Raw genomic sequence first — 288358 nt, forward strand, 5'->3', positions numbered from 1 at the left:
ATATGTTGTGTGTGCGACATGCAACGTTTTTGTGTGTGACGTGCGAAACGCGACGTGTTGTGTGTTCGAAGTGTGGCGTGCAATGTGCGACGTGTGCCGTGATGAGTGTGCGTGCGACGTGCGACGTGTTGTGTGTCTGACATTTGACGCGTTGTGTGTGTGACGTGCGATGCGCAATGCGTTGTTTGTGCAGGTGTGATGTGCAACATGTGACGTGCGATGTGCAAAGTGTTTGTGCGAGTGCGGCGTGAAATGTGTTGTGTGTGTCCGTATGATGTGCGATGTGCGATCTGTTGTATGTGTGACTTGTTGTGTGTCATGTTGTGTGTGTTACATGTTGTGCTGTGTGTGTCATATTGTGCATGTCTGTGTGAGATGGGTTCTGTGTCTTCTTGTGTGTGTGTGAGAGAGGTGTTTGTGTGTGTCATGTTGTGTGTCACGTGTGTTTGTGTGTGACGTCTTTCTGTGTGTGTGTCGTGTGACTTGCATGCATGTGTGCATGCGATGTGTTGTGTGTATCTGTGCAACGTACAACAGTTTGTGAGGGACATGCAATTTGTTTCTGTGTGTGTCGTGTTGTGTGTGTGTCATCTTGTGTTATGTGTGTGTGTGAGACGGGTTGTGTGTCGTGTTGTGTGTGTGAAATGTGTTTGTGTGTGTTTGTGTCATGTTGTGTGTGTCATGTTATGTGTGTTTGTGTGATGGGTTGTGTGTTGTGTGTGAGTTGTGTGTTATCTAGAGTGTTGTATGGATTGTTTGTGCTTGTGTGTTTGTGATGACATGTGACGTGGTGTGTGGGTGTGGGTGTGTGAGACGTGTTTTGTGTAGTGTTGTGTGTGTGTGACATACTGTGTGTGTGTCTTTGTGGTGTGGTGTGTGGCCATTTTCTGTATTGTGTTCAGTGTGTGTATGGTGTTGTGTGTGTGGTGTCATGTTTTGTGTGAAGTGTGTGTCGTCTTGTGTGTGTTTGTGTGTGAGACGAGTTGTGTGATGTGTTGTGTGTATGTGACGTGTTGTGTGTCACATTCTGTGTGTGTTGTGTGTTGTCTAGAGTGTTGTGTTGTGTGTGTGTGTCTGTGTGAATGTCTGTGATGTGTTGTCTGTTAGGGTGTGTGCCTGTGTTATGTTGTGTGCCGTTTTGTGTGTTGTGCTGTGTATGTGACGTGTTGTGTGTCGTGTTGTGTGTGTTTGTGTATGTGTGACATGTGTGTAGTTTTTTCTGTCTGTGTGATGTGGTGTGTGTCGTGTTTTGTGTTTGTGAGTGTAAGGTGCTGTGCGAGCGACACGCAACGTGTTGTGTGTGCCTGTGCTATGTGCGATGTGCATCGTACAACAGGCGACGCGTTGTGTGTGTGTGCGACGTGCAATGTTTTGTGTGTGTGTGTGCTACACACAGCATGTTGTGCGTGTGATGTGCGACGTGTGTGTGAGACGTGCTACACGTGACGTGTTGTGTGGGTGGCGTACAATGTGTTGTGTCTGTGTGTGCGACACACACCACATCACACACAACACGTCTCATGACACCACAACCACACAACACACACTCAACATGACACACAAAACGGCACACAACTCAACACACACACAACACGACACACACACACACAACACAAAACACAACACAGCACACACACACTGAACACAAGACTCTGCACGACACACAGCACACACACAAGACATCACACACACACAGACGTGTCTCACACACACACGTGGGCAAACGTGGCTAGTTGCTGTCAGGGTCTGCGTCTCCCTGCGGGTCCAGGGGCCTGGCTGCAGCTCCCGCCCCAGCCCTCCCCCCGGGGGCGTTGGCTGCTGCCCCTTCCCGTGTCCCGGCCCCTCCGGCCTGGGTGTGTGGCTGGTGGCTGCTCTGTGGAAACGCCTGTGGGATGCGGCTTCCTTCGAGTTCCCAAAGGGTTGGTTGGACTCGGGCACGAGTCTCCTTTCCCGTGCGAGAGATCCCGGCGTCACCTTTCCACCACGTCCTTGCCAAGGCTCCCTGCGCAGCTGAGCCGGGAGGGTTTTCTCACCTGTGTTTTTCTCCACCATCCTGCCTGCAGAGGGAGAGCTGCATTCGGGTCTCACTGTGGTGTGTTGGTCAAGGGGTCAGATTCTCACTCGGGGCGGGAGAGAGTGCAGAGAAGACCTTGGAAAGGTGAAGTCGGGGGCAGGACTTTTCAGGTGCCTGTTTTTGTGGGGGTTTGTTGAATGTTGTTTTTTGCTGAAATGGAGAGAAAGGTTGTTGGCTTTTCGGCCTGAAGGCTTGTTCTGTCCAGCAGCCCAAACTGCCAGCCTTGTTTCACCTCTTTAATGTTAGACAGTGTTGCCGGCACCCAGTGCCGAGAGGCAAAACAACAGCAGGGGGGAGAGGTTCATGACCCGGTGTGCGTCACCCAATAATCACAACGGGATGGAGAAGCAGAAAAGTTTATTTGAAGCTTCAAAAAGGTCCAGGGAGAATAGAATCTCCAATCCTGCACCCAGAGCAGGAAGTTACACAGGCTTTTATACATCCTTTCTTCAGCATACTTATCCAATAGCAAGCTGCCCTAAGTATCCATCTAGCCAGCCAATCCAGTTCCCAGCTAGTTCCCTTGTTCTCTGTATCATTTGTTAACCTATACATAAAGCTGCTTTATTCAGCATTGTTCTTCCATATCTGCCCTGTTCGGCCTTGTTTAGTTTCAGGCAGTCTGACTCTGCAACATATTGTTGCAGATCCTCAGCATAACTGCTGCGAGTGCCTCCAGGCGGGGGTGGCCAAGGACACTTCCGCCTAGTATGCAGAGCTGCTGCGAGTGCCTCCAGGCAGAGGGGTGGGGGCAAGGACACCTAGGCCTAGTGCTAGGGGGCTTCATCGTTCATCGACACTCTTGGTCTTCTATCCCTCGACTTACCTACTGGCCATGCCCCAGTGTCCCCAACAACTCCCCTGCTCAAAGCAGGACCAATCCTCAACTAAATCATCCCAGCCAGGGCTTTGTCAAGCCAGACCTTAAAAACTTCTAAGGAAGGAGATTCCACCACCTCCTAGGTAACGCATTCCAGTGTTTCACCACCCTCCTAGTGAAAAAGTTTTTCCTAATATCCAACCTAAACCTCCCCCACTGTAATATGAGACCATTACTCCTTGTTCTGTCATCAGCTACCACTGAGAACAGTCTAGATCCATCCTCTTTGGAACCACCTTTCAGGTAGTTGAAAGCAGCGATCAAATCCCCCCTCATTCTTCTCTTCTGCAGACGAAACAATCCCAGTTCCCTCAGCCTCTTCTCATAAGTCATGTGTTCCAGTCCCCTCATCATTTTTGTTGCCCTCCACTGGACTCTTTCCAATTTTTCCACCTCCTTCTTGTAGTGTGGGCCCAAAACTGGACACAGCACTCCAGATCTCCAGAATAGATATGTGGACAGAGTTGGCAATGGGTTTGTTGGAAGGATCGGTTCCTGGGTTAGTGTTTTTGTTGTGTGGTTGCTGGTGAGTATTTGCTTCAGGTTGGGGGGCTATCTGTAAGTGAGGGCTGGCCTGTCTCCCAAGATCTGTGAGAGTGAGGGGTCATCCTTCAGAATAGGTTGCAGATCCTTGATGCTGTGCTGGAGAGGTTTCAGTTGGGGGCTGAAGGTGACGGCTGGTGGCGTTCTGTTCCTTTCTTTGTTGGGCCTGTCCTGGAGTAGGTGACTTCTGGGTATTCTTCCCTTCAGCAGGTAGTTTTAAGATCGCTTGATAGAGATCCTGTAGGTGTTTGTCTCTGTCCGAGGGGTTGGAGCAAATGTGGTTGTACCGTAAAGCTCGGCTGCAGACAATGGATTGTGTGGTGTGGTCTGGATGAAAGCTGGAGGCTCACCACACGATCCATCGTCTACAGCCGAGCTCTGCGATACAACCACATTTGCTCCAAACCCTCGGACAGAGACAAACACCTCCAGGATCTCTATCAAGCATTCTTACAACTACACTACCCACCTGCTGAAGTGAAGAAACAGATTGACAGAGCCAGAAGAGTACCCAGAAGTCACCTACTACAGGACAGGCCCAACAAAGAAAATAACAGAACGCCACTAGCCGTCACCTTCAGCACCCAACTAAAACCTCTCCCATGCATCATCAAGGATCTACAACCTATCCTGAACGACAGCCCATCACTCTCACAGATCTTGCGAGACAAGCCAGCCCTTGCTTACAGACAGCCCCCCAACCTGAAGCAAATACTCACCAGCAACCACACACCACACAACAGAACCACTAACCCAGGAACCTATCCTTGCAACAAAGCCCGTTGCCAACTGTGCCCACATATCTGTTCAGGGGACACCATCATAGAGCCTAATCACATCAGCCACACTATCAGAGGCTCGTTCACCTGCACATCTACCGATGTGATATACGCCGTCATGTGCCAGCAATGCCCCTCTGCCATGTACATTGGTCAAACTGGACAGTCTCTACGTAAAAGAATCAATGGACACAAATCAGACGTCAAGAATTATAACATTCAAAAACCAGTCGGTTTTATAAATACATACTTATACTTTACCACTTAAACCTACAACTCAAATCTAATCTATTACCTATACATTGAGAACACTTCAATCTCTTTGGTCACTCGATTACAGACCTAAAAGTTGCAATTCTTCAACTAAAAAGCTTCAGAAACAGACTCCAACCAGAGACTGCTGAATTGGAATTCATTTGCAAACTGGATACAATTAACTGAGGCTTAAATAGAGGCTGGGAGTGGAAGGGTCATTTCACAAAGTAAAATTATTTCCCCATGTTTATTTCTCCTCACCCCCCACCCCCCACTGTTCCTCAGACTTTCTTGTCAGCTGCTGGAAATGGCCCACCTTGATTATCACTACAAAAGGTTTCCCCCCCCCCCCGTTTTCCTGCTGGTAATAGCTCACCTTAAGTGATCACTCTCGTTACCGTGTGTATGGTAACACCCATTGTTTCATGTTCTCTCTGTATATAAATCTCCCTGCTGTATTTTCCACTGAATGCATCCAATGAAGTGAGCTGTAGCTCACGAAAGCTTATGCTCAAAGAAATTTCCTAGTCTCTAAGGTGCCACAAGTCCTCCTTTTCTTTTTGCGAATACAGACTAACACGGCTGTTACTCTGAAACCTGTCCACTGTCACCGTTGCTCTGTGCGGGAAATGGTTTGTGCATTATCTGGATTGGCCACCTGGTGTCACTGTTGCTCCATGATGGAAATGGTTTGTGCAGTACCCTGAGGGGCCACAAGGGGACACTGTTGCTCCGTGAGGGAAATGGTTTGTGCATGACCTGAGTTGGCCACACACATCACTGTTGCTCGGGGGGGGGGGGAGGGGGGATTGTTTGTGTGTTACTCCTGAGTGGCCACGTTGTGTCACTCTTCCTCCAGGAGGGGAATGCTTTGTGTCTTCCCCTGTGTGGCCACCCAAGACAACACACACATCACACACAAAACATCACACACACAAAACACGACAGATGACACTCACACACATCACACACAACACGACACCGACACACCCAGAGAGAACACGTCACACATACAGAAACACGTCTCTCTCACACACACAGCACAGGACACCGACACACACAAACAACATGACACACAAATAAAATGACATACAAAACAGCACACAACACGACACACAAAAATCACACACAAATCACGACACCGACACATAAACACACACACACGAGATGAGGCACAAAACGGCAGACAACGTGACACAGAAATCACACATGACACCGACACCCACACACAATACAACACACAACACCTCACATGACACACAAAACAGCACATGTGACACACGCACAACATGATGCACAAAACATCGCACACAAAATATCACACACCCACACACAACACGACACACACACGGACAACACGACACCGATACACAACACACAAAACGGCACACGACAGGAGACACAAAAATCTCACACAGCACATGACACCGACACACACAACATGCCCACAAAACGGCACACAACACGGCACACACCGTCACACGCACACAACACAGCATACAACATGGCACACACACACTCAACATGGACCACAACACGCACACATAAACACATCTCACACACACAAAACGACACACAAGTCACACACACAACACGTCACACGACACATGCAACACGACACACACAACACGGCACACAGCAGAAGGTTTCATCGAGGAGGAGGATGTCCCGGGGTCCCCGGGCGATGCTCTGGGACTGCTCCCCAGGAAGCCAGGCAGGACTCTGGGGAAGTCTCCTCTCGGGGAGCAGCCTGTCTGCAGGACACACAGCTCCCCCGGCTCCACCTTCCTGGCTCTGACCTCGGAGCCTTCCGCCTCCTCTGCCCCTCCCTGCGCTTCCCACAGCCAGTCCGCCCAGGCGGGGTCCTGGGGGGGGCAGAGGGTCCTGCCCCCCAACTCCGCAGTCAGACGGGACTCTCAGCCAGCCAGGAAAACAGAGGTTTATTAGACCACAGGGACATGGTCTAACACAGAGCTTGTAGGTGCAGAGAACAGGACCCCTCAGCCGGGTCCATTTTGGGGGGGGGCAGTGAGCCAGACAACCCCGTCTGCCCTTCACTCCATGTCTCCAGCCAGCCCCCAACTGAAACTCCCCCCAGCCCCTCCTCCTCTGGGCTTTGTCCCTGTCCCCGGCCAGGAGGGCACCCGATTCCTTTGTTCTCCAACCCTTTAGCTCTCACCTCGCAGGGGGGAAGGACCCAGGGCATCAGGTGCCAGGAAAGAGGGTGTCGGCCATTCTCTGTGTCCAGACCCCTGCACACACCTGCCCTCCAGAGCTCTGCAACGATCATACACCCTTACCCCACCCCCTAGATCCTTAAGAACTGCATACGGGAAACTGAGGCACCCCCACACGATTCAGAGGAAACATGAAGTCCCGCTTCATCACAGATGACTCCAGGAGGTGAGTTGCTTGCTATCCTACCATGTTTTTCTGTCTCTCTCCTCTAGTATGTTGGCCAACACACACACTCTGTCTCTGTCTCTCTCTCCTCTCCTGGTGCCAACGATGACCAGACCCCAGGTGCCTGGGCCCCAGTGCCCCGCCTGTGCTCCATCTCTTCCTGTATCTGCCTCACCCCTTCTCCCAGCCCACACTGCCCACCGCTGCCTGGATGATTTCCCCCTCTCCTCCACTGCACCCCCCTCTGTGGGGTCCCTGCCACTCACCGTCTGCCTCCTCTCCTCCACCCCCTCCCCCGCTTCCCCACGGGTCACTCTGGGGGCCGGTTTTCTTCACCATCTTTGTGCATGATCTGGAGGATGGGATGGATTGCACCCTCAGCAAGTTCGCAGATGACACTAAGCTGGGGGGAGAGGGAGATACGCTGGAGGGTCGGGATAGGGTTCAGAGTGACCCAGACAAATTAGAGGATTGGGCCAAAAGAAATCTGATGAGGTTCAGCAAGGACAAGTGCTGAGCCCTGCACTTAGGAGAGAAGAATCCCATGCACTGCCCCAAGTATGCCATGTCCCCGCCCCGAACCGACCCTCCCGGAGCATCCTCAATTCCATGAAACAGCTGTTCTGGGGTGGGCAGGAAGTGCTGGGAAGGAGAGTGGGGAGTTGCTCAGTGGGGGTGTGTCTCTCTGGGCGGGGTCTGTGTGTGTTTACCCACAAGCTGATTGTGATGTCACGGAGGCCAACAGCAAAGAGTGTTGGGCGTCAGCATTCTTGCCCTGCCCTCAGTCTGCCAACTGGCTTGGTTGACAACGGCTGGTGACCCAAGGAGCTGCTGAGAGACGCGGACCATCCCTCTGTCAGCAACTTCTTGAATCAGCTATTTCCACAGGTGTTTGAGGAACAAAAGGATGAGTTTTTACAGAAGGTAATTCCCAGATTCTTTCCCTGCTCATTAGATCGCACACGACAGGTCGGTGCCTCCTTCTCCTGGGGACGGGTGGGGGCGGGTGTGGCAACAGGCAGGTCTCAGCGTTCCCTTTTGATTTGAAAGTGGCCGTCTCTCAGGTCTCCTCCTGCTTCAGCCGGTCAGGTTCTTTGGAGGCAGATTTAGATGATTTTATCTTTCAGCAGACTAGTCTGGGGGAATTTCCAGGGATAGAACCAAAAGGGAAGATAACAAAACTCGTGTAGAATTTAGATTGAGATCTCCATCAATAGTCTTTCCCTTGGAGTTGCCCCTAATGCACTCCTTGCCTTCAAGTTGGGAATAGAAACCCTTTGTCTCCTGTCATGACTGCCAAAGAAATGTGTAAATGAGGATATTCTATGATTCTATGATTTACACCCATCAGGGGACACTGTCTTTTTGAGGCGGGTGCAGCTGGCTTGGGATGGTGCTGATGATGGATAGCAAACAGGCTGGAGTCAATGACAGATGGGACCACAGAAGGGGAAGGAGAAGGGCATCTCCATAGAAGGTCCTGGGTGCTCAGATACCCCAGTTCTAGGTACCCTGGCCTGTCCCAGAGAGAAAAGACAAAGAGGGGCCCAGCCCCCCGACAGTCATCCCATGGACAAGAATCTGGTTGGGAGTGGGCTGAAGGTTCCCGCTGGACAAAGGGGAGCTGAAGTCCCCCAGCGTCCTGGAATTTAAGCAATGCAAGCTTCAAACCCTGCATGGGTGGGGCCTGAGGGGCACCCGCAGAAGGTTGGGCTGGACAGGGGCAGCAGGTTTCTACAATTTTTGGTGGTTTCCAGAATGGGACCAAGTCCTGCCTCCCCGTCCACCTCCCCCAACATCTGCCTAAGGCTCTGGGAGTTTGGGTATGGGAGGGAGAGGGAAAGGGGTTGGGCTCTGGGAGGGAGTTTGGGTGTGGGCTGTGGGTTGCGGCAGGGTGTTGGGGTGCAGGAGGGAATGAAGGGTGCGGGGTCTGGGCTGGGGCAGGGGGTTGGAGTGCAGGAGCAGGTGTGGGGGCAGACTCTGGGAGGGAATTGGATGTGTGGTGTGGGCTCTGGGCTGGGGCAGGGGGTTAGGGTGTGGGAGGGGGTGAGGGGTACAGGCTCTGGGAGGCAGTTTGGGTGCAGGTGTGGGGTCTTGGCTGGGGCAGGGCATTGGGTGCAGGAATGGGTGGGGTGGCCAGCTTCTGGGAGGGAGTTCAGGTGTGGGCTCTGGGTTGGGGGAGGGGGTTGGGGTGCAGGAGAGAGTGCAGGTCGGGCTCTGGGAGGGAGTTGGGTACAGGGGGTGGGCTCTGGACTGGGGAAGAGGGTTGGGGTGTGAGAGCAGGTGTGGGGGGAGGCCTGTGGGAGGAACTTTGGGTGCGGGATCTGGGTTGGGGTTGGGGGTTGGGGTGCAGGAGGGGGTGCGGGCGCAGGCTCTGGGAGGGAGTTTGGGTGTGGGGTGTGGGCTCTGGGCTAGGGCATGGGGGTAGGGTGGAGGAGGGAGTGCAGGGGGTGGACTCTGGGAGGGAGTTTGGGTGCAGGGGGTTGGGGTCTGGGCTGGGGCTTGGGGTGCGGGAGAGAATGAGGGTGCAGCTCTTACCTCAGGGATCTCCCAAAAGCGACCCACACCCCCCTCTGGCAGCAGCTCCTAGGTGGGGGGTCTTTGCCCATCGCTGCCCACGGACACCACCCCAGCAGCTCCCATTGCCACAGATGGCAGAGTCGGCCCTCGGGGCAGGGGCAGCATGTGGAGATCCCCCCATCCCCGGGGCTGCAGGGACGCGCCAGCCGCTTCCGAGACTGGCAGGCCACACGGAGTGTAAGCAGTGTCAGGGTGAGCCTCACCCTGACATCTGGTGGTGAGGTCTGGCAAGTTGTGGAAAAGAACTTCAGGGGCCGATCTCATTTGCATAGGCACACCCACCCCGCCTAGAACGAGGCCATAGCTGCCCAAATGCTCACTTTGGCTGCTGTGGGATCCCCAGTGTCTCTGTTATTGGGGCAGGAAGAATAAATTGTTATTACCCTGATTATGGGAACTGTGCTGGGAACTGTACTTGGCCTTTTGTTTTGATGGAGGGACTCACCATCAATTAAGTAGCACTCGCTAGGCAAGGGTCATGGGTTCCAAAACTCTGTGAATTGAGAGAGGTTGGGGGTAAGTATTAATACTTGGTGCCATGGGTCCCTTGGTAATGGACTTATATGCTAATTGCTCTTCCTTTTCTCTCCACTGTGGAATCTCAGAGCTAATTTTGATTCCGTTAGGACTCTAGTTACAGGCTGTTAAGCTCATTTTGGGCTAATGGTGTCCCAGCACTGAGGCTCCCCTACTACAAACTGACTTCACCAAAGAGCTGAACTGAGTAAGAGCCGAAATCACTGAGCGTTGTGTTAAGTAGTGGGGGAGCCTGAAGATCTACTGTGGAGAAGTTTGCGGGACGGCTGGAGTGCCTTGTGGACAGGCTGGTGGAGCAGTTCGTGGGACGGCGGGAGCTGCTGGTGGGACGCGGAGCAGTTTGTGGGACGGCGGGAGCTGCTGGTGGGCTGCGGAGCTGAGCAAAGCCGTTCGTGGGGCGGCTGGTGGAGTGGAGGCCTATGGAGCCGTGGGGCGGTCAGCTTCAGATCATGTAAGGTGCCTTTTACCCCCGCCCCCATCTCCACCCAGGTTGGGAGGTAAAGCTCTGCAGATAAACTTTTGAACTTTGGGGCTGCCCTGACCAGGGACAGAGACTTTTGGGTCATTGGACTTTTGGGACTTTGGGTGATTTGGGGTTGCTGGACTCAAGAACCAAAGGGAAAGGGCATGCCCCAATTTGCTTGGGGTGGGTTTTTTTTTTGCTCGAGGGTTGTGTTATGAGTCCTGTTGGTGCTGTTTCCCAAACATAATGCCACATTGTTTCTCTCTGTTATTAAAAGGCTTTTTGCTACACTCAGACTAGGTGCTTGCGAGAGGGGAAGGATTGCCTCTGGGAGGTGCTCAGCGGGGGTGGTACATATTTGTCCCAGGTCACTGGGTGGGGGCTCGAGCCGGTTTGCATTGTGTTATTGGAATGGATCCCCTATATACTGAACCTGGTCCTTGTTGCTGCCAACTCTGACGGGCAGAAGGGTTACACGGAGCGAGGGTGGGCAGGAAGCCGCCTTAGCCCCCTTGTGCTGCCGGTGATGGCGGTGGGGGGTCACCGGGCCCTTTTAAATTGCCCGGGGGCAGCAGGCGGGGCTAGGGGAGACACCGGGCCCCGGACTTGGGTGGAGCCAGGCCCCCGTGCTCTTATGTTGCTGGAGCATGGGCACCAGGGGCCCAGATGAGGCGCCTCCCCTGCGGCTGGAGGAGCATGGGTGCTAATCCACGTTTCGGCGGGTTGGTTTTTGGAGGGTTAAATGAAGGCAGCCTCTGCTCTGGGCTCGTCCAGTTTCAGGGCCTGACGCTGCTTTGCACAACGATGAATCTCGGAACAGGCCAGCACTGAAATGACGGCAGAACCTGAGGAAGGAAAAGCCTCTGGGTTCGTCTGTGAGCCTTGACGCCGAACGGGAGCCGTAATTTGACTCGCTTTGTGGCTGCGGCCGGTAAAATGTCAGGACAAAGTCGTCCCAGTGACTGTGACACTGGGTTTGAGGCGGCTTTGGTCTTATTCAAATGTAACTAGCATGGAACACTTGTGTTTTTAAAGGTGGCTTCCCCAAGCAATCCCAAGTTGTTCTTCCCAGAGCTGGGTGATGGTGGGCAGCAGGGGATCTCCCCAGTCTGTGGGGGAATCTCTCTGGGCCCCACTGTTAGTTCTCCAGACTTTCTCCCCCTAACCACGCACACCCCTCCCCCACCCATTATCAATGCTTTACAGCGACCCCTCCCTCCCCTTATGGGATACAGGCTCTCGGTGACAGAGACTGACTGGGGCTCCCCTCTGCATGGCCCCAATGGGGAAGGAAAGGGACCGATGGGGGAGGAAGAAGACGGGCAGAAGGAGTCAAATGGGGCTAAACCAGAATAGAGGAGATTTTCTTCCTGTTAAAATGGACTGGAGTCTCATTGCTGGAAAGCCACAGCTTGAGTGAGGTTTGAACCGGCAGCCTTTCAATTGCCAGGCAAAGGTGCGAACCACAGAGACGGATCACGGCCGACTTCCCAGCGCTGTCCAAGGAGCCCCTGCAGGGGTGCAAGTGGTTAGTGCAAAGGGCAATATTGCTGGGGTTGTGAGTTCAAACCTTCCCTGCAGCCCTGCTTTCTATTACCCCATGGAGCTTCCCCAGCTTGCTTGTCCTAATTCACATGGAAAGTGCCATGAGAGGAAGGTCTGAAATGTGGACGTTGGTGCAAAGCTTGGGACCCCCCACCAATGCTGCCATTAGCTGTGGGTGGGTTGCTCAGGGGCAGGGAGAATTGATTTCTTTGCTGCTGAGAAAGCTGCCAGGACAGGTCCGTGGGCACCAGAGCTCCCCGCTTCTTCCAGCACATGCCAGGCTCTGTCACTCCTGGAGGAGGGTCATCGAATCATAGAAGATCAGGGTTGGAAGGGTCCTCAGGAGGAATCTAGTCCTACCCCCTGCCCAAAGCAGGACCAACCCCAACTAAATCATCCCAGCCAGGGCTTTGTCAAGCCTGTCCTTAGAAACTTCTAAGAAAGGGGATTCCACCACTTCCCTAGGTAATGCATTCCAGTGTTTCACCACCCTCCTAGTGAAAAGGTTTATCCTAATATCCAACCTAAATCTCCCCCACTGCAACTTGAGACCATTCCTCCTTGTCCTGTCATCTGCTATCACTGAGAATAGTCTAGATCCATCCTCTTTGGATCCACCTTTCAGGTAGTTAAAAGCAGCTATCAAATCCCCCTTCATTCTTCTCTTCCGTAGACTAAACAATCCCAGTTCCCTCAGCCTCTCCTCATAACTCATGTGTTCCAGTCCCCTAATCATTTTTGTTGCCCTTTGCTGGACTCTCTCCAATTTATCCACATCCTTCTTGAAGTGTGGGGCCCAAAACTGGACAGTGCTCAAATAAATCAGTTAGCCTCTAAGGTGCCACAAGTCCTCCTGTTCTTTTTTTTTAGTTATTAAAGAAGTGTCAGTAAAAGGTCAGAATGCGATCGTCTCAGTCCTTCTCTTGAAAAGTGTAAGCTCATTAATTAGTTTGCCACTTCATCAAAAATAAAGGGGACATGCACCAGCCTTTGTCATGTGAGCAACTTTCCCAAGCACTTTGGACAAACTCAGGAGTAAGTATAAAATAGTAAAATAAGTTTATTAACTCCAGAAAGTTAGATTTTAACTGAGTATAAGTATTGGTTACAGAGGTCAAAAGTGGTTACATAACAAATGAAAACAGACTCCCAGTCTAAACTCTAATTTGAATATACTAAGCAAGAATTGGATCAAACAGCTTTTCTCACTCACTGCTTGCTCCAGGCCATGTTGAGTTCTTAATACACAGACTGAATTCCCTCTCAGCCTGAGACCAATCTCTGCAGTTCAAATTCTGAGTCTTCCAGACAATCTTCCAGGTGTTGAGATTGGGGAAGAGACAGGCCACGTGGAGGTGTCTTTGACTCTCATTCATATTTTTTCTCCAGCTGCTAGGTAGATTCTTGCCGTGATGCTGGGGTTAGTTAGCCCCCAATATGGAGCAGCAGTTTGCCTCCTGCACCTTGTGGTAGGCATGTCACAGCTCCTTCATTTTGACCCCGCACGGCAGTGTGTCCCTGTCATGGCCCCTTCCTATCATGCATCATGAAATCTGAGTGCGCACCTCGGGAGTTACACCGCAGAAAGCTGCTTTCCTGTGCAGAAACTTGCCCGTGTAGACAAGCCCGCAGAGGACTTCCATAAGAACGCACGACAGGTCATAGACTGGGTCAGACCAATGGTCCGTCAAGCCCAGTGTGCTACCTGAGAGCGACCAGTGCCAGATGCATTGGAGGGAAAGAACAGAACAGGCTTGTTGACCTGCAAGGTGAGGGTCTTTCACCTTTATATTTAACTTAATTGTTGTCGATTCCTACTTATCCTATATCTAACTACCCCTCCTCTGAGGTCTCTGGGCAAATCAGGTGTGAACCACTCCTTTGACACAGACGTGTCCCAATCCAGCTGAATTGAGGCAGAATTTGGGCCAATGTCAGTTTGGAAAAGGCCTGCTTCACCCAGCAGGTTTCTCAAAGTATCCGTTGCTGTGAACCGCATATCGTGTGGATGTGCGAACTCCAAAGATAGCAAACATGAAAAAAAAACCGCAAAGCCGGTTCTGAGGTTTCCAGAGCCAGGCCTGAGGGTTAAAGAGCTGTGCTCAAAAGGACAAGGGGGCTCAGCAGCTATAAAAAGAACTAGTTGCAAAAACAAAACAAAAATTACATGAAAAAAAACAACCAAACAACAACCACCCAGAAAAGCTCCCATCACTCGCCCATCACCATTGTAGATCTTGACATCTCCTGCCTAATGTGACATCTTTGCTTTGCGAACAAGAGCCCTGGGGAACTCTCTGGCTCTTTCCCTCTCACTGGGGAAAAGGTTCCACATCTTCTCTCAAGTAGTTTTCCTCCCAACAGAAGATTTATTTTAAAATTTACCAAATAAATTCCATTTGAAACAGAAATCATTCCAGTCTATACTGGGTCTCTATTCTCGTACATGATATTTCTCTAACATTTTCCCCCAAACCTGATTCCTTTGGAGTCAGGTTTTTATTGCAGGATTAGCCACCATTTGCTATTTTGTAGGAGGGGGCTAGAAGAAAACCTGAATTATACTGTAACACTGAAAGTGATCACAGAATCAGCCTCTTACCTTACACTAATAAACTTCATGTGCAATTTCCTTGTTGCTGGTCACAATTTCTTCAAAGATTACAAACTATAAACCTTTAGGGCAGTTTTCTCTTAATTCCCATTTTCACCCAGTGAGCTCTGTGTGAAATCACATTCTCCCATAACCTAGGAGCCTTCCATTTCTGAGGGTTCATTTCTCCCTGGGTCTTCTCCCAGAAGTGTGGGTGGAAGGGGTCTCACACTACGTGGGAAGGCTGCATCATGAGAAAAACCACCTGTGCTCTACTTTCACACTTTCTAATCTTTCAGAGTAGCAGGAGGCGGAACAGTGAGACACATGCATTAGACTCAAGAGCAAAACTAAGAGACCAAACCACAGACTCTGGACTCAGCATTCATGTATCCTGCAGTCTGAACTTGGAATCTGTTACATTCCCTCATTGGCTACCATCATTTAACCAACACGGAAGTGCTTCTTGTCCAGCAAGGCAGCCAGTTTGGGACCCATAGGCATGGCATGGCTCTGAAGGAATCAGCTGTTTCTCTCTGTGCTTCAGGAAACTTGGGATCCAAATGGTAAAAGACAGTTGTTCCCAATTTCATCATGGCATCCTTTAGAAGTGTGAGCAATTCTAAAAACAGTTTACCTTGGCCACAGGTCACCATAGCGTCCATCTCTGGGGTGAAAATCAACCACTCGTACCTCTCATTTCTACCTGAGTTCTTGTCAAATCTTTGACTTTAGTTGTAGCAATTTTACACGGCTCTGGCGTAGAATTCTTCACCAACCACACGACATACCAGTAGCGATACTGAGGTAGAACTCCCCCAAATATGCCCTTTTGTTTCTTTAATCTGGTGCAACAGATTTAAATAAGGGACTAAATTCAGGTGCAGCTTAGAATCCCTCTAAGACACCAAATGTCAGGTATCTACTCAAAATGGGTGTCTTTCTGCAGCTCTATCACATTCCTCATGGATTCATTTCCTACACATTTACAGCATCTCCCAGGAGTGAGCTGAACAGAAATGTCACTTCCATTTTTCCCATCTCTACCTAGGAAGGGATTGCATTTCCCAAATAAGAGGCAACATGCACCTGATTAGGAAGGGAAGATCTTCAGGAGCAACCTCCTGCAGGGCATGGGCCACAACTGCTTTGGGAGGCAAATGAATGGGTCTTTTGCTTAGTTCCAAATCATTTACTAGAGAATCCTCTTCCCAGCCCCTTCGGGAAATATTGACCTTACCAATTGAAGAACAGGGGGATAGAGATGGTGATGGAGAATCCCTCTGATTTACCCTATGTTCTTCTGTTGTTACAGAGGGGAAAAGACATTTTTCCCTATCCCTTCCCTATTCCTGCTCTTTGTTATACTTCAATATATTTTAAGGGAGGAAAACGGGAGGAAAAATATCTGCTTTCAGGAAAACGTGAAGCAACAGCGCTCTGAACTGTGACAACTGGGAATGAAACAATATGATCCTGGTGGGGGAACTTGATGACTAACAATTGTTTTTAAATGGGGGAACAGTATAACTGTGATGCTCAGGGTTTGTTTAGACTAGGACATGTGATGGAGTTTAGGTCAGGTCAAGGGGAAAGCTAATGCCAACCACTGCACCTCGGCTGCATCTGCACGACAACTGTAATTGTCTTTTAACACCAAGATCACTAACTTGAGCAGCCAATGCCATGTACAGTCCTAGTGGATGTAAGGCACGAGTGGTTTTTGCCTCAGTGTAGCTTGTTGGGAACAAACCTCTCTCCCCCACCTGGATGATGAACATTCCTGGCTGGAGGGACACACGCTCCTTCGACCCAAAAGGAAAGGAGTTGATAGAAAACATCACAGGACTGACCCCAAAGAAGGGTGAGCTGCAAAAGGCAGGAGCAGGCAACTCATCCGGGGGAGCTGAGTAACCACGGTGAAGATGGGGCACAGATCACTAAGTGGGAATTAGCAAATGTGATTTAAAAGAAAAAAATACCTTTGGCCAGCCCTAGTCAAGGCATTTGTTACAGATCACTCCCATGTGGATTTTCTGATGTCTAATAAGGGTTGAGCGCTGATTGAAGCTTCTCCCACACTCAGAGCACGTGTAGGGCCTCTCTCCTGTGTGGATTCGCTGATGTGTGAAAAGGGCTGAGCTTTGATTGAAGTGTTTGCCACACTCACGGCATCCATAAGGTTTCTCACCCGTATGGATTCGCCGATGTATGATAAAGTATGAGCTCCGATCGAAGCGTTTCCCACACTCAGAGCATCCATAAGGCTTCTCACCTGTGTGGATTCTTCTATGTGTGGTCAGTACAGAGCTCCGATTAAAGCTTTTCCCGCACTCAGAGCACATGTAGGGGGTCTCTCCTGTGTGCATTCTCTGATGTGTGATTAGGGTAGACCTCTGATTGAAGCTTTTCCCGCACTCAGAGCATATGTAGGGTGTGTCTCCCGTGTGGATTCGCTGATGTCTGATCAGGTTTGAGCTCCGATTGAATCTTTTCCCACACTCAGAGCATGTGTAGGGCCTCTCCCCGGTGTGGATTCGCTGATGTGAGAGGAGGGATGAACTGTCAATGAAGTGCTTCCCACACTCAGGGCATTCATAAGGTTTCTCACCCGTGTGGATTTTCCGATGTGTAATAAGGTGTGAGCTCTGCTTGAAGTGTTTCCCACACTCAGGGCATCTGTAAGGTTTCTCACCCGTGTGGATTTTCCGATGTCTAATAAGGTCTGAGCTCCAATTGAAGTGTTTCCCACACTCAGGGCATCCATAAGGTTTCTCACCCGTGTGGATTTTCCGATGTGTAATAAGGTGTGAGCTCTGCTTGAAGTGTTTCCCACACTCAGGGCATCCGTAAGGTTTCTCACCCGTGTGGATTTTCCGATGTCTAATAAGGTCTGAGCTCTGCTTGAAGTGTTTCCCACACTCAGGGCATCCATAAGGTTTCTCACCCGTGTGGATTTTCCAATGTGTAATAAGGTGTGAGCTCTGCTTGAAGTGTTTCCCACACTCAGGGCATCCGTAAGGTTTCTCACCCGTGTGGATTCTCTGATGTGTGAGAAGGTCCGAGCTCCCTTTGAAGCTTTTCCCACACTCGAGGCATGTGTAGCGTGTTCCTTCCAAGTTCATTCTCTCACGTGTAATAAGGTCTGACTGGCTACCGAAGTTTTCCTCTGGCCTCTGCTGACTCTCACAGGCTTTTGTTTTTTCTGGGCGTGCACAGCTCCCAGAATCATTCCCTTTGGACCTTCCTGACAACATCCCATGGGCTTCTACTCGCTCAGCATCTTCCTGCTGGGGTTCCTCCTCGTTTTCACTCACCATCCCAACACCTGACGGGAGACCGAGAGAATTCAGACGTAAGTCTCTGCCTGCGCCAGAGAGAAAGGAAATCTCAGAGAGAAGAATGGAAAAAGGGATGAAGGAACGAAAACGTGTACAGGACAGATCAAACCTATCAGGAGCTGATTTTCCCTTCAACCTTCCCCAGAGGAGAGAAAGGAAGGGATCAGTTCTGGGTCCGTATCTCAGAAGAAATCTCAGGGGACAGCGAGATTGGGGAGGGACCTGCTGCTAGTTGTCAGTCAGGATAGGTGGGAAGCCATGAGTGACCTCTGTCTAACGATTCTACATCTGCAGGGAACAATCCTGAACTTGGAGAGCTCACAAGGTCTTTGTAGGGCATCCCAAATGTTTCCTGTATTCACCGACAGTTTTGGGGTTGGTTTAACCAATGCCTCACCTATGCAGGGAGCTCTCGGGAGCACTTTTTTCTTAGAGCCATGAAGGTCTGGGACGCACGACTCCTCCCCTCGTTCCAGCTGCGAGATCACATCAGTTCTGGAAACCCTGCTCAAGGCAAAGAAAACAAGGGAGGTCAGTGGAATTTGTGGGATACTTGTCACAAAGAATATTCCATGCTTTTAAGCCCAGCTCACTTTTAAGTAGTAACGTCCCAAGGCCGGCTTCCTTGGCTCAAAGTGCCAGGAGATGATTATTATAAATTATATTCATTACCTTAGTGCCTAAGGGCCAACTAACAGTGGGTCCTCACTTTGCTAGGCACAGTACAAACCGAGAAGCGTTGATGGCCCGTGTCCTGAAGAAGTTAAAATCTAAATAGACAAGGCAGACACAGAATGGGGGAAGGGGTAGAACCCACCAGCAGAGTGAACTCCATGAAGGCAGAGTGGCAGATATGATCAACACAGGCCTAGATCTTGAGATTATCGGATTTAATGTTACAACCAGGGCCAGTGTTTTCCGGAAATTGTCGCTAGGACTGCATTTTTTCCCAAAATTACTCTTTGTTTCTGGAATCACCGTTAATATCCGGAATTGCTGATCAGAAGGTGGGTGGGGCATGCAGGGTCACAATCCCCCAGATTTCTCCCTGGAGACACCCGTCTCCTCCCCAGGGCACAGGCTGGCTGCGGTTGAGACTTGATGCCAATTTCTTCCCTCCTCATACAAGTCTGGGATCGGCAGTGGGACGCCAGGCTCTCTCACCATGCTGCAGAGAGGACGGCACTCACAGCTGCTCGTGGCCGTCTCCACAGCACCTCTCCCCTGCTCATCTGCCCTGTACACAGCTGGTTCATGCCCCGTCTCTCCAGCGCACAGCTGGCTCTAGGCTCTCAATGCCCAGTATCTGAGCCCCACCGCCCCCACACAGCCGGCTCCTGTGCCCTCCCCACAAGGCACTTTCAGGCTTTAAAGGATTAGATATTGCTCACGTTTGTCAATTACTCTCTTTTCATTGCCTGCAAACTCTTGCCCTAATTATGACTGTTATCTGTATATCTAAGCCAGCCCTTGAAAGCATGAATTCTTCACAGACTATGATGCCGAGATGCACCACATGATACCAGGAAGGGCTGCGGGATGGGTTTCCTGTGCAAGCTGGTATCACTACAGGGTGATGAATGCCAGATCTCAAGGCTGGTTATGCAGAGCTCCACCTTTTGAAGGTTTACCCAACGCAGAAAGGGGTAGTGACGGATTTCCCCTCATTCAGGAGACTGAAGACAACAGACTTTTGGGGGATAAACAGCTGAGTTTGAGCTGACTGAGGGGGGTCTTTCTGGGCTACAAACTCACAGGACCTGATAACCACCAAGAGGTAACCCTTTAAGAAAGGTTTTAATACACTTTGGAACTGATCAGGGATTCCCATGAGGACCGTTGAGGGAATGAAGGTAAACACACATTTGGATGCTCTTCTTCTTTTATGAGAACGGGAACAGGAAGGGCAGGGATATCACTGAATGCAGGATCTCAGCAGGACGAGGTGTCAGGATAGCACCATATTGCAGCCCATTGGAAAACATAATCCCAACTACACATATAAAATGATGGGCTCTAAATGAGCTGTTTCCACTCAACAGAGGGATCTTGGAGTCACTGGGCACAGTTCTCTGAAAACATCAACTCAGTGTGCCTCGGCAGTCAAAAAGCAAAGAGAATGTTGGGAATCATTCTGAAATGGATAGATAAGACGACAGAAAATATCATATCGCCTCTATATAAACCCATGGTACACCCACATCTCGAATACTGCCTGCAGATGTGGTTGCCCCATCTCAAAAAAAGATATATTGGAATTGGAAAAGGTTCAGAAAAGGGCAACCCAAATGATTACAGGAATGAAACTCTTCTGTACGGGGAAAGATTAAAAAGACCGGGACTATTCATCTTGTAAAACAGACAAAGGGAAGATATGAGAGAGGTCGATAAAATCAAAACTGCCGTGGAGAAAGTAAATAAGGACGTGTCATTTACTCCTTCTCATAACACAAGGACTCGGAATCTCCCAATCAAATTAATAGGCAGCAGGTTTATAAGAAACAAAAGGAAGTATTTCTTCACACAACGCACAGTCAACCTGGGGAACTCCTTGCCAGAGGACGTTGTGAAGGCCAAGATTATAATAGGGTTACAAAAAAAAAAAAAAAAAAAAAACACCATGAGAAATCTATTGAGGACAGGTCGTGAATGGTTATTAGCCAGGATGGGCAGGGATGGTGTCCCTAACTTCTGTTTGTCATAAGCTGTGAATGGGTGACAGGAGATGAATCACTTCATGATTCCCTGTTCTGTTCATTCCCTCTGGGACACCCGGTGCTGGTCACTGTCGGAAGACAGGACACTGGGCTAGATGGACCTTTGGTCTGTCCCAGTGTGGCCGTTCTTAAATACCAGGGAACCTAGTGAGTCCAGTGCAATGGGAGGGAGTAAGAAAATCCCTGGCTGTGGAGAACACTGGGAAATTAGAAACTATCATTCAGAAGCAACAGACTCTAAATAGTCTAGAAAAGCAGAATGTGAAAAATAAGAATCGGGGTCATGTGACTTCAGGAATGAGGGACTCAAAAAACCAAGTCTGCAGAGAAGGTAGATTGTGGTTAGTGCACATGGGGTTGGGGGGAGCAACTCTCCAGGTCTCAAGGATTTTCACCAGCAACCGAGGCCATTGTCCCATGCACGGGCCAATCCGGAGCAGTGAGGAGTTGTGTCATCTGTAATCCTGGCTGAGTTTCAATGCTCTGCTGCTGGAGCTCCCTTGTCTGGATTCCCCCAGATTCTCGGAGATGCTGCCCCGAGCAGGGTCTAGGGAGAGATCTCTTCTAGGAAGCCCAACACCCTCCTCCTTGTGAAAAGGAAAGGAGGACTTGTGGCACCTTAGAGACTATCCAATTTATTTGAGCATAAGCTTTCGTGAGCTACAGCTCACTTCATCCGATGCAAACTGTGGAAAGTGTAGAAGATCTTTTTATATACACACAAATCATGAAAAAAATACCACCTCCCACCCCACTCTCCTGCTGGTAACAGCTTATCTAAAGTGATCACTCTCCTTACAATGTGTATGATAATCAAGGTGGCCCATTTCCAGAACAAATCCAGGGTTTAACAAGAACGCGGGGGGGGCAGGAAAAAACAAGGAGAAATAGGTTACCTTGCATAATGACTTAGCCACTCCTAGAGCTGGATATGAAGCAGGGGAATCTCCCCTAAGCCTGACTGGTGGCTTCCCCCTTCGTATTTCAAGGCACCCGCTGGTTAGTTGGGTCAGGCTCCAGCACTACGAGTCTGGTCCTTTTTCCCAGCCCCATCTAGGTAGGTTATTTTCTGTTCACCAGATTGGAGCATTTCCACCTCCGAACCTCATGGGTCTCTTCCCAGAATCTAGGCCACTTATTAAACAACTCCCAGCAGGTCTGCCACCCCCTGGCCTCCTCCCTTTCTCCACCCTGTGCATTTCCTGCCCTGCTCCAACCTCCAAACCAGATGGTGCAAACCTTCCCCTCTCCTGTGTATTTGCTGTCCCTCTCCCTCCTGCAGGAACAGATCAGAACCCCCCACAATAATCCCTACCTGAGCTGGCTCCTCTGCAGCCATGTCGCTCCCTTGTCCCATGGGAGGACGGGATGAACCGGAAGGAAACATGAGCGTCGTTCTGCAACCTAGCCGGGCAAGAAGGGCTGTTGTGGAAGTTTAGGAACGGGAATTAGTTTGTTTCACACCACGCTTCCCCCAGGCTCTTTCCCTGCAGAGCGAGATCCGAGATTCTGCCGTGCTGAGAAAATGCTCAATCTCTGGATTACAGCAGAGACCTGGCCCCTCCTGCCAGGCTAGGCCCACAGACACACTTTTAACCTCCTTTCTCCCTCCCGCATCCCAAAACAAAGTCTCTGAACGCAATCCTAGAAAAAAGCAGAACCAAAGGAGTCCCTTTCGAGGATTCCCTCTGACACTGACCCCACGGCAGCCACACCCCAGCAGGAGGGACATGGAGTCAGGAACTGGGTTTTCCTCTCTCTCATCCTCGTCTTGTCCACAGGAAAGTGATTCTCCCCACAGTGCAGTAATACATCTGTCTGGGCAGATGAGAGAGCTGGAAATCTCTTTCAAAACTCTTTTATCCCACGGACCCTGTCAGTCTCTCTATCTCCTTTTCCCTGTGCCCTCTCCATGCCTGTCTGCTAGGAAACTCTCATTCCTGGGTTGTTTGCTCCCCCATGGCTGGATTTGCTCCTGCAAATGGCAGGAGAAATGGGGTGGGGGGCTGTTTGTGTAGAGTCATTTTATAGTCCTTCACTGCCTGCCTGGGATTTCCCCATTGCCTGCCTAGGACCCCCACCTGCCCTCCACCAGGATCTGCCAGCCCATTTGCCTGGGACCCCCTCCTCCAACCAGCAGGGCCCCCTGACGCTTTACAGGAGGACCCCTCACTCTGCGCCAGGGACCGCCCCACCACAGCTCTGTGCACTGGGCATGGCAATGGTCCCAGGAGCCAGCTGGGCAATCCCAGACAGAGCCCCTGGCACAGCACCAGGCAGCATCTAATCCCCTGTCCCACCTGCCCAAGAGACCCCCACCCCCACTGGTCTCCAGCCAACAGGCCCCCAGCCATACCCACCTCCAGGACCCATAGCCTTAGGGCTGGGCACATCAGAACTACTCCCCGAAACCCCAAACCCTCCAGAACCCACCAACCTGACTAGGGTCCCCCCTGCCCAGCCACCCAGAGGCCTCCCCCTACCACAATGCCCCTTCAGCTCCCGCTGCAATCTCCCCACACAGACACCTGCCCCCCCCCCCCCCAGCAACAATGTTCCCTCACAGTGTCTGGTAAGTGGATAGAAAGTTATCACCACCCCCTGCTGGCCAGTCACACAGGCAGAGGGAGCCCGGGGGGACGCCTCTTTCACAGGAGAAGGGAAGCCATGGAGGGCTAAAATAAGTAAGACATTTCCATACTCTGTCACTAGCAAATAATGGCCACCGTGGATCCACCCCAGAGTTGGCTACAGCTTTGCACTGCGGGAAGCCCCCCCCGAATGGACACCCTTTGTCATGGGGTTTGGGATACTTCTGGACCCACGCTGCACTCAGAGGGACCTCCTCATCCCATGCCAGCTGGAGAAAAGAAAAGGGTCCAGCCAACTCTCCTGTTACCAACTGGGAACCACCCATCCCCCAAACAGGGGGAGGCCCTTGGCTTTGATTGGTATTGAATATATGGCTCGTCTCTTTTATCAGTAAACATTTTTAACATAGAGAAAGGAGGGAACAAGTGATTCTCAAAGGAGAGGGAAAGTTGATCATTGTTGCAGGGGGGTTAATTTCCCAGCCAGGATGGAGAAGGACTCAGGGTGACAGGTTCCCCCCAAAGAAGGACAAGTTGCTAGGATTTAGAGACATGGGTAACAGCCCCAAACCCAAGAGGATTTTTAATTGACATTTGATAATGACATCGTAAGAGGGAAACCTGAGATTTGAGATCAGTGTTCAGAAATGAAAGAGAAAGGGTGGAAATCGGAGGGATTTTGGATCCATTTATGCAAATTATAGAGAGGAAAGTGGAAAATGAGAGGGATTTTATCGCAGTTGTTGATAGGAGGTAAAAGCTGAGTGTATTTCCCACCACTATTTGGTCAATGAATAGAGCGGAAATGGGCAACATTGGCAAACGTTTGAGATCCATATTCAGGAATCTGAGGAAAGGTGTAAATCTGAGATTTTCGTCGTAATTTATCATTACAGAGACAGGGAAAGCTCTCAGGGGCATATTCAATTAGAAGTAGACAACTAGAGTAAAAGTGGGGCAAACGTTGAGGGTATTTTTGAGGAATCTTTGAGACGTACAGAGAAAACGTGTCACAAACTACGCAACTGAGAACATGGGATAAACGCCAAGACCGGGGGGGCTTTTATGTGGCTATTAAAGAACTAGCTGGAAAAGGGGGGACCGTTTGTGATATAAAATCCAGCCTGTCCAATACATAAGCAGAAAGTGATGGTCCCCCCCCCACGGCCCCCGTTCACCTGGGCAGCAGGGAGCCCTCTGAGGGGCTGACTGAAGGGGGCGGGGGGGGCGCTGGAGGGCTCCCTGGGGGCGGGGAGGGGGCGGCAGTGGGGGATGGGCAGGTAGGGGGCAGAGAGTCACTTTCCTGCCCCCCCCGCCCAGCGCTCCCCCACCGGGGTCTCCCACTCACCGGAGCACGGGGGGGTTAATGACGGGCCCCACCCCGCACAGACCCAGGAGGGGAGCCGCAGCTGCTCCTCCTACAGATCCGACACGAGGCAGCGCCTGGTCTGCTCCGGGCTCCGCCCCCAGACGCTGCCCCGCCCCTGTCTGCTCCATGCCCCGCCCCCTGGCGCTGCCCCGCCCCCGGTCTGCTCTAAGCCCCGCCCCCAGGCGCTGCCTCGTGTCGGGTCTCTCGGAGGAGCAGCTGCGGCTCCGCTCCGGGGTCTGTGCTGGGGGGGCCGTCATTAACCCCCCCGTCCCCGGCCGGGGGGGGCTTTCTCCAGCTGGGACCAGCCCCGGCTCTGCCCGCCCCCGACCCGGTGAGTGGGAGACCCCGCGGTTGGGGGGGCAGGAAAGTGACTCTCTGCCCCCGGCACGGCTGGGATTGGGGGGGGCAGAGACTGGGGCCCGGCGGGCGGGGTCCCTTGGGGGGTGTTGGGGGGAGAAGCCGGAGTTGCGGGGGGTGGGGGTTGAACTGTCTCTGTGCAGCCAGGAAATTCCCGGGGGGGAAGTGGGGGGCGGCGGGAGAGTTAATTGGATCCCCTCCCTCCCCCGGGCACAAATGCCCCCCAGTTTTCCCCTTTTCCCTCTCGGTAGCTCCCACCTGGGTGTAAACTCCCCCCCACCCCCCCATTGATCCGCTCTCTGGTCTCCCCTGATCCCCCCCCGTCTCTCCCTCCTCCTCACATGTCCATTGAAACTCCCCTCCCGTGGGGGGGCGGCGGGATTTCCCTCCCCCCCCCGTTTTATCCGCAGCGATTTGTCCCGGTGTCCGTGGGAAGTTGGAGCCCGGAGCCATCCCCCAACCTGGCTGCCCCGGCGTGGGGGTGGGAGGAGACACCGGGTCTCTGCCGGGGCGGGGAAGGGAGGGGACGTGTCCCCCATGGGGCTGCCCCCGATCCCGGCTTCCCAGTCCCACTTGATGCCCCCAACTGCCGCACCGTTGCCCCCAGCCCCCACCTGCCCCCCCACCTGCCCATCCCCCACTACCGCCCCCTCCCCTCCCCCAGGGAGCCCTCCAGCTCCCCCCCCACCCCCTTCAGTCAGCCCCTCAGAGGGCTCCCTGCTGCCCAGGTGACCGGGGCCGGGGGGACGACGACGATCACTCTCTGTTTATGTTTTGGACAGGCTGGATTTTATATGACAAACGGTCCCCCCTTTTCCAGCTAGTTCTTTAATAGCCACATAAAATCCCCCCCGGTCTTGGCGTTTATCCCATGTTCTCAGTTGCGTAGTTTGTGACAAGTTTTCTCTGTACGTCTCAAAGATTGATAAAAAAGTTTGCCCCACTTTTACTCTAGTTGTCTACTTCTAATTGAATATGCCCCTGAGAGCTTTCCCTGTCTCCGTAATTATAAATTACGACGAAAATCTCAGATTTACACCTTTTCTCAGGTTCCTGAATATGGATCTAAAACGTTTGCCAATGTTGCCCATTTCTATTCATTGACCAAATAGTGGTGGGAAATACACTCAGCTTTTACCTCTGTGACAAAGTGGGACTGTTCTTAATGTTCTTAATGGTTCCTCTGAATAGTGTGGGGGTGCCTCAGTTTCCCCTAGGCAGTTCTTAAGTATCTAGGTGGTGGGATAAGGGTGTATGATCATTGCAGAGCCCTAGAGGGCAGGTGTATGCAGGAGTCTGGACACAGAGAATGGCCGACACCCTGTTTCCTGGCCACTGATGGCCTGGGCCCTTCCCCCCTGCAAGGTGAGAGTTAAGGGTTGGAGAACAAAGGAATCCGGTGACCTCCTGGCCCGGGAAAGGAACAAAGCCCAGAGGAGGAGGGGCTGGAGGGAGTTGGAGTGAAGTGCAGACGTGGTTGTCTGGCTCACTGCCCCCCCCCAAAATGGCCCCAGCTGAGGGGTCCTGTTCTCTGCACCTGCAAGCTCTGTTTTAGACCATGTTCCTGTCATCTAATAAACCTCTGTTTTACTGGCTGGCTGAGAGTCCCGTCTGACTGCGGAGTTGGGGTGCAGGACCCTCTGGCTTCCCCAGGAGCCCTGCCTGAGCGGACTCGCTGTGGGAAGGGCATGGAGGGGCAGAGGATGCTGAATGGTCCGAGGTCAGACCCAGGAAGGTGGAAGCTGGGTGAGCTGTGTGTCCTGAAGACAGGCTGCTCACAGAAAGGCGACTGCCCCAGAGTACTGCCTGGCTTCATGGGGAGCAGTTCCAGAGCATCGCCCAGGGACTCCGTGACAACTGGTGGCAGCGGTGGGATGTACTGCACCCCGTGGACGGCGCTTCCTGCAGAAAGTGACTGGGGAGCAGTAAAATGAAGGGAGATTGACGGGGACCAGACGTGCTGAAGATTCAGAGAGAGACAGTTTCAGGGGGCGGTTAACTCCTGGAAGTGTGTGACCAGAGAGAAGGACTTTTGCAGTAACAGGGTTCCCCTGGGGACTGCAGCGAGCGGTCCCAGGGACGGAGGAGTCTGCCGCTCGACCCTGACAAAGAGGGGGTGATCTCGAGAAGGGCTGGCACACTAGGGGTTCTCCCTGGAAACCGTGGGGAGCTGAGAGCACACAGGCCTGTGAGTCCACAACTTGGGAAGGGCGGAGTGAGGGCCTGTCACCGTCTCCTGAAGAAGGACATTGTAACCCTGTGCAGAAAGAGAGGGTTGAGCGTTGGAAAGTTCACCGAAGCACAGTTAATCGTGCAGCTGGAGGAGGATGACCGCTCTAAGGGACAGATTCCTGACCCGAAATGGGGCTATAGCAGGATCTGGGAGCAGCTGGAGTGGTAGCCAGGCATCGCCAAGATTCCTGACCCCGACCAGACGAGGGTCTTCACGATCGGGTTCCCCATCCGGGGATCGGAGTCGGACAGGATTGGAGCTGAGTCCGAGAGAGCAAGAGGACTGTGAGAGACAGCGAGAGCCCGAGAAAGAGCTGCAGAAGCAGCAGCAGCATGAACTGGTGATGGGGGAGTGGAGAGGCCTAGGGGACCCCCCAGGGGTGAGTGGGGATAGACCCCGGGGGGCCAGTTCCGCAGGGAACCTCGAGACTAAATTGCTGCTCCTGGTTAAGGAGGGGGGGATGTGGATGCCCACCTCACTGCCTTTGAGCAGGCTGGAGATTTGAACCGGGGGACCCTGCGGAAAAGCCCCGGTGTCTAGCTCCCTTGCTGGGTCCCAAGGCCGTAGACTCCGTCAGCCAGATGGGTGGGGAGGTGGACAGGCTCCCACTCCTGGTCCCAACCTATATGTCTGTGTGGAGTTTCCTTGGGCCAGGCCCCTCAGACCCCCAGTGGGAGCGGAAGGTGATGGTGAATGGGGAGACATTCCTGGGGTGGCGAGATCCTGGGACAGAGAGAACTGGTGTCAGACCCTGGGTGGTGCAGCCTCAGAGGCTGAGGGGCTGTGTGAGCTGGGTGAGGGTCCCAGGGACGAAGCCCCTCGCCCTGCCTATGGCCCAGATCCCTGTGCAGACCCAGGAGGGGTGAGGCTGGCTGGTCGTTAGGGTTCTCCAGGACACCAGCTGCAAGACCCTGTTATGGGGTGACTGTGTCTCTTTGGGACAGGATCCAGGCCTTACTCCTGTAACTGCCAAGGGTTTGAATCCGGGGAACCAATCGGTGGAGAGGGAAATGGTCAGTGCAAATGCAGATGACCTGGCTGGCAGCAGGGAGGAGCGGCTAGGCTCAAGCTATCTGCCTGACTTTAACCAGACCCCTGGAGTTGGGTGGGACAGAGAGATGCTCCCCGCCCCCCTTGCACACCGGAGAGGGGGCTCACGCTGGCTCTGATGCTGTGAGGAAAGCAGCGAGCTCACTGCCTACCCCCACTGGGACAGCAAGGGCAGTGCTGAGCAAGGGGGGAGCTGAGACCCCAGCTGAGTGGGGGGAGACACACGCAGGGCAGGGGATCTGTGGGGAGTGGCAAGGTGCTGGGTAAGGAAAGTCTGGATGAGCCTAGGCAGCCTTGTGAGCTGATGGCTGTGTCTCGTCAGCAGGGTGGGAAGTCGAGGAGAGTGGAAGAGGAGTGTCCCTGGACCTTACCTGTTAGCTGGGTGGAGAATTGGGACAGTGAAGGAAACGTACCTGTGTCTGTCAGGGGTATTGACTTGCCAATGGAGGGAGCTACCCTGATCTCCAAGCAGTTGTCTGTGACCAGCCTTGTGTGCTGGGACAAGGGGAGAGAGGTCCCAAGCTGGGTGTCTGGGAAAGAAGAAAGTGTGTCCGGCTCTTCTTTGTCTGTGGAGCAGACAGAAGGGGCCTTTCAGCCTGTGATGGTTGAGGGGCGTGCAGTTGTCTCAGAGCTGGTTCTGGATTCAGCTAAAGCCCAGGAAGGGAAGGGTCCTAAGTTTGTGTCTGCTCGGGAGAATGGCCCTGTAACTAGGTCGCATCCAGTTAGGGTCTATGTAAAATCCCAGAGACGAGACAATTCTGGTGCTTGTATTTTGCCTGTTGCTAGTGTGTTGTTGGAAAGGGTGCAGCAACTCTGTCTAATCAGGGTGAGATCCTAGCCAGGGCACAAGGAGAGCAGGAAGGTGATGTGATTGTGTTACCTACTGAGGGTGTGGAAACCAGTAGCAAGAAGGAAAAGATTCCTGAACTTGTGTGTGGCAAAGGGAAGGAGAATGCTTCTGACCTTTTCTCTAGGAAGTCTGTAAGTTTGCCTGAAAGGGGATTGTGTAGGAATCCGCCGGATGGGCCAGAGGTGATTCTGGATGTAAGGGAGACCCAGAAAGAGTCTGTTGTTGCTCAGGAAAGTGTTCCTCCAGAGGAAGCCCTCGGTGAAGAGGGTAAGGGCAGAATTTCTGGGAGGGGTGAATTGTTGCATAGAAAAGCCCTAGGAAAAGGAATCCTCATGGAGTCTTTGCAAGCAGTTTACTGCCACTGACGGGTGTGAAAGTGATTTAATCAAGAAAGTTTCAGTTCCTAACAGCCAGAAATTTTCTGTTGTGAATGGATCCACTGACTGTCCTGTTGAAAGACCCAGTGTGGATAGCTTTGAGAAGGTCTCAGATGAAGTGAAAGCTGTTAAGAAAGTTAAACAGTCCCATAACCAAGTGGCTGTGTTTGGCCAGCTTGTTGGGGAGAAGACCCATTCCCAGTTTGACCCCCTGGGGTTTGGGGTGGCCAAAGGGCATGGGCCACAGAAACCTTCCCACATGTGGCCTGCGAGTGCTATCGATCACCACCGACCTAAGGGAGGGCGTGAAACTGGAAGGGCCTGGTGTAACTCCTACCGAGGAATGGGAGAGATGCTGGGGCACCCATGGGAACGTTGGTGGCTTCAAACTTCCCCAGGTCACCGGCTAAAGTGACCCCTCTCAGTTCGATCTCGAAGGGGGGAGAGATGTGACAAAGTGGGACTGTTCTTAATGTTTCCTCTGAATAGTGTGGGGGTGCCTCAGTTTCCCCTATGAAGTTTTTAAGTATCTAGGTGGTGCGATAAGGGTGTATGACCATTGCAGAGCCCTAGAGGGCATGTGTGTGCAGGAGTCTGGACACAGAGAATGGCCGACACCCTGTTTCCTGGCCACTGATGGCCTGGGCCCTTCCCCCCTGCAAGGTGAGAGCTGAAGGGTTGGAGAACAAAGGAATCCGGTGACCTCCTGGCCCGGGAAAGGAACAAAGCCCAGAGGAGGAGGGGCTGGAGGGAGTTGGAGTGAAGTGCAGGCGTGGTTGTCTGGCTCACTGCCCCCAAAATGGCCCAAGCTGTGGGGTCCTGTTCTCTGCACCTGCAAGCTCTGTTTTAGACCATGTTCCTGTCATCTAATAAACCTCTGTTTTACTGGCTGGCTGAGAGTCCCGTCTGACTGCGGAGTTGGGGGGCAGGACCCTCTGGCTTCCCCAGGAGCCCCGCCTGAGTGGACACGCTGTGAGAAGCGGACGGAGGGGCAGAGGATGCTGAATGGTCCGAGGTCAGACCCAGGAAGGTGGAAGCTGGGTGAGCTGTGTGTCCTGCAGACAGGCTGCTCACAGAAAGGAGACTTCCCCAGAGTCCTGCCCAGCTTCATGGGGAGCACTTCCAGAGCATCGCCCAGGGACTCCGTGACAACCTCCTATCAACAACTGCTCTAAAATCCCTCTCATTTTCCACTTTCCTCTCTATAATTTGCATAAATGGATCCAAAATCCCTCAGATTTCCAACCTTTCTCTTTCATTTCTGAACACTGATCTCAAATCTCAGTTTTCCCTCTTACGATGTCATCATCAAATGTCAATTAAAAATCCTCTTGGGTTAGGGGCTGTTCCCCATGTCTCTAAATCCTAGCAACTTGTCCTTCTTTGGGGGGGACCTGTCGCCCTGAGAGCTTCTCCATCCTGGTTGGGAAATTAACCCCCCTGCAACAATGATCATCTTTCCCTCGCCTTTGAGAATCATTTGTTCCCTCCTTTCTCTCTGTTAAAAATGTTTACTGATAAAAGAGACTAGCCATAGATTCAATACCCATCAAAGCCAGGGGCCTCCCCCTGTTTGGGGGATGGGTGGTTCCCAGTTGGTAACAGGAGAGTTGGCTGGACCCTTTTCTTTTCTCCAGCTGGCACGGGATGAGGAGGTCCCTCTGAGTGCAGCGTGGTTCAGAAGTATCCCAAACCCCATGAGAAAAGGTCTCCATGAGGGGGGGCTTCCCGCAGTGCAAAGCTGTAGCCAACTCTGGGGTGGATCCACGGTGGCCATTATTTGCTCGTGACAGAGTATGGAAATTTCTTACTTATTTTAGCCCTCCATGGCTTCCCTTCTCCTGTTAAAGAGGCGTCCCCCCGGGCTCCCTCTGCCTGTGTGACTGGCCAGCAGGGGGTGGTGATAACTTTCTATCCACTTACCAGACACTGTGAGGGAACACTGTTGCTGGGGGGTGCATGTCTGTGCGGGGAGATTGCAGCGGGAGCTGAAGGGGCATTGTGGTAGGGGGAGGCCTCTGGGTGGCTGGGCAGGGGGGACCCTAGTCAGGTTGGTGGGTTCTGGAGGGTTTGGGGTTTTGGGGGATAGCTCTGATGTGCCCAGCCCTAAGGCTATGGGTCCTGGAGGTGGGTATGGCTGGGGGTCTGTTGGCTGCAGACCAGTGGGGGTGGGGGTCTCTTGGGCAGGTGGGGCAGGGGATTAGATGCTGCCTGGTGCTGTGCCAGGGGCTCTGTCTGGGATTGCCCAGCTGGCTCCTGGGACCATTGCCATGCCCAGTGCACAGCGCTGTGGTGGGGCGGTCCCTGGCGCAGAGTGAGGGGTCCTCCTGTAAAGCGTCAGGGGGTCCTGCTGGGAGGAGGAGGGGGTCCCAGGCAAATGGGCTGGCAGATCCTGTTGGAGGGCAGGTGGGGGTCCTAGGCAGGCAATGGGGAAATCCCAGGCAGGCAGTGAAGGACTATAAAATGACTCTACACAAACAGCCCCCCACCCCATTTCTCCTGCCATTTGCAGGAGCAAATCCAGCCATGGGGGAGCAAACAACCCAGGAATGAGAGTTTCCGAGCAGACAGGCATGGAGAGGGCACAGGGAAAAGGAGATAGAGACTGACAGGGTCCGTGGGATAAAAGAGTTTTGAAAGAGATTTCCAGCTCTCTCATCTGCCCAGACAGATGTATTACTGCACTGTGGGGAGAATCACTTTCCTGTGGACAAGACGAGGATCAGACAGAGGAAAACCCAGTTCCTGACTCCATGTCCCTCCTGCTGGGGTGTGGCTGCCGTGGGGTCAGTGTCAGAGGGATTACAGATGACACAACTCCTCACTGCTCCGGATTGCCCCGTGCATGGGACAATGGCCTCGGTTGCTGGTGAAAATCCTTGAGACCTGGAGAGTTGCTCCCCCCATCCCCATGTGCACTAACCACAATCTACCTTCTCTGCACACTTGGTTTTTTGAGTCCCTCATTCCTGAAGTCACATGACCCCGATTCTTATTTTTCACATTCTGCTTTTCTAGACTATTTAGAGTCTGTTGCTTCTGAATGATAGTTTCTAATTTCCCAGTGTTCTCCACAGCCAGGGATTTTCCTACTCCCTCCCATTGCACTGGACTCACTAGGTTCCCTGGTATTTCAGAATGGCCACACTGGGACAGACCAAAGGTCCATCTAGCCCAGTGTCCTGTCTTCCGACAGTGACCAGCGCTGGGTGTCCCAGAGGGAATGAAGAGAACAGGGAATCATGAAGTGATTCATCTCCTGTCACCCATTCACAGCTTATGACAAACAGAAGTTAGGGACACCATCCCTGCCCATCCTGGCTAATAACCATTCACGGACCTGTCCTCGATAGATTTCTCATGATGTTTTTTGTTTTTTGTAACCCTATTATAATCTTGGCCTTCACAACGTCCTCTGGCAAGGAGTTCCCCAGGTTGACTGTGCGTTGTGTGAAGAAATACTTCCTTTTGTTTCTTATAAACCTGCTGCCTATTAATTTGATTGGGTGATTCCTAGTCCTTGTGTTCTGAGAAGGAGTAAATGACACTTCCTTCTTTACTTTCTCCACAGCAGACATGCTTTTATAGACCTCTCTCATATGCCCTCTTGTCTCTTTTCCAAGCTGAAAAGTCCCAGTCTTACATATCTCTCCTCATACAGAAGCTGTTTCATACTCCTAGTCCGGGTTTTTTTGCCCTTTTCTGAACCTTTTCTAATTGTAATGTATCTTTCTTGAGATGGGCCGACCACATCCGCACACAATATTCAAGATGTGGGCGTACCATGGGTTTATATAGAGGCAAGTTATGTACTGTCTTATTATCTGTCCCTTTCTTAATGATTCCCAACACCCTGTTTGCTTTTTGACTGCCTCTGCACCCTGAGTGGATGTTTTCAGAGAACTATCAACAATGACTCCAAGATCCCTCTCTTGAGTGGAAACAGCTAATGTAGACCCCATCATTTTATATGTATAGTTGGGATTATGTTTTCCAATGGGCTGCACTAGGTGCTATCCTGACATCTAGGACTGCTGAGATCCTGCATTCAGTGATATCCCTGCCCTTCCTGTTCCCTTTCTCCACTGAACCCCACCAGCCCATTCTTAGTGTTCCCAGCTTCCCCAGGACTCTCTCATTGTGTCTGGACCTCTCTCTCTCTCTGCAAGAAGCAGTTCCAGGGAGACTTGTCCTCTGTCTGGAGTCTTCAACTTCCTGGACATGGATTTACTTTCTCTGTGTTTTAGAAGATGCTTTGAAATTGAGTGTCTGTGACATTAACCACAGTGCAATCTTGACTGGTTGAACAGCTGTTTCCCCTCAGTTGCCCAAGCTGGGGTGGCTTTTACACTGCTTTACTGTGAGAACAGCCACTCCTGGGCAGTTAACACCCAGTCTCCAGCATGTAACTCGCTGCCAGCTACACAGTATTGAGCGCTGTTAGTCAGCGACTCACGAATTACAGTGCACCACAGGAGAACCCCAGAAAATTCTCTGGTCCCGGACTTTTGTGCATCTTTCACTGTCCAGCACACTACTGAACAACTCAAGGTCATATGAAGTCTGTCATTTCATCAGTGGAAAATGACACGTGCCAGCCTTGTTATCCCAAAAGGATTTTCCAACACACTTTAATCCCAACACACTGGTTAGATGAAACAATAAAATGAGATGGCTAACTACCGGCAAAAAAACCATATTAATTGACTACAGGTAATGAGGTATAAAAGCCAGAATTGTTTACAAAAGAAATGCAAGATAAAACCCAAACTAACATCTAAGTTAACAAGCTAAAACGGGTACAAAGCAAATGTTTCTCTCACTATATCCTGAGGCAGGCTGGCTGTCCTTTCAGCCAGAAGTCCCCCTAATTCGCCCCTGCTGCCAAGTTCAGTTTCTTCAGGAGCTGTCATGAGCAGAGGAAAAGGGGGAGAGAGAGAGTCTCAAGCATTTTCCTCCCCTCTTTTTATAATTCAGTCCTTTGTACGACAAACAACTTCAGTTCTCAGCTGAGTCCTGGTGACCGGCTGTCTGTTGTAGCTATGAGCTTCAAGTGGTCCCTGTGAAGGAATGTAAATGTCTTCTTCACACCTTCCCCCTCCTGGAGAATGGCAATTTGACCAGCTGCTTGACTTGCTGTCTCTGAGGAACTGGTCTGAGGGTGTTCCACAGAATTGTAACTTTTTCACTAATAGGATACAGTAAAATCTCATAATTTTACATAGTGTTGCTACACATATTTTAACAGGAGGATAATATTCTGTAGATTATGCATTTTCAAATGATACCTCAAAGAAGCCATACTATGTAAATAATTGATCATAGTTTTCTAGAAGAGTGAACATAGGGGTTGTGACAGGGTCAGGCCAGATGGCTAAGTAGGTCCCTTTTCCTTGGGTAAAGTAACAGAACAATCAGGAACCTTCTGGAGACCAGTAAGACAGGCTGATTCGAACACCTGCAACCAATCAAGAAGCTACTTGAATCAATTGAGGCAGGCTAATCGGGGCACCTGGGTTTTAAAAAGGAGCTCACCTCAGTTAGTGAGGTGCGTGTGAGGAGCTGGGAGCAAGGGGCGCGAGGAGCTGAGAGTGAGAACACGGACTGTTGGAGGACTGAGGAGTACAAGCATTATCAGACACCAGGAGGAAGGTCCTATGGTGAGGATAAAGAAGGGGTTGGGAGGAGGCCATGGGGAAGTAGCCCAGGGAGTTGTCGCTGTCGCAGAGCTGTTCCAGGAGGCACTCTAGACAGGTGCATTCCACAGGGCCCTGGGCTGGAGCCCGGAGTAGAGGGCGGGCCCGGGTTCCCCCCAAATCCTCCCAACTCCTGGTCAGACACAGGAGTCGTCAGCCTGGACTGTGGGTTCAGAAAAACGGCCAAGCTGAGGGCTGCCGTGAAGCTCCAAGGCGAGCAAATCCGCCAATAAGCGCAAGACCCACCAAGGTAGAGCAGGAACTTCGTCACAGGGTACAGACTGTGCCTGTCTGTGTGTGTCCCCAGCAGATATGTGGGTATTTCAATCCCTCATAAGCAGAGTGCTCAGCATCTTCAGGGACCCAGGGAGCTGGTCCTGGGAATTCACTGGTTTACTAGGCGTGACACTGTAGGGAATTGTGAGACACTTCAATAATAATAATTAATAATAAAATACCAATATGATGAAATTGCAATGAATCATGCTAGATATGCCGTGTAAGGTGTCAGTGAAAATGCTATGATTTTCCAAGTATGATCATTTTGTTTCTACGTTTTGTACCACCTTTGTGTTGTGAGTTATAGAGATGTAGGTTATATCTGTATTTCCAGACTTGTGCAGTGTTTCTGGGTGACACCCCCGGACAGACTGGCATCAGCACTGCTGAGCCTCTTCACTGGCCTGTCAAGGGTCATCAGCTGTACAATGAGCCCATGAAAAGAACCAAGGGGATACGCCTATTGAGTCAGCAAGACATGCAGGGGTATGCCTGTGTACTGAGAACTCCAGGGCTTTTCCATGCCATGTGCTGTGAAGTTTGTGTTTGGGACACAGGAAGTACAAGCCACAAGGCAAAGGGAATAGAAAGGGCAGCTGCATCATCTTCATTTTCTCTTCAATCCCTCTTCCTACCTCTGGAGCAACTTCTCTGCAAACTGAAGCCTTGAACAAAGGACTGAATGACCCATCCAAGCTGTGGATGTGTTCCAGACGGACTTTGAAGCCAGGAACTCACCAATACTGTGAAGAACCCGATATATAGATTTCTGAATGTATCTGACCTTTCCTTCTTTCCTTTAGTTTAGAGGCTAAAGGATTGGCTGGCAGCCTGGTATTTTGGGTAAGATCCAAACCTTTTTTTTAAGGTCAGGCTTGACAAAGCCCTGGCTGGGATGATTTAATTGGGGATTGGTCCTGCTTTGAGCAGGGGTTGGACTAGATGACCTCCTGAGGTTCTTCCAACCCTGAGATTCTATGATTCTATGATTCAAACCTGTGCTGACCTGGTAATATGGTTGACCCTTTGGGGTCAGAACATTGTGTTTCTGTGACCAGAATTTTTAAATAAGCTCTCACTGTAGCGAACACAGGTGCTGATTGGGAGTCAGAGAACTGGAATGCAATAAAGGGGGCTGTGTGATCTTTTTCAGCTTCTCAATAACCAGTGTGGGGGATCAGAAGCATAGTTTGTGAGTGGTCGGTGATTTTAACTTCAGTGTTAGCCATCAGTTCTGGGAGCATCTGCTCTCCCTTTTTTAGCCTGCCCTGACCTTAGCGTTTTCAGTCAGGACTCCCCAAGGCACACCAGGTCACACTAAGCACTGAAGTGAAATTAATAGAATGTTTTGTTTTTTTTATGACAGAGTCTTATGCAATCACCTGAACTCCTTTGTTTTCTTTCATCTGAGCAGGGTTTCCCATTTCCAAACCTGATGTGTTTTCCCAGCTGGAAGAAGGGGAAGAGCCATGGGTCTCAGAGCTCCAGGGTTCAGAGGAAAGACAGACCCTGAGAGCTCCCTGCAAAGGTGAGGAAACATGAAACCAACTCAGAATCTGTAAGTGCCTGAAGGAAACATCTGGGCTGCCCTACGAAGCCCTTGGGAGGTCACTCAGTTCATTATTGTCCCGAGCAGGGGTCATAACCTCAGGGTAACTATAGCTCATGGCTTCCTGTAGATCCGAGCAGACATCAGGCAGTAGCTTCCTCCCTTCCCCCCATGAATTTGATGGGATGTGAAGGCTGAATTGATCCCCTCCTCTCTCCCAGTTAGGGGAAGTGTTTGGAGGAGTTCAGTTCCTGCTTTTATTTGACCTGTCTCCAGCACTTTTTTTCGTTGGCCTTCCCCTTTCCATCCCTGTTTGAGGTTTCTGTCTCTACCGCAGCAGGTGATGCGATGGCATGTGAGAAAGAGGAGCAGAATTCTCAGCAGGAAAATGCTGGGCAAGTGGATAAACACAGAGCATTATCACAAAGATCGGAAAGGAACATGTCCAGGAGTATGAGCAGGGAAAATCCTGTGAGATTCAGCACAGACCAGAGAGCGAGCAGGGAAATCGGCCAAGGGATAAAGTGGGTAAATTAATTTCCTGTCGGGGAACTCAGAAGGACCTCAAGGAAAGCACAACACAGCAGGAAATCCTCAGGGGAAAGACAAAAAATGCATGCACTGAGTGTGGGAAAAACATACATGACCAGTCAGCCCTTATAAAGCATCAGAGAATCCACGCAGGAGAGAGGCCCTATGAATGCCGTGAGTGTGAGAACCTTCAATCGCAGCTCAAACCTTGTTACCCATCAGAGAACCACACAGGGGAGAGGCCCTATGAATGCCGTGAGTGTGGGAAAACCTTCTCTTGGCACTCAGCCCATGTTAGCCATCAAAGAATCTGCACAGGAGATCAACACCATAAAAACCTCTAGGGCTATCCGTACTTTTTTTTCTTTAATACTTTTCCTGATTCCCACATAGTAACTTTTAAAGTTGTTTGAACTGTTTGCAGCACCGTTATCCCTCAGCGTGTCCAAATGAGTGGCCCATTTTTGCCTTTTGCAGTTCACCCTGTTTTGAGGTGGACCCATTTGTCCTTCCTATCTACTCCATTGTCTCATGAATAATTTGAGTGTGCCCTTCCTATCAGGAACCAGGGAGCATCACATCTATACCATTCCTCCTATTGCAAAATTATTATTCGGAATCACCAATGATTCAGATTATATCATTGCCAGTTGTTCTCACGTTGCTCTGGGTTGTGCTGAAGAGCAGTTATATTGGGAACTTTCCCAATTATATTTAAAGGAAGAGGAGCAGGGGCAGGAAAAGAAGTGTCATTTCAGCCTCTGTGACACTGGAAGGAGATGGGGTGACTCAGAGATTCCCTCCTTCCCCATCACTCCAGACCTGTTAACTCTGCATGGCTCAGACAGGAGGGATCTTCGTCACATTCTATCCCTCCACTTCTCAAAGTGTCACGTGATGAAGCGGTCTCAGCTGTCTGTGCTTGGAGACGATGCTTTGACTTCTTTAATCCTATATCGGAGTCGCTATGCCTGGAGATGAAAGTGTCAAAAACCTGGAAGGGGAATTCAGATGGATCCCAAGCACCGTGTGATCATTTGGAGTTTAAATCCCAGGTTCCATCAATTGGTAAAGCCACTTCTGGCAAGGGGCTGTTTTGTCCCCCATTATGGGGGATGCTAGGTTACTAAAAAATTTTAAATAACCTAACTAATTCTATGGCATGGGGAATGGTCTCCTTCATGATGCAGATGTTGAGGAAATAGAAGTGGGTTTTTTATTGAATTTGTCCTTTGTAGGTGCTAAAAAAAAGTGTATGAAATGAAATCAGTGTTGGAAATCTAATAGCTGCAGAAAAATAGCTAGTTTTGAATAGAAACTCCAGCTCTGATAACTAACAGGCCTGTATCCAGTCCCTTGCCTGGAATTGTGCCACCAAATTAAAGAAAAGCCGGGCATGTTTCAGGAAGCCATTCCTCACTAACACTGCTGAGATTTTGAGTGCTTTTGTAAAGGATTCTACTTCAGAGAAGTGTACATTTACCCTAAGCAAGGCCAAGGATATGGAAAGAACTGGGGTTGAATGAGTACATGCTCCATTCTTGGTTTCCATCCCAGTAAAAGAAGCTATGGTGACCAAAGACCCAAGGAAAATTGTTTGTTTGTACAACTCAGTGATTACAGATCCAAAGCATGCCAGGGTTAGATTGAGAACAATCATCCTTCACCATTTGGATCCAAAGAGAGAGAGTGCTTCATAGGACATTCCCTCCTCGTGGATTCCAAACTGGGTGCCTGATTGGGTAATGTCAAAGTCAGATTCAGGACTCACATAATTTGTCAGACCATTCTGTTTATTAGCAAAGCACTTTGCCAATGCACCCAGATATGTGAGCCCCCTGCAAAGGCTCAAGCTAACTTATTTATACGGATAAGCCAATTTAACATAAGAGACAAAAGGAAGCAGAAACTGACAAATATACATATATATCTTACTTGCATACTAATGTTTACCAATCTCTCAGCTCAGTCGGAGCTCTAAGTTAATTAGTTTGAGGACCCATTGTCTCACACTCCTTAATGTTTCTCTTCTTGACAACTATATTTCAACTAACCCTTCAAGTAGCATTTCTTTAATGAATTATAATTTCAATATAATTCATTCTATTTTCACAGAAACAAGGACTTTCAGGCTGTGGAAATGATGGTAATCAATGAGGCAACGAACGTGTCCGGTTCCAATTTCAGACTTCCAGATACTCGCATGTTGAGTCCTGATTCTCTGGTTTTGTGTCTGATGCTCCGGCTTCACAATAAAGCTGATGTTGGCACAGCTGCCCCCATGTAGCTGCACTGGTGTAGCATGCTATTACAGATGCTCTAAGCCAATGGGAGAGATCTCTGCCGTCGGACTTCATTAGTCCAGCCCCCTCAAGCTATATGTCCTGCTGACGTAGCGCTATCTACACAGGGCGTTAGGGCTGTGTAACTACATTGCTCAACTCTGGATTTTTCACACCCCTGAGCAATATAGTTATACCGATAAATGCCTTTTAGAAGAACCAGCGATATATGAACTCAGAGAATTGGTTGGGACCTACGTTGGGACAAACCAGAACTAGAGCCAAGGTTCAGTTGTTGGCAACGGGGATTAAAAGAAAATGAACTCATATGACAAGTATTTGAGCTCTTTGAATATGTTATTGTTTCCAATGAAAATGAATGTATTGGTTAAAGAGTAGCAGACTAATTGTGTGATAATCTGAATCACTTTGTAAAACAAAGTGTCTTGATTTTTTTGTTTTGTTAGTCATACAGGAAGTGACAGCTGATCTTGAAAAGTTAATTTGCTTTAATTTACCCCCTGTAGTGTAAGGAGTTCTGGTAGAAAACCTCACTCCAATGGTTGGGGTGGAAGAATGTGTGTGAGAGTGTATAAGTGAATATTGGCCCAGTATAGATTTTAAATTTTTGTGTTTCAAATAGAACTTATTTTGCTTAGTTTCAAAGTCTATTTCTAGTGAAAGCAAAATTATTCGAAGAGACAATTTGTAGAAGTTTTTACAAGTTCTTACACTTAGACTGTAAGGGTCACTGACTTCCCCACTTCTCTAATTTGCAAAGGAAAGTCATCTGTCATAGGATGTGTTCAGCAGGTAGGAAAGTTGCAGTCCTCAACCACCAAGGAAAAGGCTGAAGTCCATTACCTTTTAGATCAAGAAGCCATCTAAAGTCTGGTCTATGCTGAAAAGCGATGTTGACGTAGCCACCTCTCTCAGGGGTGTGAAAAGTCCACTCCACTGAGAGTAGTTAATGTGACCTCAGCCCCAGCGTAGACAGTGTTAGGTTGTCAGAAGAATACTTCCAGTGTTTGAAGTATAGACAGAGCCTGAGACAGACCGATCCCCTATGGGAAGTGAGTCATGACATGAATTCCAATTTTGACCCATTTCCCTCTATGTGAGAGAGGTACTAGTATGGAGGGCTGGGCCAGCTGTCCGATCGCCTGGTTCCTCAACTGTAGCTACAGCTCTTCGTACCCATCCACCCAAAGACTGAGAGAAATGGAGAGTTCCAACCGTTGTTATTTTAGTATCTTATTGTTCCTTTCTCTGTTTTTTGTGCTGGTCTTTCTATTATATCAGGGTGTGAGGGCATAGCTCAGTGCATGTTGTGACAAAGCTCTGTCCTTGTCTCTATGGGTCCCACGTTTCCTGGTGGATTTTGCTAGCCTCAGAGACTCACTGTGACCGTCCACATAGCCCTTCTCTCTCTAGAGGCAAGGGCCACAGCTTACTGAGCCATCATAAGCCAGCAAGGGAGGTGAGGAGAAGCAACCCTCCCTCGCACAATCTCTGTTTCCCAGTATCCATGATTAATCAAGGAGGGGACGGGAGGGGAGGGGGGAGCCCGGGCCCACCCTCTACTCTGGGCTCCAGCCCAGGGACCCTAATAGTAGCAGCTATGGTAGCTGACTTTTGGGAAATAGGACGTGTACAATTCCCTGGGCCGCTTCCCCATAGCAGCCCCCACTCAGTATCTCCTTCGCTGTTACCTCAGGGCCTCCTTCCTTGCACCTGATGTGGATTTGCACTGCTTGGTTCCTCCAACAGCACGGCTTCCTCCTACAGATCCTGACACATGCGCCTCACTGACGAACTGGGAGGCTTTTCACGAGTTCCAGCCAGGCCTTGATGGGCTTCAGGTATTCCAATCAACCTAGCTATCTCCACTGCTTTCTAGAAGGATCTTAATTGGCCCCAGGTGTCTTGATTAACCTGAAACAACTGCCATTTGGTTACCATAGTACCAAGGATTTGTTTAGCCTGGGGCTAAAATACTTGTTCCGCACTACTTAACTATAGCCGTCTTGCCTTGCCCCGTGGCAATGTGTGACAAAAGCTTATTGGTGCCAATTGGCAAAGGGGTCACTGTCATTCACAAGCAACTCCTGTCTCAGACCTGTTGGGGACACTGGGGCATGGCCACTAGGTAACTCGAGCAGATGGAAGACCATGAGTGTCTATGAAGCCCCCTTGCACTAGGCCCAGGTGTCCTTACCCCCACCCCCCCGCCTGGAGGCACACACAGCAGTTATGCTGAGAATCTGCAACAGTATGTTGCAGAGTCAGACTGCCTGAAACTAAGCAAGGCCAAACAGGGGAGATATGGAAGAACAATGCTGAATAAAGCAGCTTTATGTATAGTTTAACAAATGATACAGAGAATCAGGGAACTAGCTGGGAACTGGATTGGCTGGCAATATGGATACTTGGGGCAGCTTGCTATTGGATAAGTATGCTGGGAAAAAGGATGTATAAAAGCCTGTGTAACTTCCTGCTCTGTTGTGCAGGATTTGAGATTTTATTCTCCCTGTACCTTTTTGCAGCTGCAAATAAACTTTTCTGCTTCTCCACCCCGTTGTGATTATTGGGTGTAGCACACCGGGTAACGAACCAACTCAAGCTGTTGTTCAGCCTCTCGGCACTGGGTGCCGGCAACAGACCTGACAAATTCACCACACCTAGGACCCAGAGCAGGGGTGGTGGAATATTCCTTACAGTGGGGGGGCCACCGGCGTCCGAACTGTGACGCCCCCATGACACCCCTTTCCCCCCAGCCCTCACTCACTCCGCCCCTTCTCCCTGAGGCCCCAATCTCACACCGCCCCTTCTCCCTGATGCCACCCCTCCCTCCGAGGCCACACCCACAGAACGCCTCTTCCCCCAAGGCTCCACCTTGTTCCCCCCTCCGTCGTCCGTTCTTAGGGCTGCTAAAAAGTGCTGGGCCCATGGCCCTCTAAACCCCCCTCGTCCTGCACCCTGACACACAGCCAGGCAGGCAGCAGTCTGTGTGAGTGTGTGTATGTGACAGAGACTGCTGGGCTGTGCTGAGCCAGTGCGGGAAGTGGGGGCTGATGTCGGGGCTGTCCCGCTCCCCCTGACTCAGGACTGGGGTGTCCCCCTCCGCCTGACTCAGGACTGGTTGCTTCCAGCAGCTGTCTGAACTTAGGGACAGCGTGCCAACACACTCACTCTTCCACAATACACACGCTCCCCGAACACACACACTGTCTGTCCCCAACACACACACACTCTCTGCCCACCACGCCCACGGCAGCTGAAAAGCAGCTGGCAATCGAGTCGGATGCCCATGGAACAATGGGATAGAGAAACCTGCCTCGTGTGGCTGCCCACGAGGCATTGCAAACCCTTCCCAAAGCACCCTGCAGCCAGTTGCACAGTGGGATAGCGTCCCACAATGCACTGCTCTCTGTGGCGATCCAAGAGCTGCTAGCCTGGATGCGCTCCGGTGACACAAGCAGCCTAGTGTGGACATGCAACAGCGGCTTAATTAAAACGCTTTAACTAAAGCAGCATAACTCTGTCGTGTAGACGTAGCCTGGCTCCCACTGGGGCCAAGGATGCTCAGGCACTGAAACTAAAGAGCCACAACTTCCTCCGTAGTTGGCAGGATTCAAACCTGCACAGGGAGACCCCCCCGCAAGGGATTTCGAGTCCACCACCTTAACCACTCAGCCACAACTACTTGCTTTATAGAGCGCTCTCACGACACTCTAGTTCTGTTCTCACTGAGTGATCGTTTCCAATTGTTTCCTCAGACCAGCGTCCACAACACACTCACTGCTGTGCTGTTGTGTAAGTGTGCCCAGGGCTGAACAAGAATTCCTGCTCGTTTCCCTTCTGGCTGGAGCATGAGGAGAGTGTGTTTGTGGCCAGTGATGTTGCTGTAGATTGTTGTAAAATTCCTGCCTCGATAATTCAGACAGTCCCTTTCCCGTCATATCCCCAGTACATCAGTGACTGTAATAGCAGGGGGCAGGTTTTCTGTGGGGCACAGAGCTTTGCCAGGGGGTTGGTGTCTCCTTCCTTTCCTCACCCTGGAGGAAACTCAGCTTTTCATTCCATCTTTAATGTGTCATGGAATAACAACAGCGGCATGAAGAAAGAGGTGGGCAGGGTGGGTCTCCGGGGAGGGGCACAGAGGTGCAAGTGGTGGGCAGGGCAGGATGGAGAGGCACGGGTGGCAGGCTGGGTGGGTGTCATGGGTGGGGCTGAGAGGTGGGAGCGGCGGCCATGGTGGGTCTCAGGGGAGGGGTCAGAGAGGTGTGGGTGGCGGGCAGACCTTGGGGTAGGGGGTGGAGAGGCATGAGCAGCCGGCAAGGAGGCCTCGGGGAGAGAGGAGCGAGTGAAAGGTGGACCAGCAGGCCTCAGCCGAAGAGGCAGAGTGGGGTGGGAAGAAGTCCTCCTGTTAACCCAGTGCTATCTACACCGGGATTAGGCTGATATAACTGCATTGCTCAGGAAAGGTAAAATTTTTAACACCCCAAAGTAATGTTGTTACTGACTTAATTTTGTAAGATAGACCTGTCCAAAGAATCACACACACACCTTGGGAGTAAAACTTCACCCGCTTCTCTGCTTTACAGATTCGAAACACAAGAAACGCTTGTCAGGGCCCAGTGCGGGTTGGCAGGGAGTCAGGTGTGGGCAGACACCATACATTAGCCAGAGGAAAGCACCATGGATTAGCTGGTTTAAGGCACCTGTCTTCTAAACAGGAGATCCTGGGTTCAACTCCCAGTAGTGGCTTTTAAGGCATTTGATACTGGCTCCTATCAGAAGACAAATAACAGAGTTAGATGGACGTTTGGTCTAGCCCAGTGTAGCCGTTCTTGTTGTTTAAATTACACTCATAGGCACTGATAATAGAGTGACTGAACGTTTGGGTGTTAAGAGCTGGTAGGTCAGTGGTGCAGTCCCCTCGCAGATGACCCCCTCCCTCTGGGACAGGGGCAGGTCCGAGCTCTCACACCAAGTGGCTCATTGGGGCTGCCAGAATCTGTGGGCGGCTCATTCAGTTTATGCCGAGGGTTGAGTCCTGCTTTGTGCACCGTGTCTGAGAATGAAAATCCTAAACCTCCCTTTGAAATAACGAATGCAGCAGGACCTGTTTTGTCACTGCTCCGAAGCAGACAGAGAAATGGAGAAATGCCATTGAGTCCAGGGGAATACTTCACTGCGGTTTTACCTTTTTCACTTGCCAAACTCCCGCCCAACCTTCTGGGCTCCTAGAGCAGGGTCCTGAGCCTGAGCCGAGACACGTGCCCTGCAACTTTACAGCCCAAGCCGCTGTCCTGGATTAATGTGACACGGGCCAGGCGTGGGTGATTCATTGCACTGTAGACGTATCCTAATGTTATGTCTATACTGCAATTAAAACACCCAGGGCACCTGTCTCAGAGCCCGGGGCAGCTGACTCAGGCTTATGGGGCTGGGGCTGCAGGGCTATAAAATGACAGTGGAGACAGATGGCCCAGTAAAGGTATCCACGCTCCCAAGGACTCTCCCAGGAACCGTGTACAATGCGGACTCCTCCGAGAAAGCCCGGAGACAATGGACACTGCTTGACTCACATCAAGGCAGCGGAACTTCCTAGCAAGTTGGAAGAGGGGAAGAGACGTCATGACTTGGCCTCACTCCCACTCTGCTCAACACCTGGCAACACATCTGGAGGACAAAGACTGAACTGAAATAATTCAGAGATCAGAAGAGAATAATAATAATCCATTCAAATGAAAGTCCCCAAACAGACTAGAATTGGTTTCCCAGCAGAAAATTTTCAATTTTGTTTTCCCAGTCAGACCTCGCCAAGGGAAGCAGAGAGAAAACGTTTGAGTTGCTTCCTCCAGAGCACCTTGACCTAGACACGCTAGCTGTGGGTCACTGTCGTGGCTGAGGTGGGGGCATTTTAATTATTTGGGCTGGTCCCAGGGTGTTTGGGGGACGTTATGAGGCTGTTACCTTTTGAGATAAATACTAAGAAACAAAGAACTCTTTGAGAAATCTGGGATTTAGACGTGTTTTATTGACAGCAAGGGAGGTCTGAGTTCCTGAGAAGGTTTTTGTTTCCAGGAAGCAATGTGGCTTGTACCAAAGGGGAGATGGTTGTTTGTGAAGGAGGGGAGAAGACAAAATGCACACAATGAGGATGGGATTCAAACCCATGCATGCAAAGCACAATGATTAGCAGCCCACCACTTTAACCACTTGGCCACCTCTTACAAGCTGCCAAAGAAGGGACAGGAGGAGAAATCTAAGGCCAGCAGAGGTAGGAACAATAAGGAGTTTTTAAATACGAAGTGTAAGGAAGGCCTGAATGACCTCCCCCCTCACATCTAGTGATGAGCTGGGGGAAAGACTTCAGGAACAGACCGTGTTTACATAGACAGGCCTCCTCTGCCTAGGTATGCAGCAAGTATCCTTTGAATGAAAAAACAAACAAACAAAATATAAAGGTAATTTTTTGGTTTTCCTGCAGTCAGTCAAAAAAAATGTGAAAAGAAAGGGGCATTTTTAAGCAATCATCTGTCCCCACCCAGGGGCTGGGGAATGTTTATTTTCTTTTTCAGACACTTTCTGGGCAAGCTGGTGCCAGTGGAAGAAAACCCAGAACGCCGTGGGTCCCCTGTCGCAACAAAACACTGTGTTCTGTGTTTGTCTTGTTGTTACTGTTATTTTGGTGGATATTGTAAATTCTTCAGGCGTGACACCCCCTTTTAATTGGGCATGTCGTGCTGCCCCTTTCGGGGCCAAGGGAAAATGTACCCTAATTCAACCTCTTCCACCCTCTACTCCGCCACCTCCCTCCAAATTCTCTGTGACACTCCCATCCCCACGGTGGTCTACCCCCATCCAGAGACCTGTGGTTCTTAATGCAACTGGTTTACAAATGACTATCGCTCTGTTCCCCACTGACTGGTCTCTCAGTACAACATTTGATAACTGTTCTGTTTACCAAAGTAGGTGAAAGAATGTTGCCGTGAGTAATTTCAAACTCATTTGAATTGGATGGAGGGGAAATAAACAAGAACATCCGAAAAGGGTGAGCCCCCACAAATTACCTCTGGGAAGGCTGAAACTCACTGCAGGAAGCTGACTCAGTGTCTCGAATCCAACGCTTGGAATGTGCCTGGGGCTACTGGACGGAGTGGGATTACGTCAGGGATTTGAATCATAGACTCATAGAATCATAGAATAACAGAGTTGGAAGGGACCTCAGGAGGCCATCTTGTCCAACCCCCTGCCCAGAGCAGGACCAATCCCCACTAAATCATCCCAGTCAGGGCTTTGTCAAGCCTGACCTTAAAAACTTCTAAGGAAGGGGATTCCACCACCTCCCTAAGTAACACATTCCAGTGTTTCACCACCCTCTTAGTAAAAAAGGTTTTTCCTAATATCCAACCTAAACCTCCCCCACTGCAACTTGAGACCATTCCTCCTTGTCCTGTCATCTGCTATCACTGAGAATAGTCTAGATCCATCCTCTTTGGATCCACCTTTCAGGTAGTTAAAAGCAGCTATCAAATCCCCCCTCATTCTTCTCTTCCGTAGACTAAACAATCCCAGTTCCCGCAGCCTCTCCTCATAACTCATGTGTTCCAGTCCCCTAATCATATTTGTTGCCCTTCGCTGGACTCTCTCCAATTTTTCCACATCTTTCTTGTAGCGTGGGGCCCAAAACTGGACACAGTACTCCAGATGAGGCCTCACCAATGTCGAATAGAGGGGAACGATCACGTCCCTTGATCTGCTGGCAACGCCCCTACTTATACAGCCCAAAATGCCATTGGCTTTCTTGGCAACAAGGGCACACTGCTGACTCATATCCAGCTTCTCGTCCACTGTCACCCCTAGGTCCTTTTCCACAGAACTGCTGCCTAGCCATTCGGTCCCTAGTCTGTAGCGGTGCATTGGATTTTTCTGTACTAAGTGCAGGACTCTGCACTTGTCCTTGTTGAACCTCATCAGATTTCTTTTGGCGCAATCCTCCAATTTGTCTAGGTCCCTCTCTTTCCTATCCCTACCCTCCAGCGTATCTACCACTCCTCCCAGTTTAGTGTCATCCGCAAACTTGCTGAGGGTGCAATCCACACCATCCTCCAGATCATTAATGAAGATATTGAACAAAACCGTCCCCAGGACCGACCCTTGGGGCACTCCGCTAGATACCGGCTGCCAACTAGACATGGAGCCATTGATCACTACCCATTGAGCCCGACAATCTAGCCAACTTTCTACCCACCTTGTAGTGCATCCATCCAGCCCATACCTCTTTAACTTGATATGCAGCTCTTGAGACCCGAATGCAGCTCTCCCTCTGCAGGCAGGATGGTGGAGAAAAACACAGGTGAGAAAACCCTCCCGGCTCAGCTGCGCAGGGAGCCTTGGCAAGGACGTGGTGGAAAGGTGACGCCGGGATCTCTCGCACGGGAAAGGAGACTCGTGCCCGACTCCAACCAACCCTTTGGGAACTCGAAGGAAGCCGCATCCCACAGGCGTTTCCACAGACCAACCACCAGCCACACACCCAGGCCGGAGGGGCCGGGACATGGGAAGGGGCAGCAGCCAACGCCCCCGGGGGGAGGGCTGGGGCGGGAGCTGCAGCCAGGCCCCTGGACCCGCAGGGAGACGCAGACCCTGACAGCAACCAGCCACGTTTGCCCACGTGTGTGTGTGAGACACGTCTGTGTGTGTGTGATGTCTTGTGTGTGTGCTGTGTGTCGTGCAGAGTCTTGTGTTCAGTGTGTGTGTGCTGTGTTGTGTTTTGTGTTGTGTGTGTGTGTGTCGTGTTGTGTGTGTGTTGAGTTGTGTGCCGTTTTGTGTGTCATGTTGAGTGTGTGTTGTGTGGTTGTGGTGTCATGAGACGTGTTGTGTGTGATGTGTGTGTCGCACACACAGACACAACACATTGTACGCCACCCACACAACACGTCACGTGTAGCACGTCTCACACACACGTCGCACATCACACGCACAACATGCTGTGTGTAGCACACACACACACAAAACATTGCACGTCGCACACACACACACAACGCGTCGCCTGTTGTACGATGCACATCGCACATAGCACGGACACACACAACACATTGCGTGTCGCTCGCACAGCACCTTACACTCACAAACACAAAACACGAGACACACCACATCACACAGACAGAAAAAACTACACACATGTCACACATACACAAACACACATAACACGACACACAACACGTCACATACACAGCACAACACACAAAACGGCACACAACATAACACAGGCACACACCCTAACAGACAACACATCACAGACATTCACACATATACAACACAACACTCTAGACAACACACAACACACACAGAATGTGACACACAACACGTCACATACACACAACACATCACACAACTCGTCTCACACACAAACACACACAAGACGACACACACTTCACACAAAACATGACACCACACACACAACACCATACACACACTGAACACAATACAGAAAATGGCCACACACCACACCACAAAGACACACACACAGTATGTCACACACACACAACACACGTCTCACACACCCACACCCACACACCACGTCACATGTCATCACAAACACACAAGCACACACAATCCATACAACACTCTAGATAACACACAACTCACACACAACCCACAACCCATCACACAAACACACATAACATGACACACACAACATGACACAAACACACACAAAAACATTTCACACACACAACACGACACACAACCCGTCTCACACACACACATAACACAAGATGACACACACACAACACGACACACACAGAAACAAATTGCATGTCCCTCACAACCTGTTGTACGTTGCACAGATACACACAACACATCGCATGCACACATGCATGCAAGTCGCACGACACACACACAGAAAGACGTCACACACAAACACACGTGACACACAACATGACACACACAAACACCTCTCTCACACACACACAAGAAGACACAGAACCCATCTCACACAGACATGCACAATATGACACACACAGGTATGATCCACACACAACATGTAACACACACAACATGACACACAACAAGTCACACATACAACAGATCGCACATCGCACATCGCACGGACACACACAACACATTTCACGCCTCACTCGCACAAACACTTTGCACATCGCACGTCACATGTTGCACATCACACCTGCACACACAACGCATTGCGCATTGCACGTCACACACACAACGTGTCGAATGTCAGACACACAACACGTCGCACGTCGCACGCACACTCATCACGGCACACGTCGCACATTGCACACCTCACATCGCACACACAACACGTCGCACGTCGCACAAACACGCAATGTGTCACAAACACAAAACATCACACACACAAACAGGTCTCACACATGCACAACATGAAACACAACACCTCACACATACACAACACAACACACAACACGTCACACAAACACAAACACACACAACATGACATACAACATGTCACACACACATCCCCACACGCCACATGACACCACAAACACACCACACGTCACACACACACAAACACACAACACGACACATGACACATCACACAGATAGGCACAAACACATACAACATGACACACAACACGACACACCCAAGACTATGCAAAACACATCTTATACATACACACACACACACCCCATGTCACATGACACCACAAACACACCACACATCACACACACAAACACACAACATGACACACAACACGACACACCCAACACACATCTCACACACACACACACACACACACCATGTCACATGACACCAGAAACACAACATCACACACACACTCAACACGGCAAACAAGAAGACGCACATGTGAAGTGTGGTTTGCGATGTCTTCTGTTTGCGTGTGCGACGTACAACATGCAACGTGCAACGTGAGGCGTGTTGTGTGTGTGTGACGTGCAATGTTTTGTGTGTGTGATGTGCGACGCAGGACGTGTTGTGTGTGTGACGTACGATGTGCTCCGGGTGGGGTCTGTGTGTGTTTCTGCACAAGCTGATTGCGATGTCCCGGAGGCCAACAGCAAAGAGGGTTCGGCGTCCGCTTTCTTGCCCTGCCGTCAGTCTGCCACCGGGCTGGGGGGACAGTGGCTGGGGACCCCAGGAGCTGCTGAGAGACGCGGAGGATCCCTCGGGAGGGAGAAGACGACGGGAGAATCAGACTCTTCCAGCAACGAGCCACATTTGCCCAGTGCTGACGCTGTCAGGCCTCCGCATTTTGGGCCAGAAACCAACAGCCAAATCGAGCTGGAAAATTGAAGCACTTGCAAATGGCCCTTGTAGCGTCTCACCAGACCGTCGGCGACCCTCTGGGGGTGAGCTGTGGGCTCCCTCTTCGTGGGAGCAACAGCTGGCTGGGTTTTGGCTGCTCAGGCTTTTGTTCCCTGGTTTTACCCACTGTGGTTTCCTTTGCATGGATTTCATGTACCTGTGTGTAAGTTTTTGCCCAAAGGCACACAGCTGTATAGGTTTTATCTACAATCTTTACAAGTTGAAGTTGCAGATGGAGGGGGCTCCCAGCAATGGCAGCCTTAAGGGGGTGGGCGGCTAGAAGCTGGGGGACTGGATCGGGACCCCCAACACTTACTGCTCTCTCTGCCCTGCAGTTTTAGTCCCCCCAGATTAGCCTGATGATTACAGCAAAAGTTTTGTTTCTCCTGCTGCTAACAGCCCACCTTCATCGATTGGTCTCGTTAAGAGTTGCTATGGCAACCCCCATTTTCTCGTCTTCTCTGTATCGCTATATCTATATCTTCCTGCTGTATTTTCCCCTGCATGCATCTGATGAAGTGGGCTTTAGCCCATGAAAGCTTATGCTCAGATAAATTGGTTCATCTCTAAGGTGCCACAAGTCCTCCTCATTCGCTTTTCCTGACTGACTGTGCTGGGGGCTCTGCCTGGCTCCAGCGCTCCGGTCCCTCCGCTACCAAGGCCACCTGGGAACCCTGATCGAGTCCAGCTTCAAGGAGTGCTGAGATCCATCTGTCTCTTTCTGTGCCTCTGTCTCTCTCTAGGAATAGCCTCCTGACCCTGCCTTTTGTGATCAGTTACAGTTTGCTAGCCCTAATTTTGTCATCACATTTAAATTACATTTAATAGTGGAACGTTTTTTTTTGTTTGGCTCCCCTTGTAAGGTTACTAACTGGGAATAAATAACTTTCATGCTTAAGCTGATTGCTCTCCCCCCCACCCCACCTCCATGGGTGTTTTTGGCTTCTCCATTCACTCTGCAGCAACGCTCCTTGTACCTAAGCTAAAGATCCCTGCAGCTCCCAAAATGGGCAATTCTGGTAACAGCTCATTTGGGGCTTGAATTGAAGGGGGATGGACGTCAGTCTTGGGACAAGTAACCTGCTATGGCCAAAAACATTTTAGCCCTGTGCACCCTTCCAGACAAGGCTTATGTCCCAAATACTTTGGGTCTTCCTGGATATGTCCCTGAATAATCAAGGACCTTGACCAAAAATGTCATCACGTCTTAAAAGGAAGAAAGATTGTCGTTGTGGAGACCATGAAACAAGCCCTGCAACATTTTGAAACATATCCCAACAGTCTATGTCAAGGTTCCTTCCCCACTCTGAACTCTAGGCTACAGATGTGGGAACCTGCCTGAAAAAACCCCTAAGCTTATTTTTACCAGCTCAGGTTAAAATTTTCCCAAGGTACAAACTATTTTACCTTTTGTCCCTGGACTTTATTGCTGCCACCACCAAGTGTCAAAGAAATATAACAGGGAAAGAGCCCGCTTGGAAACCTCTTTCCCCCACAAATCCTCCCAAGCCCTACACCCCCTTTCCTGGGGAAGGCTTGATAAAAATACTCACCAATTTGCATCGGTGAACACAGACCCAACCCTTGGATCTTAGGAACAATGAAAAAGCAATCTGGTTCTTAAAATAAGAATTTTAATGAAAGAAAAAGTAAAAGAATCACCTCTGTAAAATCAGGATGGGAAATACCTTACAGGGTAATCAGATTCAGAACAGAGAATCCCTCTAGGCTAAACCTTAAGTAACAAAAAGACACAAAAATTAGGAATATACATTCCATTCACCACAACTTCTTTTATCAGCCATTTCAACAAAACAGAATTGACTAACCATCAAACTAACCATCAGGCTGGAGTTTCACACACTGAATGATCAGAATAAAGGGACCTGCAATGAGCTATAGGCCAACAACCATTCACACTGATTCTTCAGCAAGTGTTTTAGAAGCACGAGAACACCAGCAAGAACCAGGAACGGCTCAGAGACAATCAGCAGTGAGAAGGAGAACAATTCACCAAGCAGATGATTGGTTCTGGCTTATTTGCTGGGCCTTAAACGAGAAGAACAAAGTCCTGAGTCTCCTCCCTGCCACGAGACCCCCTGCTCAGCCAATCAGCGTGGAGACTCTGGCGGTGGGCTGAGGGTTCCCCAGATGGCCCAGGGATGGCTCAGGTCACCGGTGAGGATCACTCTCAGAGCACGCTTCCTGTCCCATCTCTTTGGGAGGTCTCCCACCATGAGGGCTATAGAGTACCCCCTCCTCGCCAGTGGAGGGAGGGAAGCAGGAAAAGGGAAACCAAAAAAGTCAAACCCCAAGGACTCAAAGGGACAAAGGCCAAGCTGGGGGAAAATTATCCCACCTTAACCTCCTGTTTTCCCTGCCGAGAATTTGGCCAGCAGCTGGGTGGATCAGGCTGCCTAGGTACTAAACCTCTCTGGGGCTCTTACCTTCTCCACAGGGACGTCTGTCTTCTCGCTCAATTAGCAGTGGAAAAGGAGAAAACTCCAGAGAGGCTCCACCTCGCGCTCACATAGAATCATAGAATCATAGAATATCAGGGTTGGAAGGGACCTCTGGAGGTCATCTAGTCCAACCCCCTGCCCAGAGCAGGACCAATCCCAGCTAAATCATCCCAGCCAGGGCTTTGTCAAGCCTGACCTTAAAAACTTCCAAGGAAGGGGATTCCACCACCTCCCTAGGGAACGCATTCCAGTGTTTCACCACCCTCCTCGTGAAAAAGATTTTCCTAATATCCAACCTAAATCTCCCCCACTGCAACTTGAGACCATTATTCCTCGTTCTGTCATCTGCTATCACTGAGAATAGTCTAGATCCATCCTCTTTGGATCCACCTTTTAGAGAGTTAAAAGCAACTATTAAGTCCCCCCTCATTCTTCTCTTCCGTAGACTAAACAATCCCAGTTCCCTCAGCCTCTCCTCATAAGTCATGTGTTCCAGACCCCTAATCAATTTTGTTGCCCTCCACTGGACGTTTTCCAATTTCTCCACAACCTTCTTGTAGTGTGGGGCCCAAAAGTGGACACAGTACTCCAGATGAGGCCTCACCAATGTTGAATAGAGGGGAAGGATAACATCCCTCGATCTACTGGCAATGCCCCTAATTATACACCCCAAAATGCCATTGGCCTTCTTGGCAACAAGGGGACACTGTTGATTCATATCCAGCTTCTCGTTCACTGTCACCCTGAGGTCCTTCTCTGCAGAACTGCTGCCTAGCCATTCGGTCCCTAGTCTGTAGCGGTGCATTGGATTCTTCTGTCCTAAGTGCAGGACTCTGCACTTGTCCTTGTTGAACCTCATCAGATTTCTTTTGGCCCAATCCTCCATTTTGTCTAGGTCCCTCTGTATCCTATCCCTACTCTCCAGCATATCTACCACTCCTCCCAGTTTAGTGTCATCCGCAAACTTGCTGAGGGTGCAATCCACACCATCCTCCAGATCATTTATGAAGATATTGAACAAAACAGGCCCCAGGACTGACCCTTGGGGCACTCCGCTAGATACTGGCTGCCAACTAGACATGGAGCCATTGATCACTACCCGTTGAGCCCGACAATCTAGCCAACTTTCTACCCACCTTGTAGTGCATCCATCCAGCCCATACTTCTTTAACTTGCTGACAAGAATACTGTGGGAGACCATGTCAAAAGCTTTGCTGAAGTCGAGGAATAACACGTCCACTGCTTTCCCTTCATCCACAGAACCAGTTATCTCATCATAGAAGGCAATTAGATAAGTCAGGCATGACTTGCCCTTTGTGAATCCATGCTGACTGTTCCTGATCACTTTCCTCTCCTCTAAGTGCTTCAGAATTGATTCCTTGAGGACCTGCTCCATGATTTTTCCGGGGACTGAGGTGAGGCTGACTGGCCTATAGTTCCCAGGATCCTCCTTCTTCCCTTTTTAAAAGATTGGCACTATATTAGCCTTTTTCCAGTCTTCCGGGACTTCCCCCAGTCGCCATGAGTTTTCAAAGATAATGGCCAATGGCTCTGCAATCACATCCGCCAATTCCTTTAGCAATCTCGGATGCAACGCATCCGGCCCCATGGACTTGTGCACGTCCAGTTTTTCTAAATAATCCCGAACCACTTCTTCCTTCACAGAGGCTGGCCACCTCCTCCCCATGCTGTGCTGCCCAGTGCAGTAGTCTGGGAGCTGACCTTGTTCATGAAGACAGAGGCAAAAAAATCATTGAGTACATTAGCTTTTTCCACATCCTCTGTCACTAGATTGCCTCCCTCATTCAGTAAGGGGCCACAATTTCCTTGGCTTTCTTCTTATTGCCAACATACCTGAAGAAACCCTTCTTGGTTCTCTTAACATCCCTCGCTAGCTGCAACTCCAGGTGTGATTTAACCTTCCTGATTTCATTCCTACATGCCCGAGCAAAATTTATATACTCATCCCTGTTCATTTGTCCAATCTTCCACTTCTTGTAAGCCTCTTTTTTGTGTTTAAGGTCAGCAAGGATTTCACTGTTAAGCCAAGCTGGTCGCCTGCCATATTTACTATTCTTTATACACATCGGGATGGTTTGTCCCTGTAACCTCAATAAGGATTCTTTAAAATACAGCCAGCTCTCCTGGACTCCTTTCCCCGTCATGTTATTCTCCCAGGGGATCCTGCCCATCAGTTCCCAGAGGGAGTCAAAGTCTGCTTTTCTGAAGTCAAGGGTCCGTATTCTGCTGCTCTCCTTTCTTCCCTGTGTCAGGATCCTGAACTTGACCATCTCATGGTCACTGCCTCCCAGGTTCCCATCCACTTTTGCTTCCCCTACTAATTCTTCCCGGTTTGTGAGCAGCAGGTCAAGAAGAGCTCTGCCCTTAGTTGGTTCCTCCAGCACTTGCACCAGGAAATTGTCCCCGACAGTTTCCAAAAACTTCCTGGATTGTCTGTGCACCGCTGTATTGCTCTCCTAGCAGATATCAGACATACATGACCCTGAATTCTCTCTCAGTCCTCAAGGAGACACCTCAAGAAGGAGACTCCCTGCAGCAAAGCCTTGGGGGTCTCTGAGATCCCCCTGCCCTGCAGCCTGTCCTCCCTGGCCGTTGTCGTGGACTCTCTGTGAGGTCACCGCCTCCCAACCGCCTTTCACCAATCAGCTGAGTGCTGCAAAAGGCCCTTGTGATGTCACTGCCAGCCCCACCCCTGCCCTGCAGGGCTCATGTCCTGCCCCGAGCCGGCTCCTGTGCATGTTTGAGCTGCTCCCCCTGGGTCACCTCCACACACTCAGTGGTCGTGCAAGGGTTCACGCAGGCCACACATGGAACCATCAGAGGATGCTCAATGTGCCGCACCCAGTTTTGCAGAGATTTGGAGACTTGAAGGCCAGAAGAGACTGTTAGATCATCTCATCTGGCCCCCCTACACATCACAGGCCTCCTGCATGGTGCAGTCGCGAGTTTTGGACCAAAGCAGACTCGAGAAAGGCATCTCATCAAGGGATGGAGGAAGCACCACTTCCCTTGGGAGTCTGGAGGAAATTGATGCTGTGGGGGGCAGGGAATTGACCCCAAGGCCACGCTTGTGAGTCTGTATCATAACACACATACACAACAGCACTGCGCAAAGTATGTACGTCACCTTAACTCTGATGTTTCCTAACGTTTAAAGGCCTGGTCTCCAGGGTGTTCTCTGTGCTTATAGATCTCTTTTGGGGAGAGATGCAATCATTTAGTTCAGAGTGGGAGCCGTGTTAGTCTGTATCAGCAAAAAAACCCCAAAAACAAAAAACAAAACGAGGAGTAGTTCTGGCACCTTAGAGACTAACAAATGTATTTGGGCACATTTGACGGTGTGGCTGATGTGATTAGGTCCGAGGATGGTGTCCCTAGACTAGATATGTGGACAGAGTTGGCAATGGGTTTGTTGCAAGGATAGGTTCCTGGGTTAGTGTTTTTGTTGTGTGGTTGCTAGTGAGTATTTGCTTCAGGTTGGGGGGCTGTCTGTAAGCGAGGACTGGCCTGTCTTCCAAGATCTGTGAGATTGAGGGATCGTCCTTCAGAATAGATTGTAGAATCTTGATGCCTAAGGAACTCCACTGGTAACCTTCCTCCAGCCTGACAGTTCACCTTTCAGCAGGACCCGCTATAATCTCCCTGTTTTTAATTCATAGATTCATAGATATTGAGGTCAGAAGGGACCATCATGATCATCTAGTCTGACCTCCTGCACAAAGCAAGCCACAGAATCTCACTCCTGTGCAAAACCTCTCACCTATGTCTGAGCCATCGAAGTCCTTAAATCAGGATTTGAAGAGCTCAAGGAGCAGAAAATCCTCCAGCCAGTGACCCGTGCCCCATGCTATAGAGGAAGGCGAAAAACGTCCAGGGCCTCTTCCAATCTGCTGCAGAAAAAATCCTTCTTGATCCCAATTATGGCACCAGCTAAACCCTAAGCATTTGGGCAAGATTCACCAGCCAGATACCCAGGAAAGAATTCTCTTTAGTAACTCAGATGCCACCCCATCTAACATCCCATCACAGCCATTGGGCCTATTAACCATGAATATTTACAGATCAATTAATTGCCAAAATCATGTTATCCCATCATACCATCTCCTCCATAAAATTACCGAGTTTAATCTTAAAGCCAGATAGGTCTTTTGCCCCCATTGCTTCCCTTGGAAGGCTATTCCAAAACTTCACTCCTCTGATGGTTAGAAACCTTCATCTAATTTCAAGTGTAAACTTCCCAGTGACCAGTTTATAGCCATTTGTTCTTGTGTCCACATTGGTACTGAGCTTAAATTTTAATTCCTCTCCCTCTCTGGTATTTATCCCTCTGATATATTTATAAAGAGCAATCCTATCTCCCCTCAACCTTCTTTTAGTTAGGCTAAACAAGCCAAGCTCCTTGAGTCTCCTTTCATAAGACAGGTTTTCCATTCCTCGGATCATCCTAGTAGCCCTTCTCTGTACCTCTTCCAGTTTGAATTCATCCTTCTTAAACATGGGAGACCAGAACTGCACACAGTATTCCAGGTGAGGTCTCACCAGTGCCTTTTAGAATGGTTCTAAAACCTCCTTATCTCGACTGGAAATACCTCGCCTGATGCATCCCAAGACCGCATTAGCTTTTTGCACGGCCATATCACATTGGCGGCTCATAGTCATCCTATGATCAACCAATACTCCAAGGTCCTTCTCCTCTTCCGTTACTTCTAACTGATGTGTCCCCAGTTTATAACTAAAATCCTTGTTATTAATCCCTAAATGCTTGACCTTACACTTCTCATGATTCAATTTCATCCTATTACTATTACTCCATTTTATAAGGTCATCCAAATCTTCCTGTACGATATCCCGGTATCTCTCTAAATTAGCAATACCTCCCAGCTTTGGATCATTGGCAAACTTGATTAGCACACACCCACTTTTTGTGCTGAGATCAGCAATAAAAAGATGAAATAAGATTGGTCCCAAAGATTGATCCCTAAGGAACTCCACTTGATCCTGCCTTGGAGATCTTTTAGTTTGGGGCTGAAGGTGATAGCTGGTGGTGTTCTGTTCCTTTCTTTGTTGGGCCTGTCATGGAAGACACAATGAAGATGACTGGATGTGGAAGCTGCCGTATGTCCATGATCCTGGAGGGGGGACCTGGTAAGAGTTTTGTCTGCATGAAATGCCATCTGCTCGAGCTGATGGAGGAGAAGATCTGAGGTTTGGAGATGCAGATGGAAAGTCTGGTTGAGTTTAGAAAGGGGTTTGAGCAGATGATGGAGCAAAGACATGAGGTATCTGAAGGGAAAAGCTCAGACTTGCAGATGGAAGCAGGACTGGGGAATTCTGAGGGGAGACTGCTGGGTGAGGAAAGTGGTCAGTGGAAGCATGTGATGAAAAGAACCAGGCAGAGGAAAAGACGGGCTGGTGAAGGAGAAATAGAGCTCAGGAATAAGTTTTGAGAGTTGGAAAATGAAGAAGGGGCTCAGCAGGTAGTCACTGAAGCTGGAGGGGCAAGGAAGAAGAGAAGAGCGGCTAGTCCTATAGGAAAAGGGGAAAAGTCAATGGAGACTACACCAAATATGAGCCCCAGGAGGATACAGGATGGGTTGAAGAGGATTACAAGGGAGAATAGCAATGGAAAGAACTTGCAGCCAGAGGGAACAGGGGATAGACTGGAGAATAGAACTGTCACCAGGGAAAGGCAGGTCTACGTGATCGGGGACTCTTTACTGAGAAGAGTAGACAGGCCTGTAACCAGGCCTGGAGAAGGGCAACAAAGGCGTGACAAGATTATGACTGTCAACAGATGGCTCAGGCAGTGGTGCTAGAAGGCGGGCTTTGGGATGTATGGCCACTGGGAGGCATTCCTGGACAGAGGACAGTTCTCTCGGGATGGACTTCATCTGAGTAGGGAAGGAAATAGACTTCTAGGATGGAGGCTGGCACAACTGATTCAGAGAGCTTTAAACTAGGAATCTGGGGGAGATGGTTGGTTGGGGGATGTCCAGGTAATCTCCATGCCGGATTTTAGCCTTGAGAGGGAAGAAAAGAAAGTAAGAAAGGATACAGCCGTGGGTAGGAGAATGGCTATAAGGAGGAAGGGCAGTGTGGATACCAGTCTAATAGGTTCTGCTGGCTGTAGAATGACCGTGCCTCATTGGGTAAAGAATGTGAGTGAGGCCAAACAGCAAAAATGAAGATGTTTGTACACCAATGCGAGGAGCCTAGGTAACAAAATGGAGGAATTAGAGGTACTGGTGCAGGAAGTGAAACCAGATATTCTAGGGATAACAGAAACAGGGTGGAATAGTCGTCATGACTGGACTACGGGTATTGAAGGGTATGTGCTGTTTAGGAAAGACCGAAATAAAGGTCAAGGTGGTGGAGTAGCATTGTCTATCAATGAGGAGGTAGAATGTAAAGAAATCAGCGATGGAATGGAGAAGACAGAGTCCATCTGGGCAAAAATGACATTGGGGAAGAAATCTACTCGAGCCTCCCCTGGGATAGTGCTTGGAGTGAGCTAGAGACCGCCGGGATCTCATGTGGATATGGATCGAGCCCTCTTTAATGTTTTTAATGAAGTAAATACTCATGGAAACTGCGTGATCATGGGAGACATTAACCTCCCAGAGATAGACTGGAGGACGAGTGCTAGTAATAATAATCGGGCTCAGATGTTCCTAGATGCTGTTAGATGGATTCCTTCATCAAGTAGTTGCTGAACCGACAAGAGGGTGTGCCATTCTAGATTTGGTTTTGGTGAGAAGTGAGGACTTCCTAGAAGAAATGGTTGTAGGGGACAAGCTTGGTTCTAGCGATCATGAGCTAATTCAGTTCAAACTGAACGGAAGGATCAACAAAAAATAAATCTGCAACTAGGGTTTTTGATTTCAAAAGGGCTGACTTTGAAAAATGAAGGAAATGAGTTAGGCAAGTGGATTGGACTGAAGAACTTCAGGGATCTAAAGGCAGAGGAGGCCTGGGATGACTTTAAATCAAAGCTGCAGAAGCTATCAGAAGCCTGCATCCCAAGAAAGGGGGGAAAATTCATAGGCAGGAGCTGTAGACCAAGCTGGATGAGCAAGCATCTCGGAGAGGTGATTAAGAAAAAGGAGAAAGCATACAGGGAGTGGAAGATGGGAGGGATCAGCAAGGAAAGCTATCTTACTGAGGTCAGAACATGAAGGGATAAAGTGAGAAGGACCTTGCAAAGAGAATTAAAACCAATTGTAAAAGGTTCTATCACCGTGTCAATAAGAACAAAACCAAGAAAAAAGAAGTGGGACCGGTAAGCACTGAGGATGGAGTGGAGGTCAAGGATAATCTAGGCATGGCCCAATATCGAAACAAATACTTTGCCTCAGTCTTTAATAAGGCTAAGGAGGATCTTAGGGATAATGGTAGCATGACAAATGGGAAGGAGGAGATGGAGGTAGATATTACCATATCTGAGGTAGAAGTGAAACTCAAACTGCTTAATGGGACTAAATCGGGGGCCCAAGATAATCTTTGTCCAAGAATATTAAAAGAACTGGCACATGAAATTGCAAGCCCATTAGCAAGAATTTTTAATGAATCTGTAAACTCAGGGGTTGTACCCTATGATTGGAGAATTGCTAACATAGGTGCTATTTTTAAGAAAGGGGGGAAAAAAGTGATCTGGGTAACTACAGGCCTGTTAGTTCGACATCTGTAGTATGCAAGGTCTTGGAAAAAATTTTGAAGGAGAAAGTAGTTAAGGACATTGAGGTCAATGGTAAATGGGTCAAAATACAAGATGGTTTTACAAAAGGTAGATCATGCCAAACCAACCTGATCTCCTTCTTTGAGAAAGTAACAGATTTTTTAGACAAAGGAAACGCAGTGGATCTAATTGATCTAGATTTCAGGAAGGCGTTTGATATGGTGCCACATGAGTGTAAGCAGTGTCAGGATGAGCTCCACCCTGACATCTGGTGGTGAGGTGTGGCAAGTTGTGGAAAAGAACTTCAGGGGCCGATCTCATTTGCATAGGCACACCCACCACGCCTAGAATGAGACCATAGCTGCCCAAATGGTCACTTTGGCTGCTGTGGGATCCCCAGTGTCTCTGTTATTGGGGCAGGAAGAATAAATTGTTATTACCCTGATTATGGGAACTGTGCTTGGAACTGTACGTGGCCTTTTGTTACGATGGAGGGATTCACCATCACCTAAGTAGCACTCGCTAGGCAAGGGTCATGGGTTCCAAAACTGTGTGAATGGAGAGAGGCTGGGGACAAGTATTAATACTTGGTGGCATGGGCCCCTTGGTGAGGGCCTTACATGCTAATTGCACTTTGTCCTCTCTCCACTGTGGAATATCAGGGCTAATTTTGATTTCATTAGAAGTCTAGTTATAGGCTGCTGAGCTCACTTTGGGCTGACAGTGCACCAGCACTGGGGCTCCCCTATTATAAGCTGAATTCACCTAAGCGCTGAAATCACTGAGTGTTGTGTTAAGTAGTGGGGGAGCCTGAAGATATATTGTGGAGCAGTTTGCGGGACGGCTGGCGAAGCAGTTCGACACGGAGCAGTGTGTGGATGGCAGGAGTTGCTTGTGGGCCGTGGAGCTGAGCGAAGGAGTTCGTGGGGCGGCTGGTGGAGCGGAGCGCAGCTGAGCGAAGGAGTTCGTGGGGTGGCTGGCGGAGCGGAGCGCAGCTGAGCGAAGGAGTTCGTGGGGCGGCTGGTGGAGCGGAGTGCAGCTGCGCGAAGGAGTTTTGTGGGGCGGCTGGCGGAGCGGAGCGCCGCTATGGAGCTATGGGGCGGTCAGCTTCAGATCACGTAAGGTGCCTCTTACCCCCGTCCCATTTCCACCCAGGTTGGGAGGTAAAGCTCCGCCGATAAACTTTCGAACTCTGGGGCTGCCCTGACCAGGGACAGAGACTTTTGGGGCATTGGACTTTTGGGGTTGCTGGACTCAAGAACCAAAGGGAAAAGGGCATGCCCCAATTTGCCTGGGGTGGGGTTGTTTTTGCTCATGGGTTGTGTTACGAATCCGGTTGGTGGTGTTTCCCCAACATAATGCCACATTGTTTCTCTCTGTTATTAAAAGACTTTTGCTACACTCAGACTAGGTGCTTGCGAGAGGGGAAGGATTGCCTCTTGGAGGCGCCCAGCGGGGGTGGTATATATTTGTCCCAGGTCACTGGGTGGGGGCTCGAGCCGGTTTGCATTGTGTTATTGGAATGGAACCCCTAGATATTGAACCCGGCCCTTGTTGCTGCCAACTCTGACGGGCAGAAGGGTTACATGAGGAATTATTAGTTAAAGTGGAAAAGATGGGGATCAATATGAAAATTGAAAGATGGATAGGGAAATGGTTAACAGGGAGATTATAGCGGGAACTGCTGAAAGGTGAACTGTCAGGCTGGAGGGAGGTTACCAGTGGAGTTCCTCAGGGATCAGTCTTTGGGACCAATCTTATTTCATCTCCCTCCCTCAGCTCAGTGATGGCCTGAATTGCCCCTTCTCCCGGCAGAGCCAGAGGATTGGAAGCAGCAACATCAGACCCCTGTGTGGCTCGCAGGAATGAACACAAACACGCCCTTGTAGCTGGACAGATGGTGAGTTTTACCCCTGGGATACGACAAGGCTCAAGAGAAAGGTGGTGGCCCCACATCTAAGGAATGAAACACAACACAGTCATCATCGTTACGCCCGTCCTTGCCCCTTTATACGTCTACTGTCTCGCTCCCGCCACCCTCGCCCTCTGTGGGTTCAGTGAGAGCCGCACTCAGTGCTTCCGACACACACAGACTCATACACACATCTTGCAAGGAAACCTCACCACGGAGCCACATGCACCTGTTGCTTCCCTGCCCCCCTGCTCTCCAGAATCCAATCCCAAGGAAAGCTTGTCGGGCCCAGAGCTGGCAGGGCGCCCGGTGCTGGAGCATTGAAGCTACTGTGACGGCACTCAGAGGAAAGATGCGGAGAGATGCTCGTTAAGAATTGGCCAGTCAGGTTTCCAGTCCCCTCCCAGGTCATTCCCTCACTCGAGCAAAGGGGCACATCTCAATTCTCAGCTGGCTCAGTCGAGCTGCATCGTTCTTGTTTCCACTCAGTCAGGTTTGAGGCCTGTTTCGCACCCTGTCTTTGAGAAGACAGTCAGAAACTACTCTCTGAAACAGCCAATGCAGGAGGACGTGTTATCGCTCCTGCCCCAACACAGACAGACAAAGAGAGAAATGTTCTCGCTTTGAGGGTGGGACTCCCTGCCCTGGGCCAAAGACGAGCACCTCTCTTTGACCTTGGTCGCTCCTTCAGCTTTTCTTTCAGCAGGGAGCCCGAGAGCTCAGGTGCTGGAGCGCTGCGTTGGTCAGTGAAGCTCGGTGAGCTCCAATGTCACTCGGCTCTTCTACCAGCAAGTCAAAACACAGGAAGGATTTCCTCATTTGACAATACTGGGGCTGTCTGAGGGTCTGTCCACACTGCACACTGAGCCTGTCTCTATGTGGCCTGGGCTTGCTGACTTGTGTTGCCAAGCCGGTGTTTGAGCATCCGGACTGCAGGGGAAACTCAGGCCTCACACTGTGTCTATCTGTCAAGGTTCCTTCCCCACTCTGAACGCTAGGGTACAGATGTGGGGACCTGCATGAAAACCTCCTCAGCTTACTTTTACCAGCTTAGGTTAAAACTTCCCCAAGGTACAAACTATTTTACCTTTTGCCCTTGGACTTTCGCTGCTACCACCAAAAGTCTAACCAGGTTTTTTATTAGGAAAGAGCCGTTTGGAAACGTCTTTCCCCCAAAAATCCTCAACAAAACATCGCACCCCCCTTCCTGGGGAAGGTTTTGTGAAAATCCTCATCAATTTGCATTCAGTTTCTTAAAAGAAGAATTTTAATAGAAGAAAAAGTAAAAAGAATCACCTCTGTAAAATCAGGATGGTAGATACCTTACAGGGTAATTAGATTCAAAACACCTAGAATCCCTCTAGGCAAAACCTTAAGTTACAAAAAGATACAAAAACAGGAATATCCATTCCATTCAGCACAACTTATTTTCTCACCCATTTAAAGGAATCAGAATCTAACGCATATCTAGCTTGATTACTTACTAAGTTCTAAGACGCCATTCCTGTTCTGTCCCCGGCAAAAGCATCACACAGACAGATCCAGACCCTTTGTTTCTCCCTCCCCCCAGCTTTTGAAAGAATCTTGTTTCCTCATTGGTCATTTTGGTCAGGTGCCAGCGAGGTTCTCCTAGCTTCTTAACTCTTTACAGGTGAGAGGATTTTTCCTGTGGCCAGGAGGAATTTAAAGGTGGTTAACCTTCCCTTTCTATTTATGACTCTATCCTACCACAGGAAGTCGTCCTAAGTTACGCTGCTCCAGCTGCGTGAATAACAGAGCTGGATTTGACGTCGCTTCGGTCGACTTCCTGCTGTGTCTACACTGGGCTGGGTCGACGGGAGACGCTCTTCGGTCGACTTCCCTTCCTCCTGCCGTTCCCGGCGCAGTCCCAACGGCAACCGGAGAGCGCTCTGCTGACAATTTAGTGGGTCTTCACTCGACCCCCACGACATCAACCCCCAGTGGATCCACCGCAGCAAACAGAGCCTCCCAACCGTGCTGCCCCATCCACACGGCACGACTTAGACCCGAGTGGGAAATTCAGCTCCTGTGGGGTGTGTCACCCTCATCCGCTGAAGATGCTCCCCGAGTCTCCAGGGATTCCTGCCCTAACTGCTCTCCAGCCGGTTTGTGTCCATACGCTCCCCGCGGGGAGGCTGTGAGTGGCCTGGTTACAAGCGCTGGTTGCTCAGGCCTGGCAGGGAAGGGAAGCTCCGGGCAGCATTGACAGTCTGGAGATCCCTCCGGGGAAGCACAGGCGGTGGGTGGAACAGGCGGGGAGGCGATGCTGCGGGGTCCTGCGGACGCCCTGAAACCAGCTCACAGACCCCCAGGGGTCACGCTGCCCTACACGCTGTTGCAGTAATGTTTGTACAAGGCGTGACGCTGAAAGAGCAGCTTGTTTCAGAGTGTATTCAGGCCAACGGATGTGTGTGTTAGTAGAGATCAAAGCGACTGTTCAATGTTCAACTGTATTGGGTGTTTAAACCTCCTGAAAACTCGTGGAATGTTGTTTGCACTGTTTTCACGTCTCTGTGTCCTGTTACGCTGTGATAGCCCACACACACACACACGACACATGATGTCGCACACACGCGGACACACACAATGTCTCTCACATGCCGACATACGACGTCTCTCACACACGACACCGACACACACACACGACACACAACGTCTCACGCACACACAACACCGACACACACCACACATGACGACTGACACACACACAACACACGGCCTCTCACACACACACACACCCAACACATGACATCTCACACACGACGTCTCACACAAACACACGACGTCTCTCAAAGACACCCACACACGCCCACACACACACAACATACGCCCACACCCACACACACACACTCGCCGACACCCGCTGACACACGACATCTCACACGCCCACGACACGACATACGACACGTCACACACACACAAGACGGCGGAGGACACGACACCGAAATCACACGCGACACCGACACGTCACACGACACACAAGACGGCAGAGGACACGACACCGAAATCACACCCCGGAGACGACCCCCTGCGGGGGCGAGAGCGGAGCGGGGACGGTCGGGGGAACTCGGTCTCTGGGCGGCGTGTGGGGCCGGTGTGGGCGGGAGAGAAGAGGGCGGCAGGGCCGAGGGCGAGATTCCCAGCCCCCGTCGAGCGCTGTGGAGCGAGGGCTCCGGCTCGGCTCTCGCAGCGGCTCTGGCGAGGAATGGTGCCGGAGCTCTCGCCGGAGGGGAACGCGGCAGGAGGGGCCTGAGCCGCTTGGGCCTCTTTCCAAGGAGACGGAACCAGGCCTCCGCTCTCTGCCCGCTGCAGACCCGGCTGCCAGGTCGGCGCTGCCAGTTCCTCGTCCGCACTCGCCGTCTTCTCGTGTGTTCGCCAACTCGCTCTCTCCCCTCTGCTCTCCTGGTGCCGTCTCCCTTTGTAGGACACGGGTAGGTGTGCATTCCCACAGGTGAGGTCTCGGGAGCCATGGAGAAGTCGGAGCGGAGGAAAGTCATGCAGGGCAGTAGAAAGGCTGCAGAAAGTACCTGAAGAGACAAAGGGAATGAGAAGGGGGAAGTCCAGACTAAGACAGGAGTCTAGTCTGTAAAGAGAAACAACGGGAAGTCTAAGCTACAGAAACTCTTCAAGTTGCCAAAAGACCTTTAGGATGGGAAATGACTTCTTGAATCCAGTCTCTTTTAGATCTTAGGCTTAGTATGTGTGTGTATTTGTATTTGCTTAGCAATCTGCCTTCTTCTGTTTGCTATCCCTTATAATCACTGAAAATCTGCCTTTTCTAGTGAAACTATTTGTTGTTTATTATTATTATTAAACTCAGTTTGTGCAACGGGTGCTCCGGGAGGAAATGATTTGTGTGTTACTCCAAGGGGCCGCCCGGTGACACTGTTGCTCCATAAGGGAAATGCTTTGTGCAATACGTGGTTTAGCCACCCACTGTCACTGTTGGTCCAGGAGGGAAATGATTTGTGCAATACCTGAATTGGCCACACAGTGTCCCCATTGCTCCGTGAGGAAATGCTTTCTGCATTACTCCAAGTGGCCACCCGGTGTCACTGTTGGTCCAGGAGGGAAATGATTTGTGCATTACACTGACTGGCCACCCGGTGTCACTGTTGCTCCGTTAAGGAAATTATTTGTGCATTACCCAGAGTGGCCACCGAGTGTCACTGTTGCTCAATTAGGGAAATGCTTTGTGCAATACCTGGATTAGCCACCCGGTGTCACTGTTGCTCTGTGAGGGAAATGGTTTGTCCATTATCTGGTTTGGCCACCTGGTGTCACTGTTTCTCCACGATGGAAATGGTTTGTGCAGTACCCTGAGGGGCCACCCAAGACAACACACAGAAAACAACGACAGACAACACTGACACACACACACACAACACGACACCGACACACACAGAGAGAACACTCTCACACACACACAACACAGGACACCGAAAGACACAAACAACATGACACACAAATAAACTGACACACAAAACAGCACACAACACGACACACAAAAATCACACACAACACACGACACCGACACATACACACACACACACTTGATGACGCACAAAACAGCAGACAACGTGACAAAGAAATCACACACGACACCGACACACACACACAATATGACACACAACACCTCACATGACACACAAAACGGCACACGTGACACACACACACAACACGATGCACAAAACTTCGCACACAAAATATCACACACCCACACACAACACGACACACGATACCGACACACGACACACAAAACGGCACACAACACGAGACACAAAAATCTCACACAACACATGACACCGACACACACAACATGCACACAAAACAGCACACACCGTCACATGCACACAACACGGTATACAACATGGCACACACACACACTCAACACGGACCACAACACGCACACATAAACACATCTCACACACACAAAACAACACACAAGTCACACACACAACACGTCACACGACACACGCAACACGACACACACAGCATGTCACACGGCAGAAGGTTTCATCGAGGAGGAGGATGTCCCGGGGTCCCCGGGCGATGCTCTGGGACTGCTCCCCAGGAAGCCAGGCAGGACTCTGGGGAAGTCTCCTCTCGGGGAGCAGCCTGTCTGCAGGACACACAGCTCCCCCGGCTCCACCTTCCTGGCTCTGACCTCGGAGCCTTCAGCCTCCTCTGCCCCTCCCTGCGCTTCCCACAGCCAGTCCGCCCAGGCGGGGTCCTGGGGGGGCAGAGGGTCCTGCCCCCCAACTCCGCAGTCAGACGGGACTCTCAGCCAGCCAGGAAAACAGAGGTTTATTAGACCACAGGGACATGGTCTAACACAGAGCTTGTAGGTGCAGAGAACAGGACCCCTCAGCCGGGTCCATTTTGGGGGGCAGTGAGCCAGACAACCCCGTCTGCCCTTCACTCCATGTCTCCAGCCAGCCCCCAACTGAAACTCCCCCCAGCCCCTCCTCCTCTGGGCTTTGTCCCTGTCCCTGGCCAGGAGGGCACCCGATTCCTTTGTTCTCCAACCCTTTAGCTCTCACCTCGCAGGGGGGAAGGGCCCAGGGCATCAGGTGCCAGGAAAGAGGGTGTCAGCCATTCTCTGTGTCCAGACCCCTGCACACACCTGCCCTCCAGAGCTCTGCAACGATCATACACCCTTACCCCACACCCTAGATCCTTAAGAACTGCATAGGGGAAACTGAGGCACCCCCACACAATTCAGAGGAAACATGAAGTCCCGCTTCATCACAGATGACTCCAGGAGGTGAGTTGCTTGCTATCCTACCATGTTTTTCTGTCTCTCTCCTCTAGTGCGTTGGCCATCACACATACTCTGTCTCTGTCTCCGTCTCCGTCTCCGTCTCCGTCTCCGTCTCCTCTCCTCTCCTCTCTTGGTGCCAACAATGACCAGGCCCCGGGTGCCTGGGCCCCAGTGCCCCGCCTGTGCTCCATCTCTTCCTGTATCTGCCTCGCCCCTTCTCCCAGCCCACACTGCCCACCGCTGCCTGGATGATTTCCCCCTCTCCTCCACTGCACCCCCCTCTGTGGGGTCCCTGCCACTCACCGTCTGCCTCCTCTCCTCCACCCCCTCCCCCGCTTCCCCACGGGTCACTCTGGGGGCCGGTTTTCTTCACCATCTTTGTGCATGATCTGGAGGATGGGATGGATTGCACCCTCAGCAAGTTCGCAGATGACACTAAGCTGGGGGAAGAGGGAGATATGCTGGAGGGTCGGGATAGGGTTCAGAGTGACCCAGACCAATTAGAGGATTGGGCCAAAAGAAATCTGATGAGGTTCAGCAAGGACAAGTGCTGAGCCCTGCACTGAGGAGAGAAGAGTCCCATGCAGTGCCCCAAGTGTGCCATGTCCCCGCCCCGAACCGACCCTCCCGGAGCATCCTCAATTCCATGAAACAGCTGTTCTGGGGTGGGCAGGAAGTGCTGGGAAGGAGAGTGGGGAGTTGCTCAGTGCGGGTGTGTCTCTCTGGGTGGGGTCTGTGTGTGTTTACGCACAAGCTGATTGTGATGTCACGGAGGCCAACAGCAAAGAGCGTCAGCATTCTTGCCCTGCCGTCAGTCTGCCAACTGGCTTGGTTGACAACGGCTGGTGACCCAAGGAGCTGCTGAGAGACGCGGACCATCCCTCTGTCAACAACTTCTTGAATCAGCTATTTCCACAGGTGTTTGAGGAACAAAAGGATGAGTTTTTACAGAAGGTAATTCCCAGATTCTTTCCCTGCTCATTAGATCGCACACGACAGGTCGGTGCCTCCTTCTCCTGGGGACGGGTGGGGGTGGGGGTGGCAACAGGCAGGTCTCAGCGTTTCCTTTTGATTTGAAAGTGGCCGTCTCTCAGGTCTCCTCCTGCTTCAGCCGGTCAGGTTCTTTGGAGGCAGATTTCGATGATTTTATCTTTCAGCAGACTAGTCGGGGGGAATTTCCAGGAATAGAACCAAAAGGGAAGATAACAAAACTCGTGTAGAATTTAGATTGAGATCTCCATCAATAGTCTTTCCCTTGGAGTTGCCCCTAATGCACTCCTTGCCTTCAAGTTGGGAATAGAAACCCTTTGTCTCCTGTCATGACTGCCAAAGAAATGTGTAAATGAGGATATTCTATGATTCTATGATTTACACCCATCAGGGGACACTGTCTTTTTGAGGCGGGTGCAGCTGGCTTAGGATGGTGCTGATGATGGATAGAAAACAGGCTGGAGTCAATGACAGATGGGACCACAGAAGGGGAAGGGGAAGGGGAAGGGGAAGGGCATCTCCATAGAAGGTCCTGGGTGCTCAGATACCCCAGTTCTAGGTACCCTGGCCTGTCCCAGAGAGAAAAGACAAAGAGGGGCCCAGCCCCCCGACAGTCATCCCATGGACAAGAATCTGGTTGGGAGTGGGCTGAAGGTTCCCGCTGGACAAAGGGGAGCTGAAGTCCCCCAGCGTCCTGGAATTTAAGCAATGCAAGCTTCAAACCCTGCACGGGTGGGGCCTGAGGGGCACCTGCAGAAGGTTGGGCTGGACAGGGGCGGCAGGTTTCTACAATTTTTGGTGGTTTCCAGAACGGGACCAAGTCCTGCCTCCCCGTCCACCTCCCCCCACATCTGCCTAAGGCTCTGGGAGTTTGGGTATGGGAGGGAGAGGGAAAGGGGTTGGGCTCTGGGAGGGAGTTTGGGTGTGGGCTGTGGGTTGCGGCAGGGTGTTGGGGTGCAGGAGGGAATGAAGGGTGGGGGTCTGGGCTGGGGCAGGGGGTTGGGGTGCAGGAGCAGGTGTGGGGGCAGGCTCTGGGAGGGAATTGGATGTGTGGTGTGGGCTCTGAGCTGGGGCAGGGGGTTAGGGTGTGGGAGGGGGTGAGGGGTACAGGCTCTGGGAGGCAGTTTGGGTGCAGGTGTGGGGTCTTGGCTGGGGCAGGGCATTGGGTGCAGGAATGGGTGGGGTGGCCAGGTTCTGGGAGGGAGTTCAGGTGTGGGCTCTGGGCTGGGGGAGGGGGTTGGGGTGCAGGAGAGGGTGCAGGTCGGGCTCTGGGAGGGAGTTGGGTGCAGGGGGTGGGCTCTGGACTGGGGAAGAGGGTTGGGGTGCGAGAGCAGGTGTGGAGGGAGGCCTGTGGGAGGAACTTTGGGTGCGGGATCTGGGTTGGGGTTGGGGGTTGGGGTGCAGGAGGGGGTGCGGGCGCAGGCTCTGGGAGGGAGTTTGGGTGTGGGGTGTGGGCTCTGGGCTAGGGCATGGGGGTAGGGTGGAGGAGGGAGTGCAGGGGGTGGACTCTGGGAGGGAGTTTGGGTGCAGGGGGTTGGGGTCTGGGCTGGGGCTTGGAGTGCGGGAGAGAATGAGGGTGCAGCTCTTACCTCAGGGATCTCCCAAAAGCGACCCACACCCCCCTCTGGCAGCAGCTCCTAGGTGGGGGGTCTCTGCCCATCGCTGCCCACGGACACCACCCCAGCAGCTCCCATTGCCACAGATGGCAGAGTCGGCCCTCGGGGCAGGGGCAGCATGTGGAGATCCCCCCATCCCCGGGGCTGCAGGGACGCGCCAGCCGCTTCCAAGACTGGCAGGCCACACGGAGTGTAAGCAGTGTCAGGGTGAGCCTCACCCTGACATCTGGTGGTGAGGTCTGGCAAGTTGTGGAAAAGAACTTCAGGGGCCAATCTCATTTGCATAGGCACACCCACCCCGTCTAGAACGAGGCCATAGCTGCCCAAATGGTCACTTTGGCTGCTGTGGGATCCCCAGTGTCTCTGTTATTGGGGCAGGAAGAATAAATTGTTATTACCCTGATTATGGGAACTGTGCTGGGAACTGTACTTGGCCTTTTGTTATGATGGAGGGACTCACCATCAACTAAGTAGCACTCGCTAGGCAAGGGTCATGGGTTCCAAAATGCTGTGAATTGAGAGAGGTTGGGGATGAGTATTAATAGTTTGTGGTATGGGTTCCTTGGTGATGGCCTTGCATGGTAATGGCCCTTTCTTTTCTCTCTCCACTGTGGAATCTCAGAGCTAATTTTGATTCCGTTAGGACTCTAGTTACAGGCTGCGAAGCTCATTTCGGGCTAATGGTGTCCCAGCACTGAGGCTCCCCTACTACAAGCTGACTTCACCAAAGAGCTGAACTGAGTAAGAGCCGAAATCACTGAGCGTTGTGTTCAGTAGTGGGGGAGCCTGAAGATCTATTGTGGAGAAGTTTGCGGGACGGCTGGAGTGCCTCGTGGACAGGCTGGTGGAGCAGTTCATGGGACGGCGGGAGCTGCTGGTGGGCCGCGGAGCGGAGCTGAGCGAAGCAGTTTGTGGGGCGGCTGGTGGAGTGGAGGCCTATGGAGCTGTGGGGCGGTCAGCTTCAGATCATGTAAGGTGCCTTTTACCCCCGCCCCCATCTCCACCCAGGTTGGGAGGTAAAGCTCTGCAGATAAATTTTTGAACTTTGGGGCTGCCCTGACCAGGGACAGAGACTTTTGGGTCATTGGACTTTTGGGACTTTGGGTGATTTGGGGTTGCTGGACTCAAGAACCAAAGGGAAAGGGCATGCCCCAATTTGCTTGGGGTGGGTTTTTTTTTTGCTCGTGAGTTGTGTTATGAATCCTGTTGGTGCTGTTTCCCCAACATAATGCCACATTGTTTCTCTCTGTTATTAAAAGGCTTTTTGCTACACTCAGACTAGGTGCTTGCGAGAGGGGAAGGATTGCCTCTGGGAGGTGCCCAGCGGGGGTGGTACATATTTGTCCCAGGTCACTGGGTGGGGGCTCGAGCCGGTTTGCATTGTGTTATTGGAATGGATCCCCTAGATATTGAACCCGGCCCTTGTTGCTGCCAACTCTGACGGGCAGAAGGGTTACACGGAGCGAGGGTGGGCAGGAAGCCGCCTTAGCCCCCTTGTGCTGCCGGTGATGGCGGTGGGGGTTCCCGGGCCCTTTTAAATTGCCCGGGGGCAGCAGGTGGGGCTGGGGGAGACACCGGCCCCCGGACTTGGGTGGAGCCAGGCCCCCGTGCTCTTATGTTGCTGGAGCATGGGCACCAGGGGCCCAGATGAGGCGCCTCCCCTGCGGCTGGAGGAGCATGGGTGCTAATCCACGTTTCGGCGGGTTGGTTTTTGGAGGGTTAAATGAAGGCAGCCTCTGCTCTGGGCTCGTCCAGTTTCAGGGCCTGACGCTGCTTTGCACAACGATGAATCTCGGAACAGGCCAGCACTGAAATGACGGCAGAACCTGAGGAAGGAAAAGCCTCCGGGTTCGTCTGTGAGCCTTGACGCCGAACGGGAGCCGTAATTTGACTCGCTTTGTGGCTGCGGCCGGTAAAATGTCAGGACAAAGTCGTCCCAGTGACTGTGACACTGGGTTTGAGGCGGCTTTGGTCTTATTCAAATGTAACTAGCATGGAACACTTGTGTTTTTAAAGGTGGCTTCCCCAAGCAATCCCAAGTTGTTCTTCCCAGAGCTGGGTGATGGTGGGCAGCAGGGGATCTCCCCAGTCTGTGGGGGAATCTCTCTGGGCCCCACTGTTAGTTCTCCAGACTTTCTCCCCCTAACCACGCACACCCCTCCCCCACCCATTATCAATGCTTTACAGCGACCCCTCCCTCCCCTTATGGGATACAGCCTCTCAGTGACAGAGACTGACTGGGGCTCCCCTCTGCATGGCCCCAATGGGGAAGGAAAGGGACCGATGGGGGAGGAAGAAGACGGGCAGAAGGAGTCAAATGGGGCTAAACCAGAATAGAGGAGATTTTCTTCCTGTTCAAATGGACTGGAGTCTCATTGCTGGAAAGCCACAGCTTGAGTGAGGTTTGAACCGGCAGCCTTTCAATTGCCAGGCAAAGGTGCGAACCACAGAGACGGATCACGGCCGACTTCCCAGCGCTGTCCAAGGAGCCCCTGCAGGGGTGCAAGTGGTTAGTGCAAAGGGCAATATTGCTGGGGTTGTGAGTTCAAACCTTCCCTGCAGCCCTGGTTTCTATTACCCCATGGAGCTTCCCCAGCTTGCTTGTCCTAATTCACATGGAAAGTGCCATGAGAGGAAGGTCTGAAATGTGGACGTTGGTGCAAAGCTTGGGACCCCCCACCAATGCTGCCATTAGCTGTGGGTGGGTTGCTCAGGGGCAGGGAGAATTGATTTCTTTGCTGCTGAGAAAGCTGCCAGGACAGGTCCGTGGGCACCAGAGCTCCCCGCTTCTTCCAGCACATGCCAGGCTCTGTCACTCCTGGAGGAGGGTCATCGAATCATAGAAGATCAGGGTTGGAAGGGTCCTCAGGAGGAATCTAGTCCTACCCCCTGCCCAAAGCAGGACCAACCCCAACTAAATCATCCCAGCCAGGGCTTTGTCAAGCCTGTCCTTAGAAACTTCTAAGAAAGGGGATTCCACCACTTCCCTAGGTAATGCATTCCAGTGTTTCACCACCCTCCTAGTGAAAAGGTTTTTCCTAATATCCAACCTAAATCTCCCCCACTGCAACTTGAGACCATTCCTCCTTGTCCTGTCATCTGCTATCACTGAGAATAATCTAGATCCATCCTCTTTGGATCCACCTTTCAGGTAGTTAAAAGCAGCTATCAAATCCCCCTTCATTCTTCTCTTCCGTAGACTAAACAATCCCAGTTCCCTCAGCCTCTCCTCATAACTCATGTGTTCCAGTCCCCTAATCATTTTTGTTGCCCTTTGCTGGACTCTCTCCAATTTATCCACATCCTTCTTGAAGTGTGGGGCCCAAAACTGGACAGTGCTCAAATAAATCAGTTAGCCTCTAAGGTGCCACAAGTCCTCCTGTTCTTTTTTTTTAGTTATTAAAGAAGTGTCAGTAAAAGGTCAGAATGCGATCGTCTCAGTCCTTCTCTTGAAAAGTGTAAGCTCATTAATTAGTTCGCCACTTCATCAAAAATAAAGGGGACATGCACCAGCCTTTGTCATATGAGCAACTTTCCCAAGCACTTTGGACAAACTCAGGAGTAAGTATAAAATAGTAAAATAAGTTTATTAACTCCAGAAAGTTAGATTTTAACTGAGTATAAGTATTGGTTACAGAGGTCAAAAGTGGTTACATAACAAATGAAAACAGACTCCCAGTCTAAACTCTAATTTGAATATACTAAGCAAGAATTGGATCAAACAGCTTTTCTCACTCACTGCTTGCTCCAGGCCATGTTGAGTTCTTAATACACAGACTGAATTCCCTCTCAGCCTGAGACCAATCTCTGCAGTTCAAATTCTGAGTCTTCCAGACAATCTTCCAGGTGTTGAGATTGGGGAAGAGACAGGCCACGTGGAGGTGTCTTTGACTCTCATTCATATTTTTTCTCCAGCTGCTGGGTAGATTCTTGCCGTGATGCTGGGGTTAGTTAGCCCCCAATATGGAGCAGCAGTTTGCCTCCTGCACCTTGTGGTAGGCATGTCACAGCTCCTTCATTTTGACCCCGCACGGCAGTGTGTCCCTGTCATGGCCCCTTCCTATCATGCATCACGAAATCTGAGTGCGCACCTCGGGAGTTACACCGCAGAAAGCTGCTTTCCTGTGCAGAAACTTGCCCGTGTAGACAAGCCCGCAGAGGACTTCCATAAGAACGCACGACAGGTCATAGACTGGGTCAGACCAATGGTCCGTCAAGCCCAGTGTGCTACCTGAGAGCGACCAGTGCCAGATGCATTGGAGGGAAAGAACAGAACAGGCTTGTTGACCTGCAAGGTGAGGGTCTTTCACCTTTATATTTAACTTCATTGTTGTCAATTCCTACTTATCCTATATCTAACTACCCCTCCTCTGAGGTCTCTGGGCAAATCAGGTGTGAACCACTCCTTTGACACAGACGTGTCCCAATCCAGCTGAATTGAGGCAGAATTTGGGCCAATGTCAGTTTGGAAAAGGCCTGCTTCACCCAGCAGGTTTCTCAAAGTATCCGTTGCTGTGAACCGCATGTCGTGTGGATGTGCGAACTCCAAAGATAGCAAACATGAAAAAAAAAAAACGCAAAGCCGGTTCTGAGGTTTCCAGAGCCAGGCCTGAGGGTTAAAGAGCTGTGCTCAAAAGGACAAGGGGGCTCAGCAGCTATAAAAAGAACTAGTTGCAAAAACAAAACAAAAATTACATGGAAAAAAACCAACCAAACAACAACCACCCAGAAAAGCTCCCATCACTCGCCCATCACCATTGTAGATCTTGACATTTCCTGCCTAATGTGACATCTTTGCTTTGCGAACAAGAGCCCTGGGGAACTCTCTGGCTCTTTCCCTCTCACTGGGGAAAAGGTTCCACATCTTCTCTCAAGTAGTTTTCCTCCCAACAGAAGATTTATTTTAAAATTTACCAAATAAATTCCATTTGAAACAGAAATCATTCCAGTCTATACTGGGTCTCTATTCTCGTACATGCTATTTCTCTCACATTTTCCCCCAAACCTGATTCCTTTGGAGTCAGGTTTTTATTGCAGGATTAGCCACCATTTGCTATTTTGTAGGAGGGGGCTAGAAGAAAACCTGAATTATACTGTAACACTGAAAGTGATCACAGAATCAGCCTCTTACCTTACACTAATAAACTTCATGTGCAATTTCCTTGTTGCTGGTAACAATTTCTTCAAAGATTACAAACTATAAACCTTTAGGGCAGTTTTCTCTTAATTCCCATTTTCACCCAGTGAGCTCTGTGTGAAGTCACATTCGACCATAACCTAGGAGCCTTCCATTTCTGAAGGTTCATTTCTCCCTGGGTCTTCTCCCAGAAGTGTGGGTGGAAGGGGTCTCACACTACGGGGGAAGGCTGCATCATGAGAAAAACCACCTGTGCTCTACTTTCACACTTTCTAATCTTTCAGAGTAGCAGGAGGCGGAACAGTGAGACACATGCATTAGACTCAAGAGCAAAACTAAGAGACCAAACCACAGACTCTGGACTCAGCATTCATGTATCCTGCAGTCTGAACTTGGAATCTGTTACATTCCCTCATTGGCTACCATCATTTAACCAACACAGAAGTGCTTCTTGTCCAGCAAGGCAGCCAGTTTGGGACCCATAGGCATGGCATGGCTCTGAAGGAATCAGCTGTTTCTCTCTGTGCTTCAGGAAACTTGGGATCCAAATGGTAAAAGACAGTTGTTCCCAGTTTCATCATGGCATCCTTTAGAAGTGTGAGCAATTCTAAAAACAGTTTACCTTGGCCACAGGTCACCATAGCATCCATCTCTGGGGTGAAAATCAACCACTAAAACCTCTCATTTCTACCTGAGTTCTTGTCAAATCTTTGACCTTAGTTGTAGCAATTTTACACGGCTCTGGCGTAGAATTCTTCACCAACCACACGACATACCAGTAGCGATACTGAGGTAGAACTCCCCCAAATATGCCCTTTTGTTTCTTTAATCTGGTGGCTCAGATTTAAATAAGGGACTAAATTCAGGTGCGCCTTAGAATCCCTCTAAGACACCAAATGTCAGGTATCTACTCAAAATGGGTGTCTTTCTGCAGCTCTATCACATTCCTCATGGATGTCATTTCCTACACATTTACAGCATCTCCCAGGAGTGAGCTGAACAGAAATGTCACTTCCATTTTTCCCATCTCTACCTAGGAAGGGATTGCATTTCCCAAATAAGAGGCAACATGCACCTGATTAGGAAGGGAAGATCTTCAGGAGCAACCTCCTGCAGGGCATGGGCCACAACTGCTTTGGGAGGCAAATGAATGGGTCTTTTGCTTAGTTCCAAATCCTTTACTAGAGAATCCTCTTCCCAGCCCCTTCGGGAAATATTGACCTTACCAACTGAAGAACAGGGGGATAGAGATGGTGATGGAGAATCCCTCTGATTTACCCTATGTTCTTCTGTTGTTACAGAGGGGAAAAGACATTTTTCCCTATCCCTTCCCTATTCCTGCTCTTTGTTATACTTCAATATATTTTAAGGGAGGAAAACGGGAGGAAAAATATCTGCTTTCAGGAAAACGTGAAGCAACAGCGCTCTGAACTGTGACAACTGGGAATGAAACAATATGATCCTGGTGGGGGAACTTGATGACTAACACTTGTTTTTAAATGGGGGAACAGTATAACTGTGATGCTCAGGCTTTGTTTAGACTAGGACATGTGATGGAGTTTAGGTCAGGTCAAGGGGAAAGCTAATGCCAACCACTGCACCTCGGCTGCATCTGCACGACAACTGTAATTGTCTTTTAACACCAAGATCACTAACTTGAGCAGCCAACGCCATGTACAGTCCTAGTGGATGTAAGGCACGGGTAGTTTTTGCCTCAGTGTAGCTTGTTGGGAACAAACCTCTCTCCCCCACCTGGAGCTGATGAACATTCCTGGCTGGAGGGACACACGCTCCTTTGACCCAAAAGGAAAGGAGTTGATAGAAAACATCACAGGATTGACCCCAAAGAAGGGTGAGTTGCAAAAGGCAGGAGCAGGCAACTCATCTGGGGGAGCTGAGTAACCACGGTGAAGATGGGGCACAGATCACTAAGTGGGAATTAGCAAATGTGATTTAAAAGAAAAAAATACCTTTGGCCAGCCCTAGTCAAGGCATTTGTTACAGATCACTCCCATGTGGATTTTCTGATGTCTAATAAGGGTTGAGCGCTGATTGAAGCTTCTCCCACACTCAGAGCACGTGTAGGGCCTCTCTCCTGTGTGGATTCGCTGATGTGTGATAAGGGCTGAGCTTTGATTGAAGTGTTTGCCACACTCACGGCATCCATAAGGTTTCTCACCCGTATGGATTCGCCGATGTGTGATAAGGTGTGAGCTCCGATTGAAGCGTTTCCCACACTCAGAGCATCCGTAAGGTTTCTCACCCGTGTGGATTTTCCGATGTGTAATAAGGTGTGAGCTCTGCTTGAAGTGTTTCCCACACTCAGGGCAGCCATAAGGTTTGTCATCTATGTGGATTCTCTTATGTGCAATGAGATGCGAGCTCCGCTTGAAGCATTTCCCACACACACAGCATGCGTAAGGTTTCTCACACATGTGGATTCTCTGATGTGTGAGAAGGTCCGAGCTCCCTTTGAAGCTTTTCCCACACTCGAGGCATGTGTAGCGTGTTCCTTCCAAGTTCATTCTCTCACGTGTAATAAGGTCTGACTGGCTACCGAAGTTTTCCTCTGGCCTCTGCTGACTCTCACAGGCTTTTGTTTTTTCTGGGCGTGCACAGCTCCCAGAATCATTCCCTTTGGACCTTCCTGACAACATCCCATGGGCTTCTACTCGCTCAGCATCTTCCTGCTGGGGCTCCTCCTCGTTTTCACTCACCATCCCAACACCTGACGGGAGACCGAGAGAATCCAGACGTAAGTCTCTGCCTGCGCCAGAGAGAAAGGAAATCTCAGAGAGAAGAATGGAAAAAGGGATGAAGGAACCAAAATGTGTACAGGACAGATCAAACCTATCAGGAGCTGATTTTCCCTTCAACCTTCCCCAGAGGAAAGAAAGGAAGGGATCAGTTCTGGGTCCGTATGTCAGAAGAAATCTCAGGGGACATCGAGATTGGGGAGGGACCTGCTGCCAGTTGTCAGTCAGGATAGGTGGGAAGCCATGAGTGACCTCTGCCTAACGATTCTACATCTGCAGGGAACAATCCTGAACTTGGAGAGCTCACAAGGTCTTTGTAGGGCATCCCAAATGTTTCCTGTATTCACCGACAGTTTTGGGGTTGGTTTAACCAATGCCTCACCTATGCAGGCAGCTCTCGGGAGCACTTTTTTCTTAGAGCCATGAAGGTCTGGGACCCACGGCTCCTCCCCTCGTTCCAGCTGCGAGATCACATCAGTTCTGGAAACTGGAAACCCTGCTCAAGGCAAAGAAAACAAGGGAGGTCAGTGGAATTTGTGGGATACTTGTCACAAAGAATATTCCATGCTTTTAAGCCCAGCTCACTTTTAAGTAGTAATGTCCCAAGGCCGGCTTCCTTGGCTCAAAGTGCCAGGAGATGATTATTATAAATCATATTCATTACCTTAGTGCCTAAGGGCCAACTAACAGTGGGTCCTCATTTTGCTAGGCACAGTACAAACCGAGAAGCGTTGATGGCCCGTGCCCTGAAGAAGTTACAATCTAAATAGACAAGGCAGACACAGAATGGGGGAAGAGGTAGAACCCACCAGCAGAGTGAACTCCGTGAAGGCAGAGTGGCAGATCTGATCAACACAGGCCTAGATCTTGAGACTATCGGATTTAATGTTCCAACCAGGGCCAGTTTTTTTCCGGAAATTGTCGCTAGGACTGCATTTTTTCCCAAAATTACTCTTTGTTTCTGGAATCACCGTTAATATCCGGAATTGCTGATCAGAGGGTGGGTGGGGCATGCAGGGTCACAATCCCCCAGATTTCTCCCTGGAGACACCCGTCTCCTCCCCAGGGCACAGGCTGGCTGCGGTTGAGACTTGATGCCAATTTCTTCCCTCCTCATACAAGTCTGGGATCGGCAGTGGGATGCCAGGCTCTCTCATCATGCTGCAGAGAGGACGGCACTCACAGCTGCTCGCGGCTGTGTCCACAGCACCTCTCCCCTGCTCATCTCCCCTGTACACAGCTGGTTCATGCCCCATCTCTCCAGCGCACAGCTGGCTCTAGGCTCTCAATGCCCAGTATCTGAGCCCCACCGCCCCCACACAGCCGGCTCCTGTCCCCTCCCCCCAAGGCACTTTCAGGCTTTAAAGGATTAGATATTGCTCACGTTTGTCAATTACTCTCTTTTCATTGCCTGCAAACTCTTGCCCTAATTATGACTGTTATCTGTATATCTAAGCCAGCCCTTGAAAGCATGAATTCTTCACAGACTATGATGCCGAGATGCGCCACATGATACCAGGAAGGGCTGCGGGATGGGTTTCCTGTGCAAGCTGGTATCGCTACGGGGTGATGAATGCCAGATCTCAAGGCTGGTTATGCAGAGCTCCACCTTTTGAAGCTTTACCCAATGCAGAAAGGGAGTCACCCTCATTCAGGAGACTGAAGACGACAGACTTTTGGGGGATAAACAGCTGAGTTTGAGCTGACTGAGGGGGGTCTTTCTGGGCTACAAACTCACAGGACCTGATAACCACCAGGAGGTAACCCTTTAAGAAAGGTTTTAATACACTTTGGAACCGATCAGGGATTCCCATGAGGACCGCTGAGGGAATGAAGGTAAACACGCATTTGGATGCTCTTCTTCTTTTATGAGAATGGGAACAGGATAGCAGGATAGCACCATATTGCAGCCCATTGGAAAACATAATCCCAACTACACATATAAAATGATGGGCTCTAAATGAGCTGTTTCCACTCAACAGAGGGATCTTGGAGTCACTGGGCACAGTTCTCTGAAAACATCAACTCAGTGTGCCACGGCAGTCAAAAAGCAAAGAGAATGTTGGGAATCATTCTGAAATGGATAGATAAGAAGACAGAAAATATCCTATCGCCTCTATATAAACCCATGGTACACCCACATCTCGAATACTGCCTGCAGATGTGGTTGCCCCATCTCAAAAAAAGATATATTGGAATTGGAAAAGGTTCAGAAAAGGGCAACCCAAATGATTACAGGTATGAAACTCTTCTGTACGGGGAAAGATTAAAAAGACCGGGACTATTCAGCTTGGAAAAGAGACAAAGGGGGGATATGAGAGAGGTCTATAAAATCAAAACTGCCATGGAGAAAGTAAATAAGGACGTGTCATTTACTCCTTCTCATAACGCAAGGACTAGGAATCACCCAATCAAATTAATAGGCAGCAGGTTTATAAGAAACAAAAGGAAGTATTTCTTCACACAATGCAGTCAACCTGGGGAACTCCTTGCCAGAGGACGTTGTGAAGGACAAGATTATAACAGGGTTACAAAAAAAAAAAAAACACCATGAGAAATCTATTGAGGACAGGTCCGTGAATGGTTATTAGCCAGGATGGGCAGGGATGGTGTCCCTAACTTCTCTTTTTCATAAGCTGTGAATGGGTGACAGGAGATGAATCACTTCATGATTCCCTGTTCTGTTCATTCCCTCTGGGACACCTGGCGCTGGTCACTGTCGGAAGACAGGACACTGGGCTAGATGGACCTTTGGTCTGTCCCAGTGTGGCCATTCTGAAATACCAGGGAACCTAGTGAGTCCAGTGCAATGGGAGGGAGTAGGAAAATCCCTGGCTGTGGAGAACACTGGGAAATTAGAAACTATCATTCAGAAGCAACAGACTCTAAATAGTCTAGAAAAGCAGAATGTGAAAAATAAGAATAAGAATCGGGGTCATGTGACTTCAGGAATGAGGGACTCAAAAAACCAAGTCTGCAGAGAAGAGAGATTGTGGCTATTGCACATGGGGATGGGGGAGCAACTCTCCAGGTCTCAAGGATTTTCACCAGCAACCGAGGCCATTGTCCCATGCACGGGGCAATCCGGAGCAGTGAGGAGTTGTGTCATCTGTAATCCTGGCTGAGTTTCAATGGTCTGCTGCTGGAGCTCCCTTGTCTGGATTCCCCCAGCCAGCATTCAAGGTCTGTGTGATCAGTAACCCTGGACCAGCCGCTCTGACCCCAGCAGCCTGCTTCTTACACCCCAAGCACATTCTGGTCTGGGTGGAGAAGGCTCAGGGTTTGAGAGAAGGCCAGGGGTAGGAAGCTTCTGTTCGTTATGCTGGACCTAACCCCCCATTTTATTTGTGCAAACAGGAGATATTTGACACTGTGCGATTCTGCTCCTGTGCTCTCTTCCCACAGCGTTCAGCAGCAGGGGAGGGTCGCTGGTCGTGTGTGTGTCACTGGCATGCTGGGGTGATGCTGGAACAGGACAGAGCAGAGGTGGCATTGTGGGGGTGGCGGGAACCTCATCTCTTCCGTTCCCCTCCCAAGAACCGAGGGGACAGGAATCCTTACCCAGCGAGGTCACATTCTCATAGGTTTCCTGCATGACGTCTCTGTAGAGGGCTCTCTGAGCGGGGTCCAGCAGAGCCCACTCTTCCCTGGTGAAATACACAGCCACCTCCTCGAAGGTCACCGGCCCCTGAAAGAGCCAGAGCCCCACACTCAGGACCTGCTGCTCCACTCACAGCCCCACTATTCACGGGGGAGAGGAGCCAATCAAACGAAACTCTGGGTGGACCGCAGCCAACAGAGTCCCACCCCCACACCACTCAGAGCAGCCACGAAACACCAGGGTGAGGGGGCGAAGAGACACCCCTCCTCTCTCCCAGCAGATCCATCACAAACCTACTAGCCACAGACTGATACCGGAGATGCTGCCCCGAGCAGGGTCTAGGGAGAGATCTCTTGTAGGAAGCCCAACACCCTCCTCCTTGTGAAAAGAAAAGGAGGACTTGTGGCACCTTAGAAACTATCCAATTTATTTGAGCATAAGCTTTCGTGAGCTACAGCTCACTTCATCCGATGCAAACTGTGGAAAGTGTAGAAGAGCTTTTTATATACACACAAATCATGAAAAAAATACCTCCTCCCACCCCACTCTCCTGCTGGTAATAGCTTATCTAAAGTGATCACTCTCCTTACGATGTGTATGATAATCAAGGTGGCCCATTTCCAGCACAAATCCAGGGTTTAACAAGAACGTCGGGGGGGGTGGGGGGCAGGAAAAAACAAGGGGAAATAGGTTACCTTGCATAATGACTTAGCCACTCCCAGAGCTGGATATGAGGCAGGGGAATCTCTCCTAAGCCTGACTGGTGGCTTACTCCTTCGTATTTCAAGGCACCCGCTGGTTAGTTGGGTCAGGCTCCAGCACTACGAGTCTGGTCCTTTTTCCCAGCCCCATCTAGGTAGGTTATTTTCTGTTCACCAGATTGGAGCATTTCCACCTCCGAACCTCATGGGTCTCTTCCTAGAATCTAGGCCACTTATTAAACAACTCCCAGCAGGTCTGCCACCCCCTGGCCTCCTCCCTTTCTCCACCCTGTGCATTTCCTGCCCCGCTCCAACCTCCAAACCAGACGGTGCAAACCTTCCCCTCTCCCGTGTATTTGCTGTCCCTCTCCCTCCTGCAGGAACAGATCAGAACCCCCCACAATAATCCCTACCTGAGCTGGCTCCTCTGCAGCCATGTCGCTCCCTTGTCCCATGGGAGGACGGGATGAACCGGAAAGAAACATGAGCGTCGTTCTGCAACCTGGCCGGGCAAGAAGGGCTGTTGTAGAAGTTTAGGAACGGACATTAGTTAAATTCACATCACGCTTCCCCCAGGCTCTTTCCCTGCAGAGCGAGATCCGAGATTCTGCCGTGCTGAGAAAATGCTCAGTCTCTGGATTACAGCAGAGACCTGGCCCCTCCTGCCAGGCTAGGCCCACAGACACACTTTTAACCTCCTTTCTCCCTCCCGCATCCCAAAACAAAGTCTCTGAACGCAATCCCAGAAAAAAGCAGAACCAAAGGAGTCCCTTTCGAGGATTCCCTCTGACACTGACCCCATGACAGCCACACCCCAGCAGGAGGGACATGGAGTCAGGAACTGGGTTTTCCTCTCTCTGATCCTCGTCTCGTCCACAGGAAAGTGATTCTCCCCACAGTGCAGTAATACATCTGTCTGGGCAGATGAGAGAGCTGGAAATCTCTTTCAAAACTCTTTTATCCCACGGACCCTGTCAGTCTCTCTATCTCCTTTTCCCTGTGCCCTCTCCATGCCTGTCTGCAAGGAAACTCTCATTCCTGGGTTGTTTGCTCCCCCATGGCTGGATTTGCTCCTGCAGATGGCAGGAGAAATGGGGTGGGGGGCTGTTACTGTAGAGTCATTTTATAGTCCTTCACTGCCTGCCTGGGATTTCCCCATTGTCTGCCTAGGACCCCCACCTGCCCTCCACCAGGATCTGCCAGGCCATTTGCCTGGGACCCCCTCCTCCTCCCAGCAGGACCCCCTGACGCTTTACAGGAGGACCCCTCACTCTGTGCCAGGGACCGCCCCACCACAGCTCTGTGCACTGGGCATGGCAATGGTCCCAGGAGCCAGCTGGGCAATCCCAGGCAGAGCCCCTGGCACTGCACCAGGCAGCATCTAATCCCCTGCCCCACCTGCCCAAGAGACCCCCACCCCCACTGGTCTGCAGCCAACAGGCCCCCAGCGATATCCACCTCCAGGACCCATAGCCTTCGGGCTGGGCACATCAGAACTACCCCCCAAAACCGCAAATCCTCCAGAACCCACCAACCTGACTAGGGCCCCCCCTGCCCAGCCACCCAGAGGCCTCCCCCTACCACAATGCCCCTTCAGCTCCCGCTGCAATCTCCCCGCACAAACACCTGCCCCCCCAGCAACAGTGTTCCCTCACAGTGTCTGACAAGTGGATAGAAAGTTATCACCACCCCCTGCTGGCCAGTCACACAGGCAGGGGGAGCCCGGGGGGACGCCTCTTTAACAGGAGAAGGGAAGCCATGGAGGGCCAAAATAAGTAAGACATTTCCATACTCTGTCACTAGCAAATAATGGCCACCGTGGATCCACCCCAGAGTTGGCTACAGCTTTGCACTGCGGGAAGCCTCCCCTCACGGAGACCTATACTATAAAGCTGCAAATAATACTTAAAAAAATAGCCTTAAAATTAAAAAACTCAATTAATAATTTAAAATCAACAATAAAAACATTAAATAAAAAAATATAGCAGCTCAAAACATTTTCCCTCCAAAACAGGCTAGCTTTAAACTATCTCTTAGCATCCCAAAAAAAAAATTATGCCCTCATCGGGCCCCAATATTATATATATATAAATAATAGCAATTATAAAATCTATAAAAAAATAATACAGGCTAAAACCCATGCCCAAGCCAAAGCACAGGTTGCCTATACTGCCCCAAAAAGAATTGGTTATAACCCTTGTTTTCAGGCTAAAGTTTGTCATCTTGGCTTGGTGGTTTATTTAGCCTGCTATTAAAATTTCTCTTTCCTATATTGCTTGTATTACTAGTATTATGCTGTGCAATATCATATATCAGGGCCCTTTTGCAAAAAATAATAAATCATTCTCTTCAGGGCTATCACAAAATGCTTATACAAAATCATATTATAAAAAAATAAATAGCCCAAATAAAAAACTCAAGTTGTTGGGAACACTGGGGCATGGCCACTAGGTAACTCGAGGGGATGGAAGACCACGAGTGTCGATGAAGCCCCCTCGCACTAGGCCCCTGTGTCCTTGCCCCACCCCCTCCTGCCTGGAGGCACTCGCAGCAGCTCTGCGTACTAGGCCCAAGTGTCCTTGGCCCCCCCGCCTGGAGGCACACACAGCAGTTATGCTAAGAATCTGCAACAGTATGTTGCAGAGTCAGACTGCCTGAAACTAAGCAAGGCCAAACAAAAAAAATATAAAAAAAAAATGCTAAATAAAGGTGCTTTATATATAGTTTAACAAATAATACAAAAAATCAGGGAACTAGCTGGGAACTGAATTGGCTGGCTATATGAATACTTGGAGCAGCTTGCTATTAAATAAGTATGCTAAAAAAATATATATATAAAAGCCTGTGTAACTTCCTGCTTTGTTGTGCAGGATTTAAGATTTTATTCTCCCTGTACCTTTTTGCAGCTGCAAATAAACTTTTCTGCTTCTCCACCCCGTTGTGATTATTGGGTGTAGCACACCGGGTAACAAACCACTCAAGCTGTTGTTCAGCCTCTCGGCACTGGGTGCCGGCAACACTAGCAAATAATGGCCACCGTGGATCCACCCCAGAGTTGGCTACAGCTTTGCACTGCGGGAAGCCCCCGCCTCACGGAGACCCTTTGTCATGGGGTTTGGGATACTTCTGGACCACGCTGCACTCAGAGGAACCTCCTCATCCCGTGCCAGCTGGAGAAAAGAAAAGGGTCCAGCCAACTCTCCTGTTACCAACTGGGAACCACCCATCCCCCAAACAGGGGGAGGCCCCTGGCTTTGATGGGTATTGAATAGATGGCTAGTCTCTTTTATCAGCAAACATTTTTAACAGAGAGAAAGGAGGGAACAAATGATTCTCAAAGGAGAAGGAAAGATGATCATTGTTGCAGGGGGGTTAATTTCCCAACCAGGATGGAGAAGAACTCAGGGCGACAGTTTCCCCCCAAGGAAGGACAAGTTGCTGGGATTTAGAGACATGGGGAACAGCCCCAAACCCAAGAGGATTTTTAATTGACATTTGATCATGACATCGTAAGAGGGAAACCTGAGATTTGTGATCAGTGTTCAGAAATGAAAGAGAAAGGGTGGAAATCTGAGGGATTTTGGATCCATTTATGCAAATTATAGAGAGGAAAGTGGAAAATGAGAGGGATTTTATAGCAGTTGTTGATAGGAGGTAAAAGCTGAGTGTATTTCCCACCACTATTTGGTCAATGAATAGAAATGGGCAACATTGGCAAACGTTTGAGATCCATATTCAGGAATCTGAGGAAAGGTGTAAATCTGAGATTTTCGTCGTAATTTATAATTACAGAGACAGGGAAAGCTCTCAGGGGCATATTCAATTAGAAGTAGACAACGAGAGTAAAAGTGGGGCAAACGTTGAGGGTATTTTTGAGGAATCTTTGAGACGTACAGAGAAAACGTGTCACAAACTACGCAACTGAGAACATGGGATAAACGCCAGGACCGGGGGGGGTTTTATGTGGCTATTAAAGAACGAGCTGGAAAAGGGGGGACCGTTTGTGATATAAAATCCAGCCTGTCCAATACATAAGCAGAAAGTGATGGTCCCCCCCCACGGCCCCCGTTCACCTGGGCAGCAGGGAGCCCTCTGAGGGGCTGACTGAAGGGGGCGGGGGGGGCGCTGGAGGGCTCCTTGGGGGCGGGGAGGGGGCGGCAGTGGGGGATGGGCAGGTAGGGGGCAGAGAGTCACTTTCCTGCCCCCCCCGCCCAGCGCTCCCCCCCCCGGGGTCTCCCACTCACCGGAGCACGGGGGGGTTAATGACGGGCCCCACCCCGCACAGACCCCGGAGGGGAGCCGCAGCTGCTCCTCCTACAGATCCGACACGAGGCAGCGCCTGGTCGTCTCCAAGCCCCGCCCCCAGACGCTGCCCCGCCCCTGTCTGCTCCAGGCCCCGCCCCCAGACGCTGCCCCGCCCCCGGTCTGCTCCAGGCCCCGCCCCCAGGCGCTGCCTCGTGTCGGGTCTCTCGGAGGAGCAGCTGCGGCTCCGCTCCGGGGTCTGTGCTGGGGGGGCCCGTCATTAACCCCCCCGTGCCCGGCCGGGCTTTCTCCAGCTGGGACCAGCCCCGGCTCTGCCCGCCCCCGACCCGGTGAGTGGGAGACCCCGCGGGGGGGCAGGAAAGTGACTCTCTGCCCCCGGCACGGCTGGGATTGGGGGGGGCAGAGACTGGGGCCCGGCGGGCGGGGTCCCTTGGGGGGTGTTGGGGGGAGAAGCCGGAGTTGCGGGGGGGGGGGGTTGAACTGTCTCTGTGCAGCCAGGAAATTCCCGGGGGGGGAAGTGGGGGGCGGCGGGGGAGTTAATTGGATCCCTCCCCCCCCCCGGGCACAAATGCCCCCCAGTTTTCCCCTTTTCCCTCTCGGTAGCTCCCACCTGGTTGTAAACTCCCCCCCACCCCCCCATTGATCCGCTCTCTGGTCTCCCCTGATCCCCCCCCCCGTCTCTCCCTCCTCCTCACATGTCCATTGAAACTCCCCTCCCGTGCGGGGGGGGCGGGATTTCCCTCCCCCCCCCGTTTTATCTGCAGCGATTTGTCCTGATGTCGGTGGGAAGTTGGAGCCCGGAGCCATCCCCCAACCTGGCTGCCCCGGCGTGGGGGTGGGAGGAGACGCCGGGTCTCTGCCAGGGCGGGGAAGGGAGGGGACGTGTCCCCCATGGGGCTGCCCCCGATCCCCGCTTCCGAGTCCCACTTGCTGCCCCCCAACTGCAGCACCGTTGCCCCCAGCCCCCACCTACCCCCCACCTGCCCATCCCCCACTGCCGCCCCCTCCCCTCCCCCAGGGAGCCCTCCAGCTCCCCCCCACCCGTCCCCTCCAGTCAGCCCCTCAGAGGGCTCCCTGCTGCCCAGGTGAACGGGGGTGGGGGGGACCATCACTTTCTGTTTATGTATTGGACAGGCTGGATTTTATATGACAAACGGTCCCCCCTTTTCCAGCTAGTTCTTTAATAGCCACATAAAAGCCCCCCCGGTCTTGGCGTTTATCCCTTGTTCTCAGTTGCGTAGTTTGTGACACGTTTTCTCTGTACGTCTCAAAGATTGATAAAAAAGTTTGCCCCACTTTTACTCTAGTTGTCTACTTCTAATTGAATATGCCCCTGAGAGCTTTCCCTGTCTCCGTAATTATAAATTACGACGAAAATCTCAGATTTACACCTTTTCTCAGATTCCTGAATATGGATCTAAAACGTTTGCCAATGTCGCCCATTTCTATTCATTGACCAAATAGTGGTGGGAAATACACTCAGCTTTTACCTCTGTGACAAAGTGGGACTGTTCTTAATGTTCTTAATGTTTCCTCTGAATAGTGTGGGGTGCCTCAGTTTCCCCTAGGCAGTTCTTAAGTATCTAGGTGGTGGGATAAGGGTGTATGATCATTGCAAAGCCCTAGAGGGCAGGTGTGTGCAGGAGTCTGGACACAGAGAATGGCCGACACCCTGTTTCCTGGCCACTGATGGCCTGGGCCCTTCCCCCCTGCAAGGTGAGAGCTAAAGGGTTGGAGAACAAAGGAATCCGGTGACCTCCTGGCCCGGGAAAGGAACCAAGCCCAGAGGAGGAGGGGCTGGAGGGAGTTTCAGTTGGGGGCTGGCTGGAGACATGGAGTGAAGGGCAGACGTGTTTGTCTGGCTCACTGTCCCCCCCAAAATGACCCCAGCTGAGGGGTCCTGTTCTCTGCACCTGCAAGCTCTGTTTTAGACCATGTTCCTGTCATCTAATAAACCTCTGTTTTACTGGCTGGCTGAGAGTCTCGTCTGACTGCGGAGTTGTGGGGCAGGACCCTCTGGCTTCCCCAGGAGCCCTGCCTGAGCGGACTCGCTGTGGGAAGCGCATGGAGGGGCAGAGGATGCTGAATGGTCCGAGGTCAGACCCAGGAAGGTGGAAGCTGGGTGAGCTGTGTGTCCTGCAGACAGGCTGCTCACAGAAAGGCGACTGCCCCAGAGTCCTGCCTGGCTTCATGGGGAGCAGTTCCAGAGCATCGCCCAGGGACTCTGTGACAACTGGTGGTAGCGGTGGGATGTACTGCACCCCGTGGATGGCGCTTCCTGCAGTAAGTGACTGGGGAGCAGTAAAACAAAGGGGGATTGACGGGGACCAGGCGTGCTGAAGATTCAGAGAGAGAGAGTTTCAGGGGGCGGTTAACTCCTGGAAGTGTGTGACCAGAGAGAAGGACTTTTGCAGTAACAGGGTTCCCCTGGGGATTGCAGCGAGCGGTCCCAGGGACGGAGGAGTCTGCCGCTCGACCCTGACAAAGAGGGGGTGACCTCGAGAAGGGCTGGCACACTAGGGGTTCTCCCTGGAAACCGTGGGGAGCTGAGAGCACACAGGCCTGTGAGTCCACAACTTGGGAAGGGCGGAGTGAGGGCCTGTCACCGTCTCCTGAAGAAGGACATTGTAACCCTGTGCAGAAAGAGAGGGTTGAGCGTTGGAAAGTTCACCAAAGCACAGTTAATCGTGCAGCTGGAGGAGGATGACCGCTCTAAGGGACAGATTCCTGAGCCGAAATGGGGCGATAGCAGGATCTGGGAGCAGCTGGAGTGGTGGCCAGGCATCGCCAAGACTCCTGTCCCCGACCAGACGAGGGTCTTCACGATCGGGTTCCCCATCCGGGGATCGGAGTCGGACAGGATTGGAGCTGAGTCCGAGAGAGCAAGAGGACCGTGAGAGACAGCGAGAGCCCGAGAAAGAGCTGCAGAAGCAGCAGCAGCATGAACTGGTGATGGGGGAGTGGAGAGGCCTAGGGGACCCCCCAGGGGTGAGTGGGGATAGACCCCGGGGGGCCAGTTCCGCAGGGAACCTCGAGACTAAATTGCTGCCCCTGGTTAAGGAGGGGGGGATGTGGATGCCCACCTCACTGCCTTTGAGCAGGCTGGAGATTTGAACCGGGGGACCCTGCGGAAAAGCCCCGGTGTCTAGCTCCCTTGCTGGGTCCCAAGGCCGTAGACTCCGTCAGCCAGATGGGTGGGGAGGTGGACAGGCTCCCACTTCTGGTCCCAACCTATATGTCTGTGTGGAGTTTCCTTGGGCCAGGCCCCTCGGACCCCCAGTGGGAGCAGAAGGTGATGGTGAATGGGGAGACATTCCTGGGGTGGCGAGATCCTGGGACAGAGAGAACTGGTGTCAGACCCTGGGTGGTGCAGCCTCAGAGGCTGAGGGGCTGTGTGAGCTGGGTGAGGGTCCCAGGGACGAAGCCCCTCGCCCTGCCTATGGCCCAGATCCCTGTGCAGACCCAGGAGGGGTGGGGCTGGCTGGTCGTTAGGGTTCTCCAGGACACCAGCTGCAAGACCCTGTTATGGGGTGACTGTGTCTCTTTGGGACAGGATCCAGGCCGTACTCCTGTAACTGCCAAGGGTTTGAATCCGGGGAACCAATCGGTGGAGAGGGAAATGGTCAGTGCAAATGCAGATGACCTGGCTGGCAGCAGGGAGGAGCAGCTAGGCTCAAGCTATCTGCCTGACTTTAACCAGACCCCTGGAGTTGGGTGGGACAGAGAGATGCTCCCCGCCCCCCTTGCACACTGGAGAGGGGGCTCACGCTGGCTCTGATGCTGTGAGGAAAGCAGCGAGCTCGCTGCCTACCCCCACTGGGACAGCAAGGGCAGTGCTGAGCAAGGGGGGAGCTGAGACCCCAGCTGAGTGGGGGGAGACACAGGCAGGGCAGGGGATCTGTGGGGAGTGGCAAGGTGCTGGGTAAGGAAAGTCTGGATGGGCCTAGGCAGCCTTGTGAGCTGATGGCTGTGTCTCGTCAGCAGGGTGGGAAGTCGAGGAGAGTGGAAGAGGAGTGTCCCTGGACCTTACCTGTTAGCTGGGTGGAGAATTGGGACAGTGAAGGAAACGTACCTGTGTCTGTCAGGGGTATTGACTTGCCAATGGAGGGAGCTACCCTGATCTCCAAGCAGTTGTCTGTGACCAGCCTTGTGTGCTGGGACAAGGGGAGAGAGGTCCCAAGCTGGGTGTCTGGGAAAGGAGAAAGTGTGTCCGGCTCTTCTTTGTCTGTGGAGCAGACAGAAGGGGCCTTTCAGCCTGTAATGGTTGAGGGTCGTGCAGTTGTCTCAGAGCTGGTTCTGGATTCAGCTAAAGCCCAGGAAGGGAAGGGTCCTAAGTTTGTGTCTGCTCGGGAGAATGGCCCTGTAACTAGGTCGCATCCAGTTAGGGTCTATGTAAAATCCCAGAGACGAGACAATTCTGGTGCTTGTATTTTGCCTGTTGCTAGTGTGTTGTTGGAAAGGGTGTAGCAACTCTGTCTAATCAGGGTGAGATCCTAGCCAGGGCACAAGGAGAGCAGGAAGGTGATGTGATTGTGTTACCTACTGAGGGTGTGGAAACCGGTAGCAAGAAGGAAAAGATTCCTGAACTTGTGTGTGGCAAAGGGAAGGAGAATGCTTCTGACCTTTTCTCTAGGAAGTCTGTAAGTTTGCCTGAAAGGGGATTGTGTAGGAATCCGCCGGATGGGCCAGAGGTGATTCTGGATGTAAGGGAGACCCAGAAAGAGTGTGTTGTTGCTCAGGAAAGTGTTCCTCTAGAGCAAGCCGTCGGTGAAGAGGGTAAGGGCAGAATTTCTGGGAGGGGTGAATTGTTGCATAGAAAAGCCCCTAGGGAAAGGAATCCTCATGGAGTCTTTGCAAGCAGTTTACTGTCACTGACGGGTGTGAAAGTGATTTAATCAAGAAAGTTTCAGTTCCTAACAGCCAGAAATTTTCTGTTGTGAATGGATCCACTGACTGTCCTGTTGAAAGACCCAGTGTGGAGAGCTTTGAGAAGGTCTCAGATGAAGTGAAAGCTGTTAAGAAAGTTAAACAGTCCCATAACCAAGTGGCTGTGTTTGGCCAGCTTGTTGGGGAGAAGACCCATTCCCAGTTTGACCCCCTGGGGTTTTGGGGTGGCCAAAGGGCATGGGCCACAGAAACCTTCCCACATGTGGCCTGCGAGTGCTATCGATCACCACCGACCTAAGGGAGGGCGTGAAACTGGAAGGGCCTGGTGTAACTCCTACCGAGGAATGGGAGAGATGCTGGGGCACCCATGGGAACGTTGGTGGCTTCGAACTTCCCCAGGTCACCGGCTAAAGTGACCCCGCTCAGTTCGATCTCGAAGGGGGGAGAGATGTGACAAAGTGGGACTGTTCTTAATGTTTCCTCTGAATAGTGTGGGGGTGCCTCAGTTTCCCCTATGAAGTTTTTAAGTATCTAGGTGGTGCGATAAGGGTGTATGACCGTTGCAGAGCCCTAGAGGGCATGTGTGTGCAGGAGTCTGGACACAGAGAATGGCCGACACCCTGTTTCCTGGCCACTGATGGCCTGGGCCCTTCCCCCCTGCAAGGTGAGAGCTGAAGGGTTGGAGAACAAAGGAATCCGGTGACCTCCTGGCCCGGGAAAGGAACAAAGCCCAGAGGAGGAGGGGCTGGAGGAAGTTGGAGTGAAGTGCAGGCGTGGTTGTCTGGCTCACTGCCCCCAAAACGGCCCAAGCTGAGGGGTCCTGTTCTCTGCACCTGCAAGCTCTGTTTTAGACCATGTTCCTGTCATCTAATAAACCTCTGTTTTACTGGCTGGCTGAGAGTCACGTCTGACTGCGGAGTTGGGGTGCAGGACCCTCTGGCTTCCCCAGGAGCCCCTCCTGAGTGGACTCGCTGTGAGAAGCGGACGGAGGGGCAGAGGATGCTGAATGGTCCGAGGTCAGACCCAGGAAGGTGGAAGCCGGGTGAGCTGTGTGTCCTGAAGACAGGCTGCTCACAGAAAGGAGACTTCCCCAGAGTCCTGCCCGGCTTCGTGGGGAGCAGTTCCAGAGCATCGCCCAGGGACTCCGTGACAACCTCCTATCAACAACTGCTCTAAAATCCCTCTCATTTTCCACTTTCCTCTCTATAATTTGCATAAATGGATCCAAAATCCCTCAGATTTCCAACCTTTCTCTTTCATTTCTGAACACTGATCTCAAATCTCAGTTTTCCCTCTTACGATGTCATGATCAATGTCAATTAAAAATCCTCTTGGGTTTGGGGCTGTTCCCCATGTCTCTAAATCCTAGCAACTTGTCCTTCTTTGGGGGGAACCTGTCGCCCTGAGAGCTTCTCCATCCTGGTTGGGAAATTAACCCCCCTGCAACAATGATCATCTTTCCTTCTCCTTTGAGAATCATTTGTTCCCTCCTTTCTCTCTGTTAAAAATGTTTGCTGATAAAAGAGACTAGCCATAGATTCAATACCCATCAAAGCCAGGGGCCTCCCCCTGTTTGGGGGATGGGTGGTTCCCAGTTGGTAACAGGAGAGTTGGCTGGACCCTTTTCTTTTCTCCAGCTGGCACGGGATGAGGAGGTTCCTCTGAGTGCAGCGTGGTCCAGAAGTATCCCAAACCCCATGACAAAAGGTCTCCATGAGGGGGGGCTTCCCGCAGTGCAAAGCTGTAGCCAACTCTGGGGTGGATCCACGGTGGCCATTATTTGCTAGTGACAGAGTATGGAAATGTCTTACTTATTTTGGCCCTCCATGGCTTCCCTTCTCCTCTTAAAGAGGCGTCCCCCCCGGGCTCCCTCTGCCTGTGTGACTGGCCAGCAGGGGGTGGTGGTAACTTTCTATCCACTTGTCAGACACTGTGAGGGAACACTGTTGCTGGTGGGGGCAGGTGTCTGTGTGGGGAGATTGCAGCGGGAGCTGAAGGGGCATTGTGGTAGTGGGAGGCCTCTGGGTGGCTGGGCAGGGGGGGCCCTAGTCAGGTAGGTGGGTTCTGGAGGGTTTGGGGTTTCGGGGGGTAGTTCTGATGTGCCCAGCCCTAAGGCTATGGGTCCTGGAGGTGGATATCGCTGGGGGCCTGTTGGCTGCAGACCAGTGGGGGTGGGGGTCTCTTGGGCAGGTGGGGCAGGGGATTAGACGCTGCCTGGTGCTGTGCCAGGGGCTCTGTCTGGGATTGCCCAGCTGGCTCCTGGGACCATTGCCATGCCCAGTGCACAGAGCTGTGGTGGGGCGGTCCCTGGCGCAGAGTGAGGGGTCCTCCTGTAAAGTGTCAGGGGGTCCTGCTGGCCGGAGGAGGGGGTCCCAGGCAAATGGCCTGGCAGATCCTGGTGGAGGGCAGGTGGGGGTCCTAGGCAGGCAATGGGGAAATCCCAGGCAGGCAGTGAAGGACTATAAAATGACTCTGCACAAACAGCCCCCCACCCCATTTCTCCTGCCATTTGCAGGAGCAAATCCAGCCATGGGGGAGCAAACAACCCAGGAATGAGAGTTTCCTAGCAGACAGGCATGGAGAGGGCACAGGGAAAAGGAGACAGAGAGACTGACAGGGTCCGTGGGATAAGAGTTTTGAAAGAGATTTCCAGCTCTCTCATCTGCCCAGACAGATGTATTACTGCACTGTGGGGAGAATCACTTTCCTGTGGACAAGACGAGGATGAGAGAGAGGAAAACCCAGTTCCTGACTCCATGTCCCTCCTGCTGGGGTGTGGCTGCCGTGGGGTCAGTGTCAGAGGGAATCCTCGAAAGGGACTCCTTTGGTTCTGCTTTTTTCTAGGATTGCGTTCAGAGACTTTGTTTTGGGATGCGGGAGGGAGAATGGAGGTTAAAAGTGTGTCTGTGGGCTTAGCCTGGCAGGAGGGGCCAGGTCTCTGCTGTAATCCAGAGATTGAATAGAGAGTTGTCACTTTGGATGGGCTATCACCAGCAGCAGAGTGAATTTGTGTGGGGGGCGGAGGGTGAGAAAACCTGGATTTGTGCTGGAAATGGCCCAACTTGATGATCACTTTAGATAAGCTATTACCAGCAGGACAGTGGGTTGGGAGGAGGTATTGTTTCATATTCTCTGTGTGTATATAAAGTATGCTGCAGTTTCCACGGTATGCATCCGATGAAGTGAGCTGTAGATCACGAAAGCTCATGCTCAAATTAATTGGTTAGTCTCTAAGGTCCCACAAGTACTCCTTTTCTTTTAGCATTTTCTCAGCACGGCAGAATCTCAGATCTCGCTCTGCAAGGAAAGAGCCTGGGGAACCGTGATGTGAAATGAACTAATGCCCGTTCCCAAACCTCCACAACGGCCCTTCTCGCCCCATCAGGCTGCAGAACGACACTCATGTTTCATTCCGGTTCATCCCGTCCTCCCATGGGACAGGGGAGCGACATAGCTGCAGGGGAGCCAGCTCAGGTAGGGATTATTGGGGGCGTTCTGATCTGTTCCTGCAGGAGGGAGAGGGACAGCAAATACACGGGAGAGGGGAAGGTTTGCACCGTCTGGTTTGGAGGTTGGAGCGGGGACAGGAAATGCACAGGGTGGAGAAAGGGAGGAGGCCAGGGGGTGGCAGACCTGCTGGGAGTTGTTTAATAAGTGGCCTAGATTCTAGGAAGAGACCCATGAGGTTCGGAGGTGGAAATGCTCCAATTTGGTGAACAGAAAATAACGCACGTAGATGGGGCTGGGAAAAAGGACCAGACTCCTAGTGCTGGAGCCTGACCCAACTAACCAGTGGGTGCCTTTAAATATGAAGGGGGAAGCCACCAGTCAGGCTTAGGGGAGATTCTCCTGCCTCATATCCAGCTCCTCACAAGGAGGAGGGTGTTGGGCTTCCTACAAGAGATCTCTCCCTAGACCCTGCTCGGGGCAGCATCTCCGGTATCAGTCTGTGGCTAGTAGGTGTGTGATGGATCTGCTGGGAGAGAGGAGGGGTGTCTCTTCGCCCCCTCACCCTGGTGTTTCCTGGGTGGTCTGAGTGGGGTGGGGGTGGGACTCTGTTGGCTGCGGTCTACCCAGAGTTTCCGTTTGATTGGCTCCTCTCCCCCGTGAATAGTGGGGCTGTGAGTGGGGCAGCAGGTCCTGAGTGTGGGGCTCTGGCTCTTTCAGGGGCCGGTGACCTTCGAGGAGGTGGCTGTGTATTTCACCAGGGAAGAGGGGGCTCTGCTGGACCCCGCTCAGAGAGCCCTCTCCAGAGACGTCATGCAGGAGACCTATGAGAATGTGACCTCGCTGGGTAAGGGTTCCTGTCCCCTTGGTTCTTGGAAGGGGAACTGAAGAGATGAGGTTCACGCCACCCCCACAATGCCACCTCTGCTCTGTCCTGTTCCAGCATCACCCCAGCATGCCAGTGACACACACACGACCAGAGACCCTCCCCTGCTGCTGAACGCTGTGGGAAGAGAGCACAGGAGCAGAATCGCACAGTGTCAAATATCTCCTGTTTGCACAAGTAAAACGGGGGGTTAGGTCCAGCATAACGAGCAGAAGCTTCCTACCCCTGGCCTTCTCTCAAACCCTGAGCCTTTCCACCCAGACCAGAAAGTGCTTGGGGTGTAAGAAGCAGGCTGCTGGGGTCAGATCGGCTGGTCCAGGGTTACTGATCACAGAGACCTTGAATGCTGGCTGGGGGAATCCAGACAAGGGAGCTCCAGCAGCAGAACATTGGAACTCAGCCAGGATTACAGATGACACAACTCCTCACTGCTCCGGATTGCCCCGTGCATGGGACAATGGCCTCGGTTGCTGGTGAAAATCCTTGAGACCTGGAGAGTTGCTCCCCCCATCCCCATGTGCACTAACCACAATCTACCTTCTCTGCAGACTTGGTTTTTTGAGTCCCTCATTCCTGAAGTCACATGACCCCGATTCTTATTTTTCACATTCTGCTTTTCTAGACTATTTAGAGTCTGTTGCTTCTGAATGATAGTTTCTAATTTCCCAGTGTTCTCCACAGCCAGGGATTTTCCTACTCCCTCCCATTGCACTGGACTCACTAGGTTCCCTGGTATTTAAGAACGGTCACACTGGGACAGACCAAAGGTCCATCTAGCCCAGTGTCCTGTCTTCCGACCGTGACCAGCACCGGGTGTCCCAGAGGGAATGAACAGAACAGGGAATCATGAAGTGATTGATCTCCTGTCACCCATTCACAGCTTATGACAAACAGAAGTTAGGGACACCATCCCTGTCTATCCTGGCTAATAACCATTCACGGACCTGTCCTCAATAGATTTCTCATGGTGTTTGTTTGTTTTTTTTGTATCCCTATTATAATCTTGGCCTTCACAACATCCTCTGGCAAGGAGTTCCCCAGGTTGACTGTGCCTTGTGTGAAGAAATACTTCCTTTTGTTTCTTATAAACCTCTGCCTATTAATTTGATTGGGTGATTCCTAGTCCTTGTGTTCTGAGAAGGAGTAAATAACACTTCCTTCTTTACTTTCTCCACAGAAGACATGCTTTTATAGACCTCTCTCATATGCCCTCTTGTCTCTTTTCCAAGCTGAAAAGTCCCAGTCTTACATATCTCTCCTCATACAGAAGCTGTTTCATACTCCTAGTCCGGGTTTTTTTGCCCTTTTCTGAACCTTTTCCAATTGCAATGTATCTTTTTTGAGATGGGCCGACCACATCTGCACACAATATTCAAGATGTGGGCGTACCATGGATTTATATAGAGGCAAGTTATGTACTGTCTTATTATCTATCCCTTTCTTAATGATTCCCAACACCCTGTTTGCTTTTTGACTGCCTCTGCACCCTGAGTGGATGTTTTCAGAGAACTATCAACAATGACTCCAAGATCCCTCTCTTGAGTGGAAACAGCTAATGTAGACCCCATCATTTTATATGTATAGTTGGGATTATGTTTTCCAATGGGCTGCACTAGGTGCTATCCTGACATCTAGGACTGCTGAGATCCTGCATTCAGTGATATCCCTGCCCTTCCTGTTCCCTTTCTCCACTGAACCCCACCAGCCCATTCTTAGTGTTCCCAGCTTCCCCAGGACTCTCTCATTGTGTCTGGACCTCTCTCTCTCTGCAAGAAGCAGTTCCAGGGAGACTTGTCCTCTGTCTGGAGTCTTCAACTTCTGGGACATGGATTTACTTTCTCTGTGTTTTAGGAGATGCTTTGAAATTGAGTGTCTGTGACATTAACCACAGTGCAATCTTGACTGGTTGAACAGCTGTTTCCCCTCAGTTGCCCAAGCTGGGGTGGCTTTTACACTGCTTTACTGTGAGAACAGCCACTCCTGGGCAGTTAATACCCAGTCTCCAGCATGTAACTCGCTGCCAGCTACACAGTATTGAGCGCTGTTAGTCAGCGACTCACGAATTACAGTGCACCACAGGAGAACCCCAGAAAATTCTCTGGTCTTGGACTTTTGTGCATCTTTCACTGTCCAGCACACTACTGAACGACTCAAGGTCATATGAAGTCTGTCATTTCATCAGTGGAAAATGACACGTGCCAGCCTTGTTATCCCAAATGGATTTTCCAACACACTTTAATCCCAACACACTGGTTAGATGAAACAATAAAATGAGATGGCTAACTACCGGCAAAAAAAACATATTAATTGACTATAGGTAATGGGGTATAAAAGCCAGAATTGTTTACAAAAGAAATGCAAGATAAAACCCAAACTAACATCTAAGTTAACAAGCTAAAACGGATACAAAGCAAATGTTTCTCTCACTATATCCTGAGGCAGGCTGGCTGTCCTTTCAGCCAGAAGTCCCCCTAATTCGCCCCTGCTGCCAAGTTCAGTTTCTTCAGGAGCTGTCATGAGCAGAGGAAAAGGGGGAGAGAGAGAGTCTCAAGCATTTTCCTCCCCTCTTTTTATAATTCAGTCCTTTGTATGACAAACAACTTCAGTTCTCAGCTGAGTCATGGTGACTGGCTGTCTGTTGTAGCTATGAGCTTCAAGTGGTCCCTGTGAAGGAATGTAAATGTCTTCTTCACACCTTCCCCCTCCTGGAGAATGGCAATTTGACCAGCTGCTTGCCTTGCTGTCTCTGAGGAACTGGTCTGAGGGTGTTCCACAGAATTGTAACTTTTTCACTTATATGAGACAGTAAAATCTCATAATTTTACATAGTGTTGCTACACATATTTTAACAGGAGGATAATATTCTGTAGATTATGCATTTTCAAATGATACCTCAAAGAAGCCATACTATGTAAATAATTGATCATAGTTTTCTAGAAGAGTGAACATAGGGGTTGTGACAGGGTCAGGCCAGATGGCTAAGTAGGTCCCTTTTCCTTGGGTAAAGTAACAGAACAATCAGGAACCTTCTGGAGACCAGTAAGACAGGCTGATTCGAACACCTGCAACCAATCAAGAAGCTACTTGAATCAATTGAGGCAGGCTAATCAGGGCACCTGGGTTTTAAAAAGGAGCTCACCTCAGTTAGTGAGGTGCGTGTGAGGAGCTGGGAGCAAGGGGCGCGAGGAGCTGAGAGTGAGAACATGGCCTGTTGGAGGACTGAGGAGTACAAGCATTATCAGACACCAGGAGGAAGGTCCCATGGTGAGGATAAAGAAGGGGTTGGGAGGAGGCCATGGGGAAGTAGCCCAGGGAGTTGTCGCTGTCGCAGAGCTGTTCCAGGAGGCACTCTAGACAGGTGCATTCCACAGGGCCCTGGGCTGGAGCCCGGAGTAGAGGGCGGGCCCGGGTTCCCCCCAAATCCTCCCAACTCCTGGTCAGACGCAGGAGTCGTCAGCCTGGACTGTGGGTTCAGAAAAACGGCCAAGCTGAGGGCTGCCGTGAAGCTCCAAGGTGAGCAAATCCGCCAATAAGCGCAAGACCCACCAAGGTAGAGCAGGAACTTCGTCACAGGGTACAGACTGTGCCTGTCTGTGTGTGTCCCCAGCAGATATGTGGGTATTTCAATCCCTCATAAGCAGAGTGCTCAGCATCTTCAGGGACCCAGGGAGCTGGTCCTGGGAATTCACTGGTTTACTAGGTGTGACACTGTAGGGAATTGTGAGGCACTTCAATAATAATAATTAATAATAAAATACCAATATGATGAAATTGCAATGAATCATGCTAGATATGCCGTGTAAGGTGTCAGTGAAAATGCTATGATTTTCCAAGTATGATCATTTTGTTTCTATGTTTTGTACCACCTTTGTGTTGTGAGTTATAGAGATGTAGGGTATATCTGTATTTCCAGACTTGTGCAGTGTTTCTGGGTGACACCCCCGGACAGACTGGCATCAGCACTGCCGAGCCTCTTCACTGGCCTGTCAAGGGTCATCAGCTATACAATGAGCCCATGAAAAGAACCAAGGGGATACGCCTATTGAGTCAGCAAGACATGCAGGGGTATGCCTGTGTACTGAGAACTCCAGGGCTTTTCCATGCCATGTGCTGTGAAGCTTGTGTTTGGGACACAGGAAGTACAAGCCACAAGGCAAAGGGAATAGAAAGGGCAGCTGCATCATCTTCATTTTCTCTTCAATCCCTCTTCCTACCTCTGGAGCAACTTCTCTGCAAACTGAAGCCTTGAACAAAGGACTGAATGACCCATCCAAGCTGTGGATGTGTTCCAGACGGACTTTCAAGCCAGGAACTCACCAATACTGTGAAGAACCCGATATATAGATTTCTGAATGTATCTGACCTTTCCTTCTTTCCTTTAGTTTAGAGGCTAAAGGATTAGCTGGCAGCCTGGTATTTTGGGTAAGATCCAAACCTTTTTTTTAAGGTCAGGCTTGACAAAGCCCTGGCTGGGATGATTTAATTGGGGATTGGTCCTGCTTTGAGCAGGGGGTTGGACTAGATGACCTCCTGAGGTCCCTTCCAACCCTGAGATTCTATGATTCTATGATTCAAACCTGTGCTGACCTGGTAATATGGCTGACCCTTTGGGGTCAGAACATTGTGTTTCTGTGACCAGAATTTTTAAATAAGCTCTCACTGTACCGAACACAGGTGCTGATTGGGAGTCAGAGAACTGGAATGCAATAAAGGGGGCTGTGTGATCTTTTTCAGCTTCTCAATAACCAGTGTGGGGGATCAGAAGCATAGTTTGTGAGTGGTCGGTGATTTTAACTTCAGTGTTAGCCATCAGTTCTGGGAGCATCTTCTCTCCCTTTTTTAGCCTGCCCTGACCTTAGCGTTTTCAGTCAGGACTCCCCAAGGCACACCAGGTCACACTAAGCACTGAAGTGAAATTAATAGCATGTTTTGTTTTTTTATGACAAAGTCTTATGCAATCACCTGAACTCCTTTGTTTTCTTTCATCTGAGCAGGGTTTCCCATTTCCAAACCTGATGTGTTTTCCCAGCTGGAACAAGGGGAAGAGCCATGGGTCTCAGAGCTCCAGGGTTCAGAGGAAAGACAGACCCTGAGAGCTCCCTGCAAAGGTGAGGAAACATGAAACCAACTCAGAATCTGTAAGTGCCTGAAGGAAACATCTGGGATGCCCTACGAAGCCCTTGGGAGGTCACTCAGTTCATTATTGTCCCTAGCAGGGGTCATAACCTCAGGGTAAGTATAGCTCTTGGCTTCCTGTAGATCCGAGCAGACATCAGGCAGTAGCTTCCTCCCTTCCCCCCATGAATTTGATGGGATGTGAAGGCTGAATTGATCCCCTCCTCTCTCCCAGTTAGGGGAAGTGTTTGGAGGAGTTCAATTCCTGTTTTTATTTGACCTCTCTCCAGCACTTTTCTTCGTTGGCTTTCCCTTTTCCATCCCTGTTTGAGGTTTCTGTCTCTACCGCAGCAGGTGATGCGATGGCATGTGAGAAAGAGGAGCAGAATTCTCAGCAGGAAGATGCTGGGCAAGTGGATAAACACAGAGCATTATCACAAAGATCGGAAAGGAACGTGTCCAGGAGTCATGAGCAGGGAAAATCCTGTGAGATTCAGCACAGACCAGAGAGAGAGCAGGGAAATCGGCCAAGGGATAAAGTGGGTAAATTAATTTCCTGTCGGGGAACTCAGAAGGACCTCAAGGAAAGCACAACACAGCAGGAAATCCTCAGGGGAAAGACAAAAAATGCATGCACTGAGTGTGGGAAAAACGTATATGACCAGTCAGCCCTTATAAAGCATCAGAGAATCCGCGCAGGAGAGAGGCCCTATGAATGCCGTGAGTGTGAGAACCTTCAATCGCAGCTCAAACCTTGTTACTCATCAGAGAACCACACAGGGGAGAGGCCCTATGAATGCCGTGAGTGTGGGAAAACCTTCTCTTGGCACTCAGCCCATGTTAGCCATCCAAGAATCTGCACAGGAGATCAACACCATAAAAACCTCTAGGGCTATCCGTACTTTTTTTTCTTTAATACTTTTCCTGATTCCCACATAGTAGCTTTTAAAGTTGTTTGAACTGTTTGCAGCACCGTTATCCCTCAGCGTGTCCAAATGAGTGGCCCATTTTTGCCTTTTGCAGTTCACCCTGTTTTGAGGTGGACCCATTTGTCCTTCCTATCTACTCCATTGTCTCATGAATAATTTGAGTGTGCCCTTCCTATCAGGAACCAGGGAGCATCACATCTATACCATTCCTCCTATTGCAAAATTATTGTTCGGAATCACCAATGATTCAGATTATATCATTGCCAGTTGTTCTCACGTTGCTCTGGGTTGTGCTGAAGAGCAGTTATATTGGGAACTTTCCCAATTATATTTAAAGGAAGAGGAGCAGGGGCAGGAAAAGAAGTGTCATTTCAGCCTCTGTGACACTGGAAGGAGATGGGGTGACTCAGAGATTCCCTCCTTCCCCATCACTCCAGACCTGTTAACTCTGCATGGCTCAGACAGGAGGGATCTTCATCACATTCTATCCCTCCACTTCTCAAAGTGTCACGTGATGAAGCGTTCTCAGCTGTCTGTGCTTGGAGACGATGCTTTGACTTCTTTAATCCTATATCAGAGTCGCTATGCCTGGAGATGAAAGTGTCAAAAACCTGGAAGGGGAATTCAGATGGATCCCAAGCACCGTGTGATCATTTGGAGTTTAAATCCCAGGTTCCATCAATTGGTAAAGCCACTTCTGGCAAGGGGGCTGTTTTGTCCCCCATTATGGGGGATGCTAGGTTACTAAAAAGTTTTTAAATAACCTAACTAATTCTATGGCATGGGGAATGGTCCCCTTCATGATGCAGATGTTGAGGAAATAGAAGTGGGTTTTTTATTGAATTTATCCTTTGTAGGTGCTAAAAAAAGTGTATGAAATGAAATCAGTGTTGGAAATCTAATAGCTGCAGAAAAATAGCTAGTTTTGAATAGAAACTCCAGCTCTGATAACTAACAGGCCTGTATCCAGTCCCTTGCCTGGAATTGTGCCACCAAATTAAAGAAAAGCCGGGCATGCTTCAGGAAGCCATTCCTCAATAACACTGCTGAGATTTTGAGTGCTTTTGTAAAGGATTCTACTTCAGAGAAGTGTACATTTACCCTAAGCAAGGCCAAGGATTTGGAAAGAACTGGGGTTGAATGAGTACACGCTCCGTTCTTGGTTTCCATCCCAGTAAAAGAAGCTATGGTGACCAAAGACCCAAGGAAAATTGTTTGTTTGTACAACTCACTGATTACAGATCCAAAGCATGCCAGGGTTAGATTGAGAACAATCATCCTTCACCATTTGGATCCAAAGAGAGAGAGTGCTTCATAGGACATTCCCTCCTCGTGGATTCCAAACTGGGTGCCTCATTGGGTAATGTCAAAGTCAGATTCAGGACTCACATAATTTGTCAGACCATTCTGTTTATTAGCAAAGCACTTTGCCAATGCACCCAGATATGTGAGCCCCCTGCAAAGGCTCAAGCTAACTTATTTATACAGATAAGCCAATTTAACATAAGAGACAAAAGGAAGCAGAAACTGACAAATATACATACATATCTTACTTGCATACTAATGTTTACCAATCTCCCAGCTCAGTAGGAGCTCTAAGTTAATTAGTCTGAGGACCCATTGTCTCACACTCCTTAATGTTTCTCTTCTTGACAACTATATTTCAACAAACCCTTCAAGTAGCATTTCTTTAATGAATTATAATTTCAATATAATTCATTCTATTTTCACAGAAACCAGGACTTTCAGGCTGTGGAAATGATGGTAATCAATGAGGCAACGAACGTGTCCGGTTCCAATTTCAGACTTCCAGATACTCGCATGTTGAGTCCTGATTCTCTGGTTTTGTGTCTGATGCTCCGGCTTCACAATAAAGCTCATGTTGGCACAGCTGCCCCCATGTAGCTGCACTGGTGTAGCATGCTATTACAGATGCTCTAAGCCAATGGGAGAGATCTCTCCCGTCGGACTTCATTTGTCCAGCCCCCTCCAGCTATATGTCCTGCTGACGTAGCGCTATCTACACAGGGCGTTAGGGCTGTGTAACTACATTGCTCAACTCTGGATTTTTCACACCCCTGAGCAATATAGTTATACCGATAAATGCCTTTAGAGTAGGACAGTTTTCTCTTGTGTTTTATGCATTTACATCCCTTCTCCTCTACCTCCTCCTACTTTGAAAGATTAAAAAGTGTGAAAAGAGAGAGTTTTTTTTTCCTCGTGATGCAAACATTCCCACATAGGAGACCCCTTCCACCAACACACATGGCAGAAGAACCAGCGATATATGAACTCAAAGAATTGGTTGGGACCTACGTTGGGACAAACCAGAACTAGAGCCAAGGTTCAGTTGTTGGCAACGGGGATTAAAAGAAAATGAACTCATATGACAAGAATTTGAGCTCTTTGAATATGTTATTGTTTCCAATGAAAAAGAATTTATTGGTTAAAGAGTAGGAGACTAATTGTGTGATAATCTGAATCACTTTGTAAAACAAAGTGTCTTGTTTTTTTTGTTTTGTTAGTCATACAGGAAGTGACAGCTGATCTTGAAAAGTTAATTTGCTTTAATTTACCCCCTGTAGTGTAAGGAGTTCTGGTAGAAAACCTCACTCCAATGGTTGGGGTGGAAGAATGTGTGTGAGAGTGTATAAGTGAATATTGGCCCAGTATAGATTTTAAATTTTTGTGTTTCAAATAGAACTTATTTTGCTTAGTTTCAAAGTCTATTTCTAGTGAAAGCAAAATTATTCGAAGAGACAATTTGTAGAAGTTTTTACAAGTTCTTACACTTAGACTGTAAGGGTCACTGACTTCCCCACTTCTCTAATTTGCAAAGGAAAGTCATCTGTCATAGGATGTGTTCAGCAGGTAGGAAAGTTGCAGTCCTCAAGCACCAAGGAAAAGGCTGAAGTCCATTACCTTTTAGGTCAAGAAGCCATCTAAAGTCTGGTCTATGCTGAAAAGTGATGTTGACGTAGCCACCTCTCTCAGGGGTGTGAAAAGTCCACTCCACTGAGAGAAGTAGTTAATGTGACCTCAGCCCCAGCGTAGACAGTGTTAGGTTGTCAGAAGAATACTTCCAGTGTTTGAAGTATAGACAGAGCCTGAGACAGACTGATCCCCTATGGGAAGTGAGTCATGACATGAATTCCAATTTTGACCCATTTCCCTATATGTCAGAGAGGTACTAGTATGGAGGGCTGGGCCAGCTGTCCGATCGCCTGGTTCCTCAACTGTAGCTACAGCTCTTAGTACCCATCCACCCAAAGACTGAGAGAAATGGAGAGTTCCAACCGTTGTTATTTTAGTATCTTATTGTTCCTTTCTCTGTTTTTTGTGCTGGTCTTTCTATTATATCAGGGGGTGAGGGTATAGCTCAGTGCATGTTGTGACAAAGCTCTGTCCTTGTCTCTATGGGTCCCATGTTTCCTGGTGGATTTTGCTAGCCTCAGAGGCTCACTGTGACCCTCCACATAGCCCTTCTCTCTCTCTAGAGGCAAGGGCCACAGCTTACTGAGCCATCATAAGCCAGCAAGGGAGGTGAGGAGAAGCAACCCTCCCTCGCACAATCTCTGTTTCCCAGTATCCATGATTAATCAGGGAGGGGACGGGAGGGGAGGGGGGAGCCCGGGCCCACCCTCTACTCTGGGCTCCAGCCCAGGGACCCTAATAGTAGCAGCTATGGTAGCTGACTTTTGGGAAATAGGACGTGTACAATTCCCTGGGCCGCTTCCCCACAGCAGCCCCCACTCAGTGTCTCCTTCGCTGTTACCTCAGGGCCTCCTTCCTTGCACCTGATGTGGATTTGCACTGGTTGGTTCCTCCAACAACACGGCTTCCTCCTACAGATCCTGACACATGCGCCTCACTGACGAACTGGGAGGCTTTTCACGAGTTCCAGCCAGGCCTTGATGGGCTTCAGGTATTCCAATCAACCTAGCTATCTCCACTGCTTTCTAGAAGGATCTTAATTGGCCCCAGGTGTCTTGATTAACCTGAAACAACTGCCATTTGGTTACCATAGTACCAAGGATTTGTTTAGCCTGGGGCTAAAATACCTGTTCCGCACTACTTAACTATAGCCGTCTTGCCTTGCCCCGTCGCAATGTGTGACAAAAGCTTATTGGTGCCAATTGGCAAAGGGGTCACTGTCATTCACAAGCAACTCCTGTCTCAGACCTGTTGGGGACACTGGGGCATGGCCACTAGGTAACTCGAGCAGATGGAAGACCACGAGTGTCTATGAAGCCCCCTTGCACTAGGCCCATGTGTCCTTACCCCCACCCGCCCGCCTGGAGGCACACACAGCAGTTATGCTGAGAATCTGCAACAGTATGTTGCAGAGTCAGACTGCCTGAAACTAAGCAAGGCCAAACAGGGGAGATATGGAAGAACAATGCTGAATAAAGCAGCTTTATGTTTCGTTTAACAAATGATACAGAGAATCAGGGAACTAGCTGGGAACTGGATTGGCTGGCTATATGGATACTTGGGGCAGCTTGCTATTGGATAAGTATGCTGGGAAAAAGGATGTATAAAAGCCTGTGTAACTTCCTGCTCTGTTGTGCAGGATTTGAGATTTTATTCTCCCTGTACCTTTTTGCAGCTGCAAATAAACTTTTCTGCTTCTCCACCCCGTTGTGATTATTGGGTGTAGCACACCGGGTAACGAACCAACTCAAGCTGTTGTTCAGCCTCTCGGCACTGGGTGCCGGAAACAGACCTGACAAATTCACCACACCTAGGACCCAGAGCAGGGGTGGTGGAATATTCCTTACAGTGGGGGGGCCACCGGCGTCCGAACTGTGACGCCCCCATGACACCCCTTTCCCCCCAGCCCTCATTCACTCCGCCCCTTCTCCCTGAGGCCCCAATCTCACACCGCCCCTTCTCCCTGATGCCACCCCTCCCTCCGAGGCCACACCCACAGAACGCCTCTTCCCCCAAGGCTCCACCTTGTTCCCCCGTCCGTCGTCCGTTCTTAGGGCTGCTAAAAAGTGCTGGGCCCATGGCCCTCTAAACCCCCCTCGTCCTGCACCCTGACACACAGCCAGGCAGGCAGCAGTGTGTGTATGTGACAGAGACTGCTGAGCTGTGCTGAGCCAGTGCGGGAAGTGGGGGCTGATGTCGGGGCTGTCCTGCTCCCCCTGACTCAGGACTGGGGTGTCCCCCTCCCCCTGACTCAGGACTGGGGTGTCCCCCTCCCCCTGACTCAGGACTGGTTGCTTCCAGCAGCTGTCTGAACTTAGGGACAGCGTGCCAACACACTCACTCTTCCACAACACACACGCTCCCCGAACACACACACTGTCTGTCCCCAACACACACACACTCTCTGCCCACCACGCCCACGGCAGCTGAAAAGCAGCTGGCAATCGAGTCGGATGCCCATGGAACAATGGAATAGAGAAACCTGCCTCGTGTGGCTGCCCACGAGGCATTGCAAACCCTTCCCAAAGCACCCTGCGGCCAGTTGCACAGTGGGATAGCGTCCCACAATGCACTGCTCTCTGTGGCGATCCAAGAGCTGCTAGCCTGGATGCGCTCCGGTGACACAAGCAGCCTAGTGTGGACATTCAACAGCGGCTTAATTAAAACGCTTTAACTAAAGCAGCATAACTCTGTCGTGTAGACGTAGCCTGGCTCCCACTGGGGCCAAGGATGCTCAGGCACTGAAACTAAAGAGCCACAACTTCCTCCGTAGTTGGCAGGATTCAAACCTGCACAGGGAGACCCCCCCACAAGGGATTTCGAGTCCACCACCTTAACCACTCAGCCACAACTACTTGCTTTATAGAGCGCTCTCACGACACTCTAGTTCTGTTCTCACTGAGTGATCGTTTCCAATTGTTTCCTCAGACCAGCATCCACAACACACTCACTGCTATGCTGTTGTGTAAGTGTGCCCAGGGCTGAACAAGAATTCCTGCTCGTTTCCCTTCTGGCTGGAGCATGAGGAGAGTGTGTTTGTGGCCAGTGATGTTGCTGTAGATTGTTGTAAAATTCCTGCCTCGATAATTCAGACAGTCCCTTTCCCGTCATATCCCCAGTACATCAGTGACTGTAATAGCAGGGGGCAGGTTTTCTGTGGGGCACAGAGCTTTGCCAGGGGGTTGGTGTCTCCTTCCTTTCCTCACCCTGGAGGAAACTCAGCTTTTCATTCCATCTTTAATGTGTCATGGAATAACAACAGCGGCATGAAGAAAGAGGTGGGCAGGGTGGGCCTCAGGGGAGGGGCACAGAGGTGCAAGTGGTGGGCAGGGCAGGACGGAGAGGCACGGGTGGCAGGCTGGGTGGGTCTCATGGGTGGGGCTGAGAGGTGGGAGCGGCGGCCATGGTGGGTCTCAGGGGAGGGGTCAGAGAGGTGTGGGTGGCGGGCAGACCTTGGGGTAGGGGGCGGAGAGGAATGAGCAGCCGGCAAGGAGGCCTCGGGGAGAGAGGAGCGAGTGAAAGGTGGACCAGCAGGCCTCAGCCGAAGAGGCAGAGTGGGGTGGGAAGAAGTCCTCCTGTTAACCCAGTGCTATCTACACCGGGATTAGGCTGATATAACTGCATTGCTCAGGGAAGGTAAAATTTTTAACACCCCAAAGTAATGTTGTTACTGACTTAATTTTGTAAGATAGACCTGTCCAAAGAATCACACACACACCTTGGGAGTAAAACTTCACCTGCTTCTCTGCTTTACAGAATCGAAACACAAGAAACGCTTGTCAGGGCCCAGTGCGGGTTGGCAGGGAGTCAGGTGTGGGCAGACACCATACATTAGCCAGAGGAAAGCACCATGGATTAGCTGGTTTAAGGCACCTGTCTTCTAAAGAGGAGATCCTGGGTTCAACTCCCAGTAGTGGCTTTTAAGGCACCTGATACTGGCTCCTATCAGAAGACAAATAACAGAGTTAGATGGACCTTTGGTCTAGCCCAGTGTAGCCGTTCTTGTTGTTTAAATTACACTCATAGGCACTGATAATAGAGTGACTGAAAGTTTGGGTGTGAAGGGCTGATAGGCCAGTGTTCCAGTCCCCTCGCAGATGACCCCCTCCCTCTGGGACAGGGGCAGGTCCGAGCTCTCACACCAAGTGGCTCATTGGGGCTGCCAGAATCTGTGGGTGGCTCATTCAGTTTATGCTGAGGGTTGAGTCCTGCTTTGTGCACCGTGTCTGAGAATGAAAATCCTAAACCTCCCTTTGAAATAACGAATGCAGCAGGACCTGTTTTGTCACTGCTCCGAAGCAGACAGAGAAATGGAGAAATGCCATTGAGTCCAGGGGAATACTTCACTGCGGTTTTACCTTTTTCACTTGCCAAACTCCCTCCCAACCTTCTGGGCTCCTAGAGCAGGGTCCTGAGCCTGAGCCGAGACACGTGCCCTGCAACTTTACAGCCCAAGCCGCTGTCCTGGATTAATGTGACACGGGCCAGCCGTGGGTGATTCATTGCACTGTAGATGTATCCTAATGTTATGTCTATACTGCAATTAAAACACCCAGGGCACCTGTCTCAGAGCCCGGGGCAGCTGACTCAGGCTTCTGGGGCTGGGGCTGCAGGGCTACAAAATGACAGTGGAGACAGATGGCCCAGTAAAGGTATCCACGCTCCCAAGGACTCTCCCAGGAACCGTGTACAATGCGGACACCTCCGAGAAAGCCCGGAGACAATGGACACTGCTTGACTCACATCAAGGCAGCGGAACTTCCTAGCAAGTTGGAAGAGGGGAAGAGACGTCATGACTTGGCCTCACTCCCACTCTGCTCAACACCTGGCAACACATCTGGAGGACAAAGACTGAACTGAAATAATTCAGAGATCAGAAGAGAATAATAATAATAATCCATTCAAATGAAAGTCCCCAAACAGACTAGAATTGGTTTCCCAGCAGAAAATTTTCAATTTTGTTTTCCCAGTCAGACCTCGCCAAGGGAAGCAGAGAGAAAACGTTTGAGTTGCTTCCTCCAGAGCACCTTGACCTAGACACGCTAGCTGTGGGTCACTGTCGTGGCTGAGGTGGGGGCATTTTAATTATTTGGGCTGGTCCCAGGGTGTTTGGGGGACGTTATGAGGCTGTTACCTTTTGAGATAAATACTAAGAAACAAAGAACTCTTTGAGAAATCTGGGATTTAGACGTGTTTTATTGACAGCAAGGGAGGTCTGAGTTCCTGAGAAGGTTTTTGTTTACAGGAAGCAATGTGGCTTGTACCAAAGGGGAGATGGTTGTTTGTGAAGGAGGGGAGAAGACAAAATGCACACAATGAGGATGGGATTCAAACCCATGCATGCAAAGCACAATGATTAGCAGCCCACCACTTTAACCACTTGGCCACCTCTTACGAGCTGCCAAAGAAGGGACAGGAGGAGAAATCTAAGGCCAGCAGAGGTAGGAACAATAAGGAGTTTTTAAATACGAAGTGTAAGGAAGGCCTGAATGACCTCCCCCCTCACATCTAGTGATGAGCTGGGGGAAAGACTTCAGGAACAGACCGTGTTTACATAGACAGGCCTCCTCTGCCTAGGTATGCAGCAAGTATCCTTTGAATGAAAAAACAAACAAACAAAATATAAAGGTAATTTTTTGGTTTTCCTGCAGTCAGTCAAAAAAAATGTGAAAAGAAAGGGGCATTTTTAAGCAATCATCTGTCCCCACCCAGGGGCTGGGGAATGTTTATTTTCTTTTTCAGACACTTTCTGGGCAAGCTGGTGCCAGTGGAAGAAAACCCAGAACGCCGTGGGTCCCCTGTCGCAACAAAACATTGTGTTCTGTGTTTGTCTTGTTGTTACTGTTATTTTGGTGGATATTGTAAATTCTTCAGGCGTGACACCCCCTTTTAATTGGGCATGTCGTGCTGCCCCTTTCGGGGCCAAGGGAAAATGTACCCTAATTCAACCTCTTCCACCCTCTACTCCGCCACCTCCCTCCAAATTCTCTGTGACACTCCCATCCCCACGGTGGTCTACCCCCATCCAGAGACCTGTGGTTCTTAATGCAACTGGTTTACAAATGACTATCGCTCTGTTCCCCACTGACTGGTCTCTCAGTACAACATTTGATAACTGTTCTGTTTACCAAAGTAAGTGAAAGAATGTTGCCGTGAGTAATTTCAAACTCATTTGAATTGGATGGAGGGGAAATAAACAAGAACATCCGAAAATGGCGAGCCCCCACAAATTACCTCTGGGAAGGCTGAAACTCACTGCAGGAAGCTGACTCAGTGTCTCAAATCCAACGCTTGGAATGTGCCTGGGGCTACTGGACGGAGTGGGATTACGTCAGGGATTTGAATCATAGACTCATAGAATCATAGAATAACAGAGTTGGAAGGGACCTCAGGAGGCCATCTCGTCCAACCCCCTGCCCAGAGCAGGACCAATCCCCACTAAATCATCCCAGTCAGGGCTTTGTCAAGCCTGACCTTAAAAACTTCTAAGGAAGGGGATTCCACCACCTCCCTAAGTAACACATTCCAGTGTTTCACCACCCTCTTAGTAAAAAAGGTTTTTCCTAATATCCAACCTAAACCTCCCCCACTGCAACTTGAGACCATTCCTCCTTGTCCTGTCATCTGCTATCACTGAGAATAGTCTAGATCCATCCTCTTTGGATCCACCTTTCAGGTAGTTAAAAGCAGCTATCAAATCCCCCCTCATTCTTCTCTTCCGTAGACTAAACAATCCCAGTTCCCGCAGCCTCTCCTCATAACTCATGTGTTCCAGTCCCCTAATCATTTTTGTTGCCCTTCGCTGGACTCTCTCCAATTTTTCCACATCTTTCTTGTAGCGTGGGGCCCAAAACTGGACACAGTACTCCAGATGAGGCCTCACCAATGTCGAATAGAGGGGAACGATCACGTCCCTTGATCTGCTGGCAACGCCCCTACTTATACAGCCCAAAATGCCATTGGCTTTCTTGGCAACAAGGGCACACTGCTGACTCATATCCAGCTTCTCGTCCACTGTCACCCCTAGGTCCTTTTCCACAGAACTGCTGCCTAGCCATTCGGTCCCTAGTCTGTAGCGGTGCATTGGATTTTTCTGTACTAAGTGCAGGACTCTGCACTTGTCCTTGTTGAACCTCATCAGATTTCTTTTGGCGCAATCCTCCAATTTGTCTAGGTCCCTCTCTTTCCTATCCCTACCCTCCAGCGTATCTACCACTCCTCCCAGTTTAGTGTCATCCGCAAACTTGCTGAGGGTGCAATCCACACCATCCTCCAGATCATTAATGAAGATATTGAACAAAACCGTCCCCAGGACCGACCCTTGGGGCACTCCGCTAGATACCGGCTGCCAACTAGACATGGAGCCATTGATCACTACCCATTGAGCCCGACAATCTAGCCAACTTTCTACCCACCTTGTAGTGCATCCATCCAGCCCATACCTCTTTAACTTGATATGCAGCTCTTGAGACCCGAATGCAGCTCTCCCTCTGCAGGCAGGATGGTGGAGAAAAACACAGGTGAGAAAACCCTCCCGGCTCAGCTGCGCAGGGAGCCTTGGCAAGGACGTGGTGGAAAGGTGACGCCGGGATCTCTCGCACGGGAAAGGAGACTCGTGCCCGAGTCCAACCAACCCTTTGGGAACTCGAAGGAAGCCGCATCCCACAGGCGTTTCCACAGAGCAGCCACCAGCCACACACCCAGGCCGGAGGGGCCGGGACACGGGAAGGGGCAGCAGCCAACGCCCCCGGGGGGAGGGCTGGGGCGGGAGCTGCAGCCAGGCCCCTGGACCCGCAGGGAGACGCAGACCCTGACAGCAACCAGCCACGTTTGCCCACGTGTGTGTGTGAGACACGTCTGTGTGTGTGTGATGTCTTGTGTGTGTGCTGTGTGTCGTGCAGAGTCTTGTGTTCAGTGTGTGTGTGCTGTGTTGTGTTTTGTGTTGTGTGTGTGTGTGTCGTGTTGTGTGTGTGTTGAGTTGTGTGCCGTTTTGTGTGTCATGTTGAGTGTGTGTTGTGTGGTTGTGGTGTCATGAGACGTGTTGTGTGTGATGTGTGTGTCGCACACACAGACACAACACATTGTACGCCACCCACACAACACGTCACGTGTAGCACGTCTCACACACACGTCGCACATCACACGCACAACATGCTGTGTGTAGCACACACACACACAAAACATTGCACGTCGCACACACACACACAACGCGTCGCCTGTTGTACGATGCACATCGCACATAGCACGGACACACACAACACATTGCGTGTCGCTCGCACAGCACCTTACACTCACAAACACAAAACACGAGACACACCACATCACACAGACAGAAAAAACTACACACATGTCACACATACACAAACACACACAACACGACACACAACACGTCACATACACAGCACAACACACAAAACGGCACACAACATAACACAGGCACACACCCTAACAGACAACACATCACAGACATTCACACAGACACACACACACAACACAACACTCTAGACAACACACACAGAATGTGACACACAACACGTCACATACACACAACACATCACACAACTCGTCTCACACACAAACACACACAAGACGACACACACTTCACACAAAACATGACACCACACACACAACACCATACACACACTGAACACAATACAGAAAATGGCCACACACCACACCACAAAGACACACACACAGTATGTCACACACACACAACACACGTCTCACACACCCACACCCACACACCACGTCACATGTCATCACAAACACACAAGCACACACAATCCATACAACACTCTAGATAACACACAACTCACACACAACACACAACCCATCACACCAACACACATAACATGACACACACAACATGACACAAACACACACAAAAACATTTCACACACACAACACGACACACAACCCGTCTCACACACACACATAACACAAGATGACACACACACAACACGACACACACAGAAACAAATTGCATGTCCCTCACAACCTGTTGTACGTTGCACAGATACACACAACACATCGCATGCACACATGCATGCAAGTCGCACGACACACACACAGAAAGACGTCACACACAAACACACGTGACACACAACATGACACACACAAACACCTCTCTCACACACACACAAGAAGACACAGAACCCATCTCACACAGACATGCACAATATGACACACACAGCACAACATGTAACACACACAACATGACACACAACAAGTCACACATACAACAGATCGCACATCGCACATCGTACGGACACACACAACACATTTCACGCCTCACTCGCACAAACACTTTGCACATCGCACGTCACATGTTGCACATCACACCTGCACACACAACGCATTGCGCATCGCACGTCACACACACAACGTGTCGAATGTCAGACACACAACACGTCGCACGTCGCACGCACACTCATCACGGCACACGTCGCACATTGCACACCTCACATCGCACACACAACACGTCGCACGTCGCACAAACACGCAATGTGTCACAAACACAAAACATCACACACACAAACAGGTCTCACACATGCACAACATGAAACACAACACCTCACACATACACAACACAACACACAACACGTCACACAAACACAAACACACACAACATGACATACAACATGTCACACACACATCCCCACACGCCACATGACACCACAAACACACCACACGTCACACACACACAAACACACAACACGACACATGACACATCACACAGATAGGCACAAACACATACAACATGACACACAACACGACACACCCAAGACTATGCAAAACACATCTTATACATACACACACACACACCCCATGTCACATGACACCACAAACACACCACACATCACACACACAAACACACAACATGACACACAACACGACACACCCAACACACATCTCACACACACACACACACACACACACACACCATGTCACATGACACCAGAAACACAACATCACACACACACTCAACACGGCAAACAAGAAGACGCACATGTGAAGTGTGGTTTGCGATGTCTTCTGTTTGCGTGTGCGACGTACAACATGCAACGTGCAACGTGAGGCGTGTTGTGTGTGTGTGACGTGCAATGTTTTGTGTGTGTGATGTGCGACGCAGGACGTGTTGTGTGTGTGACGTACGATGTGCTCCGGGTGGGGTCTGTGTGTGTTTCTGCACAAGCTGATTGCGATGTCCCGGAGGCCAACAGCAAAGAGGGTTCGGCGTCCGCTTTCTTGCCCTGCCGTCAGTCTGCCACCGGGCTGGGGGGACAGTGGCTGGGGACCCCAGGAGCTGCTGAGAGACGCGGAGGATCCCTCGGGAGGGAGAAGACGACGGGAGAATCAGACTCTTCCAGCAACGAGCCACATTTGCCCAGTGCTGACGCTGTCAGGCCTCCGCATTTTGGGCCAGAAACCAACAGCCAAATCGAGCTGGAAAATTGAAGCACTTGCAAATGGCCCTTCTAGCGTCTCACCAGACCGTCGGCGACCCTCTGGGGGTGAGCTGTGGGCTCCCTCTTCGTGGGAGCAACAGCTGGCTGGGTTTTGGCTGCTCAGGCTTTTGTTCCCTGGTTTTACCCACTGTGGTTTCCTTTGCATGGATTTCATGTACCTGTGTGTAAGTTTTTGCCCAAAGGCACACAGCTGTATAGGTTTTATCTACAATCTTTACAAGTTGAAGTTGCAGATGGAGGGGGCTCCCAGCAATGGCAGCCTTAAGGGGGTGGGCAGCTAGAAGCTGGGGGACTGGATCGGGACCCCCAACACTTACTGCTCTCTCTGCCCTGCAGTTTTAGTCCCCCCAGATTAGCCTGATGATTACAGCAAAAGTTTTGTTTCTCCTGCTGCTAACAGCCCACCTTCATCGATTGGTCTCGTTAAGAGTTGCTATGGCAACCCCCATTTTCTCGTCTTCTCTGTATCGCTATATCTATATCTTCCTGCTGTATTTTCCCCTGCATGCATCTGATGAAGTGGGCTTTAGCCCATGAAAGCTTATGCTCAGATAAATTGGTTCATCTCTAAGGTGCCACAAGTCCTCCTCATTCGCTTTTCCTGACTGACTGTGCTGGGGGCTCTGCCTGGCTCCAGCGCTCCGGTCCCTCCGCTACCAAGGCCACCTGGGAACCCTGATCGAGTCCAGCTTCAAGGAGTGCTGAGATCCATCTGTCTCTTTCTGTGCCTCTGTCTCTCTCTAGGAATAGCCTCCTGACCCTGCCTTTTGTGATCAGTTATAGTTTGCTAGCCCTAATTTTGTCATCAAATTTAAATTACATTTAATAGTGGAACGGTTTTTTTTTGTTTGGCTCCCCTTGTAAGGTTACTAACTGGGAATAAATAACTTTCATGCTTAAGCTGATTGCTCTCCCCCCCACCCCACCTCCATGGGTGTTTTTGGCTTCTCCATTCACTCTGCAGCAACGCTCCTTGTACCTAAGCTAAAGATCCCTGCAGCTCCCAAAATGGGCAATTCTGGTAACAGCTCATTTGGGGCTTGAATTGAAGGGGGATGGACGTCAGTCTTGGGACAAGTAACCTGCTATGGCCAAAAACACTTTAGCCCTGTGCACCCTTCCAGACAAGGCTTATGTCCCAAATACTTTGGGTCTTCCTGGATATGTCCCTGAATAATCAAGGACCTTGACCAAAAATGTCATCACGTCTTAAAAGGAAGAAAGATTGTCGTTGTGGAGACCATGAAACAAGCCCTGCAACATTTTGAAACATATCCCAACAGTCTATGTCAAGGTTCATTCCCCACTCTGAACTCTAGGGTACAGATGTGGGAACCTGCCTGAAAAAACCCCTAAGCTTATTTTTACCAGCTCAGGTTAAAATTTTCCCAAGGTACAAACTATTTTACCTTTTGTCCCTGGACTTTATTGCTGCCACCACCAAGTGTCAAAGAAATATAACAGGGAAAGAGCCCGCTTGGAAACCTCTTTCCCCCACAAATCCTCCCAAGCCCTACACCCCCTTTCCTGGGGAAGGCTTGATAAAAATACTCACCAATTTGCATCGGTGAACACAGACCCAACCCTTGGATCTTAGGAACAATGAAAAAGCAATCTGGTTCTTAAAATAAGAATTTTAATGAAAGAAAAAGTAAAAGAATCACCTCTGTAAAATCAGGATGGGAAATACCTTACAGGGTAATCAGATTCAGAACAGAGAATCCCTCTAGGCTAAACCTTAAGTAACAAAAAGACACAAAAATTAGGAATATACATTCCATTCACCACAACTTCTTTTATCAGCCATTTCAACAAAACAGAATTGACTAACCATCAAACTAACCATCAGGCTGGAGTTTCACACACTGAATGATCAGAATAAAGGGACCTGCAATGAGCTATAGGCCAACAACCATTCACACTGATTCTTCAGCAAGTGTTTTAGAAGCACGAGAACACCAGCAAGAACCAGGAACGGCTCAGAGACAATCAGCAGTGAGAAGGAGAACAATTCACCAAGCAGATGATTGGTTCTGGCTTATTTGCTGGGCCTTAAACGAGAAGAACAAAGTCCTGAGTCTCCTCCCTGCCACGAGACCCCCTGCTCAGCCAATCAGCGTGGAGACTCTGGCGGTGGGCTGAGGGTTCCCCAGATGGCCCAGGGATGGCTCAGGTCACCGGTGAGGATCACTCTCAGAGCACGCTTCCTGTCCCATCTCTTTGGGAGGTCTCCCACCATGAGGGCTATAGAGTACCCCCTCCTCGCCAGTGGAGGGAGGGAAGCAGGAAAAGGGAAACCAAAAAAGTCAAACCCCAAGGACTCAAAGGGACAAAGGCCAAGCTGGGGGAAAATTATCCCACCTTAACCTCCTGTTTTCCCTGCCGAGAATTTGGCCAGCAGCTGGGTGGATCAGGCTGCCTAGGTACTAAACCTCTCTGGGGCTCTTACCTTCTCCACAGGGACGTCTGTCTTCTCGCTCAATTAGCAGTGGAAAAGGAGAAAACTCCAGAGAGGCTCCACCTCGCGCTCACATAGAATCATAGAATCATAGAATATCAGGGTTGGAAGGGACCTCTGGAGGTCATCTAGTCCAACCCCCTGCCCAGAGCAGGACCAATCCCAGCTAAATCATCCCAGCCAGGGCTTTGTCAAGCCTGACCTTAAAAACTTCCAAGGAAGGGGATTCCACCACCTCCCTAGGGAACGCATTCCAGTGTTCCACCACCCTCCTCGTGAAAAAGATTTTCCTAATATCCAACCTAAATCTCCCCCACTGCAACTTGAGACCATTATTCCTCGTTCTGTCATCTGCTATCACTGAGAATAGTCTAGATCCATCCTCTTTGGATCCACCTTTTAGAGAGTTAAAAGCAACTATTAAGTCCCCCCTCATTCTTCTCTTCCGTAGACTAAACAATCCCAGTTCCCTCAGCCTCTCCTCATAAGTCATGTGTTCCAGACCCCTAATCAATTTTGTTGCCCTCCACTGGACGTTTTCCAATTTCTCCACAACCTTCTTGTAGTGTGGGGCCCAAAAGTGGACACAGTACTCCAGATGAGGCCTCACCAATGTCGAATAGAGGGGAAGGATAACATCCCTCGATCTACTGGCAATGCCCCTAATTATACACCCCAAAATGCCATTGGCCTTCTTGGCAACAAGGGGACACTGTTGATTCATATCCAGCTTCTCGTTCACTGTCACCCTGAGGTCCTTCTCTGCTGAACTGCTGCCTAGCCATTCGGTCCCTAGTCTGTAGCGGTGCATTGGATTCTTCTGTCCTAAGTGCAGGACTCTGCACTTGTCCTTGTTGAACCTCATCAGATTTCTTTTGGCCCAATCCTCCATTTTGTCTAGGTCCCTCTGTATCCTATCCCTACTCTCCAGCATATCTACCACTCCTCCCAGTTTAGTGTCATCCGCAAACTTGCTGAGGGTGCAATCCACACCATCCTCCAGATCATTTATGAAGATATTGAACAAAACAGGCCCCAGGACTGACCCTTGGGGCACTCCGCTAGATACTGGCTGCCAACTAGACATGGAGCCATTGATCACTACCCGTTGAGCCCGACAATCTAGCCAACTTTCTACCCACCTTGTAGTGCATCCATCCAGCCCATACTTCTTTAACTTGCTGACAAGAATACTGTGGGAGACCATGTCAAAAGCTTTGCTGAAGTCGAGGAATAACACGTCCACTGCTTTCCCTTCATCCACAGAACCAGTTATCTCATCATAGAAGGCAATTAGATAAGTCAGGCATGACTTGCCCGTTGTGAATCCATGCTGACTGTTCCTGATCACTTTCCTCTCCTCTAAGTGCTTCAGAATTGATTCCTTGAGGACCTGCTCCATGATTTTTCCGGGGACTGAGGTGAGGCTGACTGGCCTATAGTTCCCAGGATCCTCCTTCTTCCCTTTTTAAAAGATTGGCACTATATTAGCCTTTTTCCAGTCTTCCGGGACTTCCCCCAGTCGCCATGAGTTTTCAAAGATAATGGCCAATGGCTCTGCAATCACATCCGCCAATTCCTTTAGCAATCTCGGATGCAACGCATCCGGCCCCATGGACTTGTGCACGTCCAGTTTTTCTAAATAATCCCGAACCACTTCTTCCTTCACAGAGGCTGGCCACCTCCTCCCCATGCTGTGCTGCCCAGTGCAGTAGTCTGGGAGCTGACCTTGTTCATGAAGACAGAGGCAAAAAAATCATTGAGTACATTAGCTTTTTCCACATCCTCTGTCACTAGATTGCCTCCCTCATTCAGTAAGGGGCCACAATTTCCTTGGCTTTCTTCTTATTGCCAACATACCTGAAGAAACCCTTCTTGGTTCTCTTAACATCCCTCGCTAGCTGCAACTCCAGGTGTGATTTAACCTTCCTGATTTCATTCCTACATGCCCGAGCAAAATTTATATACTCATCCCTGTTCATTTGTCCAATCTTCCACTTCTTGTAAGCCTCTTTTTTGTGTTTAAGGTCAGCAAGGATTTCACTGTTAAGCCAAGCTGGTCGCCTGCCATATTTACTATTCTTTATACACATCGGGATGGTTTGTCCCTGTAACCTCAATAAGGATTCTTTAAAATACAGCCAGCTCTCCTGGACTCCTTTCCCCGTCATGTTATTCTCCCAGGGGATCCTGCCCATCAGTTCCCAGAGGGAATCAAAGTCTGCTTTTCTGAAGTCAAAGGTCCGTATTCTGCTGCTCTCCTTTCTTCCCTGTGTCAGGATCCTGAACTTGACCATCTCATGGTCACTGCCTCCCAGGTTCCCATCCACTTTTGCTTCCCCTACTAATTCTTCCCGGTTTGTGAGCAGCAGGTCAAGAAGAGCTCTGCCCTTAGTTGGTTCCTCCAGCACTTGCACCAGGAAATTGTCCCCGACAGTTTCCAAAAACTTCCTGGATTGTCTGTGCACCGCTGTATTGCTCTCCTAGCAGATATCAGACATACATGACCCTGAATTCTCTCTCAGTCCTCAAGGAGACACCTCAAGAAGGAGACTCCCTGCAGCAAAGCCTTGGGGGTCTCTGAGATCCCCCTGCCCTGCAGCCTGTCCTCCCTGGCCGTTGTCGTGGACTCTCTGTGAGGTCACCGCCTCCCAACCGCCTTTCACCAATCAGCTGAGTGCTGCAAAAGGCCCTTGTGATGTCACTGCCACCCCCACCCCTGCCCTGCAGGGCTCATGTCCTGCCCCGAGCCGGCTCCTGTGCATGTTTGAGCTGCTCCCCCTGGGTCACCTCCACACACTCAGTGGTCGTGCAAGGGTTCACGCAGGCCACACATGGAACCATCAGAGGATGCTCAATGTGCCGCACCCAGTTTTGCAGAGATTTGGAGACTTGAAGGCCAGAAGAGACTGTTAGATCATCTCATCTGGCCCCCCTACACATCACAGGCCTCCTGCATGGTGCAGTCGCGAGTTTTGGACCAAAGCAGACTCGAGAAAGGCATCTCATCAAGGGATGGAGGAAGCACCACTTCCCTTGGGAGTCTGGAGGAAATTGATGCTGTGGGGGGCAGGGAATTGACCCCAAGGCCACGCTTGTGAGTCTGTATCATAACACACATACACAACAGCACTGCGCAAAGTATGTACGTCACCTTAACTCTGATGTTTCCTAACGTTTAAAGGCCTGGTCTCCAGGGTGTTCTCTGTGCTTATAGATCTCTTTTGGGGAGAGATGCAATCATTTAGTTCAGAGTGGGAGCCGTGTTAGTCTGTATCAGCAAAAAAAAACCCAAAAACAAAAAACAAAACGAGGAGTAGTTCTGGCACCTTAGAGACTAACAAATGTATTTGGGCACATTTGACGGTGTGGCTGATGTGATTAGGTCCGAGGATGGTGTCCCTAGACTAGATATGTGGACAGAGTTGGCAATGGGTTTGTTGCAAGGATAGGTTCCTGGGTTAATGTTTTTGTTGTGTGGTTGCTAGTGATTATTTGCTTCAGGTTGGGGGGCTGTCTGTAAGCGAGGACTGGCCTGTCTCCCAAGATCTGTGAGATTGAGGGATCGTCCTTCAGAATAGATTGTAGAATCTTGATGCCTAAGGAACTCCACTGGTAACCTCCCTCCAGCCTGACAGTTCACCTTTCAGCAGGACCCGCTATAATCTCCCTGTTTTTAATTCATAGATTCATAGATATTGAGGTCAGAAGGGACCATCATGATCATCTAGTCTGACCTCCTGCACAAAGCAAGCCACAGAATCTCACTCCTGTGCAAAACCTCTCACCTATGTCTGAGCCATCGAAGTCCTTAAATCAGGATTTGAAGAGCTCAAGGAGCAGAAAATCCTCCAGCCAGTGACCCATGCCCCATGCTATAGAGGAAGGCGAAAAACGTCCCGGGCCTCTTCCAATCTGCTGCAGAAAAATTCCTTCTTGATCCCAATTATGGCACCAGCTAAACCCTAAGCATTTGGGCAAGATTCACCAGCCAGATACCCAGGAAAGAATTCTCTTTAGTAACTCAGATGCCACCCCATCTAACATCCCATCACAGCCATTGGGCCTATTAACCATGAATATTTACAGATCAATTAATTGCCAAAATCATGTTATCCCATCATACCATCTCCTCCATAAAATTACCGAGTTTAATCTTAAAGCCAGATAGGTCTTTTGCCCCCATTGCTTCACTTGGAAGGCTATTCCAAAACTTCACTCCTCTGATGGTTAGAAACCTTCATAAAAAGAAAAGGAGTACTTGTGGCACCTTAGAGACTAACCAATTTATTTGAGCATGAGCTTTCGTGAGCTACAGCTCACTTCATCAAATAAATTGGTTAGTCTCTAAGGTGCCACAAGTACTCCTTTTCTTTTTGCGAATACAGACTAACACGGCTGTTCCTCAGAAACCTTCATCTAATTTCAAGTGTAAACTTCCCAGTGACCAGTTTATAGCCATTTGTTCTTGTGTCCACATTGGTACTGAGCTTAAATTTTAATTCCTCTCCCTCTCTGGTATTTATCCCTCTGATATATTTATAAAGAGCAATCCTATCTCCCCTCAACCTTCTTTTAGTTAGGCTAAACAAACCAAGCTCCTTGAGTCTCCTTTCATAAGACAGGTTTTCCATTCCTCGGATCATCCTAGTAGCCCTTCTCTGTACCTCTTCCAGTTTGAATTCATCCTTCTTAAACATGGGAGACCAGAACTGCACACAGTATTCCAGGTGAGGTCTCACCAGTGCCTTTTAGAATGGTTCTAAAACCTCCTTATCTCGACTGGAAATACCTCGCCTGATGCATCCCAAGACCGCATTAGCTTTTTGCACGGCCATATCACATTGGCGGCTCATAGTCATCCTATGATCAACCAATACTCCAAGGTCCTTCTCCTCCTCCGTTACTTCTAACTGATGTGTCCCCAGTTTATAACTAAAATCCTTGTTATTAATCCCTAAATGCTTGACCTTACACTTCTCATGATTCAATTTCATCCTATTACTATTACTCCATTTTATAAGGTCATCCAAATCTTCCTGTACGATATCCCGGTATCTCTCTAAATTAGCAATACCTCCCAGCTTTGGATCATCGGCAAACTTGATTAGCACACACCCACTTTTTGTGCTCAGATCAGCAATAAAAAGATGAAATAAGATTGGTCCCAAAGATTGATCCCTAAGGAACTCCACTTGATCCTGCCCTGGAGATCTTTTAGTTTGGGGCTGAAGGTGATAGCTGGTGGTGTTCTGTTCCTTTCTTTGTTGGGCCTGTCATGGAAGACACAATGAAGATGACTGGATGTGGAAGCTGCCGTATGTCCATGATCCTGGAGGGGGGACCTGGTAAGAGTTTTGTCTGCATGAAATGCCATCTGCTCGAGCTGATGGAGGAGAAGATCTGAGGTTTGGAGATGCAGATGGAAAGTCTGGTTGAGTTTAGAAAGGGGTTTGAGCAGATGATGGAGCAAAGACATGAGGTATCTGAAGGGAAAAGCTCAGACTTGCAGATGGAAGCAGGACTGGGGAATTCTGAGGGGAGACTGCTGGGTGAGGAAAGTGGTCAGTGGAAGCATGTGATGAGAAGAACCAGGCAGAGGAAAAGACGGGCTGGTGAAGGAGAAATAGAGCTCAGGAATAAGTTTTGAGAGTTGGAAAATGAAGAAGGGGCTCAGCAGGTAGTCACTGAAGCTGGAGGGGCAAGGAAGAAGAGAAGAGCGGCTAGTCCTATAGGAAAAGGGGAAAAGTCAATGGAGACTACACCAAATATGAGCCCCAGGAGGATACAGGATGGGTTGAAGAGGATTACAAGGGAGAATAGCAATGGAAAGAACTTGCAGCCAGAGGGAACAGGGGATAGACTGGAGAATAGAACTGTCACCAGGGAAAGGCAGGTCTACGTGATCGGGGACTCTTTACTGAGAAGAGTAGACAGGCCTGTAACCAGGCCTGGAGAAGGGCAACAAAGGCGTGACAAGATTATGACTGTCAACAGATGGCTCAGGCAGTGGTGCTAGAAGGCGGGCTTTGGGATGTATGGCCACTGGGAGGCATTCCTGGACAGAGGACAGTTCTCTCGGGATGGACTTCATCTGAGTAGGGAAGGAAATAGACTTCTAGGATGGAGGCTGGCACAACTGATTCAGAGAGCTTTAAACTAGGAATCTGGGGGAGATGGTTGGTTGGGGGATGTCCAGGTAATCTCCATGCCGGATTTTAGCCTTGAGAGGGAAGAAAAGAAAGTAAGAAAGGATACAGCCGTGGGTAGGAGAATGGCTATAAGGAGGAAGGGCAGTGTGGATACCAGTCTAATAGGTTCTGCTGGCTGTAGAATGACCGTGCCTCATTGGGTAAAGAATGTGAGTGAGGCCAAACAGCAAAAATGAAGATGTTTGTACACCAATGCGAGGAGCCTAGGTAACAAAATGGAGGAATTAGAGGTACTGGTGCAGGAAGTGAAACCAGATATTCTAGGGATAACAGAAACAGGGTGGAATAGTCGTCATGACTGGACTATGGGTATTGAAGGGTATGTGCTGTTTAGGAAAGACCGAAATAAAGGTCAAGGTGGTGGAGTAGCATTGTCTATCAATGAGGAGGTAGAATGTAAAGAAATCAGCGATGGAATGGAGAAGACAGAGTCCATCTGGGCAAAAATGACATTGGGGAAGAAATCTACTCGAGCCTCCCCTGGGATAGTGCTTGGAGTGAGCTAGAGACCGCCGGGATCTCATGTGGATATGGATCGAGCCCTCTTTAATGTTTTTAATGAAGTAAATACTCATGGAAACTGCGTGATCATGGGAGACATTAACCTCCCAGATATAGACTGGAGGACAAGTGCTAGTAATAATAATCGGGCTCAGATGTTCCTAGATGCTGTTAGATGGATTCCTTCATCAAGTAGTTGCTGAACCGACAAGAGGGTGTGCCATTCTAGATTTGGTTTTGGTGAGAAGTGAGGACTTCCTAGAAGAAATGGTTGTAGGGGACAAGCTTGGTTCTAGCGATCATGAGCTAATTCAGTTCAAACTGACCGGAAGGATCAACAAAAAATAAATCTGCAACTAGGGTTTTTGATTTCAAAAGGGCTGACTTTGAAAAATGAAGGAAATGAGTTAGGCAAGTGGATTGGACTGAAGAACTTCAGGGATCTAAAGGCAGAGGAGGCCTGGGATGACTTTAAATCAAAGCTGCAGAAGCTATCAGAAGCCTGCATCCCAAGAAAGGGGGGAAAATTCATAGGCAGGAGCTGTAGACCAAGCTGGATGAGCAAGCATCTCGGAGAGGTGATTAAGAAAAAGGAGAAAGCATACAGGGAGTGGAAGATGGGAGGGATCAGCAAGGAAAGCTATCTTACTGAGGTCAGAACATGAAGGGATAAAGTGAGAAGGACCTTGCAAAGAGAATTAAAACCAATTGTAAAAGGTTCTATCACCGTGTCAATAAGAACAAAACCAAGAAAAAAGAAGTGGGACCGGTAAGCACTGAGGATGGAGTGGAGGTCAAGGATAATCTAGGCATGGCCCAATATCGAAACAAATACTTTGCCTCAGTCTTTAATAAGGCTAAGGAGGATCTTAGGGATAATGGTAGCATGACAAATGGGAAGGAGGAGATGGAGGTAGATATTACCATATCTGAGGTAGAAGTGAAACTCAAACTGCTTAATGGGACTAAATCGGGGGCCCAAGATAATCTTTGTCCAAGAATATTAAAAGAACTGGCACATGAAATTGCAAGCCCATTAGCAAGAATTTTTAATGAATCTGTAAACTCAGGGGTTGTACCCTATGATTGGAGAATTGCTAACATAGGTGCTATTTTTAAGAAAGGGGGGAAAAAAGTGATCTGGGTAACTACAGGCCTGTTAGTTCGACATCTGTAGTATGCAAGGTCTTGGAAAAAATTTTGAAGGAGAAAGTAGTTAAGGACATTGAGGTCAATGGTAAATGGGTCAAAATACAAGATGGTTTTACAAAAGGTAGATCATGCCAAACCAACCTGATCTCCTTCTTTGAGAAAGTAACAGATTTTTTAGACAAAGGAAACGCAGTGGATCTAATTGATCTAGATTTCAGGAAGGCGTTTGATATGGTGCCACATGAGTGTAAGCAGTGTCAGGATGAGCTCCACCCTGACATCTGGTGGTGAGGTGTGGCAAGTTGTGGAAAAGAACTTCAGGGGCCGATCTCATTTGCATAGGCACACCCACCACGCCTAGAATGAGACCATAGCTGCCCAAATGGTCACTTTGGCTGCTGTGGGATCCCCAGTGTCTCTGTTATTGGGGCAGGAAGAATAAATTGTTATTACCCTGATTATGGGAACTGTGCTTGGAACTGTACGTGGCCTTTTGTTACGATGGAGGGATTCACCATCACCTAAGTAGCACTCGCTAGGCAAGGGTCATGGGTTCCAAAACTGTGTGAATGGAGAGAGGCTGGGGACAAGTATTAATACTTGGTGGCATGGGCCCCTTGGTGAGGGCCTTACATGCTAATTGCACTTTCTCCTCTCTCCACTGTGGAATATCAGGGCTAATTTTGATTTCATTAGAAGTCTAGTTATAGGCTGCTGAGCTCACTTTGGGCTGACAGTGCACCAGCACTGGGGCTCCCCTATTATAAGCTGAATTCACCTAAGCGCTGAAATCACTGAGTGTTGTGTTAAGTAGTGGGGGAGCCTGAAGATATATTGTGGAGCAGTTTGCGGGACGGCTGGCGAAGCAGTTCGACACGGAGCAGTGTGTGGATGGCAGGAGTTGCTTGTGGGCCGTGGAGCTGAGCGAAGGAGTTCGTGGGGCGGCTGGTGGAGCGGAGCGCAGCTGAGCGAAGGAGTTCGTGGGGTGGCTGGCGGAGCGGAGCGGAGCGCAGCTGAGCGAAGGAGTTCGTGGGGCGGCTGGTGGAGCGGAGTGCAGCTGCGCGAAGGAGTTTTGTGGGGCGGCTGGCGGAGCGGAGCGCCGCTATGGAGCTATGGGGCGGTCAGCTTCAGATCACGTAAGGTGCCTCTTACCCCCGTCCCATTTCCACCCAGGTTGGGAGGTAAAGCTCCGCCGATAAACTTTCGAACTCTGGGGCTGCCCTGACCAGGGACAGAGACTTTTGGGGCATTGGACTTTTGGGGTTGCTGGACTCAAGAACCAAAGGGAAAAGGGCATGCCCCAATTTGCCTGGGGTGGGGTTGTTTTTGCTCATGGGTTGTGTTATGAATCCGGTTGGTGGTGTTTCCCCAACATAATGCCACATTGTTTCTCTCTGTTATTAAAAGACTTTTGCTACACTCAGACTAGGTGCTTGCGAGAGGGGAAGGATTGCCTCTTGGAGGCGCCCAGCGGGGGTGGTATATATTTGTCCCAGGTCACTGGGTGGGGGCTCGAGCCGGTTTGCATTGTGTTATTGGAATGGAACCCCTAGATATTGAACCCGGCCCTTGTTGCTGCCAACTCTGACGGGCAGAAGGGTTACATGAGGAATTATTAGTTAAAGTGGAAAAGATGGGGATCAATATGAAAATTGAAAGATGGATAGGGAAATGGTTAACAGGGAGATTATAGCGGGAACTGCTGAAAGGTGAACTGTCAGGCTGGAGGGAGGTTACCAGTGGAGTTCCTCAGGGATCAGTCTTTGGGACCAATCTTATTTCATCTCCCTCCCTCAGCTCAGTGATGGCCTGAATTGCCCCTTCTCCCGGCAGAGCCAGAGGATTGGAAGCAGCAACATCAGACCCCTGTGTGGCTCGCAGGAATGAACACAAACACGCCCTTGTAGCTGGACAGATGGTGAGTTTTACCCCTGGGATACGACAAGGCTCAAGAGAAAGGTGGTGGCCCCACATCTAAGGAATGAAACACAACACAGTCATCATCGTTACGCCCGTCCTTGCCCCTTTATACGTCTACTGTCTCGCTCCCGCCACCCTCGCCCTCTGTGGGTTCAGTGAGAGCCGCACTCAGTGCTTCCGACACACACAGACTCACACACACATCTTGCAAGGAAACCTCACCACGGAGCCACATGCACCTGTTGCTTCCCTGCCCCCCTGCTCTCCAGAATCCAATCCCAAGGAAAGCTTGTCGGGCCCAGAGCTGGCAGGGCGCCCGGTGCTGGAGCATTGAAGCTACTGTGACGGCACTCAGAGGAAAGATGCGGAGAGATGCAAGTTAAGAATTGGCCAGTCAGGTTTCCAGTCCCCTCCCAGGTCATTCCCTCACTCGAGCAAAGGGGCACATCTCAATTCTCAGCTGGCTCAGTCGAGCTGCATCGTTCTTGTTTCCACTCAGTCAGGTTTGAGGCCTGTTTCGCACCCTGTCTTTGAGAAGACAGTCAGAAACTACTCTCTGAAACAGCCAATGCAGGAGGACGTGTTATCGCTCCTGCCCCAACACAGACAGACAAAGAGAGAAATGTTCTCGCTTTGAGGGTGGGACTCCCTGCCCTGGGCCAAAGACGAGCACCTCTCTTTGACCTTGGTCGCTCCTTCAGCTTTTCTTTCAGCAGGGAGCCCGAGAGCTCAGGTGCTGGAGCGCTGCGTTGGTCAGTGAAGCTCGGTGAGCTCCAATGTCACTCGGCTCTTCTACCAGCAAGTCAAAACACAGGAAGGATTTCCTCATTTGACAATACTGGGGCTGTCTGAGGGTCTGTCCACACTGCACACTGAGCCTGTCTCTATGTGGCCTGGGCTTGCTGACTTGTGTTGCCAAGCCGGTGTTTGAGCATCCGGACTGCAGGGGAAACTCAGGCCTCACACTGTGTCTATCTGTCAAGGTTCCTTCCCCACTCTGAACGCTAGGGTACAGATGTGGGGACCTGCATGAAAACCTCCTCAGCTTACTTTTACCAGCTTAGGTTAAAACTTCCCCAAGGTACAAACTATTTTACCTTTTGCCCTTGGACTTTCGCTGCTACCACCAAAAGTCTAACCAGGTTTTTTATTAGGAAAGAGCCGTTTGGAAACGTCTTTCCCCCAAAAATCCTCACCAAAACATCGCACCCCCCTTCCTGGGGAAGGTTTTGTGAAAATCCTCATCAATTTGCATTCAGTTTCTTAAAAGAAGAATTTTAATAGAAGAAAAAGTAAAAAGAATCACCTCTGTAAAATCAGGATGGTAGATACCTTACAGGGTAATTAGATTCAAAACACCTAGAATCCCTCTAGGCAAAACCTTAAGTTACAAAAAGATACAAAAACAGGAATATCCATTCCATTCAGCACAGCTTATTTTCTCACCCATTTAAAGGAATCAGAATCTAACGCATATCTAGCTTGATTACTTACTAAGTTCTAAGACGCCATTCCTGTTCTGTCCCCGGCAAAAGCATCACACAGACAGATCCAGACCCTTTGTTTCTCCCTCCCCCCAGCTTTTGAAAGAATCTTGTTTCCTCATTGGTCATTTTGGTCAGGTGCCAGCGAGGTTCTCCTAGCTTCTTAACTCTTTACAGGTGAGAGGATTTTTCCTGTGGCCAGGAGGGATTTAAAGGTGGTTAGCCTTCCCTTTCTATTTATGACTCTATCCTACCACAGGAAGTCGTCCTAAGTTACGCTGCTCCAGCTGCGTGAATAACAGAGCTGGATTTGACGTCGCTTCGGTCGACTTCCTGCTGTGTCTACACTGGGCTGGGTCGACGGGAGACGCTCTTCGGTCGACTTCCCTTCTTCCTGCCGTTCCCGGCGCAGTCCCAACGGCAACCGGAGCGCGCTCTGCTGTCAATTTAGTGGGTCTTCACTCGACCCCCACGACATCAACCCCCAGTGGATCCACCGCAGCAAACAGAGCCTCCCAACCGTGCTGCCCCATCCACACGGCACGACTTAGACCCGAGTGGGAAATTCAGCTCCTGTGGGGTGTGTCACCCTCATCCGCTGAAGATGCTCCCCGAGTCTCCAGGGATTCCTGCCCTAACTGCCCTCCAGCCGGTTTGTGTCCATACGCTCCCCGCGGGGAGGCTGGGAGTGGCCTGGTTACAAGCGCTGGTTGCTCAGGCCTGGCGGGGAACGGAAGCTCCGGGCAGCATTGACGGTCTGGAGATCCCTCCGGGGAAGCACAGGCGGTGGGTGGAACAGGCGGGGAGGCGATGCTGCGGGGTCCTGCGGACGCCCTGAAACCAGCTCACAGACCCCCAGGGGTCACGCTGCCCTACACGCTGTTGCAGTAATGTTTGTACAAGGCGTGACGCTGAAAGAGCAGCTTGTTTCAGAGTGTATTCAGGCCAACGGATGTGTGTGTTAGTAGAGATCAAAGCGACTGTTGAATGTTCAAATGTATTGGGTGTTTAAACCCTCTGAAAACTCGTGGAATGTTGTTTGCACTGTTTTCATGTCTCTGTGTCCTGTTACGCTGTGACAGCAAAGAGTTGCCTTGTGTGGACCCCTGTCACTAAATAACCCCTCAAAGGAGAATGAAGGTGTGTGGGATGCAAGTGAAGAAAAGGTTCATTTCCAAAGAAGGGGTGGTAAGAAGCAGGATCCCTGGGCGGGGGGCAGGAGGGTGTGGTTTGCACTGTTGTTGCCCAGGGTGGGAATGGGGAACTGGGCTCTGGCTTAAAGCGGTGTCAGGCTTCGGGGGGCTGGGTTCAGAGCTGGAGGTTCGGGTTGGGGTGAGGGTTGGGCTACAGTTTTGGTTCAGGGGTTTCGAGTTGGGGGGCAGGTTATGGGGTTAGGGTTCCAGTTGGGTTCCGGGTAGGGGGTGGGGTTTAGATTTTGGGGGGAGGGTTTGGCCAGCAGCAGCATAGAAGTGCGGGTGGCAATGGGGTGCAGCCAATAGTGATAAGTCGGGGGTCTTTTAGGTCGTTTTAGTGTCAGTAGCACCCTGGGAAGGGGGGAGGGTCATGTTTACGACAGGGGGCTAAAGTGTTGGGGAAGGGGGTGGCAAGTTGACCCATCCCACTTCGCACTTCCCACACGGACACGCACAATATGGCGAACGCGCGGACGCACACACGTCACACACACACGATGACACAAAACAGCACACAACGCGACACACAAAGTAACACACGACACAGACACACACACAACACGACATGGAAAGCATCACACACATGACCCACAACATGTCTCACACACACACACGCTCAACACAACATGACCCACAACATGTCACACTCACACACTCAACGACACACAGCACGTTGCACGTACGTCGCACACACACAACGTCAGACCCACAGTTTGTTGCATGTTGCACGTATCACGTCACGCACAGGTCGCACCACGCACATGCACACGCACAACACGTCACACGCACACAAACTCTACATGTCACAGACACAACACAGACAACACGACACACGACACAAAATGGCACACGACACTGAGACACACACACACACACGACACTGACACATTGCACATGAAACACACAGAACGTCGCACGTCACACACAAGATGTCGTACTTTACATGTCACACGCACAACACGTAGCACACAGCACGTCGAGTGTTGCTCGTGCATCACACATCGCAAGTTGTAGACCCCACGTTTCATGTTATACTCACAACACATCGCACACAGCCTGCCGCACGTTGTAGACAGGACGTCACACGTCGCACACACAACACAGTGCGCGTCGCACATAAACAGCACGTCAGGCGAACACTGCACATTGCACACGCATAACACGTCTCACGCGCGCACAACACGACACACACCAACAAAACACTCAAGACAACACACACACAAGCACATCTCACACACACACACGACACCACATGACACACAATATCTCACACACACAAACACGTCTCTCACACACGCCAACACACACACACAACACACTCCCACACACACACACACGACACATGATGTCGCACACACGCGGACACACACAATGTCTCTCACATGCCGACATACGACGTCTCTCACACACGACACCGACACACACACATGACACACAACGTCTCATGCACACACAACACCGACACACACCACACATGACGACTGACACACACACAACACACGGCCTCTCACACACACACACACCCAACACATGACATCTCACACATGACGTCTCACACAAACACACGACGTCTCTCACAGACACCCACACACGCCCACACACACACAACATACGCCCACACCCACACACACACACTTGCCGACACACGACATCTCACACGCCCACGACACGACATACGACACGTCACACACACACAAGACGGCAGAGGACACGACACCGAAATCACACGCGACACCGACACGTCACACGACACACAAGACGGCAGAGGACACGACACCGAAATCACACCCCGGAGACGACCCCCCGCGGGGGCGAGAGCGGAGCGGGGACGGTCGGGGGAACTCGGTCTCTGGGCGGCGCGTGGGGCCGGTGTGGGCGGGAGGGAAGAGGGCGGCAGGGCCGAGGGCGAGATTCCCAGCCCCCGTCGAGCGCTGTGGAGCGAGGGCTCCGGCTCGGCTCTCGCAGCGGCTCTGGCGAGGAATGGTGCCGGAGCTCTCGCCGGAGGGGAACGCGGCAGGAGGGGCCTGAGCCGCTTGGGCCTCTTTCCAAGGAGGCGGAACCAGGCCTCCGCTCTCTGCCCGCTGCAGACCCGGCTGCCAGGTCGGCGCTGCCAGTTCCTCGTCCGCACTCGCCGTCTTCTCGTGTGTTCGCCAACTCGCTCTCTCCCCTCTGCTCTCCTGGTGCCGTCTCCCTTGGTAGGACACGGGTAGGTGTGCATTCCCACAGGTGAGGTCTCGGGAGCCATGGAGAAGTCGGAGCGGAGGAAAATCATGCAGGGCAGTAGAAAGGCTGCAGAAAGTACCTGAAGAGACAAAGGGAATGAGAAGGGGGGAGTCCAGACTAAGACAGGAGTCTAGTCTGTAAAGAGAAACAACGGGAAGTCTAAGCTACAGAAACTCTTCAAGTTGCCAAAAGACATTTAGGATGGGAAATGACTTCTTGAATCCAGTCTCTTTAAGATCTTAGGCTTAGTATGCGTGTGTATTTGTATTTGCTTAGCAATCTGCCTTCTTCTGTTTGCTATCCCTTCTAATCACTGAAAATCTGCCTTTTCTAGTGAAACTATTTGTTGTTTATTATTATTATTAAACTCAGTTTGTGCAACGGGTGCTCCGGGAGGAAATGATTTGTGTGTTACTCCAAGGGGCCGCCCGGTGTCACTCTTGCTCCATGAGGGAAATGATTTGTGCTATACCTGGTTTAGCCACCCACTGTCACTGTTGGGCCAGGAGGGAAATGATTTGTGCAATACCTGAATTGGCCACACAGTGTCCCCATTGCTCCGTGAGGAAATGCTTTCTGCATTACTCCAAGTGGCCACCCGGTGTCACTGTTGGTCCAGGAGGGAAATGGTTTGTGCATGACCTGAATTGGCCACACACATCACTGTTGCTCTGGGGGGGGATTGTTTGTGTGTTACTCCTGAGTGGCCACGTTGTCTCACTGTTTCTCCATGAGGGGAATGCTTTGTGCCTTACCCTGTGTGGCCACCCAAGACAACACACACAACAAACACAAAACATCACACACACAAAACACGACAGACGACACTCACACACACACACACAACGTGACACCGACACACACAGAGAGAACACGTCACACATACAGAAACACATCTCTCACACACACACAACACAGGACACCGACACACACAAACAACATGACACACAAATAAAATGACACACAAAACAGCACACAACACGACACACAAAAATCACACACAATACACGACACCGACACATACACACACACACACACGAGACGAGGCACAAAACGGCAGACATGACACAGAAATCACACATGACACAGACACCCACACACAATACGACACACAACACCTCACATGACACACAAAACGGCACACGTGACACACACACACAACACGATGCACAAAACATAGCTCACAAAATATCACACACCCACACACATGACACACACACAGAACAACATGACACACGACACACAAAACGGCACACAACACGAGACACAAAAATCTCACACAACACATGACACCGACACACACAACATGCACACAAAACGGCACACAACACAGCACACACCGTCACACGCACACAACACAGCATACAACATGGCACACACACACTCAACATGGACCACAACACGCACACATAAACACATCTCACACACACAAAACGACACACAAGTCACACACACAACACGTCACACGACACATGCAACACGACACACACAACACGGCACACGGCAGAAGGTTTCATCGAGGAGGAGGATGTCCCGGGGTCCCCGGGCGATGCTCTGGGACTGCTCCCCAGGAAGCCAGGCAGGACTCTGGGGAAGTCTCCTCTCGGGGAGCAGCCTGTCTGCAGGACACACAGCTCCCCCGGCTCCACCTTCCTGGCTCTGACCTCGGAGCCTTCAGCCTCCTCTGCCCCTCCCTGCGCTTCCCACAGCCAGTCCGCCCAGGCGGGGTCCTGGGGGGGGCAGAGGGTCCTGCCCCCCAACTCCTCAGTCAGACGGGACTCTCAGCCAGCCAGGAAAACAGAGGTTTATTAGACGACAGGGACATGGTCTAACACAGAGCTTGTAGGTGCAGAGAACAGGACCCCTCAGCCGGGTCTATTTTGGGGGGGGGGCAGTGAGCCAGACAACCCCGTCTGCCCTTCGCTCCATGTCTCCAGCCAGCCCCCAACTGAAACTCCCCCCAGCCCCTCCTCCTCTGGGCTTTGTCCCTGTCCCCGGCCAGGAGGGCACCCGATTCCTTTGTTCTCCAACCCTTTAGCTCTCACCTCGCAGGGGGGAAGGGCCCAGGGCATCAGGTGCCAGGAAAGAGGGTGTCGGCCATTCTCTGTGTCCAGACCCCTGCACACACCTGCCCTCCAGAGCTCTGCAACGATCATACACCCTTACCCCACCCCCTAGATCCTTAAGAACTGCATACGGGAAACTGAGGCACCCCCACACGATTCAGAGGAAACATGAAGTCCCGCTTCATCACAGATGACTCCAGGAGGTGAGTTGCTTGCTATCCTACCATGTTTTTCTGTCTCTCTCCTCTAGTATGTTGGCCAACACACACATTCTGTCTCTGTCTCTCTCCTCTCCTGGTGCCAACGATGACCAGACCCCAGGTGCCTGGGCCCCAGTGCCCCGCCTGTGCTCCATCTCTTCCTGTATCTGCCTCACCCCTTCTCCCAGCCCACACTGCCCACCGCTGCCTGGATGATTTCCCCCTCTCCTCCACTGCACCCCCCTCTGTGGGGTCCCTGCCACTCACCGTCTGCCTCCTCTCCTCCACCCCCTCCCCCGCTTCCCCACGGGTCACTCTGGGGGCCGGTTTTCTTCACCATCTTTGTGCATGATCTGGAGGATGGGATGGATTGCACCCTCAGCAAGTTCGCAGATGACACTAAGCTGCGGGGAGAGGGAGATACGCTGGAGGGTCGGGATAGGGTTCAGAGTGACCCAGACCAATTAGAGGATTGGGCCAAAAGAAATCTGATGAGGTTCAGCAAGGACAAGTGCTGAGCCCTGCACTGAGGAGAGAAGAGTCCCATGCAGTGCCCCAAGTGTGCCATGTCCCTGCCCCGAACCGACCCTCCCGGAGCATCCTCAATTCCATGAAACAGCTGTTCTGGGGTGGGCAGGAAGTGCTGGGAAGGAGCGTGGGGAGTTGCTCAGTGGGGGTGTGTCTCTCTGGGTGGGGTCTGTGTGTGTTTATGCACAAGCTGATTGTGATGTCACGGAGGCCAACAGCAAAGAGTGTTGGGGGTCAGCATTCTTGCCCTGCCGTCAGTCTGCCAACTGGCTTGGTTGACAACGGCTGGTGACCCAAGGAGCTGCTGAGAGACGCGGACCATCCCTCTGTCAGCAACTTCTTGAATCAGCTATTTCCACAGGTGTTTGAGGAACAAAAGGATGAGTTTTTACAGAAGGTAATTCCCAGATTCTTTCCCTGCTCATTAGATCGCACACGACAGGTCGGTGCCTCCTTCTCCTGGGGACGGGTGGGGGCGGGTGTGGCAACAGGCAGGTCTCAGCGTTCCCTTTTGATTTGAAAGTGGCCATCTCTCAGGTCTCCTCCTGCTTCAGCCGGTCAGGTTCTTTGGAGGCAGATTTAGATGATTTTATCTTTCAGCAGACTAGTCGGGGGGAATTTCCAGGGATAGAACCAAAAGGGAAGATAACAAAACTCGTGTAGAATTTAGATTGAGATCTCCATCAATAGTCTTTCCCTTGGAGTTGCCCCTAATGCACTCCTTGCCTTCAAGTTGGGAATAGAAACCCTTTGTCTCCTGTCATGACTGCCAAAGAAATGTGTGTTGAGAGAATATCGATCTCAGAATTTACATGATTGAAATGCACATAAATGAGCTCAAATAATGCAGAAGAAATTAATCTTAAGATATTGAAAGTGATACAGCTCCACTCCCATCCCCTGGCTGTCATCTTGGCAGTTCTCTCAGAAAGAATCTCATGGCGATAGATCTCAAAACTCTCTACAAATTCCACTCTACCCCCTTGGGCTAGAGAAAAGAGATGTGTCGATCCCCCCCGCCCCACAATTCCTTTCCAGGAAAGGGGTTTCAATCAACTGTCGCCTACATTTGTCATGGGTCTCTGTAGCCAGACAGCCAGCCCCCCCCCCCCCCCCTCAGACCAGCATTGCTGGAAACACAGGAGGAAGCAGGAACAGGGCACTTAACATATATTCCAGCACAGCCTTTGAAGCTGTGAAAGCACAGGTGTGCTGCTACAATGTGCCTCTGGGAACAGATACAATGATTAAGCTCACAGCAGGCAGAGGCCCTGTGACAGAATTCGGAGACATCAGAGCATTGACAGGCAAAGCTAAGATGCGTTCCCTTCAGGGAAACAAGGGGGCACCATCTAAAGGACATAAAAACAAGCGAGAGCCAACCCAGGAGGAAAAGGAGCTTAGAGCCAAGTTGTGGAGACAATGTCTGGCTTTAGGTTATCCCAGAGATGTGATAAATGGACTGCCCACAGAGCGGCTAAAATTATTCACCACCTTTAAAAGAGCTGACTGGGAGACAACTCATGCTACTCCCAGTGCACCTCTGCAGCTCTCTCCTCTTTCCCCACCTGCAGACACCCGATATACTCCATTGCTGCGGCAACTGCAAGAGTTACCAGAGCAGGGAAACTAGCTTGCGGGGGTCAATCTCCTCTCCTAATAAACCAGCTTAAATCCAAAGAGGAGAAAACAACAGCAAAAGACCCCCGGATACATGTAACTGTAAATGACAAACACATTATTCCTTTCTTAATGGACACAGGGGCTCAAAGGTCCATGATTAAGCGAGAAAGTTTTCAGGGCTCGCCACCTACTGGCGGAAAGCAGGTACTTGTTACAGGGGTAAATGGCAGTACCATAACTTACCCATTAGTTAAGATAAAACTGGATATCTCATTGCAACCCCACCATCAGCCCCGAAAATATGAGGTGATTTTGGGCAATGCCAACATACTGGGCATGGACGTTTTAAGAGGAAAGAAGGGAAGGATTAATGGGGAAAGATGGGCTTTTGGAGTCAGTTCTGTTCCTCATGCCACCCACCTGGAAGAGGAAAGCCCTCCCCACTATTCTGTAAACTTACTTAGCAGCACACCTGCTCTCCCGCCCTCAACAGTAACAAACACAAAGCAGTATAATGTCCCAGATGAGGCCATAAGCCCTGTTACTGACCTGATCAAAGATTTGGAACAGCGAGGAATTTTAATTCGTACCCACTCTCGTTTAATTCTCCTGTGTGGCACATCAAGAAACCAAATGGCAAATGGAGACTCACTATCGACTATAGGAAGCTAAACAGTAACACTGGACCATTAACTGCAGCAGTCCCTAGCATAACAGATATTGTAAACACCATACAAACCTGGGATAAACCCTGGCTAGCAGTATTAGATGTAAAGGACATGTTCTTCATGGTCCCTTTGCAACCAGCTGACCAGGAAAGATTTCCTTTTACTTGGAAAGGTGTACAATACACTTTTACCCGAATGCCACAAGGGTTTAAACACTCACCCACTATTTGCCATGGGGCACTGGCAAAGGTCCTAGATGACCTTATACTGCCACCCAATGTACAAACTGTGCAATACATTGATGACATCTTAATAGGTGGGAAAACCTCAGAAGAGGTACAGAAGGCTATGAATCAAATCAAAGGAGCACTAGAAGCCCTTAATTTAGAGTTACCAGCTGAGAAATGCCAAGGTCCCTCCCAAGAGATAAAATTCTTAGGTACTGTATGGATGGGAGGTGGGAGGTCTGTGCCTAATGACACTGTGCAAGAGCTAAATCAGGCACCCTCCCCTGAAAGTAAAGATCAATTGAGACAGATTTTGGGAACCCTGGGGTTTTGGAGAAAACATGTACCTGGCTTTGCCATTATAGCCAGACCATTGTACAATTTGTTAAAGAAAAGTGCTGCCTGGGAATGGGCTCCTGCCCATGAGGAAGCCCTCAGGCAACTGATAGGGGAGATACACACCTATCAGGCTCTGGGTCCCATACATCCTGAAGCCCCACTCCATTTGTACCTAACTGTGGGAGCCACTGGAATGTCTTATGCTCTCTGGCAAGAAAGTGACACTGCTCCCAGACGACCAATTCAGTTTGGTTCCAAGTCATGGCAAGGGTCACAGGCTAACTACACGCCTTATGAGAAGGTCCTTCTGGCAGCTTACACAGCCTTGAGAGAAACTGAGGAATTAACTCAGGATAAGGACATCACAATTCACACTCCTCTTCCAATCATTAAACCTATATTGGAAGGGAAAGAGTTACCACCTGGTGTAGCACAAAAGATGACTATCCAAAGATGGGCACTTTACATACACCACAGGGTAGGGAGTGCAGACACTGCACAAAACCCCACTATGATTCAGGAATCCCTATGGAAAGTAGGAATGCCTGATGAATACCGCCTACCTCCACAGCAGTCTCCCATTAAGGATGCTGCCCCATTTGATCCTTCTAAGCCTGAGGGAGTATGGTTCACTGATGGCAGTGCCAGGCTGGTCAAAGGCAAATGGAAGGGAAAAGCTGCAGCAGTGCCTGCAGACCCCTCTGCAGCACCCCTAACTTCTGAAATTGATGGGTCAGCACAACTTGCAGAATTGGCTGCAATTAAACTGGCCTGTGAAGCAGGAGCCACCGCTGTATATACGGACTCCTATGCGGTATGGGCAGGTGCCACTCAGTGGATCACTAACTGGAAAAATAACCACTGGGAAATAGGAGGTAAACCAGTCTGGGGACTGGAATACTGGAAGTGGTTATATCAGCATGGCCTGCAAGAACCCCTGTCTATGGGACATGTCTCAGCTCATCAGAGGAATAATACCCCAGCTGCACAGTTAAACGATTTAGCCGATGCAGCTGCCCAGCTCTTTACCACACAAGTAGAATGGGAACGCTTATATTCATGGTTACATGATAATTTAGGACACACGGGAAGTGATGAGTTAGTGCGGCAAGCACATATCAGGGGGTGGCCTATCACCCACAGACAGGCTAGAGACCTGGTGCAAGCCTGCACTATTTGTGCTGAGACTAGAAAACATATAGCAGAAGGACAAAGGTTTGCCAGGCTAAGAGATGGAAAAACACTATGGGCAACCTGGCAGGTCGACTATGTCGGACCAGTGCCCACTACAAGGCAGAGGTGGAAATACATCTTGACTGGGGTAGAAATTGTTTCAGGGATTGGTTTTGCATATCCAACCCGATTGGCAACAGGGTTGTCCACAGTTATGGGACTAAACCGCTTAACAGCAATTGTCCCAATGCCTCAAGAAATCCAATCAGATAATGGTTCGCATTTTAAGAATAAACTTGTAAGGGAATGGACCCTTAACCATGGAGTCCAATGGACCTTCCACCTTCCATATCGACCTCAATCTAATGGCATGGTCGAGCGCTGGAATGGGTTGCTAAAGAATCACTTGAAGCCTACTGATGGCACATGGGGAGATAGACTGGACGAAGTGGTGCAGAGATTAAACAACAGACAGACTCCTACAGGAAGTCCAATCAGCAGGGGATTCTTCCCTACAGGGAAAGCTATCTCCCCTGCCAGAACACCACTGCACAGTTCCAAGTATGCCCCCGGAGACACTGTTGTGATTAAACACCCAGCCCTGGGAACCTTTACCTGCGTTTTGCACGCCTATATAGAGAAAGGTGTATGGAGTGCCTTAAATGCTGATAAAAGGCTAATAACCATTACAGAGGCTTGGATCGCATCCAAGACCGGCTGACCATGTGATTTATTGCAGGAATGGTCCCATGGTTCCGAGCAACCTGCCAGCTAACCTGTCAGCAAAATGGACCATGCAGCAGACCTGTTTGATCACTAGAGACTATTATGGACTGTTGATATATTTGCCATTACTTATAATAGCAGGTGTAATTTTTGCTTTTAGTGTTAAAATAAGTTTTTTAGCTAGAACACGACCCACCAGAGATATGTTCCTGCAAGCCCTCATGATCCTTCTGTTGGCTCCAGTCACCTTGGCAATACCAGAACATCCTCTTCGGGGAGCAATCCAAACCATCGCCTCAGCTGCTGGTGCTACAAATTGCTGGATGTGCACCTTGCTAGATTCAACCAATGCACTGGGAATTGAATTTGTACCAGTGCATGCAGTGGCTGAGAATGGACAAACCTCATGGATGCAATGGTTAGCTCAACACTTGGGATTCTCCCTCTCCCCGTTTTTACATTCGGTTGTGAATACTGTTTTAACCATTTTAATTATTGTAAATTTTTTTTGTGTAACTTTATGTATTATGAAGCGTTTGATTCAAACTGCTCTTTCCTCCACGCAAATCAGATACCTAGAGCTAAAAAGGGATCCTACCCAATTCCGCGAACCCTCATCCTCTAATTTGGTTGTTGGGTATTTCTAGATTTCCCCAAGGAGGGCAAGAGGTGCTGGCATCACCGCCACCTTGCAATCTGGGATGTAGTGTGGTGCATCAGGGGGTGGAATGTAGCCAGACAGTCAGCCCCCCCCCCCCTCAGACCAGCATTGCTGGAAACACAGGAGGAAGCAGGAACAGGGCACTTAACATATATTCCAGCACAGCCTTTGAAGCTGTGAAAGCACAGGTGTGCTGCTACAATGTGCCTCTGGGAACAGATACAAGGATTAAGCTCACAGCAGGCAGAGGCCCTGTGACAGACATGGCTCTTAGCCCCTACTAAATAGCGTGATGCACACACCCCAACATCCTAGGTGGGAAAATATTTACCCTGATAAAAGAAGTGTCCAGTAGTCGAAACTTATTGTTTCTCTCCTTTGCAAGTGTAAACTACTCTTGCGAAAGCTGGCGTCACCCCGACAGACCAGCCTCAATTTGGCATAAGAAAGGAGAAAGAGAATAAAGGAGTACAGAGGTATAAGTAGGGGACCTACAGCACCATGATTCTGGAGTGCTTTTCACTATCTATCTGCTGGTCAGATAAGTGACAGCCTCCCAAGGCTTTTGCAGCTAAGAGGGTCCCTACGCCTTGTCCCTTATTCGTCTTTCCGTGGAATTGAGTGACCGATCCTGGCTTGGCACCGCTGGAATCGAGAGATGCAAGGAGGGTAAGAAGCACCCACACCTGATCTCCTATCTTTAGTGTACACATATTTTGAAATAGAGCTCTATACTTTGTTTTCTTTCTTTGGGATTGTGGCTTCAGTTTTGTAACTTGTTTGTGTGTGTAACATCTCTACATTTAAATAAGTAGGCACTAGCAATTTTGTAACCACATGATTAGAATCTAGCTTAATAAATTTTGGTAACCATTTGTGCATAAGCCTGACTTGTTTTCTCTGGTTTACTGTAAAGCAGCCGACACAATTAAAGAACCTCAGCCGTTTTGGCTCTAAAGCCTGGCCATTAGGTGAGAGTACTAAGAGCCTAGCGTTGAGTTGTGCCGCCTCCACGGGGTAAACTCTTGGGGCATCTGTCAGTCAATCCTGGCTGCCCGCTGCGAAGGAGCTCTGAGCTCTAGCAGTTAAAGTCACGGGTGTGGAGATGCTCTTAGTGCTGCCATTGGGGCACCTGTCAGTCAGTATTGACTGCCCGCTGCGAAGGAGCTCTGAGCTCTAGCAGTTAAAGTCACGGGTGGTTAGGACCTTGGGGCATCCGTCAGCCTAGCCCGGGCTGCCCGCCGCGAAGGGACAGTGCGTCCTAGCGGTTAAAGTCATGGATGGTATAAACGGGCATAGCTGGCACCTCACCAAACATCCTTGGCCGTCGGCTAACACAGCCCCAATGAGCCACTTGGTGTGAGAGCTCAGACCTGCCCCTGTCCCAGAGGGAGGGGGTCATCTGCGAGGGGACTGCACCACTGACCTATCAGCTCTTAACACCCAAACTTTCAGTCACTCTATCATCAGTGCCTGTGCGTGTAATTTAAACAGCAAAACCAGCATCACTGGGCTAGACCAAAGGTCCACCTATCTCTGTATCTTGTCTTCTGACAGCAGCCAGTACCAGGTGCCCCAAAAGCCACTCAACAAGGCACCACTGGGAGTTGAACCCAGGATCTCCTGTTTACAAGACAGGTGCTTTAGCCAGCTAAGCCATGGTGCCCGTCTCTGGCTAACGTATGGTGTCTGCCCACACCTGACTCCCTGCCAACGCCCCCCACGGCCGGACAAGCGTTGCTTGTGTTGGATTCTGTAAAGCAGAGAAGCAGGTGAAGTTTTGCTCCCAAGGTGTGTGTGTGATTCTTTGGACAAGTCTGCGCTACAAAATTAAGTCAGTGTAACGACATTACTTTGCGGGGTAAAAAATTTAACCCCCCTGAGCAATGCCATTATGCCAACCTAATCCCAGTGTAGATAGCACTGGATTAACAGGGGGACTTCTTCCCACCCACTCTGTCTCCTTGGCTGAGGCCTGCTGGTCCACCTTTCGCTCGCTCCTCTCCTCCCCCAAGGCCTCATTGCCGGCTGCTCGTGCCTCTCCGCCCCCTACCCCACGGTCTGCCTGCCACCCACACTTCTCTGCCCCCTCTCCTGAGACAGACTCTGCCCGCCACCCACACTTCTCTGAGCCCTCCCATGAGACCTGCCCAGCCTGCCACACACTCCTCTCTGTCCCCTCCCCTCACCTGCCCTGAGAACCGCTCACACCTCTCTGCCCCTCCCACGAGGCACCTGCCCGGAGGAAGTTGTGGCTCTTCAGTTTCAGTGCCTGAGCATCCTTGGCCCCAGTGGGAGCCAGGCTACGTCTACACGACAGAGTTATGCTGCTTTAGTTAAAGCGTTTTAATTAAGCCGCTGTTGCATGTCCACACTAGGCTGCTTGTGTCACCGGAGCGCATCCAGGCTAGCAGCTCTTGGATCGCCACAGAGAGCAGTGCATTGTGGGACGCTATCCCACTGTGCAACTGGCCGCAGGGTGCTTTGGGAAGGGTTTGCAATGCCTCGTGGGCAGCCACACGAGGCAGGTTTCTCTATCCCATTGTTCCATGGGCATCCGACTCGATTGCCAGCTACTTTTCAGCTGCCGTGGGCGTGGTGGGCAGAGAGTGTGTCTGTGTTGGGGACAGACAGTGTGTGTGTTCGGGGAGCGTGTGTGTTGTGGAAGAGTGAGTGTGTTGGCACGCTGTCCCTAAGTTCCGACAGCTGCTGGAAGCAACCAGTCCTGAGTCAGGCAGAGGGGGACACCCCAGTCCTGAGTCAAGGGGAGGGGGACACCCCAGTCCTGAGTCAGGGGGAGCAGGACAGCCCCGACATCAGCCCCCACTTCCCGCACTGGCTCAGCACAGCTCAGCAGTCTCGGTCACATACACACACTGCTGCCTGCCTGGCTGTGTGTCAGGGTGCAGGACGAGGGGGGTTTAGAGGGCCATGGGCCCAGCACTTTTTAGCAGCCCTAAGAACGGACGACGGACGGGGGAACAAGGTGGAGCCTTGGGGGAAGAGGCGTTCTGTGGGTGTGGCCTCGGAGGGAGGGGTGGCATCAGGGAGAAGGGGCGGTGTGAGATTGGGGCCTCAGGGAGAAGGGGCGGAGTGAGTGAGGGCTGGGGGGAAAGGGGTGTCATGGGGGCGTCACAGTTCGGACACCGGTGGCCCCCCCACTGTAAGGAATATTCCACCACCCCTGCTCTGGGTCCTAGGTGTGGTGAATTTGTCAGGTCTGTTGCCGGCACCCAGTGCCAGGAGGCTGAACAACAGCTTGAGTTGGTTCGTTACCCGGTGTGCTACACCCAATAATCACAACGGGGTGGAGAAGCAGAAAAGTTTATTTGCAGCTGCAAAAAGGTACAGGGAGAAGAAAATCTCAAATCCTGCACAACAGAGCAGGAAGTTACACAGGCTTTTATACATCCTTTTTCCCAGCATACTTATCCAATAGCAAGCTGCCCCAAGTATCCATATAGCCAGCCAATCCAGTTCCCAGCTAGTTCCCTGATTCTCTGTATCATTTGTTAAACGAAACATAAAGCTGCTTTATTCAGCATTGTTCTTCCATATCTCCCCTGTTTGGCCTTGCTTAGTTTCAGGCAGTCTGACTCTGCAACATACTGTTGCAGATTCTCAGCATAACTGCTGTGTGTGCCTCCAGGCCGGGGGGGCGGGCAAGGACACCTGGGCCTAGTGCAAGGGGGCTTCATAGACACTCATGGTCTTCCATCTCCTCGAGTTACCTAGTGGCCATGCCCCAGTGTCCCCAACAGGTCTGAGACAGGAGTTGCTTGTGAATGACAGTGACCCCTTTGCCAATTGGCACCAATAAGCTTTTGTCACACATTGCGACGGGGCAAGGCAAGACGGCTATAGTTAAGTAGTGCGGAACAGGTATTTTAGCCCCAGCCTAAACAAATCCTTGGTACTATGGTAACCAAATGGCAGTTGTTTCAGGTTAATCAAGACACCTGGGGCCAATTAAGATCCTTCTAGAAAGCAGTGGAGATAGCTAGGTTGATTGGAATACCTGAAGCCCATCAAGGCCTGGCTGGAACTCGTGAAAAGCCTCCCAGTTCGTCAGTGAGGCGCATGTGTCAGGATCTGTAGGAGGAAGCCGTGCTGTTGGAGGAACCAAGCAGTGCAAATCCATATCAGGTGCAAGGAAGGAGGCCCTGAGGTAACAGCGAAGGAGAGACTGAGTGGGGGCTACTGTGGGGAAGCGGCCCAGGGAATTGTACACGTCCTATTTCCCAAAAGTCAGCTACCATAGCTGCTACTATTAGGGTCCCTGGGCTGGAGCCCAGAGTAGAGGGTGGGCCCAGGCTCCCCCCTCCCCTCCCTGATTAATCATGGATACTGGGAAACAGAGATTGTGCATGGGAGGGTTGCTTCTCCTCACCTCCCTTGCTGGCTTATGATGGCTCAGTAAGCTGTGGCCCTTGCCTCTAGGGAGAGAGAAGGGCTATGTGGACGGTCACAGTGAGCCTCTGAGGCTAGCAAAATCCACCAGGAAACGTGGGACTCATAGAGACAAGGACAGAGCTTTGTCACAACATGCACTGAGCTATACCCTCACACCCTGATATAATAGAAAGACCAGCACAAAAAACAGAGAAAGGAACAATAAGATACTAAAATAACAACAGTTGGAACTCTCCATTTCTCTCAGTCTTAGGGTGGATGGGTACGAAGAGCTGTAGCTACAGTTGAGGAACCAGGCGATCGGACAGCTGGCCCAGCCCTCCATACTAGTACCTCTCTGACATATAGGGAAATGGGTCAAAATTGGAATTCATGTCATGACTCACTTCCCATAGGGGATCGGTCTGTCTCAGGCTCTGTCTATACTTCAAACACTGGAAGTATTCTTCTGACAACCTAACACTGTCTACGCTGGGGCTGAGGTCACATTAACTACTTCTCTCAGTGGAGTGGACTTTTCACACCCCTGAGAGAGGTGGCTACGTCAACATCGCTTTTCAGCATAGACCAGACTTTAGATGGCTTCTTGACCTAAAAGGTAATGGACTTCAGCCTTTTCCTTGGTGGTTGAGGACTGCAACTTTCCTACCTGCTGAACACATCCTATGACAGATGACTTTCCTTTGCAAATTAGAGAAGTGGGGAAGTCAGTGACCCTTACAGTCTAAGTGTAAGAACTTGTAAAAACTTCTACAAATTGTCTCTTCGAATAATTTTGCTTTCACTAGAAATAGACTTTGAAAGTAAGCAAAATAAGTTCTATTTGAAACACAAAAATTTAAAATCTATACTGGGCCAATATTCACTTATACACTCTCACACACATTCTTCCACCCCAACCATTGGAGTGAGGTTTTCTACCAGAACTCCTTACACTACAGGGGGTAAATTAAAGCAAATTAACTTTTCAAGATCAGCTGTCACTTCCTGTATGACTAACAAAACAAAAAAAACAAGACACTTTGTTTTACAAAGTGATTCAGATTATCACACAATTAGTCTCCTACTCTTTAACCAATAAATTCATTTTAATTGGAAACAATAACATATTCAAAGAGCTCAAATTCTTATCATATGAGTTCATTTTCTTTTAATCCCCGTTGCCAACAACTGAACCTTGGCTCTAGTTCTGGTTTGTCCCAACATAGGTCCCAACCAATTCTCTGAGTTCACATATCGCTGGTTCTTCTAAAAGGCATTTATCGGTATAACTATATTGCTCAGGGCTGTGAAAAATCCAGAGTTGAGCAATGTAGTTACACAGCCCTAACGCCCTGTGTAGATAGCGCTACGTCAGCAGGACATATAGCTTGAGGGGGCTGGACTAATGAAGTCCGACGGCAGAGATCTCTCCCATTGGCTTAGAGCATCTGTAATAGCATGCTACACCAGTGCAGCTACATGGGGGCAGCTGTGCCAACATCAGCTTTATTGTGAAGCCGGAGCAACAGACACAAAACCAGAGAATCAGGACTCAACATGCGAGTATCTGGAAGTCTGAAACTGGAACCGGACACGTTCGTTGCCTCATTGGTACCATCATTTCCACAGCCTGAAAGTCCTTGTTTCTGTGAAAATAGAATGAATTATATTGAAATTATAATTCATTAAAGAAATGCTACTTGAAGGGTACTTGAAGCCATCTGGCCTGACCCTGTCACAACCCCTATGTTCACTCTTCTAGAAAACTATGATCAATTATTTACATAGTATGGCTTGTTTGAGGTATCATTTGAAAATGCATAATCTACAGAATATTATCCTCCTGTTAAAATATGTGTAGCAACACTATGTAAAATTATGAGATTTTACTGTATCCTATTAGTGAAAAAGTTACAATTCTGTGGAACACCCTCAGACCAGTTCCTCAGAGACAGCAAGGCAAGCAGCTGGTCAAATTGCCATTCTCCAGGAGGGGGAAGGTGTGAAGAAGACATTTACATTCCTTCACAGGGACCACTTGAAGCTCATAGCTACAACAGACAGCCGGTCACCATGACTCAGCTGAGAACTGAAGTTGTTTGTCGTACAAAGGACTGAATTATAAAAAGAGGGGAGGAAAATGCTTGAGACTCTCTCTCTCCCCCTTTTCCTCTGCTCATGACAGCTCCTGAAGAAACTGAACTTGGCAGCAGGGGCGAATTAGGGGGACTTCTGGCTGAAAGGACAGCCAGCCTGCCTCAGGATATAGTGAGAGAAACATTTGCTTTGTATCCGTTTTAGCTTGTTAACTTAGATGTTAGTTTGGGTTTTATCTTGCATTTCTTTTGTAAACAATTCTGGCTTTTATACCTCATTACCTGTAGTCAATTAATATGGTTTTTTTGCCGGTAGTTAGCCATCTCATTTTATTGTTTCATCTAACCAGTGTGTTGGGATTAAAGTGTGTTGGAAAATCCATTTGGGATAACAAGGCTGGCACGTGTCATTTTCCACTGATGAAATGACAGACTTCATATGACCTTGCGTCGTTCAGTAGTGTGTTGGACAGTGAAAGATGCACAAAAGTCCAAGACCAGAGAATTTTCTGGGGTTCTCCTGTGGTGCACTGTAATTCGTGAGTCGCTGACTAACAGCGCTCAATACTGTGTAGCTGGCAGCGAGTTACATGCTGGAGACTGGGTGTTAACTGCCCAGGAGTGGCTGTTCTCACAGTAAAGCAGTGTAAAAGCCACCCCAGCTTGGGCAACTGAGGGGAAACAGCTGTTCAACCAGTCAAGATTGCACTGTGGTTAATGTCACAGACACTCAATTTCAAAGCATCTCCTAAAACACAGAGAAAGTAAATCCATGTCCCAGAAGTTGAAGACTCCAGACAGAGGACAAGTCTCCCTGGAACTGCTTCTTGCAGAGAGAGAGAGGTCCAGACACAATGAGAGAGTCCTGGGGAAGCTGGGAACACTAAGAATGGGCTGGTGGGGTTCAGTGGAGAAAGGGAACAGGAAGGGCAGGGATATCACTGAATGCAGGATCTCAGCAGTCCTAGATGTCAGGATAGCACCTAGTGCAGCCCATTGGAAAACATAATCCCAACTATACATATAAAATGATGGGGTCTACATTAGCTGTTTCCACTCAAGAGAGGGATCTTGGAGTCATTGTTGATAGTTCTCTGAAAACATCCACTCAGGGTGCAGAGGCAGTCAAAAAGCAAACAGGGTGTTGGGAATCATTAAGAAAGGGATAGATAATAAGACAGTACATAACTTGCCTCTATATAAATCCATGGTACGCCCACATCTTGAATATTGTGTGCAGATGTGGTCGGCCCATCTCAAAAAAGATACATTGCAATTGGAAAAGGTTCAGAAAAGGGCAAAAAAACCCGGACTAGGAGTATGAAACAGCTTCTGTATGAGGAGAGATATGTAAGACTGGGATTTTTCAGCTTGGAAAAGAGACAAGAGGGCATATGAGAGAGGTCTATAAAAGCATGTCTGCTGTGGAGAAATTAAAGAAGGAAGTGTTATTTACTCCTTCTCAGAACACAAGGACTAGGAGTCAACCAATCAAATTAAAAGGCAGAGGTTTATAAGAAACAAAAGGAAGTATTTCTTCACACAAGGCACAGTCAACCTGGGGAACTCCTTGCCAGAGGACGTTGTGAAGGCCAAGATTATAATAGGGATACAAAAAAAACAAACAAACACCATGAGAAATCTATTGAGGACAAGTCCGTGAATGGTTATTAGCCAGGATAGGCAGGGATGGTGTCCCTAACTTCTGTTTGTCATAAGCTGTGAATGGGTGACAGGAGATGAATCACTTCATGATTCCCTGTTCTGTTCATTCCCTCTGGGACACCCGGCGCTGGTCACTGTCGGAAGACAGGACACTGGGCTAGATGGACCTTTGGTCTGTCCCAGTGTGGCCGTTCTTAAATACCAGGGAACCTAGTGAGTCCAGTGCAATGGGAGGGAGTAGGAAAATCCCTGGCTGTGGAGAACACTGGGAAATTAGAAACTATCATTCACAAGCAACAGACTCTAAATAGTCTAGAAAAGCAGAATGTGAAAAATAAGAATTGGGGTCATGTGACTTCAGGAATGAGGGACTCAAAAAACCAAGTCTGCAGAGAAGGTAGATTGTGATTAGTGCACATGGGTATGGGGGGAGCAACTCTCCAGGTCTCAAGGATTTTCACCAGCAACCGAGGCCATTGTCCCATGCACGGGGCAATCCGGAGCAGTGAGGAGTTGTGTCATCTGTAATCCTGGCTGAGTTTCAATGTTCTGCTGCTGGAGCTCCCTTGTCTGGATTCCCCCAGCCAGCATTCAAGGTCTGTGTGATCAGTAACCCTGGACCAGCCGCTCTGACCCCAGCAGCCTGCTTCTTACACCCCAAGCACATTCTGGTCTGGGTGGAGAAGGCTCAGTGTTTGAGAGAAGGCCAGGGGTAGGAAGCTTCTGCTCGTTATGCTGGACCTAACCCCCCGTTTTACTTGTGCAAACAGGAGATATTTGACACTGTGCGATTCTGCTCCTGTGCTCTCTTCCCACAGCGTTCAGCAGCAGGGGAGGGTCTCTGGTCGTGTGTGTGTCACTGGCATGCTGGGGTGATGCTGGAACAGGACAGAGCAGAGGTGGCATTGTGGGGGTGGCGTGAACCTCATCTCTTCAGTTCCCCTTCCAAGAACCGAGGGGACAGGAACCCTTACCCAGCGAGGTCACAGTCTCATAGGTCTCCTGCATGACATCTCTGGAGAGGGCTCTCTGAGCGGGGTCCAGCAGAGCCCCCTCTTCCCTGGTGAAATACACAGCCACCTCCTCGAAGGTCACCGGCCCCTGAAAGAGCCAGAGCCCCACACTCAGGACCTGCTGCCCCACTCACAGCCCCACTATTCACGGGGGAGAGGAGCCAATCCAACGGAAACTCTGGGTGGACCGCAGCCAACAGAGTCCCACACCCACCCCACTCAGACCACCCAGGAAACACCAGGGTGAGGGGGCGAAGAGACACCCCTCCTCTCTCCCAGCAGATCCATCACACACCGACTAGCCACAGATTGATACCGGAGATGCTGCCCCGAGCAGAGTCTAGGGAGAGATCTCTTGTAGGAAGCCCAACACCCTCCTCCTTGTGAGGAGCTGGATATGAGGCAGGAGAATCTCCCCTAAGCCTGACTGGTGGCTTCCCCCTTCATATTTAAAGGCACCCACTGGTTAGTTGGGTCAGGCTCCAGCACTAGGAGTCTGGTCCTTTTTCCCAGCCCCATCTACGTGCGTTATTTTCTGTTCACCAAATTGGAGCATTTCCACCTCCGAACCTCATGGGTCTGTTCCAAGAATCTAGGCCACTTATTAAACAACTCCCAGCAGGTCTGCCACCCCCTGGTCTCCTCCCTTTCTCAACCCTGTGCATTTCCTGTCCCCGCTCCAACCTCCAAACCAGACGGTGCAAACCTTCCCCTCTCCCGTGTATTTGCTGTCCCTCTCCCTCCTGCAGGAACAGATCAGAACCCCCCCAATAATCCCTACCTGAGCTGGCTCCCCTGCAGCTATGTCGCTCCCCTGTCCCATGGGAGGACGGGATGAACCGGAACGAAACGTGAGCGTCGTTCTGCAGCCTGATCGGGCGAGAAGGGCCGTTGTGGAGGTTTGGGAACGGGCATTAGTTCATTTCACATCACGCTTCCCCAGGCTCTTTCCTTGCAGAGCGAGATCCGAGATTCTGCCGTGCTGAGAAAATGCTAAAAGAAAAGGAGTACTTCTGGGACCTTAGAGACTAACCAATTTATTTGAGCATGAGCTTTCGTGATCTACAGCTCACTTCATCGGATGCATACCGTGGAAACTGCAGCAGACTTTATATACACACAGAGAATATGAAACAATACCTCCTCCCACCCCACTGTCCTGCTGGTAATAGCTTATCTAAAGTGATCATCAAGTTGGGCCATTTCCAGCACAAATCCAGGTTTTCTCACCCTCCGCCTCCAACACAAATTCACTCTCCTGCTGGTGATAGCCCATCCAAAGTGACAACTCTCTACTCAATCTCTGGATTACAGCAGAGACCTGGCCCCTCCTGCCAGGCTAAGCCCACAGACACACTTTTAACCTCTTTTCTCTCTCCCGCATCCCAAAACAAAGTCTCTGAACGCAATCCTAGAAAAAAGCAGAACCAAAGGAGTCCCTTTCGAGGATTCCCTCTGACACTGACCCCACGGCAGCCACACCCCAGCAGGAGGGACATGGAGTCAGGAACTGGGTTTTCCTCTCTCTGATCCTCGTCTTGTCCACAGGAAAGTGATTCTCCCCACAGTGCAGTAATACATCTGTCTGGGCAGATGAGAGAGCTGGAAATCTCTTTCAAAACTCTTTTATCCCACGGACCCTGTCAGTCTCTCTATCTCCTTTTCCCTGTGCCCTCTCCATGCCTGTCTGCTAGGAAACTCTCATTCCTGGGTTGTTTGCTCCCCCATGGCTGGATTTGCTCCTGCAAATGGCAGGAGAAATGGGGTGGGGGGCTGTTTGTGTAGAGTCATTTTATAGGCCTTCACTGCCTGCCTGGGATTTCCCCATTGCCTGCCTACGACCCCCACCTGCCCTCCACCAGGATCTGCCAGCCCATTTGCCTGGGACCCCCTCCTCCTCCCAGCAGGACCCCCTGACGCTTTACAGGAGGACCCCTCACTCTGCACCAGGGACCGCCCCACCACAGCTCTGTGCACTGGGCATGGCAATGGTCCCAAGAGCCAGCTGGGCAATCCCAGACAGAGCCCCTGGCACAGCACCAGGCAGCGTCTAATCCCCTGCCCCACCTGCCCAAGAGACCCCCACCCCCACTGGTCTGCAGCCAACAGGCCCCCAGCCATACCCACCTCCAGGACCCATAGCCTTAGGGCTGGGCACATCAGAACTACACCCCGAAACCCCAAACCCTCCAGAACCCACCTACCTGACTAGGGCCCCCCCTGCCCAGCCACCCAGAGGCCTCCCCCTACCACAATGCCCCTTCAGCTCCCGCTGCAATCTCCCCACACAGACACCTGCCCCCCCCCCAGCAACAGTGTTCCCTCACAGTGTTTGGTAAGTGGATAGAAAGTTATCACCACCCCCTGCTGGCCAGTCACACAGGCAGAGGGAGCCCGGGGGGACGCCTCTTTCACAGGAGAAGGGAAGCCATGGAGGGCCAAAATAAGTAAGACATTTCCATACTCTGTCACTAGCAAATAATGGCCACCGTGGATCCACCCCAGAGTTGGCTACAGCTTTGCACTGCGGGAAGCCCCCCCTCACGGAGACCCTTTGTCATGGGGTTTGGGATACTTCTGGACCACGCTGCACTCAGAGGAACCTCCTCATCCCATGCCAGCTGGAGAAAAGAAAAGGGTCCAGCCAACTCTCCTGTTACCAACTGGGAACACCCATCCCCCAAACAGGGGGAGGCCCCTGGCTTTGATGGGTATTGAATCTATGGCTAGTCTCTTTTATCAGCAAACATTTTTAACAGAGAGAAAGGAGGGAACAAATGATTCTCAAAGGAGAGGGAAAGATGATCATTGTTGCAGGGGGGTTAATTTCCCAACCAGGATGGAGAAGGACTCAGGGCAACAGGTTCCCCCCAAAGAAGGACAAGTTGCTAGGATTTAGAGACATGGGGAACAGCCCCTAACCCAAGAGGATTTTTAATTGACATTTGATGATGACATCGTAAGAGGGAAACCTGAGATTTGAGATCAGTGTTCAGAAATGAAAGAGAAAGGGTGGAAATCTGAGGGATTTTGGATCCATTTATGCAAATTATAGAGAGGAAAGTGGAAAATGAGAGGGATTTTATAGCAGTTGTTGATAGGAGGTAAAAGGTGAGTGTATTTCCCACCACTATTTGGTCAATGAATAGAGCGGAAATGGGCAACATTGGCAAACGTTTGAGATCCATATTCAGGAATCTGAGAAAAGGTGTAAATCTGAGATTTTCGTCATAATTTATAATTACAGAGACAGGGAAAGCTCTCAGGGGCATATTCAATTAGAAGTAGACAACTAGAGTAAAAGTGGGGCAAACTTTTTTTATCAATCTTTGAGACGTACAGAGAAAACGTGTCACAAACTACGCAACTGAGAACATGGGATAAACGCCAACACCGGGGGGGGGGGATTTTATGTGGCTATTAAATAACGAGCTGGAAAAGGGGGACCGTTTGTCATATAAAATCCAGCCTGTCCAATACATAAACAGAAAGTGATGGTCCACCCCCCGGCTCCTGTTCACCTGGGCAGCAGGGAGCCCTCTGAGGGGCTGACTGAAGGGGGCGGGGGGGGGGGAGCTGGAGGGCTCCCTGGGGGAGGGGAGGGGGCGGTAGTGGGGGATGGGCAGGTGGGGGCAGGGGGGCAACGGTGCGGAGTTGGGGGCATCAAGTGGGACTGGGAAGCCGGGATCGGGGGCAGCCCACGGGGGACACGTCCCCTCCCTTCCCCACCCCGGCAGAGACCCGGCGTCTCCTCCCACCCCCACGCCGGGGCAGCCAGGTTGGGGGATGGCTCCGGGCTCCAACTTCCCACCGACACCAGGACAAATCGCTGCGGATAAAACAGGGGGAAGGAAATCCCGCCCCCCCCCACGGGAGGGGAGTTTCAATGGACATGAGAGGAGGAGGAAGAGACGGGGGGGGGGATCAGGGGAGACCAGAGAGCGGATTAATGGGGGGGTGGGGGGGAGTTTACAACCAGGTGGGAGCTACCGAGAGGGAAAAGGGGAAAACTGGGGGGCATTTGTGCCCGTGGGGGGGGGGAAGGGGATCCAATTAACTCCCCCGCCGCCCCCCACTTCCCCCCCGGGAATTTCCTGGCTGCACAGAGACAGTTCAACCCCCACCCCCCGCAACTCCGGCTTCTCCCCCCAACACCCCCCAAGGGACCCCGCCCACCGGGCCCCAGTCTCTGCCCCCCCCCAATCCCAGCCGTGCCAGGGGCAGAGAGTCACTTTCCTGCCCCCCCCACCAGCGCTCCCCCCCCCCGCGGGGTCTCCCACTCACCGGGTCGGGGGCGGGCAGAGCCGGGGCTGGTCCCAGCTGGAGAAAGCCCCCCCCGGCCGGGCACGGGGGGTTAATGACGGGCCCCCCCAGCACAGACCCCGGAGCGGAGCCGCAGCTGCTCCTCCGAGAGACGCGACACGAGGCAGCGCCTGGGGGCGGGGCTTAGAGCAGACCGGGGGCGGGGCAGCGCCAGGGGGCGGGGCATGGAGCAGACAGGGGCGGGGCAGCGTCTGGGGGCGGGGCCTGGAGCAGACCAGGCGCTGCCTCGTGTCGGATCTGTAGGAGGAGCAGCAGCGGCTCCCCTCCGGGGTCTGTGCGGGGTGGGGCCCGTCATTAACCCCCCCGTGCTCCGGTGAGTGGGAGACCCCGGTGCGGGAGCGCTGGGCGGGGGGGGCAGAAAAGTGACTCTCTGCCCCCTACCTGCCCATCCCCCACTGCCGCCCCCTGCCCGCCCCCAGGGAGCCCTCCAGCTCCTCCCCCGCCCCCTCCAGTCAGCCCCTCAGAGGGCTCCCTGCTGCCCAGGTGAACGGGGGCCGTGGGGGGGGACCATCACTTTCTGCTTCTGTATTGGACAGGCTGGATTTTATATCACAAACGGTCCCCCCTTTTCCAGCTCGTTCTTTAATAGCCACATAAAATCCCCCCCGGTCTTGGCGTTTATCCCATGTTCTCAGTTGCGTAGTTTGTGACACGTTTTCTCTGTACGTCTCAAAGATTCCTCAAAAATACCCTCAACGTTTGCCCCACTTTTACTCTAGTTGTCTACTTCTAATTGAATATGCCCCTGAGAGCTTTCCCTGTCTCTGTAATTATAAATTACGACGAAAATCTCAGATTTACACCTTTCCTCAGATTCCTGAATATGGATCTCAAACGTTTGCCAATGTTGCCCATTTCCGCTCTATTCATTGACCAAATAGTGGTGGGAAATACACTCACCTTTTACCTCCTATCAACAACTGCGATAAAATCCCTCTCATTTTCCACTTTCCTCTCTATAATTTGCATAAATGGATCCAAAATCCCTCAGATTTCCACCCTTTCTCTTTCATTTCTGAACACTGATCTCAAATCTCAGGTTTCCCTCTTACGATGTCATCATCAAATGTCAATTAAAAATCCTCTTGGGTTAGGGGCTGTTCCCCATGTCTCTAAATCCTAGCAACTTGTCCTTCTTTGGGGGGAACCTGTTGCCCTGAGTCCTTCTCCATCCTGGTTGGGAAATTAACCCCCCTGCAACAATGATCATCTTTCCCTCTCCTTTGAGAATCATTTGTTCCCTCCTTTCTCTCTGTTAAAAATGTTTACTGAAAAAAGAGACTAGCCATATATTCAATACCCATCAAAGCCAGGGGCCTCCCCCTGTTTGGGCGATGGGTGTTCCCAGTTGGTAACAGGAGAGTTGGCTGGACCCTTTTCTTTTCTCCAGCTGGCACGGGATGAGGAGGTCCCTCTGAGTGCAGCGTGGGTCCAGAAGTATCCCAAACCCCATGACAAAGGGTCTCCGTGAGGGGGGGCTTCCCGCAGTGCAAAGCTGTAGCCAACTCTGGGGTGGATCCACGGTGGCCATTATTTGCTAGTGACAGAGTATGGAAATGTCTTACTTATTTTAGCCCTCCATGGCTTCCCTTCTCCTGTGAAAGAGGCGTCCCCCCGGGCTCCCTCTGCCTGTGTGACTGGCCAGCAGGGGGTGGTGATAACTTTCTATCCACTTACCAAACACTGTGAGGGAACACTGTTGATGGGGGGGGGCAGGTGTCTGTGTGGGGAGATTGCAGCGGGAGCTGAAGGGGCATTGTGGTAGGGGGAGGCCTCTGGGTGGCTGGGCAGGGGGGGCCCTAGTCAGATTGGTGGATTCTGGAGGGTTTGGGGTTTCGGGGAGTAGTTCTGATGTGCCCAGCCCTAAGGCTATGGGTCCTGGAGGTGGGTATGGCTGGGGGCCTGTTGGCTGGAGACCAGTGGGGGTGGGGGTCTCTTGGGCAGGTGGGGCAGGGGATTAGATGCTGCCTGGTGCTGTGCCAGGGGCTCTGTCTGGGATTGCCCAGCTGGCTCCTGGGACCATTGCCATGCCCAGTGCACAGAGCTGTGGTGGGGCGGTCCCTGGCGCAGAGTGAGGGGTCCTCCTGTAAAGCGTCAGGGGGCCCTGCTGGTTGGAGGAGGGGGTCCCAGGCAAATGGGCTGGCAGATCCTGGTGGAGGGCAGGTGGGGGTCGTAGGCAGGCAATGGGGAAATCCCAGGCAGGCAGTGAAGGACTATAAAATGACTCTACACAAACAGCCCCCCACCCCATTTCTCCTGCCATTTGCAGGAGCAAATCCAGCCATGGGGGAGCAAACAACCCAGGAATGAGAGTTTCCTAGCAGACAGGCATGGAGAGGGCACAGGGAAAAGGAGATAGAGAGACTGACAGGGTCCGTGGGATAAAAGAGTTTTGAAAGAGATTTCCAGCTCTCTCATCTGCCCAGACAGATCTATTACTGCACTGTGGGGAGAATCACTTTTCTGTGGACAAGACGAGGATGAGAGAGAGGAAAACCCAGTTCCTGACTCCATGTCCCTCCTGCTGGGGTGTGGCTGCCGTGGGGTCAGTGTCAGAGGGAATCCTCGAAAGGGACTCCTTTGGTTCTGCTTTTTTCTAGGATTGCGTTCAGAGACTTTGTTTTGGGATGCGGGAGGGAGAAAGGAGGTTAAAAGTGTGTCTGTGGGCCTAGCCTGGCAGGAGGGGCCAGGTCTCTGCTGTAATCCAGAGATTGAGCATTTTCTCAGCACGGCAGAATCTCGGATCTCGCTCTGCAGGGAAAGAGCCTGGGGGAAGCGTGATGTGAAACGAACTAATGCCCGTTCCTAAACTTCCACAACAGCCCTTCTTGCCCGGCTAGGTTGCAGAACGACGCTCATGTTTCCTTCCGGTTCATCCCGTCCTCCCATGGGACAAGGGAGCGACATGGCTGCAGAGGAGCCAGCTCAGGTAGGGATTATTGTGGGGGGTTCTGATCTGTTCCTGCAGGAGGGAGAGGGACAGCAAATACACAGGAGAGGGGAAGGTTTGCACCATCTGGTTTGGAGGTTGGAGCAGGGCAGGAAATGCACAGGGTGGAGAAAGGGAGGAGGCCAGGGGGTGGCAGACCTGCTGGGAGTTGTTTAATAAGTGGCCTAGATTCTGGGAAGAGACCCATGAGGTTCGGAGGTGGAAATGCTCCAATCTGGTGAACAGAAAATAACCTACCTAGATGGGGCTGGGAAAAAGGACCAGACTCGTAGTGCTGGAGCCTGACCCAACTAACCAGCGGGTGCCTTGAAATACGAAGGGGGAAGCCACCAGTCAGGCTTAGGGGAGATTCCCCTGCTTCATATCCAGCTCTAGGAGCGGCTAAGTCATTATGCAAGGTAACCTATTTCTCTTTGTTTTTTCCTGCCCCCCCGCCCCCCCGCGTTCTTGTTAAACCCTGGATTTGTTCTGGAAATGGGCCACCTTGATTATCATACACATTGTAAGGAGAGTGATCACTTTAGATAAGCTGTTACCAGCAGGAGAGTGGGGTGGGAGGTGGTATTTTTTTCATGATTTGTGTGTATATAAAAAGCTCTTCTACACTTTCCACAGTTTGCATCCGATGAAGTGAGCTGTCGCTCACGAAAGCTTATGCTCAAATAAATTGGATAGTCTCTAAGGTGCCACAAGTCCTCCTTTCCTTTTCACAAGGAGGAGGGTGTTGGGCTTCCTACAAGAGATCTCTCCCGACACCCTGCTCGGGGCAGCATCTCCAAGAATCTGGGGGAATCCAGACAAGGGAGCTCCAGCAGCAGAGCATTGAAACTCAGCCAGGATTACAGATGACACAACTCCTCACTGCTCCGGATTGCCCCGTGCATGGGACAATGGCCTCGGTTGCTGGTGAAAATCCTTGAGACCTGGAGAGTTGCTCCCCCATCCGCATGTGCAATAGCCACAATCTCTCTTCTCTGCAGACTTGGTTTTTTGAGTCCCTCATTCCTGAAGTCACATGACCCCGATTCTTATTTTTCACATTCTGCTTTTCTAGACTATTTAGAGTCTGTTGCTTCTGAATGATAGTTTCTAATTTCCCAGTGTTCTCCACAGCCAGGGATTTTCTTACTCCCTCCCATTGCACTGGACTCACTAGGTTCCCTGGTATTTAAGAACGGCCACACTGGGACAGACCAAAGGTCCATCTAGCCCAGTGTCCTGTCTTCCGACAGTGACCAGCACCGGGTGTCCCAGAGGGAATGAACAGAACAGGGAATCATGAAGTGATTCATCTCCTGTCACCCATTCACAGCTTATGACAAACAGAAGTTAGGGACACCATCCCTGCCCATCCTGGCTAATAACCATTCACGGACCTGTCCTCAATAGATTTCTCATGGTGTTTTTTTTTTTTTTTTTTTTGTAACCCTATTATAATCTTGGCCTTCACAACGTCCTCTGGCAAGGAGTTCCCCAGGTTGACTGTGCGTTGTGTGAAGAAATACTTCCTTTTGTTTCTTATAAACCTGCTGCCTATTAATTTGATTGGGAGATTCCTAGTCCTTGTGTTATGAGAAGGAGTAAATGACACGTCCTTATTTACTTTCTCCACGGCAGTTTTGATTTTACAGACCTCTCTCATATCTTCCCTTTGTCTGTTTTACAAGATGAATAGTCCCGGTCTTTTTAATCTTTCCCCGTACAGAAGAGTTTCATACCTGTAATCATTTGGGTTGCCCTTTTCTGAACCTTTTCCAATTCCAATATATCTTTTTTTGAGATGGGGCAACCACATCTGCAGGCAGTATTCGAGATGTGGGTGTACCGTGGGTTTATATAGAGGCGATATGATATTTTCTGTTGTCTTATCTATCCATTTCAGAATGATTCCCAACATTCTCTTTGCTTTTTGACTGCCGTGGCACACTGAGTTGATGTTTTCAGAGAACTGTGCCCAGTGACTCCAAGATCCCTCTGTTGAGTGGAAACAGCTCATTTAGAGCCCATCATTTTATATGTGTAGTTGGGATTATGTTTTCCAATGGGCTGTAATATGGTGCTATCCTGACACCTCGTCCTGCTGAGATCCTGCATTCAGTGATATCCCTACCCTTCCTGTTCCCGTTCTCATAAAAGAAGAAGAGCATCCAAATGTGTGTTTACCCTCATTCCCTCAACGGTCCTCATGGGAATCCCTGATCAGTTCCAAAGTGTATTAAAACCTTTCTTAAAGGGTTACCTCTTGGTGGTTATCAGGTCCTGTGAGTTTGTAGCCCAGAAAGACCCCCCTCAGTCAGCTCAAACTCAGCTGTTTATCCCCCAAAAGTCTGTTGTCTTCAGTCTCCTGAATGAGGGGAAATCCGTCACTACCCCTTTCTGCGTTGGGTAAACCTTCAAAAGGTGGAGCTCTGCATAACCAGCCTTGAGATCTGGCATTCATCACCCTGTAGTGATACCAGCTTGCACAGGAAACCCATCCCGCAGCCCTTCCTGGTATCATGTGGTGCATCTCGGCATCATAGTCTGTGAAGAATTCATGCTTTCAAGGGCTGGCTTAGATATACAGATAACAGTCATAATTAGGGCAAGAGTTTGCAGGCAATGAAAAGAGAGTAATTGACAAACGTGAGCAATATCTAATCCTTTAAAGCCTGAAAGTGCCTTGCGGGGAGGGGACAGGAGCCGGCTGTGTGGGGGCGGTGGGGCTCAGATACTGGGCATTGAGAGCCTAGAGCCAGCTGTGCGCTGGAGAGACGGGGCATGAGCCAGCTGTGTACAGGGCAGATGAGCAGGGCAGAGGTGCTGTGGACACGGCCACGAGCAGCTGTGAGTGCCGTCCTCTCTGCAGCATGGTGAGAGAGCCTGGCGTCCCACTGCCGATCCCAGACTTGTATGAGTAGGGAAGAAATTGGCATCAAGTCTCAACCGCAGCCAGCCTGTGCCCTGGGGAGGAGACGGGTGTCTCCAGGGAGAAATCTGGGGGATTGTGACCCTGCATGCCCCACCCACCTTCTGATCAGCAATTCCGGATATTAACGGTGATTCCAGAAACAAAGAGTAATTTTGGGAAAAAATGCAGTCCTAGCGACAATTTCCGGAAAACACTGGCCCTGGTTATAACATTAAATCCGAAAGTCTCAAGATCTAGGCCTGTGTTGATCAGATCTGCCACTCTGCCTTCACGGAGTTCACTCTGCTGGTGGGTTCTACCCCTTCCCCCATTCTGTGTCTGCCTTGTCTATTTAGATTGTAACTTCTTCAGGGCACGGGCCATCAACGCTTCTCGGTTTGTACTGTGCCTAGCAAAATGAGGACCCACTGTTAGTTGGCCCTTAGGCACTAAGGTAATGAATATGATTTATAATAATCATCTCCTGGCACTTTGAGCCAAGGAAGCCGGCCTTGGGACGTTACTACTTAAAAGTGAGCTGGGCTTAAAAGCATGGAATATTCTTTGTGACAAGTATCCCACAAATTCCACTGACCTCCCTTGTTTTCTTTGCCTTGAGCAGGGTTTCCAGTTTCCAGAACTGATGTGATCTCGCAGCTGGAACGAGGGGAGGAGTCGTGCGTCCCAGACCTTCATGGCTCTAAGAAAAAAGTGCTCCCGAGAGCTGCCTGCATAGGTGAGGCATTGGTTAAACCAACCCCAAAACTGTCGGTGAATACAGGAAACATTTGGGATGCCCTACAAAGACCTTGTGAGCTCTCCAAGTTCAGGATTGTTCCCTGCAGATGTAGAATTGTTAGGCAGAGGTCACTCATGGCTTCCCACCTATCCTGACTGACAACTAGCAGCAGGTCCCTCCCCAATCTCGCTGTCCCCTGAGATTTCTTCTGAGATACGGACCCAGAACTGATCCCTTCCTTTCTCTCCTCTGGGGAAGGTTGAAGGGAAAATCAGCTTCTGATAGGTTTGATCTGTCCTGTACACGTTTTCGTTCCTTCATCCCTTTTTCCATTCTTCTCTCTGAGATTTCCTTTCTCTCTGGCGCAGGCAGAGACTTACGTCTGGATTCTCTCGGTCTCCCGTCAGGTGTTGGGATGGTGAGTGAAAACGAGGAGGAACCCCAGCAGGAAGATGCTGAGCGAGTAGAAGCCCATGGGATGTTGTCAGGAAGGTCCAAAGGGAATGATTCTGGGAGCTGTGCACGCCCAGAAAAAACAAAAGCCTGTGAGAGTCAGCAGAGGCCAGAGGAAAACTTCGGTAGCCAGTCAGACCTTATTACACGTGAGAGAATGAACTTGGAAGGAACACGCTACACATGCCTCGAGTGTGGGAAAAGCTTCAAAGGGAGCTCGGACCTTCTCACACATCAGAGAATCCACACGGGTGAGAAACCTTACGGATGCCCTGAGTGTGGGAAACACTTCAAGCAGAGCTCACACCTTATTACACATTGGAAAATCCACACGGGTGAGAAACCTTATGGATGCCCTGAGTGTGGGAAACACTTCAAGCAGAGCTCACACCTTATTAGACATCGGCAAATCCACACGGGTGAGAAACCTTATGGATGCCCTGAGTGTGGGAAACACTTCAATCGGAGCTCAGACCTTATTAGACATCGGAAAATCCACACAGGTGAGAAACCTTACGGATGCCCTGAGTGTGGGAAACACTTCAAGCAGAGCTCACACCTTATTACACATCGGAAAATCCACACGGGTGAGAAACCTTATGAATGCCCTGAGTGTGGGAAGCACTTCATTGACAGTTCATCCCTCCTCTCACATCAGCGAATCCACACCGGGGAGAGGCCCTACACATGCTCTGAGTGTGGGAAAAGCTTCAATCGGAGCTCAAACCTGATCAGACATCAGCGAATCCACACGGGAGACACACCCTACACATGCTCTGAGTGTGGGAAAAGCTTCAATCAGCGCTCAACCCTTATTAGACATCAGAAAATCCACATGGGAGTGATCTGTAACAAATGCCTTGACTAGGGCTGGCCAAAGGTATTTTTTTCTTTTAAATCACATTTGCTAATTCCCACTTAGTGATCTGTGCCCCATCTTCACCGTGGTTACTCAGCTCCCCCAGATGAGTTGCCTGCTCCTGCCTTTTGCAGCTCACCCTTCTTTGGGGTCAGTCCTGTGATGTTTTCTATCAACTCCTTTCCTTTTGGGTCGAAGGAGCGTGTGTCCCTCCAGCCAGGAATGTTCATCAGCTCCAGGTGGGGGAGAGAGGTTTGTTCCCAACAAGCTACACTGAGGCAAAAACCACTCGTGCCTTACATCCACTAGGACTGTACATGGCGTTGGCTGCTCAAGTTAGTGATCTTGGTGTTAAAAGACAATTACAGTTGTCGTGCAGATGCAGCCGAGGTGCAGTGGTTGGCATTAGCTTTCCCCTTGACCTGACCTAAACTCCATCACATGTCCTAGTCTAAACAAAGCCTGAGCATCACAGTTATACTGTTCCCCCATTTAAAAACAATTGTTAGTCATCAAGTTCCCCCACCAGGAACATATTGTTTCATTCCCAGTTGTCACAGTTCATCAGAGCGCTGTTGCTTCAGGTTTTCCTGAAGGCAGATATTTTTACTACCGTTTTCCTCCCTTAAAATATATTGAAGTATAACAAAGAGCAGGAATAGAGAAGGGATAGGGAAAAATGTCTTTTCCCCTCTGTAACAACAAAAGAACATAGGGTAAATCAGAGGGATTCTCCATCACCATCTCTATCCCCCTGTTCTTCAATTGGTAAGGTCAATATTTCCCGAAGGGGCTGGGAAGAGGATTCTCTAGTAAATGATTTGGAACTAAGCAAAAGACCCATTCATTTGCCTCCCAAAGCAGTTGTAGCCCATGCCCTGCAGGAGGTTGCTCCTGAAGATCTTCCCTTCCTAATCAGGTGCATGTTGCCTCTTATTTGGGAAATGCAATCCCTTCCAAGGTAGAGATGGGAAAAATGGAAGTGACATTTCTGTTCAGCTCACTCCTGGGAGATGCTGTAAATGTGTAGGAAATGACATCCATGAGGAATGTGATAGAGCTGCAGAAAGACACCCATTTTGAGTAGATACCTGACATTTGGTGTCTTAGAGGGATTCTAAGGCGCACCTGAATTTAGTCCCTTATTTAAATCTGGCCACCAGATTAAAGAAACAAAAGGGCATATTTGGGGGAGTTCTACCTCAGTATCGCTACTGGTATGTCGTGTGGTTGGTGAAGAATTCTACGCCAGAGCCGTGTAAAATTGCTACAACTAAGGTCAAAGATTTGACAAGAACTCAGGTAGAAATGAGAGGTACGAGTGGTTGATTTTCACCCCAGAGATGGACGCTATGGTGACCTGTGGCCAAGGTAAACTGTTTTTAGAATTGCTCACACTTCTAAAGGATGCCATGATGAAACTGGGAACAACTGTCTTTTACCATTTGGATCCCAAGTTTCCTGAAGCACAGAGAGAAACAGCTGATTCCTTCAGAGTCATGCCATGCCTATGGGTCCCAAACTGGCTGCCTTGCTGGACAAGAAGCACTTCCGTGTTGGTTAAATGATGGTAGCCAATGAGGGAATGTAACAGATTCCAAGTTCAGACTGCAGGATACATGAATGCTGAGTCCAGAGTCTGTGGTTTGGTCTCTTAGTTTTGCTCTTGAGTCTAATGCATGTGTCTCACTTTTCCGCCTCCTGCTACTCTGAAAGATTAGAAAGTGTGAAAGTAGAGCACAGGTGGTTTTTCTCATGATGCAGCCTTCCCACGTAGTCTGAGACCCCTTCCACCCACACAGGTGAGCCAGAGAGTTCCCCAGGGCTCTTGTTCGCAAAGCAAAGATGTCACATTAGGCAGGAGATGTCAAGATCTACAATGGTGATGGGCGAGTGATGGGAGCTTTTCTGGGTGGTTGTTGTTTGGTTGTTTTTTTCCCATGTAATTTTTGTTTTGTTTTTGCAACTAGTTCTTTTTATAGCTGCTGAGCCCCCTTGTCCTTTTGAGCACAGCTCTTTAACCCTCAGGCCTGGCTCTGGAAACCTCAGAACCGGCTTTGCGTTTTTTTGTTCATGTTTGCTATCTTTGGAGTTCGCAGGAGTTCCCCAGGGCTCTTCTTCGCAAAACAAAGATGTCACATTAGGCAGGAGATGTCAAGATCTACAATGGTGATGGGCGAGTGATGGGAGCTTTTCTGGGTGGTTGTTGTTTGGTTGTTTTTTTCCCATGTAATTTTTGTTTTGTTTTTGCAACTAGTTCTTTTTATAGCTGCTGAGCCCCCTTGTCCTTTTGAGCACAGCTCTTTAACCCTCAGGCCTGGCTCTGGAAACCTCAGAACCGGCTTTGCGTTTTTTTTTTCATGTTTGCTATCTTTGGAGTTCGCACATCCACACGACATGCGGTTCACAGCAACGGATACTTTGAGAAACCTGCTGGGTGAAGGAGGCCTTTTCCAAACTGACATTGGCCCAAATTCTGCCTCAGTTCAGCTGGATTGGGACACGTCTGTGTCAAAGGAGTGGTTCACACCTGATTTGCCCAGAGACCTCAGAGGAGGGGTAGTAAGATATAGGATAAGTAGGAATCGACAACAATGAAGTTAAATATAAAGGTGAAAGACCCTCACCTTGCAGGTCAACAAGCCTGTTCTGTTCTTTCCCTCCAATGCATCTGGCACTGGTCGCTCTCAGGTAGCACACTGGGCTTGACAGACCATTGATCTGACCCAGTCTATGACCTGTCGTGCGTTCTTATGTAAGCCCTCTGCGGCCTTGTCTACACGGGCAAGTTTCTGCACAGGAAAGCAGCTTTCTGCGGTGTAACTCCCGAGGTGCGCACGCAGATTTCGTGATGCATGATAGAAAGGGGCCATGACAGGGACACACTGCCCTGTGGGGTCAAAGTCAAGGAGCTGTGACACGCCTACCACACGGTGCAGGAGGCAAACTGCTGCTCCATATTGGGGGCTAACTAACCCCAGCATCATGGCAAGAATCTACCTTGCAGCTGGAGAAAAAATATGTATGAGAGTCAAAGACACCCCCACATGGCCTATCTCTTCCCCAATCTCAACACCTGGAAGATTGTCTGGAAGACTCAGAATTTCAACTGCGGAGATTGGTCCCAGGCTGAGAGGGAATTCAGTCTGTGTATTAAGAACTCAACATTGCCTGGAGCAACCAGTGAGTGAGAAAAGCTGTTTGATCCAATTCTTGCTTAGTATATTCAAATTAGAGTTTAGACTGGGAGTCTGTTTTCATTTGTTATGTAACCACTTTTGACCTCTGTGACCAACAGTTAGACTCAGTTAAAATCTAACTTTCTGTAGTTAATAAACTTATTTTAATATTTTATACTTACTCCTGAGTTTGTCCAAAGTGTTTGGAAAGTTGCTCACATGACAAAGGCTGGTGCATGTCCCCTTTATTTTTGATGAAGTGGCGAACTAATTAATGAGCTTACACTTTTCAAGCGAAGGCCATGAGTCGTGTAAGATGGTACATTTCTGAGGTGCAAGGCTGAGAGCTGGGGAGATATGCTGGTGTCTCTGTATAATTGAGGAGTGGCTTATCGAGCATTCATGCAACTGAGTTGGGTGCTTTGCTGCATGTTGTTGGCCAAATGATCATAGAATCCGAGGATATCGGGGTTGGAAGGGACCTCAGGAGGTATCTAGTCCAACCCCCTGCCCAGAGGAGGACCAATCCCCAACTAAATCATCCCAGCCAGGGCTTTGTCAAGCCTGATCTTAAAAACTTCTAAGGAAGGAGATTCCACCACCTCCCGAGGTAACCCATTCCAGTGTTTCTCCACCCTCCTAGTGAAAAAGTTTCTCCTAATATCCAAGCTAAATCTCCCCCACTGCAACTTGACCATTACTCCTTGTCCTGTCATCTGCTGTCACTGAGAATAGTCTAGATCCGTCCTCTTTGGATCCACCTTCATTTAGTTCAAAGCAGCTATGACATCCCCCCTCATTCTTCTCTTCCGTAGACTAAACAATCCCAGTTCCCTCAGCCTCTCCTCATAAGGCATGTGTTCCAGACCCCGAATCATTTTTGTTTCCCTTCACTGGACTCTCTCCAATTTCTCCACATCCTTCTTGTAGTGTGGGGCCCAAAACTGGACACAGTCCTCCAGATGAGGCCTCACCAATGTCGAATAGAGGGGAACGATCACATCCCTCGATCTGCTGGCAATGCCCCTACTTATACAGCCCAAAATGCCATTGGCCTTCTTGGCAACAAGGGCACACTGTTGACTCATCTCCAGCTTCTCATCCACTGTCACCCCTAGGTCCTTCTCTGCAGAACTGCTGCCGAGCCATTCGGTCCCTAGTTTGTAGCGGTACATTGGATTCTTCCATCCTAAGTGCAGGACTCTGCACTTGTCCTTTGTTGAACCTCCTCAGATTTCTTTTGGCCCAATCCTCCAATTTGTCTAGGGCCCTTTGTATCCTACCCTACCCTCCAGCGTATCTACCTCTCCTCCCAGTTTAGTGTCATCCGCAAACTTGCTGAGAGTGCAATCCACACCATCCTCCAGATCATTTATGAAGATATTGAACAAAACTGGCCCCAGGACCGACCCTTGGGGCACTCCGCTAGATACCGGCTGCTAACTAGACATGGAGCCATTGATCACTACCCGTTGAGCCTGACAATCTAGCCAACTTTCTACCCACCTTGTAGTGCATCCATCCAGCTCATAATTCTTTAACTTGCTGACAAGCATACTGTGGGAGACCGTGTCAAAAGCTTTGCTAAAGTCAATTAATAACACGTCTACTGCTTTCCCTTCATCCACAGAACCACTTATCTCATCATAAAAAGCAATTAGATTAGTCAGGCATGACTTTCCCTTGGTGAATCCATGCTGACTGTTCCTGATCACTTTCCTCTCCTCGAAGTGCTTCAGAATTGATTCCTTGAGGACCTGCGCCATGATTTTTCCGGGGACTGAGGTGAGACTGACTGGCCTGTAGTTCCCCGGATCCTTCTTCTTCCCTTTTTTAAAGATTGGCACTACATTAGCCTTTTTCCAGTCATCCAGGACTTCCCCCGTTCACCATGAGTTTTCAAAGATAATGGCCAATGGCTCTGCAATCACATCCACCAATTCCTTTAGCACTCTCGGATGCAACGCATCCGGCCCCATGGACTTGTGCACATCCAGCTTTTCTAAATAGTCCCGAACCACTTCTTCCTTCACAGAGGCTGGCCACCTCCTCCCCATGCTGTGCTGCCCAGTGCAGTCGTCTGGGAGCTGACCTCGTGAAGACAGAGGCCAAAAAAGCATTGAGTACATTAGCTTTTTCCACCTCCTCTGTCACTAGGTTGCCTCCTTCATTCAGTAAGGGGCCCACACTTTCCTTGGCTTTCTTCTTGTTGCCAATATACCTGAAGAAACCCTTCTTGTTACTCTTAACATTGATCGCTAGCTACAACTCCAGGTGTGATTTAGCCTTTTTGATTTCATTCCTACATGCCCGAGCAATATTGTTATACTCATCCCTGGTCATTTGTCCAATCTTCCACTTCTTGTAAGCCTCTTTTTTGTGTTTAAGATCAGCAAGGATTTCACTGTTAAGCCAAGCTGGTCGCCTGCCATATTTACTATTCTTTCTACACATCGGGATGGTTTGTCCCTGTAACCACAATAAGGATTCTGTAAACTACATCGAGCTCTCCTGGACTCCTTTCCCCCTCATGTTATTCTCCCAGGGGATCCTGCCCATCAGTTCCCAGAAGGAGTCAAAGTCTGCTTTTCTGAAGTCCAGGGTCCGTATTCTGCTGCTTTCCTTTCCTCCTTGTGTCAGGATCCTGAACTCGACCATCTCATGGCCACTGCCTCCTAGGTTCCCATCCACTTTTGCTTCCCCGACTAATTCTTCCCGGTTTGTGAGCAGCAGGTCAAGAAGAGCTCCGCCCCTAGTTGGTTCCTCCAGCACTTGCACCAGGAAATTGTCCCCTACAGTTTCCAAAAACTTCCTGGATTGTCTGTGCACCGCTGTATTGCTCTCCCACAGATATCAAGGTGATTGAAGTCTCCCATGAGAACCAGGGCGTGCGATCTAGTAGCTTCTGCGAGTTGCCAGAAGAAAGCCTCATCCACCTCATCCCCCTGGTCCAGTGGTCTATAGGAGACTCCCACCACGACATCACCCTTGTTGCTCACGCTTCTAAACTTAATCCAGAGACTCTCAAGTTTTTCTGCAGTTTCATACTTGAGCTCTGAGCAGTCATAGAATCATAGAATATGAGGGTTGGAAGGGACCCCAGAAGGTCATCTAGTCCAACCCCCTGCTCAAAGCAGGACCAATTCCCAGTTAAATCATCCCAGCCAGGGCTTTGTCAAGCCTGACCTTAAAAACCTCTAAGGAAGGAGATTCTACCACCTCCCTAGGTAACGCATTCCAGTGTTTCACCACCCTTTTAGTGAAAAAGTTTTTCCTAATATCCAATCTAAACCTTCCCCACTGCTCCCTTACATACAGTGCAACTCCCCCACTTTTTCTGGCCTCCCTGTCCTTCCTGAACAGTTTATATCCATCCATGACAGTACTCCAGTCATGTGAGTTATCCCACCAAGTCTCTGTTATTCCAATCACATCATAATTCCTTGACTTTGCCAGGACTTCCAGTTCTCCCTGCTTGTTTCCCAGGCTTTGTGCATTTATGTATAGGAACTTGAGGTAACCCGCTGATCGCCCCTCTTTCTCAGTATGAGGCAGGAGCCCTCCTCTCACCTGCACTCCTGCTCGTGCTTCCTCCTGGTATCCCACTTACCTCAGGGCTGTGGTCTCCTTCCCCCGGTGAACCTAGTTTAAAGCCCTCCTCACTAGGTTAGGCAGCCTGCTTGCGAAGATGCTCTTCCCTCTCTTCGTAAGGGGGAGCCCGTCTCTTCCTAGCACTCCTCCTTCTTGGAACACTGTCCCATGGTCAAAGAATCCAAAGCCGCCTCTCCGACACCACCTGCGTAGCCATTCGTTGACTTCCACAATTCGACGGTCTCTACCCTGGCCTTTTCCTTCCACGGGGAGGATGGACGAGAAGACCAATTGCACCTCAAACTCCTTTAACCTTCTTCCCAGAGCCATGTAGTCCGCAGTGATCCGCTCAAGGTCATTCTTGGCAGTATCATTGGTGCCCACGTGGAGAAGCAGGAAGGGGTAGCGATCCGAGGGCTTGCTGAGTCTCGGCAGTCTCTCCGTCACATCACGAATCTTAGCTCCTGGCAAGCAGCAGACTTCTCGGTTTTCCCAGTTGGGATGGCAGATAGATGACTCAGTCTCCCTGAGGAGAGAGTCCCGACCACCACCACCCGCCTCCTTCTCTTGGGAGCGGTGGTCGTGGAACCCCCAACTCGAGCACAGTGCATCTCATGCCTTCCAATTGGCGCAGTCTCCTTCTGCTGCCTTCCCTCAGACGTATGATCTGGTCCACTCAGATGCTGAGGTTGTGAGTTCAAGCATCAGCTTTCTTTAAGCAATGGCTTCTGCCATTCATCTTGCCCGTCGGAAAATACAATTCCGGCTCAGAAGACACCCAGGTTCTCTTCCTCTGCAGAGTGCAGGACAGATTCCACAGATCTACAAGGCTCCATTCTCCACCTGCACCCTGTGTCAGGAGGCATCAAGCAGAGCCCAGAGCACTGCCCATCCTGTGATTCTTGAGCCCCTGACTTCCCCCTCAACCTTTGCTCCCCAAACCACCTTCCTGCACTCCCTCTTGGCTGTGAGACTCAAACCCTGCCTGGCTTTCGATATGTTCATGTGGTTTTTGTCTGTCAGGTTGATGAGCATGTGGGTCCTGTGTGATTTCTGTGGATGCCTTGCATAGGTTTGTGTGCGTGTGTCTGATTTTTGCAGGCAAATTGTTTTTTGCTTCGTATTCTTTTGGTATGTGGTTTTTGTGCTTTCGTCTTGTGTGCTTTTTCTGTATGTTTTGTGTGGCTTTCCCTTATGTACATATGTCTACTGATCAATGGCTCCATGTCTAGTTGGCAGCCGGTATCTAGTGGACTGCCCCAAGGGTCGGTCCTGGGGCCGGTTTTGTTCAATATCTTCATTAATGATCTGGAGGATGGTGTGGATTGCACCATCAGCAAGTTTGCAGATGACGCTAAACTGGGAGGAGTGGTAGATACAGAGGGACCTAGACAAATTGGAGGATTGGGCCAAAAGAAATCTGATGAGGTTCAACAAGGACAAGTGCAGAGTCCTGCACTTAGGACGGAAGAACCCAATGCACAGCTACAGACTAGGGACCGAAAGGTTCGGCAGCAGTTCTGCAGAGAAGGACCTAGGGATGACAGTGGACGAGAAGCTGGATATGAGTCAAGAGTGTGCCCTTGTTGCCAAGAACGCCAATGGCATTTTGGGCTGTATAAGTAGGGGCATTGCCAGCAGATCGAGAGACGTGATCGTTCCCCTCTATTCGACATTAGTGAGGCCTCATCTGGAGTACTGTGTCCAGTTTTGGGCCCCACGCTACAAGAAGGATGTGGAGAAATTGGAGAGAGTCCAGCGAAGGGCAACAAAAATGATTAGGGGACTGGAACACATGACCTATGAGCAGAGGCTGAGGGAAGTGGGATTGTTTAGTCTACAGAAGAGAAGAATGAGGGGGGATTTGATAGCTGCTTTTAGCTACCTGAAAGGTGGATCCAAAGAGGATGGATCTAAACTATTCTCAGTGATAGCACATGACAGGACAAGGAGTAATGGTCTCAAGTTGCAGTGGGGGAGGTTTAGGTTGCATGTTAGGAAAAACTTTTTCACTAGGAGGGTGGTGAAACACTGGAATGGGTTACCTCGGGAGGTGGTGGAATCCCCTTCCTTAGAAGTTTTTAAGGTCAGGCTTGACAAAGCCCTGGTTGGGATGATTTAACTGGGAATTGGTCCTGCTTCAAGCAGGGGGTTGGACTAGATGACCTTCTGGGGTCCCTTCCAACCCTGATATTCTATGATTCTATGATTCTCTGTGTGCTGTGTGGGTTCGTGTGTGGGTCTGATTTTTGTTAATGCCTACAAGGGGCTGTTCAGTGTGTGATTTTCTCTTTCTCTCTCTGTTTGTATCTTCATGTGTAAATTCACTGGAATGTTTAAAAATATCCACAGCTTTGCCAATTTTCACCAGGAATTTTTCTCAGTCAACAAATTCTCACTTGTTCCCTACCGAAGTGTTCACTCTTGGATGGCATCAAATTAACCTATGAAATTCTGAACTGAAACCTCACCTGCTTTTCAGGGATTCTTCCTTAGACTCAGAGGATCAAGAGCTGGAAAATTCACCTAATTCAGTTTAAAGGCAAAGCTTCACTGAGAGTTGAAATTCCAAGCCCTTGTTTACAAAATGAGAAAAAGAGCCAGGGGAAGCACTTCCTTTTGATTCACAGAATAAAACGTTTGTCATTTAAGGGTTTGTTTCCCATATTTTAAAACCACAAGGGGTCTTCGTAAACACCCAGTCTGACCTCTTGTCTAGCACGGGCCCGATACCTGCCCCCGAAGAATTCCTTTTCAACTAGAACAGATCCGTTTAAAAAAAAAATAGATCCAATTTTGATTTGAAAATTTCCAGGAATGGAGACTCCACCAGGACTCTGGGTAAGATTTTCAATGGTTAATTCCCTTCCCTGTCAGAAAGCATGCCTTATTTCGAATCTGAATATGTCTAGCTTCACTTCCAGCCATTGGCTCACATTATACATTTGTCTGTTAGATTGAAGAGCCTGTTTGTAAGTATTGTTCCCCATGTAGGTACTTAGGGAGTGAGAGCGTCATCCCCTAAACCTTTTCTGAGCTCTTTGTGACTATCACAGCAAGGCGGGGGTTTTAAGCCTTTCATCCTTCTCATGGCTTTTCTTTCTCCTCTCAAATGTTTCATCCTCCTTCTCGAACTGGGGACCTCAGAACTGAATGAAGTGGGCACAACAAATACAGAGGTAAAAAGACCTTTCGACTCCTAGCTGAGATCCCACTGTTGCTGTATACGTGGCTGACATTCCTTGTTCCTAGATGTACACGCTCCCGTTTAGCCTTAGCCGCAGGAAATAGTCATCAGCACCACCTCAGCTCTCCGTTCTGAGATTTACTTCTCACTCCCTAGATGCCAAAATATCTCCTTAGGATTCTAGATGGCTGTCCTCCACTGGCTGGATCAGATGTTCCTGCTTCCCCTCAGTAATCTTCAGATGATCCGTGTTCTCCAGAGCTTACCCTCCCAGACAGGACTGAACAACCTTAGCTTATAACTAGACCACCCGTGACCTCAACTAGGTGCCCTGAATGAACCACTTTTGAATTCCCTCCCATTTCTAGCATAGAAATGCGAAGCAGTTGGCGTTGTAATGTTACAGGAGAGGTTGAAATGAGGCTATTTCTCATGTAGAAGGCAATGATTGTGTCAGGAAGGGGATTTGAACGCCCACCTGCATATGGAGCCCAGAACACAAATGACAGAAAGACACAGCCTTGAGTTTGACACGTTAGACCACTCGGCCAGCCTGTCACTGTTAGTCAAGCCACTTATCAATCACAGTTTTCTTTAACTTGTTGTGAACTTTCCAGGGAGGTGGAGATGGCATATCTCTTTCAACTTCTAGAGACTTTCTAAAGCACAAGCGATTTTTATATGTCATCTCCCTGCTCCCTTTTTAAGGGAATAAAAGATGATTGCTACCATTCTGAGAAAGTAATGTTGAACCTCAAACTCCTGCCTGGTGGGCCAGACGGCCAAGCAACCAGCACCCACAACTTCTACCACCTTTTGTTTCCAAAATAGCTCAGCCCTCAGTGTGTTGAGCCTTTCTGAAAATCTGGCCAAAATGTTTATTGCCCAAATGGGAGCTGAGTTCTTCTGAAAATCTGGCTCTAGGGGTGGGGGTGAGACCTTCTGAAAATTCTGGCCCATGTGTCTGGAAACTCTAAGAACCTTCAGAACTTTTATCGTGTGCTAGAACCTGATGAGAAAACCTTCCTTCTGTCGAACTCAGCAGAGATTTTCTCATTGACTTACAATCACAATGTTTCATCTTGATCCCAGATTTAGGTATCAACAAAATGCATTGATTGTATTTTTACAAGCAGTGTGAAACAAACACGCCTAGTTGGGCAGAGGGATAGAAGTAGGTCTGCCACTAAACCACATTGCCTTTCATCAGTAGCTACCTGAGCAAGCTAGAAACCAGTGGCCAACAGGTGAAAGGCCCATCGTCTATGCTTAGAACACGACAGCAGATAGCCCTCAGGAATGGAAGAGGCTAATGGTCAGTTTTGCTGAGATGGTTATTTCCAAAGATTGGTATATAGAGTGGGATGAAAGTTTTTTGAGTGAATATTTTATTTGCTGAAAGAATTTGGTTGACCCCAAATGATGTTTTGGTTTTGTTTCAGCAAGAAAACTGACATCTTGGGTCAACCTGAGTGTCTATTACTGTTGTTACAACATTGGTTAGGCTAGCTAGCAAGGGGGAACAAGAATTTGCACCTGTCTATTTGTGGACAACGAAGTGCACAGTGGAAACATGCCCACATTCTGCTCCTAGTCAATGGGAAGCTTTGATTTTGATATGGTCTCCGAAGCCCTTGCCAAGATCACGTAGAAGATGGGGGAGTCAGGGAAAAACCGTCAATTTGTTCAAATTGCAAGAGAAGAATAAATTAAGGTGTTTTGCTGTAAAGTCACTTTTCCCTGACTGGGAATTGAACCCAGGCCGTGGTGGTGAGAGCGCCAAATCCTAACCACTAGACCACCAGGGAGAAGATGGGGCTGTTGTTCTTCTCAGCTGTGCTACACTTCCTTAGGCTATTTTCTCTCCAATTTCTGAAGCTGCTCCTTTGTCCATTCCCTGAGCGGCTAAGAGCAGAGCGGGCAGGAACCCCGTGTGCTCAGGGTCACAACCGGAGCCCAACCCAAGCCACTGAAACAAACTCAAATGATGCGTCAGCTTCCTCCACTAGGATCACAGAGCAACACAAAGAAAACCCAGGAGGAACAATCCTCCTCTGCCTTCATTCACCCCATTGCAACCCTCTCAGCAGCCGACCTGGACATTGAGCTGACAGGAACTTTGGCATAGAGAGCAAGGGAGGGAGTTTGCTCTCCCTCGGTGTGAGCTGATTGCATTCTGACTCCATGTAACGGGGCTCTGAGCTTTGCCATCTTCTGAATTCTGTGTCCTCAACAAGCAGCCGAAGTGCTGAACCCCCTGGACCCTTCTGCTGGGAGCATGGGGATTGTACAAGAGCTGCAAGCCATTTTTACCTCTCCTTGTCCTACTCGGCTTCCCCAGACTTTCCCCACCAATGGTTTCATCAGACTCTGGAGGAATCTAAGTCCCTGCAGGTTTCCCTCACCCACCTTGTAAGGCAAAGAGTGATTCCCTTCTCTGACACTCCTGGGGCCACATTTTCTTTGAGGAGCTTCTCCCCAGGGGGTCTGATGTCCTGAAAAAATACAAAAACACTTACAGTGGAATTCTCTCCCCAGAACATCTGAGACAATATTGACTTAAACAATTGAACTAACTGTGATCATCCGCCCTTCCTTCAGTTACTTTGGGTTCTGCTGTTGTTCACCATTTCTGAGTGGAGATTTTAAATCACGGCTGTTTCTTTGTTAGCATGTCATGGGCTATTAGCAATAGGAGGAAAAATCACTTTTTGTAGTGGTAAACAGGGTGGCCCATTTCAAACAGTTCTCTGTGAGTTCAATCCTTGAGGGGGCCATTTAGGGATCTGGGGCAAAAATTGGGGATTGGTCCTGCCTTGAGCAGTGGATTGGACTAGATCACCTCCTGAGGTCCCTTCCAACTCTGTGATTCTGTGAAAGGACATGTCAGAGGGCAGGGGACTTGACAAAGCCCTGGCTGGGATGATTTAGTTGCGGTTGGTCCTGCTTTGAGCAGGTTGGACTAGATGACATCCTGAGGTCCCTTCCAACCCTGATCTTCTATGATTTTAAGGCAACCCCCATCTTTTCATGGACTCTGTATATATCTCTTCCTGCTGTATTTTCCACTCCATGCATGTGATGAAGTGGGTTTTAGCTCAGGAAAGATTACGCCCAAATAAATTTGTTAGTCTCCAAAGTGCCACAAGTCCTCCTCATTGTTTTTGCTGATACAGACTAACACGGCTACCACTCTGAAAGGAAATCAAGCCACTAGGTAGGCAGAAGAAGAAGCGGAGAGGGATGCGGTGAGGTAAATGAAAGCAGAGGAGGATTGTTCCTCTTTTGTGTTCCTCTTGGGATTCTGATGGAGGAACCTAAATCATAATTTGAGCTTGTTTCAATGCTTTTCCTTGAGCTCAGGTTATGAGCACAGGGGTTCCTTCACTCTCTGTTCCTGTCCCCTCTGAAATGGGGAATGGACCATTTCATAGAATATCAGGGTTGGAAGGGATTTCTTTAACTGGAGAGCAAGTAGCCTTAGAAAGCATAGAGGAGCTGAACCAAAAAACCCTACATTACCCCCCCTTATGGTCTACTGCAGGGGTAGTCAACTATTTTTTGTCAAGGTCCAAAATCTCAGTCAAGATATGATCAAGGTCCAGACTCCAGAGAAAATAATTTTATTTACTTATTATTATGATTTTAAAAAAGATTTCAGGGTCCATTAAAAATTTCTGGCTGTCTAGAGTTGGCCCATGGTACACCTGTTGAGTACCCTTGGTCTACTGGTTAGGAGTCTCGTTGATGCTGCCTTGGTTCCATCCTCAGTCAGGGAAAGAAACTTCTCGACACAATTCTCCATTCAGTCTTCACTGCAAATTAAAAAAAAACCTCAGAACTTTCACCCCAATAGCTTATTATCTGGCCGTTTTCTGCCCTGTCCTGTATAAACACCAAAAGGGGCCTTTTTAAAAACCAAAGACTTTGAGATGGGGGCGAACTGGCTGACTCCAGCTGCCTATCTCTATTTACTTGTGTGCTGAATTGAATGAATCTCTTTGGATACACAGCAATCGTGAAGCATAAATCTGCTTCAGTGGATATAGTAGAAGCGATATTGCCTAAATAACACCTGGCTTTTTTCAAAACCAGCAATAGCCACGAGAGGTCCCAGAATCATCTGAGATTGCCTCCAGCTGACAAAGGGGCCCATTTTTCAGCTAGGAATTCAACTTCTTTGTTCCATTTTCTCTGCTTTGAGTCTCTTTCCGCTTGTCTCAGGTAGTGTGGGAAGCAAACACGCAGATGGGTGAGATAATATCTTTGACTGGGCCAGCTTCTGTTGGGGACAAAGACAAGCTTTTCTGGGACCTGCATGGCTACAACTACATAGCAAATGCTCATAAGACATGAATTAGTTCTTCTTTCACACTGGAATGCATCACTTTTGGTGTGACACCAAGAAATTATTTATTAGCCCGTATAACCATTTCTTCTCCATTGTTGAGATTATCTTTTGACTGTAATAGAATCATAGAATCATAGAATATCAGGGTTGGAAGGGACCCCAGAAGGTCATCTAGTCCAACCCCCTGCTCGAAGCAGGACCAATTCCCAGTTAAATCATCCCAGCCAGGGCTTTGTCAAGCCTGACCTTAAAAACCTCTAAGGAAGGAGATTCTACCACCTCCCTAGGTAACGCATTCCAGTGTTTCACCACCCTCTTAGTGAAAAAGTTTTCCCTAATATCAAACCTAAACCTCTCCCACTGCAACTTGAGACCATTACTCCTCGTTCTGTCATCTGCTACCATTGAGAACAGTCTAGAGCCATCCTCTTTGGAACCTCCTTTCAGGTAGTTGAAAGCAGCTATCAAATCCCCCCTCATTCTTCTCTTCTGCAGGCTAAACAATCCCAGCTCCCTCAGCCTCTCCTCATAACTCATGTGTTCCAGTCCCCTAATCATTTTTGTTGCCCTTCGCTGGACTCTCTCCAATTTATCCACATCCTTCTTGAAGTGTGGGGCCCAAAACTGGACACAGTACTCCAGATGAGGCCTCACCAATGTCGAATAGAGGGGAACGATCACGTCCCTCGATCTGCTCGCTATGCCCCTACTTATACATCCCAAAATGCCATTGGCCTTCTTGGTAACAAGGGCGCACTGCTGACTCATATCCAGCTTCTCGTCCACTGTCACCCCAAGGTCCTTTTCCGCAGAACTGCTGCCTAGCCATTCGGTCCCTAGTCTGTAGCTGTGCATTGGGTTCTTCCGTCCTAAGTGCAGGACCCTGCACTTATCCTTATTGAACCTCATCAGATTTCTTTTGGCCCAATCCTCCAATTTGTCTAGGTCCTTCTGTATCCTATCCCTCCCCTCCAGCGTATCTACCACTCCTCCCAGTTTAGTATCATCCACAAATTTGCTGAGAGTGCAATCCACACCATCCTCCAGATCATTTATGAAGATATTGAACAAAACCGGCCCCAGGACCAACCCTTGGGGCACTCCACTTGATACCAGCTGCCAACTAGCCATGGAGCCATTGATCATTACCCGTTGAACCCGACAATCTAGCCAGCTTTCTACCCACCTTATAGTGCATTCATCCAGCCCATACTTCCTTAACTTGCTGACAAGAATACTGTGGGAGACCGTGTCAAAAGCTTTGCTAAAGTCAAGAAACAATACATCCACTGCTTTCCCTTCATCCACAGAACCAGTAATCTCATCATAAAAGGCGATTAGATTAGTCAGGCATGACCTTCCCTTGGTGAATCCATGCTGGCTGTTCCTGATCACTTTCCTCTCATGCAAGTGCTTCAGGATTGATTCTTTGAGGACCTGCTCCATGATTTTTCCAGGGACTGAGGTGAGGCTGACTGGCCTGTAGTTCCCAGGATCCTCCTTCTTCCCTTTTTTAAAGATTGGCACTACATTAGCCTTTTTCCAGTCATCCGGGACTTCCCCGGTTCGCCACGAGTTTTCAAAGATAATGGCCAATGGCTCTGCAATCACAGCCCCCAATTCCTTCAGCACTCTCGGATGCAACTCGTCCGGCCCCATGGACTTGTGCACGTCCAGCTTTTCTAAATAGTCCCTAACCACCTCTATCTCCACAGAGGGCTGGCCATCTCTTCCCCATTTTGTGATGCCCAGCGCAGCAGTCTGGGAGCTGACTGCTGTATTAAAATTCCAAATGGCCAATTAGCAAGCACCAAAATAAAGAACAGACAATTATTAATCTGCCTCACCCCTAGCCCTGCCCAGGATCTCTGCATTGGTTTAGAAAATATTTTCACATAGATATTTGCAAATTGGGAAGTTTTAAATTGTGTCAGCTTCCGTCTAGAAAGAGAGAGTGGTAAGCTAAATTGCTCCAACAGCGATTTCCCCATCTATGTGAGAGAAAGAATTAGAAAGAAGTAAGGAAAGTGAATCCAAGGTAAATGATTCTGACCTTTCCTTTGAAATGCTCGGTGCAATAAATCAGTGAATATTCCCATAAGTAAACTCCTGTAAGTGACAGAAAGGAGGGCATGGGAAAAGGCTGTCAAATGTTGTGTTAAACTTCAATTCATGAGCAAAATTGTGTGGCCATTAAATTACAACCCTAAAATATCGTAAAAGGAAAGAAAAATGAACAAAAATTAGGGGAAATACGGGTGTATTTCAGCAAAGGACTTGGAATGGAGGAAGACCAAAACTGATCAGTCGGGGGAAAAGGCACTGTTTTTGCCTAGTTTTAAGTCAGGGATATTTTGCGTGTGAAGCAAACTTGATAACCACCACACTACACTACAATCCATTGCAGAAACCAGTTGTGCCCAGCTTTGGATGTCCCCTTCTAAGGCTTTCTCAGCTGCCAGTGTATATCCGCTCCCTCAGTTCCCCTTTGAAGAACAGGACAACAAAGAACTTACTTTCCAAACTCAGACAGGCATCAGAAAAGCTGCAATGTCTCATCCAATTTGCCCTTCTCACAATGAGGCCAAAACGCAGGCAAATCTCGTAAGCAAGAAACCTCACATCCACTCCACTTCTCCATGGACATTTCCATGCCAGCTCCTCGGGAGCAACCAACAAGACAAGAAACCAAAATGCAGTAAAATCAAGGGCACGTTTCCCACCACAGGTTTCACTGACTGCGAAGGGTCATGTAGAAATGTTTTGCCTTTTCATACCTGAAGACTTGGTTATTCTCTCCTTCCCTGAACTGGAATGGAAAGCAAGGAGATAGGTGTGAGAACAAGCACTCCTAAGCAAAGGAAACAAGGCACCCAGCATATAACCCATCAGCAGGAGATTAAAACCTGGGCTACACTACACAGTTAGGCCCGCCGACAGCATTTTAGGTTGTCCTAATTACCTCACGGTGCACGCTACAGCCTTGTCCCATCTATGTAAGTGCCCTGCTACACCCACATAGTAACTCCAGCTCCTCAAGAGGCACGGGGATTGCGTTGGGGTCGTTAGGACAACACAGTGTCTGTGTAGACACTGCCTTACTCACAGGGGCTGCTGGCTGTCTTGCCAATGTCATGGCTTCCGGCTGGCTCCCTTCATGGCTGCCCTCCGCTCCCTGATCCCAGCGGGGCTGCACCTGCCTGGCTCCTCGCGGGGCTGCTGCACGAAAGCTCCCGGCTCCCAGCGCAGGGAGCCGAGAAGCCTGGGCCCTTGGCCCCCGCCCCCACTCCTGGCTGGGAGCAGGCAGGCAAGAAGCCCAGGTGGCCGGCTCCCACTCCAGGGAGGAGGTGGGGAGTCAAGAGCCCAGGGGGCAGCTGGGCTCCCAGTGGGCAGCTGCGCAGAGTGAAGAGCCCCGTTTCTCAGCCCCCCCACACTGCCCCTCTTCATTCGGTGGAAGCACTCCTGGTGAAGACACACTCCGCCGACAGAAGGAGGGGAGTGGGGACAAACTCAAATTAAGCTTCCGCTTCCTCCATCACGATCACAAGAGAAACTGAAAGAAAACTCAAGAGGAGCAAGCCTCCTCTGCTTTCATGCGCCCCCATCACAACCCTCCCTGCTTCATTTTCTGCCTGCATTTCCTTTTGAAACTGCAACGGCTGCTCCAGAAAACAATCATGTCTCTGAATTCACAGCAACATCCTGAGGATGATAAAAGTATGAAGGAATTCACGGTCCTTTGTTACATAATAATAAATAAATAATAATAATAATTAATACATTATTTGTATTGCAAGATTAATCTTTCCCTTTTGCAGATTCAGCTCCACATTGATTCTTGTTGCTCTTTGCAATGTATCTATCTATCTTGGCAACAGTATTTGCTGTTGTTTCAGGTGGAGCACTCAGCGTGTTACGCTTTTCTGACAATCTGTGTCTCGAAAATTCTAGCCAATATGCCTGGAACTTCCAAGAACCGTCAAATTATGAAGGAATTCCAGGTCCTTTTTTATATTACCATTTATCAGTCGTTATTATTTGTAGAGCAAAGATTAATCTTTCATTTTTTTAGATCCAGCTCTACGCTGATTCTTGTTGCTATTTGCCATGTATCTATAGCTATCTAGCTATAAAGGCAACCGGTTTTTGCTCTTGTTTCTTTGTATTTGTACACCGCAACTTTTCAGCCCAAGCCACAAGACCCTGATTAATGTGACACCAGCCAGCCATGGGTGATTCATTGCACTGTAGACATATCCCAACGTTATGTCTCCACAGCGATTAAAACACCCAGGGCACCTGTCTCAGAGCCTGGGGCAGCTGACTCAGGCTTCTGGGGCTGCAGCTGCAGGGCTATAAAATGACAGTGGAGACAGATGGGCTTGAGCTCAATCTCTGCGGTCCCATGAGGGGTGAGGGTTTCCAAACCCAGGCTTCAGCAGGAACACCAGTATCTGCACCCCACTTTTCAGCCCCACAGCTTGAGCTCCAGAAGCCCACATCAGGTGACCCAGGCCAGCCCTGCTGCCATCTTTATCCCGGGAGAGAGAGACTCTACGGGGACGTCTCCATTGCAGTGTCAGCCCAGGGGTGGCAGGCTGTGCTCAAAGCAGCACCCTGGAAGCCCCATAGTCACCACTCTCATAGAATTAAGGTACGATTTGTACAGAGTCGGCCTGGTGAGCTATCATTGTAAAAGTCGTGATCTGTTGAAGGCTAATACCTGGGTGGATGGTGTGCGCTAGGCTTGTCTGGGAAGTGGTGGAGTTTTGCTCTGGGTGCGTCACTGAAATATGTGATGAGGCTGGGAAATGGCCACCGCCAGCCTTTCCGGTGTGACGCTGGAGGAGCCAGACTCGCTGCTGGCCCAGTGAAGGTATCCACGCTCCCAAGGACTCTCCCAGGAACCGTGTACAATGCGGACTCCTCCGAGACAGCCCGGAGACAATGGACACTGCTTGACTCACATCAAGGCAGAGGAACTTCCTAAGAAGTTGGAAGAAATTATGAAAGAGGGGAAGAGACGTCATGACTTGGCCTCTCTCCCCCGCAATTCAACACCTTGCAACACATCTGGAGGACAAAGACTGAACTGAAATAATTCAGTGATCAGAAGAGAAGAATAATAATCCATTCAAATCAACGTCCCCAAACAGACTAGTATTGGTTTCTTAGGAGAAAACTTTCCATGTGGGGGATTTTGTTTTCCCACTCAGACCTTGCCAAGGGAAGCAGAGAGAAAATCTTTGACTTGCCTCCTTCAGAACGCTTGGCCTAGACACTCTAGCTGTGGGTCACTGTCGTGGCCTTGCTGAGAACAGGGGCATTTTAATAATTTGCAGAGGTCCCAGGGTGTTTGGGGGAGATTATGAGGCTATTACCTTTTGAGATAAAAGCTAAGAAATACAGAACGAGACAATTCTTTCATACATCTGGCCTTTAGACATATTTCATTTAAAGCAGGGGGTCTAACATGCTGTGAGAAAGTGGAAATGTTGGAAGCTCAAATAATTCCGTTTTTTCTAGGTCTTGTGCGTGTGTAAATGGCACAACATGTTAATTTATAAGCACATGGTTCTTAATTTCGTTAAATATATTGTGGTGTGTTAACTATATCAAGTGGGTTGTACAATACAATGAATTTTCCATGCGTTGCCCAAAACATATTTTTAGTATTATTTACATGCACCGAACTCCTTGAACATAAAGTTGTTTATTTCATTCCTGTGCAGTGTGTTGGTAGCTCAGTTAATTGAGTTTATTGTCACTCTGTGTGTGTGTGTGAGGTACAACACGATAATTTAGTGATGCTGAAAACGTTCCCTTCTCCCTCCGGAACTGCCTTGGAATCACCTTCCCTTTGTAGATTAATCTACTCCTGTCAAGGTTCCTCCCCCAGTCTGAACTCTAGGGTACAGATGTAGGGACCTGCATGAAAAAAACCTCCTAAGCTTATCTTTACCAGCTTAGGTCAAAACTTCCCCAAGGTACAGAATATTCCCCCCGTTGTCCTTGGACTGGCCGCTACCACCACCAAACTAATACTGGTTACTGGGGAAGAGCTGTTTGGATGCGTCTTTCCCCCCAGAATACTTTCCAAAACCCTGCACCCCACTTCCTGGACAAGGTTTGGTAAAAAGCCTCACCAATTTGCCTAGGTGACTACAGACCCAGACCCTTGGATCTTAAGAACAATGAACAATCCTCCCAACACTTGCACCCCCCCCTTTCGTGGGAAATGTTGGATAAAAAGCCTCACCAATTTGCATAGGTGACCACAGACCCAAACCCTTGGATCTGAGAACAATGAAAAAGCATTCAGTTTTTTACAAGAAGACTTTTAATAAAAAATAGAAGTAAATAGAAATAAAGAAATCCCCCCTGTAAAATCAGGATGGTAGATATCTTACAGGGTAATTAGATTCAAAAACATAGAGAACCCCTCTAGGCAAAACCTTAAGTTACAAAAAAGATACACAGACAGAAATAGTTATTCTATTCAGCACAATTCTTTTCTCAGCCATTTAAAGAAATCATAATCTAACACATACCTAGCTAGATTACTTACTAAAAGTTCTAAGGCTCCATTCCTGGTCTATCCCTGGCAGAAACCAGCATACAGACAGACATAGACCCTTTGTTTCTCTCCCTCCTCCCAGCCTTTGAAAGTATCTTGTCTCCTCATTGGTCATTTTGGTCAGGTGCCAGCGAGGTTACCTTTAGCTTCTTAACCCTTTACAGGTGAGAGGAGCTTTCCCCTAGCCAGGAGGAATTTCAAAGGTGTTTACCCTTCCCTTTATATTTATGACAACTCCTGTGTCTGTATGAGGAAAATATGGTTTCTATGAAAAAAACTCATTGTTTGTTTAAAAGGACTGACACCAAACGGCCACACTATGGGGATACAACACCATGAGTAAGAACAGGAGGACTTGTGGCACCTTAGAGACGAACAAATTTATTGGAGCATAAGCTTTCGTGAGCTACATCAGATGCATGCAGTGGAAAATACAGTGGGGAGACTCCTATACACAGAGAATATGAAACAATGGGGGTTACCCTACACACTGTAACGAGAGTGATCAGGTAAGGTGAGCTATTACCAGGAGGAGAGCCGGGTGGGGTCGGGGGGAACCTTTTGTAGTGATCATTGGAATTAATTTGCAAACTGGATACAGATAACTTAGGCTTGAATAAAGACTGGGAGTGGATGGGTCATTACACAAAGTAAAACTATTTCCCCATGTTTATTTCCTGCCCCCACTGCTCTCACATGTTCTTGTCAACTGCTGGCAATGGCCGACCTTGATTACCACTGGAAATCAGAGAAAAAAAGACGAGAGCAGAGTGGTTTCTAGACACCCACCCATCCATCTAACACAGACACACAGACTTTTCTAAGGCATTAACTTTTCCTTCTCCTTTATGATTCTTTAATGCCTCTGGAAATACCAATTCCTAGAGGCCCCTTTCACAGAGCAAACAACCACAGAGCAATGAGAAAGCTGGGGGCTGCCAGGTTGTTGAGGGCAAGTCTTGAAAGGGATGCCCAAACAATCCAGCTGGATCCCCGGCAACCAGATGTGGGGATTAGCTGCACAGCTGTGGCTGCTGCTCTGAGGAGAGTGGCATAAACTACCTGCCTGTGGATGCAGCCCACCAACTGGTTCTCCTGGGGCAGATGGTGAGTGGTTGGGCAGGGATGCTGCACCGGCTGGGGTCTGAAATATGAACAGGGGTCTAAGGAACCTCAGCATCACAGTCATCAGGAGTCCAAGCTGCTTGGGGTGAGCTTGTGGGCAATGGCCCAACTGGATTGTTTGTGCATCCCTTTCGCCACGTCCCTTGTGATCCACCAGGGCTTGCAGCACCATGGAAGAGTACCCCTTGCAGTTTATGTAGTGGCCGCCCCGCTGTTCCGGGGCCGAGACAGGGATATGCGTTATGTCTATCGCCCCGCCGCAGTCAGGGAACCCCAGTGCATTAAAGCCATCCACACTGGTCTGCACATTTCCCAAAGTCACGACCCTTGATAGCAGCTGATCAATGATTGTGTTGGCTATTTGGATCACAGCAGGCCCCACAGAAGATTTGCCCACTCTAAACTTATTCCCGACTGACCGCTAGATGTCGGGCGTTGCAAGCTTCCGCAGGGCTATGGCCACTCACTTCTGAACTGTGAGGGCGGCTCTCATTTTGGTGTCTTTGCACTTCAGGGCAGGAGACAGCAAGTCGCAAAGCTCCATGAAAGTGGCCCTTACGCATACAAAAGTTTCTCAGCCACTGGGAATCATCCCACACCTGCAACACGATGAGGCCCCAGCAGTCTGTGCTTGTTTCCTGGGCCCAGAATCGGCGTGCCATGGCATGAACCTGGCCCAGCACCACCATGATCTCCCAATTGCCACACGCCGTGCCATCTTTGTCCATGTCCTCATCAGTATAGTAATCGCACGGTCGTCGTTTCCTTGCCCCGTTTTGCAGGGACTGCACATACTGCTGGATAATGCGCGAGGTATTTAAAATGCTTAAAACTGCAGCGGAGATCTGAGCAGGCTCCATGGCGCCTGCACGGGTAATCCTGGGAAACGGGCACGAAATGTAGGAGAGCAGAGTGGCAGGGGAAGAGGTGCTGTTTGGTTCGTGGTAGCCGAAGAAAGGCGGGAAATGGTTGTCTTCCGTGGTTTTCACGGAGACGGGAGCCCAGGACAGACAACCCGGAGAAGCTCGGAAGCATGGCACCAGCGGGAGAGCAGAGTTGGAGGCAGAAGAGTTCGATGAGGAAGAGAAAGAGCAGATAGTAGAGATTACATCGGAAGGGAAGAGGAAATGAGAGGCGGATTCATAGTTGCAGGAGAGCAAGCGGTGCACCGTCTGCTGAAAGCAGTACGGCGTCTGCATGCCAAAAAGGCGTGAAACGATTGCCCGCCATAGGTTCCTGATGACACGCACCAGAAACACCCGCAAGAATGTTTTTGCCCCATTGTGCACTGGGAGCGTAACCCAGTATTCCAGTGGGCGGCAGGGACTGCGGGAACTGTGGGATAGCGACCCACGGTGCACCCGCTCCGACGTTCGATGCTAGCCTCGGTACTGTGGATGCACTCTGCTGAATTCACGCGCTTCAGTGGGGACACCGAAGCCTGAATGTCTAAAATAGCTCCCGAAATTTCGAATCGAATAATTTTGAACTAATTTCATACTGTACACGTACCATTAGAAAAGTCTGTGTGTGTGTGTTAGATGGATGGGAGGGTGTCTAGAAACCACTCAGTTCTCGTCTTTTTTACTCTGATTTACGTTAGAAAATCTAAAGCAGGGAGCAAGAAGAGTTGCCTTCTCTGAGGCTTAAACTCAGGACCTTCGGATTATGAGACTGATGCGCTGCCCGCTGCGCTAAGAAGGCTTGGAAGAGCTTTAGGCTCGGTGCTTATAGAACCAGCTGAGCAGCGGGGAACCAGCTGAGCAGCAAACAGCAGGAGTTTGCCTGGGAGTTCACCTGGAGTGAGCCCACTGAGGATTAAACCCTAACGACTTCTCTGAGGAATTACTTCATCTCCGGAGCAAGCTCATAGTAGGAAGGTAATATGGATGGGGAGTGTTCAACTGTTGTGACCTGCACTGGATGTGCCATCTTTGTCTTTCTTCCAGAGGACAGAAGCGACTTTGTCTGTACAAAGTGCAAGCTGGTCTCCATATTGGAAGAGAAGGTTCAAGGTCTGGAGCAACAGGTATCGACCCTGCGTTGCATAAGAGAAACTGAAGATTTCCTGGACAGACGTCAGGATATGCTTCTATGGGCACAAGGTTCTGAAGATTCAGAGCAGGCTGCGCAGCAGGGACAGGAGGACTGTGAAGAAATCTGGCAACATGTGACCTCCAGAAGAAGAAGGGGGAAAGTCCATGGACCAGCAAAGCGGACACAGGTAAGTAACCATTTTCATGTTCTCTCCACAGGTACCATTGCGGGGAGTGACCCAGATGATACGTCTGGGGGAAGGGAGCAGAAGGAGACTCCACCAGTTGAAAGGCATGAGATGCACTGTCCTAGGGTTGGGGGTTCCACGACCACCACTCCCAAGAGAAGGAGGTGGGTGGTGGTGGTCGGGGACTCTCTCCTCAGGAGGACTGAGTCATCTATCTGCCACCCTGACCGGGAAAACAGAGAAGTCTGCTGCTTGCCGGGGGCTAAGATTCGCAATGTGACGGAGAGACTGCCGAGACTCATCAAGCCCTCGGATCGCTACCCCTTCCTGGTTTTCCATGTGGGCACCAATGATACTGCCAAGAATTACCTTGAGCAGATCACTGCAGACTACGTAGCTCTGGGAAGAAGGATAAAGGAGTTTGAGGTGCAAGTGGTGTTCTCGTCCATCCTCCCCGTGGAAGGAAAAGGCCAGGGTAGAGACCGTCAAATCGTGGAAGTCAAGGAATGGCTACACAGGTGGTGTCGGAGAGAAGGCTTTGGCTTCTTCAACCATGGGATGGTGTTCCAAGTAGGAGGAATGCTAGACAGAGACGGGCTCCACTTAATGAAGAGAGGGAAGAGCATCTTCGTGAGCAGGCTGGCTAACCTAGTGAGGAGGGCTTTAAACTAGGTTCACCAGGGAAAGGAGACCAAAGCCCTGAGGTAAGTGGGGAAGCGGGATACCGGGAGGAAGCACGAGCTGGAGCGTGTGAGAGGGGAGGGCTCCTGCCTCATACTGAGAACAAGGGGCGATCAGCGGGTTATCTCAAGAGCCTATATACAAATGCACAAAGCCTGGGACACAAGCAGGGAGAACTGGAGATCCTGGCCAAGTCAGGGAATTATGATGTGATTGGAATAACGGAGACTTGGTGGGATAACTCGCAGGACTGGAGTGCTGTCATGGATGGATATAAACTGTTCAGGAAGGACAGGGAGGCCAGAAAAGGTGGGGGAGTTGCACTGTATGTAAGGGAGCAGTATGACTGCTCAGAGCTCAACAATGAAACTGTAGAAAAACCTGAGAGTCTCTGGATTAAGTTTAGAAGCGTGAGCAACAAGAGTGATGCAGTGGTGGGAGTCTCCTATAGAACACCAGACCAGGGGGATGAGGTGGATGAGGCTTTCTTCCGGCAACTCGCAGAAGCTACAAGATGGCACGCCCTGGTTCTCATGTGCGACTTCAATCATCCTGATATCTGCTGGGAGAGCAATACAGCGGTGCACAGACAATCCAGGAAGTTTTTGGAAACTGTAGAGGACAATTTCCTGGTGCAAGTGCTGGAGGAACCGACTAGGGGCAGAGCTCTTCTTGACCTGCTGCTCACAAACCGGGAAGAATTAGTAGGGGAAGCAAAAGTGGATGGAAACCTGGGAGGCAGTGACCATGAGATGGTCGAGTTCAGGATCCTGACACAAGGAGGAAAGGAAAGCAGCAGAATACGGACTCTGAACTTCAGAAAAGCAGACTTTGACTCCCTCAGGGAACTGATGGGAAAGATCCCCTGGGAGAATAACATGAGGGGGAAAGGAGTCCAGGAGAGCTGGCTGTATTTTAAAGAATCCTTATTGAGGTTACAGAGACAAACCATCCCCATGTGTAGAAAGAATAGTAAATATGGTAGGCGACCAGCTTGGCTTAACAGAGAAATCCTTGCTGATCTTAAACACAAAAAAGAGGCTTACAAGAAGTGGAAGATTGGACAAATGACCACGGATGAGTATATAAATATTGCTCAGGCATGCAGAAGTGAAATCAGGAAGGCCAAATCACACCTGGAGTTGCAGCTAGCGAGCGAAGTTAAGAGTAACAAGAAGGGTTTCTTCAGGTATTTTGGCAAGAAGAAGAAAGCCAAGGAAACTGTGGGCCCATTACTAAATGAGAGAGGCCAACCTAGTGACAGAGGATGTGGAAAAAGCTAACACACTCAATGCTTTTTTTGCCTCTGTCTTCACGAACAAGGTCAGCTCCCAGACGACTGCACCGGGCAGCACAGCATTCGGAGAAGGTGGCAAGCCCTCTGTGAAGAAAGAAGTGGTTCGGGACTATTTAGAAAAAGTGGACGTGCACAAGTCCATGGGGCCAGATGAGCTGCATCCGAGAGTGCTAAAGGAATTGGCGGATGTGATTGCAGAGCCATTGGCTATTATCTTTGAAAACTCATGGCGATCGGCGGAAGTCCCGGAAGACTGGAAAAAGGCTAATGTAGTGCCCATCTTTCAAAAAGGGAAGAAGGAGGATCCTGGGAACTACAGGCCAGTCAGCCTCACCTCAGTCCCTGGAAAAATCAGGGAGCATGTCCTCAAGGAATCAATTCTGAAGCACTTAGAGGAGAGGAAAGTGATCAGGAACAGTCAGCATGGATTCACCAAGGGCAAGTCATGCCTGACTAATCTAATTGCCTTCTATGACGAGATAACTGGCTCTGTGGATGAGGGGAAAGCAGTGGACATGTTGTTCCTTGACTTTAGCAAAGCTTTTGACACGGTCTCCCACAGTATTCTTGCCAGCAATTTAAAGAAGTATGGTCTGGATGAATGCACTATAAGGTGGATAGAAAGCTGGCTAGATTGTCGGGCTCAACGGGTAGTGATCAATGGCTCCATGTCTAGTTGGCAGCCGGTATCTAGCGGAGTGCCCCAAGGGTCGGTCCTGGGGCCGGTTTTGTTCAATATCTTCATTAATGATCTGGAGGATGGTGTAGATTGCACTCTCAGCAAATTTGTGGATGACACTAAACTGGGAGGAGTGGTAGATATGCTGGAGGGTAGGGATAGGATACAGAGGGCCCTAGACAAATTGGAGGATTGGGCCAAAAGAAATCTGAGGAGGTTCAACAAGGACAAGTGCAGAGTCCTGCACGTAGGATGGAAGAATCCAATGCACCGCTACAGACTAGGGACCGAATGGCTTGGCAGCAGTTCTGCAGAGAAGGACCTAGGGGTGACAGTGGACGAGAAGCTGGATATGAGTCAGCAGTGTGCCCTTGTTGCCAAGAAGGCCAATGGCAAGTTGCAGTGGGGGAGGTTTAGATTGGATATTCGGAAAAACTTTTTCACTAAGAGGGTGGTGAAACACTAGAATGCGTTACCTAGGGAGGTGGTAGAATCTCCTTCCTTAGAGGTTTTTACGGTCAGGCTTGACAAAGCTCTGGCTGGGATGATTTAACTGGGAATTGGTCCTGCTTCGAGCAGGGGGTTGGACTAGATGACCTTCAGGGGTCCCTTCCAACCCTGATATTCTATGATTCTATGATTTTGGGGTGTATAAGTAGGAGCATTGCCAGTAGATCAAGGGATGTGATCATTCCCCTCTATTCGACATTGGTGAGGCCTCATCTGGAGTACTGTGTCCAGTTTTGGGCCCCACACTACAAGAAGGATGTGGAAAAATTGGAGAGAGTCCAGCGAAGGGCAACAAAAATGATGAGGGGACTGGAACACATGAGTTATGAGGAGAGGCTGAGGGAACTGGGATTGTTTAGTCTATGGAAGAGAAGAATGAAGGGGGATTTGATAGCTGCTTTTAACTACCTGAAAGGTGGATCCAAAGAGGATGGATCTAGACTATTCTCAGTGATAGCAGATGACAGGACAAGGAGGAATGGTCTCAAGTTGCAGTGGGGGAGATTTAGGTTGGATATTAGGAAAAACTTTTTCACTAGGAGGGTGGTGAAACACTGGAATGCATTACCTAGGGAAGTGGTGGAATCCCCTTTCTTAGAAGTTTCTAAGGTCAGGCTTGACAAAGCCCTGGCTGGGATGATTTAGTTGGGGTTGGTCCTGCTCTGGGCAGGGGGTTGGACTAGATACCTCCTGAGGGCCCTTCCAACCCTGATCTTCTATGATTCTATGACCCTCCTCCAGGAGTGACAGAGCCTGGCATGTGCTGGAAGAAGCGGGGAGCTCTGGTGCCCACAGACCCGTCCTGTCAGCTTTCTCAGCAGCAAAGGAATCAATTCTCCCTGCCCCTGAGCAACCCATCCACAGCTAGTGGCAGCATTGGTGGGGGGTCCCAAGCTTTGCACCAACGTCCACATTTCAGACCTTCCTCTCATGGCACTTTCCATGTGAATTAGGACAAGCAAGCTGGGGAAGCTCCATGGGGTAATAGAAACCAGGGCTGCAGGGAAGGCTTGAACTCACAACCCCAGCAATATTGCCCTTTGCACTAACCACTTGCACCCCTGCAGGGGCTCCTTGGACATCGCTGGGAAGTCGGCCGTGATCCGTCTCTGTGGTTCGCACCTTTGCCTGGCAATTGAAAGGCTGCCGGTTCAAACCTCACTCAAGGTGTGGCTTTCCAGCAATGAGACTCCCGTCCATTTTAACAGGAAGAAAATCTCCTCTATTCTGGTTTAGACCCATTTGACTCCTTCTGCCTGTCTTCTTCCTCCCCCATCGGTCCCTTTCCTTCCCCATTGGGGCCATGCAGAGGGGAGCCCCAGTCAGTCTCGGTCACCGAGAGGCTGTATCCCATAAGGGGAGGGAGGGGTCGCTGTAAAGCATTGATAATGGGTGGGGAGAGGTGTGTGTGGTTAGGGGGAGAAAGTCTGGAGAACTAACAGTGGGGCCCAGAGAGATTTCCCCACAGACTGGGGAGATCCCCTGCTGCCCACCATCACCCAGCTCTGGGAAGAACAACTTGGGATTGCTTGGGGAAGCCACCTTTAAAAACACAAGTGTTCCATGCTAGTTACATTTTAATAAGACCAAAGCCTCCTCAAACCCAGTGTCACAATCACTGGGACGACTTCGTCCTGACATTTTACCGGCCGCAGCCACAAAGCGAGTCAAATTACGGCTCCCGTTCGGCGTCAAGGCCCACAGACGAACCCAGAGGCTTTTCGTTCCTCAGGTTCTGCCGTCATTTCATTGCTGGCCTGTTCCGAGATTCATCGTTGTGCAAAGCAGCGTCAGGCCCTGAAACTGGGTGAGCCCAGAGCAGAGGCTGCCTTCATTTAACCTTCCAAACACCAACCCCCCAAAACATGGATTAGCACCCATGCTCCTCCAGCCGCAGGGGAGGCACCTCATCTGGGCCCCTGGTGCCCATGCTCCAGCAACATAAGACCACGGGGGCCTGGCTCCACCAAAGTCCGGGGCCCGGTGTCTCCCCCAGCCCCGCCTGCTGCCCCCGGGCAATTTAAAAGGGCCCGGGAACCATCACCGGCAGCACAAGGGGGCTAAGGCGGCTTCCTGCCCACCCTCGCTCCGTGTAACCCTTCTGCCCGTCAGAGTTGGCAGCAACAAGGGCCGGGTTCAATATCTAGGGGATCCATTCCAGTAACACAGTGCAAACCTGCTTGAGACCCTACCCAGTGACCTGGGACAAATATGTACCACCCCCGCTGGGCGCCTCCCAGAGGCAATCCTTCCCCTCTCGCAAGCACCTAGTCTGAGTGTAGCAAAAAGCCTTTTAATAACAGAGAGAAACAATGTGGCATTATGTTGGGGCAACAGCACCAACAGGATTCATAACACAACCCACGAGCAAAAAAAAACCCACCCCAAGCAAATTGGGGCATGCCCTTTCCCTTTGGTTCTTGAGTCCAGCAACCCCAAATCACCCAAAATCCCAAAAGTCCAATGACCCAAAAGTCTCTGTCCCTGGTCAGGGCAGCCCCAAAGTTCAAAAGTTTATCTGCAGAGCTTCACCTCCCAACCTGGGTGGAGATGGGGGCGGGGGTAAAAGGCACCTTACATGATCTGAAACTGACCGCCCCACAGCCCCATAGGCCTCCGCTCCACCAGCCGCCCCACGAACGGCTTCGCTCAGCTCCGCTCCGCGTCCCACCAGCAGCTCCCGCCGTCCCACGAACTGCTCCACCAGCCTGTCCACAAGGCACTCCAGCCGTCCCGCAAACTTCTCCACAATAGATCTTCAGGCTCCCCCACTACTTAACACAACACTCAGTGATTTCGGCTCTTACTCAGTTCAGCTCTTTGGTGAAGTCAGCTCGTAGTAGGGGAGCCTCAGTGATGGTGCATCATTAACCTGAAGCGAGCTCAGCAGCTTGTAATTAGACTCCTAACGAAATCAAAATTAGCTCTGAGATTTCACAGTGAAGAGAAAAGGAAAGGCTATTAGCATATAAGACCATCACCAAGGGACCCATGCCACCAAGTATTAATACTTGTCCCCAACCTCTCTCAATTCACAGTGTTTTGGAACCCATGACCCTTGCCTAGCGAGTGCTACTTAGTTGATGGTGAGTCCCTCCATCATAACAAAAGGCCCAATACAGTTCCCAGCACAGTTCCCATAATCAGGGTAATAACAATTTATTCTTCCTGCCCCAATAACAGAGACACTGGGGATCCCACAGCAGCCAAAGTGACCATTTGGGCAGCTATGGCCTTGTTCTAGGCGGGGTGGGTGTGCCTATGCAGATGAGATCGGCCCCTGAAGTTCTTTTCCACAACTTGCCAGACCTCACCACCAGATGTCAGGGTGAGGCTCACCCTGACACTGCTTACACTCCGTGTGGCCTGCCAGTCTCGGAAGCGGCTGGCGCGTCCCTGCAGCCCCGGGGGTGGGGGGATCTCCACACGCTGCCCCCGCCCCGAGGGCCGACTCTGCCATCTGTGGCAATGGGAGCTGCTGGGGTGGTGTCCGTGGGCAGCGATGGGCAGAGACCCCCCACCTAGGAGCTGCTGCCAGATGGGGGTGTGGGTCGCTTTTGGGAGATGCCTGAGGTAAGAGCTGCACCCTCACTCTCTCCCACACTCCAAGCCCCAGCCCAGAGCCCACCCCCCTGCACCCAAACTCCCTCCCAGAGCCCGACCTGCACCCTCTCCTGCACCCCAATCCCCTCCCCCAGCCCAGAGCCCACACCATGCACCCAAACTCCCTCCCAGAGCCCGACCTGCACCCTCTCCTGCACCTCAGCCCCCTCCCCCAGCCCAGAGCCCACACCCAACACCCAAACTCCCTCCCAGAGCCCAACCTGCACCCTCTCCTGCACCCCAACCCCCGACCCCAACCCAGAGCCCACACCACGCACCCAAACTTCCTCCCAGAACCTGGCCACCCCACCCATTCCTGCACCCAACGGCCTGCCCCAGCCAAGACCCCACACCTGCACCCAAACTGCCTCCCAGAGCCTGTACCCCTCACCCCCTCCCACACCCTAACCCCCTGCCCCAGCCCAGAGCCCACACCACACACGCAATTCCCTCCCAGAGCCTGCCCCCACACCTGCTCCTGCACCCCAACCCCCTGCCCCAGCCCAGACCCCGCACCCTGCATTCCCTCCTGCACCCCAACCCCCTGCCGCAACCCACAGCCCACACCCAAACTCCCTCCCAGAGACCAACCCCTTTCCCTCTCCCTCCCATACCCAAACTCCCTCCCAGAGCCTTAGGCAGATGTGGGGGGAGGTGGATGGGGAGGCAGGACTTGGTCCCATTCTGGAAACCACCAAAACTTGTAGAAACCTGTCGACCCTGTCCAGCCCAACCTTCTGCGGGTGCCCCTCAGGCCCCACCCGTGCAGGGTTTGAAGCTTGCATTGCTTAAATTCCAGGATGCTGGGGGACTTCAGCTTCCCTTTGTCCAGCGGGAACCTTCACCCCACTCCCAACCAGATTCTTGTCCATGGGATGACTGTTGGGGGGCTGGGTCCCTCTTTGTCTTTTCTCTCTGGGACAGGCCAGGGTACCTAGAACTGGGGTATCTGAGCACCCAGGACCTTCTATGGAGATGCCCTTCTCCTTCCCCTTCTGTGGTCCCATCTGTCATTGACTCCAGCCTGTTTTCTATCCATCGTCAGCACCATCCCAAGCCAGCTGCACCCGCCTCAAAAAGACAGTGTCCCCTGGTGGGTGTAAATCACTGAGCTCTCTCCTCTCTGAGCACGGACTGCCCCTCCGTCTCCTTGCCCCTCAGTCTGGGCAGACGGGACCTTTCCCTCCAGGGCTGGAGGATTCCCCCTTCTCATCCGCTACTGTCCCAAGCCGCCCCTTGGGTGGGAATCTTAAATGTACCAAGGTGGCTTAGGAGCAGAAACCCCCACAGACCTTCCGTGCAATTGGCACCTGCCACGCACTGAGCAGGACTGAAACTCCTGCTGGGCCACATCCCCTCTGGGCCTGAGCAAAGCAGCAGGGTGAAAAGAGAACTTGGAGATGCTGGGGATCGAACCCAGGGCCTCATACATGCAAAGCATGCGCTCTACCACTGAGCTACATCCCCAGACGGGGGCTGTTTGGGATGGGTTACGCTCAGAGCCCTCCTGTTTCCAGAGCCTCCAGGGGCCTAACGGCAGCATGGGGGACACATTCCCTGCTCTGAGGGCCAAACCCTCTGTCCTGGAGGTTGCTGGTTCTCAGGGGTCACTTTGCAGCAGGGCCAGTTTCTCTATGTGGGGGAGAGAGAGGGCCTGCCCTGGACTCAGGGTGCAGAGATACACTCGGCCCTCTCCCCTGCATTGACTGGCTGGAGCTGCCAGCCCCTGCTGAAAGGCATTGAAGCTGAACACAAGGGAGGTGTTTTTTCTTTGACTCCTAGGTCCCCCCCACACTCTAATCCACTCGACACCCCTTTCCTCCCACAGCCAGGAAGAGAACCCAGGAGTCATGACTATTAGCCCCCCTAATCTAGCCCACTAGATCCTTCTCCCTGGGACAAAGGAGAAGCTCTGCGACCCTGTACTGTCCCTTTGCCTCCTTGCTTGTGCGGCACTTGAAACCCAATGGGGTTTCCTTGGGCAGTTTTGAATCTTGCTCCCAGGGAGGGTGTAATTTTAGGTGCAGGTTCCAAACAGCGCAATGAACCAGCCAGAAGGGGCAGGAGGTATCGGTGTAGGAGCTATTGAAATAATCTTAGCAACGTACGTCAGGGGAACCGATATTAATGACGACAGGTTTCAGAGTAGCAGCCGTGTTAGTCTGTATCTGCAAAAAGGAAAGGAGGACTTGTGGCACCTTAGAGACTAACCAATTTTTTTGAGCATAAGCTTTCGTGAGCTACAGCTCACTTCATCGGGTGCATTCTGTAGCTCACGAAAGCTTATGCTCAAATAAATCGGTTAGCCTCTAAGGTGCCACAAGTCCTCCTGTTCTTTTTTTTTAGTTATTAAAGAAGTGTCAGTAAAAGGTCAGAATGGGATCGTCTCAGTGTCACAGTAGAGGGCTCTGTGATGGTTTCCAATTTGTCATCCCACCCTAGCCACCACCTAGCACATGTTTGAACCTCTTCCTCTCTTACCGTTGCTCGTTATCAGAGAAGGGGAGAGAGAGTGAGCCACAGAAACAGAGACCTAGTGACTGAAGGAAACATTTCTTTGCTCTTTGCTTGGCTCTGTCAGTTATTTGGGTACAAACTCACCCCCCACCCACTGTCTCTGCTGGGCTCAATGGGCAGGAAGAGCTCAGCTGTCAATGGGACTTGGGGACCTCGGGACATTACTGTGGCTTAACAGGGAAATCCTTGCTGATTTTAAATACAAAAAAGAAGCTCACAAGAAGTGGAAGATTGGACAAATGACCAGGGATGAGTATAAAAATATTGCTTGGGCATGCAGGAGTGAAATCAGGAAGGCCAAATCACACCTGGAGTTGTAGCAAGCAAGAGATGTTAAGAGTAACAAGAAGGGTTTCTTCAGGTATGTTGGCAACAAGGAGAAAGCCAAGGAAAGTGTGGGCCCCTTACTGAATGAGGGAGGCAACCTCGTGACAGACGATGTGAAAAAAGCTAATGTACTCAATGCTTTTTTTGCCTGTCTTCACGAACAAGCTCAGCTCCCAGACTGCTGCCCTGGGCAGCACAGCATGGGGAGGAGATGACCAGCCCTCTGTGGAGAAAGAAGTGGTTCGGGACTATTTAGAAAAGCTGGACGAGCACAAGTCCATGGGGCCGGATGCGTTGCATCCGAGAGGGCTAAAGGAGTTGGCGGATGTGATTGCAGAGCCATTGTCCAATATCTTTGAAAACTCATGGTGATCGGGGGAAGTCCCAGACGACTGGGGTGTATAAGTCCCATTTTGGGGTGTATAAGTAGGGGCATTGCCAGCAGATCGAGGGATGTGATCCTTCCCCTCAATTCGACACTGGTGAGGCCTCATCTGGAGTACTGTGTCCAGTTTTGGGCCCCACACTACAAGAAGGATGTGGAGAAATTGGAGAGAGTCCAGCGAAAGGCAACAAAAATGATTCGGGGTCTGGAACACATGCCTTATGAGCAGAGGCTGAGGGAACTGGGATTGTTTAGTCTACGGAAGAGAAGAATGAGGGGGGATGTCATAGCTGCTTTGAACGAAATGAAGGTGGATCCAAAGAGGACGGATCTAGACTATTCTCAGTGACAGCAGATGACAGGACAAGGAGTAATGGTCAAGTTGCAGTGGGGGAGATTTAGGTTGGATATTAGGAAAAACTTTTTCACTAGGAGGGTGGTGAAACACTGGAATGGGTTACCTCGGGAGGTGGTGGAATCACCTTCCTTAGAAGTTTTTCAGGTCAGGCTTGAGAAAGCCCTGGCTGGGATGATTTAGTTGGGGATTGGTCCTCCTCTGGGCAGGGCGTTGGACTAGATACCTCCTGAGGTCCCTTCCAACCCCGATATCCTAGGATTCTATGATCATTTGGCCAACAACATGCAGCAAAGCACCCAACTCAGTTGCATGAATGCTCTATAAACCACTCCTCAATTATACAGAGACACCAGCATATCTCCCCAGCTCTCAGCCTTGCACCTCAGAAATGTACCATCTTACACGGCTCACGGCTTTCTCTTGAAAAGTGTAAGCTCATTAATTAGTTCGCCACTTCATCAAAAATAAAGGGGACATGCACCAGCCTTTGTCATGTGAGCAACTTTCCCAAGCACTTTGGACAAACTCAGGAGTAAGTATAAAATAGTAAAATAAGTTTATTAACTGCAGAAAGTTAGATTTTAACTGAGTATAAGTATTGGTCACAGAGGTCAAAAGTGTTTACATAACAAATGAAAACAGACTCCCAGTCTAAACTCTAATTTGAATATACTAAGCAAGAATTGGATCAAACAGCTTTTCTCACTCACTGGTTGCTCCAGGCAATGTTGAGTTCTTAATACACAGACTGAATTCCCTCTCAGCCTGGGACCAATCTCCGCAGTTCAAATTCTGAGTCTTCCAGACAATCTTCCAGGTGTTGAGATTGGGGAAGAGACAGGCCACGTGGGGGTGTCTTTGTCTCTCATTCATACTTTTTCTCCAGCTGCTAGGTAGATTCTTGCCGTGATGCTGGGGTTAGTTAGCCCCCAATATGGAGCAGCAGTTTGCCTCCTGCACCTTGTGGTAGGCATGTCACAGCTCCTTCACTTTGACCCCGCACGGCAGTGTGTCCCTGTCATGGCCCCTTTCTATCATGCATCACGAAATCTGCGTGCGCACCTCGGGAGTTACACCGCAGAAAGCTGCTTTCCTGTGCAGAAACTTGCCCGTGTAGAGAAGGCCGCAGAGGGCTTCCATAAGAACGCACGACAGGTCATAGACTGGGTCAGACCAATGGTCTGTCAAGCCCAGTGTGCTACCTGAGAGCGACCAGTGCCAGATGCATTGGAGGGAAAGAACAGAACAGGCTTGCTGACCTGCAAGGTGAGGGTCTTTCACCTTTATATTTAACTTCATTGTTGTCGATTCCTACTTATCCTATATCTAACTACCCCTCCTCTGAGGTCTCTGGGCAAATCAGGTGTGAACCACTCCTTTGACACAGACGTGTCCCAATCCAGCTGAATTGAGGCAGAATTTGGGCCAATGTCAGTTTGGAAAAGGCCTGCTTCACCCAGCAGGTTTCTCAAAGTATCCGTTGCTGTGAACCGCATGTCGTGTGGATGTGAGAACTCCAAAGATAGCAAACATGAAAAAAAAACGCAAAGCCGGTTCTGAGGTTTCCAGAGCCAGGCCTGAGGGTTAAAGAGCTGTGCTCAAAAGGACAAGGGGGCTCAGCAGCTATAAAAAGAACTAGTTGCAAAAACAAAACAAAAATTACATGGAAAAAAAACAACCAAACAACAACCACCCAGACAAGCTCCCATCACTCGCCCATCACCATTGTAGATCTTGACATCTCCTGCCTAATGTGACATCTTTGCTTTGCGAACAAGAGCCCTGGGGAACTCTCTGGCTCACCTGTGTGGGTGGAAGGGGTCTCACACTACGTGGGAAGGCTGCATCATGAGGAGGGGGCTAGAAGAAAACCTGAATTATACTGTAACACTGAAAGTGATCACAGAATCAGCCTCTTACCTTACACTAATAAACTTCATGTGCAATTTCCTTGTTGCTGGTAACAATTTCTTCAAAGATTACAAACTATAAACCTTTAGGGCAGTTTTCTCTTAATTCCCATTTTCACCCAGTGAGCTCTGTGTGAAGTCACATTCGACCATAACCTAGGAGCCTTCCATTTCTGAGGGTTCATTTCTCCCTGGGTCTTCTCCCAGAAGTGTGGGTGGAAGGGGTCTCACACTACGTGGGAAGGCTGCATCATGAGAAAAACCACCTGTGCTCTACTTTCACACTTTCTAATCTTTCAGAGTAGCAGGAGGCGGAAAAGTGAGACACATGCATTAGACTCAAGAGCAAAACTAAGAGACCAAACCACAGACTCTGGACTCAGCATTCATGTATCCTGCAGTCTGAACTTGGAATCTGTTACATTCCCTCATTGGCTACCATCATTTAACCAACACGGAAGTGCTTCTTGTCCAGCAAGGCAGCCAGTTTGGGACCCATAGGCATGGCATGGCTCTGAAGGAATCAGCTGTTTCTCTCTGTGCTTCAGGAAACTTGGGATCCAAATGGTAAAAGACAGTTGTTCCCAGTTTCATCATGGCATCCTTTAGAAGTGTGAGCAATTCTAAAAACAGTTTACCTTGGCCACAGGTCACCATAGCGTCCATCTCTGGGGTGAAAATCAACCACTCGTACCTCTCATTTCTACCTGAGTTCTTGTCAAATCTTTGACCTTAGTTGTAGCAATTTTACACGGCTCTGGCGTAGAATTCTTCACCAACCACACGACATACCAGTAGCGATACTGAGGTAGAACTCCCCCAAATATGCCCTTTTGTTTCTTTAATCTGGTGGCACAGATTTAAATAAGGGACTAAATTCAGGTGCGGCTTAGAATCCCTCTAAGACACCAAATGTCAGGTATCTACTCAAAATGGGTGTCTTTCTGCAGCTCTATCACATTCCTCATGGATGCCATTTCCTACACATTTACAGCATCTCCCAGGAGTGAGCTGAACAGAAATGTCACTTCCATTTTTCCCATCTCTACCTAGGAAGGGATTGCATTTCCCAAATAAGAGGCAACATGCACCTGATTAGGAAGGGAAGATCTTCAGGAGCAACCTCCTGCAGGGCATGGGCCACAACTGCTTTGGGAGGCAAATGAATGGGTCTTTTGCTTAGTTCCAAATCATTTACTAGAGAATCCTCTTCCCAGCCCCTTCGGGAAATATTGACCTTTCCAATTGAAGAACAGGGGGATAGAGATGGTGATGGAGAATCCCTCTGATTTACCCTATGTTCTTCTGTTGTTACAGAGGGGAAAAGACATTTTTCCCTATCCCTTCCCTATTCCTGCTCTTTGTTATACTTCAATATATTTTAAGGGAGGAAAACGGGAGTAAAAATATCTGCCTTCAGGAAAACCTGAAGCAACAGCGCTCTGATGAACTGTGACAACTGGGAATGAAACAATATGATCCTGGTGGGGGAACTTGATGACTAACAATTGTTTTTAAATGGGGGAACAGTATAACTGTTATGCGCAGGGTTTGTTTAGACTAGGATATGTGATGGAGTTTAGGTCAGGTCAAGGGGAAAGCTAATGCCAACCACTGCACCTCGCCTGCATCTGCACGACAACTGTAATTGTCTTTTAACACCAAGATCAGTGACTTCAGCTGCCAACGCCATGTACAGTCCTAGTGGATGTAAGGCACGGGTAGTTTTTGCCTCAGTGTAGCTTGTTGGGAACAAACCTCTCTCCCCCACCTGGAGCTGATGAACATTCCTGGCTGGAGGGACACACGCTCCTTCGACCCAAAAGGAAAGGAGTTGATAGAAAACATCACAGGACTGACCCCAAAGAAGGGTGAGCTGCAAAAGGCAGGAGCAGGCAACTCATCTGGGGGAGCTGAGTAACCACGGTGAAGATGGGGCACAGATCACTAAGTGGGAATTAGCAAATGTGATTTAAAAGAAAAAAATACCTTTGGCCAGCCCTAGTCAAGGCATTTGTTACAGATCACTCCCATGTGGATTTTCTGATGTCTAATAAGGGTTGAGCTCCGATTGAAGCGTTTCCCACACTCAGAGCACGTGTAGGGCCTCTCTCCGGTGTGCGTTCTCTGATGTCTGATTAGGGTAGAGCTCTGATTGAAGCTTTTCCCGCACTCAGAGCACGTGTAGGGCCTCTCTCCTGTGTGGATTCGCTGATGTGTGACAAGGGCTGAGCTTTGATTGAAGTGTTTGCCACACTCACGGCATCCATAAGGTTTCTCACCCATATGGATTCGCCGATGTATGATAAGGTATGAGCTCCGATTGAAGCGTTTCCCACACTCAGAGCATCCATAAGGCTTCTCACCTGTGTGGATTCTTCTATGTGTGGTCAGTACAGAGCTCCGATTAAAGCTTTTCCCGCACTCAGAGCACATGTAGGGGGTCTCTCCTGTGTGCGTTCTCTGATGTGTGATTAGGGTAGAGCTGTGATTGAATCTTTTCCCACACTCAGAGCATGTGTAGGGCCTCTCCCCTGTGTGGATTCGCTGATGTGAGAGGAGGGATGAACTGTCAATGAAGTGCTTCCCACACTCAGGGCATCCATAAGGTTTCTCACCCGTGTGGATTTTCCGATGTGTAATAAGGTGTGAGCTCTGCTTGAAGTGTTTCCCACACTCAGGGCATCCGTAAGGTTTCTCACCCGTGTGGATTTTCCGATGTGTAATAAGTTGTGAGCTCCGCTTGAAGTGTTTCCCACACTCAGGGCATCCGTAAGGTTTCTCACCCGTGTGGATTTTCCGATGTGTAATAAGGTGTGAGCTCTGCTTGAAGTGTTTCCCACACTCAGGGCATCCATAAGGTTTCTCACCCGTGTGGATTCTCTTATGTTCAATGAGATGCGAGCTCTGCTTGAAGCATTTCCCACACACACAGCATGCGTAAGGTTTCTCACCCGTGTGGATTCTCTGATGTGTGAGAAGGCCCGAGCTCCCTTTGAAGCTTTTCCCACAGTCGAGGCATGTGTAGCGTGTTCCTTCCAAGTTCATTCTCTCACGTGTAATAAGGTCTGACTGGCTACCGAAGTTTTCCTCTGGCCTCTGCTGACTCTCACAGGCTTTTGTTTTTTCTGGGCGTGCACAGCTCCCAGAATCATTCCCTTTGGACCTTCCTGACAACATCCCATGGGCTTCTACTCGCTCAGCGTCTTCCTGCTGGGGTTCCTCCTCGTTTTCACTCACCATCCCAACACCTGACGGGAGACCGAGAGAATCCAGACGTAAGTCTCTGCCTGCGCCAGAGAGAAAGGAAATCTCAGAGAGAAGAATGGAAAAAGGGATGAAGGAACGAAAACATGTACAGGACAGATCAAACCTATCAGGAGCTGATTTTCCCTTCAACCTTCCCCAGAGGAGAGAAAGGAAGGGATCAGTTCTGGGTCCGTATCTCAGAAGAAATCTCAGGGGACAGCGAGATTGGGGAGGGACCTGCTGCCAGTTGTCAGTCAGGATAGGTGGGAAGCCATGAGTGACCTCTGCCTAACGATTCCACATCTGCAGGGAACAATCCTGAACTTGGAGAGCTCACAAGCTCTTTGTAGGGCATCCCAAATGTTTCCTGTATTCACCGACAGTTTTGGGGTTGGTTTAACCAATGCCTCACCTATGAAGGCAGCTCTCGGGAGCACTTTTTTCTCAGAACCATGAAGGTCTGGGACGCACGACTCCTCCCCTCGTTCCAGCTGCGAGATCACATCAGTTCTGGAAACTGGAAACCCTGCTCAAGGCAAAGAAAACAAGGGAGGTCAGTGGAATTTGTGGGATACTTGTCACAAAGAATATTCCATGCTTTTAAGCCCAGCTCACTTTTAAGTAGTAACGTCCCAAGGCCAGCTTCCTTGGCTCAAAGTGCCAGGAGATGATTATTATAAATCATATTCATTACCTTAGTGCCTAAGGGCCAACTAACAGTGGGTCCTCATTTTGCTAGGCACAGTACAAACCGAGAAGCGTTGATGGCCCGTGTCCTGAAGAAGTTACAATCTAAATAGACAAGGCAGACACAGAATGGGGGAAGGGGTACAACCCACCAGCAGAGTGAACTCCGTGAAGGCAGAGTGGCAGATCTGATCAACACAGGCCTAGATCTTGAGACTATCGGATTTAATGTTACAACCAAGGCCAGTGTTTTCCAGAAATTGTCGCTAGGACTGCATTTTTTCCCAAAATTACTCTTTGTTTGTGGAAACACCGTTAATATCCCGAATTGCTGATCAGAGGGTGGGTGGGGCATGCAGGGTCACAATCCCCCAGATTTCTCCCTGGAGACACCCGTCTCCTCCCCAGGGCACAGGCTGGCTGCGGTTGAGACTTGATGCCAATTTCTTCCCTCCTCATACAAGTCTGGGATCGGCAGTGGGACGCCAGGCTCTCTCATCATGCTGCAGAGAGGACGGCACTCACAGCTGCTCGCGGCCGTGTCCACAGCACCTCTCCCCTGCTCATTTCCCCTGTACACAGCTGGTTCATGCCCCGTCTCTCCAACGCACAGCTGGTTCTAGGCTCTCAATGCCCAGTATCTGAGCCCCACCGCCCCCACACAGCCGGCTCCTGTCCCCTCCCCCCAAGGCACTTTCAGGCTTTAAAGGATTAGATATTGCTCACGTTTGTCAATTACTCTCTTTTCATTGCCTGCAAACTCTTGCCCTAATTATGACTGTTATCTGTATATCTAAGACAGCCCTTGAAAGCATGAATTCTTCACAGACTATGATGCCGAGATGCGCCACATGATACCAGGAAGGGCTGCGGGATGGGTTTCCTGTGCAAGCTGGTATCACGACAGGGTGATGAATGCCAGATCTCAAGGCTGGTTATGCAGAGCTCCACCTTTTGAAGCTTTACCCAACGCAGAAAGGGGAAGTGACGGATTTCCCCTCATTCAGGAGACTGAAGACGACAGACTTTTGGGGGATAAACAGCTGAGTTTGAGCTGACTGAGGGGGGTCTTTCTGGGCTACAAACTCACAGGACCTGATAACCACCAAGAGGTAACCCTTTAAGAAAGGTTTTAATACACTTTGGAACCGATCAGGGTTTCCCATGAGGACCGCTGAGGGAATGAAGGTAAACACGCATTTGGATGCTCTTCTTCATAATCCCAACTACACATACAAAATGATGGGCTCTAAATGAGCTGTTTCCACTCAACAGAGGGATCTTGGAGTCACTGGGCACAGTTCTCTGAAAACATCAACTCAGTGTGCCACGGCAGTCAAAAAGCAAAGAGAATGTTGGGAATCATTCTGAAATGGATAGATAAGAAGACAGAAAATATCCTATCGCCTCTGTATAAACCCATGGTACACCCACATCTCGAATACTGCCTGCAGATGTGGTTGCCCCATCTCAAAAAAAGATATATTGGAAAAGGTTCAGAAAAGGGCAACCCAAATGATTACAGGTATGAAACTCTTCTCTACGGGGAAAGATTAAAAAGACCGGGACTATTCAGCTTGGAAAAGAGACAAAGGGGGGATATGAGAGAGGTCTATAAAATCAAAACTGCCGTGGAGAAAGTAAATAAGGACGTGTCATTTACTCCTTCTCATAACACAAGGACTAGGAATCACCCAATCAAATTAATAGGCAGCAGGTTTATAAGAAACAAAAGGAAGTATTTCTTCACACAACGCACAGTCAACCTGGGGAACTCCTTGCCAGAGGACGTTGTGAAGGCCAAGATTATAATAGGGATACAAAAAAAAAAACAAAAAACACCATGAGAAATCTATTGAGGACAGGTCCGTGAATGGTTATTAGCCAGCATGGGCAGGGATGGTGTCCCTAACTTCTGTTTGTCATAAGCTGTGAATGGGTGACAGGAGATGAATCACTTCATGATTCCCTGTTCTGTTCATTCCCTCTGGGACACCCGGCGCTGGTCACTGTCGGAAGTCAGGACACTGGGCTAGATGGACCTTTGGTCTGTCCCAGTGTGGCCATTGTTAAATACCAGGGAACCTAGTGAGTCCAGTGCAATGGGAGGGAGTAGGAAAATCCCTGGCTGTGGAGAACACTGGGAAATTAGAAACTATCATTCAGAAGTAACAGACTCTAAATAGTCTAGAAAAGCAGAATGTGAAAAATAAGAATCGGGGTCATGTGACTTCAGGAATGAGGGACTCAAAAAACCAAGTCTGCAGAGAAGGTAGATTGTGGCTATTGCACATGGGGATGAGGGGAGCAACTCTCCAGGTCTCAAGGATTTTCACCAGCAACTGAGGCCATTGTCCCATGCACGGGGCAATCCGGAGCAGTGAGGAGTTGTGTCATCTGTAATCCTGGCTGAGTTTCAATGTTCTGCTGCTGGAGCTCCCTTGTCTGGATTCCCCCAGCCAGCATTCAAGGTCTGTGTGATCAGTAACCCTGGACCAGCCGCTCTGACCCCAGCAGCCTGCTTCTTACACCCCAAGCACATTCTGGTCTGGGTGGAGAAGGCTCAGGGTTTGAGAGAAGGCCAGGGGTAGGAAGCTTCTGCTCGTTATGCTGGACCTAACCCCCCGTTTTACTTGTGCAAACAGGAGATATTTGACACTGTGCGATTCTGCTCCTGTGCTCTCTTCCCACAGCGTTCAGCAGCAGGGGAGGGTCTCTGGTCGTGTGTGTGTCACTGGCATGCTGGGGTGATGCTGGAACAGGACAGAGCAGAGGTGGCATTGTGGGGGTGGCGTGAACCTCATCACTTCCGTTCCCCTTCCAAGAACCGAGGGGACAGGAATCCTTACCCAGCGAGGTCACAGTCTCATAGGTCTCCTGCATGACGTCTCTGTAGAGGGCTCTCTGAGCGGGGTCCAGCAGAGCCCACTCTTCCCTGGTGAAATACACAGCTACCTCCTCGAAGGTCACCGGCCCCTGAAAGAGCCAGAGCCCCACACTCACAGCCCCACTATTCGTGGGGGAGAGGAGACAATCAAACGGAAACTCTGGGTGGACCGCAGCCAACAGAGTCCCACCCCCACCCCACTCAGAGCACCCAGGAAACACCAGGGTGAGGGGGCGAAGAGACACCCCTCCTCTCTCCCAGGAGATCCATCACACACCTACTAGCCACAGACTGATACCGGAGATGCTGCCCCGAGCAGGGTCTAGGGAGAGATCTCTTGTAGGAAGCCCAACACCCTCCTCCTTGTGAAAAGAAAAGGAGGACTTGTGGCACCTTAGAGACTATCCAATTTATTTGAGCATAAGCTTTCGTGAGCTACAGCTCACTTCATCCGATGCAAACTGTGGAAAGTGTAGAAGAGCTTTTTATATACACACAAATCATGAAAAAAATACCTCCTCCCACCCCACTCTCCTGCTGGTAATAGCTTATCTAAAGTGATCACTCTCCTTACAATGTGTATGATAATCAAGGTGGCCCATTTCCAGCACAAATCCAGGATTTAACAAGAACGTCGGGGGCGTGGAGGGGGGCAGGAAAAAACAAGGGGAAATAGGTTACCTTGCATAATGACTTAGCCACTCCTAGAGCTGGATATGAAGCAGGGGAATCTCCCCTAAGCCTGACTGGTGGCTTCCCCCTTCGTATTTCAAGGCACCCGCTGGTTAGTTGGGTCAGGCTCCAGCACTACGAGTCTGGTCCTTTTTCCCAGCCCCATCTAGGTAGGTTATTTTCTGTTCACCAGATTGGAGCATTTCCACCTCCGAACCTCATGGGTCTCTTCCTAGAATCTAGGCCACTTATTAAAAAACTCCCAGCAGGTCTGCCACCCCCTGGCCTCCTCCCTTTCTCCACCCTGTGCATTTCCTGCCGCACTCCAACCTCCAACCCAGACAGTGCAAACCTTCCCCTCTCCCATGTATTTCCTGTCCCTCTCCCTCCTGCAGGAACAGATCAGAACCCCCCACAATAATCCCTACCTGAGCTGGCTCCTCTGCAGCCATGTCGCTCCCTTGTCCCATGGGAGGACGGGATGAACCGGAAAGAAACATGAGCGTCGTTCTGCAACCTGGCCGGGCAAGAAGGGCTGTTGTAGAAGTTTAGGAACGGACATTAGTTCAATTCACATCACGCTTCCCCCGGGCTCTTTCCCTGCAGAGCGAGATCCGAGATTCCTCCGTGCTGAGAAAATGCTCAATCTCTGGATTACAGCAGAGACCTGGCCCCTCCTGCCAGGCTAGGCCCACAGACACACTTTTAACCTCCTTTCTCCCTCCCGCATCCCAAAATAAAGTCTCTGAACGCAATCCCAGAAAAAAGCAGAACCAAAGGAGTCCCTTTCGAGGATTCCCTCTGACACTGACCCCACGGCAGCCACACCCCAGCAGGAGGGACATGGAGTCAGGAACTGGGTTTTCCTCTCTCTCATCCTCGTCTCGTCCACAGGAAAGTGATTCTCCCCACAGTGCAGTAATACATCTGTCTGGGCAGATGAGAGAGCTGGAAATCTCTTTCAAAACTCTTTTATCCCACGGACCCTGTCAGTCTCTCTATCTCCTTTTCCCTGTGCCCTCTCCATGCCTGTCTGCAAGGAAACTCTCATTCCTGGGTTGTTTGCTCCCCCATGGCTGGATTTGCTCCTGCAGATGGCAGGAGAAATGGGTTGGGGGGCTGTTACTGTAGAGTCATTTTATAGTCCTTCACTGCCTGCCTGGGATTTCCCCATTGCCTGCCTAGGACCCCCACCTGCCCTCCACCAGGATCTGCCAGCCCATTTGCCTGGGACCCCCTCCTCCTCCCAGCAGGACCCCCTGACGCTTTACAGGAGGACCCCTCACTCTGCACCAGGGACCGCCCCACCACAGCTCTGTGCACTGGGCATGGCAATGGTCCCAGGAGCCAGCTGGGCAATCCCAGACAGAGCCCCTGGCACAGCACCAGGCAGCATCTAATCCCCTGCCCCACCTGCCCAAGAGACCCCCACCCCCACTGGTCTGCAGCCAACAGGCCCCCAGCCATACCCACCTCCAGGACCCATAGCCTTAGGGCTGGGCACATCAGAACTACACCCCGAAACCCCAAACCCTCCAGAACCCACCTACCTGACTAGGGCTCCCCCTGCCCAGCCACCCAGAGGCCTCCCCCTACCACAATGCCCCTTCAGCTCCCGCTGCAATCTCCCCACACAGACACCGGCCCCCCCCAGCAACAATGTTCTCTCACAGTGTCTGGTAAGTGGATAGAAAGTTATCACCACCCCCTGCTGGCCAGTCACACAGGCAGAGGGAGCCCGGGGGGACGCCTCTTTAACAGGAGAAGGGAAGCCATGGAGGGCTAAAATAAGTAAGACATTTCCATACTCTGTCACTAGCAAATAATGGCCACCGTGGATCCACCCCAGAGTTGGCTACAGCTTTGCACTGCGGGAAGCCCCCCCCTCACGGAGACCCTTTGTCATGGGGTTTGGGATACTTCTGGACCCACGCTGCACTCAGAGGGACCTCCTCATCCCGTGCCAGCTGGAGAAAAGAAAAGGGTCCAGCCAACTCTCCTGTTACCGACTGGGAACCACCCATCCCCCAAACAGGGGGAGGCCCCTGGCTTTGATGGGTATTGAATATATGGCTAGTCTCTTTTATCAGTAAACATTTTTAACAGAGAGAAAGGAGGGAACAAATGATTCTCAAAGGAGAGGGAAAGATGATCATTGTTGCAGGGGGATTAATTTCCCAACCAGGATGGAGAAGGACTCAGGGCAACAGGTTCCCCCCAAAGAAGGACAAGTTGCTAGGATTTAGAGACATGGGGAACAGCCCCAAACCCAAGAGGATTTTTAATTGACATTTGATGATGACATCGTAAGAGGGAAAACTGAGATTTGAGATCAATGTTCAGAAATGAAAGAGAAAGGGTGGAAATCTGAGGGATTTTGGATCCATTTATGCAAATTATAGAGAGGAAAGTGGAAAATGAGAGGGATTTTATCGCAGTTGTTGATAGGAGGTAAAAGCTGAGTGTATTTCCCACCACTATTTGGTCAATGAATAGAGCGGAAATGGGCAACATTGGCAAACGTTTGAGATCCATATTCAGGAATCTGAGAAAAGGTGTAAATCTGAGATTTTCGTCGTAATTTATAATTACAGAGACAGGGAAAGCTCTCAGGGGCGTATTCAATTAGAAGTAGACAACGAGAGTAAAAGTGGGGCAAACGTTGAGGGTATTTTTGAGGAATCTTTGAGACGTACAGAGAAAACGTGTCACAAACTACGCAACTGAGAACATGGGATAAACGCCAAGACCGGGGGGGCTTTTATGTGGCTATTAAAGAACTAGCTGGAAAAGGGGGGACCGTTTGTGATATAAAATCCAGTCTGTCCAAAACATAAGCAGAAAGTGATGGTCCCCCCCCCACGGCCCCCGTTCACCTGGGCAGCAGGGAGCCCTCTGAGGGGCTGACTGGAGGGGGCGGGGGGGGAGCTGGAGGGCTCCCTGGGGGCGGGGAGGGGGCGGCAGTGGGGGATGGGCAGGTAGGGGGCAGAGAGTCACTTTCCTGCCCCCCGCGCCCAGCGCTTCCCCACCGGGGTCTCCCACTCACCGGAGCACGGGGGGGTTAATGACGGGCCCCACCCCGCACAGACCCCGGAGGGGAGCCGCAGCTGCTCCTCCTACAGATCCGACACGAGGCAGCGCCTGGTCTGCTCCGGGCTCCGCCCCCAGACGCTGCCCCGCCCCTGTCTGCTCCATGCCCCGCCCCCTGGCGCTGCCCCGCCCCCGGTCTGCTCTAAGCCCCGCCCCCAGGCGCTGCCTCGTGTCGGGTCTCTCGGAGGAGCAGCTGCGGCTCCGCTCCGGGGTCTGTGCTGGGGGGGGGGGCCCGTCATTAACCCCCCCGTGCCCGGCCGGGGGGGGGGCTTTCTCCAGCTGGGACCAGCCCCAGCTCTGCCCGCCCCCGACCCGGTGAGTGGGAGACCCCGCGGGGGGGGGAGCGCTGGTGGGGGGGCAGGAAAGTGACTCTCTGCCCCCGGCACGGCTGGGATTGGGGGGGGCAGAGACTGGGGCCCGGCGGGCGGGGTCCCTTGGGGGGTGTTGGGGGGAGAAGCCGGAGTTGCGGGGGGGTGAGGGTTGAATTGTCTCTGTGCAGCCAGGAAATTCCCGGGGGGAAGTGGGGGGCGGCGGGGGAGTTAATTGGATCCCCTTCCCCCCCCACGGGCACAAATGCCCCCCAGTTTTCCCCCTTTCCCTCTCCGTAGCTCCCACCTGGTTGTAAACTCCCCCCCACCCCCCCATTGATCTGCTCTCTGGTCTCCCCGATGCCCCCCCCCGTCTCTCCCTCCTCCTCACATGTCCATTGAAACTCCCCTCCCGTGCGGGGGGGGGCGGGATTTCCCTCCCCCCCCCCGTTTTTCCGCAGCGATTTGTCCCGGTGTCCGTGGGAAGTTGGAGCCCGGAGCCATCCCCCAACCTGGCTGCCCCGGCGTGGGGGTGGGAGGAGACGCCGGGTCTCTGCCGGGGCGGGGAAGGGAGGGGACGTGTCTCCCATGGGGCTGCCCCCGATCCCGGCTTCCCAGTCCCACTTGATGCCCCCAACTCCGCACCGTTGCCCCCAGCCCCCACCTGCCCCCCACCTGCCCATCCCCCACTGCCGCCCCCTCCCCTCCCCCAGGGAGCCCTCCAGCTCCCCCCCACCCCCTCCAGTCAGCCCCTCAGAGGGCTCCCTGCTGCCCAGGTGACCAGGGCCGGGGGGACGACGACGATCACTCTCTGTCATATAAAATCCAGCCTGTCCAAAACATAAACAAACGGTCCCCTCTTTTCCAGCTAGTTCTTTAATAGCCACATAAAATCCCCCCCCGCTCTTGGCGTTTATCCCATGTTCTCAGTTGCGTAGTTTGTGACACGTTTTCTCTGTACGTCTCAAAGATTGATAAAAAAGTTTGCCCCACTTTTACTCTAGTTGTCTACTTCTAATTGAATATGCCCCTGAGAGCTTTCCCTGTCTCCGTAATTATAAATTACGACGAAAATCTCAGATTTACACCTTTTCTCAGATTCCTGAATATGGATCTAAAACGTTTGCCAATGTTGCCCATTTCTATTCATTGACCAAATAGTGGTGGGAAATACACTCAGCTTTTACCTCTGTGACAAAGTGGGACTGTTCTTAATGTTCTTAATGTTTCCTCTGAATAGTGTGGGGTGCCTCAGTTTCCCCTAGGCAGTTCTTAAGTATCTAGGTGGTGGGATAAGGGTGTATGATCCTTGCAGAGCCCTAGAGGGCAGGTGTGTGCAGGAGTCTGGACACAGAGAATGGCCGACACCCTGTTTCCTGGCCACTGATGGCCTGGGCCCTTCCCCCCTGCAAGGTGAGAGCTAAAGGGTTGGAGAACAAAGGGATCCGGTGACCTCCTGGCCCAGGAAAGGAACCAAGCCCAGAGGAGGAGGGGCTGGAGGGAGTTTCAGTTGGGGGCTGGCTGGGACATGGAGTGAAGGGCAGACGTGTTTGTCTGGCTCACTGCCCCCCCCAAAATGACCCCAGCTGAGGGGTCTTGTTGTCTGCACCTGCAAGCTCTGTTTTAGACCATGTTCCTGTCATCTAATAAACCTCTGTTTTACTGGCTGGCTGAGAGTCCCGTCTGACTGCGGAGTTGGGGGGCAGGACCCTCTGGCTTCCCCAGGAGCCCTGCCTGAGCGGACTCGCTGTGGGAAGGGCATGGAGGGGCAGAGGATGCTGAATGGTCCGAGGTCAGACCCAGGAAGGTGGAAGCCGGGTGAGCTGTGTGTCCTGAAGACAGGCTGCTCACAGAAAGGCAACTGCCCCAGAGTCCTGCCTGGCTTCATGGGGAGCAGTTCCAGAGCATCGCCCAGGGACTCCGTGACAACTGGTGGCAGCGGTGGGATGTACTGCACCCCGTGGACAGCGCTTCCTGCAGTAAGTGACTGGGGAGCAGTAAAATGAAGGGGGATTGACAGGGACCAGACGTGCTGAAGATTCAGAGAGAGACAGTTTCAGGGGGCGGTTAACTCCTGGAACTGTGTGACCAGAGAGAAGGACTTTTGCAGTAACAGGGTTCCCCTGGGGATTGCAGCGAGCAGTCCCAGGGACGGAGGAGTCTGCCGCTCGACCCTGACAAAAAGGGGGTGATCTCGAGAAGGGCTGGCACACTAGGGGTTCTCCCTGGAAACCGTGGGGAGCTGAGAGCACACAGGCCTGTGAGTCCACAACTTGGGAAGGGCGGAATGAGGGCCTCTCACCGTCTCCTGAAGAAGGACATTGTAACCCTGTGCAGAAAGAGAGGGTTGAGCGTTGCAAAGTTCACCAAAGCCCAGTTAATCGTGCAGCTGGAGGAGGATGACCGCTCTAAGGGACAGATTCCTGACCTGAAATGGGGCTATAGCAGGATCTGGGAGCAGCTGGAGTGGTGGCCAGGCATCCCCAAGACTCCTGTCCCCGACCAGACGAGGATCTTCACGATCGGGTTCCCCATCCGGGGATCGGAGTCGGACAGGATTGGAGCTGAGTCCGAGAGAGCAAGAGGACCGTGAGAGACAGCGAGAGCCCGAGAAAGAGCTGCAGAAGCAGCAGCAGCAGCATGAACTGGCGGTGGGGGAGTGGAGAGGCCTAGGGGACCCCCCAGGGGTGAGTGGGGATAGACCCCGGGGGGCCAGTTCCGCAGGGAACCTCGAGACTAAATTGCTGCTCCTGGTTAAGGAGGGGGGATGTGGATGCCCACCTCACTGCCTTTGAGCAGGCTGGAGATTTGAACCGGGGGACCCTGCGGAAAAGCCCCAGTGTCTAGCTCCCTTGCTGGGTCCCAAGGCCATAGACTCCGTCAGCCAGATGGGTGGGGAGGTGGACAGGCTCCCACTCCTGGTCCCAACCTATATGTCTGTGTGGAGTTTCCTTGGGCCAGGCCCCTCAGATCCCAGTGGGAGCAGAAGGTGATGGTGAATGGGGAGACATTCCTGGGGTGGCGAGATCCTGGGACCGAGAGAACTGGTGTCAGACCCTGGGTGGTGCAGCCTCAGAGGCTGAGGGGCTGTGTGAGCTGGGTGAGGGTCCCAGGGACGAAGCCCCTCGCCTTCCCTATGGCCCAGATCCCTGTGCAGACCCAGGAGGGGTGAGGCTGGCTGGTCGTTAGGGTTCTCCAGGACACCAGCTGCAAGACCCTGTTATGGGGTGACTCTGTCTCTTTGGGACAGGATCCAGGCCGTACTCCTGTAACTGCCAAGGGTTTGAATCCGGGGAACCAATCGGTGGAGAGGGAAATGGTCAGTGCAAATGCAGATGACCTGGCTGGCAGCAGGGAGGAGCGGCTAGGCTCAAGCTATCTGCCTGCCTGTAACCAGACCCCTGGAGTTGGGTGGGACAGAGAGATGCTCCCCGCCCCCCTTGCACACCGGAGAGGGGGCTCACGCTGGCTCTGATGCTGTGAGGAAAGCAGCGAGCTCGCTGCCTACCCCCACTGGGACAGCAAGGGCAGTGCTGAGCAAGGGGGGAGCTGAGACCCCAGCTGAGTGGGGGGAGACACAGGCAGGGCAGGGGATCTGTGGGGAGTGGCAAGGTGCTGGGTAAGGAAAGTCTGGATGAGCCTAGGCAGCCTTGTGAGCTGATGGCTGTGTCTAGTCAGCAGGGTGGGAAGTCGAGGAGAGTGGAAGAGGAGTGTCCCTGGACCTTACCTGTTAGCTGGGTGGAGAATTGGGACAGTGAAGGAAACGTACCTGTGTCTGTCAGGGGTATTGACTTGCCTTTGGAGGGAGCTACCCTGATCTCCAAGCAGTTGTCTGTGACCAGCCTTGTGTGCTGGGACAAGGGGAGAGAGGTCCCAAGCTGGGTGTCTGGGAAAGGAGAAAGTGTGTCCGGCTCTTCTTTGTCTGTGGAGCAGACAGAAGGGGCCTTTCAGCCTGTAATGGTTGAGGGTCGTGCAGTTGTCTCAGAGCTGGTTCTGGATTCAGCTAAAGCCCAGGAAGGGAAGGGTCCTAAGTTTCTGTCTGCTCGGGAGAATGGCCCTGTAACTAGGTCGCATCCAGTTAGGGTCTATGTAAAATCCCAGAGACGAGACAATTCTGGTGCTTGTATTTTGCCTGTTGCTAGTGTGTTGTTGGAAAGGGTGTAGCAACTCTGTCTAATCAGGGTGAGATCCTAGCCAGGGCACAAGGAGAGCAGGAAGGTGATGTGATTGTGTTACCTCCTGAGGGTGTGGAAACCGGTAGCAAGAAGGAAAAGATTCCTGAACTTGTGTGTGGCAAAGGGAAGGAGAATGCTTCTGACCTTTTCTCTAGGAAGTCTGTAAGTTTGCCTGAAAGGGGATTGTGTAGGAATCCGCCGGATGGGCCAGAGGTGATTCTGGATGTAAGGGAGACCCAGAAAGAGTGTGTTGTTGCTCAGGAAAGTGTTCCTCTAGAGCAAGCCCTCGGTGAAGAGGGTAAGGGCAGAATTTCTGGGAGGGGTGAATTGTTGCATAGAAAAGCCCTAGGGAAAGGAATCCTCATGGAGTCTTTGCAAGCAGTTTACTGCCACTGACGGGTGTGAAAGTGATTTAATCAAGAAAGTTTCAGTTCCTAACAGCCAGAAATTTTCTGTTGTGAATGGATCCACTGACTGTCCTGTTGAAAGACCCAGTGTGGATAGCTTTGAGAAGGTCTCAGATGAAGTGAAAGCTGTTAAGAAAGTTAAACAGTCCCATAACCAAGTGGCTGTGTTTGGCCAGCTTGTTGGGGAGAAGACCCATTCCCAGTTTGACCCCCTGGGGTTTGGGGTGGCCAAAGGGCATGGGCCACAGAAACCTTCCCACATGTGGCCTGCGAGTGCTATCGATCACCACCGACCTAAGGGAGGGCGTGAAACTGGAAGGGCCTGGTGTAACTCCTACCGAGGAATGGGAGAGATGCTGGGGCACCTATGGGAACGTTGGTGGCTTCGAACTTCCCCAGGTCACCGGCTAAAGTGACCCCGCTCAGTTCGATCTCGAAGGGGGGAGAGATGTGACAAAGTGGGACTGTTCTTAATGTTTCCTCTGAATAGTGTGGGGGTGCCTCAGTTTCCCCTATGAAGTTTTTAAGTATCTAGGTGGTGCGATAAGGGTGTATGACCATTGCAGAGCCCTAGAGGGCATGTGTGTGCAGGAGTCTGGACACAGAGAATGGCCGACACCCTGTTTCCTGGCCACTGATGGCCTGGGCCCTTCCCCCCTGCAAGGTGAGAGCTGAAGAGTTGGAGAACAAAGGAATCCAGTGACCTCCTGGCCCGGGAAAGGAACCAAGCCAAGAGGAGAAGGGGCTGGAGGGAGTTGGAGTGAAGTGCAGGCGTGGTTGTCTGGCTCACTGCCCCCAAAATGGCCCCAGCTGAGGGGTCCTGTTCTCTGCACCTGCAAGCTCTGTTTTAGACCATGTTCCTGTCATCTAATAAACCTCTCTTTTACTGGCTGGCTGAGAGTCACGTCTGATTGCGGAGTTGGGGTGCAGGACCCTCTGGCTTCCCCAGGAGCCCTGCCTGAGCGGACTCACTGTGGGAAGCACATGGAGGGGCAGAGGATGCTGAATGGTCCGAGGTCAGACCCAGGAAGGTGGAAGCCGGGTGAGCTGTGTGTCCTGAAGACAGGCTGCTCACAGAAAGGAGACTTCCCCAGAGTCCTGCCTGGCTTCGTAGGGAGCACTTCCAGAGCATCGCCCAGGGACTCCGTGACAACCTCCTATCAACAACTGCTATAAAATCCCTCTCATTTTCCACTTTCCTCTCTATAATTTGCATAAATGGATCCAAAATCCCTCAGATTTCCAACCTTTCTCTTTCATTTCTGAACACTGATCTCAAATCTCAGTTTTCCCTTTTACGATGTCATCATCAAATGTCAATTAAAAATCCTCTTGGGTTTGGGGCTGTTCCCCATGTCTATAAATCCTAGGAACTTGTCCTTCTTTGGGGGGAACCTGTCGCCCTGAGTCCCTCTCCATCCTGGTTGGGAAATTAACCCCCCTGCAACAATGATCATCTTTCCCTCGCCTTTGAGAATCATTTGTTCCCTCCTTTCTCTCTGTTAAAAATGTTTGCTGATAAATGAGACTAGCCATAGATTCAATACCCATCAAAGCCAGGGGCCTCCCCCTGTTTGGGGGATGGGTGTTCCCAGTTGGTAACAGGAGAGTTGGCTGGACCCTTTTCTTTTCTCCAGCTGGCACGGGATGAGGAGGTCCCTCTGAGTGCAGCGTGGTTCAGAAATATCCCAAACCCCATGACAAAGGGTCTCCGTGAGGGGGGGCTTCCCGCAGTGCAAAGCTGTAGCCAACTCTGGGGTGGATCCACGGTGGCCATTATTTGCTAGTGACAGAGTATGGAAATTTCTTACTTATTTTGGCCCTCCATGGCTTCCCTTCTCCTGTTAAAGAGGCGTCCCCCCGGGCTCCCTCTGCCTGTGTGACTGGCCAGCAGGGGGTGGTGATAACTTTCTATCCACTTACCAGACACTGTGAGAGAACATTGTTGCTGGTGGGGGCAGGTGTCTGTGCGGGGAGATTGCAGCGGGAGCTGAAGGGGCATTGTGGTAGGGGGAGGCCTCTGGGTGGCTGGGCAGGGGGGACCCTAGTCAGGTAGGTGGGTTCTGGAGGGTTTGGGGTTTCGGGGGGTAGTTCTGATGTGCCCAGCCCTAAGGCTATGGGTCCTGGAGGTGGGTATGGCTGGGGGCCTGTTGGCTGCAGACCAGTGGGGGTGGGGGTCTCTTGGGCAGGTGGGGCAGGGGATTAGACGCTGCCTGGTGCTGTGCCAGGGGCTCTGTCTGGGATTGCCCAGCTGGCTCCTGGGACCATTGCCATGCCCAGTGCACAGAGCTGTGGTGGGGCGGTCCCTGGCGCAGAGTGAGGGGTCCTCCTGTAAAGCGTCAGGGGGTCCTGCTGGCCGGAGGAGGGGGTCCCAGGCAAATGGGCTGGCAGATCCTGGTGGAGGGCAGGTGGGGGTCGTAGGCAGGCAATGGGGAAATCCCAGGCAGGCAGTGAAGGACTATAAAATGACTCTACACAAACAGCCCCCCACCCCATTTCTCCTGCCATTTGCAGGAGCAAATCCAGCCATGGGGGAGCAAACAACCCAGGAATGAGAGTTTCCGAGCAGACAGGCATGGAGAGGGCAGAGGGAAAAGGAGATAGAGAGACTGACAGGGTCCGTGGGATAAAAGAGTTTTGAAAGAGATTTCCAGCTCTCTCATCTGCCCAGACAGATGTATTACTGCACTGTGGGGAGAATCACTTTCCTGTGGACAAGACGAGGATGAGAGAGAGGAAAACCCAGTTCCTGACTCCATGTCCCTCCTGCTGGGGTGTGGCTGCCGTGGGGTCAGTGTCAGAGGGATTACAGATGACACAACTCCTCACTGCTCCGGATTGCCCCGTGCATGGGACAATGGCCTCGGTTGCTAGTGAAAATCCTTGAGACCTGGAGAGTTGCTCCCCCCATCCCCATGTGCACTAACCACAATCTACCTTCTCTGCAGACTTGGTTTTTTGAGTCCCTCATTCCTGAAGTCACATGACCCCGATTCTTATTTTTCACATTCTGCTTTTCTAGACTATTTAGAGTCTGTTGCTTCTGAATGATAGTTTCTAATTTCCCAGTGTTCTCCACAGCCAGGGATTTTCCTACTCCCTCCCATTGCACTGGACTCACTAGGTTCCCTGGTATTTCAGAATGGCCACACTGGGACAGACCAAAGGTCCATCTAGCCCAGTGTCCTGTCTTCCGACAGTGACCAGCGCCGGGTGTCCCAGAGGGAATGAACAGAACAGGGAATCATGAAGTGATTCATCTCCTGTCACCCATTCACAGCTTATGACAAACAGAAGTTAGGGACACCATCCCTGCCCATCCTGGCTAATAACCATTCACGGACCTGTCCTCGATTGATTTCTCATGATGTTTTTTGTTTTTTGTAACCCTATTATAATCTTGGCCTTCACAACGTCCTCTGGCAAGGAGTTCCCCAGGTTGACTGTGCGTTGTGTGAAGAAATACTTCCTTTTGTTTCTTATAAACCTGCTGCCTATTAATTTGATTGGGTGATTCCTAGTCCTTGTGTTCTGAGAAGGAGTAAATGACACTTCCTTCTTTACTTTCTCCACAGCAGACATGCTTTTATAGACCTCTCTCATATGCCCTCTTGTCTCTTTTCCAAGCTGAAAAGTCCCAGTCTTACATAACTCTCCTCATACAGAAGCTGTTTCATACTCCTAGTCCGGGTTTTTTTGCCCTTTTCTGAACCTTTTCTAATTGTAATGTATCTTTCTTGAGATGGGCCGACCACATCCGCACACAATATTCAAGATGTGGGCGTACCATGGATTTATATAGAGGCAAGTTATGTACTGTCTTATTATCTGTCCCTTTCTTAATGATTCCCAACACCCTGTTTGCTTTTTGACTGCCTCTGCACCCTGAGTGGATGTTTTCAGAGAACTATCAACAATGACTCCAAGATCCCTCTCTTGAGTGGAAACAGCTAATGTAGACCCCATCATTTTATATGTATAGTTGGGATTATGTTTTCCAATGGGCTGCACTAGGTGCTATCCTGACATCTAGGACTGCTGAGATCCTGCATTCAGTGATATCCCTGCCCTTCCTGTTCCCTTTCTCCACTGAACCCCACCAGCCCATTCTTAGTGTTCCCAGCTTCCCCAGGACTCTCTCGTTGTGTCTGGACCTCTCTCTCTCTGCAAGAAGCAGTTCCAGGGAGACTTGTCCTCTGTCTGGAGTCTTCAACTTCCTGGACATGGATTTACTTTCTCTGTGTTTTAGGAGATGCTTTGAAATTGAGTGTCTGTGACATTAACCACAGTGCAATCTTGACTGGTTGAACAGCTGTTTCCCCTCAGTTGCCCAAGCTGGGGTGGCTTTTACACTGCTTTACTGTGAGAACAGCCACTCCTGGGCAGTTAACACCCAGTCTCCAGCATGTAACTCGCTGCCAGCTACACAGTATTGAGCGCTGTTAGTCAGCGACTCACGAATTACAGTGCACCACAGGAGAACCCCAGAAAATTCTCTGGTCCCGGACTTTTGTGCATCTTTCACTGTCCAGCACACTACTGAACAACTCAAGGTCATATGAAGTCTGTCATTTCATCAGTGGAAAATGACACGTGCCAGCCTTGTTATCCCAAAAGGATTTTCCAACACACTTTAATCCCAACACACTGGTTAGATGAAACAATAAAATGAGATGGCTAACTACCGGCAAAAAAAACATATTAATTGACTACAGGTAATGAGGTATAAAAGCCAGAATTGTTTACAAAAGAAATGCAAGATAAAACCCAAACTAACATCTAAGTTAACAAGCTAAAACGGGTACAAAGCAAATGTTTCTCTCACTATATCCTGAGGCAGGCTGGCTGTCCTTTAAGCCAGAAGTCCCCCTAATTCGCCCCTGCTGCCAAGTTCAGTTTCTTCAGGAGCTGTCATGAGCAGAGGAAAAGGGGGAGAGAGAGAGTCTCAAGCATTTTCCTCCCCTCTTTTTATAATTCAGTCCTTTGTACGACAAACAACTTCAGTTCTCAGCTGAATCATGGTGACCGGCTGTCTGTTGTAGCTATGAGCTTCAAGTGGTCCCTGTGAAGGAATGTAAATGTCTTCTTCACACCTTCCCCCTCCTGGAGAATGGCAATTTGACCAGCTGCTTGCCTTGCTGTCTCTGAGGAACTGGTCTGAGGGTGTTCCACAGAATTGTAACTTTTTCACTAATAGGATACAGTAAAATCTCATAATTTTACATAGTGTTGCTACACATATTTTAACAGGAGGATAATATTCTGTAGATTATGCATTTTCAAATGATACCTCAAACAAGCCATACTATGTAAATAATTGATCATAGTTTTCTAGAAGAGTGAACATAGGGGTTGTGACAGGGTCAGGCCAGATGGCTAAGTAGGTCCCTTTTCCTTGGGTAAAGTAACAGAACAATCAGGAACCTTCTGGAGACCAGTAAGACAGGCTGATTCGAACACCTGCAACCAATCAAGAAGCTACTTGAATCAATTGAGGCAGGTAATCAGGGCACCTGGGTTTTAAAAAGGAGCTCACCTCAGTTAGTGAGGTGCGTGTGAGGAGCTGGGAGCAAGGGGCGCGAGGAGCTGAGAGTGAGAACACGGACTGTTGGAGGACTGAGGAGTACAAGCATTATCAGACACCAGGAGGAAGGTCCTATGGTGAGGATAAAGAAGGGGTTGGGAGGAGGCCATGGGGAAGTAGCCCAGGGAGTTGTCGCTGTCGCAGAGCTATTCCAGGAGGCACTCTAGACAGGTGCATTCCACAGGGCCCTGGGCTGGAGCCCGGAGCAGAGGGTGGGCCCGGGTTCCCCCCAAATCCTCCCAACTCCTGGTCAGACACAGGAGTCGTCGGCCTGGACTCTGGGTTCAGAAAAACGGCCAAGCTGAGGGCTGCCGGGAAGCTCCAAGGCGAGCAAATCCGCCAATAAGCGCAAGACCCACCAAGGTAGAGCAGGAACTTCGTCACAGGGTACAGACTGTGCCTGTCTGTGTGTGTCCCCAGCAGATATGTGGGTATTTCAATCCCTCATAAGCAGAGTGCTCAGCATCTTCAGGGACCCAGGGAGCTGGTCCTGGGAATTCACTGGTTTACTAGGCGTGACACTGTAGGGAATTGTGAGACACTTTAATAATAATAATTAATAATAAAATACCAATATGATGAAATTGCAATGAATCATGCTAGATATGCCTGGAAGGTGTCAGTGAAAATGCTATGATTTTCCAAGTATGATCATTTTGTTTCTATGTTTTATACCACCTTTGTGTTGTGAGTTGTAGACATGTAGGGTATATCTGTATTTCCAGACTTGTGCAGTGTTTCTGGGTGACACCCCCGGACAGACTGGCATCAGCACTGCCGAGCCTCTTCACTGGCCTGTCAAGGGTCATCAGCTGTACAATGAGCCCATGAAAAGAACCAAGGGGATACACCTATTGAGTCAGCAAGACATGCAGGGGTATGCCTGTGTACTGAGAACTCCAGGGCTTTTCCATGCCATGTGCTGTGAAGCTTGTGTTTGGGACACAGGAAGTACAAGCCACAAGGCAAAGGGAATAGAAAGGGCAGCTGCATCATCTTCATTTTCTCTTCAATCCCTCTTCCTACCTCTGGAGCAACTTCTCTGCAAACTGAAGCCTTGAACAAAGGACTGAATGACCCATCCAAGCTGTGGATGTGTTCCAGACGGACTTTCAAGCCAGGAACTCACCAATACTGTGAAGAACCCGATATATAGATTTCTGAATGTATCTGACCTTTCCTTCTTTCCTTTAGTTTAGAGGCTAAAGGATTGGCTGGCAGCCTGGTATTTTGGGTAAGATCCAAACCTTTTTTTTAAGGTCAGGCTTGACAAAGCCCTGGCTGGGATGATTTAATTGGGGATTGGTCCTGCTTTGAGCAGGGGGTTGGACTAGATGACCTCCTGAGGTCCCTTCCAACCCTGAGATTCTATGATTCAAACCTGTGCTGACCTGGTAATATGGCTGACCCTTTGGGGTCAGAACATTGTGTTTCTGTGACCAGAATTTTTAAATAAGCTCTCACTGTACCGAACACAGGTGCTGATTGGGAGTCAGAGAACTGGAATGCAATAAAGGGGGCTGTGTGATCTTTTTCAGCTTCTCAATAACCAGTGTGGGGGATCAGAAGCATAGTTTGTGAGTGGTCGGTGATTTTAACTTCAGTGTTAGCCATCAGTTCTGGGAGCATCTTCTCTCCCTTTTTTAGCCTGCCCTGACCTTAGCGTTTTCAGTCAGGACTCCCCAAGGCACACCAGGTCACACTAAGCACTGAAGTGAAATTAATAGAATGTTTTGTTTTTTTTATGACAGAGTCTTATGCAATCACCTGAACTCCTTTGTTTTCTTTCATCTGAGCAGGGTTTCCCATTTCCAAACCTGATGTGTTTTCCCAGCCGGAAGAAGGGGAAGAGCCATGGGTCTCAGAGCTCCAGGGTTCAGAGGAAAGACAGACCCTGAGAGCTCCCTGCAAAGGTGAGGAAACATGAAACCAACTCAGAATCTGTAAGGGCCTGAAGGAAACATCTGGGCTGCCCTACGAAGCCCTTGGGAGGTCACTCAGTTCATTATTGTCCCGAGCAGGGGTCATAACCTCAGGGTAACTATAGCTCATGGCTTCCTGTAGATCCGAGCAGACGTCAGGCAGTAGCTTCCTCCCTTCCCCCCATGAATTTGATGGGATGCGAAGGCTGAATTGATCCCCTCCTCTCTCCTATTTAGGGGAAGTGTTTGGAGGAGTTCAGTTCCTGCTTTTATTTGACCTGTCTCCAGCACTTTTCTTCGTTGGCCTTCCCCTTTCCATCCCTGTTTGAGGTTTCTGTCTCTACCGCAGCAGGTGATGCGATGGCATGTGAGAAAGAGGAGCAGAATTCTCAGCAGGAAGATGCTGGGCAAGTGGATAAACACAGAGCATTATCACAAAGATCGGAAAGGAACGTGTCCAGGAGTCATGAGCAGGGAAAATCCTGTGAGATTCAGCACAGACCAGAGAGCGAGCAGGGAAATCGGCCAAGGGATAAAGTGGGTAAATTAATTTCCTGTCGGGGAACTCAGAAGGACCTCAAGGAAAGCACAACACAGCAGGAAATCCTCAGGGGAAAGACAAAAAATGCATGCACTGAGTGTGGGAAAAACGTATATGACCAGTCAGCCCTTATAAAGCATCAGAGAATCCGCGCAGGAGAGAGGCCCTATGAATGCCGTGAGTGTGAGAACCTTCAATCGCAGCTCAAACCTTGTTACCCATCAGAGAACCACACAGGGGAGAGGCCCTATGAATGCCATGAGTGTGGGAAAACCTTCTCTTGGCACTCAGCCCATGTTAGCCATCCAAGAATCTGCACAGGAGATCAACACCATAAAAACCTCTAGGGCTATCCGTACTTTTTTTTCTTTAATACTTTTCCTGATTCCCACATAATAACTTTTAAAGTCGTTTGAACTGTTTGCAGCACCGTTATCCCTCAGCGTGTCCAAATGAGTGGCCCATTTTTGCCTTTTGCAGTTCACCCTGTTTTGAGGTGGACCCATTTGTCCTTCCTATCTACTCCATTGTCTCATGAATAATTTGAGTGTGCCCTTCCTATCAGGAACCAGGGAGCATCACATCTATACCATTCCTCCTATTGCAAAATTATTATTCGGAATCACCAATGATTCAGATTATATCATTGCCAGTTGTTCTCACGTTGCTCTGGGTTGTGCTGAAGAGCAGTTATATTGGGAACTTTCCCAATTATATTTAAAGGAAGAGGAGCAGGGGCAGGAAAAGAAGTGTCATTTCAGCCTCTGTGACACTGGAAGGAGATGGGGTGACTCAGAGATTCCCTCCTTCCCCATCACTCCAGACCTGTTAACTCTGCATGGCTCAGACAGGAGGGATCTTCGTCACATTCTATCCCTCCACTTCTCAAAGTGTCACGTGATGAAGCGGTCTCAGCTGTCTGTGCTTGGAGACGATGCTTTGACTTCTTTAATCCTATATCAGAGTCGCTATGCCTGGAGATGAAAGTGTCAAAAACCTGGAAGGGGAATTCAGATGGATCCCAAGCACCGTGTGATCATTTGGAGTTTAAATCCCAGGTTCCATCAATTGGTAAAGCCACTTCTGGCAAGGGGCTGTTTAGTCCCCCATTATGGGGGATGCTAGGTTACTAAAAAATTTTAAATAACCTAACTAATTCTATGGCATGGGGAATGGTCTCCTTCATGATGCAGATGTTGAGGAAATAGAAGTGGGTTTTTTATTGAATTTGTCCTTTGTAGGTGCTAAAAAAAGTGTATGAAATGAAATCAGTGTTGGAAATCTAATAGCTGCAGAAAAATAGCTAGTTTTGAATAGAAACTCCAGCTCTGATAACTAACAGGCCTGTATCCAGTCCCTTGCCTGGAATTGTGCCACCAAATTAAAGAAAAGCCGGGCATGTTTCAGGAAGCCATTCCTCACTAACACTGCTGAGATTTTGAGTGCTTTTGTAAAGGATTCTACTTCAGAGAAGTGTACATTTACCCTAAGCAAGGCCAAGGATTTGGAAAGAACTGGGGTTGAATGAGTACACGCTCCGTTCTTGGTTTCCATCCCAGTAAAAGAAGCTATGGTGACCAAAGACCCAAGGAAAATTGTTTGTTTGTACAACTCACTGATTACAGATCCAAAGCATGCCAGGGTTAGATTGAGAACAATCATCCTTCACCATTTGGATCCAAAGAGAGAGAGTGCTTCATAGGACATTCCCTCCTCGTGGATTCCAAACTTGGTGCCTGATCGGGTAATGTCAAAGTCAGCTTCAGGACTCACATAATTTGTCAGACCATTCTGTTTATTAGCAAAGCACTTTGCCAATGCACACAGATATGTGAGCCCCCTGCAAAGGCTCAAGCTAACTTATTTATACGGATAAGCCAATTTAACATAAGAGACAAAAGGAAGCAGAAACTGACAAATATACATACATATCTTACTTGCATACTAATGTTTACCAATCTCTCAGCTCAGTCGGAGCTCTAAGTTAATTAGTTTGAGAACCCATTGTCTCACACTCCTTAATGTTTCTCTTCTTGACAACTATATTTCAACTAACCCTTCAAGTAGCATTTCTTTAATGAATTATAATTTCAATATAATTCATTCTATTTTCACAGAAACAAGGACTTTCAGGCTGTGGAAATGATGGCAACCAATGAGGCAACGAATGTGTCTGGTTCCAGTTTCAGACTTCCAGATACTTGCATGTTGGGTCCTGATTCTCTGGTTTTGTGTCTGATGCTCCGGCTTCACAATAAAGCTGATGTTGGCACAGCTGCCCCAATGTAGCTGCACTGGTGTAGCATGCTATTACAGATGCTCTAAGCCAATGGGAAAGATCTCTGCCGTCGGACTTCATTAGTCCAGCCCCCTCAAGCTATATGTCCTGCTGACGTAGCGCTATCTACACAGGGCGTTAGGGCTGTGTAACTACATTGCTCAACTCTGGATTTTTCACACCCCTGAGCAATATAGTTATACCGATAAATGCCTTTTAGAAGAACCAGCGATATATGAACTCAGAGAATTGGTTGGGACCTATGTTGGGACAAACCAGAACTAGAGCCAAGGTTCAGTTGTTGGCAACGGGGATTAAAAGAAAATGAACTCATATGACAAGAATTTGAGCTCTTTGAATATGTTATTGTTTCCAATGAAAAAGAATTTATTGGTTAAAGAGTAGGAGACTAATTGTGTGATAATCTGAATCACTTTGTAAAACAAAGTGTCTTGTTTTTTTTGTTTTGTTAGTCATACAGGAAGTGACAGCTGATCTTGAAAAGTTAATTTGCTTTAATTTACCCCCTGTAGTGTAAGGAGTTCTGGTAGAAAACCTCACTCCAATGGTTGGGGTGGAAGAATGTGTGTGAGAGTGTATAAGTGAATATTGGCCTAGTATAGATTTTAAATTTTTGTGTTTCAAATAGAACTTATTTTGCTTAGTTTCAAAGTCTATTTCTAGTGAAAGCAAAATTATTCGAAGAGACAATTTGTAGAAGTTTTTACAAGTTCTTACACTTAGACTGTAAGGGTCACTGACTTCCCCACTTCTCTAATTTGCAAAGGAAAGTCATCTGTCATAGGATGTGTTCAGCAGGTAGGAAAGTTGCAGTCCTCAACCACCAAGGAAAAGGCTGAAGTCCATTACCTTTTAGGTCAAGAAGCCATCTAAAGTCTGGTCTATGCTGAAAAGCGATGTTGACGTAGCCACCTCTCTCAGGGGTGTGAAAAGTCCACTCCACTGAGAGAAGTAGTTAATGTGACCTCAGCCCCAGCGTAGACAGTGTTAGGTTGTCAGAAGAATACTTCCAGTGTTTGAAGTATAGACAGAGCCTGAGACAGACCGATCCCCTATGGGAAGTGAGTCATGACATGAATTCCAATTTTGACCCATTTCCCTATATGTCAGAGAGGTACTAGTATGGAGGGCTGGGCCAGCTGTCCGATCGCCTGGTTCCTCAACTGTAGCTACAGCTCTTCGTACCCATCCACCCAAAGACTGAGAGAAATGGAGAGTTCCAACTGTTGTTATTTTAGTATCTTATTGTTCCTTTCTCTGTTTTTTGTGCTGGTCTTTCTATTATATCAGGGTGTGAGGGTATAGCTCAGTGCATGTTGTGACAAAGCTCTGTCCTTGTCTCTCTGGGTCCCACGTTTCCTGGTGGATTTTGCTAGCCTCAGAGGCTCACTGTGACCGTCCACATAGCCCTTCTCTCTCTCTAGAGGCAAGGCCCACAGCTTACTGAGCCATCATAAGCCAGCAAGGGAGGTGAGGAGAAGCAACCCTCCCTCGCACAATCTCTGTTTCCCAGTATCCATGATTAATCAAGGAGGGGAGGGAATGAGAGGGGAGGGGAGGGGGGAGCCTGGGCCCACCCTCTACTCTGGGCTCCAGCCCAGGGACCCTAATAGTAGCAGCTATGGTAGCTGACTTTTGGGAAATAGGATGTGTACAATTCCCTGGGCCGCTTCCCCACAGTAGCCCCCACTCAGTATCTCCTTCGCTGTTACCTCAGGGCCTCCTTCCTTGCACCTGATGTGGATTTGCACTGCTTGGTTCCTCCAACAGCACGGCTTCCTCCTACAGATCCTGACACATGCGCCTCACTGACGAACTGGGAGGCTTTTCACTAGTTCCAGCCAGGCCTTGATGGGCTTCAGGTATTCCAATCAACCTAGCTATCTCCACTGCTTTCTAGAAGGATCTTAATTGGCCCCAGGTGTCTTGATTAACCTGAAACAACTGCCATTTGGTTACCATAGTACCAAGGATTTGTTTAGGCTGGGGCTAAAATACCTGTTCCTCACTACTTAACTATAGCCGTCTTGCCTTGCCCCGTCGCAATGTGTGACAAAAGCTTATTGGTGCCAATTGGCAAAGGGGTCACTGTCATTCACAAGCAACTCCTGTCTCAGACCTGACAAATTCACCACACCTGAGACCCAGAGCAGGGGTGGGGGAATCTTCCTTACAGTGGGGGGGCCACCGGCGTCCAAACTGTGACGCCCCCATGACACCCCTTTTGCCCCAGCCCTCACTCACTCCGCCCCTTCTCCCTGAGGCCCCAATCTCACACCGCCCCTTCTCCCTGATGCCACCCCTCCCTCCCTCCCTCCAAGGCCACACCCACAGAACGCCTCTTCCCCCAAGGCTCCACCTTGTTCCCCCGTCCGTCGTCCGTTCTTAGGGCTGCTAAAAAGTGCTGGGCCCATGGCCCTCTAAACCCCCTCGTCCTGAACCCTGACACACAGCCAGGCAGGCAGCAGTGTGTGTGAGTGTGTGTATGTGACAGAGACTGCTGGGCTGTGCTGAGCCAGTGCGGGAAGTGGGGGCTGATGTCGGGGCTGTCCCACTCTCCCTGACTCAGGACTGGGGTGTCCCCTCTCCCCCTGACTCAGGACTGGGGTGTCCCGCTCCCCCTGACTCAGGACTGGTTGCTTCCAGCAGCTGTCTGAACTTAGGGACAGCGTGCCAACACACTCACTCTTCCACAACACACACGCTCCCCGAACACACACACTGTCTGTCCCCAACACACACACACTCTCTGCCCACCATGCCCACGGCAGCTGAAAAGCAGCTGGCAATCGAGTCGGATGCCCATGGAACAATGGGATAGAGAAACCTGCCTCGTGTGGCTGCCCACGAGGCATTGCAAACCCTTCCCAAAGCACCCTGCGGCCAGTTGCACAGTGGGATAGCGTCCCACAATGCACTGCTCTCTGTGGCGATCCAAGAGCTGCTAGCCTGGATGCGCTCCGGTGACACAAGCAGCCTAGTGTGGACATGCAACAGCGGCTTAATTAAAACGCTTTAACTAAAGCAGCATAACTCTGTCGTGTAGACGTAGCCTGGCTCCCACTGGGGCCAAGGATGCTCAGGCACTGAAACTGAAGAGCCACAACTTCCTCCGGGCAGGTGCCTCGTGGGAGGGGCAGAGAGGTGTGAGCGGTTCTCAGGGCAGGTGAGGGGAGGGGACAGAGAGGAGTGTGTGGCAGGCTGGGCAGGTCTCATGGGAGGGCTCAGAGAAGTGTGGGTGGCGGGCAGAGTCTGTCTCAGGAGAGGGGGCAGAGAAGTGTGGGTGGCAGGCAGACCGTGGGGTAGGGGGCGGAGAGGCACGAGCAGCCGGCAATGAGGCCTTGGGGGAGGAGAGGAGCGAGCGAAAGGTGGACCAGCAGGCCTCAGCCAAGGAGGCAGAGTGGGTGGGAAGAAGTCCCCCTGTTAATCCAGTGCTATCTACACTGGGATTAGGTTGGCATAATGGCATTGCTCAGGGGGGTTAAATTTTTTACCCCGCAAAGTAATGTCGTTACACTGACTTAATTTTGTAGCGCAGACTTGTCCAAAGAATCACACACACACCTTGGGAGCAAAACTTCACCTGCTTCTCTGCTTTACAGAATCCAACACAAGCAACGCTTGTCCGGCCGTGGGGGGCGTTGGCAGGGAGTCAGGTGTGGGCAGACACCATACGTTAGCCAGAGACGGGCACCATGGCTTAGCTGGCTAAAGCACCTGTCTTGTAAACAGGAGATCCTGGGTTCAACTCCCAGTGGTGCCTTGTTGAGTGGCTTTTGGGGCACCTGGTACTGGCTGCTGTCAGAAGACAAGATACAGAGATAGGTGGACCTTTGGTCTAGCCCAGTGATGCTGGTTTTGCTGTTTAAATTACACGCACAGGCACTGATGATAGAGTGACTGAAAGTTTGGGTGTTAAGAGCTGATAGGTCAGTGGTGCAGTCCCCTCGCAGATGACCCCCTCCCTCTGGGACAGGGGCAGGTCCGAGCTCTCACACCAAGTGGCTCATTGGGGCTGTGTTAGCCGACGGCCAAGGATGTTTGGTGAGGTGCCAGCTATGCCCGTTTATACCATCCATGACTTTAACCGCTAGGACGCACTGTCCCTTCGCGGCGGGCAGCCCGGGCTAGGCTGACGGATGCCCCAAGGTCCTAACCACCCGTCACTTTAACTGCTAGAGCTCAGAGCTCCTTCGCAGCGGGCAGCCAGGATTGACTGACAGGTGCCCCAAGAGTTTGCCCCGTGGAGGCGGCACAACTCAACGCTAGGCTCTTAGTACTCTCACCTAATGGCCAGGCTTTAGAGCCAAAACGGCTGAGGTTCTTTAATTGTGTTGGCTGCTTTACAGTAAACCAGAGAAAACAAGTCAGGCTTATGCACAAATGGTTACCAAAATTTATTAAGCTAGATTCTAATCATGTGGTTACAAAATTGCTAGTGCCTACTTATTTAAATGTAGAGATGTTACACACACAAACAAGTTACAAAACTGAAGCCACAATCCCAAAGAAAGAAAACAAAGTATAGAGCTCTATTTCAAAATATGTGTACACTAAAGATAGGAGATCAGGTGTGGGTGCTTCTTACCCTCCTTGCATCTCTCGATTCCAGCGGTGCCAAGCCAGGATCGGTCACTCAATTCCGTGGAAAGACGAATAAGGGACAAGGCGTAGGGACCCTCTTAGCTGCAGAAGCCTTGGGAGGCTGTCACTTATCTGACCCGCAGATAGATAGTGAAAAGCACTCAAAAATCATGGTGCTGTAGGTCCCCTACTTATAACTCTGTACTCCTTTATTCTCTTTCTCATGCCAAATTGAGGCTGGTCTGTCGGGGCGACGCCAGCTTTCGCAAGAGTAGTTTACACTTGCAAGGGAGAGAAACAATAAGTGTTGACTACTGGACATTTCTTTTATCAGGGTAAATATTTTCCCACCTAGGATGTTGGGGTGTGTGCATCACGCTATTTAGTAGGGGCTAAGAGCCATGTCTGTCACAGGGCCTCTGCCTGCTGTGAGCTTAATCGTCGTATCTGTTCCCAGAGGCACATTGTAGCAGCACACCTGTGCTTTCACAGCTTCAAAGGCTGTACTGGAATATATGTTAAATGCCCTGTTCCTGCTTCCTCCTGTGTTTCCAGCAATGCTGGTCTGGGGGGGGGGGGGGGGCTGGCTGTCTGGCTACACTTGCCTCTATATAAATCCATGGTACACCCACATCTTGAATATTGTGTGCAGATGTAGTCGGCCCATCTCAAAAAAGACACATTGCAATTGGAAAAGGTTCAGAAAAGGGCAAAAAAACCCAGACTAGGAGTATGAAACAGCTTCTGTATGAGGAGAGATATGTAAGACTGGGACTTTTCAGCTTGGAAAAGAGACAAGAGGGCATATGAGAGAGGTCTATAAAAGCATGTCTGCTGTGGAGAAAGTAAAGAAGGAAGTGTTATTTACTCCTTCTCAGAACACAAGGACTAGGAATCACCCAATCAAATTAATAGGCAGCAGGTTTATAAGAAACAAAAGGAAGTATTTTTTCACACAACGCACAGTCAACCTGGGGAACTCCTTGCCAGAGGACGTTGTGAAGGCCAAGATTATAATAGGGTTACAAAAAAAAAACAAAAAACACCATGAGAAATCTATTGAGGACAGGTCCGTGAATGGTATATGAGCCAGGATGGGCAGGGATGGTGTCCCTAACTTCTGTTTGTCATAAGCTGTGAATGGGTGACAGGAGATGAATCACTTCATGATTCCCTGTTCTGTTCATTCCCTCTGGGACACCTGGTGCTGGTCACTGTCGGAAGACGGGACACTGGGCTAGATGGACCTTTGGTCTGTCCCAGTGTGGCCATTCTGAAATACTAGGGAATCTAATGAGTCCAGTGCAATGGGAGGGAGTAGGAAAATCCCTGGCTGTGGAGAACACTGGGAAATTAGAAACTATCATTCACAAGCAACTGACTCTAAATAGTCTAGAAAAGCAGAATGTGAAAAATAAGTATCGGGGTCATGTGACTTCAGGAATGAGGGACTCAAAAAACCAAGTCTGGAGAGAAGGTAGATTGTGGTTAGTGCACATGGGGATGGGGGAAGCAACTCTCCAGGTCTCAAGGATTTTCACCAGCAACCGAGGCCATTGTCCCATGCACGGGGCAATCCGGAGCAGTGTAATCCTGGCTGAGTTTCAATGTTCTGCTGCTGGAGCTCCCTTGTCCCAGCCAGCATTCAAGGTCTGTGTGATCAGTAACCCTGGACCAGCCGCTCTGACCCCAGCAGCCTGCTTCTTACACCTCAAGCACTTTCTGGTCTGGGTGGAAAGGCTCAGGGTTTGAGAGAAGGCCAGGGGTAGGAAGCTTCTGCTCGTTATGCTGGACCTAACCCCCCGTTTTACTTGTGCAAACAGGAGATATTTGACACTGTGCGATTCTGCTCCTGTGCTCTCTTCCCACAGCGTTCAGCAGCAGGGGAGGGTCTCTGGTCGTGTGTGTGTCACTGGCATGCTGGGGTGATGCTGGAACAGGACAGAGCAGAGGTGGCATTGTGGGGGTGGCGTGAACCTCATCTCTTCCGTTCCCCTTCCAAGAACCGAGGGGACAGGAATCCTTACCCAGCGAGGTCACAGTCTCATAGGTCTCCTGCATGACATCTCTGGAGAGGGCTCTCTGAGCGGGGTCCAGCAGAGCCCCCTCTTCCCTGGTGAAATACACAGCCACCTCCTCGAAGGTCACCGGCCCGTGAAAGAGCCAGAGCCCCACACTCAGGACCTGCTGCCCCACTCACAGCCCCACTATTCGTGGGGGAGAGGAGCCAATCAAACGAAACTCTGGGTGGACCGCAGTCAACAGAGTCCCACCCCCACCCCGCTCAGAGCACCCAGGAAACACCAGGGTGAGGGGGCGAAGAGAGAGCCCCTCCTCTCTCCCAGCAGATCCATCACACACCTACTAGCCACAGACTGATACCGGAGATGCTGCCCCGAGCAGAGTCTAGGGAGAGATCTCTTGTAGGAAGCCCAACACCCTCCTCCTTGTGAGGAGCTGGATATGAGGCAGGAGAATCTCCCCTAAGCCTGACTGGTGGCTTCCCCCTTCAATTTCAAGGCACCCGCTGGTTAGTTGGGTCAGGCTCCAGCACGAGGAATCTGGTCCTTTTTCCCAACCCCATCTACATGGGTTATTTTCTGTTCACTAAATTGGAGCATTTCCACCTCCGAACCTCATGGGTCTGTTCCAAGAACGTAGACCACTTATTAAACAACTCCAGGCAGGTCTGCCACCCTCTGGCCTCCTCCCTTTCTCCACCCTGTGCATTTCCTGCCCCGCTCCAACCTCCAAACCAGACGGTGCAAACCTTCCCCTCTCCCGTGTATTTGCTGTCCCTCTCCCTCCTGCAGGAACAGATCAGAACCCCCCCAATAATCCCTACCTGAGCTGGCTCCTCTGCAGCCATGTCGCTCCTCTGTCCCATGGGAGGACGGGATGAACCAAAACGAAATGTGATCGTCGTTCTGCAGCCTGGCCGGGCAAGAAGGGCCGTTGTGGAGGTTTGGGAATGGGCATTAGTTCATTTCACATCACGCTTCCCCCAGGCTCTTTCCCTGCAGAGTGAGATCTGAGATTCTGCCGTACTGAGAAAATGCTAAAAGAAAAGGAGTACTTGTGGGACCTTAGAGACTAACCAATTTATCTGAGCATGAGCTTTCGTGAGCTACAGCTCACTTCATCGGATGCATACCGTGGAAACTGCAGAAGACATTATATACACAGAGACCATGAAACAATACCCCCTCCCACCCCACTGTCCTGCTGGTAATAGCTTATCCAAAGTGATCATCAAGTTGGGCCATTTCCAGCACAAATCCAGGTTTTCTCACCCTCCGCCCCCCACACAAATTCACTCTCCTGCTGGTGATAGCCCATCCAAAGTGACAACTCTCTACTCAATCTCTGGATTACAGCAGAGACCTGGCCCCTCCTGCCAGGCTAAGCCCACAGACACACTTTTAACCTCCTTTCTCCCACCCGCACCCCAAAACAAAGTCTCTGAACGCAATCCTAGAAAAAAGCAGAACCAAAGGAGTCCCTTTCGAGGAAGTTTTTGGAAAGCGTAGGGGACAATTTCCTGGCGCAAGTGCTAGAGGAGCCAACTAGGGGGGGCGCTTTTCTTGACCTGCTGCTCACAAACCGGGTAGAATTAGTGGGGGAAGCAAAAGTGGATGGGAATCTGGGAGGCAGTGACCATGAGTTGGTTGAGTTCAGGATCCTGACGCAGGGAAGAAAGGTAAGCAGCAGGATACGGACCCTGGACTTCAGGAAAGCAGACTTCGACTCCCTCAGGGAACGGATGGCCAGGATCCCCTGGGGGACTAACTTGAAGGGGAAAGGAGTCCAGGAGAGCTGGCTGTATTTCAAGGAATCCCTGTTGAGGTTACAGGGACAAACCATCCCGATGAGTCGAAAGAATAGTAAATATGGCAGGCGACCAGCTTGGCTTAATGGTGAAATCCTAGCGGATCTTAAACATAAAAAAGAAGCTTACAAGAAGTGGAAGGTTGGACATATGACCAGGGAAGAGTATAAAAATATTGCTCGGGCATGTAGGAATGTTATCAGGAGGGCCAAATCGCACCTGGAGCTGCAGCTAGCCAGAGATGTCAAGAGTAACAAGAAGGGTTTCTTCAGGTATGTTGGCAACAAGAAGAAAGCCAAGGAATGTGTGGGCCCCTTACTGAATGAGGGAGGCAACCGAGTGACAGAGAATGTGGAAAAAGCTAATGTACTCAATGCTTTTTTTGCCTCTGTTTTCACTAACAAGGTCAGCTCCCAGACTGCTGCGCTGGGCATCACAAAATGCGGAAGAGATGGCCAGCCCTCTGTGGAGATAGAGGCGGTTAGGGACTATTTAGAAAAGCTGGACGTGCACAAGTCCATGGGGCCGGACGAGTTGCATCCGAGAGTGCTGAAGGAATTGGCGGCTGTGATTGCAGAGCCACTGGCCATTATCTTTGAAAACTCGTGGCGAACCGGGGAAGTCCCGGATGACTGGAAAAAGGCTAATGTAGTGCCACTCTTTAAAAAAGGGAAGAAGGAAGATCCTGGGAACTACAGGCCAGTCAGCCTCACCTCAGTCCCTGGAAAAATCATGGAGCAGGTCCTCAAAGAATCAATCCTGAAGCACTTGCATGAGAGGAAAGTGATCAGGAACAGCCAGCATGGATTCACCAAGGGAAGGTCGTGCCTGACTAATCTAATCGCCTTTTATGATGAGATTACTGGTTCTGTGGATGAAGGGAAAGCAGTGGATATATTGTTTCTTGACTTAAGCAAAGCTTTTGACACAGTCTCCCATAGTATTCTTGTCAGCAAGTTAAGGAAGTATGGGCTGGATGAATGCACTATAAGGTGGGTAGAAAGCTGGCTAGATTGTCGGGCTCAACGGGTAGTGATCAATGGCTCCATGTCTAGTTGGCAGCTGGTATCAAGTGGAGTGCCCCAAGGGTCGGTCCTGGGGCCGGTTTTATTCAATATCTTCATAAATGATCTGGAGGATGGTGTGGATTGCACTCTCAGCAAATTTGCGGATGATACTAAACTGGGAGGAGTGGTAGATACGCTGGAGGGGAGGGATAGGATACAGAAGGACCTAGACCAATTGGAAGATTGGGCCAAAAGGAATCTGATGAGGTTCAATAAGGATAAGTGCAGGGTCCTGCACTTAGGACGGAAGAACCCAATGCACAGCTACAGACTAGGGACCGAATGGCTAGGCAGCAGTTCTGCGGAAAAGGACCGAGGGGTGACAGTGGACGAGAAGCTGGATATGAGTCAGCAGTGTGCCCTTGTTGCCAAGAAGGCCAATGGCATTTTGGGATGTATAAGTAGGGGCATAGCGAGCAGATCGAGGGACGTGATCGTTCCCCTCTATTCGACATTGGTGAGGCCTCATCTGGAGTACTGTGTCCAGTTTTGGGCCCCACACTTCAAGAAGGATGTGGATAAATTGGAGAGAGTCCAGCGAAGGGCAACAAAAATGATTAGGGGACTGGAACACATGACTTATGAGGAGAGGCTGAGGGAGCTGGGATTGTTTAGCCTGCAGAAGAGAAGAATGAGGGGGGATTTGATAGCTGCTTTCAACTACCTGAAAGGGGGTTCCAAAGAGAATGGCTCTAGACTGTTCTCAATGGTAGCAGATGACAGAATGAGGAGTAATGGTCTCAAGTTGCAGTGGGGGAGGTTTAGATTGGATATTAGGAAAAACTTTTTCACTAAGAGGGTGGTGAAACACTGGAATGCGTTACCTAGGGAGGTGGTAGAATCTCCTTCCTTAGAGGTTTTTAAGGTCAGGCTTGACAAAGCCCTGGCTGGGATGATTTAACTGGGAATTGGTCCTGCTTTGAGCAGGGGGTTGGACTAGATGACCTTCTGGGGTCCCTTCCAACCCTGATATTCTATGATTCTATGATTCCCTCTGACACTGACCCCACGGCAGCCACACCCCAGCAGGAGGGACATGGAGTCAGGAACTGGGTTTTCCTCCGTCTCATCCTCATCTTGTCCACAGGAAAGTGATTCTCCCCACAGTGCAGTAATACATCTGTCTGGGCAGATGAGAGAGCTGGAAATCTCTTTCAAAACTCTTTTATCCCACGGACCCTGTCAGTCTCTCTATCTCCTTTTCCCTGTGCCCTCTCCATGCCTGTCTGCTAGGAAACTCTCATTCCTGGGTTGTTTGCTCCCCCATGGCTGGATTTGCTCCTGCAAACGGCAGGAGAAATGGGGTGGGGGGCTGTTTGTGTAGAGTCATTTTATAGTCCTTCACTGCCTGCCTGGGATTTCCCCATTGCCTGCCTAGGACCCCCACCTGCCCTCCACCAGGATCTGCCAGCCCATTTGCCTGGGACCCCCTCCTCCTCCCAGCAGGACCCCCTGACGCTTTACAGGAGGACCCCTCACTCTGCGCCAGGGACCGCCCCACCACAGCTCTGTGCACTGGGCATGGCAATGGTCCCAGGAGCCAGCTGGGCAATCCCAGACAGAGCCCCTGGCACAGCACCAGGCAGCGTCTAATCCCCTGCCCCACCTGCCCAAGAGACCCCCACCCCCACTGGTCTGCAGCCAACAGGCCCCCAGCGATACCCACCTCCAGGACCCATAGCCTTAGGGCTGGGCACATCAGAGCTATCCCCCAAAACCCCAAACCCGCCAGAACCCACCAACCTGACTAGGGTCCCCCCTGCCCAGCCACCCAGAGGCCTGCCCCTACCACAATGTCCCTTCAGCTCCCGCTGCAATCTCCCCACACAGACATGCACCCCCCAGCAACAGTGTTCCCTCACAGTGTCTGACAAGTGGACAGAAAGTTACCACAACCCCCTGCTGGCCAGTCACACAGGCATGGGGAGCCCGGGGGGACGCCTCTTTAACAGGAGAAGGGAAGCCATGGAGGGCCAAAATAAGTAAGACATTTCCATACTCTGTCACTAGCAAATAATGGCCACCGTGGATCCACCCCAGAGTTGGCTACAGCTTTGCACTGCCGGAAGCCCCTCCTCACGGAGACCCTTTGTCATGGGGTTTGGGATACTTCTGGACCACGCTGCACTCAGAGGGACCTCCTCATCCAGTGCCAGCTGGAGAAAAGAAAAGGGTCCAGCCAACTCGACCTATTCGACATTGGTGAGGCCTCTATTCGACATTGGTGAGGCCTCATCTGGAGTACTGTGTCCAGTTTTGGGCCCCACACTACAAGAAGGATGTGGATAAATTGGAGAGAGTCCAGCGAAGGGCAACAAAAATGATTAGGGGTCTGGAACACATGAGTTATGAGGAGAGGCTGAGGGAGCTGGGATTGTTTAGCCTGCAGAAGAGAAGAATGAGGGGGGATTTGATAGCTGCTTTCAACTACCTGAAAGGGGGTTCCAAAGAGGATGGCTCTAGACTGTTCTCAATGGTAGCAGATGACAGAACGAAGAGTAATGGTCTCAAGTTGTAGTGGGGGAGGTTTAGATTGGATATTCGGAAAAACTTTTTCACTAAGAGGGTGGTGAAACACTGGAATGCGTTACCTAGGGAGGTGGTAGAATCTCCTTCCTTAGAGGTTTTTAAGGCCAGGCTTGACAAAGCCCTGGCTGGGATGATTTAATTGGGGATGGGTCCTGCTTCGAGCAGGGGGTTGGACTAGATGACCTTCTGGGGTCCCTTCCAACCCTGATATTCTATGATTCTATGAACTCTCCTGTTACCAACTGGGAACCACCCATCCCCCAAACAGGGGGAGGCCCCTGGCTTTGATGGGTATTGAATAGATGGCTAGTCTCTTTTATCAGCAAACATTTTTAACAGAGAGAAAGGAGGGAACAAATGATTCTCAAAGGAGAGGGAAAGATGATCATTGTTGCAGGGGGGTTAATTTCCCAACCAGGATGGAGAAGCTCTCAGGGCGACAGGTTCCCCCCAAAGAAGGACAAGTTGCTAGGATTTAGAGACATGGGGAACAGCTCCAAACTCGAGAGGATTTTTAATTGACATTTGATAATGACATCGTAAGAGGGAAACCTGAGATTTGAGATCAGTGTTCAGAAATGAAAGAGAAAGGTTGGAAATCTGAGGGATTTTGGATCCATTTATGCAAATTATAGAGAGGAAAGTGGAAAATGAGAGGGACTTTATAGCAGTTGTTGATAGGAGGTTGTCACGGAGTCCCTGGGCGATGCTCTGGAACTGCTCCCTACGAAGCCAGGCAGGTCTCTGGGGCAGTCGCCTTTCTGTGAGCAGCCTGTCTTCAGGACACACGGCTCACCCAGCTTCCACCTTCCTGGGTCTGACCTCGGAGCCTTCAGCCTCCTCTGCCCCTCCGTCCGCTTCTCACAGCGAGTCCGCTCAGGCAGGGCTCCTGGGGAAGCCAGAGGGTCCTGCACCCCAACTCCGCAGTCAGACGGGACTCTCAGCCCGAAAGCAAGCTCACTGCTTTCCTCACAGCATCAGAGCCAGCCTGAGCCCCTTCTCCAGTGTGCAAGGGGGGCGGGGAGCATCTCTCTGTCCCACCCAACTCCAGGGCTCTGGTTAAAGTCAGGCAGGTAGCTTGAGCCTAGCTGCTCCTCCCTGCTGCCAGCCAGGTCATCTGCATTTTCACTGACCATTTCCCTCTCCACCGATTGGTTCCCCGGATTCAAACCCTTGGCAGTTACAGGAGTAAGGCCTGGATCCTGTCCCAAAGAGACACAGTCACCCCATAACAGGGTCTTGCAGCTGGTGTCCTGGAGAACCCTAACGACCAGCCAGCCTCACCCCTCCTGGGTCTACACAGGGATCTGGGCCATAGGGAAGGCGAGGGGCTTCATCCCTGGGACCCTCACCCAGCTCACACAGCCCCTCAGCCTCTGAGGCTGCACCACCCAGGGCCTGACACCAGTTCTCTCTGTCCCAGGATCTCGCCACCCCAGGAATGTCTCCCCATTCACCATCACCTTCTGCTCCCACTGGGGGTCCGAGGGGCCTGGCCCAAGCAAACTCCACACAGACATATAGGTTGGGACCAGAAGTGGGAGCCTGTCCACCTCCCCACCCATCTGGCTGACGGAGTCTATGGCCTTGGGACCCAGCAAGGGAGCAAGACACCGGGGCTTTTCCGCAGGGTCCCCCGGTTCAAATCTCCAGCCTGCTCAAAGGCAGTGAGGTGGGCATCCACATCCCCCCGCCTCCTTAACCAGGGGCAGCAATTTAGTCTCGAGGTTCCCTGCGGAACTGGCCCCCCGGGATCTATCCCCACTCACCCCTGGGGGGTCCCCATAGGCCTCTCCACTCCCCCATCACCAGTTCATGCTGCTGCTGCTTCTGCAGCTCTTTCTCGGGCTCTCGCTGTCTCTCACGGTCCTCTTGCTCTCTCAGACTCAGCTCCAATCCTGTCCGACTCCGATCCCCGGATGGGGAACCCGATCGTGAAGACCCTCGTCTGGTCGGGGACAGGAGTCTCTGCGATGCCTGGCCACCACTCCAGCTGCTCCCAGATCCTGCTATAGCCCCATTTCGGGTCAGGAATCTGTCCCTTAGAGCGGTCATCCTCCTCCAGCTGCACGATTAACTGTGCTTTGGTGAACTTTCCAACGCTCAACCCTCTCTTTCTGCACAGGGTTACAATGTCCTTCTTCAGGAGACGGTGACAGGCCCTCACTCCGCCCTTCCCAAGTTGTGGACTCACAGGCCTGTGTGCTCTCAGCTCCCCACGGTTTCCAGGGAGAACCCCTAGTGTGCCAGCCCTTCTCGAGATCACCCCCTCTTTGTCAGGGTCGAGCGGCAGACTCCTCCGTCCCTGGGACCGCTCGCTGCAATCCCCAGGGGAACCCTGTTACTGCAAAAGTCCTTCTCTCTGGTCACACACTTCCAGGAGTTAACCGCCCTCTGAAACTGTCTCTCTCTGAATCTACAGCACGTCTGGTCCCCGTCAATCCCCCTTCATTTTACTGCTCCCCAGTCACTTACTGCAGGAAGCGCCGTCCACGGGGTGCAGTACATCCCACCCCTGCCACCAGTTGTCACGGAGTCCCTGGGCGAGGCTCTGGAACTGCTCCCCATGAAGCCAGGCAGGACTCTGGGGCAGTCGCCTTTCTGTGAGCAGCCTGTCTTCAGGACACACAGCTCACCCAGCTTCCACCTTCCTGGGTCTGACCTCGGACCATTCAGCATCCTCTGCCCCTCCATGCGCTTCCCACAGCGAGTCCGCTCAGGCAGGGCTCCTGGGGAAGCCAGAGGGTCCTGCACCCCAACTCCGCAGTCAGACGGGACTCTCAGCCAGCCAGTAAAACAGAGGTTTATTAGATGACAGGAACATGGTCTAAAACAGAGCTTGCAGGTGCAGAGAACAGGACCCCTCAGCTGGGGCCATTTTGGGGGGGGGGCAGTGAGCCAGACAACCACGTCTGCACTTCACTCCAACTCCCTCCAGCCCCTCCTCCTCTGGGCTTTGTTCCTTTCCCGGGCCAGGAGGTCACCGGATTCCTTTGTTCTCCAACCCTTTAGCTCTCACCTTGCAGGGGGGAAGGGCCCAGGGCATCAGGTGCCAGGAAACAGGGTGTCGGCCATTCTCTGTGTCCAGACTCCTGCATACACCTGCCCTATAGGGCTCTGCAATGATCATACACCCTTATCCCACCACCTAGATACTTAAGAACTGCCTAGGGGAAACTGAGGCACCCCCACACTATTCAGAGGAAACATTAAGAACATTAAGAACAGTCCCACTTTGTCACAGAGGTAAAAGCTGAGTGTATTTCCCACCACTATTTGGTCAATGAATAGAAATGGGCAACATTGGCAAACGTTTTAGATCCATATTCAGGAATCTGAGAAAAGGTGTAAATCTGAGATTTTCGTCGTAATTTATAATTACGGAGACAGGGAAAGCTCTCAGGGGCATATTCAATTAGAAGTAGACAACTAGAGTAAAAGTGCGGCAAACATTGAGGGTATTTTTGAGGAATCTTTGAGACGTACAGAGAAAACGTGTCACAAACTACGCAACTGAGAACATGGGATAAATGCCAAGACCGGGGGGGCTTTTATGTGGCTATTAAAGAACTAGCTGGAAAAGGGGGGACCGTTTGTCATATAAAATCCAGCCTGTCCAAAACATAAACAGAGAGTGATCGTCGTCGTCCCCCCGGCCCCGGTCACCTGGGCAGCAGGGAGCCCTCTGAGGGGCTGACTGAAGGGGGTGGGGGGGGGTAGCTGGAGGGCTCCCTGGGGGAGGGGAGGGGGCGGTAGTGGGGGATGGGCAGGTGGGGGCTGGGGGCAACGGTGCGGCAGTTGGGGGCATCAAGTGGGACTGGGAAGCCGGGATCGGGGGCAGCCCCATGGGGGACACATCCCCTCCCTTCCCCGCCCCGGCAGAGACCCGGCGTCTCCTCCCACCCTCACGCCGGGGCAGCCAGGTTGGGGGATGGCTCCGGGCTCCAACTTCCCACCAACACCGGGACAAATCGCTGCGGATAAAACGGGGGGGGAGGGAAATCCCGCCCCCCCCCACGGGAGGGGAGTTTCAATGGACATGTGAGGAGGAGGGAGAGACGGGGGGGGGATCGGGGAGACCAGAGAGCGGATCAATGGGGGGGTGGGGGGGAGTTTACAACCAGGTGGGAGCTACCGAGAGGGAAAAGGGGAAAACTGGGGGGCATTTGTGCCCGTGGGGGGGGAGGGGATCCAATTAACTCCCCCGCCGCCCCCCACTTCCCCCCCGGGAATTTCCTGGCTGCACAGAGACAGTTCAACCCCCACCCCCCGCAACTCCGGCTTCTCCCCCCAACACCCCCCAAGGGACCCCGCCCGCCGGGCCCCAGTCTCTGCCCCCCCGAATCCCAGCCGTGCCGGGGGCAGAGAGTCACTTTCCTGCCCCCCCCACCAGCGCTCCCCCCCCCGCGGGGTCTCCCACTCACCGGGTCGGGGGCGGGCAGAGCCGGGGCTGGTCCCAGCTGGAGAAAGCCCCCCCCGGCCGGGCACGGGGGGGTTAATGACGGGCCCCCCCAGCACAGACCCCGGAGCGGAGCCGCAGCTGCTCCTCCGAGACACTCGACACGAGGCAGCGCCTGGGGGCGGGGCCTGGAGCAGACCGGGGGCGGGGCAGCGTCTGGGGGCGGGGCCTGGAGCAGACCGGGGGCGGGGCAGCGTCGGGGGCGGGGCCTGGAGCAGACCAGGCGCTGCCTCGTGTCGGATCTGTAGGAGGAGCAGCTGCGGCTCCCCTCCGGGGTCTGTGCGGGGTGGGGCCCGTCATTAACCCCCCCGTGCTCCGGTGAGTGGGAGACCCCGGTGCGGGAGCGCTGGGCGGGGGGAGCAGAAAAGTGACTCTCTGCCCCCTACCTGCCCATCCCCCACTGCCGCCCCCTCCCCGCCCCCAGGGAGCCCTCCAGCTCCCCCCCCCGCCCCCTCCAGTCAGCCCCTCAGAGGGCTCCCTGCTGCCCAGGTGAACGGGGGCCGTGGGGGGGGAGCATCACTTTCTGCTTATGTATTGGACAGGCTGGATTTTATATGACAAACGTTCCCCCCTTTTCCAGCTAGTTCTTTAATAGCCACATAAAAGCCCCCCCGGTCTTGGCGTTTATCCCATGTTCTCAGTTGCGTAGTTTGTGACACGTTTTCTCTGTACGTCTCAAAGATTCCTCAAAAATACCCTCAACGTTTGCCCCACTTTTACTCTAGTTGTCTACTTCTAATTGAATATGCCCCTGAGAGCTTTCCCTGTCTCTGTAATGATAAATTACGACGAAAATCTCAGATTTACACCTTTTCTCAGATTCCTGAATATGGATCTCAAACGTTTGCCAATGTTGCCCATTTCCGCTCTATTCATTGACCAAATAGTGGTGGGAAATACACTCAGCTTTTACCTCCTATCAACAACTGCGATAAAATCCCTCTCATTTTCCACTTTCCTCTCTATAATTTGCATAAATGGATCCAAAATCCCTCAGATTTCCACCCTTTCTCTTTCATTTCTGAACACTGATCTCAAATCTCAGGTTTCCCTCTTACGATGTCATTATCAAATGTCACTTAAAAATCCTCTTGGGTTTGGGGCTGTTCCCCATGTCTCTAAATCCTAGCAACTTGTCCTTCTTTGGGGGGAACCTGTTGCCCTGAGTCCTTCTCCATCCTGGTTGGGAAATTAACCCCCCTGCAACAATGATCATCTTTCCCTCTCCTTTGAGAATCATTTGTTCCCTCCTTTCTCTCTGTTAAAAATGTTTGCTGATAAAAGAGACTAGCCATAGATTCAATACCCATCAAAGCCAGGGGCCTCCCCCTGTTTGGGGGATGGGTGGTTCCCAGTTGGTAACAGGAGAGTTGGCTGGACCCTTTTCTTTTCTCCAGCTGGCACGGGATGAGGAGGTCCCTCTGAGTGCAGCGTGGTCCAGAAGTATCCCAAACCCCATGACAAAGGGTCTCCGTGAGGGGGGGCTTCCCGCAGTGCAAAGATGTAGCCAACTCTGGGGTGGATCCATGGTGGCCATTATTTGCTAGTGACAGAGTATGGAAATGTCTTACTTATTTTGGCCCTCCATGGCTTCCCTTCTCCTGTTAAAGAGGCGTCCCCCTGGGCTCCCCCTGCCTGTGTGACTGGCCAGCAGGGGGTTGTGATAACTTTCTGTCCACTTGTCAGACACTGTGAGGGAACACTGTTGCTGGGGGGTGCATGTCTGTGTGGGGAGATTGCAGCGGGAGCTGAAGGGACATTGTGGTAGGGGGAGGCCTCTGGGTGGCTGGGCAGGGGGGACCCTAGTCAGGTTGGTGGGTTCTGGAGGGTTTGGGGTTTCGGGGGGTAGTTCTGATGTGCCCAGCCCTAAGGCTATGGGTCTTGGAGGTGGGTATCGCTGGGGGCCTGTTGGCTGCAGACCAGTGGGGGTGGGGGTCTCTTGGGCAGGTGGGGCAGGGGATTAGACGCTGCCTGGTGCTGTGCCAGGGGCTCTGCCTGGGATTGCCCAGCTGGCTCCTGGGACCATTGCCATGCCCAGTGCACAGTGCTGTGGTGGGGCGGTCCCTGGCGCAGAGTGAGGGGTCCACATGTAAAGTGTCAGGGGGTCCTGCTGGCCAGAGGAGGGGGTCCCAGGCAAATGGGCTGGCAGATCCTGGTGGAGGGCAGGTGGGGGTCCTAGGCAGGCAATGGGGAAATCCCAGGCAGGCAGTGAGGGACTATAAAATGACTCTACACAAACAGCCCCCCACCCCATTTCTCCTGCCATTTGCAGGAGCAAATCCAGCCATGGGGGAGCAAACAACCCAGGAATGAGAGTTTCCTAGCAGACAGGCATGGAGAGGGCACAGGGAAAAGGAGATAGAGAGACTGACAGGGTCCGTGGGATAAAAGAGTTTTGAAAGAGATTTCCAGCTCTCTCATCTGCCCAGACACATGTATTACTGCACTGTGGGGAGAATCACTTTCCTGTGGACAAGATGAGGATGAGACAGAGGAAAACCCAGTTCCTGACTCCATGTCCCTCCTGCTGGGGTGTGGCTGCCGTGGGGTCAGTGTCAGAGGGAATCCTCGAAAGGGACTCCTTTGGTTCTGCTTTTTTCTAGGATTGCGTTCAGAGACTTTGTTTTGGGATGCGGGAGGGAGAAAGGAGGTTAAAAGTGTGTCTGTGGGCCAAGCCTGGCAGGAGGGGCCAGGTCTCTGCTGTAATTCAGAGATTGAGCATTTTCTCAGCACGGCAGAATCTCGGATCTCGCTCTGCAGGGAAAGAGCCTGGGGGAAGCGTGATGTGAAATGATCTAATGCCCGTTCCTAAACTTCCACAACAGCCCTTCTTGCCCGGCCAGGTTGCAGAACGACGCTCATGTTTCTTTCCGGTTCATCCCGTCCTCCCATGGGACAAGGGAGCGACATGGCTGCAGAGGAGCCAGCTCAGGTAGGGATTATTGTGGGGGGTTCTGATCTGTTCCTGCAGGAGGGAGAGGGACAGCAAATACACGGGAGAGGGGAAGGTTTGCACCATCTGGTTTGGAGGTTGGAGTGGGGCAGGAAATGCACAGGGTGGAGAAAGGGAGGAGGCCAGGGGGTGGCAGACCTGCTGGTAGTTGTTTAATAAGTGGCCTAGATTCTGGGAAGAGACCCATAAGGTTCGGAGGTGGAAATGCTCCAATCTGGTGAACAGAAAATAACCTACTTAGATGGGGCTGGGAAAAAGGACCAGACTCGTAGTGCTGGAGCTTGACCCAACTAACCAGCGGGTGCCTTGAAATACGAAGGGGGAAGCCACCAGTCAGGCTTAGGGGAGATTCCCCTGCTTCATATCCAGCTCTAGGAGTGGCTAAGTCATTATGCAAGGTAACCTATTTCTCCTTGTTTTTTCGGCTCCCCCCACCCCCGCCCGCGTTCTTGTTCAACCCTGGATTTGTTCTGGAAATGGGCCACCTTGATTATCATACACATTGTAAGGAGAGTGATCACTTTAGATAAGCTGTTACCAGCAGGAGAGTGGGGTGGGAGGTGGTATTTTTTTCATGATTTGTGTGTATATAAAAAGCTCTTCTACACTTTCCACAGTTTGCATCCGATGAAGTGAGCTGTAGCTCACGAAAGCTTATGCTCAAATAAATTGGATAGTCTCTAAGGTGCCACAAGTCCTCCTTTTCTTTTCACAAGGAGGAGGGTGTTGGGCTTCCTACAAGAGATCTCTCCCTAGACCCTGCTCGGGGCAGCATCTCCGAGAATCTGGGGGAATCCAGACAAGGGAGCTCCAGCAGCAGACCATTGAAACTCAGCCAGGATTACAGATGACACAACTCCTCACTGCTCCGGATTGCCCCGTGCATGGGACAATGGCCTCGGTTGCTGGTGAAAATCCTTGAGACCTGGAGAGTTGCTCCCCCATCCGCATGTGCAATAGCCACAATCTCTCTTCTCTGCAGACTTGGTTTTTTGAGTCCCTCATTCCTGAAGTCACATGACCCCGATTCTTATTTTTCACATTCTGCTTTTCTAGACTGTTTAGAGTCTGTTGCTTGTGAATGATAGTTTCTAATTTCCCAGTGTTCTCCACAGCCAGGGATTTTCCTACTCCCTCCCATTGCACTGAACTCACGCGGTTCCCTGGTATTTAAGAACGGCCACACTGGGACAGACCAAAGGTCCATCTAGCCCAGTGTCCTGTCTTCCGACAGTGACCAGCGCCGGGTGTCCCAGAGGGAATGAACAGAACAGGGAATCATGAAGTGATTCATCTCCTGTCACCCATTCACAGCTTATGACAAACAGAAGTTAGGGACACCATCCCTGCCCATCCTGGCTAATAACCATTCACGACCTGTCCTCAATAGATTTCTCATGGTGTTTTTTGTTTTTTTTTTTGTAACCCTATTATAATCTTGGCCTTCACAACGTCCTCTGGCAAAGAGTTCCCCAGGTTGACTGTGCGTTGTGTGAAGAAATACTTCCTTTTGTTTCTTATAAACCTGCTGCCTATTAATTTCATTGGGTGATTCCTAGTCCTTGTGTTATGAGAAGGAGTAAATGACACGTCCTTATTTACTTTCTCCACGGCAGTTTTGATTTTATAGACCTCTCTCATATCCCCCCTTTGTCTCTTTTCCAAGCTGAATAGTCCCGGTCTTTTTAATCTTTCCCCCTACAGAAGAGTTTCATACCTGTAATCATTTGGGTTGCCCTTTTCTGAACCTTTTCCAATTCCAATATATCTTTTTTTGAGATGGGGCAACCACATCTGCAGGCAGTATTCGAGATGTGGGTGTACCATGGGTTTATATAGAGGCGATATGATATTTTCTGTCGTCTTATCTATCCATTTCAGAATGATTCCCAACATTCTCTTTGCTTTTTGACTGCCGTGGCACACTGAGTTGATGTTTTCAGAGAACTGTGCCCAGTGACTCCAAGATCCCTTTGTTGAGTGGAAACAGCTCATTTAGAGCCCATCATTTTGTATGTGTAGTTGGGATTATGTTTTCCAATGGGCTGCAATATGGTCCTATCCTGACACCTCGTCCTGCTGAGATCCTGCATTCAGTGATATCCCTGCCCTTCCTGTTCCCGTTCTCATAAAACAAAAAGAGCATCCAAATGTGTGTTTACCTTCATTCCCTCAGCGGTCCTCATGGGAATCCCTGATCAGTTCCAAAGTGTATTAAAACCTTTCTTAAAGGGTTACCTCCTGGTGGTTATCAGGTCCTGTGAGTTTGTAGCCCAGAAAGACCCCCCTCAGTCAGCTCAAACTCAGCTGTTTATCCCCCAAAAGTCTGTTGTCTTCAGTCTCCTGAATGAGGGGAAATCCGTCACTACCCCTTTCTGCGTTGGGTAAACCTTCAAAAGGTGGAGCTTTGCATAACCAGCCATGAGATCTGGCATTCATCACCCCGTAGCGATACCAGCTTGCACAGGAAACCCATCCCGCAGCCCTTCCTGGTATCATGTGGTGCATCTCGGCATCATAGTCTGTGAAGAATTCATGCTTTCAAGGGCTGGCTTAGATATACAGATAACAGTCATAATTAGGGCAAGAGTTTGCGGGCAATGAAAAGAGAGTAATTGACAAACGTGAGCAATATCTAATCCTTTAAAGCCTGAAAGTGCCTTGTGGGGAGGGCACAGGAGCCGGCTGTGTGGGGGCGGTGGGGCTCAGATACTGGGCATTGAGAGCCTAGAGCCAGCTGTGCGCTGGAGAGATGTGGCATGAACCAGCTGTGTACAGGGCAGATGAGCAGGGGAGAGGTGCTGTGGACACGGCCGCGAGCAGCTGTGACTGCCGTCCTCTCTGCAGCATGATGAGAGAGCCTGGCGTCCCACTGCCGATCCCAGACTTGTATGAGGAGGGAAGAAATCGGCATCAAGTCTCAACCACAGCCAGCCTGTGCCCTGGGGAGGAGACGGGTGTCTCCAGTGAGAAATCTGGGGGATTGTGACCTTGCATGCCCCACCCACCCTCTGATCAGCAATTCCGGATATTAACGGTGATTCCAGAAACAAAGAGTAATTTTGGGAAAAAATGCAGACCTAGCGACAATTTCCGGAAAACACTGGCCCTGGTTGTAACATTAAATCCGATAGTCTCAAGATCTAGGCCTGTGTTGATCAGATCTGCCACTCTGCCTTCACGGAGTTCACTCTGCTGGTGGGTTCTACCCCTTTCCCCATTCTGTGTCTGCCTTGTCTATTTAGATTGTAACTTCTTCAGGGCATGGGCCATCAACGCTTCTCGGTTTGTACTGTGCCTAGCAAAATGAGGACCCACTGTTAGTTGGCCCTTAGGCACTAAGGTAATGAATATGATTTATAATAATCATCTCCTGGCATTTTGAGCCAAGGAAGCCGGCCTTGGGACGTTACTACTTAAAAGTGAGCTGGGCTTAAAAGCATGGAATATTCTTTGTGACAAGTATCCCACAAATTCCACTGACCTCCCTTGTTTTCTTTGCCTTGAGCAGGGTTTCCAGTTTCCAGAACTGATGTGATCTCGCAGCTGGAACGAGGGGAGGAGTCGTGCGTCCCAGACCTTCATGGCTCTAAGAAAAAAGTGCTCCCGAGAGCTCCCTGCATAGGTGAGGCATTGGTTAAACCAACGCCAAAACTGTCGGTGAATACAGGAAACATTTGGGATGCCCTACAAAGACCTTGTGAGCTCTCCAAGTTCTGGATTGTTCCCTGCAGATGTAGAATCGTTAGGCAGAGGTCACTCATGGCTTCCCACCTATCCTGACTGACAACTAGCAGCAGGTCCCTCCCCAATCTCGCTGTCCCCTGAGATTTCTTCTGAGATACGGACCCAGAACTGATCCCTTCCTTTCTCTCCTCTGGGGAAGGTTGAAGGGAAAATAAGCTCCTGATAGGTTTGATCTGTCCTGTACACATTTTGGTTCCTTCATCCCTTTTCCCATTCTTCTCTCTGAGATTTCCTTTCTCTCTGGCGCAGGCAGAGACTTACGTCTGGATTCTCTCGGTCTCCCATCAGGTGTTGGGATGGTGAGTGAAAACGAGGAGGAACCCCAGCAGGAAGATGCTGAGCGAGTAGAAGCCCATGGGATGTTGTCAGGAAGGTCCAAAGGGAATGATTCTGGGAGCTGTGCACGCCCAGAAAAAACAAAAGCCTGTGAGAGTCAGCAGAGGCCAGAGGAAAACTTCGGTAGCCAGTCAGACCTTATTACACGTGAGAGAATGAACTTGGAAGGAACACGCTACACATGCCTCGAATGTGGGAAAAGCTTCAAAGGGAGCTCGGGCCTTCTCACACATCAGAGAATCCACACGGGTGAGAAACCTTACGGATGCCCTGAGTGTGGGAAACACTTCAAGCAGAGCTCACACCTTATTACACATCGGAAAATCCACACGAGTGAGAAACCTTATGGATGCCCTGAGTGTGGGAAACACTTCAATCAAAGCTCAGCCCTTATCACACATCAGCGAATCCACACAGGAGAGAGGCCCTACACGTGCTCTGAGTGTGGGAGAAGCTTCAATCAGCGCTCAACCCTTATTAGACATCAGAAAATCCACATAGGAGGGATCTGTAACAAATGCCTTGACTAGGGCTGGCCAAAGGTATTTTTTTCTTTTAAATCACATTTGCTAATTCCCACTTAGTTATAGATGTTTAGATGATAGATGTTTTCTATCAACTCCTTTCCTTTTGGGTCAAAGGAGCGTGTGTCCCTCCAGCCAGGAATGTTCATCAGCTCCAGGTGGGGGAGAGAGGTTTGTTCCCAACAAGCTACACTGAGGCAAAAACTACCCGTGCCTTACATCCACTAGGACTGTACATGGCATTGGCTGCTCAAGTTAGTGATCTTGGTGTTAAAAGACAATTACAGTTGTCGTGCAGATGCAGCCGAGGTGCAGTGGTTGGCATTAGCTTTCCCCTTGACCTGACCTAAACTCCATCACATGTCCTAGTCTAAACAAACCCTGAGCATCACAGTTATACTGTTCCCCCATTTAAAAACAATTGTTAGTCATCAAGTTCCCCCACCAGGATCATATTGTTTCATTCCCAGTTGTCACAGTTCATCAGAGCGCTGTTGCTTCAGGTTTTCCTGAAGGCAGATATTTTTACTACTGTTTTCCTCCCTTAAAATATATTGAAGTATAACAAAGAGCAGGAATAGGGAAGGGATAGGGAAAAATGTCTTTTCCCCTCTGTAACAACAGAAGAACATAGGGTAAATCAGAGGGATTCTCCATCACCATCTCTATCCCCCTGTTCTTCAATTGCTAAGGTCAATATTTCCCGAAGGGGCTGGGAAGAGGATTCTCTAGTAAATGATTTGGAACTAAGCAAAAGACCCATTCATTTGCCTCCCAAAGCAGTTGTGGCCCATGCCCTACAGGAGGTTGCTCCTGAAGATCTTCCCTTCCTAATCAGGTGCATGTTGCCTCTTATTTGGGAAATGCAATCCCTTCCTAGGTAGAGATGGGAAAAATGGAAGTGACATTTCTGTTCAGCTCACTCCTGGGAGATGCTGTAAATGTGTAGGAAATGACATCCATGAGGAATGTGATAGAGCTGCAGAAAGACACCCATTTTGAGTAGATACCTGACATTTGGTGTCTTAGAGGGATTCTAAGCCGCACCTGAATTTAGTCCCTTATTTAAATCTTTGCCACCATATTAAAGAAACAAAAGGGCATATTTGGGGGAGTTCTACCTCACTATCGCTACTGGTATGTCGTGTGGTTGGTGAAGAATTCTACGCCAGAGCCGTGTAAAATTGCTACAACTAAGGTCAAAGATTTGACAAGAACTCAGGTAGAAATGAGAGGTACGAGTGGTTGATTTTCACCCCAGAGATGGACGCTATGGTGACCTGTGGCCAAGGTAAACTGTTTTTAGAATTGCTCACACTTCTAAGGGATGCCATGATGAAACTGGGAACAACTGTCTTTTACCATTTGGATCCCAAGTTTCCTGAAGCACAGAGAGAAACAGCTGATTCCTTCAGAGCCATGCCATGCCTATGGGTCCCAAACTGGCTGCCTTGCTGGACAAGAAGCACTTCCGTGTTGGTTAAATGATGGTAGCCAATGAGGGAATGTAACAGATTCCAAGTTCAGACTGCAGGATACATGAATGCTGAGTCCAGAGTCTGTGGTTTGGTCTCTTAGTTTTGCTCTTGAGTCTAATGCATGTGTCTCACTTTTCCGCCTCCTGCTACTCTGAAAGATTAGAAAGTGTGAAAGTAGAGCACAGGTGGTTTTTCTCATGATGCAGCCTTCCCACGTAGTGTGAGACCCCTTCCACCCACACAGGTGAGCCAGAGAGTTCCCCAGGGCTCTTGTTCGCAAAGCAAAAATGTCACATTAGGCAGGAGATGTCAAGATCTACAATGGTGATGGGCGAGTGATAGGAGCTTTTCTGGGTGGTTGTTGTTTGGTTGTTTTTTTTCCATGTAATTTTTGTTTTGTTTTTGCAACTAGTTCTTTTTATAGCTGCTGAGACCCTTGTCCTTTTGAGCACAGCTCTTTAACCCTCAGGCCTGGCTCTGGAAACCTCAGAACCGGCTTTGCGGGTTTTTTTTCATGTTTGCTATCTTTGGAGTTCGCAGGAGTTCCCCAGGGCTCTTGTTCGCAAAGCAAAGATGTCACATTAGGCAGGAGATGTCAAGATCTACAATGGTGATGGGCGAGTGATGGGAGCTTTTCTGGGTGGTTGTTGTTTGGTTGTTTTTTTTCCATGTAATTTTTGTTTTGTTTTTGCAACTAGTTCTTTTTATAGCTGTTGAGACCCCTGTCCTTTTGAGCACAGCTCTTTAACCCTCAGGCCTGGCTCTGGAAACCTCAGAACCGGCTTTGCGTTTTTTTTTTTTCATGTTTGCTATCTTCCGAGTTCGCACATCCAGACGACATGCGGTTCACAGCAACGGATACTTTGAGAAACCTGCTGGGTGAAGCAGGCCTTTTCCAAACTGACATTGGCCCAAATTCTGCCTCAGTTCAGCTGGATTGGGACACGTCTGTGTCAAAGGAGTGGTTCACACCTGATTTGCCCAGAGACCTCAGAGGAGGGGTAGTTAGATATAGGATAAGTAGGAATTGACAACAATGAAGTTAAATATAAAGGTGAAAGACCCTCACCTTGCAGGTCAACAAGCCTGTTCTGTTCTTTCCATCCAATGCATCTGGCACTGGTCGCTCTCAGGTAGCACACTGGGCTTGACGGAGCATTGGTCTGACCCAGTCTATGACCTGTCGTGCGTTCTTATGTAAGCCCTCTGCGGCCTTGTCTACACGGGCAAGTTTCTGCACAGGAAAGCAGCTTTCTGTGGTGTAACTCCCGAGGTGCGCACGCAGATTTCGTGATGCATGATAGAAAGGGGCCATGACAGGGACACACTGCCGTGCGGGGTCAAAGGGAAGGAGCTGTGAGACGCCTACCACAAGGTGCAGGAGGCAAACTGCTGCTCCATATTGGGGGCTAACTAACCCCAGCATCACGGCAAGAATCTACCTAGCAGCTGGAGAAAAAATACGTATGAGAGTCAAAGACACCCCCACATGACCTGTATCTTCCCCAATCTCAACACCTGGAAGATTGTCTGGAAGACTCAGAATTTGAACTGCGGAGATTGGTCCCAGGCTGAGAGGGAATTCAGTCTGTGTATTAAGAACTCAACATTGCCTGGAGCAACCAGTGAGTGAGAAAAGCTGTTTGATCCAATTCTTGCTTAGTATATTCAAATTAGAGTGTAGACTGGGAGTCTATTTTCATTTGTTATGTAACCACTTTTGACCTCTGTGACCAACAGTTAGACTCAGTTAAAATCTAACTTTCTGTAGTTAATAAACTTATTTTAATATTTTATACTTACTCCTGAGTTTGTCCAAAGTGTTTGGGAAAGTTGCTCACATGACAAAGGCTGGTGCATGTCCCCTTTATTTTTGATGAAGTGGCGAACTAATTAATGAGCTTACACTTTTCAAGAGAAGGCCATGAGCCGTGTAAGATGGTACATTTCTGAGGTGCAAGGCTGAGAGCTGGGGAGATATGCTGGTGTCTCTGTATAATTGAGGAGTGGCTTATAGAGCATTCATGCAACTTAGTTGGGTGCTTTGCTACATGTTGTTGGCCAAATGATCATAGAATCCTAGGATATCGGGGTTGGAAGGGACCTCAGGAGGTATCTAGTCCAACCCCCTGCCCAAAGGAGGACCAATCCCCAACTAAATCATCCCAGCCAGGGCTTTGTCAAGTCTGATCTTAAAAACTTCTAAGGAAGGAGATTCCACCACCTCCCGAGGTAACCCATTCCAGTGTTTCACCACCCTCCTAGTGAAAAAGTTTCTCCTAATATCCAAGCTAAATCTCCCCCACTGCAACTTCACCATTACTCCTTGTCCTGTCATCTGCTGTCACTGAGAATAGTCTAGATCCGTCCTTTTTGGATCCACCTTCATTTAGTTCAAAGCAGCTATGACATCCCCCCTCATTCTTCTCTTCCGTAGACTAAACAATCCCAGTTCCCTCAGCCTCTCCTCATAAGACATGTGTTCCAGACCCCGAATCATTTTTGTTGCCCTTCACTGGACTCTCTCCAATTTCTCCACATCCTTCTTGTAGTGTGGGGCCCAAAACTGGACACAGTACTCCAGGTGAGGCCTCACCAGTGTCGAATAGAGGGGAACGATCACATCCCTCGATCTGCTGGCAATGCCCCTACTTATACAGCCCAAAATGCCATTGGCCTTCTTGGCAACAAGGGCACACTGTTGACTCATATCCAGCTTCTCATCCACTGTCACCCCAGGTCCTTCTCTGCAGAACTGCTGCCGAGCCATTCGGTCCCTAGTTTGTAGCGGTACATTGGATTCTTCCATCCTAAGTGCAGGACTCTGCACTTGTCCTTTGTTGAACCTCCTCAGATTTCTTTTGGCCCAATCCTCCAATTTGTCTAGGGCCCTTTGTATCCTACCCTCCCCTCCAGCATATCTACCTCTCCTCCCAGTTTAGTGTCATCCGCAAACTTGCTGAGGGTGCAATCCACACCATCCTCCAGATCATTTATGAAGATATTGAACAAAACCGGCCCCAGGACCGACCCTTGGGGCACTCCGCTAGATACCGACTGCTAACTAGACATGGAGCCATTGATCACTACCCGTTGAGCCTGACAATCTAGCCAGCTTTCTACCCACCTTGTAGTGCATCCATCCAGCTCATACTTCTTTAACTTGCTGACAAGCATACTGTGGGAGACCGTGTCAAAAGCTTTGCTAAAGTCAATTAATAACACGTCTAATGCTTTCCCTTCATCCACAGAACCAGTTATCTCATCATAAAAGGCAATTAGATTAGTCAGGCATGACTTTCCCTTGGTGAATCCATGCTGACTGTTCCTGATCACTTTCCTCTCCTCGAAGTGCTTCAGAATTGATTCCTTGAGGACCTGCGCCATGATTTTTCCGGGGACTGAGGTGAGGCTGACTGGCCTGTAGTTCCCCGGATCCTTCTTCTTCCCTTTTTTAAAGATTGGCACTACATTAGCCTTTTTCCAGTCATCCAGGACTTCCCCCGTTCGCCATGAGTTTTCAAAGATAATGGCCAATGGCTCTGCAATCACATCCACCAATTCCTTTAGCACTCTCGGATGCAACGCATCCGGCCCCATGGACTTGTGCACATCCAGCTTTTCTAAATAGTCCCGAACCACTTCTTTCTCCACAGAGGGCTTGCCACCTCCACCCCATGCTGTGCTGCCCAGTGCAGTAGTCTGGGAGCTGACCTCGTGAAGACAGAGGCAAAAAAAGCATTGAGTACATTAGCTTTTTCCATCTCCTCTGTCACTAGGTTGCCTCCCTCATTCAGTAAGGGGCCCACACTTTCCTTGGCTTTCTTCTTGTTGCCAACATACCTGAAGAAACCCTTCTTGTTACTCTTAACATCTCTCGCTAGCTACAACTCCAGGTGTGATTTAGCCTTTTTGATTTCATTCCTACATGCCCGAGCAATATTTTTATACTCATCCCTGGTCATTTGTCCAATCTTCCACTTCTTGTAAGCCTCTTTTTTGTGTTTAAGATCAGCAAGGATTTCACTGTTAAGCCAAGCTGGTCGCCTGCCATATTTACTATTCTTTCTACACATCGGGATGGTTTGTCCCTGTAACCACAATAAGGATTCTGTAAAGTACATCAAGCTCTCCTGGACTCCTTTCCCCCTCATGTTATTCTCCCAGGGGATCCTTCCCATCAGTTCCCAGAAGGAGTCAAAGTCTGCTTTTCTGAAGTCCAGGGTCCGTATTCTGCTGCTTTCCTTTCCTCCTTGTGTCAGGATCCTGAACTCGACCATCTCATGGCCACTGCCTCCTAGGTTCCCATCCACTTTTGCTTCCCCTACTAATTCTTCCCGGTTTGTGAGCAGCAGGTCAAGAAGAGCTCCGCCCCTAGTTGGTTCCTCCAGCACTTGCACCAGGAAATTGTCCCGTACAGTTTCCAAAAACTTCCTGGATTTTCTGTGCACCGCTGTATTGCTCTCCCAGCAGATATCGGGGTGATTGAAGTCCCCCATGAGAACCAGGGCGTGCCATCTTGTAGCTTCTGCGAGTGGCCAGAAGAAAGCCTCATCCACCTCATCCCCCTGGTCCGGTGGTCTATAGGAGACTCCCACCACTGCATCACCCTTGTTGCTCACGCTTCTAAACTTAATCTTAAACTTAATCCAGAGACTCTCAGGTTTTTCTGCAGTTTCATACTTGAGCTCTGAGCAGTCATACTGCTCCCTTACATACAGTGCAACTCCCCCACTTTTTCTGGCCTCCCTGTCCTTCCTGAACAGTTTATATCCATCCATGACAGTACTCCAGTCATGTGAGTTATCCCACCAAGTCTCTGTTATTCCAATCACATCATAATTCCTTGACTTTGCCAGGACTTCCAGTTCTCCCTGCTTGTTTCCCAGGCTTTGTGCATTTATGTATAGGCACTTGAGGTAACCCGCTGATTGCCCCTCTTTCTCAGTATGAGGCAGGAGCCCTCCTCTCTCCTGCACTCCTGCTCGTGCTTCCTCCTGGTATCCCACTTACCTCAGGGCTGTGGTCTCCTTCCCCCAGTGAACCTAGTTTAAAGCCCTCCTCACTAGGTTAGCCAGCCTGCTTCCGAAGATGCTCTTCCCTCTCTTCGTAAGGTGGAGCCCGTCTCTTCCTAGCACTCCTCCTTCTTGGAACACTATCCCATGGTCAAAGAATCCAAAGCCGCCTCTCCGGCACCACCTGCGTAGCCATTCGTTGACTTCTACAATTCGACGGTCTCTACCCTGGCCTTTTCCTTCCACGGGGAGGATGGACGAGAAGACCAATTGCACCTCAAACTCCTTTATCCTTCTTCCCAGAGCCATGTAGTCCACAGTGATCCGCTCAAGGTCATTCTTGGCAGTATCATTGGTGCCCACATGGAGAAGCAGGAAGGGGTAGCGATCCGAGGGCTTGATGAGTCTCGGCAGTCTCTCCGTCACATCACGAATCTTAGCTCCTGACAAGCAGCAGACTTCTCGGTTTTCCCGGTTGGGATGGCAGATAGATGACTCAGTCTCCCTGAGGAGAGAGTCCCGACCACCACCACCCGCCTCCTTCTCTTGGGAGCGGTGGTCGTGGAACCCCCAACTCTAGCACAGTGCATCTCATGCCTTCCAATTGGCGCAGTCTCCTTCTGCTGCCTTCCCTCAGACGTATGATCTGGTCCACTCAGATGCTGAGGTTGTGAGTTCAAGCATCAGCTTTCTTTAAGCAATGGCTTCTGCCATTCATCTTGCCCGTCGGAAAATACAATTCCGGCTCAGAAGACACCCAGGTTCTCTTCCTCTGCAGAGTGCAGGACAGATTCCACAGATCTACAAGGCTCCATTCTCCACCTGCACCCTGTGTCAGGAGGCATCAAGCAGAGCCCAGAGCACTGCCCATCCTGTGATTCTTGAGCCCCTGACTTCCCCCTCAACCTTTGCTCCCCAAACCACCTTCCTGCACTCCCTCTTGGCTGTGAGACTCAAACCCTGCCTGGCTTTCGATATGTTCATGTGGTTTTTGTCTGTCAGGTTGATGAGCATGTGGGTCCTGTGTGATTTCTGTGGATGCCTTGCATAGTTTTGTGTGCGTGTGTCTGATTTTTGCAGGCAAATTGTTTTTTGCTTCGTATTCTTTTGGTATGTGGTTTTTGTGCTTTCGTCTTGTGTGCTTTTTCTGTATGTTTTGTGTGGCTTTCCCTTATGTACATATGTCTACTGATCAATGGCTCCATGTCTAGTTGGCAGCCGGTATCTAGTGGACTGCCCCAAGAGTCGGTCCTGGGGCCGGTTTTGTTCAATATCTTCATTAATGATCTGGAGGATGGTGTGGATTGCACCTTCAGCAAGTTTGCAGATGACACTAAACTGGGAGGAGTGGTAGATACAGAGGGACCTAGACAAATTGGAGGATTGGGCCAAAAGAAATCTGATGAGGTTCAACAAGGACAAGTGCAGAGTCCTGCACTTAGGACAGAAGAATCCAATGCACCGCTACAGACTAGGGACCGAATGGCTAGGCAGCAGTTCTGCAGAGAAGGACCTAGGGATGACAGTGGACGAGAAGCTGGATATGAGTCAAGAGTGTGCCCTTGTTGCCAAGAACGCCAATGGCATTTTGGGCTGTATAAGTAGGGGCATTGCCAGCAGATCGAGGGACGTGATCGTTCCCCTCTATTCGACATTGGTGAGGCCTCATCTGGAGTACTGTGTCCAGTTTTGGGCCCCACGCTACAAGAAGGATGTGGATAAATTGGAGAGAGTCCAACGAAGGGCAACAAAAATGATTAGGGGACTGGAACACATGACCTATGAGCAGAGGCTGAGGGAACTGGGATTGTTTAGTCTACAGAAGAGAAGAATGAGGGGGGATTTGATAGCTGCTTTTAGCTACCTGAAAGGTGGATCCAAAGAGGATGGATCTAAACTATTCTCAGTGATAGCACATGACAGGACAAGGAGTAATGGTCTCAAGTTGCAGTGGGGGAGGTTTAGGTTGCATATTAGGAAAAACTTTTTCACTAGGAGGGTGGTGAAACACTGGAATGGGTTACCTCGGGAGGTGGTGGAATCCCCTTCCTTAGAAGTTTTTAAGGTCAGGCTTGACAAAGCCCTGGCTGGGATGATTTAACTGGGAATTGGTCCTGCTTCAAGCAGGGGGTTGGACTAGATGACCTTCTGGGGTCCCTTCCAACCCTGATATTCTATGATTCTATGATTCTCTGTGTGCTGTGTGGGTCTGATTTTTGTTAATGCCTACAAGGGGCTGTTCAGTGTGTGATTTTCTCTTTCTCTCTCTGTTTGTATCTTCATGTGTAAATTCACTGGAATGTTTAAAAATATCCACAGCTTTGCCAATTTTCACCAGGAATTTTTCTCAGTCAACAAATTCTCACTTGTTCCCTACCGAAGCGTTCACTCTTGGATGGCATCAAATTAACCTATGAAATTCTGAACTGCAACCTCACCTGCTTTTCAGGGATTCTTCCTTAGACTCAGAGGATCAAGAGCTGGAAAATTCACCTAATTCAGTTTAAAGGCAAAGCTTCACTGAGAGTTGAAATTCCAAGCCCTTGTTTACAAAATGAGAAAAAGAGCCAGGGGAAGCACTTCCTTTTGATTCACAGAATAAAGCGTTTGTCATTTAAGGGTTTGTTTCCCATATTTTAAAACCACAAGGGGTCTTCGTAAACACCCAGTCTGACCTCTTGTCTAGCACGGGCCCGATACCTGCCCCCGAAGAATTCCTTTTCAACTAGAACAGATCCGTTTAAAAAAAACATAGATCCAATTTTGATTTGAAAATTTCCAGGAATGGAGACTCCACCAGGACTCTGGGTAAGATTTTCAATGGTTAATTCCCTTCCCTGTCAGAAAGCATGCCTTATTTCCAATCTGAATATGTCTAGCTTCACTTCCAGCCAGTGGCTCACATTATACATTTGTCTGTTAGATTGAAGAGCCTGTTTGTAAGTATTGTTCCCCATGTAGGTACTTAGGGAGTGAGAGCGTCATCCCCTAAACCTTTTCTGAGCTCTTTGTGACTATCACAGCAAGGCGGGGGTTTTAAGCCTTTCATCCTTCTCATGGCTCTTCTTTCTCCTCTCAAATGTTTCATCCTCCTTCTTGAACTGGGGACCTCAGAACTGGATGAAGTGGGCACAACAAATACAGAGGTAAAAAGACCTTTCGACTCCTAGCTGAGATCCCACTGTTGCTGTATACGTGGCTGACATTCCTTGTTCCTAGATGTACACGCTCCCGTTTAGCCTTAGCCGCAGGAAATAGTCATCAGCACCACCTCAGCTCTCCGTTCTGAGATTTACTTCTCACTCCCTAGATGCCAAAATATCTCCTTAGGATTCTAGATGGCTGTCCTCCACTGGCTGGATCAGATGTTCCTGCTTCCCCTCAGTAATCTTCAGATGATCCGTGTTCTCCAGAGCTTACCCTCCCAGACAGGACTGAACAACCTTAGCTTATAACTAGACCACCCGTGACCTCAACTAGGTGCCCTGAATGCACCACTTTTGAATTCCCTCCAAGTTCTAGCATAGAAATGCGAAGCAGTTGGTGTTGTAATGTTACAGGAGAGGTTGAAATGAGGCTATTTCTCATGTAGAAGGCAATGATTGTGTCAGGAAGGGGATTTGAACGCCCACCTGCATATGGAGCCCAGAACACAAATGACGGAAAGACACAGCCTTGAGTTTGACACGTTAGACCACTCGGCCAGCCTGTCACTGTTAGTCAAGCCACTTATCAATCACAGTTTTCTTTAACTTGTTGTGAACTTTCCAGGGAGGTGGAGATGGCATATCTCTTTCAACTTCTAGAGACTTTCTAAAGCACAAGCGATTTTTATATGTCATCTCCCTGCTCCCTTTTTAAGGGAATAAAAGATGATTGCTACCATTCTGAGAAAGTAATGTTGAACCTCAAACTCCTGCCTGGTGGGCCAGACGGCCAAGCAACCAGCACCCACAACTTCTACCACCTTTTGTTTCCAAAATAGCTCAGCCCTCAGTGTGTTGAGCCTTTCTGAAAATCTGGCCAAAATGTTTATTGCCCAAATGGGAGCTGAGTTCTTCTGAAAATCTGGCTCTAGGGGTGGGGGTGAGACCTTCTGAAAATTCTGGCCCATGTGTCTGGAAACTCTAAGAACCTTCAGAACTTTTATCGTGTGCTAGAACCTGATGAGAAAACCTTCCTTCTGTCGAACTCAGCAGAGATTTTCTCATTGACTTACAATCACAATGTTTCATCTTGATCCCAGATTTAGGTATCAACAAAATGCATTGATTGTATTTTTACAATTAGTGTGAAACAAACACGCCTAGTTGGACAGAGGGATAGAAGTAGGTCTGCCACTAAACCACATTGCCTTTCATCAGTGCTACCTGAGCAAGCTAGAAACCAGTGGCCAACAGGTGAAAGGCCCATCGTCTATGCTTAGAACACGACAGCAGCTAGCCCTCAGGAATGGAAGAGGCTAATGGTCAGTTTTGCTGAGATGGTTACTTCCAAAGATTGGTATATAGAGTGGGATGAAAGTTTTTTGAGTGAATATTTTATTTGCTGAAAGAATTTGGTTGACCCCAAATGATTTTTTGGTTTTGTTTCAGCAAGAAAACTGACATCTTGGGTCAACCTGAGTGTCTATTACTGTTGTTACAACATTGGTTAGGCTAGCTAGAAAGGGGGAACAAGAATTTGCACCTGTCTATTTGTGGACAACGAAGTGCACAGTGGAAACATGCCCATATTCTGCTCCTAGTCAATGGGAAGCTTTGATTTTGATATGGTCTCCAAAGCCCTTGCCAAGATCACGTAGAAGATGGGGGAGTCAGGGAAAAACCGTCAATTTGTTCAAATTGCAAGAGAAGAATAAATTAAGGTGTTTTGCTGTAAAGTCACTTTTCCCTGACTGGGAATTGAACCCAGGCCGTGGTGGTGAGAGCGCCAAATCCTAACCACTAGACCACCAGGGAGAAGATGGGGCTGTTGTTCTTCTCAGCTGTGCTACACTTCCTTAGGCTATTTTCTCTCCAATTTCTGAAGCTGCTCCTTTGTCCATTCCCTGAGCGGCTAAGAGCAGAGCGGGCAGGAACCCCTGTGCTCAGGGTCACAACCTGAGCCCAACCCAAGCCACTGAAACAAACTCAAATGATGCGTCAGCTTCCTCCACTAGGATCACAGAGCAACACAAAGAAAACCCAGGAGGAACAATCCTCCTCTGCCTTCACTGACCCCATTGCAACCCTCTCAGCAGCCGACCTGGACATTGAGCTGACAGGAACTTTGGCATAGAGAGCAAGGGAGGGAGTTTGCTCCCCCTCTTTGTCAGCTGATTGCATTCTGACTCCATGTAACGGGGCTCTGAGCTTTGCCATCTTCTGAATTCTGTGTCCTAACTGTGATCATCTGCCCTTCCTTCAGTTACTTTGGGTTCTGCTGTTGTTCACCATTTCTGAGTGGAGATTTTAAATCACGGCTGTTTCTTTGTTAGCATGTCATGGGCTATTAGCAGTAGGAGGAAAAATCACTTTTTGTAGTGGTAAACAGGGTGGCCCATTTCAAACAGTTCTCTGTGAGTTCAATCCTTGAGGGGGCCATTTAGGGATCTGGGGCAAAAATTGGGGATTGGTCCTGCCTTGAGCAGTGGATTGGACTAGATGACCTCCTGAGGTCCCTTCCAACTCTGTGATTCTGTGAAAGGACATGTCAGAGGGCAGGGGACTTGACAAAGCCCTGGCTGGGATGATTTAGTTGGGGTTGGTCCTGCTTTGAGCAGGGGGTTGGACTAGATGACATCCTGAGGTCCCTTCCAACCCTGATCTTCTATGATTTTAAGGCAACCCCCATCTTTTCATGGACTCTGTATATATCTCTTCCTGCTGTATTTTCCACTCCATGCATGTGATGAAGTGGGTTTTAGCCCAGGAAAGATTACGCCCAAATAAATTTGTTAGTCTCCAAAGTGCCACAAGTCCTCCTCATTGTTTTTGCTGATACAGACTAACACGGCTACCACTCTGAAAGGAAATCAAGCCACTAGGCAGGCGGAAGAAGAAGCGGAGAGGGATGCGGTGGGGTAAATGAAAGCAGAGGAGGATTGTTCCTCTTTTGTGTTCCTCTTGGGATTCTGATGGAGGAACCTAAATCATAATTCGAGCTTGTTTCAATGCTTTTCCTTGAGCTCAGGTTATGAGCACAGGGGTTCCTTCACTCTCTGTTCCTGTCCCCTCTGAAATGGGGAATGGACCATTTCACAGAATCATAGAATATCAGGGTTGGAATGGATTTCTTTAACTGGAGAGCAAGTAGCCTTAGAAAGCATAGAGGAGCTGAACCAAAAATCCCTACATTACCCCCCCTTATGGTCTACTGCAGGGATAGTCAACTATTTTTTGTCAAGGTCCAAAATCTCTGTCAAGATACGATCAAGGTCCAGACTCCAGAGAAAATAATTTTATTTACTTATTATTATGATTTTTAAAAAGATTTCAGGGTCCATTAAAAATTTCTGGCTGTCTTGAGTTGGCCCATGGTACACCTGTTGAGTACCCTTGGTCTACTGGTTAGGAGTGTCCTTGATGCTGCCTTGGTTCCATCCTCAGTCAGGGAAAGAAACTTCTCGACACAATTCTCCATTCAGTCTTCACTGCAAATTAAAAAAAACCTCAGAACTTTCACCCCAATAGCTTATTATCTGGCCGTTTTCTGCCCTGTCCTGTATAAACACCAAAAGGGGCCTTTTTAAAAACCAAAGACTTTGAGATGGGGGCGAACTGGCTGACTCCAGCTGCCTATCTCTATTCACTTGTGTGCTGAATTGAATGAATCTCTTTGGATATACAGCAATCGTGAAGCATAAATCTGCTTCAGTGGATATAGTAGAAGCGATATTGCCTAAATAACACCTGGCTTTTTTCAAAACCAGCAATAGCCACGAGAGGTCCCAGAATCATCTGAGATTGCCTCCAGCTAACAAAGGGCCCATTTTTCAGCTAGGAATTCAACTTCTTTGTTCCCTTTTCTCTGCTTTGAGTCTCTTTCCGCTTGTCTCAGGTAGTGTGGCGAGCAAACGCGCAGGTGGGTGAGATAATATCTTTGACTGGGCCAGCTTCTGTTGGGGACAAAGACAAGCTTTTCTGGGACCTGCATGGCTACAACTACATAGCAAATGCTCATAAGCCATGAATTAGTTCTTCTTTCACACTGGAATGCATCACTTTTGGTGTGACACCAAGAAATTATTTATTAGCCCGTATAACCATTTCTTCTCCACATGTTGAGATTATCTTTTGACTGTAATGCCATCCTGTATTAAAATTCCAAATGGTCAATTAGCAAGCACCAAAATAAAGAACAGCCAATTATTAATCTGCCTCACCCCTAGCCTTGCCCAGGATCTCTGCATTGGTTTAGAAAATATTTTCGCATAGATATTTGCAAATTGGGAAGTTTTAAATTGTGTCAGCTTCCGTCTAGAAAGAGAGAGTGGTAAGCTAAATTGCTCCAACAGCGATTTCCCCATCTATGTGAGAGAAAGAATTAGAAAGAAGTAAGGAAAGTGAATCCAAGGTAAATGATTCTGACCTTTCCTTTGAAATGCTCGGTGCAATAAATCAGTGAATATTCCCATAAGTAAACTCCTGTAAGTGACAGAAAGGAGGGCATGGGAAAAGGCTGTCAAATGTTGTGTTAAACTTTAATTCATGAGCAAAATTGTGTGGCCATTAAATTACAACCCTAAAATATCGTAAAAGGAAAGAAAAAGGAACAAAAAGTGTGGGAAATACGGGTGTATTTCAGCAAAGGACTTGGAATGGAGGAAGACCAAAAGTGATCAGTCGGGGGAAAAGGCACTGTTTTTGCCTAGTTTTAAGTCAGGGATATTTTGCGTGTGAAGCAAACTTGATAACCACCACACTACACTACAATCCATTGCAGAAACCAGTTGTGCCCAGCTTTGGATGTCCCCTTCTAAGGCTTTCTCAGCTGCCAGTGTATATCCGCTCCCTCAGTTCCCCTTTGAAGAACAGGACAACAAAGAACTTACTTTCCAAACTCAGACAGGCATCAGAAAAGCTGCAATGTCTCATCCAATTTGCCCTTCTCACAATGAGGCCAAAACGCAGGCAAATCTCGTAAGCAAGAAACCTCACATCCACTCCACTTCTCCATGGACATTTCCCTGCCAGCTCCTCGGGAGCAACCAACAAGACAAGAAACCAAAATGCAGTAAAATCAAGGGCACGTTTCCCACCACAGGTTTCACTGACTGCGAAGGGTCATGTAGAAATGTTTTGCCTTTTCATACCTGAAGACTTGGTTATTCTCTCCTTCCCTGAACTGGAATGGAAAGCGAGGAGATAGGTGTGAGAACAAGAACTCCTAAGCAAAGGAAACAAGGCACCCAGCATATAACCCATCAGCAGGAGATTAAAACCTGGGCTACACTACACAGTTAGGCCCGCCAACAGCATTTTACGTTGTCCTAATTACCTCACGGTGCACGCTACAGCCTTGTCCCATCTATGTAAGTGCCCTGCTACACCCACATAGTAACTCCAGCTCCTCAAGAGGCATGGGGATTGTGTTGGGGTCCTTAGGACAACCCAGTGTCTGTGTAGACACTGCCTTACTCACAGGGGCTGCTGGCTGTCTTGCCAATGTCATGGCTTCCGGCTGGCTCCCTTCATGACTGCCCTCCGCTCCCTGATCCCAGCGGGGCTGCACCTGCCTGGCTCCTCGCGGGACTGCTGCACGAAAGCTCCCGGCTCCCAGCGCAGGGAGCCGAGAAGCCTGAGCACTTGGCCCCCGCCCCCACTCCTGGCTGGGAGCAGGCAGGCAAGAAGCCCAGGTGGCCGGCTCCCACTCCAGGGAGGAGGTGGGGAGTCAAGAGCCCAGGGGGCAGCTGGGCTCCCAGTGGGCAGCTGCGCAGAGTGAAGAACCCCGTTTCTCAGCCCCCCCACACTGCCCCTCTTCATTCGGTGGAAGCACTCCTGGTGAAGACACACTCCGCCGACAGAAGGAGGGGAGTGGGGACAAACTCAAATTAAGCTTCCGCTTCCTCCATCACGATCACAAGAGAAACTGAAAGAAAACTCAAGAGGAACAAGCCTCCTCTCCTTTCATGCGCCCCCATCACAACCCTCCCTGCTTTGTTTTCTGCCTGCATTTCCTTTTGAAACTGCAATGGCTGCTCCAGAAAACGGTCATGTCTCTGAATTCACAGCAACATCCTGAGGATGATAAAAGTATGAAAGAATTCATGGTCCTTTATGACATAATAATAATAATTAATAATAATAATTAATACATTATTATTTGTATTGCAAGATTAATCTTTCCGTTTTGCAGATTCAGCTCCACATTGATTCTTGTTGCTCTTTGCAATGTATCTATCTATCTTGGCAACAGTATTTGCTGTTGTTTCAGGTGGAGCACTCAGCGTGTTACGTTTTTCTGACAATCTGTGTCTCGAAAATTCTAGCCAATATGCCTGGAACTTCATAGAATCATAGAATATCAGGGTTGGAAGGGACCTCAGGAGGTCATCTAGTCCAACCCCCTGCTCAAAGCAGGACCGATCCCCAATTTTTGCCCCAATCCCTAAATGGCCACCTCAAGGATTGAACTCACAACCCTGGGTTTAGCAGGCCATTCCAAGAACCGTCAAAGTATGAAGGAATTCCAGGTCCTTTTTTATATTACCATTTATCAGTCGTTATTAATCTTTGCTCTACAAATAATCTTTCATTTTTTTAGATCCAGCTCTACGCTGATTCTTGTTGCTATTTGCCATGTATCTATAGCTATCTAGCTATAAAGGCAACCGGTTTTTGCTCTTGTTTCTTTGTATTTGTACACTGCAACTTTTCAGCCCAAGCCACATGACCCTGATTAATGTGACACCAGCCAGCCATGGGTGATTCATTGCACTGTAGACATATCCCAACGTTATGTCTCCACAGCGATTAAAACACCCAGGGCACCTGTCTCAGAGCCCGGGGCAGCTGACTCAGGCTTCTGGGGCTGCAGCTGCAGGGCTATAAAATGACAATGGAGACAGATGGGCTTGAGCTCAATCTCTGAGGTCCCATGAGGGGTGAGGGTTTCCAAACCCAGGCTTCAGCAGGAACACCAGTATCTGCACCCCACTTTTCAGCCCCACAGCTTGAGCTCCAGAAGCCCACATCAGGTGACCCAGGCCAGCCCTGCTGCCATCTTTATCCCGGGAGAGAGAGACTCTACGGGGACGTCTCCATTGCAGTGTCAGCCCAGGGGTGGCAGGCTGTGCTCAAAGCAGCACCCTGGAAGCCCCATAGTCACCACTCTCATAGAATTAAGGTACGATTTGTACAGAGTCAGCCTGGTGAGCTATCATTGTAAAAGTCATGATCTGTTGAAGGCTAATACCTGGGTGGATGGTGTGCGCTAGGCTTGTCTGGGAAGTGGTGGAGTTTTGCTCTGGGTGCGTCACTGAAATATGTGATGAGGCTGGGAAAGGGCCACCGCCAGCCTTTCCGGTGTGACGCTGGAGGAGCCAGACTCGCTGCTGGCCCAGTGAAGGTATCCACGCTCCCAAGGACTCTCCCAGGAACCGTGTACAATGCGGACTCCTCCGAGACAGCCCGGAGACAATGGACACTGCTTGACTCACATCAAGGCAGAGGAACTTCCTAACAAGTTGGAAGAAATTATGAAAGAGGGGAAGAGACGTCATGACTTGGCCTCTCTCCCCCGCAATTCAACACCTTGCAACACATCGGGAGGACAAAGACTGAACTGAAATAATTCAGAGATCAGAAGAGAAGAATAATAATCCATTCAAATCAACGTCCCCAAACAGACTAGTATTGGTTTCTCAGGAGAAAACTTTCCATGTGGGGGATTTTGTTTTCCCACTCAGACCTTGCCAAGGGAAGCAGAGAGAAAATCTTTGACTTGCCTCCTTCAGAACGCTTGGCCTAGACACTCTAGCTGTGGGTCACTGTCGTGGCCTTGCTGAGAACAGGGGCATTTTAATAATTTGCAGAGGTCCCAGGGTGTTTGGGGGAGATTATGAGGCTATTACCTTTTGAGATAAAAGCTAAGAAATACAGAACGAGACAATTCTTTCATACATCTGGCCTTTAGACATATTTCATTTAAAGCAGGGGGTCTAACATGCTGTGAGAAAGTGGAAATGTTGGAAGCTCAAATAATTCCGTTTTTTCTAGGTCTCGTGCGTGTGTAAATGGCACAACATGTTAATTTATAAGCACATGGTTCTTAATTTCGTTAAATATATTGTGGTGTGTTAACTATATCAAGTGGGTTGTACAATACAATGACTTTTCCATGCGTTGCCCAAAACATATTTTTAGTATTATTTACATGCACCGAACTCCTTGAACATAAAGTTGTTTATTTCATTCCTGTGCAGTGTGTTGGTAGCTCAGTTAATTGAGTTTATTGTCACTCTGTGTGTGTGTGAGGTACAACACAATAATTTAGTGATGCTGAAAACGTTCCCTTCTCCCTCCGGAACTGCCTTGGAATCACCTTCCCTTTGTAGATTAATCTACTCCTGTCAAGGTTCCTTCCCCAGTCTGAACTCTAGGGTACAGATGTGGGGACCTGCATGAAAAAAACCTCCTAAGCTTATCTTTACCAGCTTAGGTCAAAACTTCCCCAAGGTACAGAATATTCCCCCCGTTGTCCTTGGACTGGCCACTACCACCACCAAACTAATACTGGTTACTGGGGAAGAGCTGTTTGGACGCGTCTTTCCCCCCAAAATACTTCCCAAAACCCTGCACCCCACTTCCTGGACAAGGTTTGGTAAAAAGCCTCACCAATTTGCCTAGGTGACTACAGACCCAGACCCTTGTATCTTAAGAACAATGAACAATCCTCCCAACACTTGCACCCCCCCTTTCCTGGGAAATGTTGGATAAAAAGCCTCACCAATTTGCATAGGTGACCACAGACCCAAACCCTTGGATCTGAGAACAATGAAAAAGCATCCAGTTTTTTTACAAGAAGACTTTTAATAAAAAATAGAAGTAAATAGAAATAAAGAAATCCCCCCTGTAAAATCAGGATGGTAGATATCTTACAGGGTAATTAGATTCAAAAACATAGAGAACCCCTCTAGGCAAAACCTTAAGTTACAAAAAAGATACACAGACAGAAATAGTTATTCTATTCAGCACAATTCTTTTCTCAGCCATTTAAAGAAATCATAATCTAACACATACCTAGCTAGATTACTTACTAAAGGTTCTAAGGCTCCATTCCTGGTCTATCCCTGGCAGAAACCAGCATACAGACAGCCCCAGACCCTTTGTTTCTCTCCCTCCTCCCAGCTTTTGAAAGTATCTTGTCTCCTCATTGGTCATTTTGGTCAGGTGCCAGCGAGGTTACCTTTAGCTTCTTAACCCTTTCCAGGTGAGAGGAGCTTTCCCCTGGCCAGGAGGAATTTCAAAGGTGTTTACCCTTCCCTTTATATTTATGACAACTCCTGTGTCTGTATGAGGAAAATATGGTTTCTATGAAAAAAACTCATTGTTTATTTCAAAGGACTGACACCAAACGGCCACACTATGGGGATACAACACCATGAATCATAGAATCATAGAATCATAGAATATCAGGGTTGGAAGGGACCCCAGAAGGTCATCTAGTCCAACCCCCTGCTCAAAGCAGGACCAATTCCCAGTTAAATCATCCCAGCCAGGGCTTTGTCAAGCCTGACCTTAAAAACCTCTAAGGAAGGAGATTCTACCACCTCCCTAGGTAACGCATTCCAGTGTTTCACCACCCTCTTAGTGAAAAAGTTTTTCCTAATATCCAATCTAAACCTACCCCACTGCAACTTGAGACCATTACTCCTCGTTCTGTCATCTGCTACCATTGAGAACAGTCTAGAGCCATCCTCTTTGGAACCCCCTTTCAGGTAGTTGAAAGCAGCTATAAAATCCCCCCTCATTCTTCTCTTCTGCAGGCTAAACAATCCCAGCTCCCTCAGCCTCTCCTCATAACTCATGTGTTCCAGTCCCCTAATCATTTTTGTTGCCCTTCGCTGGACTCTCTCCAATTTATCCACATCCTTCTTGAAGTGTGGGGCCCAAAACTGGACACAGTACTCCAGATGAGGCCTCACCAATGTCGAATAGAGGGGAACGATCACGTCCCTCGATCTGCTCGCTATGCCCCTACTTATACATCCCAAAATGCCATTGGCCTTCTTGGAAACAAGGGCACACTGCTGACTCATATCCAGCTTCTCGTCCACTGTCACCCCTAGGTCCTTTTCCGCAGAACTGCTGCCTAGCCATTCGGTCCCTAGTCTGTAGCTGTGCATTGGGTTCTTCCGTCCTAAGTGCAGGACCCTGCACTTATCCTTATTGAACCTCATCAGATTCCTTTTGGCCCAATCTTCCAATTGGTCTAGGTCCTTCTGTATCCTATCCCTCCCCTCCAGCGTATCTACCACTCCTCCCAGTTTAGTATCATCCGCAAATTTGCTGAGAGTGCAATCCACACCATCCTCCAGATCATTTATGAAGATATTGAATAAAACCGGCCCCAGGACCGACCCCTGGGGCACTCCACTTGATACCGGCTGCCAACTAGACATGGAGCCATTGATCACTACCCGTTGAGCCCGACAATTTAGCCAGCTTTCTACCCACCTTATGGTGCATTCATCCAGCCCATACTTCCTTAACTTGCTGACAAGAATACTATGGGAGACCGTGTCAAAAGCTTTGCTAAAGTCAAGAAACAATACATCCACTGCTTTCCCTTCATCCACAGAACCAGTAATCTCATCATAAAAGGCGATTAGATTAGTCAGGCATGACCTTCCCTTGGTAAGAACAGGAGGACTTGTGGCACCTTAGAGACGAACAAATTTATTGGAGCATGAGCTTTCGTGAGCTACATCAGATGCATGCAGTGGAAAATACAGTGGGGAGACTCCTATACACAGAGAACATGAAACAATGGGGGTTACCCTACACACTGTAACGAGAGTGATCAGGTAAGGTGAGCTATTACCAGGAGGAGAGCCGGGTGGGGTCGGGGGGAACCTTTTGTAGTGATCATTGGAATTAATTTGCAAACTGGATACAGATAACTTAGGCTTGAATAAAGACTGGGAGTGGATGGGTCATTACACAAAGTAAAACTATTTCCCCATGTTTATTTTCCGCCCCCACTGCTCTCACATGTTCTTGTCAACTGCTGGCAATGGCCGACCTTGATTACCACTGGAAATCAGAGAAAAAAAGACGAGAGCAGAGTGGTTTCTAGACACCCACCCATCCATCTAACACAGACACACAGACTTTTCTAAGGCATTAACTTTTCCTTCTCCTTTATGATTCTTTAATGCCTCTGGAAATACCAATTCCTAGAGGCCCCTTTCACAGAGCAAACAACCACAGAGCAATGAGAAAGCTGGGGGCTGCCAGGTTGTTGAGGGCAAGTCTTGAAAGGGATGCCCAAACAATCCAGCTGGATCCCCGGCAACCAGATGTGGGGATTAGCTGAACAGCTGTGGCTGCTGCTCTGAGGAGAGTGGCATAAACTACCTGCCTGTGGATGCAGCCCACCAGCTGGTTCTCCTGGGGCAGATGGTGAGTGGTTGGGCAGGGATGGTGCACCGGCTGGGGTCTGAAATATGAACAGGGGTCTAAGGAACCTCAGCATCACAGTCATCAGGAGTCCAAGCTGCTTGGGGTGAGCTTGTGGGCAATGGCCCAACTGGATTGTTTGTGCATCCCTTTCGCCACGTCCCCTGTGATCCACCAGGGCTTGCAGCACCATGGAAGAGTACCCCTTGCGGTTTATGTAGTGGCCGCCCCGCTGTTCCGGGGCCGAGACAGGGATATGCGTTATGTCTATCGCCCCGCCGCAGTCAGGGAACCCCAGTGCATTAAAGCCATCCACACTGGTCTGCACATTTCCCAAAGTCACGACCCTTGATAGCAGTTGATCAATGATTGTGTTGGCTATTTGGATCACAGCAGGCCCCACAGAAGATTTGCCCACTCTAAACTTATTCCCGACTGATCGCTAGATGTCGGGCGTTGCAAGCTTCCGCAGGGCTATGGCCATTCACTTCTGGACTGTGAGGGCGGCTCTCATTTTGGTGTCTTTGCACTTCAGGGCAGGAGACAGCAAGTCGCAAAGCTCCATGAAAGTGGCCCTTACGCATACAAAAGTTTCTCAGCCACTGGGAATCATCCCACACCTGCAACGCAATGAGGCCCCAGCAGTCTGTGCTTGTTTCCTGGGCCCAGAATCGGCGTGCCACGGCATGAACCTGGCCCAGCACCACCATGATTTCCCAATTGCCACACGCCGTGCCATCTTTGTCCATGTCCTCATCAGTATAGTAATCGCACGGTCGTCGTTTCCTCGCCCCGTTTTGCAGGGACTGCACATACTGCTGGATAATGCGCGAGGTATTTACAATGCTTAAAACTGCAGCGGAGATCTGAGCGGGCTCCATGGCGCCTGCACGGGTAATCCTGGAAAACGGGCACGAAATGTAGGAGAGCAGAGTGGCAGGGGAAGAGGTGCTGTTTGGTTCGTGGTAGCCGAAGAAAGGCGGGAAATGGTTGTCTTCCGTGGTTTTCACGGAGACGGGAGCCCAGGACAGACAACCCGGAGAAGCTCGGAAGCGTGGCACCAGCGGGAGAGCAGAGTTGGAGGCAGAAGAGTTCGATGAGGAAGAGAAAGAGCAGATAGTAGAGAAGGGGAGAGGAAATGAGAGGCGGATTCATAGTTGCAGGAGAGCAAGCGGTGCACCGTCTGCTGAAAGCAGTATGGCGTCTGCATGCCAAAAAGGCGTGAAACGATTGCCCGCCATAGGTTCCTGATGACACGCACCAGAAACACCCGCAAGAATGTTTTTGCCCCATTGTGCACTGGGAGCGTAACCCAGTATTCCAGTGGGCGGCAGGGACTGCGGGAACTGTGGGATAGCGACCCACGGTGCACCTGCTCCGACGTTCGATGCTAGCCTCGGTACTGTGGATGCACTCTGCTGAATTCACGCGCTTCAGTGGGGACACCGAAGCCTGAATGTCTAAAATAGCTCCCGAAATTTCGAATCGAATAATTTTGAACTAATTTCATACTGTACACGTACCATTAGAAAAGTCTGTGTGTGTGTGTTAGATGGATGGGAGGGTGTCTAGAAACCACTCAGTTCTAGTCTTTTTTACTCTGATTTACGTTAGAAAATCTAAAGCAGGGAGCAAGAAGAGTTGCCTTCTCTGAGGCTTAAACTCAGGACCTTCAGATTATGAGACTGATGCGCTGCCCGCTGCGCTAAGAAGGCTTGGAAGAGCTTTAGGCTCGGTGCTTATAGAACCAGCTGAGCAGCGGGGAACCAGCTGAGCAGCAAACAGCAGGAGTTTGCCTGGGAGTTCACCTGGAGTGAGCCCACTGAGGATTAAACCCTAACGACTTCTCTGAGGAATTACTGCATCTCCGGAGGAAGCTCATAGTAGGAAGGTAATATGGATGGGGAGTGTTCAACTGTTGTGACCTGCACTGGATGTGCCATGTTTGTCTTTCTTCCAGAGGACAGAAGCGACTTTGTCTGTACAAAGTGCAAGCTGGTCTCCATATTGGAAGAGAAGGTTCAAGGTCTGGAGCAACAGGTATCGACCCTGCGTTGCATAAGAGAAACTGAAGATTTCCTGGACAGACGTCAGGATATGCTTCTAGGGACAGGAGGACTGTGAAGAAATCTGGCAACATGTGACCTCCAGAAGAAGAAGGGGGAAAGTCCATGTACCAGCAAAGCGGACACAGGTAAGTAACCATTTTCATGTTCTCTCCACAGGTACCATTGCGGGGAGTGACCCAGATGATACGTCTGGGGGAAGGGAGCAGAAGGAGACTCCACCAGTTGAAAGGCATGAGATGCACTGTCCTAGGGTTGGGGGTTCCACAACGACCACTCCCAAGAGAAGGAGGTGGGTGGTGGTGGTCGGGGACTCTCTCCTCAGGAGGACTGAGTCATCTCTCTGCCACCCTGACTGGGAAAACAGAGAAGTCTGCTGCTTGCCGGGGGCTAAGATTCGCGATGTGACGGAGAGACTGCCGAGACTCATCAAGCCCTCGGATCGCTACCCCTTCCTGCTTTTCCACGTGGGCACCAATTATACTGCCAAGAATTACCTTGAGTGGATCACTGCAGACTACGTGGCTCTGGGAAGAAGGATAAAGGAGTTTGAGGTGCAAGTGGTGTTCTCGTCCATCCTCCCCGTGGAAGGAAAAGGCCGGGGTAGAGACCGTCAAATCGTGGAAGTCAAGGAATGGCTACACAGGTGGTGTCGGAGAGAAGGCTTTGGATTCCTCAACCATGGGATGGTGTTCCAAGTAGGAGGAATGCTAGGCAGAGACGGGCTCCACTTAATGAAGAGAGGGAAGAGCATCTTCGTGAGCAGGCTGGCTAACCTAGTGAGGAGGGCTTTAAACTAGGTTCACCAGGGAAAGGAGACCAAAGCCCTGAGGTAAGTGGGGAAGCGGGATACCGGGAGGAAGCACGAGCTGGAGCGTGTGAGAGGGGAGGACTCCTGCCTCATACTGAGAACAAGGGGCGATCAGCGGGTTATCTCAAGTGCCTATATACAAATGCACAAAGCCTGGGACACAAGCAGGGAGAACTGGAGATCCTGGCAAAGTCAGGGAATTATGATGTGATTGGAATAACGGAGACTTGGTGGGATAACTCGCATGATTGGAGTGCTGTCATGGATGGATATAAACTGTTCAGGAAGGACAGGGAGGCCAGAAGAGGTGGGCGAGTTGCACTGTATGTAAGGGAGCAGTATGACTGCTCAGAGCTCAAGAATGAAACTGTATAAAAACCTGAGAGTCTCTGGATTAAGTTTAGAAGCCTGAGCAACAAGAGTGATGCAGTGGTGGGAGTCTCCTATAGACCACCAGACCAGGGGGATGAGGTGGATGAGGCTTTCTTCCGGCAACTCGCCGAAGCTACAAGATGGCACGCCCTGGTTCTCATGGGCGACTTCAATCATCCTGATATCTGCTGGGAGAGCAATACAGCGGTGCAGAGACAATCCAGGAAGTTTTTGGAAACTGTAGGGGACAATTTCCTGGTGCAAGTGCTGGAGGAACCGACTAGGGGCAGAGCTCTTCTTGACCTGCTGCTCACAAACCGGGAAGAATTAGTAGGGGAAGCAAAAGTGGATGGGAACCTGGGAGGCAGTCACCATGAGATGGTCGAGTTCAGGATCCTGACACAAGGAGGAAAGGAAAGCAGCAGAATACGGACTCTGAACTTCAGAAAAGCAGACTTTGACTCCCTCAGGGAACTGATGGGAAAGATCCCCTGGGAGAATAACATGAGGGGGAAAGGAGTCCAGGAGAGCTGGCTGTATTTTAAAGAATCCTTATTGAGGTTACAGAGACAAACCATCCCGATGTGTAGAAAGAATAGTAAATATGGTAGGCGACCAGCTTGGCTTAACAGAGAAATCCTTGCTGATCTTAAACACAAAAAAGAGGCTTACAAGAAGTGGAAGATTGGACAAATGACCAGGGATGAGTATATAAATATTGCTCAGGCATGCAGAAGTGAAATCAGGAAGGCCAAATCACACCTGGAGTTGCAGCTAGCGAGCGAAGTTAAGAGTAACAAGAAGGGTTTCTTCAGGTATTTTGGCAATAAGAAGAAAGCCAAGGAAACTGTGGGCCATTACTAAATGAGAGAGGCAACCTAGTGACAGAGGATGTGGAAAAAGCTAACATACTCAATGCTTTTTTTGCCTCTGTCTTCACGAACAAGGTCAGCTCCCAGACGACTGCACTGGGCAGCACAGCATTCGGAGGAGGTGGCAAGCCCTCTGTGAAGAAAGAAGTGGTTCGGGACTATTTAGAAAAAGTGGATGTGCACAAGTCCATGGGGCCAGATGAGCTGCATCCGAGAGTGCTAAAGGAATTGGCGGATGTGATTGCAGAGCCATTGGCTATTATCTTTGAAAACTCATGGCGATCGGGGGAAGTCCCGGAAGACTGGAAAAAGGCTTATGTAGTGCCCGTCTTTCAAAAAGGGAAGAAGGAGGATCCTGGGAACTACAGGCCAGTCAGCCTCACCTCAGTCCCTGGAAAAATCATGGAGCATGTCCTCAAGAAATCAATTCTGAAGCACTTGGAGGAGTGGAAAGTGATCAGGAACAGTCAGCATGGATTCACCAAGGGCAAGTCATGCCTGACTAATCTAATTGCCTTCTATGACGAGATAACTGGCTCTGTGGATGAGGGGAAAGCAGTGGACATGTTGTTCCTTGACTTTAGCAAAGCTTTTGACACGGTCTCCCACAGTATTCTTGCCAGCAATTTAAAGAAGTATGGTCTGGATGAATGCACTATAAGGTGGATAGAAAGCTGGCTAGATTGTCGGTCTCAACGGGTAGTGATCAATGGCTCCATGTCTAGTTGGCAGCCGGTATCTAGCGGAGTGCCCCAAGGGTCGGTCCTGGGGCCGGTTTTGTTCAATATCTTCATGAATGATCTGGAGGATGGTGTAGATTGCACTCTCAGCAAATTTGTGGATGACACTAAACTGGGAGAAGTGGTAGATATGCTGGAGGGTAGGGATAGGATACAGAGGGCCCTAGACAAATTGGAGGATTGGGCCAAAAGAAATCTGAGGAGGTTCAACAAGGACAAGTGCAGAGTCCTGCACGTAGGATGGAAGAATCCAATGCACCGCTACAGACTAGGGACCGAATGGCTTGGCAGCAGTTCTGCAGAGAAGGACCTAGGGGTGACAGTGGACGAGAAGCTGGATATGAGTCAGCAGTGTGCCCTTGTTGCCAAGAAGGCCAATGGCAAGTTGCAGTGGGGGAGGTTTAGATTGGATATTCGGAAAAACTTTTTCACTAAGAGGGTGGTGAAACACTGGAATGCGTTACCTAGGGAGGTGGTAGAATCTCCTTCCTTAGAGGTTTTTAAGGTCAGGCTTGACAAAGCCCTGGCTGGGATGATTTAACTGGGAATTGGTCCTGCTTCGAGCAGGGGGTTGGACTAGATGACCTTCAGGGGTCCCTTCCAACCCTGATATTCTATGATTCTATGATTTTGGGGTGTATAAGTAGGAGCATTGCCAGTAGATCAAGGGATGTGATCATTCCCCTCTATTCGACATTGGTGAGGCCTCATCTGGAGTACTGTGTCCAGTTTTGGGCCCCACACTACAAGAAGGATGTGGAAAAATTGGAGAGAGTCCAGCGAAGGGCAACAAAAATGATGAGGGGACTGGAACACATGAGTTATGAGGAGAGGCTGAGGGAACTGGGATTGTTTAGTCTATGGAAGAGAAGAATGAGGGGGGATTTGATAGCTGCTTTTAACTACCTGAAAGGTGGATCCAAAGAGGATGGATCTAGACTATTCTCAGTGATAGCAGATGACAGGACAAGGAGTAATGGTCTCAAGTTGCAGTGGGGGAGATTTAGGTTGGATATTAGGAAAAACTTTTTCACTAGGAGGGTGGTGAAACACTGGAATGCATTACCTAGGGAAGTGGTGGAATCCCCTTTCTTAGAAGTTTCTAAGGTCAGGCTTGACAAAGCCCTGGGTGGGATGATTTAGTTGGGGTTGGTCCTGCTCTGGGCAGGGGGTTGGACTAGATACCTCCTGAGGGCCCTTCCAACCCTGATCTTTTATGATTCTATGACCCTCCTCCAGGAGTGACAGAGCCTGGCATGTGCTGGAAGAAGCGGGGAGCTCTGGTGCCCACAGACCCGTCCTGGCAGCTTTCTCAGCAGCAAAGAAATCAATTCTCCCTGCCCCTGAGCAACCCACCCACAGCTAATGGCAGCATTGGTGGGGGGTCCCAAGCTTTGCACCAACGTCCACATTTCAGACCTTCCTCTCATGGCACTTTCCATGTGAATTAGGACAAGCAAGCTGGTGTAGCTCCATGGGGTAATAGAAACCAGGGCTGCAGGGAAGGCTTGAACTCACAACCCCAGTAATATTGCCCTTTGCACTAACCACTTGCACCCCTGCAGGGGCTCCTTGGACAGCGCTGGGAAGTCGGCCGTGATCCGTCTCTGTGGTTCGCACCTTTGCCTGGCAATTGAAAGGCTGCCGGTTCAAACCTCACTCAAGGTGTGGCTTTCCAGCAATGAGACTCCAGTCCATTTTAATAGGAAGAAAATCTCCACTATTCTCGTCGAGCCCCATTTGACTCCTTCGGCCTGTCTCCTTCCTCTCCCCTGTCAGTCCCTTTCCTTCCCCATTGGGGTCATGCAGAGGGGAGCCCCAGTCAGTCTCTGGCACCGAGAGGCTGTATCCCATAAGGGGAGGGAGGGGTCGCTGTAAAGCATTGATAATGGGTGGGGAGAGGTGTGCGTGGTTAGGGGGAGAAAGTCTGGAGAACTAACAGTGGGGCCCAGAGAGATTTCCCCACAGACTGGGGAGATCCCCTGCTGCCCACCATCACCCAGCTCTGGGAAGAACAACTTGGGATTGCTTGGGGAAGCCACCTTTAAAAACACAAGTGTTCCATGCTAGTTACATTTTAATAAGACCAAAGCCTCCTCAAACCCAGTGTCACAATCACTGGGACGACTTCGTCCTGACATTTTACCGGCCGCAGCCACAAAGCGAGTCAAATTACGGCTCCCGTTCGGCGTCAAAGCCCACAGACGAACCCAGAGGCTTTTCGTTCCTCAGGTTCTGCCGTCATTTCATTGCTGGCCTGTTCCGAGATTCATCGTTTTGCAAAGCAGCGTCAGGCCCTGAAACTGGGTGAGCCCAGAGCAGAGGCTGCCTTCATTTAACCTTCCAAACACCAACCCCCCAAAACGTGGATTAGCACCCATGCTCCTCCAGCCGCAGGGGAGGCGCCTCATCTGGGCCCCTGGTGCCCATGCTACAGCAACATAAGACCACGGGGGCCTGGCTCCACCAAAGTCCGGGGCCCGGTGTCTCCCCCAGCCCCGCCTGCTGCCCCCGGGCAATTTAAAAGGGCCCGGGGACCCCCACCGCCATCACCGGCAGCACAAGGGGGCTAAGGCGGCTTCCTGCCCACCCTCGCTCCGTGTAACCCTTCTGCCCGTCAGAGTTGGCAGCAACAAGGGCCAGGTTCAGTATCTAGGGGATCCATTCCAATAACACAATGCAAACCGGCTCGAGCCCCCACCCAGTGACCTGGGACAAATATGTACCACCCCCGCTGGGCACCTCCCAGAGGCAATCCTTCCCCTCTCGCAAGCACCTAGTCTGAGTGTAGCAAAAAGCCTTTTAATAACAGAGAGAAACAATGTGGCATTATGTTGGGGAAACAGCACCAACAGGATTCATAACACAACCCACGAGCAAAAAAAAACCCACCCCAAGCAAATTGGGGCATGCCCTTTCCCTTTGGTTCTTGAGTCCAGCAACCCCAAATTACCCAAAGTCCCAAAAGTCCAATGACCCAAAAGTCTCTGTCCCTGGTCAGGGCAGCCCCAAAGTTCAAAAGTTTATCTGCAGAGCTTTACCTCCCAACCTGGGTGGAGATGGGGGCGGGGGTAAAAGGCACCTTACATGATCTGAAGCTGACTGCCCCACAGCTCCATAGGCCTCCGCTCCACCAGCCGCCCCACAAACTGCTTCGCTCAGCTCCGCTCCGCGGCCCACCAGCAGCTCCCGCCGTCCCACGAACTGCTCCACCAGCCTGTCCACGAGGCACTCCAGCCGTCCCGCAAACTTCTCCACAATAGATCTTCAGGCTCCCCCACTACTTAACACAACGCTCAGTGATTTCGGCTCTTACTCAGTTCAGCTCTTTGGTGAAGTCAGTTTGTAGTAGGGGAGCCTCAGTGCTGGGACACAATTAGCCCAAAATGAGCTTCGCAGCCTGTAACTAGAGTCCTAACGGAACCAAAATTAGCTCTGAGATTCCACAGTGGAGAGAAAAGGAAGAGCAATTAGCATGTAAGGCCATCACCATGGGACCCATGGCACCAAGTATTAATACTTACCCACAACCTCTCTCAATTCACAGCGTTTTGGAACCCATGACCCTTGCCTAGCGAGTGCTACTTAGTTGATGGTGAGTCCCTCCATCATAACAAAAGGCCAAGTACAGTTCCCAGCACAGTTCCCATAATCAGGGTAATAACAATTTATTCTTCCTGCCCCAATAACAGAGACACTGGGGATCCCACAGCAGCCAAAGTGAGCATTTGGGCAGCTATGGCCTCGTTCTAGGCGGGGTGGGTGTGCCTATGCAAATGAGATCGGCCCCTGAAGTTCTTTTCCACAACTTGCCACACCTCACCACCAGATGTCAGGGTGAGGCTCACCCTGACACTGCTTACACTCCGTGTGGCCTGCCAGTCTCGGAAGCAGCTGGCGCGTCCCTGCAGCCCCGGGGGTGGGGGGATCTCCACACACTGCCCCCGCCCCGAGGGCCGACTCTGCCATCTGTGGCAATGGGAGCTGCTGGGGTGGTGTCCGTGGGCAGCGATGGGCAGAGACCCCCCACCTAGGAGCTGCTGCCAGAGGGGGGTGTGGGTCGCTTTTGGGAGATCCCTGAGGTAAGAGCTGCACCCTCATTCTCTCCCGCACCCCAAGCCCCAGCCCAGACCCCAACCCCCTGCACCCAAACTCCCTCCCAGAGTCCACCCCCTGCACTCCCTCCTCCATCCTACCCTATGCCCTAGCCCAGAGCCCACACCCCATACCCAAACTCCCTCCCAGAGCCTGCGCCCGCACCCCCTCCTGCACCCCAACCCCCAACCCCAACCCAGATCCCGCACCCAAAGTTCCTCCCACAGGCCTCCCCCCACACCTGCTCTCGCACCCCAACCCTCTTCCCCAGTCCAGAGCCCACCCCCTGCACCCAACTCCCTCCCAGAGCCCGACCTGCACCCTCTCCTGCACCCCAACCCCCTCCCCCAGCCCAGAGCCCACACATGAACTCCCTCCCAGAACCTGGCCACCCCACCCATTCCTGCACCCAATGCCCTGCCCCAGCCAAGACCCCACACCTGCACCCAAACTACCTCCCAGAGCCTGTACCCCTCACCCCCTCCCACACCCTAACCCCCTGCTCCAGCCCAGAGCCCACACCACACATCCAATTCCCTCCCAGAGCCTGCCCCCACACCTGCTCCTGCACCCCAACCCCCTGCCCCAGCCCAGACCCCGCACCCTTCATTCCCTCCTGCACCCCAACACCCTGCCGCAACCCACAGCCCACACCCAAACTCCCTCCCAGAGCCCAACCCCTTTCCCTCTCCCTCCCATACCCAAACTCCCAGAGCCTTAGACAGATGTGGGGGGAGGTGGACGGGGAGGCAGGACTTGGTCCCATTCTGGAAACCACCAAAAATTGTAGAAACCTGCCACCCCTGTCCAGCCCAACCTTCTGCAGGTGCCCCTCAGGCCCCACCTGTGCAGGGTTTGAAGCTTGCATTGCTTAAATTCCAGGACGCTGGGGGACTTCAGCTCCCCTTTGTCCAGCGGGAACCTTCAGCCCACTCCCAACCAGATTCTTGTCCATGGCATGACTGTCGGGGGGCTGGGCCCCTCTTTGTCTTTTCTCTCTGGGACAGGCCAGGGTACCTAGAACTGGGGTATCTGAGCACCCAGGACCTTCTATGGAGATGCCCTTCTCCTTCCCCTTCTGTGGTCCCATCTGTCATTGACTCCAGCCTGTTTTCTATCCATCATCAGCACCATCCCAAGCCAGCTGCACCCGCCTCAAAAAGACAGTGTCCCCTGATGGGTGTAAATCATAGAATCATAGAATATCCTCATTTACACATTTCTTTGGCAGTCATGACAGGAGACAAAGGGTTTCTATTCCCAACTTGAAGGCAAGGAGTGCATTAGGGGCAACTCCAAGGGAAAGACTATTGATGGAGATCTCAATCTAAATTCTACACGAGTTTTGTTATCTTCCCTTTTGGTTCTATCCCTGGAAATTCCCCCCGACTAGTCTGCTGAAAGATAAAATCATCTAAATCTGCCTCCAAAGAACCTGACCGGCTGAAGCAGGAGGAGACCTGAGAGACGGCCACTTTCAAATCAAAAGGGAACGCTGAGACCTGCCTGTTGCCACACCCGCCCCCACCCGTCCCCAGGAGAAGGAGGCACCGACCTGTCATGTGCGATCTAATGAGCAGGGAAAGAATCTGGGAATTACCTTCTGTAAAAACTCATCCTTTTGTTCCTCAAACACCTGTGGAAATAGCTGATTCAAGAAGTTGTTGACAGAGGGATGGTCCGCGTCTCTCAGCAGCTCCTTGGGTCACCAGCCGTTGTCAACCAAGCCAGTTGGCAGACTGACGGCAGGGCAAGAATGCTGACGCCCAACACTCTTTGCTGTTGGCTCCGTGACATCACAATCAGCTTGTGCATAAACACACACAGACCCCGCCCAGAGAGACACACCCCCACTGAGTAACTCCCCACTCTCCCTCCCAGCACTTCCTGCCCACCCCAGAACAGCTGTTTCATGGAATTGAGGATGCTCCGGGAGGGTCGGTTCGGGGCAGGGACATGGCACACTTGGGGCACTGCATGGGACTCTTCTCTCCTCAGTGCAGGGCTCAGCACTTGTCCTTGCTGAACCTCATCAGATTTCTTTTGGCCCAATCCTCTAATTGGTCTGGGTCACTCTGAACCCTATCCCGACCCTCCAGCGTATCTCCCTCTCCCCCCAGCTTAGTGTCATCTGCGAACTTGCTGAGGGTGCAATCCATCCCATCCTCCAGATCATGCACGAAGATGGTGAAGAAAACCGGCCCCCAGAGTGACCCGTGGGGAAGCGGGGGAGGGGGTGGAGGAGAGGAGGCAGACGGTGAGTGGCAGGGACCCCACAGAGCGGGGTGCAGTGGAGGAGAGGGGGAAATCATCCAGGCAGCGGTGGGCAGTGTGGGCTGGGAGAAGGGGTGAGGCAGATACAGGAAGAGATGGGGCACAGGCGGGGCACTGGGGCCCAGGCACCTGGGGTCTGGTCATCGTTGGCACCAGGAGAGGAGAGAGACAGAGACAGAATGTGTGTGTTGGCCAACATACTAGAGGAGAGACAGAAAAACATGGTAGGATAGCAAGCAACTCACCTCCTGGAGTCATCTGTGATGAAGCAGGACTTCATGTTTCCTCTGAATCGTGTGGGGGTGCCTCAGTTTCCCGTATGCAGTTCTTAAGGATCTAGGGGGTGGGGTAAGGTGTATGATCGTTGCAGAGCTCTGGAGGGCAGGTGTGTGCAGGGGTCTGGACACAGAGAATGGCCGACACCCTCTTTCCTGGCACCTGATGCCCTGGGCCCTTCCCCCCTGCGAGGTGAGAGCTAAAGGGTTGGAGAACAAAGGAATCGGGTGCCCTCCTGGCCGGGGACAGGGACAAAGCCCAGAGGAGGAGGGGCTGGGGGGAGTTTCAGTTGGGGGCTGGCTGGAGACATGGAGTGAAGGGCAGACGGGGTTGTCTGGCTCACTGCCCCCCCCCCCCAAAATGGACCCGGCTGAGGGGTCCTGTTCTCTGCACCTACAAGCTCTGTGTTAGACCATGTCCCTGTGGTCTAATAAACCTCTGTTTTCCTGGCTGGCTGAGAGTCCCGTCTGACTGCGGAGTTGGGGGGCAGGACCCTCTGCCCCCCCAGGACCCCGCCTGGGCGGACTGGCTGTGGGAAGCGCAGGGAGGGGCAGAGGAGGCTGAAGGCTCCGAGGTCAGAGCCAGGAAGGTGGAGCCGGGGGAGCTGTGTGTCCTGCAGACAGGCTGCTCCCCGAGAGGAGACTTCCCCAGAGTCCTGCCTGGCTTCCTGGGGAGCAGTCCCAGAGCAACGCCCGGGGACCCCGGGACATCCTCCTCCTCGATGAAACCTTCTGCCGTGTGACGTGCTGTGTGTGTCGTGTTGCGTGTGTCGTGTGACGTGTTTTGTGTGTGACTTGTGTGTTGTTTTGTGTGTGTGAGATGTGTTTATGTGTGCGTGTTGTGGTCCATGTTGAGTGTGTGTGTGCCATGTTGTATGCTGTGTTGTGTGCGTGTGATGGTGTGTGCTGTGTTGTGTGCCGTTTTTTTGTGCATGTTGTGTGTGTCGGTGTCATGTGTTGTGTGAGATTTTTGTGTCTCGTGTTGTGTGCCGTTTTGTGTGTCGTGTGTCATGTTGTTCTGTGTGTGTGTCATGTGTGTGGGTGTGTGATATTTTGTGAGCTATGTTTTGTGCATCGTGTTGTGTGTGTGTGTCACGTGTGCCGTTTTGTGTGTCATGTGAGGAGTTGTGTGTCGTATTGTGTGTGGGTGTCTGTGTCATGTGTGATTTCTGTGTCATGTCTGCCGTTTTGTGCCTCGTCTCGTGTGTGTGTGTGTGTGTGTATGTGTCGGTGTCATGTATTGTGTGTGATTTTTGTGTGTCGTGTTGTGTGCTGTTTTGTGTGTCATTTTATTTGTGTGTCATGTTGTTTGTGTGTGTTGGTGTCCTGTGTTGTGTGTGTGTGAGAGACGTGTTTCTGTATGTGTGACGTGTTCTCTCTGTGTGTGTCGGTGTCGCGTTGTGTGTGTGTGTGTGAGTGTCGTCTGTCGTGTTTTGTGTGTGTGATGTTTTGTGTTTGTTGTGTGTGTTGTCTTGGGTGGCCACACAGGGTAAGGCACAAAGCATTCCCCTCATGGAGAAACAGTGAGACAACGTGGCCACTCAGGAGTAACACACAAACAATCCCCCCCCAGAGCAACAGTGATGTGTGTGGCCAATTCAGGTCATGCACAAACCATTTCCCTCCTGGACCAACAGTGACACTGGGTGGCCACTTGGAGTAATGCAGAAAGCATTTCCTCACGGAGCAATGGGGACACTGCGTGGCCAATTCAGGTATTGCACAAATCATTTCCCTCATGGAGCAAGAGTGACACCGGGCGGCCCCTTGGAGTAACACACAAATCATTTCCTCCCGGAGCACCCGTTGCACAAACTGAGTTTAATAATAATAATAAACAACAAATAGTTTCACTGTCAAAGGCAGATTTTCAGTGATTATAAGGGATAGCAAACAGAAGAAGGCAGATTGCTAAGCAAATACAAATACACACACATACTAAGCCTAAGATCTAAAAGAGACTGGATTCAAGAAGTAATTTCCCATCCTAAATGTCTTTTGGCAACTTGAAGAGTTTCTGTAGCTTAGACTTCCCGTTGTTTCTCTTTACAGACTAGACTCCTGTCTTAGTCTGGACTCCCCCTTCTCATTCCCTTTGTCTCTTCAGGTACTTTCTGCAGCCTTTCTACTGCCCTGCATGATTTTCCTCCGCTCCGACGTCTCCATGGCTCCCGAGACCTCACCTGTGGGAATGCACACCTACCCGTGTCCTACAAAGGGAGACGGCACCAGGAGAGCAGAGGGGAGAGAGCGAGTTGGCGAACACATGAGAAGACGGCGAGTGCGGACGAGGAACTGGCAGCGCCGACCTGGCAGCCGGGTCTGCAGCGGGCAGAGAGCGGAGGCCTGGTTCCGCCTCCTTGGAAAGAGGCCCAAGCGGCTCAGGCCCCTCCTGCCGCGTTCCCCTCCGGCGAGAGCTCCGGCACCATTCCTCGCCAGAGCCGCTGCGAGAGCCGAGCCGGAGCCCTCGCTCCACAGCGCTCGACGGGGGCTGGGAATCTCGCCCTCGGCCCTGCCGCCCTCTTCCCTCCCGCCCACACCGGCCCCACGCGCCGCCCAGAGACCGAGTTCCCCCGACCGTCCCCGCTCCGCTCTCGCCCCCGCGGGGGGTCGTCTCCGGGGTGTGATTTCGGTGTCGTGTCCTCTGCCGTCTTGTGTGTGTGTGACGTGTCGTATGTCGTGTCGTGGGCGTGTGAGATGTTGTGTGTCAGCAGGTGTCGGCGAGTGTGTGTGTGTGGGTGTGGGCGTATGTTGTGTGTGTGTGGGCGTGTGTGGGTGTCTGTGAGAGACGTCGTGTGTTTGTGTGAGACGTCGTGTGTGAGATGTCATGTGTTGGGTGTGTGTGTGTGTGAGAGGCCGTGTGTTGTGTGTGTGTCAGTCGTCATGTGTGGTGTGTGTTGGTGTTGTGTGTGCGTGAGACGTTGTGTGTCGTGTGTGTGTGTCGGTGTCGTGTGTGAGAGACGTCGTATGTCGGCATGTGAGAGACATTGTGTGTGTCCGCGTGTGTGCGACATCATGTGTCGTGTGTGTGGGCGTGTGTTGTGTGTGTGTTGGCGTGTGTGAGAGACGTGTTTGTGTGTGTGAGATATTGTGTGTCATGTGGTGTCGTGTGTGTGTGTGAGATGTGGTTTTGTGTGTGTTGTCTTGAGTGTTTTGTTGGTGTGTGTCGTGTTCTGCGCGCGTGAGACGTGTTATGCGTGTGCAATGTGCAGTGTTCGCCTGACATGCTGTTTATGTGCGAAGCGCACTGTGTTGTGTGTGCGACGTGTGACGTCCTGTCTACAACGTGCGGCAGGCTGTGTGCGATGTGTTGTGAGTATAACATGAAACGTGGGGTCTACAACTTGCGATGTGTGATGCACGAGCAACACTCGACGTGCTGTGTGCTACGTGTTGTGCGTGTGACATGTAAAGTACGACATCTTGTGTGTGACGTGCGACGTGCTGTGTGTTTCATGTGCAATGTGTCAGTGTCGTGTGTGTGTGTCTCAGTGTCGTGTGCCATTTTGTGTCGTGTGTCGTGTTGTCTGTGTTGTGTCTGTGACGTAGAGTTTGCGTGCGTGTGACGTGTTGTGCGTGTGCATGTGCGTGGTGCGACCTGTGCGTGACGTGATACGTGCGACATGCAACAAACTGTGGGTCCGACGTTGTGTGTGTGTGACGTACGTGCAACGTGCTGTGTGTCGTTGAGTGTGTGAGTGTGACATGTTGTGGGTCGTGTTGTGTTGAGCGTGTGTGTGTGTGAGACATGTTGTGGGTCATGTGTGTGATGCTTTCCATGTCGTGTTGTGTGTGTGTCTGTGTCGTGTGTTACTTTGTGTGTCGCGTTGTGTGCTGTTTTGTGTCATCGTGTGTGTGTGACGTGTGTGCGTCCGCGCGTTCGCCGTATTGTGCGTGTCCGTGTGGGAAGTGCGAAGTGGGATGGGTCAACTTGCCACCCCCTTCCCCAACACTTTACCCCCTGTCGTAAACATGACCCTCCCCCCTTCCCAGGGTGCTACTGACACTAAAATGACCTAAAAGACCCCCGACTTATCAGTATTGGCTGCACCCCATTGCCACCCGCACTTCTATGCTGCTGCTGGCCAAACCCTCCCCCCAAAATCTAAACCCCACCCCCTCCCCGGAACCCAACTGGAACCCTGACCCCATAACCTGCCCCCCAACTCGAAACCCCTGAACCAAAACTGTAGCCCAACCCTCACCCCAACCCTCACCTCCAGCTCTGAACCCAGCCCCTCGAAGCCTGACACCGCTTTTAGCCAGAGCCCAGTTCCCCATTCCCACTCTGGGCAACAACAGTGCAAACCACCCGCCTGCCCCCCGCCCAGGGATCCTGCTTCTTACCACCCCTTCTTTGGAAATGAACCTTTTCTTCACTTGCATCCCACACACCTTCATTCTCCTTTGAGGGGTTATTTAGTGACAGGGGTCCACACAAGGCAACTCTTTGCTATCACAGCGTAACAGGACACAGAGACGTGAAAACAGTGCAAACAACATTCCACGAGTTTTCAGGAGGTTTAAACACCCAATACATTTGAACATTGAACAGTTGCTTTGATCTCTACTAACACACACATCCGTTGGCCTGAATACACTCTGACACAAGCTGCTCTTTCAGCGTCACGCCTTGTACAAACATTACTGCAACAGCGTGTAGGGCAGCGTGACCCCCGGGGTCTGTGAGCTGGTTTCAGGGCGTCCGCAGGACCCCGCAGCATCGCCTCCCCGCCTGTTCCACCCACCGCCTGTGCTTCCCCGGAGGGTTCTCCAGACTGTCAATGCTGCCCGGAGCTTCCCTTCCCTGCCAGGCCTGAGCAACCAGCCCTTGTAACCAGGCCACTCCCAGCCTCCCCGCGGGGAGCGTATGGACACAAACCGGCTGGAGAGCAGTTAGGGCAGGAATCCCTGGAGACTCGGGGAGCATCTTCAGCGGATGAGGGTGACACACCCCACAGGAGCTGAATTTCCCACTCGGGTCTAAGTGGTGCCGTGTGGATGGGGCAGCATGTTTGGGAGGCTCTGTTTGCTGCGGTGGATCCACTGGGGGTTGATGTCGTGGGGGTCGAGTGAAGACCCACTAAATTGACAGCAGAGTGCTCTCCGGTCGCCGTTGGGACTGCGCCGGGAACGGCAGGAGGAAGGGAAGTCGACCGAAGAGCGTCTCCCGTCAACCCAGCCCAGTGTAGACACAGCAGTAAGTCGACCGAAGCGACGTCAAATCCAGCTCTGTTATTCACGCAGCGGGAGCAGCGTAACTTAGGATGACTTCCTGCGGTAGGAGAGAGTCATAAATAGAAAGGGAAGGCTAACCACCTTTAAATCCCTCCTGGCCAGAGGAAAAATCCTCTCACCTGTAAAGGGTTAAGAAGCTAAAGGTAACCTCGCTGGCACCTGACCAAAATGACCAATGAGGAGACAAGATACTTTCAAAAGCTGCGGGGAGGGAGAAACAAAGGGTCGGGATCTGTCTGTGTGATGCTTTTGCCGGGGACAGAACAGGAATGGCGTCTTAGAACTTAGTAAGTAATCTAGCTAGATATGCGTTAGATTCTGATTCCTTTAAATGGGTGAGAAAATAAGCTGTGCTGAATGGAATGGATATTCCTGTTTTTGTGTCTTTTTGTAACTTAAGGTTTTGCCGAGAGGGATTCTCGATGTTTTGAATCTAATTACCCTGTAAGGTATTTACCATCCTGAGTTGACAGAGGTGATTCTTTTTACTTTTTCTTCTATTAAAATTCTTCTTTTAAGAAACTGAATGTTTTTTTATTGTTCTTAAGATCCAAGGGTCTGGGTCTGTGGTCACCTATGCAAATTGGTGAGGATTTTTACCAAACCTTCCCCAGGAACGAGGGTGCAATATTTTGTTGAGGATTTT

The 288358-nt window shown here is 50.3% G+C and overlaps 1 protein-coding gene and 7 non-coding genes across 8 annotated transcripts; 1 reads left to right on the top strand and 7 right to left on the bottom strand.

Annotated features, from left to right (window-relative positions):
* Positions 1-16646: 16646 nt before the first annotated feature.
* On the bottom strand, positions 16647-203069 carry LOC140904470 (uncharacterized). Its single transcript, XM_078851062.1, has 3 exons — positions 202070-203069; positions 78843-79076; positions 16647-17764 (listed from the first exon to the last, which is right to left on the bottom strand). The coding sequence occupies exons 1-3, from the start codon at positions 203067-203069 to the stop codon at positions 16647-16649; spliced, it is 2352 nt and encodes a 783-aa protein (XP_078707188.1).
* Positions 143730-143803, bottom strand: TRNAT-UGU (transfer RNA threonine (anticodon UGU)). Its single transcript has one exon. It is a non-coding gene; the product is annotated as a tRNA-Thr (tRNA).
* On the bottom strand, positions 175214-175285 carry TRNAE-CUC (transfer RNA glutamic acid (anticodon CUC)). The gene has a single exon. It is a non-coding gene; the product is annotated as a tRNA-Glu (tRNA).
* On the bottom strand, positions 187162-187234 carry TRNAM-CAU (transfer RNA methionine (anticodon CAU)). Its single transcript has one exon. It is a non-coding gene; the product is annotated as a tRNA-Met (tRNA).
* TRNAA-UGC (transfer RNA alanine (anticodon UGC)) lies at positions 195920-195991 on the bottom strand. Its single transcript has one exon. It is a non-coding gene; the product is annotated as a tRNA-Ala (tRNA).
* Positions 203070-229531: 26462 nt separating the features above from the next.
* On the top strand, positions 229532-229605 carry TRNAT-UGU (transfer RNA threonine (anticodon UGU)). Its single transcript has one exon. It is a non-coding gene; the product is annotated as a tRNA-Thr (tRNA).
* Positions 229606-261252: 31647 nt separating this feature from the next.
* Positions 261253-261324, bottom strand: TRNAE-CUC (transfer RNA glutamic acid (anticodon CUC)). The gene has a single exon. It is a non-coding gene; the product is annotated as a tRNA-Glu (tRNA).
* An 11287-nt stretch (positions 261325-272611) lies between these two features.
* On the bottom strand, positions 272612-272684 carry TRNAM-CAU (transfer RNA methionine (anticodon CAU)). Its single transcript has one exon. It is a non-coding gene; the product is annotated as a tRNA-Met (tRNA).
* Between the last annotated feature and the right edge of the window lie 15674 nt (positions 272685-288358).

Source organism: Lepidochelys kempii, unplaced genomic scaffold (genome assembly GCF_965140285.1).
Source record: "Lepidochelys kempii isolate rLepKem1 unplaced genomic scaffold, rLepKem1.hap1 scaffold_29, whole genome shotgun sequence".
NCBI classification, from domain to species: Eukaryota; Metazoa; Chordata; order Testudines; family Cheloniidae; genus Lepidochelys; species Lepidochelys kempii.

Bases quoted from the DNA above. Each gene is read 5' to 3' on its own strand.
- LOC140904470 (XM_078851062.1), bottom strand. From the start codon at position 203,069: ATGAACTTGGAAGGAACACGCTACACATGCCTCGACTGTGGGAAAAGC. The intron at 79,077-202,069 runs ATCAGAAAATCC...ACCTTATTACAC, and splicing joins GAGCTCAACCCTTATTAGAC to ATCGGAAAATCCACACGGGT. The intron at 17,765-78,842 runs GCTCAACCCTTA...TGAACTTGGAAG, and splicing joins TGGGAGAAGCTTCAATCAGC to GAACACGCTACACATGCCTC.